General features: G+C 45.6%; 9 protein-coding genes and 1 non-coding gene across 52 annotated transcripts; 2 read left to right on the plus strand and 8 right to left on the minus strand.

The window, feature by feature from the left end:
- Positions 1-6,409: 6,409 nt before the first annotated feature.
- Positions 6,410-6,481, minus strand: trnac-gca (transfer RNA cysteine (anticodon GCA)). The gene has a single exon. It is a non-coding gene; the product is annotated as a tRNA-Cys (tRNA).
- Positions 6,482-11,350: 4,869 nt separating this feature from the next.
- On the plus strand, positions 11,351-21,703 carry LOC110486207 (transmembrane protein 98). Of its 2 annotated transcripts, XM_021557634.3 has the most exons (8): positions 11,351-11,501; positions 16,749-16,991; positions 17,636-17,707; positions 17,956-18,087; positions 18,301-18,334; positions 18,425-18,540; positions 18,639-18,698; positions 18,962-21,703. In XM_021557634.3, the coding sequence occupies exons 2-8, from the start codon at positions 16,861-16,863 to the stop codon at positions 19,161-19,163; spliced, it is 747 nt and encodes a 248-aa protein (XP_021413309.1). In that variant the 5' UTR covers positions 11,351-11,501; positions 16,749-16,860; the 3' UTR covers positions 19,164-21,703. The 2 variants fall into 2 exon arrangements, with proteins under 2 accessions (XP_021413309.1, XP_021413311.1); XM_021557636.3 differs by lacking the exon at positions 17,636-17,707 and having other exon boundaries at positions 11,370-11,501.
- LOC110486206 (supervillin) lies at positions 21,538-55,953 on the minus strand. Of its 21 annotated transcripts, none has more exons than XM_036940902.2 (33): positions 55,858-55,953; positions 43,174-43,742; positions 42,343-42,507; positions 42,021-42,194; positions 41,380-41,408; positions 39,786-39,847; positions 38,507-38,655; positions 37,004-37,235; positions 36,021-36,544; positions 35,652-35,760; positions 34,370-34,420; positions 34,087-34,149; positions 33,822-33,896; positions 33,570-33,726; positions 33,375-33,470; positions 33,200-33,280; positions 32,841-33,042; positions 32,492-32,664; positions 32,150-32,305; positions 31,892-32,028; positions 31,485-31,632; positions 30,077-30,222; positions 29,644-29,819; positions 29,407-29,545; positions 28,611-29,063; positions 28,277-28,379; positions 27,952-28,159; positions 27,708-27,841; positions 25,029-25,184; positions 23,468-23,611; positions 23,020-23,132; positions 22,629-22,784; positions 21,538-22,184 (listed from the first exon to the last, which is right to left on the minus strand). In XM_036940902.2, exons 2-33 carry the CDS (start codon positions 43,473-43,475, stop codon positions 22,092-22,094), a joined length of 5,106 nt encoding a protein of 1,701 aa, XP_036796797.2. In that variant the 5' UTR covers positions 43,476-43,742; positions 55,858-55,953; the 3' UTR covers positions 21,538-22,091. The 21 variants fall into 21 exon arrangements, with proteins under 21 accessions (XP_036796797.2, XP_036796793.2, XP_090052405.1 ...); XM_036940898.2 differs by having other exon boundaries at positions 37,004-37,238; XM_090196279.1 differs by having other exon boundaries at positions 43,174-43,739; positions 55,858-55,932.
- On the minus strand, positions 55,854-60,318 carry LOC110485156 (cyclin-dependent kinase 6-like). Its single transcript, XM_090194348.1, has 6 exons — positions 60,134-60,318; positions 59,787-59,919; positions 59,416-59,583; positions 59,236-59,249; positions 58,821-58,953; positions 55,854-55,925 (listed from the first exon to the last, which is right to left on the minus strand). The coding sequence occupies exons 1-6, from the start codon at positions 60,316-60,318 to the stop codon at positions 55,854-55,856; spliced, it is 705 nt and encodes a 234-aa protein (XP_090050474.1).
- A 900-nt stretch (positions 60,319-61,218) lies between these two features.
- On the minus strand, positions 61,219-71,819 carry LOC110486209 (all-trans-retinol 13,14-reductase). Its single transcript, XM_021557638.3, has 11 exons — positions 71,170-71,819; positions 70,183-70,365; positions 69,318-69,559; positions 68,270-68,471; positions 67,882-68,079; positions 67,675-67,794; positions 66,830-66,968; positions 63,574-63,683; positions 62,745-62,914; positions 62,368-62,527; positions 61,219-62,235 (listed from the first exon to the last, which is right to left on the minus strand). The coding sequence occupies exons 1-11, from the start codon at positions 71,327-71,329 to the stop codon at positions 62,090-62,092; spliced, it is 1,830 nt and encodes a 609-aa protein (XP_021413313.2). The 5' UTR covers positions 71,330-71,819; the 3' UTR covers positions 61,219-62,089.
- A 1,036-nt stretch (positions 71,820-72,855) lies between these two features.
- Positions 72,856-79,968, minus strand: LOC110486210 (uncharacterized). Of its 2 annotated transcripts, none has more exons than XM_021557639.3 (8): positions 78,581-79,968; positions 78,163-78,353; positions 77,834-78,033; positions 77,606-77,705; positions 77,149-77,511; positions 76,319-76,475; positions 75,866-75,993; positions 72,856-75,654 (listed from the first exon to the last, which is right to left on the minus strand). In XM_021557639.3, exons 1-8 carry the CDS (start codon positions 79,131-79,133, stop codon positions 75,283-75,285), a joined length of 2,064 nt encoding a protein of 687 aa, XP_021413314.3. In that variant the 5' UTR covers positions 79,134-79,968; the 3' UTR covers positions 72,856-75,282. The 2 variants fall into 2 exon arrangements, with proteins under 2 accessions (XP_021413314.3, XP_090052416.1); XM_090196290.1 differs by having other exon boundaries at positions 77,820-78,033; positions 78,581-79,799.
- A 9,742-nt stretch (positions 79,969-89,710) lies between these two features.
- On the minus strand, positions 89,711-106,312 carry LOC110486212 (glycylpeptide N-tetradecanoyltransferase 1). Of its 2 annotated transcripts, none has more exons than XM_021557645.3 (12): positions 106,135-106,312; positions 100,168-100,276; positions 99,766-99,910; positions 93,992-94,110; positions 93,716-93,807; positions 93,389-93,505; positions 93,030-93,200; positions 92,816-92,924; positions 92,488-92,658; positions 92,047-92,214; positions 91,221-91,358; positions 89,711-90,919 (listed from the first exon to the last, which is right to left on the minus strand). In XM_021557645.3, exons 1-12 carry the CDS (start codon positions 106,242-106,244, stop codon positions 90,899-90,901), a joined length of 1,470 nt encoding a protein of 489 aa, XP_021413320.1. In that variant the 5' UTR covers positions 106,245-106,312; the 3' UTR covers positions 89,711-90,898. The 2 variants fall into 2 exon arrangements, with proteins under 2 accessions (XP_021413320.1, XP_021413318.1); XM_021557643.3 differs by having other exon boundaries at positions 100,162-100,276; positions 106,135-106,301.
- A 1,396-nt stretch (positions 106,313-107,708) lies between these two features.
- On the minus strand, positions 107,709-142,734 carry LOC110486211 (1-phosphatidylinositol 4,5-bisphosphate phosphodiesterase delta-3-A). Its single transcript, XM_036940909.2, has 15 exons — positions 141,840-142,734; positions 133,084-133,251; positions 124,634-124,862; positions 123,552-123,681; positions 122,452-122,677; positions 121,933-122,134; positions 121,666-121,810; positions 121,173-121,325; positions 112,095-112,235; positions 111,826-111,979; positions 111,473-111,589; positions 110,755-110,933; positions 110,386-110,521; positions 109,788-109,937; positions 107,709-109,696 (listed from the first exon to the last, which is right to left on the minus strand). The coding sequence occupies exons 1-15, from the start codon at positions 141,934-141,936 to the stop codon at positions 109,548-109,550; spliced, it is 2,376 nt and encodes a 791-aa protein (XP_036796804.2). The 5' UTR covers positions 141,937-142,734; the 3' UTR covers positions 107,709-109,547.
- A 975-nt stretch (positions 142,735-143,709) lies between these two features.
- Positions 143,710-148,666, plus strand: LOC110486213 (protein HEXIM1). Its single transcript, XM_021557646.3, has one exon. The coding sequence runs from the start codon at positions 147,094-147,096 to the stop codon at positions 148,222-148,224; it is 1,131 nt and encodes a 376-aa protein (XP_021413321.3). The 5' UTR covers positions 143,710-147,093; the 3' UTR covers positions 148,225-148,666.
- Positions 148,667-151,390: 2,724 nt separating this feature from the next.
- On the minus strand, positions 151,391-239,663 carry LOC110485157 (rho GTPase-activating protein 23). Of its 20 annotated transcripts, XM_036940920.2 has the most exons (25): positions 192,786-193,730; positions 183,482-183,679; positions 180,359-180,383; positions 179,908-179,994; positions 178,953-179,031; positions 175,125-175,185; positions 171,749-173,366; positions 163,187-163,342; positions 162,287-162,401; positions 162,112-162,151; positions 161,754-161,891; positions 161,310-161,618; positions 160,980-161,041; positions 160,744-160,862; positions 160,529-160,647; positions 160,155-160,307; positions 159,770-159,848; positions 159,560-159,633; positions 159,121-159,210; positions 158,745-158,870; positions 158,550-158,591; positions 158,096-158,189; positions 157,731-157,755; positions 156,259-156,290; positions 151,391-156,008 (listed from the first exon to the last, which is right to left on the minus strand). In XM_036940920.2, exons 1-24 carry the CDS (start codon positions 193,056-193,058, stop codon positions 156,275-156,277), a joined length of 4,098 nt encoding a protein of 1,365 aa, XP_036796815.2. In that variant the 5' UTR covers positions 193,059-193,730; the 3' UTR covers positions 151,391-156,008; positions 156,259-156,274. The 20 variants fall into 20 exon arrangements, with proteins under 20 accessions (XP_036796815.2, XP_090052423.1, XP_090052422.1 ...); XM_090196297.1 differs by lacking the exons at positions 157,731-157,755; positions 192,786-193,730 and adding an exon at positions 239,187-239,663 and having other exon boundaries at positions 162,287-162,362; positions 175,131-175,185; XM_090196296.1 differs by lacking the exons at positions 157,731-157,755; positions 192,786-193,730 and adding an exon at positions 239,187-239,663 and having other exon boundaries at positions 175,131-175,185.
- Between the last annotated feature and the right edge of the window lie 14,139 nt (positions 239,664-253,802).

The following is a 253,802-nucleotide window of genomic DNA, read 5'->3' on the forward strand; positions in this document are numbered from 1 at the left end:
AAAACATCAACAAATTTTTTGGGTAACCAGTTGCATATTTTAGATCACAAGATGACAAAGGTATAGTTTGAGCAAAGTAAAGCTTGAATTTTGAGCATGACAAATTCGTGATGGTACCTGCCCATTAAAACATATTGCAAATGCACAGTGACTTTGAAAAAGTAAGGAAACAAACAAAAATACATCTAAAAAATTTTGAGCATGACAAATTCGTGATGGTACCTGCCCATTGAAACATATTGCAAATGCACAGTGACTTTGAAAAAGTAAGGAAACGTAAACAAAAAAACATCAACACATTTTTTGGGTAACCAGTTGCATATTTTAGATCACAAGATGACAAAGGTATAGTTTGAGCAAAGTAAAGCTTGAATTTTGAGCATGACAAATTCGTGATGGTACCTGCCCATTAAAACATATTGCAAATGCACAGTGACTTTGAAAAAGTAAGGAAACAAACAAAAATACATCTAAAATTTTTTGAATTGGACAAATTCGTGATGGTACCTGCCCATTAAAACATATTGCAAATGCACAGTGACTTTGAAAAAGTAAGGAAACATAAACAAAAAAACATCCAACATTTTTTGGGGTAACCAGTTGCATATTTTAGATCACAAGCTTGAATTTTGAGCATGACAAATTCGTGATGGTACCTGCCCATTAAAACATATTGCAAATGCACAGTGACTTTGAAAAAGTAAGGAAACATAAACAAAAAAACATCAAAAAAAAATGTGGGTAACCAGTTGCATATTTTAGATCACAAGATGACAAAGGTATAGTTTGAGCAAAGTAAAGTTTGAATTTTGAGCATGACAAATTCGTGATGGTACCTGCCCATTAAAACATATTGCAAATGCACAGTGATTTTGAAAAAGTAAGGAAACAAAAAAAAATACATCTAAAAAATTTTGAGCATGACAAATTCGTGATGGTACCTGCCCATTGAAACATATTGCAAATGCACAGTGACTTTGAAAAAGTAAGGAAACATAAACAAAAAAACATCAACACATTTTTTGGGTAACCAGTTGCATATTTTAGATCACAAGATGACAAAGGTATAGTTTGAGCAAAGTAAAGCTTGAATTTTGAGCATGACAAATTCGTGATGGTACCTGCCCATTAAAACATATTGCAAATGCACAGTGACTTTGAAAAAGTAAGGAAACAAAAAAAAATACATCTAAAAAATTTTGAGCATGACAAATTTGTGATGGTACCTGCCCATTGAAACATATTGCAAATGCACAGTGACTTTGAAAAAGTAAGGAAACATAAACAAAAAAACATCAACACATTTTTTGGGTAACCAGTTGCATATTTTAGATCACAAGATGACAAAGGTATAGTTTGAGCAAAGTAAAGCTTGAATTTTGAGCATGACAAATTCGTGATGGTACCTGCCCATTAAAACATATTGCAAATGCACAGTGACTTTGAAAAAGTAAGGAAACAAACAAAAATACATCTAAAAAATGTTGAGCATGACAAATTCGTGATGGTACCTGCCCATTGAAACATATTGCAAATGCACAGTGACTTTGAAAAAGTAAGGAAACATAAACAAAAAAACATCAACAAATTTTTTGGGTAACCAGTTGCATATTTTAGATCACAAGATGACAAAGGTATAGTTTGAGCAAAGTAAAGCTTGAATTTTGAGCATGACAAATTCGTGATGGTACCTGCCCATTAAAACATATTGCAAATGCACAGTGACTTTGAAAAAGTAAGGAAACAAACAAAAATACATCTAAAAAATTTTGAGCATGACAAATTCGTGATGGTACCTGCCCATTAAAACATATTGCAAATGCACAGTGACTTTGAAAAAGTAAGGAAACATAAACAAAAAAACATCAAAAAAAAATTTGGGTAACCAGTTGCATATTTTAGATCACAAGATGACAAAGGTATAGTTTGAGCAAAGTAAAGTTTGAATTTTGAGCATGACAAATTCGTGATGGTACCTGCCCATTAAAACATATTGCAAATGCACAGTGACTTTGAAAAAGTAAGGAAACATAAACAAAAAAACATCAAAAAAAATTTTGGGTAACCAGTTGCATATTTTAGATCACAAGATGACAAAGGTATAGTTTGAGCAAAGTAAAGTTTGAATTTTGAGCATGACAAATTCGTGATGGTACCTGCCCATTAAAACATATTGCAAATGCACAGTGACTTTGAAAAAGTAAGGAAACATAAACAAAAAAACATCAACAATTTTTTTGGGTTACCAGTTGCATATTTTAGATCACCAGGTGCACATTTCAGGTCACCAGGTGCACATTTCAGATCACCAGGTGCACGGAGGAAAATATTTACTTTTGACTTTGACTTTTGACTTCCTATGACATCATATTGCAAATGGAGAAAACATATGCCTTATGCACAAGTAAAACAAAAATAAATATGATAATACAAGTTGACAAAGGTATAGTTTGAGCAAAGTAAAGTTTGAATTTTGAGCATGACAAATTCGTGATGGTACCTGCCCATTAAAACATATTGCAAATGCACAGTGACTTTGAAAAAGTAAGGAAGCATAAACAAAAAAAATCAAAACATTTTTGTTGCACATTTTAGATCATCAGTTGCACGGAGGAAAATCGTTACTTTTGACTTTGACTTTTGACTTCCTATGACATCATATTGCAAATGGAGAAAACATATGCCTTATGCACAAGTAAAACAAATATGATAATAAAGTATGACTAAAGTATGTTGATAAAGTTCTTATACATGTGTTATTGACACAAAAATCGAAAGAATTTTGAAAAAAGGTCCAGAAAGCACTTTTTTAAGGATGTGTGAAGTTTTTTACCAAATTTTGACATTTTTGACTTTTGACTTTTGACTTCCTATGAAATCATATTCCAAATGGAGAAAACATATGCCTTATGCACAAGTAAAAAAAAAAATATATATATATGATAATAAAGTATGACTAAAGTATGTTGATAAAGTTCTTATACATGTGTAATTGACACAAAAATCGAAAGAATTTTGAAAAACGGTCCAGAAAGCACTTTTTTAAGGATGTGTGAAGTTTTTTACCAAATTTTGACATTTTTGACTTTTGACTTTTGACTTCCTATGAAATCATATTGCAAATGGACAAAACATATGCCTTATGCGCATGTACTTAAAAAAAATATATATATGATGACAAAAGTATACTCATACAGTTCTTACACATGTGTAATTGACAAAAAACTCGAAAGAATTTCGAAAAAAGGTCCAGAAAGCACTTTTTTAAGGGGTTTTAAGTTTTTTTTTTTTTTATTCTTTTTTCAAATTTTGGCTTTTGGATGTTGACTTGGGTGCCATTTGCAATATGAAAAGCCCCGGTGGAACGCACACGCCCCCTATTGGAATTTTGAAGTGTTACAATTGGCAATTGCCATATGGCATTTGCAATATACTTTGCATGAATCAACGCCAAATTGGGTGGTATTGGCCATCGTGTATATGGTTTGTCCAATGCCAATATTCCGCCATTTATTTTTGTCCAAATCAGGGGGGTATTCCCTTACAATAGCATTGACTTGTCTATATAATGCAGTAAGTGCTACTTGTTGGTGTAGTTTGACGTGACTTATGCAACAAAAAATCCCCGGATAGTCAGTGTTATCCTCTTTTGCCAATAGAAAGACTAATTCAAAGAAAAGCATTATTTGAGGCCATAGCTCATAAGTGCTTCTCTTTGGGGTAGTCTTAACTCTGTTAGTTATAGGTCATTTCCATAGCTCTCAGCTTTCCAGAACATGCTGAATTCTACTTCAACTTGAGCCCCCTTCTTTTATCAAGCCACAGAAAGTGCTATTAAGTTGAGGTCTGATTTTGCATTGAATTACAGCAACCACTTTTTAACGAGTCTCTACATCTACCTACATGTCACAACAGAAACCCCAACAAAAGCATTGACTGGTTTGGTCTGCAGTAAGTGCTTTTTATTGGGGTATTTGTTCATGGCCATTTGAACACAAGCATTCTGTGGTTCTTTTCTGAACATGTTTTTTCTCCCAGTTTCACATTAAAGTTACCTTAAATGGAAGCATACATTTTTTTGCTGGAAGAATAAGTGCTTCTCTTTGGGGTAGCCATAACTGTGTTTTGCCACTAGGCTCTGCTCTTGAGTACCAAGAAAGACTACATAAACTTATTTTATGTGTTATGTGCTGTTTCTAGCTAATCATGCACTCTTTTTTCATACAGAATGAATAGATTCTCTATTGAATTACAGCAACTACTTTTTATTGAGTCTCTACATGTCACAACAGCAACCCTAACCAAAGCATTGACTGGTTTCGCCTGCAGTAAGTGCTTTTTATTAGGGTAGCTGTTAATGGCCATTCTTCAACAAGCATTCTGTGGAGCTGTTCTAAACATAGTTTATCTCCTTGCTTCACATTAAAGTTACCTTAAATGGAAGCATATATTTTATGCTGGAAGAATAAGTGCTTCTCTTTAGGGTTAACATAACTGTGTTTTACCACTAGACTCTGCTCTCGAGTATCAAGAAAGCAAACATAAACTGCTTTCATGTGTTGTGTTCTTTGTTTCTATGTAATCACACACAACTTTTTCACATCAACGATCAGCTGACAATGTGGAAGACGCCTCATCAAGCTCAAGCACCTCAGTCATAAGCTGCCTACTACCATTAGCATGAAGACATAGTTATTTCACAATAGGTGTGGAAGGGGCTTGTCCGTGAACTGCACAGCTATCAGTTAGTGTCCCCGAATATTTAAAATTAGCACGTCCCAGGGTAGAAACTCACTTTAATGAGACTCCTTGGGGGACTACCACCTACACGAATGGGCTCCAGACAAGATGGAAATCATGGAGTTAGCAGGAAGTCATCTTTACCAGAGCTCTACGACTGTGGCCTTTTCTCTACCAAAACAGTAAGTAACTTGTCTATATAATGCAGTAAGTGCTACTTGTTGGTGTAGTTTGACGTGACTTATGCAACAAAAAATCACCGGATAGTCAGTGTTATCCTCTTTTGCCAATAGAAAGATTAATTCAAAGAAAAGCGTTATTTGAGGCCATAGCCCATAAGTGCTTCTCTTTGGGGTAGTCTTAACTCTGTTAGGTCATTTCCATAGCTCTCAGCTTTCCAGAACATGCTGAATTCTACTTCAACTTGAGCACCCTTCTTTTATCAAGCCACAGAAAGTGCTATTAATGCATAGCTGTGTCAGATTTAAAAAAAAACTTTACAGAAAAAGCATAATCTGAGAACGGTGCTCAGAGCCCAATCCAGCTAGAGAAATATCCACCATTTGGAGTCAACAGAAGTTAGAAATAACACTATAAATATTCACTTACCTTTGATGATCTTCATCAGAAGGCACTCCCAGGAATCCCAGTTTGACAATAAACTGATTTGTTCCATAAAGTTCCATGAAGTCCATCATTTATGTCCAAATAGCCACTTGTTGTTAGGGTGTTCAGCCCAGTAATCCATCTTCATGAAGCGCGAGCACTTCGTCCAGACAAACTCGATAGGTTCTGTTACAGGTCATAGAAACAAGTCAAACGATGTATGGAATCAATCTTTAGGATGTTTTTAACATAAAACATCGATAATGTTCCAACCGGAGAAATGCTATGTCTGAAGAGAAGCACTGGAACGAGAGCTAACTCTGTCGGGAGCGCACGTCACGAGCCTGAGACACTCTGCCAGACCACTGACTCAAACAGGTCTCATGAGCTCCTCCTTTATAGCAAAAACCTGAAACAAATTTCTAAAGACGGTTGGCATCTAGTGGAAGCCGTAGGAAGTGCAACTTGACTACATAGACACTGTGTATTCGGTAGGCCAAGCTTTGAAAAACTACAAACATCAGATTTCTCGCTTCCTGGTTGGATATTTCTCAGGTTTTCACCTGCCACATGAGTTCTGTTATACTCACAGACATCATTCAAACAGTTTTAGAAACCTCAGAGTGTTTTCTATCCAATAACAAGAGATGAGTGAAGTGACATGCCTCAAACATGAAGCACTTAAGAGCATAGTGCGCATAGATATAAAGCAGTGTTCCATGTATATGGTAGTGCGTTCCAATGCCGCCTCAGTTACATTTCAAACTAAGCCGCAATCATGACTAGGTCGATTGGCGGGAAATAAAAGTAGAGGCTTTGTCGCCGGCAATACCTTCACATATAAAGAAAAGTCTGCAAAAACATGACACATGAGGACCCAGATGGTGAGGGAGAGCACTCATCTGTCAAACATCTCAGGTCTCACAGATGCTGTTCATTGACTTACTGAAATCGCAGCGTCATCTCATCTAATAAGTGATTAGAGAGAGAGAAAACATCAAATTGCATGAGGGAAGCAATTATATTGTGGCATTTGACTTCTAAAGAAATGAGAGAGAAAATGAGGGGGCACCCAGATTTGAACCAGGGACCTATTGATCTGCAGTCAATTGCTCTACCACTGAGCTATACCCCCTGTTGCGTAAGAGTGGTTTTATGATGGTCTTGTTGGTTTTAGGGCAGGGCCATGTGATTACTGCTACCAGACTGGGGAACCGCCCATTTTTCTCTCCTTGAGTATTGGTTATTATGTGTGTGTGTGTGTGTGTTTGTGCCCACTGAAAACTCAATGATAAGAGTCAGTGTCAGGGCACTGTTTGGGTTCCCAGGCCCCCAGTTTATTGTGTCTGGAGACTTTTCCCGGGTAGTCTCCAGTGTTGATTTTTAATCTAGAACATATCTTGTAAATTGGTGTTATGTTGTGGAGTGCCACTTTAATAAACTTTTCTAAACACTATGTTTCTGTTTTTTTTATAAAGTCAACTGAGCAGTATCCAATGTCTTATTTGTGTTTTACTGTGTGCTTATTTTGTACATACTCTATGCCAAGAAGCTGACTCTCAACAGTCCTGTATTTACAGAGTAGAGAGACAAAGCTCTGACTAAAAGCTGAATTGGTCTGATTTTCAAGGATGCTACGTGTGTCCTCTGCTCTACTCATCCCCATCGGCTCTGTCTCAGTGTCGGGGAAAACTTCCCCTGCGATTCCCACTCAGCCGCTTAAAGCCATGTAAGCCGGGAGGAGCTATAGGGATTGGAAAAGCCAGAGGGCACAGCTAGAAAAGTTCACACTAAATTCTCTTTTTCTCTTTTAATTCTAGCAGAACAGAGAAAGCGCTGGTCTGAGAGCCAAAGTCAAGTGACTTTGAGGGTTATTTTTTCACAGAAAACTGGTTTTCTATAGATTTGACAAGCCAGAGAGACACATAAATCGTGCACAACTGGAAGCACATACACAGACCAAACCATGATGCTCTGTTGTTCTTTTTCGATCTCTTTCTTTTACCTCTCTCTCTCTCAAACACATATTTGAATTCTGACGCGTCTCCATAAAGCAAGGTTCAGAACCTCATTAACTGTAACTTATTCTTCTCATCAACTAGGTAATCATCATCATCATTCCTGCTCTTCACAAGTCCTTTCACTCACAGCACCACACAGTCATATTACCTTACATCAAGACAAGATTCCCTCTTCTGTCCATTGCCATGTCAATGGACCAACAGATTTCAATGGGTAGCATTCTCATGGACCATTAGGTGCTTGATATGGGCATTGGGCTCAGATGGCGTTGTCATGGTATCTATGTTTTCTCAGACAAGAAAGTACCAATAGAAAGGGCAGGGAAGACAAAACCACTCAGAGTTTAGTACGGGAAACCCTATCAAGGTACAGGTATGGGTGGACATATTTTATCATTATAAAAATACCTCATTTGATGGCAATATGCAGAACACACACACACAAGACTAGACTAGACTTTCTTTTAGGTCTTGGCTCATTTATTTTTATTTTCCCATGATGTCAAGCAAATAGGCACTGAGTTTGAAGGTAGGCCTTAAAATACATCCACAGGTACACCATCAATTGACTCAAATGAGGTCAATTAGCCTATCAGAAGCTTCTAAATCCATGACACCATGTTCTGAAATGTTCCAAGCTGTTTAAAGGCACAGTCAACTTAGTGTATGTAAACTTCTGACCCACTGGAATTGTGATACAGTGAATTATAAGTGAAATAATCTGTCTGTAAACAACTGTTGGAAAGATTACTTGTGTCATGCACACAGTAGATGTACTAACCAACTTACCAAAACAATTATTTGTTAACAAGAAATGTGGTTGAAAAACAACTTTTAATGACACCAACCTAAGTGTATGTAAACATCTGACTTCAACTGTATGTTTACATTTCCAAAGCAAGTGAAATGGATAAGAAACAAAAGTGAAATAAACAATAACAAATCAACAGTAAACATTACATTCACAAAAGTTCCAAAAGAATAGACATTTCAAATGTACAGTGTTGAAACAATTTTTTTCTCTCTCTCTCAATTTCAATTAAATTATCTCCTGCACTCTCTCCCGCTCTTCTTCTCCCGCCTCCCCCCTCTTTTTCCTTCTCTCCCCCTCTGACTGTTATCAGGAGATTGGATCTGCTGTTATGTTCACACAGCAGATGCTGACTGACTACTTCTGCTATAATCACGACTATTGCTGCACAGCTCTCTGGCTGAGGATGCTATTAACACTACAGACTGAGGTGAGAGTTAGTCAATCTCAAAGCCTGCTCAGAGAAATACTGAACATGGGGTGATAAAGGGGAAACTTACTCTCTGGTTAGCAGAACTGTACAGGGAGTCTCTCATGACTCTCATTTTGAAATCGAGTAGCTGGCCAACAGCACAGGAATTCTGGGTGCCCGAGATGAACCTGTATGTTACTGTTTGAGTGTACAGTGCAGATATGCGGAGATGACTGAATGTATATGGTGAGGTAATTGGCTGTGTCCTGAGATGGATGTGTGTATTGTGGAGTGAATCATAAGATTTATATTCCCTACTACCAACTACACCCGGCCATCATTCTGCTGGGCGATTCCACACCAGCGGAAAATATCCTCAGATTGTTTTGGTAATTCTCACATAGGAACACAAACCATGTTTTAGAAAATCATGATGGAAGTGGCCATTTTAGGCCCTTTTTAGACCTACACATGCCTCCTGTAAGACCCTACAATCTATGAATAGCACATGATACAGACAACATATTGGTGTCATTATACTCCTGATAGTGTGCTGTAAAATATAGAGTATGTCTAGATTCAAAAATATGTAATAATATGTAATAATAATATTAATATTCACAATTCAACATGAAAAATATTAATACAAATATCTAAAAACAATGCCTTTTTATTTTGCTTATTTTTTTTTACATATTGTTTGGAACAATAATACTCTTCAAACACATCAAATTTCAAGTGTGAGCTCTCTGGTACTTTTAATGATATGACCCATTACATACATTTTATACAAAAATATACATTTTATATGCATTTACATTATAAGTCATTAACCAATCACAGCCCTCCTTTAGGATTGCACATTCAGCAGACACAAGCAGAGAGAGTTCCCTTTAAATCCATTTTCCCATCCCCTGTGTTAGTGGTGTTCATAAAATGTATCATAACCTCAGAATTAGCAGAGGCCACTCTGGAAATGTGATGTACTGTCTTAAAATCAACAAAAATAAAAAAGGATAGGTTTTACATATTTATGTTAATATGTTTCATGTTGAATAATTGAATGTGAATCTTTGTATTTTATAATCAAGATGTACTCCATATATGACAGCACACAACCAGAGTATATTGACACCAAGATGTTGTCTGTATCATGTACAGTTCACTGATCACAGGATTTTACAATAGGTCTATTAAGAGCCTAAAATGGCCACTTTCATCATGATTTCTCTGAAATATTGTGATACGAATGTAAAAAGCATTTCAAACATCGTTTCTCCCGATTAAGTTTTTATGTGATAATTGGCAGAACATTCTGAGATACCCTAAATATATTCCGCTCCTGCTGGCATGGAATCGCCCTGTTCTTGTAACAGATGTGAAGCCTAACGCACAACTATGTTACATTACTGCTGAAAACACAAGGTTCTTCTACCCAACTACTGTACCAAAACATCCTTTTGTGGCAGGGTTATTCAAACTCAAACTACATATGATATGCTGGAATTGTAGTGTTCGCTTGCCTGCACACTCCTGCACTCGCTGCCACTCCACCAGAACACATTATTCTGATAGGAACAGTGGAGTAAACACTCTAACCAACCACAGTATCTCTGCAAAGAGCACCTTACTTTATTGCAGGACACATACATAACAGTGTAGCCTATTATCATCTCCATCACTGCTACCTGGTGTACTGGATACTGTCATTACACACTCGAGCAGGAGTAACACAGCAGCATTAGCAGAGAGACAACAAACAAAAGCAACCCATAGAGATCGATCACAAGGGGGCTATGTGTCTCCAATCCTCAGTGCCTATTCTGTGAGATCAAGGGGCCAGACCCTTTCAGTGGGGTCGTAGCAGGGTTATAATATATAAATATATGCCAGGCGGCTTTATCCAAAGCAAGTTACAGTCATGTGTGCATACTGTACATTTCACGTAAGGGTGGTCCCGGGAATCAAATCTACTATCCTGGCATTGCAAGTACCATGCTCTAACTGGCAGCCCGAACTGGCGGCCCTCAGGCAAGTGATTATATTTGACCCCTCCTTGTTTTATTGTTGGACAAAAAAAACCCAGTAAATCAGATCCAAGTATTCCCACGCATTATAGAGAGATATGTGTTATCGTATACAAATGTAAGAAAGGTTTAAAATTATTATATTTGAGTCAAATATTATATCTGTTTGGGCTTCTTGCGGTCAATTTGCAGTCTACAAGTTATTTGTGTTCTGGCCCCCTGACCATCCGCTCAAGAAAAAATCTGCCTAAATCTAGTTGATGATCCCTATTCATTACAATATCTTTCTTGTCTCAATGGACTTTGGGTGTAGCCACAGGAAGTCATTTGGATCTGGGGGTGCTGTACATTTGTCCTCCAACGAGGCGCCCTCGCTGGTGCTACAGGACTATTAAAGGCCCAGTGCACTACTAAATAAAACTATTAATATAATAAAATAAAATAAAACATGTCACATAATAAAGTCTCAGATATAAACTACATATATCTGTGATTATAAACTTTTTTTTCTTATTACAAAACCGTGGCTACAGGAAGATTTACAGGTGAAATATTGTGTATGTCTATAAGCCCTGTATAAATAAACTAGGTCTATTTCATAGCCTGTTACAAAGTATTTCAGCAAGCAGACCATAAATTCTTGTGCGCGCGTACCCGTAATCCTTTGCTCATGCACGGCACTGTTCATTTGAGTTCACTCCTGCAAAGTTATGGCGAACTTCCATCGCTGCTCACTCGCTGGCCGCATGCTCAGTGCTGAGCCGTTCGCGTATGTCCTGTGCGCGTTCCCGGTTTGGAGAGGTCCGTGCCATGTCCACCCGCCTAGGGGAAAAGGTGCTTTGTTTCTCAAAGGTATAATTCAAGAAAACTGACTAAATGTATCGGTGAGTATATTATTCTCTAACACATGTATGACAGGTGTGTTTCGTTTTCTTTCCGTATTCATAATAGGATGATTCAAGTGTGAATTAAATTAGGTTGGGGGGAATTCATTGTATCACTCTATGGAATGTGTACTGTTCATCGAGGAACAATAATGATTTGGGGGGGTTATTTGGAGTTCGCTGACCTAACAATTCTGCAAATATTGAAAATGCAGTTCTGATACCACAACACAACTGAGAAACTGTAACTTTGACTAGTGAACATAAATATTTATTTATTTATTCATCGTTATTTATTTACTCATTTCAAACGTATTATTTCAAAGATTGGAGATGTTGCTTTTTTTTTTTGCAGAACATTGTTCCATGAATGATCTGTAGTTGGAAATTCAACTTGATTCAGTTAAATCTTTGTTTTTAAAGAGCTTGGTCTCTCATTGCTGATATTCCTCAAATAACTGCATCCACCTCTGTTTATTCCATCATAAACATTGTTGGTGTAGTGAATTTGAATTTGGAGGTGTGGGAACTGCAATCTGGGACAGAATGTGGCCCTTTGTGAGGGGGAACAGAGATGTTTACATTAAGCCTACAAAATGTCTCCAGGCTCTAGTATACTGTGTCTCACTACAAAATAATCAAAGATGGTGACCACAATACTAATGGAGATGCATTAGGATCAAGTTGAGAAATGCCAGAGCACAACCCCTGTGACCTAACTAAAGGGGTAAATTGACTAAATCAGTTTGATGATCAGTCTGAGGTTCTAGTGCAGGGATCATCAACTAGATATTCAGCCATGGGCCGATTCTTTCTTGAGTGGATGGTCAGGGGACCGGGACATACTTACAAATTATTTGAAGCCTGCAAATTAACCGCAAGAAGCTATTTGACTAAAATATAAAAATCTCAAACCTTCCTTACATGTGTATACAATCACATACAGTGGGGCAAAAAATTATTTAGTCAGCCACCAATTGTGCAAGTTCTCCTACTTAAAAAGATGACAGAGGCCTGTAATTTTCATCATAGGTACACTTCAACTATGACAGACAAAATCAGAAGAAAAAAATCCAGAAAATCACATTGTATGATTTTTAATACATTTATTTGCAAATTATGGTGGAAAATAAGTATTTGGTCAATAACAAAAGTTTATCTCAATACTTTGTTATATACCCTTTGTTGGCAATGACAGATGTCAAACGTTTTCTGTAAATCTTCTGGTGTCCTTTGACAGCTCTTTGGTCTTGGCCATAGTGGAGTTTGGAGTGTGACTGCTTGAGGTTGTGGACAGGTGTCTTTTATACTGATAACAAGTTCAAACAGGTGCCATTAATACAGGTAACGAGTGGAGGACAGAGGAGCCTCTTAAAGAAGGAACAGGTCTGTGAGAGCCAGAAATCTTGCTTGTTTGTAGGTGACCAAATATTTATTTTCCACCATAATGGATTCATGTAGTAAACAAAAAAGTGTTAAACAAATAAAAATACATGTTATATTTGAGATTCTTCAAAGTAGCATTTCTTTGTCTTCATTACAGCTTTGCACACTCTTGGCATTCTCTCAACTAGCTTTATGAGGTAGTCGCCTGGAATGCATTTCAATTAACAGGTGTGCCTTGTTAAAACTGAATTTGTGGAATTTCTTTCCTTCTTAATGCTTTTGAGCCAATCAGCTGTGTTGTGACAAAATAGGGGTGGTATAGAGAAGATAGCCCTATTTGGTAAAATACCAAGTCCATATCATGTCAAGAACAGCTCAAATAAGCAAAGACATGAAGCTCAGCCAACCATTCAAATTTCAAGATCTCTGAAAGTTTCTTCAAGTGCAATTGCAAAAACCATCAAGCGCTATGATGAAACTGGCTCTCATGAGGACCGCCACAGGAATGGAAGACCCAGAGTTACCTCTGCTGCAGAGGATAAGTTCATTAAAGTTAACTGCACCTCAGATTGCAGCCCATATAAATGCTTCACAGAGTTCAAGTAACAGGCACATCTCAACATCAACTGTTCAGAGGAGACTGCGTGAATCAGGCCTTCATGGCTGAATTGCTGCAAAGAAACCACTACTAAAGGACACCAATAATAAGAAGAGACTTGCTTGGGCCAAGAAACACGAGCAATGGACATTATACCAGTGGATGTCTGTCCTTCGGTCTGATTAGTCCAAATTTGCGATTTTTGGCTTTAAGGCACACCACAGCATTCTGTAGCGATACGCCATCTTATCTGGTTTGCACTTAGTGGGACTTTTGTTCATTTGTTTTTCAACAGGAAAATTACCCAACACACCTCCAAGCTGTTTAAGTGTTATTTGATCAATAAGGAGAGTGATGGCATGCTGCTTCAGATGACCTGGCCTACACAATCACCCGACCTCAACCCAATTGAGATGGTTTGGGATGAGTTGGACCGCAGAGGGAAGGAAAAACAGCCAACAAGTGCTCAGCATATGTGGGAACTCCTTCAAGACTGTTGGAAAAACATTCCAGGTGAAGCTGGTTGAGAGAATGCCAAGTGTGTGTAAAGCTGTCATCAAGGCAAAGGGTGGCTACTTTGAAGAATCTAAAATATGTTTGATTTGTTTAACACTTTTTTGGTTACTACATGATTCCATATGTTATTTTATCATTTTGTTGTCTTCACTATCATTTTACAATGTACAAAATTGTAAAAGGTAAAGAAAAACCTTGAAGAGTAGGTGTATCCAAACTTTTGACTAGTACTGTATATATATTTTTTGGTTCAGAAAACTTGGGGGGCCAAATAAACTCACTGGGCCACCCGTTGGGCAACCCTGTTCTAGTGGTTGTGGTTCCTTTATTTTTGTAATCTTAGGAATTATTCCAGAATATTCTTTGGTCAGATGGGTGAAGGATGTATTAAACCATTTGAAGATTGAAGTACTACAATGTTACGCATTACACACTATAGGCTGGTAGGGCTGGCCAGGTTAATGAATAGTGTTGGTGTAATGAACACGAGGGGAGACAGAGAGCTGGTTTCAAAGTGCAGGGCGCAGAAGGTGTTTATTGCAACGGACCACAGGAGGAGGCAGTTAGCTGGGTCCAGGGGCAGGCAGAAGGTCATACACAGGAGGTCCAAAAGGGCAACAGTACAGGCAGGGAGATCAGGCAATAGGTAGATAACAGGAAATCCAATAGGCTACAGTACAGGGCAGGGAACAGGCACAAAGGTGTCATTAGTGAGGCAGGCAAAAACTATCACACATGGGAGGAGTAAATCACGGGGGAAAAACCAGAGCTCTGAAAGACGTGTGTCACAAAACAAACAATACCCCACAGTGATGGGGTGCAAAGAAATGAACTAAATAGTGTGATAATGACATGCAGGTGTGTGAACAGGTGATTAGAATTCAGGTGATTGGGATCTGGAGAGTGAGCTGCGTTCGGGGGATCTAGGTGTTTGAGAGTGTGAGCTGGAAAGTGAGCTGTGTTCATGTCCCGCTGGTATAAAAGATTTGGAGACAGGCGCAGGAATACACAAGGTGTTTTTAATACACCCAAAACAAACACGTTTCCAAAAACACTTGGCTGTACCCAAACAAAAGAGCGAGGGTCAACCTCGTTGAACGACACGGGACGATACCCGTAATACACAATATATGAAGCAGGCAGCATAACAGCTGCACCAACGCATAGGTGCTCACACCACCAATGGACATGGGAACAATAACCGACAAAGACAGCGGGAACAGAGGGCACATATACAACGTACTAATCAGGGGAAATGGGGAGCAGGTGTGTGTAATCAGACAAGACAGTCCGGGGTTGGTGAGAATGAATCCCGCTCAGTGATGCCTAGAAAGCCGGCGACGTAGACCTCCGGAACTGGTGAACAGAATGAGCATCAGTACCGGGGGGGATCCGTGACAGTTCAGGGGATCCACGTGTTTGAGGGTGTGAGTTGGAAGCAGACGTTACAGTTTGGCCCAATGGATCTTCCCACAAATACAGAATAAAACAGTCATCTGTCTATCAAATCATCTTTTTGCAATGGAAACGTGTGGAGAAACCAGTCAAAACTCCACCCTGAGTGAGTGCCTCTGAAACCAACAGGCTGTAAAGAGACCGTTGGCCATTGAGGAGAAAAGGAGTCAAACGCTTGATTGAAAGAGGGGTGAAAGAACTGTATGATTCGGCCAGTGTGTCTCAAATTAATCTGCTTAAAGAATTACAACATTCCAAATCAGAATCTCATATAATCATCTGGATCAAAATGTTGGTTGGGAATGTTGTAATTCGGTAATTCCGTTGCCCATAGTGACTGCATCAAAGCTGTGTTTCCATGGTGTCTCTCCACTGTATGAGTACCAACTAATTCCAAAGCTATTAGAAGGAATTTTGTCTTTCTGCTCATGGCCTCTTATAGTAGTAGTGAGACTCACACACACACACACACAGACACACACATTGGGCTTCCAGGTAGAGCAAGGCTAGGTTAATGAGTTACTACACTCACAGAGGACAGGTACTGTATGTTGTGTCGTCTTGTTTTACACATCCTGTGTGAAATCTACTCACTGTGGTAAGACCATCAGAAGTACATTACAGATTCGTACAACTAGGACCCGAGAACCCCAAAAGGGTAAGAGGGTAGACAACGGATATAGTTTATTTTGAAAGAATATTGTTTATTTTGCTGTGTGTATATTTGGATCCTGAACAGCTGGCCATAAAGTATGTCAGATACCAAAAACACAACACTCACATAACTCTGATTAAAAGCTGTTGAGAAACTCTGGTTTGGATCTGAAATAGGTTATAAAGCATTCACATCATTTATCATGGGTTTCTTGTTGGATGTGGTTGCACCGGGTCTTCCTATGTTGTATGATTAAATCATTTTAGGTTGAGATTCAGATGTTATGATCAACTAACTGTGTTGTATTAATGGACAGTATGTACTCTGCTACAGTAAACGGAACCAACACAACGGGCTTGTCCACTGATAGCTTCCTATAAGTTCAGATAAAGATCAGAGTTCTGTGTGGTTTGGAGGTGTTTCATATTTAGTAGCCAAGTCACAGGGCATGTTCTATGTGGTTTGTGACGCACAGTAGGCTATGTCTAACTACGTGGTTGCCCATGGTCGAAATGGAAGTATGTAGTCTTCAGACAGCTCCTCAGCTAACACTTCTTTCAGGATGTAACCGCATGTCTATCAATCAACTGTCTGTAACCACAACACTACAAACCACTAATGACCAACTCCTCCACAGATGAGCGATCAGCCATAAAGGCCAAGCCCAGACAACCAGAACCCTGGTCTGATCAGAACCCCTTTCTCTCCCCCTGTTGCCGACTGCCGACGCCCTGGGACCCGTCGTCGCCATGGAGACGGTGGTGATCGTGGCCATTGGGGTGCTGGCCACCATCTTCCTGGCCTCCTTCATTGCCCTGGTGGTGGTGTGTCGACACCGCTACTGCCACCCCCACCACCTGCTGCACCACTTCAACTCCAAGTCAGTGCCTAGTATAACTTCTAGCTACATACAATACATCTGGGAGGGGGAGGGAGGGGACGGTGGCATCTTGGGTCGCCTAGTTTACCTAGCTAGCTTCATCTGGGAGGGAACAGTGGCATCTTGGGTCGCCTAGTATACCTAGCTAGCTTCATCTGGGAGGGGGAGGGAACAGTGGCATCTTGGGTCGCCTAGTATACCTATCTAGCTTCATCTGGGAGGGGGAGGGAGGGAACAGTGGCATCTTGGGTCGCCTAGTATACCTAGCTAGCTTCATCTGGGAGGGGGAGGGAAGGGACAGTGGCATCTTGGGTCGCCTAGTATACCTAGCTAGCTTCATCTGGGAGGGGGAGGGAACAGTGGCATCTTGGGTCGCTTAGTATACCTATCTAGCTTCATCTGGGAGGGGGAGGGAGGGAACAGTGACATCTTGGGTCGCCTAGTATACCTATCTAGCTTCATCTGGGAGGGGGAGGGGGGAACAGTGGCATTTTGGATGGTTATGGGTAGGGCCCTGAGTTTGTCCAGACCAGGAAAACTCTTGGCCCTAGTGATGGGGTATGTGGCCTAGGCCCTATAGTGCATTAGATGGTGGTAAGGGGTCCTGGATATAGCTGATTCAACTGTATCCCACTCTTACCCAGGTCCAATGGACTGACCTGCTGGTTTGAAGCTATAAATCTATGGATTGAACAGAGCGACTTCACAGCACTAAGGTCAAAACGATACATGGGATTAATATTAAGTCAACATACAGGGGCAAAGTTCTCGAGCCAGTAATGTCTCTCTGTCTCACTCTCTTGTTCTCTCACTCTCCTTCGTGTTCCCCCTCTCTCTCATACACACACGCTTCTATTCAGAATACATTCCCTCCCTCTCACACACCTATTCAATACACATTCCCTCTCTTGCTCTCTCACACACTCTCTCTTCCCTTCATCAGAACCTTTCTGCTTCCCCACAGACCCAATGTTGACCTGATCGGTGCCATGGAAACCCAGAGTGAGCCGTCTGAGCTGGAGCTGGACGACGTGGTCATCACCAACCCTCACATCGAGGCCATCCTGGAGAACGAGGACTGGATCGAGGACGCCTCGTACGTCCGCCATGTGACACTGACATATGCCAGGAGTAGATCAGGCTAGCTGTTGTAGCTATTCGTATATATATATATATATCCTTCCATGGTTACAAGAGTAACAACTTCGATCTTTGATCATAACATCAAGTTCAAATAGGTGATAACATCTCTGACATGATCATACAATAATGAACCCTTATTTAAAGCTATTCTCTCTTTCTTTAACAGTGGCTTGGTTTCACATTGTATATCCATCTTAAAGGTAATGTCTACGTGCTGTACACCCTGCATGAATACATTGTTTTCATTAGGATCTAACTCAATGATATTTACACGCTCTCTCCTTTGGCAGATCTGCCACACCCTGACTGAAAAGCTGGTTGCCATGACAATGGGCTCAGGCGCTAAGGTGAAAGCCCCAGCCAGCCTCAGTGACATCATCACTGTGGCTAAACGCATCAGTCCGAGGTAACTGTCAGGTTATACAGCACCATCACACAACCCTTACAATTGTCTGACCGTCCTACGTCCTTCATGACCTCCCATCGTCCCGTGCGTGTCTGTAGGGTGGATGACGTTGTGCGATCTATGTACCCTCCACTGGACCCCATACTCCTGGATGCCAGGTAGCTAATGAAGTTTTCCTTTTGTTAGATAACATCATTTATAATATTTTGAGGGGACAAAGATAGCCCGGGCAAATAGACAATATAGATCATAGCTCTGCTGATAGAACTCATATGATGGTCTGACCTGACCAACAAAGGGACTATAGGTGGGGATGGTACAATATAAGCCATGGTAATCAGACGGACTTGTGCGTCAATGTTTCCCTGTCCAGTCTTGATGGAGAAATTCTACATGCCCTTTGTCTATTTTGTCTCCTCAGGGCCACCGCCCTCCTTCTGTCAGTCAGTCACCTGGTGCTGGTGACCCGCAACGCCTGTCACATGTCTGGCAGCATGGACTGGATCGACCAATCACTGCACGCCGCTGAGGATCACATGGTGGTGCTGCGGGAGGCGGCGCTAGCGTCCGAACCGGAACGGAGTCTACCTGGATTAGACGTGCAGAGAGAGCAGGCCATCTAGAACACACAGACACGTACATACACACACGCATACACTCCTTCTCTATACATTGTACACATCTCGGGCACATTCTCACACGTACACAATGCTTGATAAACACACAATAAGAAAACTCAACACATTCCCACTTTCCCGCTGCCGTTCTGTGCTGATTTACATACAGATGGGTTGCCAGAAAATAGAATAGAGCTGGTTTTAGAAACCGACAGGTGCCAGATCCTTGTGCTATTTTCCTCTTGATCCTTTCACTTTTATCATGTTTCTGGTTTTGTATATAGTTATGTATAACCATAATGCATGTTATGATTAGGATCTATATAGGTTTTATGTTACACTCTCAGATTCATATTGTCTTGTAAGTAAAGTGCAGAGCTCACTGAAATAGGCTTGTGTGTAGTTGTTGCCATGGACGACTGGCCCCTTGATATTCATTCCTGAGTGTCTTCCATCTCCCAGTGGTGAGCTGTAATCCGCCCCGTTAGGAGTGCACAGTCACATGGAAGCTTAAATTTAGTCAACTAATCCATGTGGGGGGAAAACCCTGGACACCCAATAGGACCAAAGGCAGGGGAAATACATGCACACCTACTCAGAGCAATACACGCTTACTCAGAGCAATACACTCTTACTCAGAGCAATTCACGCTTACTCAGAGCAATTCACGCTTACTCAGAGCAATACATGCTTACTCAGAACAATACACTCTTACGTAGAGAAATACACTCTTACTTAGAGCAATATACTCTTACTCAGAACAATACACTCTTACTGAGAACAATACACTCTTACTCAGAGCAATACACTCTGACTGAGAACAATACACTCTGACTGAGAACAATACACTCTGACTGAGAACAATACACTCTGACTGAGAACAATACACTCTTACTCAGAGCAATACACTCTTACTCAGAGCAATACACTCTTACTCAGAGCAATACACACCTACTCAGAGCAATACACTTACTTAGAGCAATACACAACTACTCAGAGCAATACACTCTTACTCAGAGCAATACACTCTTACTCAGAACAATACACTCTTACTTAGAGAAATAGTCTTACTCAGAGCAATACAGTCTTACTCAGAGCAATACACTCTTACTTAGAGAAATACAGTCTTACTCAGAAATACACTCTTACTCAGAGCAATACACTCTTACTCAGAGAAATACAGTCTTACTCAGAGCAATACACTCTTAATTAGAGAAATACACTCTTACTCAGAAATACACTCTTACGTAGAGAAATACACTCTTACTTAGAGCAATATACTCTTACTCAGAACAATACACTCTTACTGAGAACAATACACTCTTACTCAGAGCAATACACTCTGACTGAGAACAATACACTCTGACTGAGAACAATACACTCTGACTGAGAACAATACACTCTTACTCAGAGCAATACACTCTTACTCAGAGCAATACACACCTACTCAGAGCAATACACTTACTTAGAGAAATACACAACTACTCAGTGCAATACACTCTTACTCAGAGCAATACACTCTTACTCAGAGCAATACACTCTTACTCAGAGCAATACACTCTTACTCAGAGCAATACACTCTTACTCAGAGAAATACAGTCTTACTCAGAGCAATACACTCTTAATTAGAGAAATACACTCTTACTCAGAACAAAACACTGGTACTTTTTTTTTTAGAACCAGGAGTCAAGACAAGCCTCCGTACCAGCTGAAGGTGTTGGACGGCTTTATGCAGGTCCCTGTTGCGTTTGTTGGGCGGATGAACGATTTAATTGGCTGTTATCGTAAAGGGAGGGTCAAATGTGTGTGTATGGGGGAAGGTTTCTTTGTGAGCCGTGTCAAATGAGGTGGAGGTGAATTTGCGTGCCTTGTGCTGACCGGTGGTGCGATGTTATCGGAGCATGGCTAGCTGCCTCTCCATGCATACCTAATACCGTAGCTAGAACTGAAACCCAAGAGCAGTAATCACAGCATAACCCAGCTTTACACACACACACACTGTCCAGCCCTAACACAGCTCACAGAGCTGCAAACACTGCGCCACACACTCGAGCTTACGGAGCAACTGTAACAGAGCTCACACGCTGCTAACCTAAGGAGCAACTGTACACAGTGATACACACACTTACGCAAAGAGACAGCGTCGATACTGTAAATGCACACAAGACTTTATGGGCAAAAGCTTAGAGACAAATCAGGCGTTTTTTTCCCACATGGTCTTTCTGAGAAGACATGCCTTTTGCGCCTTGTTCCTTCTTATAATTCAAGCTCTGAAATTCAGCCTAAGAGAAGACTACCAGTATAACTGCAGCCTACATCAGATAAGCAGAGCTCTGTGATGGAACGATATTGATTAAGATGAAACATGAAGAAAGTGGCCTTTATTTTCCTGGTTTCCGTCGTTTATTACAATTGATTGCTTTTGTGTGTAAGCACTCCTGTGTCTTCTCCTCCCCACCCACCATTCGTGATGTTTCCTCTTTTTCAACTTTCTCTTTATATCCTCCATTGATTTGTACAGGTAAATTAAAGTTTCATAGGAAAATGTGTAACGCTCTTTCTTCATCTTTTTAGTTAACATTTCTGAGGGGAATCCATAGTCGGTAAGAGAAGCACACACTCGTGTAAGCTCTAGGAATAAGAAAATGGATCCAGTTGATTGATTGGGGATAAGGATGGTTCTGTCCTTCTGTTTGACGGTATAGGCAGTCTTGTCTCTCTGCAAGCGAGAGCGATTGGCTGAGAACGAATAAGGCCCTAAAGCACCATACTTAAAGAAGACACACAGATACAACTTAGAAACAGCTACTAAGAAAACACTGTACGCAATTGTCATCCCCTGACAAGAAAATATAATTATCTTGAAAATAGAAAATACAACAACAAAAAATATCTCAGGATAGGTTGACATAAATGGGATCTTTTTGTGTTTGTTCAGGTTTTCAATAGTCCTTTGCTTTTTTTCAGGCTGATTTGTTTCCAGTTTGGGAGGAAGTCATACTCATCTCTCTTCATCTCCAAAATAGTCTGAAACATATAAACAAACAAACCTTACTTCAGATATTGTAGCATACTGGAAAAAGCAAGCATCCACTGGTCTTAGGGATGAACGTTTTTGTGAAATATTTACACAGAAACCCTACATAAGTCACATTTTCTCTTAAACCATCTGTTTTTAATCATCTTGAGACTACCACAGCAAGACATTTCAATTGGCCATATCAGACCACAGCCGCCATGAAGACGTTAGTGGTGCGCCCTAGTGGCTGTCAGGTGTAGCTTGCACCCTGTTTTATATAACGTCATAATACTGTACATAACATTCAGCAGACAAATGTATCCAAAGTGTGCATACATAGTCCGTGCATACACTTTCATATGAGTTGCCCCAGTGAGAATCAAACCCATTATCCTGACGGGGTCATGCTCTACCAACTGAGCCGCACAGGACTAGCGTGTTTGTGTGTCAACCTGGAAGTCGTGGTCGGAGAGGTATATCTCCAGGCGCTGGGGGTCCACTCCCTCTGGCAGAGGGGTCTGCAGCAGCTCCTCTAGGGGGTACTGGGTCTTACTGAGCTGGGCCAGGGCATCCTGCACCAAGGTCAGCTTGACCCGCCCGGCCTCCCCCTGGACAACATCGTTCACAAGTCAGCATTTCTAAATCCAAAACATACCTGGCTTTGAAAGACAAAGACCGTGGTTTTGCTATGACACAGCAGTCTTTACCCAACCAGATCATACTGAACTGGGTTTACTGCTGTTTTGAAGTTATTACCGATGATGCTACTGATGCGTACGGATGCTATTATTGATAATGATAGTGATTGTGAGGAGGAGGACGAATAGTCCTCTTTTCCTGTACCTGCGTGGTGGGTGTGGGTCTCTTCTCCCAGCGAGGGAAAACGTTGGTGAAGGTGAGGGGTTCTGCTCCGTCCTGGATGAGGTAGGCCTGAAGGGGGCGCCTTGGGTTCCTCTCTAAAACAACACACCGCAAACCATCAGAGAACCACAGAACAACTTAACCCCTAACTACAGCATATCCCCAACACACTCCTGATAATGACCAACAACCATCTAAACACCTCAGATTATAAGCTGGACCTCGAAGCTGGACCTCGAAGCCACTTCCTCTGCATTTTGACTTCCTCTACTTATTCCTCCCCTCTAATCAAGGACTGATTTGGACCTAGGACACCAGGTGGGTGCAATTTCCAGCAGTACTCTGGAACTCGTGGGGTAAAATGTATATACCCCTGATCTAAACCATCAACTATTATATTAGCTGCCTTGCTTTGTCTACTGGCTCTCACCTTTGCAGTACTGGAGCACTGTCTGCATGGCACACCTCCTCTCGTTAGTCCAGCGGATACAGGCTGAGCCAGCGGTCTCACTGTCCTCCGGCTCACCTGCCTGCCACAGATACAGCTCCATACAGTTATCCAGCAGGAACAGGGCTGGGGAGGGATAAGAGAGAGAGAGAGAGTTAGAGAGAGCTGGTCCTGGGGCTGAGTTCACAAACCTGTTCTACTAACACACTGAAGCCTCAGTCAGGACCAGAACATCCAATCAATCAGAATAAAACTAATTACAACAGAGTCAAAACAAAATGGCATTGCTTGTTGGGAGACACAAGCACAAAGCAAAATGCAGTGCTATCTGGCCCTAAATCGACACTACACCGTGGCTAACTATTTGACCATGGTTACTGATCAAAACCTTAGAAAAACAGAGTACAGGCTCAGTGAGCACAGCCTTGCCATTGAGAAAGGTAGACACAGGAAAACCTGGCTCCCTGTAGAGGAAAGGCTATGCAACACTGCACAACAGTTCCTGACAAAATGTTTAAAAAAAATTAAAACCCTTACTCAAGGTTTCAAAGACCTCTCTGATGAGAATAGGCTACCTGTCCTGTTGGGCGAGTACGCGGAGAGCTGTGGGTTGGCAGCGCACTACATTGCTGCCTGCAATAAGATGAGGGACAGTGTCTGACAGACCAATCAACCTGCACATGTCCTCTACTGTATGCTTATTGTTATAGTTCAATGTATGGTTATTTTGACCCTTGGTTATTGTTGTTACTGTTGTCCCGTTGACAACTTTGATTCTTATTATTTTAATATTGTAAATATCCTAAATACATTTTGGCAATATGTACATTGTTACGTCATGCCAATAAAGCAAATTGAATTGAATTGAGAGAGTAAGAGGGAGAGAGAGAGTGAGAGAGAGGGAGGGAGGGAGGGAGAGCCAGAGAGAGAGAGTTAGAGAGTGATAGAGAGAGGGGAGAGGGAGCGTTAGAGAGTGATAGAGAGAGAGAGTTAGAGAGTGATGGAGAGAGGGGAGAGGGAGCGTTAGAGAGAGAGAGACAGAGAGAGAGAGGGAGTGAGGGAGGGAGGGAGCGTTAGGAGAGAGAAAGAGGGGGGGGAGGGAGGGAGGGAGAGAGCCAGAGAGAGAGTGGTAGAGAGAGGGGAGAGGGAGCGTTAGAGAGAGAAAGAGAGAGAGTGAGAGAGAGAGGGAGAGAGAGAAAGAGTTAGAGAGTTGAGAGAGAGAGAGTGGAGAGGGAGCATTAGAGAGAGACAGAGTGAAAGAGAGAGGGGGGGAGGTAGGGAGGGAAGGGGGGGAGAGAGAGAGAGAGTTAGAGAGTGATAGAGAGAGGGGAGAGGGAGCGTTAGAGAGTGAGAGAGAGGGAGCGTTAGAGAGAGAGAGAGAGAGAGAGAGAGAGAGAGGGGCAGAGAAACAGTGAGAAAGGGAAAGAAAAGGAGGGATATTAGGTGAGTGTTTTGTACTGTTAAGTCCCTGTGATAACAATGGAAGTTTTGTTTATGAGTGCCTGAGTGCATGCATGTGTGTTTGGGCATTGAGCAGACTCACCTGGCTGTGGCACAAAGTACAGGCTCTCCTGGACAAAGGGCATCGCCATGACAACCCCTGGCAACCGGGCAGGGCTCTGCAGCTCTTCCCCCTGGAAGGTTCCGGAACAGGTGCTCAGATGGAAGAGGCGTGGCGTGAAGTTATACTTCCCTGGATCTGAGCGATAACAACCCACAGCATCTCATCACATCAACCTCTCAAACTTTCAGCACTCAGAGAAGTTCCGCTGCTTTATACCTTCTTTATTAGTCATTTGTGTGTTCATTGTCCAAACAGAAATGACAAGATTATGTTATAATTCTGAAATTGCATCAAAGGGTTGTTTAATGCAACAGAATAAGGTGTTGTTAGAACTCTCATCTGTGTGTGTTCTACTGAGGATGGGCCTCTGGAAGATTTACGATGTCTTTGGGTGATACCGCATTCCAGATCATGAGTTAATGTTTCTGTTCTATAAGGTACCAGGGAGAGATGACCCCAGGGACAGACCCTGGTCTCTACAGAATGAGATATTGTCTGCTGTGAATTCTAAGTATATTTCATACTAGTCTTAACCTTGTGACCCATTCCATACATCTGTTGTTTGTCATGTAGCCTGAAGGGGGTGTATCTTGGCTATAAAAATACCTTTGTACCTTTGTCTCGAGGCTCTCAACGAATCATCTGGGTTATTCGTCGACCAGTCATCATTAATGTAGAGCACTCAATCAATTCACTTTATATGTGTGTGTTGTATTGACCTGCTTAGTTTAAGTATAACTCTTACTTGTGTGATAAGTTTGTCTCTCCTCATTTGATAGCAAAGAAATGAACTACCACATAATTTAAAAAGAAGACATTTGGGCTGGGATATCTGTTCAGGTTATTCTGAACTTTCAGGTGTTCTGTTAAATACAATGCCGTGAAAAGGTATTTGCCCCATTGGTAATTTGCTATACTTTTGCATATTTTTGATATTGAATGTAATCAGATCTTCAACCAAAACCTAATAATAGATCAAGGGAACCTGAGTTTACAAATAACAAAAAAAATTGTATACTTATTGTATATATTTAATGAACGAAGTTATGCAACTCCAAATTCCTTTCTGTGAATAAGTAATTGCCCCCTTACAGTCAATAACTGGCTGTGCCACCTTTAGCTGCAATGACTTCAACCAAATGCTTCCTGTAGTTGTTGATCAGTATCTCACGTTGCTGTGGAGGAGTTTTGGTCCACTCTTCCATGCAGAACTTCTGTAACTTAGCAACATTTGTGGGTTTTCAATCATGAACTGCTCGTTTCAAGTCCTGCCACAACATCTCAATTGGGATTAGGTCTGGACTTTGACTAGGCCATTTCAAAACTTAAAATGTGTTGCTTTTTAGCCATTTTCAGGTAGACTTGATTGTGTGTTTTGGATCATTGTCTTGCTGCATGACCCAGCTGCACTTCAGCTACAGCTCACTGATGGATGGCCTGCATGGAACTCTATTCCACATCTGATGCACGCAGTAGAATAAGATTTGAAAAGCAGGTAAAAACACACTTTATGGAACAACGGGGACTGTGAAGAGACACAAAAGGTACAGACACATGCATACGCACACATTGTGATATTGTTGTATGGTGGTACTGAACATTTTGTGTTGTGGATATGTGTTGGTCTAGGGATGTTGTATGATGTAGTGTTTTATCTTTAACTCACTCAGTACAAAGATAGTTCACTGTTTTATCTTTTGTTTTATTTGTCATGTGGGTGCTTTGGTGTGTTTGGTCTGCCTTGGCAGCAGCTAATGGGGTTCCCTAATAAAATACAAATGTCGTCCAAAAAGTTGACTACATTTTGCCAAAAAACACCTGGATGATCATCAAGACTCTTGGAAGAATGTTCTATGGACAGATGATTCAAAAGTATAACTTTTTGGACGACATGGGTGCCAATATGCCTGGCGAAAACCAAACACTGCATTCCACAGTAAGAACCTCATACCAACGGTCAAGCATGGTGGTGGCAGTGTGATGGTTTGGGGATGCTTTGCTGACTCAGGTCGTGGACGACTTGCCTTAATAGAAGGAACCATGAATTCTGCTCCGTATCAGAGAATTCTACAGGAGTATCTCAGTCTCTGAGCTGAAGCTGAAGCGCAGATGTGCTATGCAGCAAGACAATGATCCAAAACACACAATCAAGTCTACATGAAAATGGCTAAAAAGCAACACATTTTACATTTTGGAATGGCCTAGTCCAGACCTAATCCCAATTGAGATGTTGTGGCAGGACTTGAAATGAGCAGTTCGTGCTTGAAAACCCACACATGTTGCTGAGTTACAGCATAGAAGAGCGGGCCAAAGTTCCTCCACAGCGATGTGAGAGACTGTTCAACAACTACAGGAAGCGTTTGGTTGGAGTCATTGTAGCTAAATGTGGCAAAACCAGTTATTGAGTGTAAAGGGTCAATACTTTTTCACACAGGGGCATTGGGTGTTGCATAACTTTGTTCATTAAATAAATGAAGTAAGTATGTCATTGTTGTGCTATTTGTTCACTCAGGTTCCCTTTATCTAATATTAGGTTTTGGTTGAAGATGCGATGACATTCAGTATCAAAAATATGCAAAAGTAGAGACAATTAGAAAGGGGGAAAATACTTTTTCACGGCACTGTCTGTCAAGGTGTGTTGAGCTGAGAGGTGTGTACCTTGTAGCATGCAGTCATAGGCCTTCCTGTCCTGCTGCCCAATAGCGTTCCCAAACTCCACAGGCTCCGCCCCTTCCTCCACTTCCTGCACCCTCGAAGGGCTTTCACTGCTGAGGCCCAGTTCAGGAGGGCACCTAACACACAGACAGCAGAAAGCACATATACCCACGTGTTAATACTGTTTGCATTCCAACAAATGAATACACACAGAAGCACAGGAACACATCCATGAAGTGAGACTTACATCTGAGTGAGTCGCTCCACAGCCCTCTTGCCTGCCTCCCGGGAGCTGGCGTGGACCTTACAGCCATGCCACAGGTAGAGCGCCCCCTGTTGGCTGTTGAGCAGTATGAGAGAACCTCGGGAGCGCAGGCTGCCACAGCGACAGTCCACCTCCAACAGACTGGCCTCCTCAGGCAGCTCCCCACGTACACAGAACAGACGCCAGACTCCTACAGGACATAGTGAGATTGCAGTTAGGAACACAGGTCTACACAGAACACATAGACACACAACCAGACACACACCCCACCTAAATTAGAGGAGGTAAAGCCAAGGTAATATCCCACCTGTGCTGTTGGTGGTGTCCGCTCGGCAGCCTTTGTGGATGACCAGACCTCCCTGGAAAAGCTGAAGGAAACATGGAGGCTCCTGCCCCTGAGGCACCATCACCTTCAACAGGACAACAACAACAACACAGGTAGAAACATCAGTCAACGTGCCTACTGTATTCAACAACCAAAGACATCCTTCTCAGCAATAACACTGGTTTAAACGCAGGCCTCTGAAATGCTAGGCAGGTTTAACGATAGACATCCTATCATTTGCATGTCCTATATGTGATTCTATGGTTTTAACTGAGTCTATGGGTGGTTTAAGAGTGTAGATGGAAGAACCACCCACCTGTGTTCCCTCATGACTCCTGAGGGCAGACGCGCCTCGCCCATTGATACTGGAGTGCCGGCCCTGCCAGATGAAGACAGCAGAGCACTCCCTCCCAGGCTGCCCACTTTGATCCGCTGGGCTGAGAATATAGGTCCAGCGGACCAGGTATGTGTCTCCTTCATGCAGCTGCCCTGGGCTCTCCAGCTGGACCTCGCTGTCCTCAAACTCCTGAATGTGCCAGGTATCCACGGTAACAGTGCTCAGCTCCACCTGCTGCCCGTCCTCCAGTGGTACGATACCATGCCCCCTCTGAACATCCACCCCCCCCAGGACTGTAGGGACCGCCCCGTCCCCTGGCACCGCCACCCCCTGCCCTGCCACCAGCGCCTTGGCATCACACGCACACAGAGACACATACTCTATCTGCTGCTGGGGCAGGGGACTCTGCTGGGGCCACACTGGCATGGCAGTCTGCACAGAGAGACACAGTAGAGAGAGGAAGGGAGAGGAGAAATACGGTCAAAGAAGATCAGGCATCTTTCTCACAGTCACTCTGAATCTGTACAGGATGGGTCCTATTTGGCTTTGAGTCATGTGTTTTGCACATTGACTCGGGACCGGTACCCCCTGTATATAGCCTATTTATTAGTATTTTATTGTTACTTTTGTTTATTTAGTCAATATTTTCTTAACCTTTTTTTCTTACAAGGTCATGTTGGTTAAAGGGCTGATAAGTAAGCATTTCACGGTAAGGTCTACAGCTGTTGTATTCAGCGCATGTGACAAATACAATTTGAATTGATCTCTAACTAACCTGTGCCTCCTCCACCACCATTGCAGTGGTCTCCTCCTTATCTCCAGCCCAGTCCAGAAACTTCTCCCTGAAGAGGGCTGTCTCCTTGTGCTCAGAGACACAGCCAAACAGAGCCCAGCCGGGCCGTCTTTCACCTTGCCTGTACACAAATCACACACGTAATGTATCAATGAATACAACAGTATGTATTTAAATGAGGTATTTTACTATGTAAGAACATGTGTGGTGTGTACCTACGGCTGTATGCTGGGGTTGCAGTGTGTGGGGTCCAGTGGGTTGACCCTACAGTTGCTGTAGTCGTAGGGACCACCCCACACCTGCTGGGCCAGCTGTACAGCCACATTCCTGTCGCCAGGGACAACATCCGTCCCATGCCACAGGTACACCTCGCTGCCAAAGTCAAACACCAGGGCCTGGTAGAGAGACAGGGGAATAAACAGAGGCAGAGAGAGAGGCAGGAGACAGACAGAGAGACAGAGGCAGAGAGAGAGAACTATTCAGAGATCAGATACTATCTGTAGTGTTGAAAATCACACAAAAGTTGATAGATGGCATTCCAGTTCATAATCTTTGTATTGAGTTAAAAAACCTATTGATTGATATGTAGCACCAAGGCAGCAATGGATGAGAAGCCACAGAAACACACAGGGGGATCCAAGGAGGGACTGACCTCAGTGGATCCCAGTAGGGAGACAGTGGGGATGGCTGCCCAGGCCTGCTCATGGGGTACCAGTCTGTTCTCCACCAGCCTGTACAAACAGTTAGACTCCACCACCCCACTCTCATACAGCTCATCCTCTTCTGGGGCTCCCGCTCCTACAGGGAACACACACATATACAATCACACATACAGTACACAAAGACAGACGCAAATGGTCACTTACTGGTTTCTTGCATACTTACTTTCTTGGTTTCTTACTTACTGACTGATTGACTGACTTAGTCTACTGACTGACTGACTGACTCAGTTTACTGACTGACTGACTGACTTAATTACTTAGTTTACTAACTGACTGACTGATTTAATTTACTGACTTACTGAGTATCTTAGTTTACTTACTGACTGACTGACTTTATTAGTTAGTTTACTGACTGACTGACTGAATTACTTAGTTTACTGACTGACTGATTTAGTCTACTGACTTACTGACTGACTTAGTTTACTGACTTACTGACTGACTTAGTTTACTTACTGACTGACTTTATTAGTTGTTTACTGACTGAAAGACTGACTTAATTACTTAGTTTACTTACTGACTTGACTGATTTAATTTATTGACTTACTGAGTATCTTAGTTTACTTACTGACTGACTGACTTTATTAGTTAGTTTACTGACTGACTGACTGAATTACTTAGTTTACTGACTGACTGATTTAGTCTACTGACTTACTGACTGACTTAGTTTACTGACTTACTGACTGACTTAGTTTACTTACTGACTGACTTTATTAGTTAGTTTACTGACTGAAAGACTGACTTAATTACTTAGTTTACTTACTGACTTGACTGATTTAATTTACTGACTTACTGAGTATCTTAGTTTACTTACTGACTGACTGACTTTATTAGTTAGTTTACTGACTGACTGACTGAATTACTTAGTAAATTAAGTTAGTCAGTCAGTAAACTAACTTACTGACTGACTGACTGACTTAATTACTTAGTTTACTTACTGACTGATTTAGTCTACTGACTTACTGACTGACTTAGTTTACTGACTTACTGACTGACTTAGTTTACTTACTGACTGACTTTATTAGTTAGTTTACTGACTGAAAGACTGACTTAATTACTTAGTTTACTGACTGACTGACTAACTTAATTTACTGACTGACTGACTTAGTTTACTGACTGACTGACTTAGTTTACTGACCGACTGATTTAGTCTACTGACTTACTGACTGACTTAGTTTACTTACTGACTGTCTTTATTAGTTAGTTTACTGACTGAAAGACTGACTTAATTACCTAAAAGGCTGTTCTGGTTGTTTTAATAGGATTTTCACATAGTTTGTACAGTTCTTATGGTTTTGTCTACTGAGTGGCAGAGTAGTTGGTGACAAGTTCTAGTCCGACCTCCGTATTGTGTCTTTCCTCCCAGAAGGTTCCAGAAGTCAGAGGCCAGACTGTTGTCAGTATTGACCCCCTCCTCGAGGTGGATGACCCCACAGGCCCGGCAGCCCAGATCCCCCTGGGTCTGGATCAACGATGCCAGCTCTGACGCCTGGACAGAGACAGCAGAAGACAGGGAAACATCATCACCAGTTATAACTGACAACAATCAGTGGCTTCACATTGTGTTTAAATGTAAAATGTACATCAATGGTATTATTCAAAAACCATATATGGTTTTAATTACAGACGAATAAGACGCCCAACGGGAATCCCTCATGAACAATACAAGCCAGGGATCTAGTTAGCCAAGGAATAGAGAGTAGACAGTCAGCATGTGATACAATGTGTGTGTCCCGTCGAAGTCGTACCTTGGCTTTCTCTGCTGTGTTGGCGAACTCTCCGCTCCAGAGGATGCAGTGAGTGGGTGTGACCAGCAGGAAGCAGTCTCCACTGTTCAGAGACCTGGCTGTGGGCTCCACTAGACGCACTTGCACATGATGCCAACCTGGCACCGTAGGAAACACACACATATCCACATATGCACACTCATAAACGTGATCATATGCACATGCACGCACGCACACACACACACACACCCCCACACCCACACCCACACACACACCGACCTTTGATGTGAATGAGCATGAGGTTGCTGATGGGCAGGTTGTTGTTGTTCGTCATTGACTCTGTGGAAGTGACATCACGCAGATCGACATTACTGAAATCCTCTGTACTGGCCAGACCTGCTAGAGTTGAGTCAGCCATGTTGGAATTCTTGGCCACTGAGGGGTAGGACAGACATGGGACAGAGAGATCAGAGATGGGAAAGTCAGAAACAGTATATAAGCAGATTGAAAAAGAGAGAGAGAGAGCGAGAGAGAGAGAGAGCGAGAATGAAATATAGAGATAGCGAGCGAGAGAGAGAGTGAAAGAGAGATATCTCTCTGGTAAATGTTAACGTCACTCACTCTTCTCCACTTGTGTCCTGTTAGTGTTCATGGTAGCCACGGTGACGCTCTCTCCCATGAAGTCCTGTCTGATGTCATCGCGGGCCGCCAGAGCACGCAGAGGGTTCCGGGAGCCCTGGGTCCTACGGGACGGACGCACCGACCGCCTGTGCTGCGCTACTTCTGATGTCAGCCTGCGCGCGCGCGCACACACACACACACACACACACACACACACACACACACAATGAAGACAATCATACAACTAGATAGAAGTGTACATGTAAACACAAACACACAACCACACACACACACCCTCCTCCCACACACGCACTCATCCCTCCCCCCCCACACACACAAACAAACTCACATGGGTGTGTTGGTCTGGCAGAGGGCACTGAGGTCCTGTTCCGGGTCAGTTCCATTGGCAGCACCAGCCCCAGCAGCGAGGGCAGAGGGTGAGGGGGGCAACACCTCCCTGTAGAAACCACCACACGTCTCCCGGTCATCAGGGGTCATGACCTCCTTCACCCTCCCTGAGGTCACCTCCAGGGGCGTGTCCTGGGGAGTGGCTGGGGGAGGAGAGGGGTACAACATGAGAGTTACAGGTTTTCCACTTCATTAGGATGCTCAAAGCATCACCGAGAAAAACACAGGAAGTTAGACAATAAATAGACACTAGCGGATAGACTTCAACTCTTAATCTGAGGTTTGGACAAATCATCGTACTATTCAGCCTGTCCACAATGGAATCCAGTTTGTCCAGCTTTGTGTCCTCTTCCACCTCCATCCCAGGGTGACTGGAGATCTCTGTTGAGAGGAGAACCAGAGGTCAGGGAGGAGGATCTACAATCACAAACCAGACACAAACATCTTTTCTCTTTTGTGGATGGGTTATTTTTACCTTCACATGGGCATGCTGTTGCTGTGGCTCCTGTGGAGGGTCTCTTAGTGTGAGATGGATGGGTCTCGTGTATGTCCGATACAGGGGACACCAAACCTGCAATGGGACAATCCCACACAGGTCTGAGTGAGGGAAAGAAAGAGAGAACGAGAGAGAGAGAGAGAAAGAAAAAAAGGAGAAAGAGGGAAACCTCACCTCTCTTCGCCATGCGTCCGGCCACAGTGTACTGGGCTGAGCCGTTGGCGGCCCCTCTCCCTCTGGCATTCCACTGCTCCTCACTCTCCTGTAGGGTTCTCATGCGCTCAGCCACCGACGCCTGTGGCAGCACCTCCTCTTCTACTGGTCTAGCGTGCTGCATGGGCAGAGACAGGGATCAGCGACCGTACAGTGACACCTACCAGTATGTGTGTGTGTGGCTTTGCGCGCGTGTGTGTGTGTGTGGGTCACCTTCTGTCTCCATTGGGGCTGAGAGAGGGTCTGGGTAGGAGAGGAGACCTCCTGGGCCTCGTAGGAAGAGCTGGTCTGAGGAGGGAGAGAATAAAACGGATATGTGAAGGGGAACTACGTCAACATGTTTCACTGCAGTATCAACACAACGCAAATCACAGCACTCCAGCAAGTACATTTAAATGGAATATTGAGGGCCAATGGCGTGCAATGGACACACTTCACACTCACGCACCTGAACGTGTGCTTGCACACACACACTCACCTGATTGTAACACATGACATATTGAGGTGTACTGTTCGAATAGACAGAGGAAAAGACAGGATCCTGGGGGAAGGGGAGGAGGGGGAGGAGGGGGGGAAGGATAAAGGAATAAGCCCAGGATTGGGTAGAACAGAATAGAATAGATTTGATATGACTTGGACGGGCAACATAGTCAACAAACCAGGGTAATAAGTTTGGTTGAAATAACCAAACACAGAGGTTTGTAGGCAAGAGGGTGCACTATGTAGGGAATAGGGTGCCACAGAGCCAGCATTCCACTTACCCAGCACTGAGGGTTGACAGCTGGTGCATCATGGGAGATCTCACTGTCTTCCTAAAGGGGGCAGCATTGGAGCAGAGAGGGGGTGTGGTCGGCAAAGCCAAGAAAATAAAATATGGTGAGAGGAGCGAGCATAGCATAAAAAAAAGAGATGGCAAATAGGAGAAAGAGTGGGTGAAGAGCAATGAGAAACATCCACAAAGGTATGAAGGTCTCTCTCTCACACACATAACACAGAGAAGTGTCAACACTGTCCAGCTAAGGGGGCCGAATGGGGTCAAGAGGGTGTTCATGGAAGCCTCTCTATCTGTTAAGTCTAACTGTTAACATGTCATTCAGAGCCATTCAGCCCATTCCTGGGCATTAGCACCAACAGAAGCTGCATCCATATCTAAGTAACGCAAGGTAGCTCTCAGGGATTGAATGCATAGTCAGGTATAGGGCTGCTATGACATTAAAACACATACCATAGTAAGATATGGGGCTGGTGTGGAGCTGCTATGATGTTACGATGCTCCTTTGGTTTCAGTGGACTGGCAAAACTACAACAAACTCTCGTGTTAAGCACTCGGCTTCCTGAACCAGCCCACACAACATGTCCGTTCAACCTTCAAGAACAGATAGGACAGCTAAATAATTCCTCCTACCTGTCCACGCACGATGGCACCTTTTGAACCTTTTCACCTTTTTCGAAATAAATATACTATTTCGATATAATTTCTGGGCAGCGTGTGGACAGCATCCCCTCTTATCTCCCCTGTGATCGGTCCCCCTGGTGACCCTCATCCTCCCCTCTTTCCCTGACTGACAGGTTACACTAAACCCAACTGGTTACAGAGAGCCACGCCGAGGATTAGAGATTACAAGTGGAAGACAGGGCCTTTTCGCTGGGCTGGGCTGGTGTGGAGTGTTACAGTGGGGCCAAGCCATAGTATCACAGACCCTGGGGACTAGGGATTGTCTGGGAGCCTCCTGTGGTGGATCTATCTATCTATCTGACTGAGAAGGATGTGTCCACAGCTGTCCGGTGCTCTGCTTTTCCAGGCCAAAACTGGATTTGCCCCATTGGGATTCTGAGCCTAAATATTCAAGATGCTAAACACAAGTGCAGACCCAAATCAACTATAAAACAGCCAACCAACTGGCTCCGAAACACATGAGCTCAGTTCGTGTGAGATTTCCAATGCAAATGAGTGATGCCAGCATCTATCCACTGTATACCATTCCCAGTAGCTGCCTGCTCTGACTGAGGTCTGAGGTCCAGTAAGATGGCAGCTGGTCTTACCTTCCTCTGGCCCGCCAAGGTCACCTGGACGTGTTGTCTAGGAGGGGTGTCTCTCCTCACCCTGCTCCCCCTCTCCTCCTCTTCCTCCTCCCTGGAAGCATCTGACAACCTGCACAGAGACAGAGGGGAGGTCTAAGAAAAAGCAATGCAAATCTCTCTCTTGTGCTCATGCTCGCTCGCACACATGCTCACTTGCTCGCGCACGCCTAAAAACACAAGGACAAACCTTCCATGACACTCAGCAATAGAGATCCCTCCTGCAGCACACACATTTCAATACACGCTCAGGGTTACAACATTCCAGCAGCGTTCACGCACAGACACGTCATTTAAAAGGCCTGTATGTTGGCTCTTGTGTTAATCGTGTACCTGTCTCTCCCAGTGGTGTTCCCAGGGGGGTGCATCTGCCTCCCCTCCTGGGGGTGACCCTGCTCTGAGGAGGGCCTGGCTGGGCTACACACGGCCACCGTCTCCCTCCTGTTCCTGTTCCTCTGTCTCCAGGGGGCCGAGGAGGCTGGTCTCTCTCTACGAGGCACTGGTACGTTATCATGTCTCTCTGCCCTCCTCTTCTCCACCCCATTCCCCTTCTCCCCTCCTCCACTCTGGTCCTGCTGTCTGCCCTCCCTCATAGTGTCTCCGTCTCGGTCCCATTCTGGTCCTCCAGAGGGGCTCTTCCTCAGGATGCCTTTGATCTCTCCTGGCTCAGAGTCCCTGCGCTGCTGCTGGCCCTGCTGGGACAGGTCAGGTCCTGTGTTAGGCTCCACGTCGGCCCCGGGTCGAGGCTGGGCCTGGCGCACCTCACTGGGCCTCAGGTTGACGGACTGCTCCTGCTGCCGGTCGGCGAGGGTGGGGGACAGGCGCAGTGGGGGCAGCTGGATGGGGCCTTTCTGGAGCTGAGGGAGGACAAAGCGAGGAGAATACTGTCAGAGACATGGAGATGATAGATTCTACTCATCACAATAGTGTAAATTGGTATGAAAGCTAAGAGGTTACTGCATATTTCTGAGTCATCATTTTGGACCTGTCTAATTTTTGTGTGATTGAATTGGGCGCTAGTGTCGTGTTATCCTCTGGACAGTGTTATGGTCGATATTGGTTTGATACTGATCAAATAAAACTATTGATCAATCCAGTGCTCAGAACAGTTAGAGGCTCCGTGTGACATTCAATTTGGGGTACAAACACCTACTCATGATCACGTCAACATCCAGTACACACACACACACACAATCACCTGTGTCACAATCCGCATTTCTCAGTTAAAGAAAGACGCACACAATTGCTAATGTCATCTCTAATATTCCCTCGTCCACTCCTCTAAGGCTGTCTTTCTTGGTCCCACACCCACTCACCAGGCTGACCTCCTCCACAGTGATGGGCTGTGTGCGGTAGCGTGCCCCCTTCTGCCTGCGTCTCTCTGGGGGGGCATGGGGAGTGGCATCCCCCTGGTTCCCTGGCAGGGACAGCTTGTTGAACAGAGCCAGCTTCTCGCTCATAGTCAGCTTACTGTTCTCATCGTCCTCCACCGCCTCCGCCTCGGCCCGCACAGCCTGGGACTCGCCTGACTCTGCTGGCTGGGGGGTGCTGCTGGGGTAGATAGGTAGGAGAAGAAGGATGGTGAATGGAAGCCATGGAAGAATAGTTCAAATAGAGAAACAGCCCTGTTAATTCAAATGCGGACTGACGGGAACTGTGGAACACAATGTGAGATATTTGCAACATTAAACCTGTTAAATGTAATGGCAAAATGTAGATTTCTGCCTGAATAGACACACCCAAAAGTGTATTTTATCATGAGAAGGTCATAAACAATACCTAGTAATGTTTAGACTGCGAGAAAGATTCAAATCTCACCTTACTGGTAAAAATAAGTATAGATTCCTGAGGAGCAGTCACTTTTGAGGACACAAACTCAAGTACACAGTAAAAAACATGAAATATTTTATATGATGTCTTTTCTATTCAACAAATCTGTATGAATAGGGCTTGAAAATATTATATGCTTTCTAAATATAGTACAATCAAATTGCAAAATGACTAACTGTAAGATTTCACCTTCCTTGTATCTGTAAAACACATTTTTGTATGTTTGGCATATTTTCTTAAGGTTTCTCTTGATTAAATCTTCCGCCTCCACCCTTCTGGACACACTGGGTTCTAGCTTGGCTTCCTGAATTCGTTATGAAATCGCCTTTCATCTCATATTAATATTGTCCATCTATGACAAACAGAAAGTGTTTTTTGTTTAAAATCTATGAATTATTTTTAGATTACTTTGATAAAATTGGCTATAAATCGATATCTGAATGTGCTAGAGCGACGAACCCACACTCTCCTGCTGCGCTAGGATCTAAAGGATTGCAGGCATATGCTTTGTCAGTGGCTGTGATGTGTTCAGCCAGGAGTTGATGAACAGTCGTAAGAGCGAATTAAATGGTAGGCGGGACATCCCAGCTTCAAGTGATGTCACAGCCTGAGTCCCACAAGCGGAAGAGGACTAGGGCTACTGCTGAATGCAAGCCATATCGATTTTATAAGCAAAAATGTTGGTCGGAACCAGTACCAAAAGCACGCTAGTCCCCTATTTAGGGGAGTTTACATCTAAGAGGTATCATACCAAAAGGTCTTACTATAATGCATTATCTAGAATGCTATACATAAACCGTATCACATCTTTAATCAGTTATGATCTCATAACCTGCCTTCCGTGTGGATTCCACAACCCACTGGGGCAAGGAATTTTAATGTCTGAGAGGCCAATGTGTTTTGCATACGGTCTGCCAACACCTCACTGCCAACGATACAATATATCCTTGTCCATTAACCACCGAGGTGTGACCCTTGACCCTGCTCACCTGGTGGCCACCACCACCTCCTCACAGGTAATTGGCTGAGTGAGTGAGCGGTGCTCGTTGCCGCGGCGTCCTCTGCGTTCATACGTGGCGCTGCCAGAGCGAGGCTTCAGAAAGGAGGAGGCCTCAGGGGCTGCTGTCTTCTCTAGCTCCTGCCACAGAGAGAAATATGGAGAAGAGAAAAAGAAAGTGAGAGAAATAGTCATTCATAACATTTATGTTGATAATTGATACGTAATACCTGACCATGACATGTTGCACCATAATGCCTTTGCCATAATCAACATAGATCAAACAGAGCATATAATGGTTGAAATGACTGAGAAATGACAAAAAAATGTCCTCTCCTTTTTTCCATCTCTTTCATTGAAAGTCTCCCCCTTTCCTGGCATGTGAATGGAGGTGCAGTACTGTAGGCAGCGGTCGGATAGCTGGTGAATAAACCAGGGATCTGTAAGGTGCTGTGGGTGGCCTATGTAAGAAGGTAGAGGAGAGAGATAGAATGCCAGGCCTGCAGGTCACAGTGTAACCAGAGCTCCATCAGTAGTGTACCGTTACCTCCCTGGCCCTCCCCTCAGTCCCCTCCCTCCTGGCCCCCCCTCCCCCCTCCACCAGCCAGCCTGACAGGAGCTAGCTACGGGCTAATTACAACCACCTGTTAATGCCTGTTCATGGCTTGATAGTCCCTGGCTACTTTTCACCTAGGTTTCGACAGATGCTACGTGACTAAAACCCACTAGGAAGTGAAATATTGGGGGGGGGGTGGCAGGCTGCCAACGGCTACATAAACAATAAAACATTGACCAATGGGAGTAAACTAAGAACAGAAGGGTCCATCTGCATGCACTCTGTGGTCTGGCTTCCTGATATATTAGTACAGTACTATTTTACAAGGCCCTGTCTGGATCAGAGAGGAGCACCTGTTTGGCCATTCATACTCCTCAACATTAGCTCGGTGTGTTCAGCTCTGCATGCTCAGCTCAGCCTGCTTGCTCGTCATGCGTTGCTCCGTGACTGGTGAGCAGCCGCCAGGACTGGTACATGAGAGCTCTCTCTCTCTCTCTCGCTCTCTCTGTCTCTCTCTCTCTCAACATGGGCTCTGTTGTGTCTGTTGATGTGCTGTTGTGAGACATAAGCCCTGTGTAGCCCCCCTGGTCTCCATGGTGATGACCTTTTGTGATCAGGCATGGAGACGGACAACATGGTACAAGGGAACAGGAGGGGGGGTCCTGGGAGAGGGTCCTGTTTCACAGCAAAGGCTGAGCTAGATGGGCGTGCTTACTTTAAACAAAGACATCTTGTCCGCCACACTCATCTTGGCTCTGTCGTCTGTCTTCACATCAGCTGGGGGGGGGATACATGACATTAAATATATCCATCCAGTCAGGCAAACAGAGGTAAAATACTGTAAGAGTTAAGTACATGCGCACTCAAAGACACACCATGTTAAAATGTTAAGTCCCTGTCAGCCTGTCTGTGTCATCAGCAGGGATATCATTTTGCCATCACTGAGCCTGCCAAACACATTAACCCCCTGAATAAAAAATAGTCAAACAAAAAAATGTAACAGCACCCAACACACCTTATGCTCATACAGCAAACTCACAGTCCCTGTCATACAGCAAAAATAGTTATCCTGCTCATAGTAGCAGTCAGACCTGTCAGTCAAGCCGTTGGACCACTGCGACACAATGCGATAGACTGATCCCCCTTCGTGTGAGGCCATCGCCCTGCACCTGGCCCTTACTACACTGTCACATGGCACCACCACCACTCTCTCTCAGCTGGCACCGCTAGCTGCCTACTTCTCCTCTCACCTGGCTTGAACTTAAGGACCACACAGCTCATCCTTTTGACCAGGCAGTTGGACGGCAAACGCTGATCGAGTGAGTGTCAACTGTCTCTGTTGTGTCTAACACTGCTCTCAATGGCCATTTAATGATTGTATTTTAGGTGGACAGCCAAATGAATGCATGAGAGAGAAGTTATTGGACAGCTACTGTGGGGACTATTTTTTTTATAGTGGCTGTGTGGTGCTCAGGCATTCATTTATGGCTCATAAATCCATCCCCACTGAGGAACTTCAACATTCTACCGTCACCCTGTTCCCATCTGGGTCTGGTGGAGTGTTTAAAAATAAAATCCCTTGATTTATTTGATATTCTGTTTATTATAGACGTTCTATAAAGGCAGCTCTGGAGCTGGGGTTGAGTGTAAGTAGAGGTCAGAGTATATATTCATCAGGTTTACTGCTATGAACGTATTGTTATACAGTAACTGTTAGTTGATATAGGTTTGTGTGTTTATATTATCGGTTGTTTTTGAGTGAAAATAGAAAAACAAAAACAGTTATTCCTTCTGACCCCGTGTTGTCCACCCCCTGTCTGTCTGTCTGTCTCTCAGCTACAGTGTGATGACAAATGCCTATTACAGTAGCCTGCTGAGCCATTTTATCACACGCTACTTGTAGAGACAAGCGCTTTGCCACCTCCTATCTCCCATGTCGGCATTTCTGTGATCGAGAGAGAGAGTGGAGAGAGAAAGAGGGGGGAGAGAGAGAGAGTGACAGAGAAAGAGAGAGAGAGCACCTGCTCTTCTTTGTCACTGTGTTAAACATTATCTCTGGCAAGCCACACAGCACTATGCCTGTTACCCTCTCTCTCTCTCTCTTGCGCGCTCTTTCTCTCTCTCTATTTTTCTCTCTCTGTCCATCTCTGTTTCTCTCTCTGTCTCTCTCTCTCTCTCAGTCCCTCTCTCCCCCCACTCAGTTAACACAGAGGCAGTACAGAGGCTGTGCAATAGGCAATGGATCAGCCGTTTGTGTGTGGCAAAATAAAACAGGCCATGTGAGAGCCAGGTGGGCAGGGGTTCGTTACCTTTTGCGTTCGCCTCTTCCTCTAGCAGCCTGTGGGGCACAGAGAGAGAGAGAGACAGAGAGACAGAGAGAGAGAGAGAGAGAGAGAATCAACACGTGGTCATTGGCTGAAACATGCACACAAGACAAAAGATGAGAGGAGTTTGACCATGCTCATTCTTGCCTGGTGTAATTCTCTCTTTTCACTCTCTCTCTGATGTCTGTGCGGGTTACTGTATCTCACACACAGACCCAGGCTCCTGGGTCATATCTGCACGCTCAACAAAGCAACACTGTTCATGTCAAGGTTGCTATTAAGCGCCATGAACGGATGCAAACATACACGCAAATCATGCCGCTTGCCAGTGTACAAAGGCCAAACTAGTTCAATACATAACCACAAGGACCACCAAAAGCAATGCTCCTCTATGAGGGGACAGTAAATATCTGGAAAGCATTTACATGCATACTAACCATTAGCACACACTATCAAAACAATCAGAAAAGAAGAAACAAAACACAGCAACGGCACAAAACACTGCAAACCTCTCCACCTGAAGAGTAACCAAACTAGGGCAGAGTCTTCCAGATGAGCCCCAGGCTTGACCTGCATGCTGTGATATGACCTGGTTGATATGGCTGGCCGCAGCACACAGTCCCTACCCGCCGCTCTCCTGCACCTCGCAGGCTGTGATCGGCTGTGTCCTGAAGCGCTCGTTGGTTTTGCGGCCCCCGCCTGACACCCCAGGGAGGTAGCGACGGGTGCGCTGCCGCCCCCCCTCCGAGCCCGGCTTTACAGCCAGGTCAAGGGAAGAGGCCGCGCGGCCACTGTCAGGACTACTATCCCCAACCACGGAGGAACAGGGTGAGCATCGGGAGAGAAGGGGAGAGAGAGATAGTGAGAAACTGAAAGCAGTGGGACTGACGCCCACACATATTCAGAATAACAACACACACACAGGCCGTAACATGCAGGAGACCCTACACTTTCTCAGGCTGTGTTCCAGTCCCGGTCTGCTGCAGCAGGGCACTCCTCAACTGGCCCACCGACACCCGCGTTTGCAGCTGGGCCGCGTCGGGTCCAGGGGGGCCTGGGGGAGCTAGGGGCTCCCCCCCACTCAACATGCCGGCAGAGCCAGAAGAACACTGCCTGGGGGCGGGGGAGGAGGGAGGTGGGAGAGAGGTGGCGTAAGGAAAGTGGCAAACTACCACAACGACGCCAATTCCTAAAGAGCACTCCTGACAAAGTATTGTACCTCTTACAGGAAAGAGAGTCCAGGCCAGCAGGATATAAAACACGCATGGAGGAATCAATGTGATCTCTGCTGTACTAGTACTGCAAGACGCTGGGAGTCGGGTTTAGCTCGCTCCGTTTGAATTAGCAACAAAGGCCATAAAGCACAGGTGAACTCTGACGACTGTTTTACGAGGCTGAAAGGTCACAGGAAAGAATTTTCACTGGAGAAGGAGCTTGGTGACTGGTGGGGGGTTGTTTTAAGAGGTGGTTACACATAATATGGTTGTTTCTATTCATCAATCTGTTGTTAGGGAACCGGGAAAAGGCCAGTCTGTTGGGGCTGTTACTCTATGTGTACATGGCCTGATACTGTATAAGACAGCAATTCACTGATGTCCAGCAGACATTACCGGCATACTTTCAGCATAACTAGGTTCAGTGGTCTGAGTCAGCATGTGGGGTGACATCACAGTCAGTGTATGCAATCTGTCTGCCACATCACGCTTTTGTCTTCTTGCTTGGGGTCAAGAAGGATCTCCGCTACTGATTGGCTAATGGCTACACATGGAAGGGACTCACCTTCGGAGGTATGTTGAGTCTGCAGCAGTGTCTGCCTCAAAGCCGTTGGAGACTCTCCTCGGTTCTGACTCCAGAGGGGTGTTGCTCTCCCTCCTGCCCCCCTCCGGCCCCCCCGCTCTGCCGTTCACCCCCCCAGAGAGGATCCTGTCTGAGTTCATGAGAGTCCCATCCCTCCTCACCCACTTGGATGGGAGCTCCTCCATGTTGCCATAGCGTTCTTGTAGCTCCCGTCTCCTTTCGGCCTTGTAGCGGGCGATCCGCTCCGATCTGGGCTCCAAGGCAGGGTTCTCTATAGTGTCCATGCTGCCTGTTCCTCTCCCTGTCTGTTCCTCTCCCTGTCTGTCTCAGTAGGTCTCCTTTAACAATGACCTGGGCATTGACGACTCAAACCTCGAGAGATTCCCCCCTACCTCACTTCTCAGCTATCAGACACCAAAGGATAAATGGTCAAAAGGTCCAAAGTTGGCAGGCAGAACCAATCAGCACCTCCGTTGTTGGCATTGGGAATGTCTTCTTCCAATCAGCAGGGTGTCCGACAGACGAATCCTTCCTTTGAGCTCATCGCTCTGCTGAGACAGTGGGAGCAATAGAAACGTCAGATAACTGCGATCTCTCACTTTCTCAATCAGTTAGCCACACATTCATTCACAACCAGTTGAACAATTCATTCATTGTTTGTTTCACATCCGTATGTTCTTGGTCCAGTCAATCACTACGACATAAACAGACCACCAGCCTACAAGTGCACTAATACATCAAATGACATGGCGCTACGACGGAACAAAAAACCGAAAGAATTTACAGTGGCCCGATTTTACACACATCTTTCTGACACCCACATAGCTAGCACTGAACCATAACAAACCATACCTAGTTGAAATGTCCCTTGTAAAATCAGCGTCTTGCTTCGTCTCATTTTAAAGCAGCATGCCATCTGTAGGCAACATTACGGTGGCCCCCTCTTTTTTTTCTCCTTCCGTCCCATGTCGCCCGTCTCTCTCTCTTCGCTCTTTCTCCCTCCTCTTTCCTGCTGAAAGCCCTGTAAGTTAACCTGCTCTGAAAAGCAGGAATCTCCCCTTGCACTGAAACCCTATACCACTGCCAGCCAGCCAGTCAGCCAGCCAGCCAGTCAGCTCCACTTCAGTCCCTACAGTACATGGCTGACTGTCTGCAGGTTTCCCAGTAGAATTCCACTGGTTTTCATTAAGGTTGGACAAGATCAGTGCCTCTTGCTGTCAACGTTAGTTAGTTAGTGCCTTCCTATGTCAGCGAGCTGAACATTTGAAGACGCTGTCCGGCAAGTGATAAGTTCACTAACAAAACAAAAGATTACATTCATAAAGTAAAATCACATTTTAAATAGGCCTACCCAGAGTTGGTATAGTTCGCTGGTTGTTCAAACCCAGTCACAGTTTACGTAGGCTACTGCATTCATTCTGATCCTCTACCAATAACATGGTACTAAACATGTCATTGGGAATGTATGTCCCTAGTAATGTCCCTGAGCAGGACTGTCCACACTCACTCATCTGACAGTCTAATGTCTCTCTCAACAAGCACACACATGCAAAACCGACACCCTGGCTACTAGGTTACCTGGCTGTTTGAACACAAACAAGGATCTGAACCACTAATCAAATACAAATAATGACATAACCACATTTGTATTCTCAATCAGTAGGGACTTGAGCCATTTGATAGGCCGCCAAAAATTTGCCGTGTGAGTGGTGTTCTGAAACGGCTAAATGTTAGCGTCGGCATTCCTGTCCCATCCCCACCACAGCTGAAACACAATGGAACAATGAGCAGAGAGAGCTATGGGACTCATAGGACTTAGCACAGCAGAGCTACTGCAGGCTTAAGGGCACTGTACTCTGTGGTGGTTCTGTAAGAGTCATGGTGTCACCATAAACAGATAAACACAGACATCGATTACACTGTAGACACACCGCTTGCTCTGGGTGTATTGGGAATGGTGTGAGACAAGAGTGTCTTCCAGATTGCAAGCTTATATACGGAAGACATGATTGACCTTTAAATAGATTTTGCATTCCCTCCTCACTCTTTGACTGCAGCTCTCAGACAGCGTGAGCAAGCGACTTACATAGAGCCAGGTGAATTTGCAAATCTGACGTTGCCGCAGACGACAGCAAAGGGCCAGGCACCGAAAGCTGAGCTGTCAGACGCAGTGATCCCCAAGGGACATCAAGATTCAGAAGGGCAGCTGTGTTAGTGTGCTCGCGTGTGTATGTTTGTGTATGTGAGGTCAAGTTCAACACAACCACAAAATTGACTACCACAAGAATAGAGACAGCTTGGTTAGTATAGCCCTACCGTCTCAAGAGTAAGAGAGGGCAAGATGAGAAACGTCCCAATACCGTGTAATTGAGTGTGAGTAAGACAATGAAGACGGAGACAGAGAGTGTCCATCTTTTGGGCAGACTGGTGCAGAGGTCATGTGACGGGCTAGGCAGGGCTGGATTGGGCGAGAGAGGTTGGTTGCCATTGGAGCTCGGCATGGATCATCAGCCCCTAATCCAGTAACACTAGCTGACAAGCTTGGTCTAAAGCACCCGGATGAACAGACTAGTTAGTACTCGCTAGTAATACACAGAGAAATTAGACTGTATACACTATTTGCCAAGATAAAATTGAATCAACATGCACATGGATGTTCATAGAGAGGTTTTAATGAGGCAAAACGGAAGGTGGGTATCGTATCTCCCCGCATGTCATTGTAAACAGAGCTGAGGTGAGGTAGTCACGGACACTATGTTTTATGTCCCTCTTTCACCCTGGTCCCACGCTGACCCTGAGGACACACGGGGCATTGAGGAACTGCTATGAACAGCATTAATGTACACTATATATACAAAAGTATGTGGACACCCATTCAAATGAGTGGATTCAGCTATTTCAGCCACACACGTTGCTGACAGGTGTATAAAATCGAGCGCACGGCCATGCAATCTCCATAGACAAACACTGGCAGTAGAATGGCCTTACTGAAGAGCTCGGTGACTTTCAACGTCATAGGATTCCACCTTTCCAAGTCACTTCATCAAATTTCTGCCCTGCTAGAGCTATTGTGAAGTGGAAACGTCGAGGAGCAACAACGGCTCAGCCACGAAGTGGTAGGCCACACAAGCTCACAGAACGGGACCGCCGAGTGCTGAAACGTGTAGCGCGTAATAATTGTCTGTCCTCAGTTGCAACACTCACTACCAACTTCCAAACTTCCTTTGGAAGCAAGTCAGCACAAAAACTGATAATCGGGAACTTGGCCGAGCAACCGCACAAAAGCCTAAGATCACCATGTGCAAAGCCACCATTGGACTCTGGAGCAGTGGAAACGCTTTCTCTGGAGTAATGAATTAAGCTTCATCATCTGGCAGTCTGATTGACGAATCTGGGTTTGGCGGATGCCAGGAGAACGCTACCTGCCTGAATGCATAGTGCCAACTGTAAAGTTTGGTGGAGGAAGAATAATGGTCTGGGGCTGTTTTTCATGGTTCGGGCTAGGCCCCTTTGTTCCAGTGAAGGCAAATCTTAACACTGCACCCTACAATGACATTCTAGATGATTCTGTGCTTTCAACTTTGTGGCAACAGTTTGGGGAAGGCCATTTCCTGTTTCGGCATAACAATGTCCACGGGCACAAAGCGAGGTCCATACAGAAATGGTCTGTCGAGATCGGTGTGGAATAAATTGACTGGCCTGCACAGATCCCTGACCTCAACCCCATCGAAAAACCTTTAGGATGAATTGGAACGCCGACTGCGAGCCAGGCCTAATCGCCCAACATCGGTGCCCGACTTCACTAATGCTCTTGTGGCTGAATGGAAGCAAGTCCCCGCAGAAATCTTCCAACATTTAGCGGAAAGGCTTCCCTGAAGAGTGGAGGCTGTTTTAGCAGCAAAGGGGAACAAACTCCATGTTAATGGCCATGATTTTGGAATTAGATGTTCGATGAGCAGGTGTCCACATACTTTTGGTCATGTAGTGCAGGACAGTGGTGGCTCCTGAAGGGAGGATGGCTCATAATAATGGCTGGAACGGAGCAAATGGAATGGCATCAAACACCTAGAAACCATGTGTTTGATACCATTCCACTTCTACAGCTCCAGCCATTACAACAAGCCCGTCCTCCCCAATTAAGTTGCCACGAACCTTCTGTGATGTAGGAGGAATTACCTCTCTGATTCAGAAGGGTTGGGTGAAATGCAGTAGACACATTTTGGTTGAATGCATTCAGTTGGGCAACTGGCTAGGTATCCCCTTGCCAGCGACGACATGTCATTCAAAGCAGGTGGGACAAAAACAAAAATCAAATAAAAAAACATTTGGGTGGGATTGCCTGTTTTGCATGTTATTTTGGCATTAATACATGTCACATATCAGTTTTAAAACAATGCAAAAATATATATCATTGAGTTAATAAAGCCGCATACAAACATGGTGTCTTTTATTTCTTGAGTAAGGCAGTTCCAAAATGCAGGTGTTTCAGCCTTGCTCAGTGCTCTCTGTGGTGGTGGGGCAAGCCAGCAGAAAATACGGAGCGTTGCGTGCATGTCACTCATGGGGACACTACTTCACCGCCAAGTCTAAGGGTAGAGCTAGAAAATTCAAGCCCCTTGCGTGCTGCCATAGAGTTACATTGGAAGTGCCTATCCAAGAAGGCTCAAGGTCATTGGCCACAGAAAAAATGATGTCAAATCAAGATATATCTACAGTAGCTTTGACTGGACTGATCATGTCAACATCATACTTTCAAAATCTTAACTAGCAGTCATCATCATGAATCAAGTCAACAATATACTGGCAAATCATTTTTAAACCTTGTCATATTTTTCCCAAGATGGCATAGCAGTTCAGACGTATTTTTGTCCTCGTCCTGTCGTGTCCCGTCCCGTATATATATATATATTTACAACTTTTTTTTCACATACATTTTTAATTTTCCAAAAACTCATCTTCAGAACACTCTCCTGCAATCCGCTTCACCAATTTATATTTATATAAAAAAGTATTATTTACCTCAGATCTGTGATCCTCCGAGAGGCTAGCCAGAAATTAGCCAGAAGCTAGCCGGGAGCTAGCCAGAAGCTGGTCCAGAAGCTACTCTGAAGCTGGTTCAGGGGCTAGTTCAGAAGCTAGTTAGCTTATTTACTGGCTAATCGTTGGTACTCAGCTGACCACGGTTTGTGGTCATCGGCTGTTCTTTGGCTCGAGAATCTATCGCCAGTTTTGTACGGCGCGGTGCAGCGCAGCGCGGCTCGGAGCGGAACATATCGGACCAATTTTTCTCTCCATGTCCCTGGATTTCGGCCGCTGGCTCTGGACGTCCATGCCTGGATCTCGCAGCTAGCTAGCTGCTATCCGTGTGACTATCGGCTTTCGTCGATTCCGGAGCCAACATCAATTGTTCCGGAGCTAGCCAGCTGAAGAGTTCCATCAATCACTCCTGGGCTGCAGTCACCTATCCGGACCCGTTTTGCTGCCTACGCGGAGCCCCACCGGGCCTTCACGGCTAGACTGCCGACGTTGTCTACCCGAGGGAATTGTCCGGCTGGCTCCTCCGGCGCAACGTTGCCTGGGCGCCCATCTGCGGCCTGCTAGCCGTTGGCTATCTTATCGGCTGCTATCTGAATAGACAATCGGACAATTTTTATTTTATTTTTATTTATTTTTCTTCTTGGGCCTCTATAACTATATCTATTGTTTTTATTTTTGTTGTTGTTGTGTGATATGGATTCATCCCCTCTACCACACGGAAACCCACTAATCTACTGACGGAACGCAAGAGTTGGCTAATAACAGACCTCCATCTTATGCTAGCTTGCTCCTATGCTAGCTTGCTACCGATTTAGCTGTCTAAATCGCCGTGACCCCCAACCAACCTCTCCACTCACTGGACCCTTTTGATCACTCAACTGAGCATGCCTCTCCTTCATGGCAATATGCCTTGTCCATTGCTGTTCTGGTTAGTGTTTATTGGCTTATTTCACTGTAGAGCCTCTAGTCCTGCTCATTATACCTTATCCAACCTATTAGTTCCACCACCCACACATGCAATGACATCTCCTGGTTTCAATGATGTTTCTAGAGACAATATCTCTCTCTTCATCACTCAATACATAGGTTTACCTCCACTGTATTCACATCCTACCTTACCTTTGTCTGTACATTATACCTTGATGCTATTTTATCACCCCCAGAAACCTCCTTTTACTCTCTGTTCCAGACGTTCTAGACGACCAATTCTTATTGCTTTTAGCCGCACCCTTATTCTACTCCTCCTATGTTCCTCTGGCGATGTAGAGGTGAATCCAGGCCCTGCAGTGCCTAGCTCCACTCCTATTCCCCAGGCGCTCTCTTTTGACGACTTCTGTAACCGTAATAGCCTTGGTTTCATGCATGTTAACATTAGAAGCCTCCTCCCTAAGTTTGTTCTATTCACTGCTTTAGCACACTCTGCAAACCTGGATGTTCTAGCTGTGTCTGAATCCTGGCTTAGGAAGACCACCAAAAATTCAGACATTTTAATTCCAAACTACAACATTTTCAGACAAGATAGACAAGATCTGCCAAAGGGGGCGATGTTGCAATCTACTGCAAAGATAGCCTGCAGAGTTCTGTCCTACTATCCAGGTCTGTACCCAAACAATTTGAACTTCTACTTTTAAAAATCCACCTCTCTAAAAACAAGTCTCTCACCATTGCCGCCTGCTATAGACCACCCTCTGCCCCCAGCTGTGCTCTGGACACCATATGTGAACTGATTGCCCCCCCATCTATCTTCAGAGCTTGTGCTGCTAGGCGACCTAAACTGGAACATGCTTAACACCCCAGCCATCCTATAACCTAAACTTGATGCCCTCAACCTCACACAAATTATCAATGAACCTACCAGGTACCTCCCCAAAGCCTTAAACACGGGCACCCTCATAGATATCATCCTAACCAACTTGCCCTCTAAATACACCTCTGCCGTTTTCAACCAAGATCTCAGCGATCACTGCCTCATTGCCTGCATCCGTAATGGGTCAGCGGTCAAACGACCTCCACTCATCACTGTAAAACGCTCCCTGAAACACTTCAGCGAGCAGGCCTTTCTAATCGACCTGGCCGGGGTATCCTGGAAGGATATTGATCTCATCCCGTCAGTAGAGGATGCCTGGATATTTTTTTTAAATGCCTTCCTAACCATCTTAAATAAACATGCCCCATTCAAGAAATGTAGAACCAGGAATAGATACAGCCCTTGGTTCTCCCCAGACCTGACTGCCCTTAACCAACACAAAAACATCCTATGGCGTTCTGCATTAGCATCGAACAGCCCCCGTGATATGCAGCTGTTCAGGGAAGCTAGAAACCATTATACACAGGCAGTTAGAAAAGCCAAGGCTAGCTTTTTCAAGCAGAAATTTGCTTCCTGCAACACTAACTCAAAAAAGTTCTGGGACACTGTAAAGTCCATGGAGAATAAGAACCCCTCCTCCCAGCTGCTCACTGCACTGAAGATAGGAAACACTGTCACCACTGATAAATCCACCATAATTGAGAATTTCAATAAGCATTTTTCTACGGCTGGCCATGCTTTCCACCTGGCTACTCCTACCCCGGTCAACAGCACTGCACCCCCCACCACAACTCGCCCAAGCCTTCCCCATTTCTCCTTCTCCCAAATCTGCTCAGCTGATGTTCTGAATGAGCTGCAAAATCTGGACCCCTACAAATCAGCCGGGCTAGACAATCTGGACCCTTTCTTTCTAAAATTATCTGCCAAATTGTTGCCACCCCTATTACTAGCCTGTTCAACCTCTCTTTCGTGTCATCTGAGATTCCCAAAGATTGGAAAGCAGCTGCGGTCATCCCCCTTTTCAAAGGGGGTGACACTCTTGACCCAAACTGCTACAGACCTATATCTATCCTACCATGCCTTTCTAAGGTCTTCGAAAGCCAAGTCAACAAACAGATTACCGACCATTTCGAATCTCACCATACCTTCTCTGCTATGCAATCTGGTTTCAGAGCTGGTCATGGGTGCACCTCAGCCACGCTCAAGGTCCTAAATGATATCTTAACCGCCATCGATAAGAAACATTACTGTGCAGCCGTATTCATTGATCTGGCCAAGGCTTTCGACTCTGTCAATCACCACATCCTCATCGGCAGACTCGACAGCCTTGGTTTCTCAAATGATTGCCTCGCCTGGTTCACCAACTACTTCTCTGATAGAGTTCAGTGTGTCAAATCGGAGGGTCTGCTGTCCGGACCTCTGGCAGTCTCTATGGGGGTGCCACAGGGTTCAATTCTTGGACCGACTCTCTTCTCTGTATACATCAATGAGGTCGCTCTTGCTGCTGGTGAGTCTCTGATCCACCTCTACGCAGACGACACCATTCTGTATACTTCTGGCCCTTCTTTGGACACTGTGTTAACAACCCTCCAGGCAAGCTTCAATGCTATACAACTCTCCTTCCGTGGCCTCCAATTGCTCTTAAATACAAGTAAAACTAAATGCATGCTCTTCAACCGATCGCTACCTGTACCTACCCGCCTGTCCAACATTACTACTCTGGACGGCTCTGACTTAGAATACGTGGACAACTACAAATACTTAGGTGTCTGGTTAGACTGTAAACTCTCCTTCCAGACCCATATCAAACATCTCCAATCCAAAGTTAAATCTAGAATTGGCTTCCTATTTCGCAACAAAGCATCCTTCACTCATGCTGCCAAACATACCCTTGTAAAACTGACCATCCTACCAATCCTCGACTTTGGCGATGTCATTTACAAAATAGCCTCCAATACCCTACTCAACAAATTGGATGCAGTCTATCACAGTGCAATCCGTTTTGTCACCAAAGCCCCATATACTACCCACCATTGCGACCTGTACGCTCTCGTTGGCTGGCCCTCGCTTCATACTCGTCGCCAAACCCACTGGCTCCATGTCATCTACAAGACCCTGCTAGGTAAAGTCCCCCCTTATCTCAGCTCGCTGGTCACCATTGCATCTCCCACCTGTAGCACACGCTCCAGCAGGTATATCTCTCTAGTCACCCCCAAAACCAATTCTTTCTTTGGCCGCCTCTCCTTCCAGTTCTCTGCTGCCAATGACTGGAACGAACTACAAAAATCTCTGAAACTTGAAACACTTATCTCCCTCACTAGCTTTAAGCACCAACTGTCAGAGCAGCTCACAGATTACTGCACCTGTACATAGCCCACCTATAATTTAGCCCAAACAACTACCTCTTTCCCTACTGTATTTAATTGATTTATTTATTTTGCTCCTTTGCACCCCCATTATTATTTTTTATTTCTACTTTGCACATTCTCCCATTGCAAATCTACCATTCCAGTGTTTTACTTGCTATATTGTATTTACTTTGCCACCATGGCCTTTTTGCCTTTACCTCCCTTCTCACCTCATTTGCTCACATTGTATATAGACTTGTTTATACTGTATTATTGACTGTATGTTTGTTTTACTCCATGTGTAACTCTGTGTCGTTGTATGTGTCGAACTGCTTTGCTTTATCTTGGCCAGGTCGCAATTGTAAATGAGAACTTGTTCTCAACTTGCCTACCTGGTTAAATAAAGGTGAAATAAATAAAAATAAAAAATATGAAGAGAAATAATGAAGAGAAATTATAGACAAAACGTATTGGCTATTGGACATAAACATTACAAAACGAGTTGGAAATCGCAAATTCAACAATGAGTGGCTTGGAAGGAATCAGTGGCTGACTGCAAGCATTACAAAGCAATCATTCACCTGCTATTCATTGGAGTGGCTGTAGTTGTGTGGTCCCAAGTCTAAGATTAAGGGTCTCTTTTCCTAGTTTAAAATTATAAACATTCAACATTGGCCAAGCTGTCAATGAAGCATGATTTGTGCCGCACTCAAAACAACAGTTAACTCGGAACTGCAAAATCTAGTGAGTTCAAGACCACCGGGAACTCGGGAAAAAACGAGCTACGACTGGGAAAATACGTTTTGAACTTTCATCTAACTCAGAAATTTAAAAATCCTGAACTCGGACCTCTTTCTAGAGCTATGACCTGAAGATCACTGACATCATCATGATTCAACCTTTTATTTCTTCTCATGTTCCAGTTGTCTTGAAAGCACCATAAATCCAGAGAATGGCAGACTGATGACAAAATTTGCCCACGATGTACCGCCGCATCACCTTCCTGTTCAAGTGAGCACACCACAACAAGGTGAGTCCAAAAATGTCTCGTATGCTGCTGCATAAAAAAATATGTAATATTTGCCAGGGAGATATGCATACTGTAGCTAAGAAAGTAATACTAAGTGTATGTTGTGTAGTAAGCAGTTTTTAGCCCATGTGCCTCACCCTACAAATTTGGTCTATTTTCACCTCTTCGTTTCACCTACTGTTCTGACTTGGTGGTGCACATGTAGCCTATAACCTGTGTTTGAGAAATGTAATCGTTGAATATTGTAAGAGCCTTCATTGCCTGCTTATATGCCCCCTTTATTTATCCTATGGTTCTGACTTGGTGTACACGGAGTACACTGTAAGAACGGCCCATGTTCTGAATTCTGTCACTGTATATTTCAAAAGTGTTGAACATATTGACTACCTTCGTTCTAGCTCGCTCATTATTGTCTTATTCTAAATTACGGAGTGCCTCTTATCGGTTTGTCGTCCCCTTATAACATAGTTTGTACATCTCAATTGTCAGTAGAAACCACATTTATGCAAGTCAGACATATTTTTTTAAGGCAGTAAACGAGGCTGAATGAACTGTTTCACTGCCAGACAAGGCTCCGCTGATAGCCAATTGTAGCAGTGGTAAGGTGTTGGGACTGCTGTTGAGACTCTGCTGTTGGGACAGATTTATATAGGCCCTGACAGTTTGTGGGCACCGTTTGTCACCGTTGTAGTGCAATTAAGGTATTGTTTAGTGGCTTTGCTGGCATAAATACCACTTCTTTTTTTTTTGCCCCACCAAGATTTACATGCTAAAATCGCCACTGCCTCTTACCCAATTAGCATATATGTTTTTTTTTTGTTTAACAGAACTCAAAATGCCCACACAGTAATCTAGAATTAGAAACGGATTATTTATAGATAATGTCCATACTAAACGTTAGAACTTCCAGTACAAATGCAATGGATTTGTCCCATCCAATGGGGTCTCTGATCTCACATCTTCCCCCATTGAAGTAAAATAATATATTAAATCAGATGATGTCACCAAATTCAGGACAGGAGCAGACTGTGAAGTCCAGATTAAAGAGACAGAGAGGAATTACACACGATTAGAACGGTACCCAAATGTGTTGGCTTCCCATCCACTCTTCCCATTCTAAAGCGTCCGCATGCTTTCCATCTGAAACAGTTCTGAACAGTTTGTGCATGTATTATGCCACCTTTTTCTTTTCGTTCTGGTCTTCACGGCAGAAAATGTCAAAATGAATGACAGATTTCTTGAGTTGTCTTAGATTAATTCGGACTATTTTGAGGAAGTGTACGCTGGCTTCGGCATCTCAAAATGGACAACCAGTACTATTGCCACTTTTTTCTCGCTTTTCAAGCGAAGGTCTATTGAGGGAGAATGCGAGCGGTGAACCGAAGCATGCGGAAGGCTTAAGGGGTGTTACCTCTCTGTACCCATGTTCTAGATAATCACTGGACACAATGGACATGTGATGCAGGTGAATTAGGGATAGATTTAACCAGAGCCTTCTATTTAAAATAAAATGCTCTGGGTTTAAATAGCTCAGAATGCTGCTATCACTGGGGCCATGGCAGAGTTTTGCCTATACAAATACACTCTAATTGAGTTTAGAAATGATAACAACTGCAGCTTCTAGGACTTGTGTACACTATGGAACATAATGCCTCTAGAGCAGCTGTAGCTCTCCTCCTCCACCCCTCATACTGTAACCCACACCTCCGCCCCTGGAATGATGTGACACATTAACAGCTGTTTACTGTATGATGTCCACGTGTGAACAATTGGGAATATTTTGCTTCACCAATGCCGGACGGCATCCAAAAGATCTAGCCTAAATCACATGGATTACATGCGAGTATGAATGATGACATGACATCACTGTCCCTTTCTGTACATATAGTTCAGTCCTAGTTGATATGCCAGCCCACTCTAACTTCCACCCTCGACATCAGCCACAATGCATTCAAGAAGGCGCAATGGCAACAAACATCAAATGTTTGGTAAGATAAAGACATGAGGCCGACCAAGTCGCTCTGCAGTTTGATATTACAAATCTATTAACAGAGTATAATCACTATTTGATACCACATGTCAATTAATTTAAAAAAACTGGGGGAAGACCTTGCATTCGGGACATAATTCCTTGTCAGTAACTGACGCGTAATGGACACAATTCGAGGGTCTATTTTCCTTGCCACTCGTGCGCACTGGTGAGGCTTTTTTAACTAACTGTTTAATAGATCAAATTGGACTTTAAATTAAAATTAATTAAATTAACCATGTCCTTAACTGTGTCAGTTTATTTGAGTCGAATCAATCTAGTTGTGCCGAAAGCGCACTAAAACTCACGGTGTAATTTACAATGAGCGAAAAGCTAAACAATGCCCATTGTAAATTGGCTTTCAACATGTTTTGTTTTAGAAGGCTACATAAAGGAATTTTGCTAGGGTACTTACATGTACTCGAATCGTAGGGGACCGGCTATGGTCACTAACAACAGCAGGGACTGGGCATTTGTGCGCCGCTGCAACAGAGAGCGTGGAAGCCCATTTACGGCGAGCGCAGCCTGTCCCTGTTACAAATATAACCCCCTCCCTTCGCCCAGGCGCTGCTGCATGCCACATGCAGGGGCCAACGCTGAGCGGGCTATAGACGGCAATTGACAGAACCAGTCAAATGTCAGCACACTGTCAATAGCGCAGATAAAGTTAGTAGCAATGTCATCTCTATTTCTTAAGCTATGATTGGATTTGTTTTATTTCTTTGCTACAACATATGCTACATACATCTACAATGTCAAGTCTGGCCATTTCATGGATCAAGATACGCTTGAATAAAGATAACTTGAACCCTAAAGACACTTGTATTTATCCAAATAGGACCCAGGAATAAAATTAAACTGTTTGAAAGTTATCACTAAATACCGTAAGGCAAACAAATTGGAGAAGTACCCTACCACCTCTCAGTATAGAACACTGCCTCGAGTGCCCAAACAGGCACTTTGCCATTTCACTTAAAGGTAGTCACCGAAATGACTTTGCACAAACAGCAACGCAAACAGTGCAATGAGTGAGATGCAAGATAAGCCTGATGCAAAACTTCTCAAATAGTATCTGCGCTTGCGCACAGGTTCGCATCACACTCTTACAACGTAGTAGCCACGGGACCAAAACATTGGAGAAGTTTAGCATTGCGCTCCAATGCTCTTAGTTCTTGCGTAAATTAACCCACTACGCTGTTTACTTTGTACATCTACGTGATATCGCTGACTCTGCCTTTAAGTTAACTGGGTAGAAGGACCAGAATACATTGAAAGGGGGATCAGAACAGAGAGCTAGGACAGAGGCCTTTGCACAAATTAGGCAACACGTGAAGGATGCAGCACTGGCAGTCCCACATCTGAAGAGACCAAAGAACTTCTAAAATAACACCGTCACAGTAGGCCAGAGGAAGTCTGAAGTTTGATTCATACTCTAGCTTGGGCCACTTCAGGTCTTGAACATTAAGAATATATCTGACCTTATAAACATGATTGCACTTGACCCTGTGTGGCCATCGTGGAGGTGGGATAAACCTATAGCCATGTCTCTTATACAAATTAGTACAACAGACATTTTGAAACATGACATAAGATGAGGGTCGAATATCAAACCAGATCCAATAACAGTTAACAGGTGCTGCTCAATAGAATGAATGAAATGAAAACAGTAACATTGTCTAAAGTACTCACAATGAAATGAATTTACATTTGCTCAATTAAAACAAGATCGCAGAATGTTCTCCCTGAAAAAAATGCAACCTAACATTAAAATGGCATCTCAAAACTTAAAAAGAAAACCTGTGTACAGGTATGAGCTTTCCAAGTATCTAAACAGAGAATATATATATGAAATAAAAAAGGGCCATAAAGAACCAAATGTGCATTTGGAACAATAAAAATAAAATAATGCATTCACTTATATGCTCATACAGTAGTGTCATTCCCTTGCAGCAACTTGAGATTAATAATAGCACTTGTAACAGCAGCAATATCCCTCAGTAATAAATGAAAGCGCACACATTCTGAATGATTAAGATTTTGTTCTAGCAGCTCGTTTCTGCATTCTGACCGTCTGGTATCAAATACAGAGTGGAAAACGAATCAATCAACAACGCATAAAAAAAAAAATTGAAACAATAACTAAGTGGGCACCCATGCCTCTGTTTTGGTTAAGAGTTGAAGGATGGGCATGGGGAAAATGTAACCACTCTCAAATTCAAAGATGGATGCAAAGACTGACCATCTCTGATGTAAAAATTATAGTTTACCCATGTCTTGAGGTTACATTTACATCGTTCACAAACAGTGAGTCAAACAAGCTTATATTTTGGTTTCTGATGGGGTACTACAGCTGAACTAAGCTCATGAGGTATTTATAAGTTATATTCTTCAAAAATGAATGGTTATATATTATTCTTTTATAAGTAAAAAAAAAAAAAATGGATGTAGCAACTAAGGATTCTAGCTATAAACTTTGTTATGAAATTTGTTGTAGTAAAGCAATATATTTGTTGTAATTTAAATCACTGTCAACTTTCCTTTTCCTTCCACTTTGGGTTTTCATGCCATGCAGTTTCTACATCGCTTGATATAAATGTGTTTTTTCAAAACACGAAACTAGTCTTCAGAAATGCATTTCAGATAAAACCAATCGAGATTTGGAAATTCATGTTGAACAAATTACCTTTAAAGGGGCAATGCTACATAAATGTTTTGACTTTTAAATTGATGATATATACCCATTGATTGTTGAAGAATATAACTTAATACCTAATTAGCTTAGTTCAACTGTCGTACCCCATCGGAGCCCAACTAATAAGCCTGTTTTACTCCATTGTTTGTAAATAAGGTAATTGTAAACAAACACTATATAGCTTTAAAACATGGTTAAATCTATAATTTTGATATCACGCATGGTCAGTCTTTGCATCCTTAGCTCTGTCTATGAATTTGAGATTCAATTTTTCCACCCCTCAACTTTTTTTTTAACCAAAACAGTGACAGGGCGCCCACTTTATTGCTTAACCTGCAGATTTACCTTTTAAATATTTTCACTTACTTTTTATTTCCATTCCAAAATTCTACATTTTGATATAGGTACATCACATCTTGTGGTACGGGAAGCCTCAGTGTTCTATAGGCTAGGAATGAACCTCTGTCCCAGCTCTCCCTTCTTCTCTCCACATCGTGCCAGGTTGTGAGTACTCAGGCGCACACCAGTAAAGGGTGGGAGAGGACTCTGGAAGCTCTGAGATGCGATTGGCCGGGCTGAACTCTAGACATTGTGCTTTAAAAGAACAATAGAATTTCAATGATTCATTAACTCAGGAAAATGCCTTGTAACAGAAACATGATTCAAAATGTGTATATTGTACATACAAGGAGCAGGTTGTTCTCCTCCTGGCCCAGGTTGGATAAGAGCTGGGTGCAGGGGTCTCTGGGGCACCAACTACAGGTGTAGGAGATGGGGCTCTCCCTGGGCCAGTCCTCCTCGCTGGGCAAGCCAATCACCCTGTGGGACATGGGAAAGAGCACAGACACAACCCCAACACAAGGCACTGGTAAAACACAACTCATACATTATTCAAATGCTTTTATCATAAACGACCGATCAAAAGTTGGGCACGGTAGAAGAAAAAAAATCACTCAAAGATTTTCTGGAGCTGCTGAGCGTCAGCGTCTCCACAGAACAATGGTATCAAAAGGAATAGTTTGGTAAAAATGCAGCCGGCGCTCCACATGTCCACGGAGGACATATAACCAGAGTGGAGCAGCACCTCAGGGGCCCCTGTACCACAGTGTCACCACCTGAAGAGAGAGAGAGGAGAGAGGATTGAGACATTGGATAGGACATAGAAAGATACTTTTTACTTTTATGCATAGTTCCTTTACCTTAGTTAGGCTGGGGGACAATGGCACTGACAATTGAACAGATTGTGCATTGAAAGGAGGATGTTCTACTCTGTAGACTTACACAGGGTGTAAGGGCGATGTGATAGGTGTAGATGCACGCCAGCCCAATGCCAGCAATCTTCACCTCTCCACGGCTACTTACCAGTACATTCTCCGGCTTCAGATCGCAGTGCACCAGCATGTTGGTGTGCAGGAAGTCCAGCCCCTGCAGCAGCTGCACCACCACATCCTGTACAGACAGGAAGCAGCATGACAGCAATGCTCAACCACTTTCTCTGACTGTGGCTTATTCTGACAAGATATGAGGACATCTGGCATGAAAAGTTGTAAAAAAAATAGTACCGTAAAATGTTATACTAATTCTTAATGGAGTGCTTTGGAGTCGTTGAGGTTTTTTTCAGATGCAGGTATGTAAAGGGGGCTAATTCACACCTTAATTTTGTCAAGACTCAGTCCAGTGCTGGGGACCATGGTGAGGAAGGTAGACAGGTCCTGGTCTCTGTACCCAAACACCAGCGTCAGGTCCAAACTCCTGTTCTTCAAACCAGCAGATACGTCCAACAACCTTTCAGTAAGATCAGCAATTAAGGTCAATCATTGTGAACCATTTATGTTAATGAAATGGCATGACACCATGGTATACAATTATAAAACACCATCACAGTGATTTTAACCCCAAATACCATTATGTGTTATTCCAAGGCTATGCAAAAATGTTCCGATATAATTTAATAACAGAAACATTAACTTACTTTACAATGTTGGGATGGTTGAAATACCCGATCTTACGCAAGAGCGCTACCTCCCGGATCGTGAAAGCAGGAATCCCACTCTCCGTGTCTCCGGGTATGTTCAACTTCTTCACCGCTACAAGTCGCTGTTGATTGCATACCTCTCTGGTCCTGTACACTTTGCCATATGCGCCTTCACCCCTCTGCAAGTATTTCCTCATTCTGATGTTCATCGCACCCATTGACCTCCATGACCGGCCGATTTCGAATTTGGATGCAACTAGGATGGAATAAATGCGTAAATGCCTGTAAACAAGCGGTCAAGTAATAAACTGGACAGTGATGTGAACTGCTTCCACTTGCATACGCCTTTTACTATTAGCCACTGTTCATATGTGTGTTTGTGTGTGGGGGGTCAAGACATTTACGATACTTTTTTACCTAGCTAGATGAAGTACTTATGCAAGAGTGAACTTAATTAAAGAGTTTAGTAAGCTTTACACAAGACACCGATTTTATGCATTGCAGCTGGCAAGCTAACTAAGTAGCCAGCAATCTTCCTCCAGCCCGACCTAGCAACCACTTGCTAGCTAACCAAAATGGCATCTCAAAGCTGCTTTGTGCAATGTGTGGTTAGCTATACTTAGCTAATATTTAATTAATTGTGATTAATTTACCATCTCACACCAAACTGCAGATATATACATTTTCAAGACGCTCATAAATTATGGGACAACATTCTGGTACGGCCCCTTATTCTCAACTAATCAGATCTCTCATCATGTCCGACAAACGTGGTCCTGGAGACCTCTGTGCATGTTCCATCCTCATGTCTTGCACATTATGGACATGTTCTGTAGATACACACGTTTATCCTGGGGATATTGATGAAAGAATGGTAAATGCATTTTGACTTATAATAAATCAAACAATATTCCAGGCCAGCCATGATACCAGTATCAATAGAATTCTAAAGGGATGATAAATGACTAAAAGGTTAGGAAACAAATCTATTCTATCTCTGATGAATCCTTCATTATCACAGTTTGCATTGTTGTTACAAAGTCCCCCCCCCCCCCCCATACATTTACAGAGTGGAATAATTCATTTTTACAATGATCAGCATTAAGATATTTTTGTATTCAATGTTTAATAACTCAAGGCATGTTCATTCAAAACAATCCAGTCTTTACATCTGTGTTCGAATGGAGGCAATAGACATTTACAGTGGTTAGAGTTACAGCATAGAGCTTTTAAACCTGGTTCACAATTTTGTTGCGTCATGGCTTTTTTTTTCACCCAACATTATTGCATAGGTGAATTTATCATAGCTGGTTGGAAGACCGTCTGAAAACTCAGACAGAAGCCACTGTTATCCATCCACAGTATATTGAGTACTGATAAATTATTAACATGTTTGCAGTGGTTATTGGTACTGGTATCAAAAGTATTGGTAACTTAATCTACTCCACCCAACACTTGTTCTCAATATATTAAGAGTGAAAATATTTAGTATTAAATCACATCCATCTGCACACTTGATTTATGAAAACACAATGGAAAAAAAAGAAGCTATCTATCCCTGGGCTATCATTTTCAAAGGTCGATTGGTTGTAAACTTCATTTCCCAGATCTGATGCAGATAGCATCCACAGAAAGATTCATAGACTTTCAAATGTGTTTTCCCTCAACAGTGAGAGAGAGAGCAGAGTTCTCTTCACTCATTGATTAGAATAGTCACACCCTCAAACACACAGTAACCGTCTTGAGGGATCTTTTCACCACGTTGACTGTAGGACCAGAGATCGAAGCCTGTCCCCTGGACTTGTGTTATTAAAGCTTTCAGTGAGCTGGGTGAAGTTGCCCCTAAGATGGTGATCTTGGGTCAGTTAAGCATTTTCCCCATTAATGTGGATTGGGGGAGGGGAAGTTTATCCTAGATCTGTACCTAAGGGAAACTTCACCCGAAGCCACAACGGGTTGAGGGAGGTGGTCAGTCTTGTGTTACTCCAACTTCTTAGTGTCGACACGTTTGGTCTTCTTGGCCAGAGCAATGGTATCCAGGTGCAGGTTACGGTTGAGGATGACAGAACCACAGGTGAGAGCCCCAGCCAGCGCACCAGCAAAGCCACACACAAACACGTCCTGACCTACACACAGAACACAAACATCAGCACGCAGTAGAAACCAGAGCCGATATAGACCTTTAGTAATACTGAAGTCAAACTTATAGCTTCTCTCTGATATATCCATGGACCCCATCAGCCGTATAAGATACTGACCTGTGAGGTAGAGGTTCTTCAGGGGTGTCTGGGGTCTCACGGTGGCACTGCACTCAGCGCTGAAACGAGCTGTGCCATGGTCTGCTCCATAGATCTCCCCTTTAGGGGCTCCAATGTAGTGCGTGTTTGTTATGGGTGTTCCAGCCTCGATGAACTCAACCTAAAGACGGACACAGAGAGAGAGAAATGGGAGATGTCGATGCCCTGTTCACAATGCATACTACTTTCCATCGAGGTATCAGGTTACATCATTTGTCAAAATGAAAAAAAGAAACTTGTCTAGGTTACAGCTTACTAGCGCATCCACCATAGAGATGTTAAGTTGCCCGGACAAGGCTTTCTACCAGAGTTTAGTACGAACGGGCCAAATGCTCTACCTTGTCCCTGGTAATCTTGGGGAAGACGCTCATCACCACCTCCAGAATCGAGTCACAGAAGATCTGCTTCAGCTCATTGTAATCAGTCCCTCTGTTGGTCACCTTGTCATCCTTCCACTCCTCAAACCACTCATAGTTAGCAAAGCTCACCAGACTCAGGGTGGACTTGCCTGTGAAGAACAGGGAAACGAAAAGGAGTTGAAACACGCCTGTTCAGCCTTCATTCTGATGGCATCGGATACCGTTAGTTGTGTGCATTTCCAATAAGTCTTAAGTTACAAGATGTTTTGGTATGGTGTAGATCAAGAGACCAAGCAGGTTGTTTCCAGGAACACGTTGCAACACTAATGCATCAACATTGGACAGTCAATAGAATGGAACAAATCAAATGAACAGACTTTGAAAGGGCATTTGCCACCATCTGGTACCTGCTAGGACAACATACTACAGAATTCTGTAGTTTTCTAACTGTTGTCTTGTCTGTGTTACCATGAAGTAAATACAATAAAAATAACAAAAACATCACAAAACAGTCTCACATCAGGAATAAAACTAGAACGAGGCCTAACACCCAACACTGCAACCCTCAGGAAAAGAAAGGATTGACCCAGAAACACCTGGAGGAGAGATGCCCAGGCCAATATGGCGAGAGCAGCCTCAACCGGTACAACTTGCCTCGAACCGAGTAATATGTAGGACATGAGCCAATGGATTGTGCTCCTTATACGAGCCAAGGGTTTAAATAAGTCAAGTCAGTTCCAAGGATCGAAATAATTAAATCCTTTAGTATGGTGAAAAATCAGTGCCAGCACTAGTCTTGTTTCTGTACCTGGTGATCGTTCCTCCCAGGTGGGATCTTTGGCTGATGGAGAGGCCACAAAGAGGAGGGGCACACTTCTCGCTGACTCCTCCCGGTTTCCCTTCAGATAGGTGACAACCCTATAACATCCAGATAATGGGAGTAGTAAAAATACTGTAGGCTCTTTAACACTACCGTAAAGAACACTTCACCCTTCTTGGATCTGGGCACAGACACATATACAGTGCATTTGGAAAGTATTCAGACCCCTTCACGTTGTTACGTTACAACAGTACTCTAAAAAGGATTCAATTGTCCCCCCTCCCTAATCAACACACAATACCCCATAATGACAAAGCAAAATGTTATCTTTTTTTTTTTCCAGGTTGGCAAATGTACATATATATTAAAAAAACTGAAATATCACATTTACGTAAGTATTTAGACCCTTTACTCAGTACTTTGTGGAAGCACCTTTGGCAGCAATTACAGCCTTGAGTATGACGCTACAAGCTTGGCACACCTGTATTTGGGGTGTTTCTCCCATTCTTCTCTGCAGATCCTCTCAAGCTCTGTCAGGTTGGATGTGGAGCTTCACTGCACAGCTATTTTCAGGTTGGGTTAGATTGGGTTCAAGTCCGGGCTCTGGCTGGGCCACTCAAGGATATTCAGGGACTTGTCCCGAAGCCACTTCTGCATTGTCTTGGCTGTGCGCTTAGGGTCATTGTCCTGGAAGGGGAACCTTCGCCCCAGTGTGAGGTCCTGAGCAGGTTTTCATCAAGGATCTCTGTACTTAGCTCCATTCATATTTCCCCTATCCTGACTAGTCTTCCAGTCCCCACAGCATGATGCTGCCACCACACTTCACCGTAGGGATGGTATTGGCCAGGTGATGAGCGGTGCCTGGTTTGCTCCAGACGTGAAGCTTCACATTCAGGCCAAAGAGTTCTTTCATGTAAGAATGGAGGTCTCCGTGTTCTTGGGGACCTTCAATACTGCAGACATTTTTTGGTACCCTTCCCCAGATCTGTGCCGACACAATCCTGTCGTCTCGGAGCTCTACAGACAATTCCTTCGACATCATGGCTTGGTTTTCGCTCTGACATGCAGTGTCAACTATGGCACCTTATATAGACAGGCGTGTGCCTTTCCAAATAATGTCCAATCAATTGAATTTACCACAGGTGGACTCTAATCAAGTTGTAGAAACAACTTAAGGATGATCAACGGAAACAGGATGCAACCGAGCTAAATTTTGAGTCTCATAGAAAAGGGTCTGAATAGTTACGTAAATAAGGTATTGTTTTTTTTTTTTTTTTTTAGATAAATTTGCACAAAAAATAAATAAAAAAAACAGTTTTTTGCTTTGTCATTATGGGGTACTGTGTGTAGATTTATGAGGGAAGAATGCAATTTAATATGTTTTAGAATAAGGCTGTAACGTAACAAAATGTGAAAGGGTCTGAATACTTTCCAAATGCACTGTAGACCATGCGTGTTAAACAGTGCGAATATCTATTGAGGTTCCAAACATGTTGTGAAATAAGTGCAGTGATGAGTGGCGAGTGTGTACTGATACTGTCTGTTTTGACGACACTGCATTTTAGTTGTTACCAAACAGATTACTGTAAACAGCACAATCTTTGATGCACACAGAGAAGGGGAGTGAAATACAGAATACATGACTAGACGCACTCTCATGTACCATAGGTTATGTAATGTCGCAGTAACTCACTTCTCTCTCAAAGTCCACACCACAAGACCTTACACAATGTCAGTCTTTGCAACACATCAGGTATACAGTTCAAGTCAGAGGTTTACACAGTCAATTAGTATTTGGTAGCATTCCCTTTAAATTGTTTAACTTGGGTCAAATGTTTTGGGTAGCCTTCCACGATCTTCCGACAAGAAGTTGCGTGAATTTTGGCCCATTCCTCTTGACAGAGCTGGTGTAACAGAGTCAGGTTTGTAGGCCTCCTTGCTCGCACACGCTTTTTCAGTTCTGCCCACATATTTTCTAAAGGATTGGAGGGCAGGGCTTTGTGATGGCCACTCCAATACCTTGACTTTGTTGTCCTTAAGCCATTTTCCCACAACTTTGTAATTATGCTTGGGGTCATTGTCCATTTGGAAGACCCATTTGTGAACAAGCTTTAACTTCTTGACTGATGTCTTGAGATGTTGCTTCAATATTTGCACATAATTCTCTATCCTCATGATGCAATCTATTTTGTGAAGTGCACCAGTCCCTCATGCAGCAAAGCACCCCCACAACATGATGCTGCCACCCCCGTGCTTCATGGTTGGGATGGTGCTCTTCGGCTTGCAAGCCTCCCCATTTCCCCCCCAAACATAATGGTCATTACAGCCAAACAGTTCCATTTTTGTTTAATCAGACCAGGGGACATTTCTCCAAAAAGTACAATATTTTTCCCCATATGCAGTTGCAAACCGTAGTCTGGCTTTTTTAATGGTGGTTTTGGAGCAGGGGCTTCTTCCTTGCTGAGCGGCCTTTCAGGTTATGTCGATATAGGACTCGTTTTACTGTGGATATAGATACTTTTGAACCTGTTTGTTTCCTCCAGCATCTTCACAAGGTCCTTTGCTGTTGTTCTGGGATTGATTTGAAATTTTCGCACCAAAGTACATTCATCTCTAGGAGACAGAACGTGTCTCCTTCCTGAGAGGTATGACGGCTGTGTGGTCCCATGATGTTTATACTTGTGTACCATTGTTTGTACAGGAGAACGTGGTACCTTCAGGCTTTTTGAAAATTCTCCCAAGGATGATCCAGACTTGTGGAGGTCTACAATTTTTCTTCTGAGGTCTTTGTTGATTTCTTTTGATTTTCCCATAATGTCAAGCAAAGAGCCACTGTGTTTGAAGATAGGCCTTGAAATACATCCACAGGTACACCTCCAATTGACTCAAAGGACATCCATTAGCCTATCATTTTCTGGAATTTTCCAGTCCCACAGTCAACTTAGTGTATGGTAACTTCTGACCCACTGGAATTGTGATACAGTGAATTATAAGTGAAATGGTCTGTAAACAATTGTTGGAAAAACTACTTGTGTCATGCAAAGTAGATGTCCTAACCAACTTGCCAAAACTATAGTTTGTTAACAAGAAATTTGTGGAGTGTATGTAAACTTCCGACTTCAACTGTACGTTAATAAGGACAAATAAGGTGTGAATTAAAAGAAATATACAAGTCATTAGACAGTGGGGCCAATGGGGACACGCCAAACATCTAGGGTTAAACAAAGAGAGAGGAAGGACCTACAGTTCATCCAGGTTGTGCTCTTTGAAGATCCAATAGTTGTCTGCTTTGAGGCCCAGGTCCTCCTTGGTTCCAGTCAGGCCCACGAAGATGCTCAGACCTCCTGCCCCGTTTTTCATCATACCAAGCTGCTTCTGGATGGCTGCAGGGCATCACAAAATCATACAACATTCATGAGTAGTAAGGATGTGCGTCTTTCCCTTTCAAGAGGATTCTATAGGTTTCTAGATACATGGGCTCCGATACGTTAAGTTTGAAACGATTCAGTTTGATTAGAGGAACATATCGATGTAATGCACTAACAGTTGCATAAACACATTCACTTCAAATTAAATTCTGCAGCTGTGGTTAAGGGATGAATAGGTCTATGGTGTATGATCAGGAATAAACCTACCCCTCATTGGTCAGCGTGCAGTTTAACTAGGCTACTGCCAGGGGTTGTTAGTTATGCAAAACTACTTGTAGAGCAATGACTGTCAACATAATTCCATACGTAGTTCCGACACTGAATGAGAGGAAGCAAGTGTCACAAAAGATTGTAATTTTACCCCCCCAATTGTGTTTTAGCAATTCGTAACATTTTAATCGATTTTCTGACCGATGCATGCTACATTTGGATCGGTTTGGGGTCTCGATGCACTCATATCTTAAACATTTGAACCGGGGAACAATGCCCATTGGTGAACTGTTACAGCGTTAATGATTAGGCATCACAAGGTCATAGAAACATTATGATTAGGAAAAAACATCTAGACAACGGCATCGATACAAGTGTCAACTAACAATTATGTTGTTTTTTTAACGCAGATATCTTGAACATACACCCACACCATAATACCCTCACCCACCTGGCATGGCCTGGAGTTCCTTGGGCAGCAGCTTCTGGTAGGTGTTGAAGATGCCGGCGTTGGAGATGACCATTGGAGCATGCACATGGATCTCCTCCTGACCCTTCATCACGCTCACACCTGAAACCATGGGAACCAGATGGTCAAATCTGACCATCTGTGTGATCAACCAATTCACCTTTCAACCAATCAACCAGTCCTATTCACCAATAGCCTCCTTGTTGTCGTTGAACAGGATGCGGTTGACTGGGGCGCGGACGAGCACGGCCCCCCCTGCTTTCTCAATGATAGGGATCATGTGGTAGGCGATCTCACTGGCTCCTCCTATTGGGTACCAGGCGCCAGTCAGGTAGTGGCAGACCAGCAGGCTGTGCATGGAGAAGCTGCCATCCTTGGGCATGTTACCTGCAGTTACACACAACAAAATTGAGTCTTATAAAACCAAACACACAACAAAAAGAGATGCAATTAATTTGGTCCATGTGGAAAGCGTGTCCCCCAAATGGCACAAATGAGTGAACTACATAGGGACGCAGTCTTTCATTGGAGATGGCTGTGGTTATGCTCTCCACTATCAGGAACTACAGCAGCCTACCGTAAGTGCCAAAGACGTAGCTGAAGACGGCCCTGAGGTCATTGTTCTCAGTCAGTTCGTTGACCACCTCAGTCACGCTGCGAGACGCCATGCGGAAGAAGAACGACAGACGATTGGCGAGGCCTGTGTACACCAGGAACTTGGCCAGGGGGACAGGAACGAGCTTCAGCAGACACAGGAACCAAACGCTGCGTCCTGCTTTCTGTTGATGGAATTCAGACATATACAGTACCGTTCAAAAGTTTGAGGGTCACTTAGAAATGTCCTTGTTTTTGAAAGAAAATAATTTTTTTGGTCCATTAAAATAGCATCAAATTGATCAGAAATACAGTGTAGACATTGTTAATTTTGTAAATGACTATTGTAGCTGGAAACGGCTGATACTTTATGGAATATCTACATAGGCGTACAGAGGCCCATTATCAGCAACCATCACTCCTGTGTTCCAATGGCACGTTGTGTTGGCTAATCCAAGTTTATTGTTTTAAAAGACTAATTGAGCATTAGAAAACCCTTTTGCAATTATGCTAGCACAGCTGAAAACTGTTTTCCTAATTAAAGAAGCAATAAAACTGGCCTTCTTTAGACTAGTTGAGTATCTGGAGCATAGACATTTGTGGGTTCGATTACAGGCTCAAAATGGCCAGAAACAAAGAACTTTCTTCTGAAACTTGTCAGTCTATTCTTGTTCTGACAAATGATGGCTATTCCATGCGATAAATTGCCAAGAAACTGAAGATCTTGTACAACGCTGTGTACTACTCCCTTCACAGAACAGCACAAACTGGCTCTAATTAGAATAGAAGGCGTGGGAGGCCCCGGTGCACAACTGAGCAAGAGGACAAGTACATTAGTGTCTAGTTTGAGAAACAGATGCCTCACAAGTCCTCAACTGGCAGCTTCATTAAATTGTACCCGCAAAACACCAGTCTCAACGTCAACAGTGAAGAGGAGACTCCAGGATGCTGGCCTTCTAGGCAGAGTTGCAAAGAAAAAAAAAAAAAAAAACACATGAGGTTATTGATGACATCACGTAACTGCACCATACCTTGACCAGCCTCATGTACTCATCGATGGCCGCCTCCTCCCCAGGGAAGAACTTCTTCAGCTCGTCAGGGAAACGGTTCCTACCGCTGTAGATGGGGTAGGTGCGCCTGTTCTCAGGAGGGCCCAGCACCACCTGGTCAAATGGGTTGTCCAGCGGCTCCCACTGCAGCTGACCATTGGTCAGCTGGTCAAGCATACAGCGGAAGGGCTTATGCTCCAACAGGTCCCCAATGTAGTGGATACCTGAGGTGGAGGCATGATTGATTGATTGTATTATTAGAATGTTTTGTATTTAGGATGTCTCGCTCAAATCACATGGGCTTATAAGACACAGTATTATTGATTAATAGTTTGCATTTACAGTGTTACACTTAAACTCACTTTTTTTTTTTTTTACAAAACCAGGCTAGGGCTAGCCCAGGACATGCGGTCAGGACATGCGGTCAGTTTTTTTAGGAACTAAAAGTTGGTGTCTCAACTTACTGTTGAGAGTTGCAACAGTAGAATACATTACGTACAATTTCTCTACATCCCATGGCAAAATGTTATTTTTTTAGTTTTTTTAGGAGGGCAGGCTCTAAAATGTTTTGCAAAATTTCACTTAGGGCCCCCAAAAGGCTAGGGCCGGCTCTGTCTGCATGTGTGGTTATCTGATGTGGGTATATGCAAAACCGCAAGCCACCATGTAGAACCCCACCACCATCAAAGTTGCCCATCCTTGATTTAGGTCAACAATAGAAATAGACCAGGTTCATAGCCACTACCGTCTCTCAGTAGAGGAAGGTACCTACCACCTTGAGTAAGGAAAGGTAAACTGATAGCTGCCTTCTAGGTAAGGAAAGGTCAACTGATAAGAGCCTTCTCACCCACGTCAAACTCAAAGCCTTTCTCTGTAAAGGTGTGGCAGCAGCCTCCGGCCCGATCATGCTGCTCCAGAACCAGGACCCGCTTTCCAACCTTAGCCAGCAGCACCGCCAGCCCAAGACCACCAATTCCACTGCCAATGACAATGGCATCTAGTTTCTCGGGTACTTTACTGGCCAAGAAACCTGGTTGGGAAGAGTACAAAATAAATAAAAAAAACATACAATATTCGTACATGAAACAAATAACGATGTGTTCCAGCAATATTATCCCCTGGACTGTGCTAAGACAGCCTATAACCACGTTTCCATCTAAACCATTTCATGGGGATGAATTACCTGACCCATGGAGAAAAAAAAAGTCACGACCGCATTTTCATGGAAACATTCAAATGCAGTACAATTATGTAGGCCTAAATGCAAACAGAATTTGTTCGTTCGACATGGTGGGATCTTTGTGTCGGTAAAATGAACTGTGCGCACTACGTAATAACGCACAGCCTTTTTCTTTTCTCCGCAAAAAGTCAGTTTGATGGAAACACATGTCGTGGTTTTATGCAGATTTTTGAATATTCGCATGAAAATTGTAACAAATTGGATGAAAACGTAGCTAGTGGAACTGAAACAAGTGTGTGTAGCAGCTATAAACGTGATATAGTGCGGGTGGATTGCGTTTCAATGAGTTTAGTCACTAGTGCAGTACAGCAGCAATGTTCAGCTTGTGACGCAGTACTGTAGTTGACAGTGTAGCCATAGGAAATCGTTGTCAGCGGTTCTAACAAACGAAATAGTTACATGACCTGCTTTCAACTCCAAATGAATGCTCTTGAGATACATGTGAACGACACAGCAATTGAATTATGCAACAAGATATAGCTTTCGAAACAAAACACACACAAACTGGACAAGGGTGTGTTTGCGCACATATTCATAGGAAACTATATTTCGTGCATACATCGGTGATCGTCAAAACTTGTCTACGAGACTCACCCTGCTTCAGAACTTTGTTTTTCTCCTTCTTTTGGGTGACCAGTGGTTTAAGCGGCTCACGAGTGTCGATATCAAAAGGATTTGGTCCGGACGTACGGAACACATAATTGTATACGAATGCAGCTAGAGCAGCACAAATGATTGCTACAATGATCCACATTTTACGAATTATAAATCAGCGCACCTTCTCAATTTAAGTGGATACACACTTCCGCTTGCGAACAAGGTCTGCAATGGTTCCAGGCCACTTGGAACCCTCCCACGCATGACAGATAGCACAGTTGTTTAATGGTATTTGTCGTATCTCCGTCGTTTTCAGCCAAAGAACATCGGGATTATTAAATAGTGTAAAAAGAACAACGCCCATTCTCCCAGATTTTATAACGAGAGGATTCTATTAAACTGGCCCGGGTAGGCGTATGAACCGGCTGCACGTAAAACTCAGTTTTAGTCGAATAACGTTAGATTTGACTTTTCGCAGCAGGTTAGGATCATTCACGTAGCAGGCTATGGTGATTCGGTTGAGGTTAGGAAAAGGGTTCACTTATAAGCAAAAAATATACTGAACAAAAATATAAACGCAACCATTTCAAATATTTTACTGGGCTACAGTTCATATAGGGAAATTAGTCAATTGATATAATTGAATTGGGCCCTAATCTATGGATTTCCCATGACTGGGCAGTGGTCCACCCACTTGGGAGCCAGGCCCAGCCAAACATAATTAGTTTTCCCCCACAAAAGGGCTTTATTACACCCGGTAGCTGGTATCAAATGATCCCACAATTGAAGAAGCCGGATGTTCACTTTCAGGGATGCAACAAGATGGCGCCGACAGAGATGGTCGCCTCGCTTCAGGTCCTTAGAAAACTATGCAGTTATTTGTTTTATCTTACATTGTTAGCCCAGATAATCTGAAGTGTTTTTACATACAGCCGGGAAGAACTATTGGATATAAAAGCGATGTCAATGTAGCATCATTACGACCAGGAATACGTCTTTCCCGAAGCGGATCCTTTGTTCGGACCTCCACCCTGGACATGGAATCTTAACCCAGAGGCTGACCCAAAACAAAGCGGTCGCCACAGAAGAGGCAGATGGAGCGGCCTACTGGTCAGACTCAGAAGGCGAGTACACCATCCACCGCTTCCGAGCATATTATGCGCCAATGTACAATCTCTAGATAACAAGGTGGACGAAATTAGGGCACGAGTTGCCTTCCAGAGAGACATTTCACAGAAACATGGCTCACTCGGGATATGTTGTCAGAGTCGGAAGAGCCACCCGGTTTCTTCACACATCGCGCCAACAGAAACAAACATCCCTCTGGGAAGGAGGAGGGCTGGGGTGTATGCTTCATGATTAACTACTCATGGTGTAATCACAACAACATACAGGAACTCAAGTCCTTTTGTTCACCCGACCTAGAATTCCTTACAATCAAATGCTGACCGCATTATCTTCAAAGACAATTCTCTTCGATTATAGTCACAGCCGTGTACAGCCGTGTGATGACCCATAGGCAAGTTCAAACCGGGCCATTTTATCTGACTGCTGCCACCGATTGAACATAGACTCTAAAGAACCTATCACTTGGTCATGCATTACATAAATGTGTTGACAGGACAGAAAATTATGCCATTACATGCCTCACCCATATTTCACATTAAAATAGTGGACAGTGAAAACATTCATATTTTTTTATTTAAAAAAACAACAGTATCATGAGCAAGTTAAATACTAAAGCAATTGTGCAAAAACTGAAAAGGTATCCCAAAGTACAAAATACGGTATCGTTTCCCCACACAGAAAATTCATACAAGATGTTAGTTTTATGTAAGTATTTGCATTGTCAATGAGAAATGCAGTGAATATACAGTACCAGTCAAAAGTTAAGACACACCTACTCACTCAAGGGTTTGACTTTCTTTTTACTATTTTCCTTCAAAGAATCCTTCATTTGCAGCAATTACAGTCTTGCAGACCTTTGGCATTCTAGTTGTCAATTTGTTGAGGTAATCTGAAGAGATTTCACCCCATGCTCCCTGAAGCACCTCCCACAAGTTGGATTGATGGGCACTTCTTACGTACCATACGGTCAAGCTGCTCCCACAACAGCTCAATAGGGTTGAGCTCTGGTGACTGTGCTGAACACTCCATTATAGACAGAATACCAGCTGACTGCTTCTTCCCTAAATAGTTATTGCATAGTTTGGAGCTGTGTTTTGGGTCATTGTCCTGTCATAGGAAGACATTTGCTCCAATTAAGTGCCGTCCACAGGGTATGGCATGGTGTTGCAAAATGGAGTGATAGCCTTTCTTCTTCAAGATCCCTTTTACCCTTTAGAAATCTCCCACTTCACAACCACCAAAGCACCCCAGACAATCACATTGCCTCCACCATGCTTGACAGATGGCGTCAAGCACTCCTCCAGCATCTTTTCTGCATCTCACGTTCTTCTTTGTGATCTGAACACCTCAAACTTAGATTAGTCTGTCCATAACACTTTTTTCCAATCTTCCTGTCCAGTATGTGTTTTTTTGCCCATCTTTTCTTATTATCGGCCAGTCTGAGATATGGCTTTTTCTTTGCAACTCTGCCTAGAAGGCAAGCATCCTGGAGTCGCCTCTTCACTGTTGACGTTGACTGGTGTTTTTCGCGTACTATTTAATGAAGCTGCCAGTTGAGGACTTGTGAGGTGCCTGTTTCTCAAACTAAACACTAATGTACTTGTCCTCCTGCTCAGTTGTGCACCGGGGCCTCCCACTCCTTCTATTCTAATTAGAGCCAGTTTGTGCTGTTCTGTGAAGGGAGTAGTACACAGCATTGTACGAGATCTTCAGTTTCTTGGCAATTTCTCGCATGGAATAGCCTTCATTTCTCAGAACAAGAATAGACTGACGAGTTTCAGAAGAAAGTTCTTTGTTTCTGGCCATTTTAAGCCTGTAATCGAACCCGCAAGTGCTGATGCTCCAGACACGCAACTAGTCTAAAGGAGGCCAGTTTTATTGCTTCTTTAATCAGAACAGTTTTCAGCTGTGCTAACATAATTGCAAAAGGGTTTTCTAATGACCAATTAGTCTTTTAAAACAATAAACTTGGATTAGCTAACACAACGTGCCATTGGAACACAGGAGTGATGGTTGCTGATAATGGGCCTCTGTATGCCTATGTAGATATTCCATTACAAATCAGCCGTTTCCAGCTACAAAAGTCATTTACAACATTAACCATGTCTACACTGTATTTCTGATCAATTTGATGTTATTTTAAAAATGGACCAAAAAAAGTGTTTTTCTTTCAAAAACAAGGACATTTCTAAGTGACCCTCAAACTTTTGAACGGTAGTGTAACTCTCGGTCTTCCTTTCCTGTGGCGGTCCTCATGAGAGCCAGTTTCATCATAGAACTTGGTTTTTGCGACTGCACTTGAAGAAGCTTTCAGTTTTTGAAACTTTCCAGATTGACTGACCTTCATGTCTCAAAGTAATGATGGACTGTCGTTTCTCTTTGCTTATTTGAGCAATTCTTGCCATAATATGAACTTGGTCTTTTGCAAAATAGGGCTACCTTCTGTATACCACCCCTACCTTGTCACAACACAATTGATTGGCTCAAACGCATTAAGGAAATAAATTCCTTAAATTAACAGGGCACACATGTTAATTGAAATGCATTCCAGGTGACAACCTCATGACGCTGGTTGAGAGAATGCCAAGTGTGTGCAAAGCTGTCAAGGCAAAGGGTGGCTACTTTGAAGAATCTCATATTTTGATTTGTTTTAGACTTTTTTGGTTACTACACGATTCCATATATTTTATTTCATAGTTTGTCTTCACTATTATTCTACAATGTAGAAAATAGTAAAAATAACAAAAAAAACTGGAATAAGTAGGTGTCTGAACTTTTGACTGGTACTGTATAACACACCAGTTTTCCATCAGCATTGTTTAGTTCATTCTGACATACTTTTTATTTTGGGGAAAATTCAGAACATAGTAAAGGACGTGTTCTGTAAAGGATGGCTATGATAAAATTGCAATCCCAAAAAATACAAAGAAAAAGGTAAGTCTGTGGGGCGAGTTCAATTCATGTGTAGACCTACGCCTTCTGTCAGGAGGGCATGTGGAGCTGTGATAAAAGTTCAAGCACTTTTGATCCCTTGCCACTGGGGGAGTCATGGTTATCTCGTGGGGTCATCTCCAGCCCATAGAGGTGCTCAAGGAAGCTATACAGGGAGGCTAGCTGATCTGGGTACCCCTGTTCAAACACACGCAGAAGCTTGAAAAGCTTGTCCAGTGCATTGCTCAGGCCCTCCTGAGGCAGGGGGATTGCCATCCTATCAACGGGGAACACGATGCAAAGCTGCCGGCCAGGGGCCTCCAGGGGCCCCACGCTCACTATGTAGGGCTGAGCGTGGGAGGCAGACTCTGGGCCCTCCAAGGAGGTAGGGTCATAGAATAAGGAGGACACCTCGGTGTCCATCTGTAGAGGAACAAAGGAGGAAAGGTCTTTCAAGGGGGTTCTTCAATTACATTCCTTCGAAAAGTCATTGTTACCCTTCTAAAGTTGCCAACAATTTCCTTCTAAAACTCCGCTAGTTCACAAACTGTTACTCTATATGGCAATGAGGAAATGTCTGAGTTTATTACTCTGATCAGGAAGTATAAAAAAAAAAAAATTAAATGTTGCTCACCGGTACAATGTCCACCAGATACCGAATGGCCTGCCTGACACTGCTCCTGGAGGGTAAGGAGGCTCTACTGGTGTTTGTTGGTGGTAGTACATAGATCAGGACCTTCAGCATAGTCAGGGTGTAGGGGTCTGCAGAGGAATCAGAGGGGAACAAAGCTGTGAAACTTGGCATAAAACAACTCAAACAAAACACAGCAATGTACTCTGACCCCTGAGTAAATCATACAGATCATTTTCAGTCAGTCTGTCAATGGTTTATTAGGAGGTTGACTGTAAAGTGTCTATTCCATGTATACTGAACAAAAAAATAAAACGCAACATGCAACAATTTAAAAGTTTTTACTGAGAAATAAACATTTTGTGCATATGGACAATTTCTGAGATTGTATATTTCATGAAACCAACACTTTACATGTTGCGTTTATATTTTTGTTCAGTGTAGTTAACCTCTGACCTCCTTGCTGTGTGGCAGCCAGTTGGAGAAGTGCTGAGATGTCTGGGTGTTTTTCGCACTCTGCGATCTGGTACACCCTGGGCAACACGAAAGACGACCACTGGGCCAGGAAAGAGTGGCCTTTACCTGGGAACATCCTCTCAAACTCCAGGTCAATCTGAACAAAGAAACACCTTTCAGATCCCAATAATAAACGTAGTCACCAATGGGTTGTTCCACTTCAAAAAGCACAAGAAAGAGGTTTTTTTTACACCCACCTACTCAAATTGTTCTGAAATCGTTTGTTGTTTGGAAACTGGTACAACAATTAATTCCACAAATATTCTAGTTTAAAAATATAGATTTTATCGTCTGAGAAATTAAGCTAATTGATTGCATCCAAATAGGCTATTTGAATTTATAGGACTCATATCATAATCAATAAATAGACATGAGGAATCCAAAGGAATACTCAAGTGGCCAGCTTTTGACCACATCTTTGATTCCTCATACAGTATCTTACCTCATTGTTAGTAAAAAGTTTAGTTCAAATTGGATGTTAGGTACTATAATATTTCAGAAATATATGAATCCTATAAATTAAAAATGGGCCATTTTGGGCGAAATCAATTAGCTTAATTTCTCAGCGATTGAATAATATATCATTAAAATAATGTTGCGAGAATGCTAACCTTATCAGTCTCTAACTTCAGAAACAAATTCATAACCATTTGAGATGGTGGGTGTCATACCTGTCTGAAATGACATGGAATGAACCTAATTACAAGTCTATCTGTGGCCTTTCTAGTCTAGTGAGCATCAGTGGCTTTCTCCATGACGACTGGACTCACCGTGGCGGGTACGTCAAGAAAACGTGGGTACTCGGCCAACACAGCCCTCATACTAGGCCGTGTGTTACTGATCCACCTCCTGCGTGCGTTGAATGTGAGGTCCATAGCACCGTGGATGGCAGGCAGATTCCTGGTCAGGGGCCTGGTTTTCTTCATCAGCTCCACCCACCTCTGCGTCTCCTCACTGGACTGGCTCTCCAGGAGCCCAGGTCCCGATCGAGGTCCAGCGGGGTCCAACAGACCTGGCTCTGGCCGACGCCTCTTCAGCACATACTTCTTCTTGTGGTCTTCAAGGGTGCGTCGAGAGTTGCGCAGGCGCGTCTCAATGTAACCCGTACGGGACAAAGGGTCGTACAAGTGTTCCTACACAGAGAGAGAGAGAAAATTAAAAGACATAATTGTCTGTTCAGTAAGTGAGAATTATGTGAATCCTACACTACTAATCAATTTAACTCACGATGCCATTGATGCCAGCAGAGGGTGCACAGAGTCTGAGTCCTGGGAAGAGTTCCACTATGTGCTCTGCCAGCATGGTCTTCTGAGCAGAGGTAGGGTAGCTGCAGAGGACAGGAGATTAAACGTCAGAAACAATTACAAAACATTGAGTCTAAATAGAACAGAAAAATCTCAGATTTCTCAGTCCCTTCCCTTCTCATCCCAAACACACATACAATCAGCTCCTCACAATCCAAACTCCTCCACAATGAAGGACACTGAGAACTTTATGAGCTTTCTGCGGGACAGCTCACACAGACAGCCCTCCCTCTCGTACTCCCGCACCACCTCAGGACACAGCTGCTCCAGCCACAGGCGCAGGCGACCTACAAAGTCCTGTGGACCAGCCTCCACCTGCTCCTGCCCAAACTCACCGGCCTCCACACCACTCTGAGAATGACAGTTTTAGATAAGTTAAGGACTGAGGATCACATTATGTCAATTACCATTTAGCGCCTAATATGTTTTATGAGATTATGAGGTCGGCGATCGAGGACTGAGTAGATGTGCTTTACTCACATTGGCAGGATGGGGCAGAGCAAGGGCCTCCTCAGCCATGCAGCATCTCTCCATATCAGGTCGCTCTGTTTTGATGTTGGTTGGGCTGAAGCAGGGGTGCAATGCATCCTGGGGCTTGGCAGCCATCTCTCCCTCCAGGGACACAGCCACCGTCCTCAGGTCTCCTTCATGCAGCCTGTGGTCATCTGCAACTGAACATTAGCAGAGAGGAGACAATGAGGAAGAGCATGAGAGGTAGCCTAGCAAGCCGCCTGATCTCGCAAACTGACATGAATGGTTCGCTGTTCGGATATACCATTCCCTGTAAGCTCGCGATATCAGGCAGCTTGCGAGGCTACATTCAGTACACTGCAAGTCACGATATCAATAGAGGCTCCCTCACTAAGGCATTCTTTCACTACATTGAGTCAGGACTTACAGTGAGTGGCACCGCCCCCGTCAATAAGGGCCATGTCTTCATTGTGCTCCGTCTTGTACACTCTGTTCATCAGCTCCCACTCCTCTGGGATCCCCATGCCCTGACCCTCCTCAAAGTCCACCATCACTGGCCCAGCCGACACAAGGTCAAATGGGTCAGGCAGTCCAGCACAGTCCTCCACCACCTCCTGGGGATGGGGCTCCACGGTGGTCCTTTGTGATGCTTGGGAGGTTGAGCAAGTGGTCTGACCCATTGGATTCTTAATGTTGCCACGCCCAACAACCCCCCTCAGTCCTGTGTTACAGAATGCCTCTGAAGACCCAGCCTGCACCCTCCAGTCACCCCCACTGGGGGCCTCTAACCTCTGCTTCAGTCCCAGGGTGTCCTGGTCCCTCTGGGTCAACGAGGAGAGTCCCTGCTGCTGGTCCCCTTGGAGCCCGGTTAACAGACGCACAGTCTCACACAGCACAGACTCCACTGCTGTACGCACTGCCTCCTCAATGGCCCCGCCCAGTCTGTCCCTCAGGAAGCTGATGGACAACTGGACATCCATCTTGGCACAGCTCTACCTGGCTGTCTCTGTGACTTTAGACACCAACTTCAAGTTTCGGGCTCTATGAGATGATATGTAGCTAGTCTATTCAAAAGCCACCAAACCTGGGTATTGCCAAAGATTCTCTAGTATAAGTTATTGCTTAAGTTCTTCCTCTCTGATAATTGATATGACCACATCTCTAAGCCTCCCTCACTTGGAGCGTCAACTAGAGATACACACTGAGTAATATGAATTTTACTAAGAACAATCATATTAGCTCTCCACCCTAAAACTACAGATATCTTGGCAACCCAAAAACCAATGTCAACATAGCTAGCTAAGCTAGTAACATTACTACCATATTATGCGTTAGACTGGTGAATACATTCAGTTTTGCAACTGACTAGGTATCCCCTTTTCCTTTTGTTGTCCCCATTATTATAGCTAGCAACAAAACAGGCTCTCTAGCTAGCTAATCATTTCCTACAAGCTATCGCTGTAAATTAACAGATTCATTCAACTAGTTAACGTCACCAACATTTCACTGCAAATTATCGAAACAATACTTGACGTCTACGCGGGATTGGGACTTTAAACCAAAGTAAAACATTAATATATCAATTTTTGAAGCGTTCTAGCTAGCTAGCTATCGATTCTAGCTAGCTATCGTCCCCTAAATAAAACGTCATCTGCAAGAGGCAGCAAGCGTCAGAAGAGAACGGTGTGAAGCCATACAGAGATTTCAGCCATGGTATTCTCATTTTTCTTATGTTGTTTACCTAACAAGCATCAGGTGACTATTTTTCAGGAATACTCAGGTACTTCAATGTATTAGTTTGTTATTGTATGACCGGAAGTCCTATTTTCTTTACAAACTTACGAAGAAGATTGAAAGCTGTAGTTATTTTTTATGTATACAATAACTAAGATACTGTTTTAAATGGCATACAGGTCTGCTCTGACTTTACACGGTTATTGTTCTATTTAGTTATTAATACTCATTTCCAAAAAAAAAAAGGTATTAGGAACATGTATATGTAAAATCATTTTTTATTCATTCTTTTTCATGTTCAGTTTTCATATGCACTTAAAAGTAGGTACCCTTTTATTTAAATTATTAATTTGTATTTTATTTCTCAGAATAGTTCCTGATTACACTAAAGAGGGTTTTTAGTCTCTCTTACTACAAGAACCCTTAGTTTGGTCTTGAACATAATTTTCAGTTGAGTTGAATTGAATTTCAAAGCCTGATAACGTCTAGCTCAAAGTTTATGGAATAAGCTATTTTCACATTAAATTGACTTAAATGGTGCAGATCACGGTTCCTTATCGTTTACTGCTCCTACGTCTTTGACTCATCCTACTACAGTTTATACTTTTATATCATCTTTGTTGTTTTGTCTTTGTCCATAGTTTATCTTAATGCTAGGGGGTTACGAAACAATGTGAAGCGCAAGGCCTTGTTTTTATTTGCTAAACAATTTCAAACAGATTTTTGCTTTTTTCAAGTCTTACTCAATTTCGGCTGATGACAACTTCAGGAGGTCACAGTGGGGCAACGATATTTGGCTTTCTGAACGCTCGGCTGGTGTCACTACAATGGAAAATACTTTTGGTGGTAATATTCTACACTCGGAATGTGGCCCCATTGGTCACTTTATTTGTCTTGTGATCAGTTACAATGACATTACACTCATTACTGTAAACTTCTACGGGTACAACACCAAACATGAGAATGAGGAGTTACTTGAATCTATAGAGAAACAAATACTTCATTGGTTATCTAAATTTCCCAATTCGTGATTATTGATAGGAGGGGACTTTAACATTACTATAGATAATTAAACTGATAGATGACCTCCAGGTAGACCAACCAATCAGAATTTGGGTTTAATACTTTTTATGGAAAAGTTTGATCTTACTGATATATGGAGAGAGAGGTTTCCGGCCGACAGATCATTCACTTGGAGTAACAAAACAGGTTCAAGACAATCCAGAATAAATTTTTGGCTTATATCCAAATGTATTGATAGTGTGTTACTACAAATATTTATACTACTCCCCTCACAGACCATAGGGCCATTTACATTGATATCAAAATATTTACCCCTGATATGAACCTTGGTAGAGCATCCTACTGGAAGCTAAATAGTTCATTATTAAATAATGATATAGTTACATTTGAGGTTAAAGATCTGCTCTCACACTTTTGGGAAAGGGCTTGTGAAGAATAATCTTGTTGCAAGAACTGGGAGCTCTTTAAATTTGAGGTGTCCAAATACCTTAGAAAATATGGTAGTAATCTTGCTAAGACCAGAAGAGCTGAGGAGGAAAAGGTGATCATTAAGATAACTTCCCTTTCTCAGAGGTCCCCAGCCGGCCTATCGGGGGAGGAGAAGATGGAACTGATTGAGTTACAAAATAAACTGGATAATATATATAAATTAAAAGCAGAAGGAGCCTTTATTAGATCTAGGAAAAAATGGATTGAGGGAGAACAGAATTCATCCTATTTCTTTAGACTTGAGAAATTTCACTCTAAAAATAACACTATCCATAAGTTAAACATTGAAGTTATTACTGATGACCAAACATTAAATCGCTAAATACTGTAGCAATTTTTACAGAAAATTGTATAGCTCTACGTACTGTCAGGAATCCACAGATATGTTTTTTAACTCACTGAATAATGTTCACGCTATCAGTGATATAGAATCTAAACAGTGTGATGAACCCATCAAAGTTGAAGAGATTATAGTATCAAACATCTAAAGAACAATAAATCACCAAGTGTTGATGGAATTACATCAGAATTTTACAAATTATTTTCTGAGCAAGTAGCTCCCTTCCTATTTGAAGTCTTTTTTAGAGATTATTAAAAACAATGTTCTCCCTCCTACAATGAGTCGGGGGTTAAGCCTAAGCCTAAAAAAAGAAGTGCTGCTCATCGATAACTGGTGTCCAATTTGTCTTCTTAATAATGACTATAAGATATTAGCCTTACTACTTGCAAAAAAGAAAAAGAAAAGAAGTCCTGGATGCAATCATTGATGAAACACAGTCTGGCTTCATGAGGAACAGACATATTTCTAACAATGTCAGACTAGTATTAGACATACTTGACTACTCAGACCTAATAACTGAGGATAGCTTCATATTATTTTTTAGATCTTTATAAAGCATTTGACACAGTAGAGCGTTTCTCTTCCACTCCCTTGAGAGACTTGGCTTTGGGGATTTTTTCTGTAAGGCTATTAAGACTCTATGCAAATGGTAACAGCTCTATCAAATTGACATATAGCACCTCACCTAGATTTGAGTTAAAGAGGGGAATTAGGCAAGGTTGTCCAATCTCTCCGTACCGGTTTTTATTAATCACCCAACTTCTTGCAAATTCTTTAAATAATAGTCCTGTACAAGGTATTTCAATAGCTGGTAAAGAAATTATTATAAGCCAGCTGGCTGATAAACTTTTTATTTAAGAAGCTAACCAAATTCTCATATCGATCAATGTGATACAATCCTTTTCCAAAGCGTCTGGTCTATCTTAACATTAATAAATGTGAACTCATAGCTGTCAAAGATTGTGTGACACCTTCATATTACGTTATTCCAGTAAAAGAAGAACTTACATATTTAGGCATAACCATTACAAAGGATCAGAAGTCTAGATGCTTACTAAATTGTAACCCTTTTATTAAAAATACCCAGAAGAAGCTAAATCAATGGCTACAGAGGGACTTATCTCTAAAAGGTAGAGTCCTAATAACCAAGGCCGAAGTTCTCTAGACTAACATGTGGCGCTTTATCTTTATGTCTTGACAGTAAAATAAGCAAGGAGATAGACCAGATGCTTTTCAACTTTATTTGGAGAAACCATACCCATTACATTAGGAAAACTGTTGTAATGAACACTTATGAGAATGGTGGACTGAATTTTCTGGACTTTACTACTTTAAATAATACTTTTAAGATCAATTGGATAAAACAATTCCCAAGAAGACCCACTTCTATCTGGAATTTTATTCCTCATCATGTCTTCTCTACTTTTGGTGGCCTTAACTTGTTTTGCAATTATAATATTGACAAAATTCCAGTGAAACTTTCTGCTTTTCATCGGCAGGTTCTCGTCATGGTCATTCATTTATAAACACAATTTTTCTCCACACAGATATATGGAATAATCGGGATATATTGTATAAAAATACTTCTTTGTTTTTAGAATATTGGTTCCAAAATAATATCCTATTGGTGAGCCAACTGGTAAATGCAGAGGGTCTTTTACTCAGTTATAAGGAATTATTTTCACTTTACAAGGTCCCTGTAACACCTAAAGATTTTGCAATTGTTTTAGATGCCATTCCCTGAGGTGTTGCTCTGTTATTCAGGAACGTGTCAAGACCAGAGCCAACCTTCTATTGACCCTGTTGACTCATCAGTAGGAAAAAAATTGTTTCTCTTTTGGTCCATTCAACAACAGAGCGATACGAACCTTGTTTCAGCAGGATGTTGTATCTATACCTTATGTCATGCCTTATTGGAATGGATTTATTAAAATATCTGTTGGAAAAAAAGTTTGGATGTTGCCACACACAACTAAATTAAGAAAGTTTCCTTTAAAATTATTCATAAATATTATCCTGCCAACCACTATATGAAGAAGTTGAAGGAAAACAACTCAAATTGCTCCTTTTGTAATGACCACCCAGAAACAGTGTTGCATCTTTTTTGGCATTGTATTCATGTAAGAAAACTGTGGCAAGACATGAGTAGATTTATAACACATTTATGAAGATTTTACACTATTGTGGAGAGATGTACTGCTTGGATTCTTTACATACGATAGAAATAAGCTGAAATATTTTTATGTAATTCATTTCATTATTCTTTTGGCCAAATTTCATATACACAATTGTAAATTTACAAACAAAAAACATTTTCTTACCCTACAAAAAGAAATTGAACTGTATTTTAAGACAGTTAAATACTCTAACAAAAAAGGCTGTTAGAATTGTAAGTGTATGTATGTTCCTTAAGGTCCTTGTGTAATTGTAATGTGATATTGTACCCCCTAGCTGGATTGTCCATTGTTTATAATCTATATATACTTGTTCCCTCGTGTACTTTCTGTATTGATTTGTCGTTAATAAAAAACATTTTTTTTAAAAGTGTACTGAGATTTGACTATAATTATTCAGCAGTAATGTTGCCAATGATCGAGACAAATGAATTGTTCATATTGAAATAGTTGTCATAAATTTCACAGAACATTTGCCTGGACACTGCAGAGATGAAATGTAATTTAGAAAATTGTTTCCCCAGACTTGATTCCTTTGCTTTTAATTAATGAATATAAAAATATATAACCTCTGACAGGGTTGAAAGAGTTGACAAAATACACTAAACAAAAATATAAAACGCAACACGTAAAGTGTTGAGCCCAAAAATAATTTCTATATGCACAAAATTCTTATTTCTCTCAAATGTTGTGCTCAAATTTGTTTACATCTCTGTTAGTGAGTAATTTCCTTTGCCAAGATAATCCATCCACCTTACAGGTCGGGCATATCAAGAAGCTGGTGCACCTTGTGCTGGGGACAATAAAAGGCAGTTGTGTCACACAACACAATGCCATAGATGTTTCAAGTTGAGGGAATGTGCTATTGGCATGCTGACTGCAGGAACGTCCTCCAGATCTGTTGCCAGAGGATTGAATGTTAATTTCTCTACCATAAGCTGCCTCCAACGTCATTTTAGAGAACTTGGCAGTACGGCCAACCAGCCTCACAACCACAGGCATGTTGTTGTGTGGGCAAGCGGTTTACTGATTTCAACATTATATGGACTGTAACTCAGTCAAATCTGATATAAATGCAACAATATTTTTGTTCAGTATGTTAAATGCTTTCATTCATTGGATGTTACAGTACTTTGTGCCAATCATAAATATAGAATCTCAATCTAGATCTGTGGTGCCATTGTACTTTAATCTATCTCTGACATGAGCATTGACAAATCATTATGCTTGAAGTGTGTACAATTTGCTCATTTCCAAATGAACAGAATACTAATTTAGAAAATGTGCTTGTTATACAAAGGTTTAGACTCCCATAACAATATTTAGTGAAAACATGGCATTTTGCATATGCTCTTTTCAGCGTCGAGGCAGGCCAAATCTGTGAAGTGAAGAGGCACCGATGCTGCCAACCCTCTCTGCAAGAAAGTCCTTGGAAAACAATAGTATGCTCAAGAGCTGAAGATGTTAAAAGACAAAAACAATGCTTTCATTACCCCAGGACACAACGGGTGACTATCCCAGAAAAATAAAGAAGAGGAGTAAGAGGAGATCTTTGATTTAAGATGATCCATATTAGACTGTACCTGTTCTTTCTTGCTGTTGATGATGACCAGGTCTCCTTCTAGAGCCTGACAGTGCCCCCTGCTGGCTTCCCCAGTCATGCTCTACTCAGAGAAGGTGTAGAACCCTCAAACTGGACTCTGGACCTCGAAGCCAGTTCCAAGGAATTTGTTAATTGTCTAATCGGGGACTGATTTAGACCTAGGACACCAGGTGGGTGCACATAATTATCAGGTACACCAGAAAACCGAACCTCGTAGGGTAAGAGTTGAATAGCCCTGGTGTTTTGTTAATTTAAAAATTTTTAACTAGGCAAGTCAGTTAAGAACAAATTCTTATTTTCAATGACGGGGGTTAACTGCCTTGTTCAGGGGCAGAACGACAGATTTTTACCTTGTCAGCTCGGGGATTCGATCTTGCAACCTTTCGGTTACTAGTCCAACGCTCTAACCACCTGGTGTAGAAGCTGCCGAGGGCCTTCACCTCCCTGTTGGTCCTCAAAGGCTTGGAGTAACCCTGGATTGTAAAACTGTCATGGTCAAAACATATTGATACAACAGTAACTAAGATGGGGAGAGGTCTGTTCATAATAAAGAATTGCTCTGCCTTCTTAACAGCACTATCAACGAGGCAGGTCATACAGGCCCTAGTTTTGTCGCACCTGGACTACTGTTCAGTCGTGTGGTCAGGTGCAAGAAAGAGGGAACAGGGCGGCACAGCTGGCCCTTGGATGCACACAGAGGACTAACAATAATCTGCATGTCAATCTGTCCTGGCACAAAGTGGAGGAGAGATTGACTTCATCACTACTTGTATTTGTGAGCGGTATTAACTTGAATGCACCAAGCTGTCTGTTTGAACTACTGGCACACAGCTCAGACACCCATTCATACCCCAAAAGACATGCCACCAGAGGTCTCTCCACAGTCCAAGTCCAGAACAGAATATGGCAGACGCACAGTACTACATAGAGCCATGACTACATGGAACTCTATTCCTCATCAAGTAACTCATGCAAGCAGTAAAATTAGATTTAAAAAACATAAAAATACACCTTATGGAACAGCGGGGACTGTGAAGCAACACAAACACACACGATAACATATGCACTGTACACACACAAACATGGATTTTGTGTTGTAGATATGTGCTAGTGGAGTAGGGGCCTGAAGGGAACACACACTTAGTGTGTTGTGAAATCTGTTGTGAATGTATTGTAATGTTTTTTAAAAAATGTATAGATGCCTTAGTTTTGCTGGACCAGAGGAAGAGTAGGATCCATAATTTAAAAAAAATAGTAAGAAGAGGGGAGGGGGCCTATTTCTCAGAGCAAAAGAACAATACTATGGATGATGTGCAGATTATAACGTTCATTTCCCACAACCCTGCTCTTGTTGCTGAATGCATCGCCTTTGTTGCCGACTTTGTTTAAAATGTATAAAAATAGCTGTTTGTTTAGGTACCCAAATGAACACTAAGAAATAAATGAAATAATCTTACAGGACACAAGGGAGGGAGAAAACAAATAGACTTACCTTTGTCTGAGCAATTACTAACTGGTTTTATATCACACTCCACTGGCAGACTGCCAGGCATAGATTACTTCTCTGAACTGTCAAATACAACATTCAATTGCCCTTAAAATGATGTTCATTAAAGTGACTAGACCATAGTTGAGAGACATGGAGAGGAAACCAGTGATTGATAAGGCCTTCACGCTAGTCGGCAAAATATTTACAACCCATTTTTGAATTTCATTCAATATATTCCATCTAAAACGTGCGACATTGTTTCTTCACGCAATGCTATATTGGTGGAGAATACTCACAGTAATAGGCAAGTATACAGTTGGTCAACAGAAATAAGGCGTAGAGAATGGAGACAGCAACAGCATGTCTTCTTTGCTATCTGTACAATGCAAACAAAATATTAGGTTAAGTATAAATAAGACACGTGCAGGCACATACTGTACATCTTGTACATGAATCCACCCAAGAGTCAAAGACAGGATGCTGGTTGCACTTCCTTCTACGTAGGCCCCCTGGTCTCTCTCTCTCGGGCCTGTTAATATCCATCTCCAGATTGTTACGCTATATGCTGAAGTCCACATCCATCCTTTTCATGATACTGATACAAGGACAACGGTTGGTTGGTGAGGAAGGTAGGATGCTTCATAACTGAGAGGGAGGAAGAGGGGGGGAATGTTTTTACCACACTACAATCACATCATCATTGATATTTTTCACCATGTCCTTATTAGGAATGATTCTCATGTCGTAGTAATGTGTTCTAACCATCTAATTTATTAAAAAACCTAAAGATATTGTAAAGACAATTTAAAGGGAACCTGATGATTTTTAGGTCTGTGGATCGTGATAACTAACAATGAGGGAATGCATTTATATTTTCAACTTTGTTATCCGTATTTTTTATATAAATGTATATCCGGTCAACTCTTACACATTTGATATTTGTTCAGTTTCAACAGATCAGGTGAAACAGTCAAAGAGAGAAAAAGATCCAAGTTGAAAAAGGCCATAACATAACATACCTGCATAGTAATATATCGTCTCAATAGGTCCTCTTTCTTCTTTATGCAGGTTATCTTGATCTAATCGGGATGTCAAGATGCCAAACCAGTCTTATCTGAGAGTTGCAGGTACAGTTTAATCTCAAGCCTAAACCAATAATCTTCAGAAAGATAGTGGTATAGTTGTCTGGGAACCATTCTCAGTAAGAACCTAAAACAGGAGGTCACGGAGGGTAAGGTAGTGATGAAAATAACGTGGCATAGCAAGGAGACAAGTTATAGTATACACAAGTTGGCCTCACAAATAATTAATAATATACAAAAGTTAAAGAATCTGTGGTTTTAGTGATTGGCTTGGGTGTATGCTGCACTATCACCACATAGCAAAAGACCGACAATTACTAAATAAAGTAAGATAGATGGCAAAGTCTTTAAAATCAGAGGAAATTATGCATATAGTGGTGGAATTGGAGTGTGTAGTGCCTTACAAATTGTATATCTCCATGAGAGGTCAATTAGATCACGTTTGTGCATGACACTAGGGACACAATTCTGTTTTGTTGATCAAATATGCACCAAACAAAAATAAACCCAACATGTAAAGTGTCCTGTTTCATGAGTTGAATTAAAATATCCCAGAAATGTTCCATAAGCACAAAAAAAATGACTTCTCTCAAATGTGTTTACATTCCTGTTAGGGGGCATTTCTCCTTTGCCAAGATAATCCATCCAGCTAAGAGGTGTGGCATATCAAGAAGCCGATTAAACAACATGATCATTACACAGGTGCACCTTGCGCTGGGGACAAAAGGCCACTAAAATGTGCAGTATTGTCACACAATGCCACAGATGTCTCATTGGCATGCTGACTGCAGGAATGTCCACCAGAACTGTTGCCAGAGAATTGTATATTTATTTCTCTACCTTAAGCCTCCAATGTCGTTTTAGAGAATTTGGCAGTACGTCCAACCAGCCTCACAACTGCAGGCCACGTGTAATGGTATCGTGTGGGTGAGTGGTTTGGTGATGTCAGAGTGCCCCATGGTGGGGGTGGGGTTATGGTATGGGCAGGCATAAGCTACTGACAAAGAACACAAATGCATTTTATCGATGGCAATTTGAATGAACAAAAATACCATAAGATCCTGAGGCCCATTTTTTTTTTTTAAGGTATCTGTGACAAACAGTTGCATATCTGTATTCCCAGTCATGTGAAATCCATAGATTAGGGCCTACTGAATTTATTTCAATTGACTGATTTTCTTATATGAACTGTAACTCAGTAATATCAATGAAATTGTTGCATGTTGCATTCATACTTTTGTTCAGTATACATCCATTTTGGAAACTGGTGCAGTGACTAGAAAAATGATTGTAGCCTGCAACCATTTGAGCCAACTCAAAAACATCTCTTAAGTTTAGTAAAGGGAGATATTTAAACCCACTTCCCACTTTATGTTAAATTCCTTTGAATGTTATAACCTTTATGTCTGCACCAAAATAACAAACTCAAACGGCTCATGGGAAATTATTTACAGAACAAATACAAGTATAACAAGAATCCAAATGAATTGTTTTGACTGATTTTGGAGTCACACCTCTTAAGTACCCCACAAAGGGGTGATGGGTAAGGCAGAAGTAACCCAGTGAATATCCTCATGATAAACTAAAGGATAGAAATCACCTGAGAGCAACCATTACAAAACCTCACAGCAACTTCTATATTTTATTTTGCACAAAAAAATCCCCCGCATCTTCACATTTGTTTTCCTGCATCATAAAACCACGAGACCCGTTTTTCATTTCGGTTTGCATCCCATCCAACACTCTACATAAAAACAAAAAGTTTACTTGGGGTGTTACCCAGCCCCCCTCCCTGGCCCAGGTCCCCAAAATCCTTGACAGTTTTGATTCTCAATTTCAGAGGTGTTATACCCACAAACAGTATCCAGTCCCTTCCGTGCCCCCTCTCAGCAGCCCCCACCCAACCATTCCCCTACTCCAGATATCTGCTCTCCCCGGCCGCAACGGGAAAAAAAGTCCAAACTACTCCAAATTGTTAAGTTCTTGTTGACAGCTATTCCATTTAACGGTCATCGTTGTATTTTCTTCTGAACAGGGCTTTTCTGAATGGGTCACAGCAGTTAGTACAGATGGGACAAAAAATATATTAATAAAAAAATAAAAATATGAAGGACAAAACCCCTCAGTCAGCTGTGTACAGAGTCAACTCTAGAACGCATACAGTGAGGAAAATTGAGGGGTTGATAGTAAATCTGCAGGTTCAAGCCTCAATAGCGAGAGAAGAAAAAAAAACTGACAGAAGCCCTTGTCTTGTTTCCACTTTGGATATTAATTTCCTTATTTTTTTGTTTGTTTAGTTGTTCTTCCTTTTGAAATGTTTTTGATTTTTAGAGAGAAATCTAAACACTTTACTTTGGGGATGATGAGATGCGTTTCGAAAAAGCTCATCGCAGACATGAAGAAAAAGAAAATGTTAGCATCGAGTGAGTATGTGTTAGTATAATTTTCCTGTCATGTCTGTCTTACTGTACATGTATGTTGTGTCGTTACGTGTGTGTTATATAGCGAATTGTGCAGTGTGTGTATAAGATATCTGGTACAATCATGACAGACTTCAGTTGGGATGGTAACTAAAATGGCTTAAGGTCCATGTGACGGGAGGGAGAGAGAGCGTGGAGTGTGGAGAAGGACCAACTCCCCCGACTCCCTGCCTGGCAGCGGTAGTGCAGGTCAAAGTTCAAAAGTCAAGAAATAAAAATGGGCAGTGGGTTCTCTTTCCAGGAAGTCCATCGGTCCATCTATCAGGTGGTCAGTGCGGTCTCCTGGCCTAACTGTGACGCCCAGGGGAAGGGGGGGGGGTGAAGAGAGATGTCACTGTAGTACTAAGCCAACCTGTGAACCATAGAAAAAGGAAGCTTATGATAGTTTCACCAGAAGTTAAAATGAGAACCCACATGATGACATCTGTGAGGCCTGTATACTTCTCTGCCTGGCTTATCTGCGATAGCAAGATAATTCCCTCCTTCATAACACTCCTTTTGTACCAGAAAAAAACAACTACAACCTAGGTATCACAAAGCACTGTTTCATGATATTACCATGAATCATTTATATCAATGTGAAAAAGAGTCATCACTCCAGGAACTGACTGAACTATCAGTAAATATGAACTATGGGCAGCATCATGACGCACCTTCTCTGATCCCATGCTAGGACACTTCCAATTGTACAGATAATACTGTAGATTCCCGTCTCCGATGCCAAACTTGAGCTTCTCCAGGAAAGTCTTATTCTCCATCAGGTCCAGTGCATTGAAAACGTCAAAGCCTTTCTGGATATTGACAATAGATATGGATGAGCGAGGGGGATATGGAGAGAGATGGGGGAAAGGGATTGAGTTAAAGACAAACTATTCACTGAGTATACAAAACACTTGCTCTTTCCATGACAGACTGACCAGATGAATGCTATGATCCCTTATTGATGTCCCTTGTTATATCCACTTCAAATCGGTGTAGATGAAGGGGAGGAGACAGAGGATTTAAAGTTGAGACAACTAAGATATGGATTGTGTATGTGTGCCATTCAGAGGGTGAATGAGCAAGACAAAATATTTAAGTGCCTTTGAACGGGGTATGGTAGTAGGTAACATGCAGCTGTATTGCAGTTCTTGACACACACTGGTGCGCATTTTTCACGCTCAACAGTTTCCCGTGTGTATTAAGCATGGGTCCACCACCCAAATGACATCCAACCAACTTGACACAACTGTGGGAAGTATTGGAGTCAACATGGGCCAGCATCCCTGTGGAACACATTCGACACCTTGTAGAGTCGATGGCCCGACAAATTGAGGCTGTTCTGAGAGCAAAGAAAGTGGGGGTGCAACTCAATATTAGGAAAGTGTTCCTAATGTTTGGTTTACTCAGTGTAAACAGTCCATATTTGACCTGGTACCCAAATCCAACTCCCATTTGACCTCCGACCCCCAGCCGCCTGAACCAAGAGAACCAACTCACCGATTTGGCCAGAATGAGTGCGTCAGACATCAGGTCCAGCAGGGTGGTGGTGGTGTGCACGTTGTAGAAGGAGTAGGCTGCCTTGAGGCTGCGGTGCACTGGATGGTTCATGATAGTAGAGGGGAGCGTGTAGAAGCTCAGGAAGTCCGTCACCTTGCCCCCAGAGGTCTGCCACAGGGAGGGAAGACACATCCTCCAACTTTACATTCACTCCCATTTTAGGTGTGTGTGAAATGCATTTCCAGAGCTCTGAAGGTGACATAAGGTGAACAATGTTGTCTAGAAGTAGAAGAGTCTACAAAGTGTACCTGGATAGGTGTCCATATATGGTCATGTGTAACGGTCTCCTAAGTGTATACCATTTACTAGGTGTGTAAGGGTGTTGCAATGTGTACTGTTATGGGTGTCTATGGTAGTGTACATTTTAACAGTGGTACTGACCACGACCAGGTAGGTGTCGATTATGTTCTCCTGGGGCAGCAGCCAGTGCTCCACCTCCTCGGGGCTCATGACCGGGGCCAGGTGGAACTGGCTCAGGTACTCCAGGAGCAGGCGATGCACCGCCGGAACATCCTTCCTGGTCATTGGCCGCAAGCCAGAGGTCTTTGGTGCCTGGAGAGAAGGAGACGGAAGGTCACGGTAACCTCTTTCAATGGAGAGTTTCACGTCAACACAATAGACATTTCAGATAGAGGCATCGGGTGACGGCTGGGCGGCCGGGTGCTGTGCAGAGGATAGCCTCTAGATGGCGCTTTGCTCACGGACTCACCTCATTCAGACGGTACAGCTTCATGGTGCGTTGCATAGTCATGTTCCGGCTCAGGTGAGAGAACTTCACCTCGATCAACTTGCGTGGGTTCAGGGAGCGATGCCAGTACCTATACAGACGATAACACTTTTCGCTTACTTTGTTTTTACAAGCATATGAATTTGGTTGGATGGGTATCTGTCTGGTGTGGTTGGTGTGTCTCTCAGTGACCCACCTGCAGGTGCCCACAGGTTTGGGCAGTACCACACCAGCGGTGTAGACAGCCTGGAAGATGCCCTTCAGGTTGACCCGTCTGGTGATCTCTCGGATCAGGACTGGCGCTACCCGCTTGGAGCGCAGCTTCTTGTGGACGCACAGGAAGTTGATCTCCACCATCTTCTTATCTCTAAATGACAAAAGCAGTCTAAAGTGAGTAAGGCCTCCTTTTAATGTCCAACTTCTTACAGCAAATTAACACAGGAAATGATAATCAAGAAGAAAATATTACATTCCTATTGTTAGCTACATTAAAATACTACAGAGTTTGGGAGTAATAAAAGTGTGTGAACAAGAGCATGATGCATATTCACTGACTGGTCATAGATGCGAATGTTGGCAGGGATGGCACTGATGAAGCCCACCAGCTTCTGGTTGGAGTTCACCCTCACCCCACAATGCCACTGGGGCAGCCAGCCTGGGGGACGCAGAGCCCTGAGGGAGAGAGACGTTACAATTGCAGGTCAGTTCCCAACTACGATAGAGAACACAAGGGCCAAGTTTTTGCTGGTCAGAAAACAACTCCTGCCTTTAAAAGATAACACATCTAACATGAGAGAGAGAGAGATCTATTGAAAGAGATGTGTTACATGAATGAGACACGCTGAGTAACAAAGGTGACGTAGCTTAGTAACAAATAGTTACCAGAGCAGGAACTCTGGGGAGTAGTCGAAGCGGAACATGTTGTCATCATCCTCCACGTAGTTCTCATTGAGCAGAGTGTACAGCTCCTTCAGCTAAGAGGAGGAAGAGGAAGAGACTGAGCCACGACTGGAAGGTCTAGGGTTAAATTAAGTAGGGTAAAGTGGGGTCAGCTGATGGAATAACCACAACCAAAAGTGAAGTATTTTGATTGCTATCGCTATATTGTTTTTGGGACACTCAGTCTGGGATGGAGGGGTTGCAGAGGAGCCTCCTCACCACAGCAGCGTCACCCAGGTCCAAGGCGTCCCACGTGAAGCCTGGAGGAAGGCTGTAGGGCTCCTCCCGGATGTTGTCTTTGTCAGGCTCGATGGAACCATGCGATGTCACCATCTCCCCTAAGGTAAACAACAAAACGCAATGTAAGAGGATAATAGCAATCTGCATGTTCAACGCAAATATACAAAGCATAATATATATTTTTTTAACTAGGCAAGTCAGTTAAGAGCAAAGTTTTATTTTACAATGCCGGCCTACCCCGGCCAAACCCTCCCCTAATCCGGACGACGCTGGCCAATTGTGTGCAGCCCTGTGACTACCGATGACGGTCAGTTGTGACACAGCCCGGGATCGAACCAGGGTCTGTAGTGATGCCTCTAGCACTGAGATGCAGTGCCTTGGGGCGCAGCACCACTTGGGAGCCATCATAGTAGGTTTAATCCAAAAACAAAGAGGCCAATTGGACTATTCATATCAAATCTCCTCAAATCACTACTACTTTTGAGAAGGAAAAAAAAGAAAGCGCTTATTTTAACAATTCATTTATGTGACATTGCTACACAGAGCGAGTAATTATTTAAGAAACAAATCTTAGGTGAATTTTAACAATGAAAAGCCTGTCTAAAAATGTAATTAATATACACTGAACATAAATATAAACAAAACATGCAAAGTGTTGGTCCCATGTTTCATGAACTGAAATAAAAGATCCAGAAACGTTTCATATGCACAAAAACCTTCTCGCTCTCAAATGTGCAAATACTCTTTCAAATGTGCAGAAATGTGTTTACATCCCCGTTATTGAGCATCTCTTTTGCCAAGATAATCCATCCACCTGACAGGTGTGGCATATCAATAAACTGATAATCAGCATGATCATTACACAGGTGCACCTTGTGCTGGGGGCAATAAAAGGCCACTAAAATGTGCAGTTTTGTTACACAACAATGCCACAAATGTCTCAAGTCGAGGGAGCGTGCAATTGGCATGCTGACTGCAGGAATGTCCACCAGAGTGGTTGCCAGAATAATCCATGTTAATGTCTCTATCATAAGTAAAACGCAATGGTAGAAACCGATGCTATAGTTATAGAATTTTGCAGTTCATTCAATCGGCCTCTCAACCGCAGACCACGTGTAACCACGTCAGCCTAGGACATCCACATCTGGCCTCTTCACCTGCAGAATCATCCGAGACCCCCACCCAGACAGCTGATGAAACTGTGGGTTTGACCAAATAATTTCTGCAAACTGTCAAAGTCTCAGGGAAGCTCATCTGCGTGTTCGTCCTCCTCACCAGTGTCTTCACCTGACTACAGTTCGACATTGTAACCGACTTCAGTGGGGAAATGCTCACCTTCGATGGCCACTGGCAAGCTGGAGAAGGGTGCTCTTCACGGATGAATCCCGGTTTCAACTGAACCAAGCAGATGAGGAGTATGGCGTCATGTCGGCGAGCCATTTGCGGATGTCAACGTTGTGAACAGTGCCTCATGGTGGCGGTGGGATTATGGTATGAGCAGGCATAAAGCTACAGACAATGAACAATTGCATTTTAATGATGGCAATTTGAATGCACAGAGATACCGTGACGAGATCCTGAGGCTCATTGTCATGCCATTCGGCCACCATCACATCATGTTGCAGCATGATAATGTTTTAAGGATCTGTACACAATTCCTGGAAGCTGAAAAATGTCCCAATTCTTCCATGGCCTGGAAGAATTCTCACCAGACATGCCACCCGTTAAGCATGTTTGGGATGCTCTGGATCAACGTGTACGACAGTGTATTCCAGTTCCCTCCAAAATTCATCAACTTCGCAAAGCCATTGAAGAGGAGCGGGACACCATTCCACAGGCCAATCAACAGCCTGATCTCTATGCGAAGGAGATGTGGTACGGTACGAGGCAAATTGTGGTCACACCAGATACTGACTGGTTCTGGTCCACACCCCTACTTTTTTTTTTTTAAAGGTATCTGTGACCAACAGAGGCATATCTGTATTCCCAGTCATGTGAAATCCATAGATTAGGGCCTAATACATTTATTTCAATTGACTGATTTCCTTATATGAACTGTAACTCAAACATTTAGAAATTGTTGCATGTTGCATATATATACTTGTTTCAGTGTATGTAACATTGCTACACACAAGGATACACCATGACATTTTAAATTCTTAATTCAATAAAAACAACCTTTTCAATGTCTTTTTTATGACGTGCGACCCATAAAATGACAACGTAGCCAACACGGATTTCACACTTCTGTTATTATTGTCAGCCAATCAACGTGGCACTAGCTTCATGTGTAGCAAGCAACATGGAAGATTAGAGATCAATGCGAAATAGAATTCAAATGACAAAATTAAGTTAGCTAAATGAGAAGGCAACACCGAGCAATCATCAGGTAGGTTGTTGTTGTTTATTCTGAATGGAGTTGTTGTAAACAAGGACAGGAAGTGTAGCAAAACAGACTCAATTAGCTTAGGTACAACGCATTAGGAAAGTATTCAGCACCCTTGACTCTTTCCACATTTTGTTACGTTTCAGCTTTATTCTAAAATGGATGAAATGGTTTTGTTTTTTTCATTAATCTACACACAATACCCCATAATGACAAAGCGAAAACAGGTTGAGAAATTTAGATTTTTTTTGTTTTAATCCATTAGTATTCAGACCCTTTGCTATGCGACTCGAAATTGAGCTCCGTTGCATCCTGTTTCCATTGAGCATCCTTGAGATGTTCCTACAACTTGATTGGAGTCCACCTGTGGTAAATTCAATTGATTGGACATGATTTGGAAAGGAACACACCTGTCTATATAAGGTCCCACAGTTGACAGTGCATGTCAGAAAAAAACCCAAGCCATGAAGGAATTGTCTGTAGAGCTCCAAAACAGGATTGTATCGAGGCACAGATCTGGGCACGTGTACCAAAAACTGTCTGCAGCAGTGAAGGTCCCCAAGAGCACAGTGGTTAAATGCAAGAAATTTGGAACCACCAAGACTCTTCCTAGAGCTGGCCGCCCGGCCAAACTGAGCAATCGGTGGAGAAGGGCCTTGGTCATGGAGGTGACGTGACCAAGAACCCGATGGTTCTTGGTCACGGACAGAGCTACAGAGTTCCTCTGTGGAGATGGGAGAACCTTCCAGATGGACAACCATCTTTGCAGCACTCCACCAATCAGGCCTTTATGGTGGAGTGGCCAGACAGAAACCAAAGCCCATTTGGAGTTTGCTCTCAGACCATGAGAAATAACATTCTCTGGTCTGATGAAACCAAGTTTGAATTCTTTGGCCTGAATGCCAAGTCTGTCCTTGAGTGGCCCAGCCAGAGCCCGGACTTGAACCCGATCTAACATTTCTGGAGAGACCTGAAAATAGCTGTGCCGCGACGCTCCCCACTAAACCTGACAGAGCTTGGGAGGATCTGCAGAGAAGAATGGGAGAAACTCCCCAAATACACGTGTGCCAAGATTGTAGTGTCATACCCAAGAAACTTCGAGGCTGTAATCACTGTCAAAGGTGCATCAACAAAGTACTATGTAAAGGGTCTGAATACTTATGTAAATGTGATTTCAATTTCTAAAAACCTGGTTTTGCTTCATCGTTATGATGAGGGGGGAAAAGTATTTAATACATTTTAGAATAAGGCTGGAACATAACAAAATCTGAAAAAAGTCAGAGGTCTGAATACTTTCTGAATGCACTGCAGCTAGCTAAGAGTTAGCTGGCTAACATAGCTAGCCTCTTCACATCGAATTGATGCAGTCAAGACAGGCACTACCAGATGGAAAGATAGATAACCTATGGCATCTACAAGTTTGTAACTAGGGCAAGTGTGTATGGGTACTGTCTCTCTCCTGTGTCAAACACGCCGACCCCTGACTATCCGCCGCACTGCTGCATGCAAGAGGAGCGGCACCTCTCTCCCAAGTCGTGCAGGCTGCGAAGCAAGCCAGGTCCCAACTTCAATCATTTAAATATATTTTAATATACATTATTTTGCCTAACTGGAAAAATGTCATGATATTACTCGAATAGTGAAATTCCTTCAAATGCTCATCCATAGTGACTAGGGATTAATCTTTTCCTGAAAATCTACCAAGTTTCAACATCGGGAATAATTCAAATTCATCCTGACTCCCGAACTTGTGACACGGTCTGTCAAAAACAATCAACATAGTCGGGTAAATAATGGAGGAGAAAAAAAAAATTGGAGGTGCCCATTTAAAGCATTTAAATCCAAGATATGGTCACTCAGGGTTCTCCCAAAATAAGACTGTCGCTGCGCCACCATGTAAAGATTTCTAAGCGAGTGAAACTGATATTTAGTAATAAGAGTAACTGATCGTCAATGACATCATTTTGAATTGCGAAACAGGCCCTTCATAAATTCAGAGCGTTATGTTCCTGAATTAATTCAGTGCATTTCAGCAGTAGGCCTAGGCTCTCCACACAGAGCGCACCCAGGACGCACAGAGCGCACCCAGGACGCACAGAGCGCACCCAGGACGCACAGAGCGCACACAGGACGCACAGAGCGCACACAGGACGCACAGAGCGTACCCCGGACGCACAGAGCGCACCCCGGACACGCACCCCCCTGACGCGCACCCCGGACGCACAGAGCGCACCCCGAGTAGGCCATAGAGTTGTCAAATCATACAAACTTTAAAAGGCAGTCAAACAAAAGTGAAAAGACCAAAGTCGTTAAGCTTGCTAGATAAATTCAACCAATGACAGGATATCACCCATTTGTCTAAATCGAGTTGATAATTATGCAGATAGCAAATCATGAATAACGGAGATAAAGAAAGGACATTGTTTAAAATACCAAGGTATCTTATCAGGGACCAACTCTGTTTAAAAAAATATCCATATCTACTCTCATACCGTTTGCTGATCATGTGGGACAGGAGTCAGGATTTTGGGTTTCAGTGGAATTGGGATGATAGGACAATAGTCTTGGCTCTATAAGGCTACTATGTGAGTCAATAGATAAATAATAAACCTGATTTAGGCTACATTACTGCAAGCTAAATGTTTCTGATCAGTGATAAATCAGCAAACTAATAAATGAGCTACCACTTCCACTTGTCCAGCAAGAGATCAAATATACATAGAGATACAGTGAAACAAAAGCACAGGCTTTTGGTAGGGAGTAGAACAGGCTACTAAGCGAGTGAAGAGCAAAATCCACTTGTATAACTACGGTGTGTTTTCCTCTCTCTGCTCTTTTTCTAAGGACCAATGGCTGTTTCCTCATCTCTTCACTCCACTTCCACCCGCCTCTGCATTGTTCTCAACACCAGTTTAAATCAATATAGGCTACTGTTTTCTAGAAATCTGGCATTTTTTCGGGTTCATTTAATTTCTGTGACGTCGGACCAGGGCTCGGGTTTTCAGCTCACTGAGCTTGGGTCGGACCAGGATCGAATTTTTAGTTCTGATAAAAAGTCTAAACTGCATTCGGGTCTTGTGTGCAGTTAGGCAGTGTATATTATGCACGAGTTTTGAATTTATGGCGAGTTTGTGTGAAGTGTATATACGCTAGGTTCAAGGCTTCCATGAGACAACCTGTTTGGATGATGAGCAGATTGGCAAAAAAATAAAAAGCACATGCACATGTGTATTTTGTGGAATTGCATTAGTGCGACTTTGGGGGAAAATGTTGTACAGTCCCGGGATCCCGTTTACCTGTGTTAATCCCTAGCAGTCACGACAGTGGGGTTCTGGAGACATTTCGGTACCCCTGCAAAATGTCATACCTAGCTTGGGGACGGGCTGTGTGTCCCAGAACTGGTAGCTGCGTCGGCTTGCCTCCTCCATGGTTTTGGCAGGGCCCTGGCCAACAGAGAACAGTTCAATGGCCTTTTGGATCTCCTGCAGCTTATCAGCAGGCAGCGAGTTCACCTGTGTAGAGAGAGAAAGAGAGTAATGTAGGGTTGAAAAGGAAACAAATTGCCAAATGTAAAACAATCTTCACAGACAATCAAAAACACACCCACTAATCTCCATTCAGTTTTGTAGAGGCCGTTTTCAAAAGTTACAGAACAATAAGTCAATGTCGGTCTTTCTCGAACTCCTCTCTCTCAAAGGAACACAAACAAAGCAAAACCATTTGCCCCAACACTCACTCATGTGGCCTACACACATGTACATACATCTACCTTGCCTAGCGGATCCTCCTCTGCAGGTTCTTTATTTGCCCCAGACTTCTTCTTCTTCTTTTTGTTTTTCTTCTTCTTGGCACCGCTGTCATCTCCCTGGCCCTTGTCACTACCATAGGACAAAAACAAACTCAAATGTAACTAAGACTTTCCATAGGCCAGGAGAATGACAACTGTTTCAGTCCTCTTCATTACCAACCTAGAATACCCAGTATCTTATAAGATATGTTGGAAACAAGCATGTGGTGACCTTTTGTCCCAAATAGAGATATCTTACAGTTTATCCCTAAGCTAGTTTAAAGTGGTTGGAGTTATTCCTCCATCCCCTGACCACCAAGGACTCTAGAAGAGCCCCCACCCCGATGCCCATTTCCTGTGCAGGACAGGGAGACAGCAGTATACTTAAAAGAACAGGGGATGATCCCATTAGCGTCCAAGAGGGGAATGAGGCTAGGGACTGGCCTGTATTTGTAACACCAGGACAGATGGTAAAATCACATGACCCCTGGGGGGAGTGCGTGTGGCTATGCGTGTGTGTGTGTGTATGAACGCGTGTGTATGAGGGATGTTAAGGGGACACTGACAGGAACAATAGACGACAAAACATTCAATGGCTTATTCAACAGGCTTCCATTCCAGCAGTAGAGCCTAACTACCATCCAGAACCATTCAACCTTTCATTTAGCGAACTAATGTTAGCTATCAAATATTCATGTTAACTTATTTGGCTACCTAGCAGGGTTCCAGATGCTTGCATACACGCTGACATCAAGCCACACAAGGGCTGTAATCCATACCCAGTTTAAATAGGTTGTTGTTGATTGTTGGCAGAACCAATAGCTTCAATGCAACCAAGAGAGTTTTGAGCATGGTTGCCTCCCAGCTAAACAAATAGCTACATGTCACTATATGGTTAGGTCAACCCCGCAATTTACAGAAGGAATCTTAAGAGCAGTTACTTATATTTTCTTCTGGCAAAATAACGCTCAAGTCGGAGCTCTAGAAAGATGCCTGTGTTTCCGACTTGGAATTCCAAGATGGATGACTGTTCAAAATATTTTTCCCCAGTCGGAGCTCGTTTCCAAATGTCATACCCCCCAAGTTCCCAGTTGTCTTGAATGCACTGAAGTCTGAGATTTCCGGCATCAAATGTATCCCTCATGTCAGACAGCTGTCACCTAGCTTAACTTGGTCATTCCAAATATGCAGTGCTTTTTGGACCTCATAACCTTTGGGGAAAAAACTATATTTTTTTCTGTGCATTCTATCAGAAAAATATTTTTGTCAAACTCAGGCACTTATTTGTTGGGGTGCATTTTCCAACTAACAGGGTGGAACCTAACTGGGTGGAAATTTGAAAGACAAATTAGCCATAGCTCTCTGAGTGAGCAAGATTGAGCTAGTATAATGGTGAACACTTGAACAGGATTTTAACTTCTCTATCAAACATGAAAAGTGGTTAATTTTCTCTATAACTTACGCCATACCCAAACCGGACGCACACAAATGTATTTTGTCCCCCCACACCAAACGCGATCACGACACGCAGGTTGAAATATCAAAAACTCTGAACTGAGTTATATTAATCTAGGGACAGGTTGAAAAGCATAACACATTTATGGCAATTTAGCCAGCTAGCCTGCAGTTGCTAGCTAATTTGTCATATTTAGCTAGCTTGCTGTTGCTAGCTAATTTGTCATAGGGTATAACCGTTGTTATTTTACCTGAAATGCCCTAGGTCCTCTACTCCGACAATTAATCCACAAATAAAACTGTCAACCAAATCATTTCTAGTCATCTCTCCTCCTTCCAGGCTTTATCTTCTTTGGACTTTATATGGCATCTTTAGATTGGCATCTAACTTTCATAATAAAAGGTGGATTACCACGACCGACCGACGTCAGATCATCTTTCAATCACCCAAGTAGGTATAACCAATGAGGCGATGGCACATGGGTATCTACTTCTATAAACCAATGAGGAGATGGGAGAGGCAGGACTCACAAATAGAACCGACATATTTTAGCGCCTGGCAACGCAGACGCTGGTTGGCGCACGCGAGCAGTGTGGGTGCAATGATTGAATAACATGTATGTGTATATTTATTTTGCAATGCGAGCAGTGTGGTCAGCATGTGTGGTCGTCTGACACACTAAAAGATCGGAAAGCTGCCACTGCCATCCCCCTCTTCAAAAGGGATAGACTAGACCCAAACTGTTAGACCTATATCCATCCTGCCCTGCCTTTCTAAGTCTTGGAAAGCCAAGTTAACAAACAGATCACCGACCATTTCGAAACCCACCGTACCTTCTCCACTATGCAATCTGGTTTTCCGAGCTGGTCATAGGTGCACCTCAGCCACGTTCAAGGTCCTAAACGATATCATAACCGCCATTGATAAAAGACAGTACTGTGCAGCCGTCTTCATCGACCGGGCCAAGGCTTTCAACTGTCAATCACCGCATTCTTATCTGCAGACTCAATAGCCTTGGTTTCTCAAATGACTACCTCACCTGGTTCCCCAACTACTTCTCAGACAGAGTTCAGTGTGTCAAATCGAAGGGCCTGTATTCCCGGACCTCTGGCAGTCTCTATGGGGGTGCCACAGGATTCAATTCTCGGGACGACAAATCTTTTCTCTGTATACAGTTGAAGTCGAAAGTTTACATACACCTTAGCCAAATACATTTAAACTCAGTTTTTCACAATTCCTGACATTTAATCCTAGTGAAAATTCCCCGTCTTAGGTCAGTTAGGATCACCACTTTATTTTGAGAATGTGAAATAATTATAATAATAGAGAGAATGATTTAGTTCAGCTTTTATTTCTTTCATCACATTCCCAGTGGGTCAGAAGTTTACATACACTCAATTAGTATTTGGTAGCATTGCCTTTAAATTGTTTAACTTGGGTCAAACGTTTCGAGTAGCCTTCCACAAGCTTACCACAATAATTTGGGTGAATTTTGGCCCATTCCTCCTGACAGAGCTGGTGTAACTGAGTCAGGTTTGTAGGCCTCCTTGCTCGCACACGCTTTTCCAGTTCTACCCACCCATTTTCTATACGATTGAGGTCAGGGCTTTGTGATGGCCACTCCAATACCTTGACTTTGTTGTCCTTAAGCCATTTTGCCACAACTTTGTAAGTATGCTTGGGGTCATTGTCCATTTTCTGAGGTCTTGGCTGATTTCTTTTGATTTTCCCATGATGTCAAGGAAAGAGGCACCAAGTTTGACGGTAGGCCTTGAAAAACATTGACAGGTACACCTCCAATTGACTCAAATTATGTAAATTAGCCTATCAGAAGCTTCTAAAGCCATGACCACATTTTCTGGAATATTCCAAGCTGTTTAAAGGCACAGTCAACTTAGTGTATGTAAACTTCTGACCTACTGGAATTGTGATACAGTGAATTATAAGTGAAATAATCTGTCTGTAAACAATTGTCGGAAAAATGACTTGTGTCATGGACACAGTAGATGTCCTAACCGACTTGCCAAAACTATAGTCTGTTAATAAGACATTTGTGGAGTGGTTGAAAAACGAGTTTTAATGACTCCAACCTAAGTGTATGTAAACTTCCGACTTCAACTGTATATCAATGATGTTGCTCTGGCTGCTGGTGATTCTCTGATCCACCTCTACGCAGACGACACCATTCTGTATACGTCTGGCCCTCTTTTGGACACTGTTAAAAAACCTCCAAACGAGTTTCAACGCCAAACACTCTTTCCGTGGCCTCCAACTGCTCCTAAATGCTAGTAAAACTAAATGCATGCTCTTCAACAGATTGCTGCCCACACCCACCCGCCCGACTAGCATCACGACTCTGAATGGTTCTGACTTAGAATATGTGGAAAACAATAAATACCTAGGTGTCTGGTTAGACTGTAAACTCTCCTTCCAGACTCACATTAAGAATCTCCAATCCAAAATTAAATCTGGAATCGGCTTCCTATTTCGCAACAAAGGATCCTTCACTCATGCTGACACACATACCCTCGTAAAACTGACTATCCAACCGATCCTTGACTTTGGCGATGTCATTTACAAAATAGCCTCCAACACTCTACTCAGCAAATTGGATGTAGTCTATCACAGTGCCATCCGTTTTGTCACCAAAGCCCCATATACTACCCACCACTGCGACCTGTATGCTCTCGTTGGCTGGCCCTCGCTACATATTCGTCATCAAACCCACTGGCTCCAGGTCATCTATAAGTCTTTGCTAGGTAAAGCCCCGCCTTATCTCGGTCACCATAGCAACACCTACCCGTAGCACGGGCTCCAGCAGGTATATTTTACTGGTCATCCCCAAAGCCAACACCTCCTTTGGCTGCCTTTCCTTACAGTTCTCTGCTGCCAATGACTGGAACGAATAGCAAAAATCACTTTAGCTGGAGACATATCTCTCACTAACTTTAAGCATCAGCTGTCAGAGCAGCTTACCGATCACTGCACCTGTACACAGCCCATTTGTAAATAGCCCACCCAACTACCTCATCCCCATATTGTTATTTACTTTTTTTGCACCCCAGTATCTCTACTTGCACATCATTATCTGCACATCTATCACTCTAAACTGTAATAATTTCTCCACTATGGCCCATTTATTGCCTTACCACCCTAATCTTACTACATTTGCACACACTGTACATAGATTTTTCTATTGTGTTATTGACTGTACGTTTGTTTATCCCATGTGTAACTGTTGTTATTTTTGTCGCACTGCTTTACTTTATCTTGGCCAGGTTGCAGTTGAAATTAGAACTTGTTCTTAACTGGCCTACCTGGTTAAATAAAATATATATTTTTTAAATGTAACAGGGTGGAAATGTATGAGTGGGAAATACAGACTAACAACATGAAACATGGAAAAATAGATACAAATTTGTGTTTATATTGTTGTGCCTTTGCACCAGTTTTCCCACCAAAGAAATTATGCAACTTCCTGAATGTGATGTCATTTTAGAAAGGGGTTGTTTTCTTTAAATGGAGAATTACAACAGACTAACAGGGTGGAAAGTGATATCAAGGACACAAAGAAAAATCTTAAATAAATACAACCATGAAAAAAAAAAGGTTATTGACATGAGAATTTAACTAGGGCTATAAAATAATGAAGATTTTAAATATTATTATAAGGCTTATATTTGTCATGTAAGTTGATGAATAATGTTCAAAATTAATAAAATTCCCTTTCAAATGACATAGTTCTGTGTTAAGGTAAAGTACACCTGACCTTATATTGAAAGCTTTTTGGAATTCACATTTTACACTAAATAAGTGACATTTCCTGGGGATAGAAAAGGCACCGCATGGTAGGAATGAGCCAACTATGCTAAAGCATTTAGCACCTATCATGCTGGTGTTACTGTGATGAAAAGACAAGACGATGCATCATTATTTACCTGAATATATTTGTTATTTTTGACAGACAGCGTCAAAAGTTCGGGAGTCAGCTAACTAACAAGTAAACGTCGTAAAAAGGCATAGCTGGCTAGCTAGTTAGCTAACGTTATCAGTTTCGCATTTGACTTAAGACGTATTTAACATTTGGGCGCTGTTCTCTATTCGAAATCAAGTGTTCCAATTTAATATTGTACTACAATCTGATTTGTGTTGGTCTTCACCGCATAATTGTATGTAATTGATCATAATATGGTTCAATTTCTTGTACAGTGACCAATTGTAGTTAGCTAACGTCATGCGATAAAAGCAAAAGGAGGAACAGCATGAAACCCTGCCCAGAACAGGAAAATAACCAATTTAGATCAAATCAGAGTGAAAAGCAGGCAATAAGTAACGTTAAACCGTTATCACCAATCATCCAAAAGAAAGTGGGAGGGATTAGTTGAATTTGGTTTGCTCAAGCCCAGCTGAGTTTAGCTTGCATCGTATCTTTAAAACGAGCGCAATAGCATGACACGTCTTCTATAGTGCTAAAAATAAGTGTGCACCCTTACCCATCATCAAAGTGATGCTCTTCATTTTCGCAATCACTGCAATGTCCATGGTCTTCTTCTACCTCCTCTTCTTTCTCCGGCTTCGGTGCTGTCTCATTCTCATCCGCCATCTTTAACCAGGAAGTGAAAAACCACCGCGTGCATTCAACGCCTCAAAACAACCTGCGATACTATTGGCCGACTGTTGTGGTGCATTCTGGTTCCTGTAGTTATTAATGTGACAGGTTGTGAAATTGAAATATTTTTTATCAGCACTTTCGAAGCAGGCAAATGGATGCATAAGGCTACGTAATGAACATGTCCCTAAACAAGACTGAACCTCAGTTGTCTATTAAACAATGTCACGTAGTTGTGACTCACCCAATGGTTTATATATACACTAGATGACCACTCAGATGTGAGCTATAAATGTAAAAAACAATTTAATTTAAAAAAATTCCTTAAAGTATTGTTTTTAGAAATGACTAATTTTACTGTTTCCACTACAACAACAAAATGCTTAAATACATGTAATTTGGTCCTTAAAATATTTAATTGTTAAACTGTAGAATTACATTCATTCCTAGTGAGGACTGCTCCTTCTGGGGAGTACCAATATGGCCAATATGAGATCAGCGATCCAGGGTTTAGATACATCATTAGACTCACCTGTGTTGATATGTTCCATCCATAGACAGTATGGGGGAACCAGCAAATCTTGTCACCTGGGTAAAATCATATGATGCCAGTGGTGTATAGTACCTAAGTAAAAATACTTTAATGCGCTACTTAAGAAGAGTTTTGCGGTATCTGTACTTCACTTTTTATATTTTTGTGAACTTTTACTTTTACATTCCTAAAGAAATATTTAACTTTTTACTGACAACTGAAAGTACTCATTACATTTTGAATGCTTAGCAGAACAGGAAAAGTGTGAAATGTACGCACTTATCAAGAGAACACGTGGTCATCCCTACTGCCTATGTTCTGGTTGACTCACTAAACACAAATGCATCTTTTGTAAATAATGTCTGAGTGTTGGAGTGTGCCCCTAGCTTTCTGTGAATTTTAAAAACAAGAAAACGCATTTGTTCTGTACTTGTCCTCTTGCGCAGTTGTGCACCAGGGCCTCCCACTCCTCTTTCTATTTTGGTTAGAGCCAGTTTGCGCTGTTCTGTGAAGGGAGTAGTACACTGCGTTGAATGTGATCTTCAGTGATGGTTGTTGATAATGGACCTCTATATGTAAATTTTCCATTAAAAATCAGCCGTTTCCAGCTACAATAGTCATTTACAACATTAACAATGTCTACACTGTATTTCTGATCAAATTTATGTTCTTTTAATCGACAAAAAAAAAGTGCTTTTCTTTCAAAAACAAGGAAATTTCTATGTGACCCCAAACTTAGGAACGGTAGTGTATATGACTCATTTATATATGGCAGAAGGAGACTCTGTGTGTGTTGTGTGTCAGTATGCTGTGCATACCATCTCCTACTTCACTTCCCTCAAAAATAAATCAGTTTTCTCACACAGGCACCATTCAAGCACTAAAACATTGAAATAGTATGCCAAAATTGAAACAGAAGGGCACAATGGGGTTAAAATAGTTTTTTATAAAAACTGAACATGCTTCTCTAGGGTTTCACACTTAGTGTTAAAATAATATTGCTCTCTTCTCATTCAGTATAATACAAACCAGTTTGTGAGATGAATGAAGCAAACAGCCAAATAAATACTGTGCTAATGTCACTTACTATACTAATGTAAATGATAATATTTCCCCTGAAGCTCAGGGGAATTATTTGTTTCTATAGTACTATAAAGATACACCATCTTCAAAGTTTGGATGTAAGTGCTTTTTGTTGTTAAATGGACTGGGAGGCCTTTCTGATTTGGTGGCTGGATTTAACACTGACCCATATGAATCTGATGCCCACCGATATGTCACAACAAAGTACAAAATTGAAGAGACATTAAGGTAAACAGGTCTTAGCAACTATAAGCAAGAATACTAAACAGCTCTTTCCATTGAAATAAGGCAAATGCAGTATTTTTAAACTGTCAAAACCATTTGCCGTTTTTCAAAATTAAAGTGACTTTGAATTTAAATTGAGAGGACCAGAGGAAAGAATACAAATAACAAAGTCTAGTAACAATACATTATACTAGTGCATTGTGGATTACTGCTTCGTGATGAAAACTGACCTTGGAAATTCATGAAAGCTAATACTTAAATTTCATGTATGCAACATAATCATGGTCAATTGCATTTGTCTTGGTTTGACCCTCTGTGACTTTGATGCTGTTTTAATTTAGCTAAAGGAAGGTAGTGTCAGAGAAAGTACATACAGTATGCAAATGAATTCATTTTACTGAGATAATTAAGATTAGAATACTGTAACTACATTAGAATATAACATTTTACAACACAGTCAAATATAATCTAAAAACTACTATCAGAAATTGCACACTGAAAGAAGTGTGTTTCATCAATTGCAACAAACAGAATTTGTTGCAAACACATTACAAAAACATTAAGTGTTGAAATGTATTCATTCTGTCACTAAGATTAGGCATTCATTCTGTATTTTGGACTGTGTCATGCCAGGCGTGACAGACCAATACCAAAACAACTAGACTTCATTTACCGATTAAATGTAGTCATATAACACTATCGTTGTCCTGGGAAAAGGAGCTCAACTACAAGTCTTGCCCTGATAAAACGCTTCTATAATATTCTGTAATAGTAAAAAAGTTATAATAATTTATTGGATTTATATAGTGCTTTTCAGAGTAGGGGGAAACTCACCTGATCCACCATCAATGCACGGCATCCACTTGGGTGATGCACGGTGACCATTTTTGTGCCAGAACGCTCACCACACATCAGCTAAAAGTAGCAATAAAGTTACATATTTCTTAACTTTAAATATGTACAAAATGTTGAGAAACGTCCTCATGATCTGCTCCATGGACTCCAAGACACAAACCTGGCTTTGAGTGAGAAAAAAAAAACTATATTGACTTCATAGTAGGCAGACGGCTGCCAGGTAGAGTTCTGGTGTAAAACAGGTCCAGAGTCAAAGTCATGTTTCTATGGAAACACTGAATGCACTGTTTACAGAGTACAGAATACTCACAACAGCAACATGCCAGAGAGTTTCTCTCCCAGCCAACACTATTCGTCAACAGGCAAGACTCCCATCCAGGTTTGACTGAGGAGGACTGATGTCTTCCTCTCTGTAGCCAGGGAGCCTTATATGTCCTGCCAATTCTAAATTGGGTGTATGAGATGAGTACTAGGACATAGGTAGGCAGCAGCTTGTCCTTTTCACCCCAATTAGAGAGACCCCCCCCCCCCCCCCCCTCCCCAAGATGAGATAAGCATGGGGCTTATCAGAAAAGTGTGGCACTAGTTCAGGTAGATAGGGGTCATGCTTTGCCCTCGCTCTTAGCCAAGAGCATGCGCTCAGACACAGTCTTGATGGGGACCCCCTTACGGGACACCTTGACATGGATGAAAAGGGTGGAAGGAGAGAGGCTGGAGCCATCTGCCTTCAGCAAGTGGACATGGCGGTAACCTAGAAAAATAGACTCACTGGGGTCAGTGTCACCTCACAGACACAATAGCTACACAAACACCCCTACAATACAGAGACAGTAACCTAGTACCTGTACGGAGGCTGGTGAAGGGCAAGGTGTACTGGCCCACAAAGTCGTTCTTGGCTTTGTGGTCATGGTCTTCCACTACAAAGCGTACCAGGGCCAGCTCAGGGACCTGCAGCTGGAAGGTCAAAGTGCTGTCCCAGCGTGGGTTAAAACCTGCAGGGGGCATAGGAGAGCTGTCAGACACTGCCATCCACCACCATTCACAGCCTGAAAGTACTCCACAGACCGGGATAATGGCCTCTACACGAGAAGTATAATTTCCTGGTACTCAGAATACCTGCACTGAGCAAAGATAATGGAGTAGCCGGGGTATCTGTCATGTTTTATTATCTTTATGGTAAAGATAAACATAGGAGTGCGGAATAATGTTCCTGATCAACCGTCTGTGTGGAATAGTGCCGTGTGTGGTGGGAGTCATACAGGCGCCCTGGAATACTTATGCTGATTCATGGTAAAACGTCAAATGTTCCTAGTACTATTATGTTCTTCTAATTATATTTCTAATATGGTTCATCTGTGAACTCAAGGGTGTATACAACCCTCGTGATCCATTTCTTGAATGGGAGTATAATAGATGTGCAATAGATGAGTGGAAGGTCACCATTGTTGTCGATTCGGTGGGTTTTGTCTCGGGATTTATCAATGGCCACCCCGTGAATTTCCACCAACACCTGTGGGTCCACAATGGAGTTGGGCTTGTCTGTGTTGATCTTAGGGAGCTGCTGTGCTGATATTATCTGAACACAAAATCACACCAATTACTTTTTGTGCCTTGGTATATCAAATTCTAATATGACAATTATTCAAATGATTTTACATGATTTTACAAAATGACTAATAAGGTGAAGTAGTTTACTACCTTGGTCTGTTTCCATACCACTGCTAACTAAAATATGCACTACTATTCCAACAAGGCAGTTACCACATATAGACTACCACAACAGAATCTGATTCCCAGCAGGTTTCTCACCCGTATGGTGAGTTGTGTGGGGATGTGTCCTGGCCCGCCACCAGTGATCTCTGGGTTGAAGTTGGAGGTGGGGCTGCACAGGAAGCTGGGCTTGAGGATGTATCCACAGCGGCCGTTAGGCAGGAAACGGCCCTGGTTCAGATCCATCTGCTCCCCTGGAGTCTGGAAATTCAGAGCCACTGCAGAGAGAGAGAGGGAGAGAGAGAGAGAGAGAGAGAGAGAGAGAGAGAGAGAGAGAGAGAGAGAGAGAGAGAGAGAGAGAGAGAGAGAGAGAGAGAGAGAGAGAGAGAGAGAGAGGGAGAGAGGGAGAGAGAGAGAGAGAGAGAGAGAGAGAGGGAGAGAGGGAGAGAGGGAAAGAGGGAGAGAGGGAGAGAGAGAGGGAGAGGGAGAGGGAGAGAGAGAGAGAGAGAGAGAGAGAGAGAGAGAGAGATAGAGAGAGTGAGAGAGAGGACAGACAGGGGTGTGAAAAGAGACAACAACAACTTACCGCAACATTGGAACAACAGAGGTTAGTTATTATGACAAGTGGAGTGAGGAATAGGAGGCTCATACCAAACATTTGCAATGCTCTCAGAGGAGGCCCAACGTAAAATAACTTTCTATCTCCACGGACTTCCAGGCTAGATAATGTTAAATAAATGAGCCACCATATGAGCCACCATATCCCTCCTCCATCCCACCCCCCACCTCCCACCCCCCTCCAACCCAGAGTGCTGACCCATCGAGCAGCCGCCGTTCCACATATCCTGGGGGTCGTAGTTGGAGGATTGGAGGCGCTGCCCGGAGGGGTAGATCCGGCTCAGCTGCCTGCTGTTATGTCTGACAAACAGCTTTCCTGGAAGGTGATGAGAGGACAGGGTAAGAGACCCATTACAATACCTCAAACGCAAATAAAAAAGACAGACACACACAAATATGCACGACAAGGTGATGCACAAATGCACCCGTGTGTTCAAGGACTTTCTCTACAACTACAGTGCCAGTAGGAACTATGAGTCATTATAGGATCTCAACAGGAACTGATTCACAGAAAACTGTTCGGTTCGAGTTTTGTCTTCCTAAGCCCCTTGCCTGTGTCCTTGATGTGTTTGAGGGCGTCATTCTCATTGAAGGATGACATCTCATCGGGTGGTTTCTGGGCAGAGTGTTGGAACCCGCGGAAGGGGACACTTCGACAGTACACCACCAGTTCAGACAGCTCTGGGCTCAGCTTAGATGAGACCGCCTGAGCCAGCAACACAGAATGCACAAGAGAAACGCTTGATATACAGCGTGTTCCTGATCAATTTCTGTAGACTTACAGTGCCGTCTCAGTCACATGGAAGATAAAGATGTAGCACCTTGGCAGGGTCCTTTTTGTCCTTTTTGTTGTTGCTTGATGCCTCGTCGTCCGAGCTGGTATCAAAGCTGCTGGTCTTCCCCAGCTGGTTCAGGTGATGAACATCCTTCTTCCCCTTCACCAGGATACGACCCCTAAGCTCCTGCAGAGACAAGACAAAGATGCTTCAAAACATATGTTAATATTCCTGTTAGTATTCCACAATCGTTCCATAAACATGCGCGGGGTGGGAGAGAGAGTAGAAAAGGACAACAGGTTTCTTAGGCAGAAGGGGTCAGGGATGTGTGTCCTAGAGAGCTGGGGACAGGTGGTGAGTAGAGAGCTGGGGACAGAGGTGAGTAGAGAGCTGGGGACAGGGGTGAGTGTCCTAGAGAGCTGGGGACAGGGGGTGAGTAGAGAGCTGGGGACAGGGGGTGAGTAGAGAGCTGGGGACAGGGGGTGAATAGAGAGCTGGGGACAGGGGGTGAGTAGAGAGCTGGGGTCAGGGGTGAGTAGAGAGCTGGGGTCAGGGGATGAGTAGAGAGCTGGGGTCAGGGGTGAGTAGAGAGCTGGGGACAGGGGTGTCCCCCCTAGAGAGCTGGGGACAGGGGTGTGTGTCCTAGAGAGCTGGGGACAGGGGGTGAGTGTCCTAGAGAGCTGGGGACAGGGGTGTGTGTGTCCTAGAGAGCTGGGGACAGGGGTGTGTGTCCTAGAGAGCTAGGGACAGGGGTGTGTGTCCTAGAGAGCTGGGGACAGGGGTGTGTGTCCTAGAGAGCTGGGGACAGGGGTGTGTGTCCTAGAGAGCTGGGGACAGGGGTGTGTGTCCTAGAGAGATGGGGACAGGGGGTGAGTGTCCTAGAGAGCTGGGGACAGGGGTGTGTGTCCTAGAGAGTTGGGGACAGGGGTGAGTGTCCTAGAGAGCTGGGGACAGGGGTGAGTGTCCTAGAGAGCTGGGGACAGGGGTGAGTGTCCTAGAGAGCTGGGGACAGGGGTGAGTGTCCTAGAGAGCTGGGGACAGGGGTGTGTGTCCTAGAGAGCTGGGGACAGGGGTGAGTAGAGAGCTGGGGACAGGGGCGAGTAGAGAGTTGGGGACAGGGGTGTGTGTCCTAGAGAGCTGGGGACAGGGGTGTGTGTCCTAGAGAGCTGGGGACAGGAGTGAGTAGAGAGCTGGGGACAGGGGTGTGTGTCCTAGAGAGCTGGGGACAGGGGTGTGTGTCCTAGAGAGCTGGGGATAGGGGTGAGTGTCCTAGAGAGCTGGGGACAGGGGGTGAGTAGAGAGCTGGGGACAGGGGGTAAGTAGAGAGCTGGGGACAGGGGGTGAGTAGAGAGCTGGGGACAGGGGTGTGTGTCCTAGAGAGCTGGGGACAGGGGTGTGTGACCTAGAGAGCTGGGGACAGGGGGTGAGTGTCCTAGAGAGCTGGGGACAGGGGTGTGTGTGTCCTAGAGAGCTGGGGACAGGGGTGAGTGTCCCAGAGAGCTGGGGACAGGGGTGTGTGTGTCCTAGAGAGCTGGGGACAGGGGGTGAGTGTCCTAGAGAGCTGGGGACAGGGGTGTGTGTGTCCTAGAGAGCTGGGGACAGGGGTGTGTGTCCTAGAGAGCTGGGGACAGGGGTGTGTGTCCTAGAGAGCTGGGGACAGGGGTGTGTGTCCTAGAGAGCTGGGGACAGGGGTGTGTGTCCTAGAGAGATGGGGACAGGGGGTGAGTGTCCTAGAGAGCTGGGGACAGGGGTGTGTGTCCTAGAGAGTTGGGGACAGGGGTGAGTGTCCTAGAGAGCTGGGGACAGGGGTGAGTGTCCTAGAGAGCTGGGGACAGGGGTGAGTGTCCTAGAGAGCTGGGGACAGGGGTGAGTGTCCTAGAGAGCTGGGGACAGGGGTGTGTGTCCTAGAGAGCTGGGGACAGGGGTGAGTAGAGAGCTGGGGACAGGGGCGAGTAGAGAGTTGGGGACAGGGGTGTGTGTCCTAGAGAGCTGGGGACAGGGGTGTGTGTCCTAGAGAGCTGGGGACAGGAGTGAGTAGAGAGCTGGGGACAGGGGTGTGTGTCCTAGAGAGCTGGGGACAGGGGTGTGTGTCCCAGAGAGCTGGGGATAGGGGTGAGTGTCCTAGAGAGCTGGGGACAGGGGGTGAGTAGAGAGCTGGGGACAGGGGGTAAGTAGAGAGCTGGGGACAGGGGGTGAGTAGAGAGCTGGGGACAGGGGTGTGTGTCCTAGAGAGCTGGGGACAGGGGTGTGTGTCCTAGAGAGCTGGAGACAGGGGGTGAGTGTCCTAGAGAGCTGGGGACAGGGGTGTGTGTGTCCTAGAGAGCTGGGGACAGGGGTGAGTGTCCCAGAGAGCTGGGGACAGGGGTGAGTGTCCTAGAGAGCTGGGGACAGGGGTGAGCGTCCTAGAGAGCTGGGGACAGGGGTGAGCGTCCTAGAGAGCTGGGGACAGGGGTGTGTGTCCTAGAGAGCTGGGGACAGGGGTGTGTGTCCTAGAGAGCTGGGGACAGGGGTGTGTGTCCTAGAGAGCTGGGGACAGGGGTGTGTGTCCTAGAGAGCTGGGGACAGGGGTGTGTGTCCTAGAGAGCTGGGGACAGGGGTGTGTGTCCTAGAGAGATGGGGACAGGGGGTGAGTGTCCTAGAGAGCTGGGGACAGGGGTGTGTGTCCTAGAGAGCTGGGGACAGGGGTGTGTGTCCTAGAGAGCTGGGGACAGGAGTGAGTAGAGAGCTGGGGACAGGGGTGTGTGTCCTAGAGAGCTGGGGATAGGGGTGAGTGTCCTAGAGAGCTGGGGACAGGGGGTGAGTAGAGAGCTGGGGACAGGGGGTAGGTAGAGAGCTGGGGACAGGGGGTAAGTAGAGAGCTGGGGACAGGGGTGTGTGTCCTAGAGAGCTGGGGACAGGGGTGTGTGTCCTAGAGAGCTGGGGACAGGGGGTGAGTGTCCTAGAGAGCTGGGGACAGGGGGTGAGTGTCCTAGAGAGCTGGGGACAGGGGTGTGTGTGTCCTAGAGAGCTGGGGACAGGGGTGAGTGTCCCAGAGAGCTGGGGACAGGGGTGAGTGTCCTAGAGAGCTGGGGACACGGGTGAGCGTCCTAGAGAGCTGGGGACAGGGGTGAGCGTCCTAGAGAGCTGGGGACAGGGGTGTGTGTCCTAGAGAGCTGGGGACAGGAGTGTGTGTCCTAGAGAGCTGGGGACAGGGGTGTGTGTCCTAGAGAGCTGGGGACAGGGGTGTGTGTCCTACAGAGATGGGGACAGGGGGTGAGTGTCCTAGATAGCTGGGGACAGGGGTGTGTGTCCTAGAGAGTTGGGGACAGGGGTGTCTGTCCTAGAGAGATGGGGACAGGGGGTGAGTGTCCTAGAGAGCTGGGGACAGGGGTGTGTGTCCTAGAGAGCTGGGGACAGGGGTGTGTGTCCTAGAGAGCTGGGGACAGGAGTGAGTAGAGAGCTGGGGACAGGGGTGTGTGTCCTAGAGAGCTGGGGATAGGGGTGAGTGTCCTAGAGAGCTGGGGACAGGGGGTGAGTAGAGAGCTGGGGACAGGGGGTAGGTAGAGAGCTGGGGACAGGGGGTAAGTAGAGAGCTGGGGACAGGGGTGTGTGTCCTAGAGAGCTGGGGACAGGGGTGTGTGTCCTAGAGAGCTGGGGACAGGGGGTGAGTGTCCTAGAGAGCTGGGGACAGGGGGTGAGTGTCCTAGAGAGCTGGGGACAGGGGTGTGTGTGTCCTAGAGAGCTGGGGACAGGGGTGAGTGTCCCAGAGAGCTGGGGACAGGGGTGAGTGTCCTAGAGAGCTGGGGACAGGGGTGAGCGTCCTAGAGAGCTGGGGACAGGGGTGAGCGTCCTAGAGAGCTGGGGACAGGGGTGTGTGTCCTAGAGAGCTGGGGACAGGGGTGTGTGTCCTAGAGAGCTGGGGACAGGGGTGTGTGTCCTAGAGAGCTGGGGACAGGGGTGTGTGTCCTAGAGAGCTGGGGACAGGTGTGTGTGTACTAGAGAGCTGGGGAAAGGGGGTGAGTGTCCTAGAGAGCTGGGGACAGGGTTGTGTGTCCTAGAGAGCTGGGGACAGGGGTGAGTGTCCTAGAGAGCTGGGGACAGGGGTGAGTGTCCTAGAGAGCTGGGGACAGGGGTGAGTGTCATAGAGAGCTGGGGACAGGCGGTGAGTAGAGTGCTGGGGACAGGGGGTAAGTAGAGAGCTGGCGACAGGGGTGTGTGTCCTAGAGAGCTGGGGACAGGGGGTGAGTAGAGAGCTGGGGTCAGGGGTGAGTAGAGAGCTGGGGACAGGGGTGTGTGTCCTAGAGACCTGGGGACAGGGGTGTGTAGGGAGCTGGGGACAGGGGGTGAGTAGAGAGCTGGGGACAGGGGGTGAGTAGAGAGCTGTGGACAGGGGGTGAGTAGAGAGCTGGGGACAGGGGGTGAGTAGAGGGCTGGGGACAGGGGTGAGTAGAGAGCTGGGGACAGGGGGTGAGTAGAGAGCTGGGGACAGGGGTGAGTAGAGAGCTGGGGACAGGGGTGAGCGTCCTAGAGAGCTGGGGACAGGGGTGAGCGTCCTAGAGAGCTGGGGACAGGGGTGTGTGTCCTAGAGAGCTGGGGACAGGGGTGTGTGTCCTAGAGAGCTAGGGACAGGGGTGTGTGTCCTAGAGAGCTGGGGACAGGGGTGTGTGTCCTAGAGAGCTAGGGACAGGGGTGTGTGTCCTAGAGAGCTGGGGACAGGGGTGTGTGTCCTAGAGAGCTGGGGACAGGGGTGTGTGTCCTAGAGAGCTGGGGACAGGGGTGTGTGTCCTAGAGAGATGGGGACAGGGGGTGAGTGTCCTAGAGAGCTGGGGACAGGGGTGTGTGTCCTAGAGAGTTGGGGACAGGGGTGAGTGTCCTAGAGAGCTGGGGACAGGGGTGAGTGTCCTAGAGAGCTGGGGACAGGGGTGAGTGTCCTAGAGAGCTGGGGACAGGGGTGAGTGTCCTAGAGAGCTGGGGACAGGGGTGTGTGTCCTAGAGAGCTGGGGACAGGGGTGAGTAGAGAGCTGGGGACAGGGGCGAGTAGAGAGTTGGGGACAGGGGTGTGTGTCCTAGAGAGCTGGGGACAGGGGTGTGTGTCCTAGAGAGCTGGGGACAGGAGTGAGTAGAGAGCTGGGGACAGGGGTGTGTGTCCTAGAGAGCTGGGGACAGGGGTGTGTGTCCTAGAGAGCTGGGGATAGGGGTGAGTGTCCTAGAGAGCTGGGGACAGGGGGTGAGTAGAGAGCTGGGGACAGGGGGTAAGTAGAGAGCTGGGGACAGGGGGTGAGTAGAGAGCTGGGGACAGGGGTGTGTGTCCTAGAGAGCTGGGGACAGGGGTGTGTGACCTAGAGAGCTGGGGACAGGGGGTGAGTGTCCTAGAGAGCTGGGGACAGGGGTGTGTGTGTCCTAGAGAGCTGGGGACAGGGGTGAGTGTCCCAGAGAGCTGGGGACAGGGGTGTGTGTGTCCTAGAGAGCTGGGGACAGGGGGTGAGTGTCCTAGAGAGCTGGGGACAGGGGTGTGTGTGTCCTAGAGAGCTGGGGACAGGGGTGTGTGTCCTAGAGAGCTGGGGACAGGGGTGTGTGTCCTAGAGAGCTGGGGACAGGGGTGTGTGTCCTAGAGAGCTGGGGACAGGGGTGTGTGTCCTAGAGAGCTGGGGACAGGGGTGTGTGTCCTAGAGAGATGGGGACAGGGGGTGAGTGTCCTAGAGAGCTGGGGACAGGGGTGTGTGTCCTAGAGAGTTGGGGACAGGGGTGAGTGTCCTAGAGAGCTGGGGACAGGGGTGAGTGTCCTAGAGAGCTGGGGACAGGGGTGAGTGTCCTAGAGAGCTGGGGACAGGGGTGAGTGTCCTAGAGAGCTGGGGACAGGGGTGTGTGTCCTAGAGAGCTGGGGACAGGGGTGAGTAGAGAGCTGGGGACAGGGGCGAGTAGAGAGTTGGGGACAGGGGTGTGTGTCCTAGAGAGCTGGGGACAGGGGTGTGTGTCCTAGAGAGCTGGGGACAGGAGTGAGTAGAGAGCTGGGGACAGGGGTGTGTGTCCTAGAGAGCTGGGGACAGGGGTGTGTGTCCCAGAGAGCTGGGGATAGGGGTGAGTGTCCTAGAGAGCTGGGGACAGGGGGTGAGTAGAGAGCTGGGGACAGGGGGTAAGTAGAGAGCTGGGGACAGGGGGTGAGTAGAGAGCTGGGGACAGGGGTGTGTGTCCTAGAGAGCTGGGGACAGGGGTGTGTGTCCTAGAGAGCTGGGGACAGGGGGTGAGTGTCCTAGAGAGCTGGGGACAGGGGTGTGTGTGTCCTAGAGAGCTGGGGACAGGGGTGAGTGTCCCAGAGAGCTGGGGACAGGGGTGTGTGTCCTAGAGAGCTGGGGACAGGGGTGAGTAGAGAGCTGGGGACAGGGGCGAGTAGAGAGTTGGGGACAGGGGTGTGTGTCCTAGAGAGCTGGGGACAGGGGTGTGTGTCCTAGAGAGCTGGGGACAGGAGTGAGTAGAGAGCTGGGGACAGGGGTGTGTGTCCTAGAGAGCTGGGGACAGGGGTGTGTGTCCTAGAGAGCTGGGGATAGGGGTGAGTGTCCTAGAGAGCTGGGGACAGGGGGTGAGTAGAGAGCTGGGGACAGGGGGTAAGTAGAGAGCTGGGGACAGGGGGTGAGTAGAGAGCTGGGGACAGGGGTGTGTGTCCTAGAGAGCTGGGGACAGGGGTGTGTGACCTAGAGAGCTGGGGACAGGGGGTGAGTGTCCTAGAGAGCTGGGGACAGGGGTGTGTGTGTCCTAGAGAGCTGGGGACAGGGGTGAGTGTCCCAGAGAGCTGGGGACAGGGGTGTGTGTGTCCTAGAGAGCTGGGGACAGGGGGTGAGTGTCCTAGAGAGCTGGGGACAGGGGTGTGTGTGTCCTAGAGAGCTGGGGACAGGGGTGTGTGTCCTAGAGAGCTGGGGACAGGGGTGTGTGTCCTAGAGAGCTGGGGACAGGGGTGTGTGTCCTAGAGAGCTGGGGACAGGGGTGTGTGTCCTAGAGAGCTGGGGACAGGGGTGTGTGTCCTAGAGAGATGGGGACAGGGGGTGAGTGTCCTAGAGAGCTGGGGACAGGGGTGTGTGTCCTAGAGAGTTGGGGACAGGGGTGAGTGTCCTAGAGAGCTGGGGACAGGGGTGAGTGTCCTAGAGAGCTGGGGACAGGGGTGAGTGTCCTAGAGAGCTGGGGACAGGGGTGAGTGTCCTAGAGAGCTGGGGACAGGGGTGTGTGTCCTAGAGAGCTGGGGACAGGGGTGAGTAGAGAGCTGGGGACAGGGGCGAGTAGAGAGTTGGGGACAGGGGTGTGTGTCCTAGAGAGCTGGGGACAGGGGTGTGTGTCCTAGAGAGCTGGGGACAGGAGTGAGTAGAGAGCTGGGGACAGGGGTGTGTGTCCTAGAGAGCTGGGGACAGGGGTGTGTGTCCCAGAGAGCTGGGGATAGGGGTGAGTGTCCTAGAGAGCTGGGGACAGGGGGTGAGTAGAGAGCTGGGGACAGGGGGTAAGTAGAGAGCTGGGGACAGGGGGTGAGTAGAGAGCTGGGGACAGGGGTGTGTGTCCTAGAGAGCTGGGGACAGGGGTGTGTGTCCTAGAGAGCTGGGGACAGGGGGTGAGTGTCCTAGAGAGCTGGGGACAGGGGTGTGTGTGTCCTAGAGAGCTGGGGACAGGGGTGAGTGTCCCAGAGAGCTGGGGACAGGGGTGAGTGTCCTAGAGAGCTGGGGACAGGGGTGAGCGTCCTAGAGAGCTGGGGACAGGGGTGAGCGTCCTAGAGAGCTGGGGACAGGGGTGTGTGTCCTAGAGAGCTGGGGACAGGGGTGTGTGTCCTAGAGAGCTGGGGACAGGGGTGTGTGTCCTAGAGAGCTGGGGACAGGGGTGTGTGTCCTAGAGAGCTGGGGACAGGGGTGTGTGTCCTAGAGAGCTGGGGACAGGGGTGTGTGTCCTAGAGAGCTGGGGACAGGGGTTTGTGTCCTAGAGAGATGGGGACAGGGGGTGAGTGTCCTAGAGAGCTGGGGACAGGGGTGTGTGTCCTAGAGAGCTGGGGACAGGGGTGTGTGTCCTAGAGAGCTGGGGACAGGAGTGAGTAGAGAGCTGGGGACAGGGGTGTGTGTCCTAGAGAGCTGGGGATAGGGGTGAGTGTCCTAGAGAGCTGGGACAGGGGTGAGTGTCCTAGAGAGCTGGGGACAGGGGTGAGTGTCCTAGAGAGCTGGGGACAGGGGTGAGTGTCATAGAGAGCTGGGGACAGGGGGTGAGTAGAGAGCTGGGGACAGGGGGTAAGTAGAGAGCTGGCGACAGGGGTGTGTGTCCTAGAGAGCTGGGGACAGGGGGTGAGTAGAGAGCTGGGGTCAGGGGTGAGTAGAGAGCTGGGGACAGGGGTGTGTGTCCTAGAGACCTGGGGACAGGGGTGTGTAGGGAGCTGGGGACAGGGGGTGAGTAGAGAGCTGGGGACATGGGGTGAGTAGAGAGCTGGGGACAGGGGGTGAGTAGAGAGCTGGGGACAGGGGGTGAGTAGAGGGCTGGGGACAGGGGTGAGTAGAGAGCTGGGGACAGGTGGTGAGTAGAGAGCTGGGGACAGGGGTGAGTAGAGAGCTGGGGACAGGGGTGAGTAGAGAGCTGGGGACAGGGGTGTGTGTCCTAGAGAGCTGGGGACAGGGGGTGAGTAGAGAGCTGGGGTCAGGGGTGAGTAGAGAGCTGGGGACAGGGGTGTGTGTCCTAGAGAGCTGGGGACAGGGGTGTGTGTCCTAGAGAGCTGGGGACAGGGGTGAGTAGAGAGCTGGGGACAGGGGCGAGTAGAGAGTTGGGGACAGGGGTGTGTGTCCTAGAGAGCTGGGGACAGGGGTGTGTGTCCTAGAGAGCTGGGGACAGGGGTGTGTGTCCTGGAGAGCTGGGGACCGGGGTGAGTAGAGAGCTGGGGACAGGGGGTGAGTAGAGAGCTGGGGACAGGGGGTGAGTAGAGAGCTGGGGACAGGAGGTGAGTAGAGAGCTGGGGACAGGGGTGTGTGTCCTAGAGACCTGGGGACAGGGGGCGAGTAGAGAGCTTGGGACAGGGGGTGAGTAGAGAGCTGGGGACAGGGGTGTGTGTCCTAGAGAGCTGGGTTCAGGGGTGAGTAGAGAGCTGGGGACAGGGGGTGAGTAGAAAGCTCGGGACAGGGGTGTGTGTCGTACCTCAGGAGAGGGCAGGTCCTTCAGAGTCTGGTCGTTGAGGGGCTTGGTGAGCAGCCTCTTGCCCAGGATGGTGCGCAGGTGTCTGGCCATGACCGTCTGCTGCTCCACCGTACAGTGGTTCTCAAGGGACAGGATCAGGGGGTACGGGGAGGCCTATGGGAAAACACAAGGGTTGGTTCATAAGAGGCCACTCATTAAAATGTAAGAGAAACCATAAGCTCATTAGGTAATAAGCCAGGGTTTATTCTGGACTACACTGAGGCCAAGAAGCTGTTGGACAACAGTCTAGTCTTATTAGACTCGGAGCCAAGACTATGACTGTAGCTTGAACTGAACGTTGGCAAAGGCAGAAAGTCAACTGTCTAGATTTGTTTTCTTCCCACCGTGTGTCCATCATCCCCACAACCCACTAAGAGGGTCTCACAGGTCAGGTGTGCTCACTTTTTTAGGGGGGTATTTTCTTTGTTGTAATTTAAAAGGAAATGTTACTCACCTTGAAGGCATACTGGGCGATGGTCTCGATTACCTCTTTGAAGGGCACCTTAGAAGTAAGGGTGTGTCCATGGTAGATGACAGGCTCTCCTTTGTCCCCGTCCCAACAATCCAGCTCCACACAGCGACAGCCCTGGTTCAGAGCTCTGATTCACACAGTACATATTCTTAGTGTGTGTGTGTGTATGCCTGTGTGTATGCATGTTTGTGTGTGTGCGTCTAATGCGCATGTGCGTGTTTGTGTGTGCGCACGTGCGTATTTTATTACCTGATGTATGGCTCGGCGCTGCTGGCGCTGGTGACCTGGTCCTTGGTGAGGTAGGTGTTGTGTGAGGATGAGATGAAGTAGTGGGCCAGAGGTCTGGTCATGTCCTGGTGCACCCTGGCGTGGTCGGGGTTAAACACATCGTTCTCCTGGGACAGCATGTACATGGTGAAACCATTCTGGGTCATGAACTGGTTGTTCTGGGCTGCAGGGAGGAGGGGCACATCAAACCATCCAACCTTTTTATGAACAGGAATAGACAGGTATCGACATGCGATTGTGTGAAAATAAAGTCAAGGGAGGAACGGGCCCTGAATTTGCGGCAATTAAATATGTCAAATATAAAAACATAAAACATTCAGATAAATATAAGCACAGTGAATGTAAGGAATGCAGTATGAAAAAGATGTTTGAAAATGTATGAAAATGTATGCACTCACTACTGTAAATGACAAAAATGTCAAACGTAAGGTCATAAAAATCCAAGGCTAAAATTTTGTTCAAGTGTTTCTTCGGGCCTACCCCAGTCGTTGAGCTCGTAGGTGCGGATGAGGCTCTGAGCGTGGATCAGTGACGCGTCCTCCCCCTGGTCTCCCAGGAAGTCTCTCAGCTCAGCGGTGGACAGAACACAGCCGTTACCAGAGTAGTGTCTGAACACCGCGTCCAGCTCCGGACGCCTCATCAGCTCCCTGCAGAACTCCTCGATCTCTACGTGGTCCAGACGGCCGTCGCACGACCGGTCAGCTTTCTGAGAGAGGGACGGAAGAGAGGGACAGAAGGACGGATAGAGGAGGAGGAGGGACAGACAGACAGACAGAGGAGAGGGAGGGACAAAGAGACAGATGGGCGAACCGACAGACAGAGAGACCTTCGTTAGGGTTGTTCTGATTAAAACACACACCCCTCCACACATTTTCAAAGCGCTTCCCTAAAAACAGGGGGCTGGATCAAAGTTAACATCTTCAATTCTCATAGGTGAGCCATGTGCATATGATCAAATCTATGGGCGCGCACTGATTTGCTATGGGAGTGGCCAGCAACTCCGTCCACTCCCATAATTCATACCCTATCGACAAACATACTGCACTGCAGTTGGTTTGATATTCAGTCTCTGAGGAGAGGGACGGGCAGGGTTGGAGAAGGAATCACATGGCGAAGGGAGGAGCAGGAAAACAACTGGACATTAAGGGAGAGGGGAGCTGAGAGACTTAGCTAGCAGTAATCCTCAACGATGGAGAAATGACTGGCTGCCTGATAGAGAGGGGGAGGACGGGGAAGGACGAGACCGTCTGGGGAGAAAGACAGACAGCAGCAGAGAGAAGAGGGCAGGAGAGAGCGAGAATGAGTGAGTGAGTGAGTGAGTGAGTGTGAGAAAGAGAGCGAGGGGCCTGCTAGTTGGCTTGCCACTGGGTTGGTAATTGAACACAGACTCCAGGGTGAGAGCGAAACGCAGCCCCAATCTACTCCACAGCATACTGAGTAAACAATGGCCTTCAACCAACAACAACAACATCTCGCTCAGGCACATACGCACACCCATGCAGTCAAGGTCTGTACACATTAACGTACAAGCATACTGAATGCTGCACACACACACACACACACATACAGTGTGTGCTCACCTTGAATAGCGAGCGCGCGTACTCTTCATTCAGGTCTATGTTGATCATCTGCAGCAAGCGTTTGACCTCGTCGTAACTCATCTTCCCATCGTCGTTCTCATCAGCCCGTCTCAGGTAGCCACGGATCCAGGTGTGGGGGGGTTAAGGAGAGCAACCAGGGGAGCATTCCGAACCTCTAACCCTAAACACATCCTTAAAAGTACAATCTATGGTATATACAGTATGTATAGACACAAAACACATCTACAGGCAGGGCTGATGCACATGCATACGGTATGTAAGCGCATTACAGGCCACATCCAACTATGGGTAAGGGTGAAGTGCATAATTTCATAATTCACAGCAAGCCAGGAATCAATAGTGTAACCAACCGTTCAGAGGAGGATAAGTGTCTAGTTCAACTACCAGGAATTGAAATGGAATATTCACCCTAGCCTATGATTCAGATGTGTGTTGGCTGTAGATACACATGTCCTGTTTTGTCAACATCCATCTGAAGTCAAAACACTTAAAGCCTCCTCCAAGGCCTCTAATGGAATAGAACACAGGGCTGACGTAGAGAGAGGAGACTATATGACACCTCTCTCTTCCAGGACACACACACACACACAACAATAAGAGCTTTTGCAAGGATGGTCTTGATCAATCTACCGCAAACACTGCTGGGACATGCCAGTGTAAAACCGCACCTCAAACCTTACCCAATTACAAGCCACGGCACTAGCCTGGACATGTCCCAGAGCACCTACTGCTCGATCTGCTCTCAAGATCTGGCTTTGCGTTTAACACAAGTGTGTCTGTCGTGCACCTGTGTCGCAAACGACCCAGCGGCTATACCAGGGATCATGTTTGACAGGATAGTCAGACTATATTTAGACGCTGCTTTTTGCTGGGCCATTGCTGCACATCTTAGGTATGCTGTGGATGCGGGATGGTGCATGTGACAGTGTTATGTTCAGAGTGAGTCACCATAGCGATCCTGGCTGCCCAGCCTGTACTATATTTACTTTGGGTCGAAGGCTGGCAGCCTGGCACAGCGCAGCAAAGGCCCACGGGGGGGGGGGGGGGGGGGTAAAGGATATTGGTCCAGTTTCTCCTTCTGGGTCATGTTGGTCACACGCTCCTTCAGCGTGCGTATCCCTCGGACCCAGTGCCTCGCCTCCTCCTCACAGGGGCAGAGGAGGTCCAAACTCTTCCTGGCTCCTCTGAACACCACCGTGAAGCACTGATTCTCTGGTACCGACCCGGATAGTCTCCGCAGAGCCTCAGACTGGCAGCCCTCACGCACACACTCCACCTCTGTGACCGAGACTGGCACAGAGAGAGGTGGGGGAGGGAAGGTGGGAGAGGAGACGATGGGAGAAACAGAGAGAGTAATTGTATCAATCTGGTTGTAGGAATAAGCCAAATACAAACGGGGCACCAAAACAAGTGGAACTTGAAGGGAGGTTCGGGGGCTGAAAGGTCGTGAACTTTAGGGGGAGTGTGGTAACACCCACGTAGCAGTGTGACATGGCATCTCGGTGCTGGGGTCCTGATTTGGCTCTTAAATAATACGACTTGTACAGACACAGACCTGCGTCAGCAGAATATGTTTACGACTCAGGCCTACATTCGTCTTTATGACAAGGTCCAAATTTAACCAGCAACGCCACGACACTCAGGGCACAGCCGTCAAACTGACACTCAAGTGTTGGCAGGACCTTTGGCACAATGCCATGACGTGGTTGTGTGTGTGTAAAGAGATAAGGGAAGAAAGAAGAACACCGTCTCATTGACTTCTAGAGAGATTAGCATGTATTTCAGCTCTCATTGACTTCTAGAGAGATGAGCATGTATTTCAGCTCTCATTGACTTCTAGAGAGATTAGCATGTATTTCAGCTCTCGTTGACTTCTAGAGAGATTAGCATGTATTTCAGCTCTCGTTGACTTCTAGAGAGATTAGCATGTATTTCAGCTCTCATTGACTTCTAGAGAGATGAGCATGTATTTCAGCTCTCGTTGACTTCTAGAGAGATTAGCATGTATTTCAGCTCTCGTTGACTTCTAGAGAGATGAGCATGTATTTCAGCTCTCGTTGACTTCTAGAGAGATGAGCATGTATTTCAGCTCTCGTTGACTTCTAGAGAGATGAGCATGTATTTCAGCTCTCGTTGACTTCTAGAGAGATTAGCATGTATTTCAGCTCTCGTTGACTTCTAGAGAGATGAGCATGTATTTCAGCTCTCGTTGACTTCTAGAGAGATTAGCATGTATTTCAGCTCTCGTTGACTTCTAGAGAGATGAGCATGTATTTCAGCTCTCGTTGACTTCTAGAGAGATGAGCATGTATTTCAGCTCTCGTTGACTTCTAGAGAGATTAGCATGTATTTCAGCTCTCGTTGACTTCTAGAGAGATGAGCATGTATTTCAGCTCTCGTTGACTTCTAGAGAGATGAGCATGTATTTCAGCTCTCGTTGACTTCTAGAGAGATGAGCATGTATTTCAGCTCTCATTGACTTCTAGAGAGATGAGCATGTATTTCAGCTCTTATTTATAACAGTAACGTGGTAAAAACCTGTCGGGGGGGGGGGGGGGGGGGGCTTTACACGTGATGGCTGACCCTCTGCCCAGCAACACAACACCAGCCTACTACCCCATTACCCTCCCTGCAACACATCCAGAATAGAGCCTGGTGAAGGTTTCAAACATAAGACTAGCTCCACCACAACAACAAACCCCATATCCCTTAATTAATTGAATAGCTGGAATTGTGGTTGGGTTTGTGGAGTAGCTTTCAAATCAGTCAGTTGGTTATTTAAGTACATATAGCAGTGCCTTTCTACACTGGGATCAGCCCCTAGACAACTGTCAACGGCCTCTTTCTGCTGAACAGCCCTCGCCTCTCCACCTCCTCAAAATTGCTGACACATTCCTGCCCATCGCTCCATGGCAAGGGTGACATTTCAATGCGGAGAGTAGGGGGAAGTGTGGTGTGTGTGTGTGTGTGGGGGGGGGGAGACTGGCACAGCCAAAGTGTTAAGTGCGGTGCATATTCTCTAAAGCCCATCTGAACAGAGGGGATCATGCTGAGCTGCAGGTGCCAGACCCCAAAGGCCCTTGAGACCACCTGTAGTCAGCGTGTGTGTGTGTGTGTGTGTGTGTGTGTGTGTGTGTGTGTGTGTGTGTGTGTGTGTGTGTGTGTGTGTGTGTGTGTCTGCATGCGTGCGTAAGCATGCATATGTCCTTCGACGCAGCCGCTTTTGTGTTATCAGTAGCTGTCTGCTGAAGTGGTCAGCCTGCCTTTGTCGTTGTTCTGCTCTAACTGTGGCCCGGTTGGGGGAAGACGACATCACAACCCCTGACCTCCCACACCAACCACCTGGCCTCTCACCCTGCTGTAGGGTGAGGCCTTATCCAGAGACATACAGCACATTTGGAAAGTATTCAGACCACTTGACTTTTTCCAAATTTTGTTAGGTTACAGCCTTATTATAACATTGATTACATACTACACACAATAATAAGGTTTTAATAAATCTTTACACATTTTGAAAATAGCACATTTAAATAAGTATGCAGACACTTTACTCAGTACTTTGTTGAATCACCTTTGGCAGTGATTACAGCCTCGAGTCTTCTTGGGTATTAAATGCTGCAAGCTTGGCACACCTGTATTTGGGGTGTTTCTCCCATTCTTCTCTGCAGATCCTCTCAAGCTCTGTCAGGTTGGATGGGGAGCGTTGCTGCACAGCTATTTTCAGGTCTCTCCAGAAAAGAGAGAACCCCTAACCCTAAACACATCCTCCAGTGGTACTCTGGAGCAGGTTTTCCATCAAGGATCTCTCTGTACTTTGCTCCGTTCATCTTTGCCTCAATCTTGGCTAGTCTCCCAGTCCCTGCCACTGAAAAACACCTCCACAGCATGATACTGCTACCAACATGCTTCACCGTAGGGATGGTGGCAAGTTTTCTCCACACATGATGCTTGGCATTCAGGCCAAAGAGTTGAATCTTGGTTTCATCAGACCAGAGAATCTTGTTTTCCATGGTCTGAGAGTCTTTAGGTGCCTTTTGGCAAACTCCACGCGGGCTGTCATGTGCCTTTTACAGGAGTGGCTTCCGTCTGGATACTATAGGCCTGATTGGTGGAGCGCTGCAGAGATGGATGTCCTTCTGGAAGGTTCTCCCATCTCCACAGAGGAACTCTGGAGCTCTGTTAGAGTGACCATCAGGTTCTTGGTCACCTCCCCGATCAAGGCCAGCTCTATGAAGAGTCTTGGTGGTTCCAAACTTCTTCAGTTTAAGATTGATGGAGCCCACTGTGTTCTTGGGGACCTTCAATGCTGCAGACAATTGTTGGTACCCTTCCCCAGATCTGTGCCTCGACACAATCCTGTCTCAGAGCTGTACGGACAATTCCTTCGACCTCATGATGGCTTGGTTTTTGCTCCGACATGCACTGTCAACCGTGGGACCTTATATAGACAGGTGTGAGCCTTTCCAAATCATGTCCAATCAATTGAATTTAGAAGAAAAAGAAAAGCTCGCCTATTTAGGCGAGGTGCTGGCTAGCGGAGTAGAAAACTTGAAAATACAAAAAAACAAATGGATAGCATACGATCATAAATTCATTTTAGACTACACAAGCTTACAAACAATTACATTGGCAAAGTCACAATCAGTAGTTTCCTGTAAATAGCAGGTTTTACAGGAAACCTACTGATCATAACAGTTTGTTGAGGGCTGACAGTTGTCACCCACTTCCCTTGAAAAATAGTTAGTAGTGCCCTACAGCCAATTCTGTCGAATCAAAAGAATTTGCAAAAGAAACGATCAGATTTCGACAGAAATATGGCTGAGACGCAAAGAAAGTTCAAGGAGAGGGGGTACAAAAATGATCAGATTTATATTGCCATTGAGAAAATTCCAAACAGGACCTTTTTCAAGGTCAGTCTCGCAAAAAGACGCATTCTTGCGTTCTAACTACCCGCTACTCAAAGCAATGGCACTTATAAATGTAGATCCTTCAAACACCCACAAACAGGGAAATCGATCCCAATCAAAGGGGTTATTATGTGCTCCACTAAGGCAGTTATTTATCTTTTAACTTGTCCTTGTGGTAAAAATGATGTGGGTAAAACAAAGCACAAATTAAAAGTGCGTGTCTCAGAGCATCGTGGCACCATTGGGTGCAAAAACTTGACGTACCCAGTTGCGGCCCACTTTCTGGAGGCAGGCCACTCGATTTCATCTCTGCGTTACATTGGCATCGAACATGTCACCCTCCCTAGGAGAGGGGGTGACCTTGATAATTTATTGTTAAAACGAGAGGCTGCCTGGATCTTTAACTTAAAGACCCTCGCTCCCTTCGGTCTCAACGTAGATTGTGATCTGAAGCCATTCTTGTGATTATTGTGACTTTGCCATTGTAATTGTAATTGTTTGTGTAGTCTAAAATTAATTTATGATCGTATGCTATCCATTTGTTGTTTGTATGCTGTTCTTTGTATGCCATTTTAATATTTGAGAATTAACCAATGACATTAGGCCACTCTTGGCCATGATTACAGACACCTGTGTGTCTTTTGACACTATATAAACTAGTCACCCCGCAGTGTTTGTGATTACACCCTGATGAAGACAGATTGGCTGTCGAAACGTTGGATATTACATTTTTTTGCATCTGAGCTCCTTAAGTGTGCGGCTCTCCTTTATTTTCAATCATTTGAATTTACCACAGGTGGAACCCAATCAAGTTGTAGAAACATCTCAAGGATGCTCAGTGGAAACAGGATACACCAGAGCTCAATTTCGTGTCTCATAGCAAAGGGTCTGAAAACTTATGTAAAAAAGGCATTTCCGTTTCTCAAAACCTGTTTTCGCTTTGTCATTATGGGGTATTGTGTGTAGATTGCTGAGATTACTTTTTAAAAAACCATTACGTAGCAAAATGTAGAAAAAGTCAAGGGATCTGAATACTTTCCGAATATACTGTATATTTAGAGAGTTGGGCCAACTTTTAACATGTTGAATATTGCTCTAATTCCAGACATTCAGTTACATGGCATTGGTTACATGTCCACCATGCGATGTTAATGGGGAGCTAACATGGCTGCCATAGAATGTTGAAGAGTCATGTAAATGCATCATAATGCAGAAACCGCATTGGCCCAACTCTCTAAATACATGGATCTGTCCGTATCCATTCCCCACAGCAGCGGGTCCTTCCTGGGTCCCTGAGGGACAGCGTTAGGAGAGTCCTGGGACCTAATCTGAATTCCATGACCGAGGAATAGTCCTTGCTGAAGTGACATAGTGGTCGGTGGATTGTGCAACAAGTGAAAGAGAAAGAGGAGAAAGAGAGAGCAAAAGAGCGATAAGAAAAAAAGAAAGAGAGAGATGAAGGTAGAGAGAAAGAGAGCGTTACAAGGAGGTCATGCAATTACATCAGAATTATCCCATTCTTAACCGTTTCCCCTCAGCTTGTCTCCCAGCCCAGGGTGTGTTAGGTTAGCAGCAGTGCTATCAGACTCAGACTAGTGGGTGTTAGAAGGTATTAAGGAAGTGTTGTGTTCCACTTGAAGTGAACCACTGTGGCTCTATGCTGTCTGAGTCGGCGTGATGAATGTACTCGCTTGACCTTGACGTTCATAACCCGCCACAAAACACCTCTTAAACATTGTACTCGTTAACTGGACTTTGGAATTGAGTGGACATAAACTTGTCTGTGATGTAGGTGGGTGTGTTTGCATGTGTGTTATCTAGGTCACTAGTATATAATATGTTTGTACAGTGCGACTCGAAAATGAAAATAAAATAAAATCGGATTGACTCAGGCAACTCCAAAGCTCTAAGGACCGCCAGCACTAATTCGTAAAATGATATGTGTCAGAGACATGTTTAAACTCGTTATATGACAATCTCAAAGATAGTAGTGGTTATCACGTCACTGCCGAACCCTGCAATTGGCAGTCATAAAGAGGTTTACCCATTTGGTAGAGCTATAATCTGACACTAGCGTGCACACACACACACACACACACACACACACACACACACACACACACACACACACACACACACACACACACACACACACACACACACACACACACGCCAACAACAATAATTAGCCTGTGCCACCAGATCCCTATGGTCAGGGCCAAGGAGCCCTATATTTGTCCTATGGAACATGGAGGAGCCAGAACCATGGCCTCTCATTTACCGGAGAGATACTTCAAGAGGTGCAAACCCTGTAGGTGTAGACCTATTCAACTATACTGGTATTTACTATTGGTTTAGGAGGCCTGAGGACTCTAAGTGCTTCACCGGCTGCCCACCTATCCCTCTCCTTAAACCATTGAACTTTGTATGTGTGTTTTTGGCTTTACTATCCTTGTGGGGACCATAACTCACAAGGATATCAAAACAAGGAAGTTAGCACAATTGGGGACATTTTGCCAGTCCCCACAAGGTCAAAGGCTATTTTAGGCTTAGGGGTTAGGTTAAGGGTTAAAATTAGGGTTAGAATTAGGGTTATGGGTTAGGTTTAGGAGTTAGGGTTATGTTTAGGTTTAGGGGTTAGGGGTTAGGGGTCCAGGAAAATAGGATTTTGAAAGGGAATAAATTGTTTCTTCCCCACAAGGATAGTAAAACAAATGTGTGTATTTTTTTGTTTAACTATCATTGTGGGTACCAGAGGTCCTCACAAGAATAGTAAATCAAGGAACATTTGACATTTTGCCGGTCCCCATTAGAAAAATAAATGCTATTTTAGGCTTAGGGGTTAGGTTTTCAATTAGGGTTCGAATCAGGTTAGGGGTTTACGGTTAGGTTTAGGAGTTAGGTATAGTTTTAGGGTTAGGGGTTTGGGGTTAAGGTTAGGCTTAGGGTTTAGCATAAGGTTAAGGTTAGGGGTATGGTTTGGTTAAGGTTAGATTTAGGGTTTAGGGAAAATAGGATTTTGGAAGGAAATCAATTATTTGGTCTCCAGTTTGTTTGTTTGTGTGCGTGTGTGTGTGCGTGTGTGTGTGTGTGTGTGTGTGTGTGAGAAAGGGGAAGCGGTCAAAAGTTTATGATTAGAAATAGCTTTCCCACAGTTTAATGGGCCAAAACATCTAGGATTACTGTCCACATTTTCTCCCTTTTTCTTTAAGGGGATTGTAATCGTTAGAGTATAAAGTGCCTGCTTCCCTTTCTGATTGGCCCATTGCCTGCAAAAGATTAGCTAGCTGAGGTAAGCCAATATCTTGAGGCTAACGGATAACAAGTCCATGTACACTGTTTCTAATGCAGCTTTTATACCTCTTTGTAACAGTGGCCAATGTGAACCTTCAGCATGTTTGGAGTTTCTGTGTGTACCATATGGATGCATTACAACAGGTGACACTGCCAAAAATAAAGGAAACACCAACATAAATCGTGTTATTAGGGCGTTGGTCCACCACCAGCCAGAACAGCTTCAATGCACATTGGCATGGATTCTACAAGTGTCTGGAACTCTATTGGAGGGATAACAACACAATTCTTCAAAAGAGAAATTCCATCAGTTGATGTTTTGTTGATGGATACTCTGTCTCAGGCGCCGCTCCAGAATCTCCCATAAGTGTTCAATTGGGTTGAGATGTGGTGACTGAGACGGCCATGGCATATGGTTTACAACGTTTTCACGCTCATCAAACCTCGTTCCCTGCAGATGGGGGTATTGTCATCCTACGGGGACATGGTAGGCAAAATAATGGCATACTGAGCATTTTATACATGACCCTAAGCATGATGGGATGTTAACTGCTTTCAATATACCTTGTATCCCTCATTTACTCAAGTGTTTCCATTCCAACAGTTACCTGTATCATACAATTACACAGGTTATAGCATCTGACTTACGTCCTGGCTCACAGCATAATATCCCTTTAATTAATTAAAGGGAAATGTAGACAAGAAGGCATTATTGTTGGCCAACATGAAAAGCCTAAACGGCTTAGGACAAAGAGCAGGCTAAATTAGTCTACTGAATCAGGTCTAAGAGGAGGGTTGAATAGACTACAACAAGGGAGTGGGGTTGTGGAAGTCCTGTTCGTTTGTTCATACATGATTATGTTCTTGTATATAGCCTTCCCTTCATTCAAGGCTACATTTCCTAATCTGATATCGGTTTAGTTTCCTTTCCAACTATTGCAAAATCCTCAGATCCTGATAATCAAAAAAAAACTAAACATCCCCCTCTCGTGACCACTCCCCATCCCCACTCCTCTCTTCTTTTCTGCTCACTCCCTAGCCTTCTTCTCAATCTACACCTACCCTCTACCCTCCCTTTCCCTTAATCCACACCCTTATCCTTTCTCCTTCTCTTCCCTTATGCCTCCTTTTCTCCTCACCCACGCCTCTCTTTTCTCTCCCCCACCCCACCCCAATATCTATTATTTTCTCCTCTTCCATCCCTCTCTTTTCTTTCCTCCTTCCCCATACCTCCCCTTTCCTCTCATCTAACCCCCCCCCCCCCCCCCCGGCCCCTCCCTCCACCCCTCCATCACCCATTGTGGACTCACAGGTCTGTTGTGCCTTGGCCTTGCGGGAGCTCTTGGTGGACTCACACCACACGGTGACCCCGTCCTCCAGCAGCCGCAGGCTGCGGCTCTTCTGCCACTTCTGGGAGCGTACCTTCACCATGTTGGAACCGTGCATCATCGCACGGACATCCTCATCATCCAGCACCCCTGGAAACACACACACACACACACACACACACACACACACACACAGTCAAGTACACGGGTACACACTTTTAGGTAACGTGCAGTATCACTGAATTTTCCGGTATGATGTAATATAGTATGTCACTGACACTGTGTCATTGTTGAACACACCCACCAAGTCCTTATTTCATTCACTCTAGTCGAATTCAATGTTAGACCATCCACACCAAGCTCCACTGGCAGTTCATTGAGAGTTCAGTCTGTCTGCTCTCCTGTCGTAAATGTCAGTAGAATTCGATGAGCCGTGTTCCTTCTTGGCCTTCCCTCGTCATGCTATTGCGGTAACATGACTGCGACGCTTATTTTGTAGTATAGGGACTCATAAACACTCAATATCGTCTCAGGATGAAAACGGAGGGTTATGAGCTATTATTGGGGGAAATTAACAGGTACGCTAACAAACCAGTCAAGCACAACTCATTTCAAGATCTCTACTGTGGTTGTATTGTGTGTTTTAGGGCTTGGCACCAGTGGGCGTTCCAGGGATGACTCACTCACCTTTCTACATACAGCAGTCATCTTCCTTTGGAAGCACCGCCGCCCTGACACACAAACACAGGCCATGATCGCATAATTAGGGCCTAAACTTTGTTTTATATACAAACCCCTGAAAGGAGCAACACTGAAACAGGGTTGACATTCAGGCTACTGAAGCAGGACGTCACCACAGAATCTACTGACTTGAGAGGAGACAAACTTTTGTGAGTTAGAACTCGTCGTTTATTTTCCATGGTTCTTTGCAGCATGCGGTATAAGCCAGACTTTTGGAACTCTGCACAACAAAAGGAGGAAGTAGAATGCTAGGATTTGGAACAAATGCCAGTATTCCAAAGATTAATCTCCCTCACAGGCCAGAGGCAGTCCAACGGAGAACTGGAAAGGGGGATTTCAAGGAAAATGAGGGGTTTTACAGAGCTGCAGAAACAGATTGTCACAAATAACTAGCTCGTCAGTCAGTCTGGAGTTGCAGCAGCTCATCTAGGCAGGGAAACCTCTCTCTGCTAATGGTTATTTGATACTAATGCGATTCACAGATACAGCCTGCTATCCCTGACGTGCATGTCACAGGGGTCCTTTTAGAGAAAAACCAACCACCAACATCAGAAATGTTGAGCAGTTTTATCATCTATGTTAAGAGCAGAGTAAAACAGACAGCTATGGAAAATGGAGAGGAAATATAGGCAGAGCTGTAACAAGACGTGCACCGTCACGTTGTAAGTGTACACGGTATTGCGTACTTGGAACTGCATTCAGACACTACTGAAAACAAAAGAGAGAGTATTTTCTCTGTTTCTCCCGTCGGACAGTTGGATGCCTCTTTGGTTCTCTGCAGTAGGTGAATGGGACCTGGTATTACTGTTCAACTGTGTATTCAACTACAAAAGAGGATTTCAAAAGGAATGCTCTGAAAGAAACTCTCTCCCGTCCTCCCAAACTCCCTCCCTTTCCCCCTCTCTTCTCTAAGTCTCTCAAGTATACCCTCAAAGATTGATTTCAAAAACTGTTTCCATGGATGCCCTCATCTATTATTTCTCTTGAATCAGCTAAAATCCCTTTCAGAGTTCTTTATACTGCCAATGCCATGCCAGTCTCTGACTGAGCTCTTCACAGGCTTCCAGAGCTGGCCTCTATTCACGATAAAGTGCACTACTTTTGTCCAGGGCCCATAGTAGTACCAAAAGTAGTGCACTATAGGGAATAGGGTGCCATTTGGGTCGCAGACGCGGGCTATGAGAGACAGTACACCATGAGCAGCTCAGTGCTCTCACCCACTCCCCTCCCCCTATTCCTCTCCCCCTAAGTAGAAAAGAGGGGAAGCAAACTGAGCCCAGCCCTCTCTCTCTCTCTCTCTCTCTCTCTCTCTCTCTCTCTCCAGCCGTTGGTCAAACACAAAGAGAACCACCCTCCTCCCCAACCCCAAGCCTCCCCATAACAACCGTGTTTTTGACACAGTCCGTCACCAAGCTGTTCCCACATGCCAGGAATTCCCACAGGCTGAGCATTGAGCACAAGGACCCTATTAACAGTGGGTCAGTGACCATGCTAAGCTGTCCTAACTGACCTGTGTTCTCGCTCTGCCCATCCTCACACCGCCAACCCCAACTCTTTTTGAGCCTGTAAAATGATTATTCCTGGGACCTACTGTTGTCACCTCACTGACCTCAACCCTATGATTTTTTTCTCTGTCCCGTCCCCATACCTCCCCATCCAAGAATACGTATGCCAACCGAGCCGAAAGTTTTAGTATCAAGCACTCCTCACCTTGACAACAGCATTACAGACATGTTATATGCTAAGAGAGACCTGTCCATACAGTAACACTGCTGTAATGAAGCACGTGTGGGTGTGAGGGGAGAAAGAGGGGGCTTTGGAGGCCCATGAGCTGGGTACTCTGTTCGTCACAGCTCCTACGGCACGCCGAGGAGAATTTTGTTGACACGCACTTTGGGCCAGCAAATTGGGCAAGCATAACAACCTGGCTGGCTAGCAACGATAAAAAAAGGCATGTGAAAGCAAACACACAACAAGATGGGGGTTCTGAACAGAGGGAGAGCAGAAGAAGGAAATATATAATTACAACAGCAGAAGGAGTGAAGGGGGAAACAGAAGGAACTAACTACAAAATAAAAAGGTTGGGATATGGAGGAGTGAGACTCGGAAATAAGTAGGGCGAAGATACAGAGTGAATAGATAGGGAGATTTCTGGGCATTGTTAGACCCAATACCCTGAGACACAGCCAGTTGTCTCGGGGTAAAACAGAGAACCAATTATAACATGGGATCGTTCATTTGTGATAAACATAGGTCAACATGTAGTACATTTGATGCAGGAGAATCACAAGCCCAGTCTCAGACATCATCTTTCTCGTTCTCCATGTCTGTCTGTGGAACTAAGTACTGGACCCCATGGGACCTGCTGTAAACCTAGGTGACGTGTTGTATTGATTCTAGGTAAGAAATGAGCCAACTGAGGTCGAAACAGCAGTGTTGAACTCAAATCAAATCAATGCTCTCAGACACAGACTGGGACAGAAGCCAAGGAAAACGTTGAACCCTGATAAGGAGAGAAGGGCACATCAAAGAACGGAGCTGCTAGACAGAGACGGTTGACATTAAGGCACAGATTTTCTGAGATCACACCAATAAACCGCCATATATCCATTTTCAGAAATGTTGACAAATTAGCTTTTGACGTTTAAAGAAATGAAATGTTTTTTTCACTATCTAATCATGGCATGGGATTGTTCAATGACAGACATGTATTTGTTTGAAATATAGAGCATTTGGAATGTATTCAGACCCCTTGACTTTTTCCACATTTTGTTACATTACAGCCTTATTCTAAATAAACGTTATCAAAATAAAAAACTGAAATATCACATTTACATAAGTATTCAGACCTTTACTCTGTTGAAGCACCTTTGGCAGTGAATAGAGCATCAAGACGCTACAAGCTTGGCACACCTGTATTTGGGGTGTTTCTTCCATTATTCTTTGCAGATCCTCTCAAGCTCTGTCAGGTTGGATGGGTAGCGTTGCTGCACAGCTATTTTTAGCTTTCCCCAGAGATGATCGATTGGGTTCAAGTTCGGGCTCTGGCTGGGCCCCTCAAGGACATTCAGAGACTTGTACTGCATTGTCTTGTCTTGGCTGTGCGCTTAGGGTCGTTGTCCTGTTGGAAGGTGAACCTTTGCCCCAGTCTGAGGCCCTGAGCGCTCTGGAGCAGGTTTTCATCAAGAATCTCTCTGTACTTTGCTCCGTTCATCTTTCCCTCGATCCTGACTAGTCTCCCAGTCCCTGCCGCTGAAAAACATCCCCACAGCATGATGCTGCCACCACCATGCTTCACCATAGGGATGGTGCCAGGTTTCCTCCAGACGTGACGCTTGGCATTCAGGCCAAAGAGTTCAATCTTGGTATCATCAGACCAGAGAATCTTGTCTGGCCACTCCACCATAAAGGCCGGATTGGTGAAGTGCTGCAGATCTGGTTGTCCTTCTGGATGGTTCTCCCATCTCCACAGAGGAACTCTAGAGCTCTGTCAGAGTGACTATCAGGTTTTTGGTCACCTCCCTGACCATGGCCCTTCTCCCCCGATTGCTCAGTTGGCTGGGCAGCCAGCTCTAGGAAGAGTCTTGGTGGTTCCAAACTTCTTCCATTTAAGAATGATGGAGGCAACTGTGCTCAAGGACCTTCAATGCTGCAGAAATGTTTTGGTACCCTTCCCCAGAACTGTGCCTCAACAGAATCCTGTCTCGGAGCTCTACGGACAATTCCTTCAACCTCATGGCTTGGTTTTTGCTCTAACTTGCACTGTCAACTGTGGGACCTTATAGACAGGTGTGTGCCTTTCCAAATCATGTCCAATCAATTGAATTTACCACAGGTGGACTCTCAAGTTGTAGAAACGTCTTAAGGATGATCAACGGAAACAGGATGCACCTGAGCTCAATTTTGAGTCTCATTTCAAAGGGTCTGAATACTTATGTAAATAAGGTATTCTTGTTCTTTATTTTTAATAAATTTGCAAAAATGTCAAAAAAATAAATAAGGCTGTAACATAACAAAATGTGTAAAAGGTCAAGGGGTCTGAATACTTTCCGAAGGCACGGTATATATATATATATATATCACATATACGAACATTCCATTCCAGCTAAACAACAAATATAGTGTTTGGCAAAAAAAAAACTAACATTTTCATACACATCTAAAATTGATGAATTAAAAATCTAAGATCTGTTTTGCACACACACACACGAAGGTACCTACAATCACTTCTGATGCAAAAACACAAAATGTGAAAAAATTGGTGGATATAGCGTTTTGGAAAGAAACTTTTCATTCTACTACAGCAAATCAAATCCTCAATACACAACCATAAATTGTAACTTCCCCACTGTAAAATGATCTTTAATTGACATTGACGTTGTACCTCATAGTTATACCACATAAAGTGGGTTACATTTAACTCGGCACTAAGGGAAAATGCCACAGACCACGCAAGACAGCATTGATCCTATCAAATAAATGTTTATTGGTCGCTACACATATTTGCCAGTTGTTATTGCGGGTGCAGTAAATTGCTTGTCAAAAAGCAGGCCATGTCATATGATGTCACCCAAACAGCTCATTAAATCCTCATATGATCATATAGGCTAGGGAGCGTCGACTCGATTCAGCTGCGAGACAATTGTTTCTTGAGTGGATGGTCAGGGGGCTGGAACATAATAACAGATCATTTACTGCAAATTGACCACAAGAAGCCCAAACAGATAAATAAAACATAATCACTTTAAACCTTGTTTACATTTGTATACAATCCCTTATACAGTATCTCAATATTATGCGTGAAAATACCTTGGAACAGATTTCCAAAATCAAGATCACTTGGAGCTGATTCTCCGGTCTTTTTACAGTATTTTATGTCCAACAATAAAAAGACAAAGATATAGGCTATGTACTAACTAAAATATACCAAACTGCAACACTTGGCAAAACACAGGAATCAATGTGTGTTAACACATGTGTTGCTGATATTGCAGTCTCTCTGCAGCCAGATAGTATGCATCTGCTGGGTTAATGACATTTGGAGAAAACCTTTGACCCCCTAACATTTGAAAAACGCACAGCCACTGGGAACTAGGTCTATGGAAACAGTACTTTGTCAACATACTCTTCTTCTCCGCCATTTGAAAAAAGTGTCTTCACACATACCCTAAACAAATCACCCACCCCTAAAGATTCCATACTACTACTGAATGCTATTTCACATGCTGGCAAAAGAGGGTGAAGTTAATAAATGGTGCATAACTCAGGGTAGTTCCGTTTCCCTTATAGAGTATAATGGGGAAATATCCACAATGTCAGAGACATTGTAATAAAAAGCGTATTGTTTTTAAATGCAAGTTCTCCTTTGGTGTGACTTAGGTTCTCCACAATTTGATGTGCCAAAACAGCTGGTGAGAGGTCGTGAAGTCCTAGAGCTGCAAGGCCAGCAGCCTGACCTCCTGCATTCCAGCCAGTTACAGACACAACCATCTGATACTGTTAGTTTGGTCTGTCACGACTATCAGGACCTCATTCATGGAGAATTTATGGAGTTAGTGTTAGGATTAGGCATCCCACAAATATTCAATGGCAAAGGTAAATTCCCACCAGGATGCAAAATAGCAAATTAAAAAGTGTTTCAGGTTAGTGCAGTCACATTAGGTGAAACAAGAAGAGGTCATAGAACCAAGTCTGACATACACTATCGTTCAAAAGTTTGGGGTCACTTAGAAATGTACTTGTTTTTGAAAGAAAAGCACATTTTCTGTCCATTAAAATAACATTAAATTAATCGGAAATACAGTGTAGACATTGTTAATGTTGGAAATGACTATTGTAGCTGGAAATGGCAGATTTTTTTCTTTCCTCTTTCTATTCTGGTTAGAGCCAGTTTGCGTTGTTCTGAGAAGGGAGTAGTACACAGCGTTGTACGAGATCTTCAGTTTCTTGGCAATTTCTCGCATGGAATAGCCTTCATTTCTCAGAACAAGAATAGACTGACGAGTTTCAGAAGAAAGTTATTTGTTTCTGGACATTTTGAGCCTGTAAACCAACCCACAAATGCTGATGTTCCAGATACTCAACTAGTCTAAAGAAGGCCCGTTTTATTGGTTCTTTAATCAGGAAAACAGTTTTCAGCTGTGCTAACATAATTGCAAAAGGGTTTTCTAATGATCAATCAGAATTTTAAAATAATAAAACTTGGATTAGCTAATACAATGTGCCATTGGAACACAGGAGCGATGGTTGCTGATAATGGGCCTCTGTACGCCTATGTAGATATTCCATAAAATATCAGCTGTTTTCAGCTACAATAGTCATTTACAACATTAACAATGTCTACACTGTATTTCTGATCAATTTGATGTTATTTTAATGGACAAAAAAATTAGCTTTTCTTTCAAAAACAAGGACATTTCTAAGTGACCCCAAACTTTTGAACGGTGGTGTGTGTTTAAATTGAAACAGGGTTATCGTGTGGAACCCACCTCAATTTGATGTCTTAATGAATGGTATTGAAAAAAAACTGTCAAGTATATTTCTAAGGTTTATACATTGTTGTTAGATCATATGCTCGTAGGCACAGATGTTACTAGATTGAAATGGGAACAAGATGTACAGGCTGAAATAAGCAGAGAAGAATGGCGTTATATCTGTTTGAAAGCACACACAATGTTCCTACAACCTCAGACACAAAGCTCCAGAAAAACTTCACAAAATGGATGCTGAAATGTCTTTCCCTTGTTGGCGCTGTAAGAGGCAAATGGGTACTTTTTATCACATGTTTTGGTTAGCAAGCACATGCAATCTTATTTCAATGTTTTGGGAATCAGTAATCAACACAATTTCAAAATGTTTACAGATTTCTATCCCTCTCATGCCCAGCTTGTGTTTGTTTGGGACTAACGAACCAGATCCATGGAACAAGAATCAGAAAAAATATATATTGATCTGTCTGTGCTCGTGGCAAAGAAATCCATAACATTACTTGAAATCAGATATTCCTCCTACTTTAGCACACTGGCTAAATAAAATATCTAGCTACATCCGTTTGGACAAGATTTTCTATAACCACATATATGGCCTCATATATGGCCAGTATATACACAAAACAAGAAGACGGAGCTTGCGTGTTACATGTAAATACACAAATACATAGTATGACATTGTTCTGTCGTCTAGATTGACAGATATCCAGGCTTTACATGGACTTTGACAGGTGCTCTGTCCATCCTCAGCAGTTCTCTATTTTAGTTGAGGTGTGACCGTGAGCTAAGGGGGTTTTAATCAATAAGGGGGGGGGGGGGGGGGCATGGTGAGAGGGTGGTGGGAGAGCTAGGCACAGGGTCAGAGATGTTCATTGGTACGTGAGGATCTGTGGGAGTGGGGTGGAGAGCCTGAATCACAAGTGGGTCAGTGAGCTGTTGGACACCACACAAACACATGACCACTTGTCAGCACCCACACACTCTCCACTTGAGTTGAGCTCTCTTTTCACACAGTATGTGTGTGTGTGTGTGTGTGTTTACAAAGACCATTGCATAAGTGGATTTCAAGCAATAGTTTATTTCGTTTAGCAGAACTGATTACTGCCAACACCAAGGCATATTGTTCACCATTTATCGTCCTTGCATTATAAGTTGTCAATGAGAAGAAGTCTTCATTTCCATATTTATACATTTACACAATGCCTCCTGATAACTTGGAAAAAAATAAGCACCAATTGATGTGGAACGCAATAGCCTAACTGTCATTAGCCTTATCCTGCACTGATTTATTTCCCCTTATGGACCAGAGCAACACACAAATACACAGGAAATAATAGTAATAACTAGTCAAACAATCAACAGTTGTAAAATATAACTTTTTTTAAAGGCAAAGCTGAACTACGTGCTCATATCTGTTGTAGCCAAATTAAACAAGATTCAATGAAACAAATGAAAGTAGTTTTGACAGAAGAAGAAACGTTTTTAACCTAAGAGTCACTATTCTCTTACCCAGTTTCCTAAGTGGGTCCTGCGCCTTGGTTAGGGATTCCACTGCCTTGGGTTCATGGTGCACGGCAGTAGGAGGTTTCTTGCTCCTGCCCAACATGATGCAAGTTCCAATGCCGTCCTCGTTGTACTTTCCTGCCTGTGGCTCTCTTGACTGATATTAAAAAGTCAGAAGTATGTATTGGGGGAGCGCAAATTCCCAGTGCAGGTGCCGTTTTTGAACTCTTCCGCAAATCTTGAGTTGTGTTTCTCCGTTGCGTCACCAGGATAGCGCGCTACATTAATTCATTCCCTTTCCATGTGAAGTCCCTCCCAGCATGATTTAATAGCAGTGCGTAATCTGAGTCCAGCTAAGGGCGCAGAAACTATTAAACTATACCCACTGACACAAACCACTTGTACCCACAGTCACATGTCCATATAGTCTGCCTGGCTATAGCCTTTCTTTTATCATTGCAGCCTATCAGGGGCATTGTGGTCATGGCCAAAAGAAAGTTTAACAATCTCACTGATCTATTTCATAGGTGGGGTCTATTTTATTTATTTTTTTACCAATGAGTCACTATTCTCTTACCCAGCTACCTAAATGGGTCCTGCGACTTGGGTTGGGATTCCACTGCCTTGGGTTCATGGTGCACGGCAGTAGGAGGTTTCTTGCTCCTGCCCAACATGATGCAAGTTCCAATGCCGTCCTCGTTGTAGTTTCCTGTCTGTGGCTCTCTTGGCTGATATGAAAAAGTCAGGGGTGTGTATTGGTGGAGCGCAAATTTCCAGTGCAGGTGCCGTTTTTTTAAACTCTTCCGCAAGTTGTCAGTTTTGTGTTTCTCAGTTGCGTCACCAGGCGAGCGCTCTACAGTAATTAATAACCATGTGAAGTCCCTCTCAACGCGATTTAAAGCTGTACATAATCTGAGTCCAGCCAAGGGCGCCGAAACTCTTGAAAACTATACCCACTGACACAAATCAAATCATTAATTGTACCCACAATCACACAGACACATGTCTACTTTCTTTTAACATAGAAAGTATCAGGGGCAATGTGGCCAAATGAAAGTTTCACAATCTCACTGACCTATTTCATAGGCAGGGTCTATTATTGTGATATTTGAATCGATCTAATAGCCTAGCCTATACTTCAAGATTCATGAAGAATTGCAATTAATCCTATATCCTACAATCTGCATTTATTTCGTGTTCTTTAGCACAGTTCCTCAGTCCAAAATCACGGGTGGCATAAAGCAGTGTTTCGCACTCCAAACACAGGCCACCCACCTGCAGCCAACGTTCGAAGTCTTATCACTGGGCGCCACCTAGCGGTTATATGTGGTTGTACAAATCTGTTCTCGCAACCCCATTGTGGGTGGGTGGGGTGTAGGCAGGAAATACTAAAGTATGAGAGCCGCGGTCTTGAGAATAATGTATAATCTGGCTATTGCTTTATTACAACCAAATGCAGTTAAATAATTCAAGCAAAGTGCCAAAGTGCACAAACCTTGAATATGAATAAAATTGAATATGCCTCCAACACAATGATTAAACCGTTTCGTAATATCGCAGAGAATGCAAGTAGCCTGGCCTACTTCTGAAGACAAAGCTATTTCTATAGCCTATCCTGCTATTCTCTTCAAAGCCAGGCTGCAGTGGTGATAAACATGATCAAATAGCTCTGGGCCCAAGTTATGATTTATTACTTCTTCTACATCCATATATTATTAACATACAAAGTCAATTTGTGCAAAGAGAAATGCTTTTGAAGGGCACTCCACTTAATAGGTGCTATATGTCATTGTAAGTAAACCGGGGGGAATACTAACTGTGGATTAGATTAATAGGTCTTGGTCTACGATACTGCAGTGGCAAACCCGTGGGGTTGGGACTTAATTAGGATTCGATAAGGGTATAAAGAGGATAATTAGGAGGAGCGAGCTCAGCTGTAGGTTCCAGGCCTAGGGGAGAGAGGCATGTTTCACAGGCCATTTACAGACCTATACCTACAGCATAAGTGCCTTCACTCTCTCTCTCTCACAGAATGGCACTGGGTCTCTTAATAACCTGATCCAAAGGCATCCATTTTAGAACAACCATTCAGGCTCTGTAAGCTTTGATGTGTAATATCAAAACAGAGACAAAAGGATAGAACAATATAATGCAGATCCATATATTTATCTAAATACAGTATATGGCTCTGATATGTTATGGGAAAGTCCCAAATGTCTATAGAATAGATATTTTGACCCATTCTCAATTGTACCCAGCCATGTTGCAGTATATATATAGGGTGAGAGATTAACTCATGTCCAATAATCCTCTCAGAGGCTCTGATCCAGGAGCTGCTGTGCTCCTGCCCAGGCATATAGAGCTTCCACCGAACGCTACTGCCTCTGTCAACACCCACAACCCCATTTGGCAAACCTTACCCTCCCTCCTGGTCCCCCCAGCAATCACTCCCCTTTCAGTAAACAATGGGGAATATGACTGCCGATAGATACACAGGTTTGGCTGGTATCTGTCAACTGCCAAAAAGTTTGCCTTGGACTGAAGAACGTCTGAGTGTGTGTGTGCATGGTACATTTTTGTATTTGTGAGCTTGCTAACAAATGTAGAAATGTATTTAGCACAACTTTACAAAGGCTTATTTGCTGTATATTAGTCTCTTTAATTCTGATAGTTATAGCTCGCAAGCACCTCACACCAAACCAAACTAAGACTACTAACCCTTATTTAACCAGGTAGGTTGACACCTTACAGGAATAGCGCCTCAGAGAAAGTGCCTCCTCGTTTGGGCCTATACATTCGGGCATAGCCTACTCTTTCGTCAATTGCTCCAAGAAAAATGAAGATGAAAGGACCAAGAAAAAAAGAGGACAGAAGGGAGAGATGCTTATTAAGAGAAACCAATGGAGCAAAAATAATAGAGATGAAAGAGAGGACAAAGGAGAGAGCAAGGGGGTGTGAGAGGGGGAATGATTGAAGATGACAATTTAGGAGAAAATCAGGATAAGAGTGTATGTGATTGAAAGAAAGGTCTATGGTATGAGGGGGAGGGGATGTCTACCCACTGAAAAGTAGGCTTACATGCATATAGCCTACAGCAGCCATCACACACCATGTAGGCACCATGTGAAATGCCACTGAGATGTGCACTCTCCATGTGGGAGGAATCTCTTGCCTGCAGAGAATAAGGACATTGCATATCAGTAAAAATATACAGACACTGTCATTTCTGTTGTCTTGTGTGCCTACTTTTGGTGGGATTTGCAAATAATGCATTACACTGTGTATTTGTTATGCAAAAATATACTGTTTGAAGAGGTAATTACTAAATTATGACAGTTTGACGTTATCTATGCTGCTTACATTAATGCAGAGATATAATTAGGTAATTTAACAGACTAGCTATTTCAACCACAGTAAAAATACCTAACCACCAGCTATCATAGCTAGTAGCTACATGCCACTAACTGTCTAGCAAATCAACGCTAGCTCAACATTTAGTTTGATTGCATGTTTTGAACGTTAAGATGCCATATTACAATACTATGTTTCCACCGATACTCCCACTTTAGCGCATGATGTTTTCTTAGTTAGAACCCCTTTGTGGTAACATCCATGAAAATAAGGCTTGACTAGCTAGTTATTATTTGGCAAGATTCTCCAATTGGTCCTGGTACCTAGCTAGTGGACGAGCTAGCTCACATGCTAATTTATGATTTCCACCAGCTTGTAATGAGAAGCGTATATTTTATAATATGCTAATTTATACAACGATTATCAATGCGTTTGCCAATACCATACAATATTTGGTTCTAAAGTTTTATATTTCACTGCACATGCATGATATGTGACGCTAGATAGCACATTAGCTAGCCAGCTAACCTAGCTAGTAACTAGCCAGCTCAGTCGGCAAGCCTTTAGGTCGTTTTTAATATAGAAAAGGGGTCAAAGAGAGGCACGTTTAATCAACTGGTAACTCAACCGTCGACAATAAGCTTAACTCTCAAATGTGGGCAATTGTGTTATGTTAACATTTCACCATCGTTTGTTGTTCCGTTCTATTGAGCCTAATATGCTACTGGCTAGCTAGCTCTCGATAAATAAAATGTAGTTTATTTAGCATCGTTCTACACTCTTATCCTTGCGCATTAGTGGGAGGCGAGGGAAATATCGCTCCGCACCAGAGATACAACAAAAATAATAATCAAGAAAAACCTTCCACTATTTGAAACCACATAAAATAATTGTATAATTGTTAACGCCTTAACAAAACGAACATAGTGTGTAGACGATAGTTAATCGTTATTCTACACGGTCCGTAAAAAAGGACTAGTTTGTTCAGGATGACGGTCTCATTATCGTTAGAAAGAAAGGATTGTCTCAATGATTGGGGGAGTGATCCTGAGCCCCCCAAAAAATCCGAAATAGATCAAAGCCACGACAAACTCATATGTCACCATTACCTAGTAGTATACAATATGAGTGGGATATGGTTTAATGAAGATTAATCCACAGACTCTTCAATACGTTCACTAATTCCCCCCTCTATGTATACATGGTAGCGTCTGAAATAATGCCCCGGACTGCTCTCCCCACGAGACCAATGTGCACTTGATTGACTCTCAGGATAACCAATAAAAATATGATTTAAGCTTAGCAACAGCGAATATGCCATTTTGTCCAATAGCAGCAATGAGAGGGTGGTCCTATATCCTAAAATCTGATTGGCTTAAATGTTCAAAAAATGTCCTAGAGTTGTGGGTTAGGTAGTTTGGCATGGACGGTCTGGCTAGTAATTTACCTACATTGGAACTACATATCCCACAAAACAAGTAGAGTCAAGAAAAGCAGCATGCGCACTTGGCAGTGGTAGAGGTGATATAAAGCCGCGAACTCCTTCTGTAGTAGCATACTGGACAGTCACTGTTGTGGAGATGAAATACGAGCTTGAGAAGGACTACGAGTGCTAGCGGCACCGAAATAGTTAACGTTAGTTCGCTAGCTAGCTACAGTAGCTCTGACGAATCATTCGCGAAGTAACAAGTGTTACCATTCATAACTTTGTTTTTAAGAGTAGCGATAGTGAACGTTTCGAAAGTTAGCTGAACATTTCTTGTCAAGTAAATGTTACTCATATTAAGACATAGAAACAGTATACTTAGCAAAAGTTATCAAAAAATATTTTAAATAACATTTAGCTTAATTCGCACAGAGACAACGGTTGACATGTTGTAAGGCGAACAGCCCACCCGCATACACCAGGATGACAGAACCGAGCATTGAGAAGACCCATCACCTGAAAACTTCAGATACCCCATCAGGTGGGAGAGAAAGAGTTGTGGAGCATCCCCAAACCAATGAGAGACGTGGACTGGAGACTGACGGTAGGGGGCGATATGGAGATAAACAGCAGCAGTCAGAGAGCGAAGGCGGGGTTATCCCTTCAGACAAGTTGTGGCAAATGCAAGGCGGACAGAGGGAGGTGTGCCCTAGATTCGTTGCCGGAAATGCACTTCCTAAGTGCCCAGCAGCAACACAGCCTTGTCAGGAACCAGGAGCAGATGCAGCCGGGGAAGGTGGCCTCGTAGCCCACGGAAATAGTGGAGATGGACCGCACGAGGAGACCCTGAGTCAAGTGCAAGGCGAGTGTGGGAAAAGAAGCGACTCTGGCTCTCTGGGCGCCGGGGCAGCTGTAGATGCGCGCCAGGGCAAGAAGAAACACAGGCGTCGACCATCCAAAAAGAAGCGTCAATGGAAGCCCTATTTTAAACTGTCTTGGGAAGAAAAGAAAAAGCTTGACGAGCGAGAGACAGAACGAGCGTCCCGAGTGAGAGCAGAAATGTTCGCGAAGGGGTTGCCCGTTGCCCCCTACAATACAACGCAGTTCCTTATGGATGAACACGACCGAGAGGAACCGGATCTGAATACCGAAAGTGGGCCCCGACGTCAGTTGGGGACTGGTGCTCGCCCAGAGGACACCGCAAGTGAGGATGACCTATTCGATGTCGAGGAGGAGGAGGACTATGGCAGCGGTGGTGGCAGCGACGGCATCGGGAGGCCTGGAAACGCCGGTGGTGAGTTTCTTCAGAGAGACTTTTCTGAGACCTACGAGAAATACCACATCGAAAGTCTTCAAAACATGTCTAAGCAAGAACTGGTTCAAGAATACCTGGAGCTGGAAAAGTGTATGTCCCGCCTGGAGGAAGAGAACACCCGGTTGCGACGCGCAGCCAACCCGAACATCACAAATGATAGCCAGGTGCCCCAGTCGGATTCGGCGCGGATCAGAGAATTGGAGGGTGAATTGGAGAGACTGAGGGCGCAGAACAGTGAGCAGCGTCCGCATAACCAGCAGAGCAAGGAGCGGGAGCAGATAGTCACATTAGGTGACTAGAAATGGATAGAACCAGGTAAAATGTGGAGACTGAACTGGACTTTAACAAATTGTCAGCAGTTTTATGAAATCGGTTCAGTGACAGTCCGTAAAATTGCTTTGCAATACTTTATCTTTTGTTTTCTATTTGGACTGTAAAGGCGCCTGTTTAAACTTTTTCAATAAGTAATGTATATATTTAAAATTATTTTCTTTTTTATAAAGAGAATGTATTTGGAAATACGTTTTTGTTTCCCTGGTATGCATGCATTAAAGTACTCTATCCCACAATTTAAGTGAGCAGGACATGTTTGTCTAAATTTAACATTTGTCAAACAATGCTTATTTTGAGAATTTCAAATAACTTTCCACAATTAAATGTGTAGATTAAAATGTGCACAAACATTATTTAGTTTTTTTTTTGTAGGGGGTAAATAAAGATTTTTGCCTGATATCAACAAAAGTGTTTGGCTATTATCTGCAAGCCATTTTACAGCGATCTACTTAGATCATTTTCTTTCCACTATTTAGGCAGATGTAAAGTGATGGGATATGCTCAATAGCCTAGTTTTTCAGATTAATTCAGATGTGTCCATACTATCCTACTCTATTCTTAGATTAGCCACTACCAAATCAGGTAAGTTGTGACCGCTTCACTCATGACTGATGGCCACTGTAGAGATCATATGCAGGTTGCATAATGTAACCCTTGATAAATAAAATAGAATCTACAGTAGGCTGTACATAGACATGCAGGGTTACAAAAAACTAACTGCAATCAGATTAGAGATACTTTTTCAAAAGTAGACACCTACTTGATTTAAATAAAGGATGTTTGTGAAAACATATTTTTTTGTTTTCTCAATGACATTCAATTCAGCATTGGAAAAAGGATGCGAGTTAAAGTTTGTTCCACCTGAGTGAGTCTGACCACAAGTCAGAGACCATTATGATGATCACACCAAATGCGTCCGACAGCTCCTTTTAGTCTTATTCTAATTGAGGGGAAAGTAATCAGATTAAGTTACTAAATTTGGGAAATCCAAAAATTACGTTGATTACAATGTTGGCCAGGTAACTAGCAATAGATTACATTTAGAAAGTATTTTTATTTAACTAGGCAAGTCCGTTAAGAACAAATTCTTATTTACAATCACGGCCTACCCCGGAGGACGCTGGGCCAATTGTGTGCCGCTCAATGGGATTCCCAATCATGACCAGTTGTGATACAGCCTGGAATCGAACCAGGGACCGTACCCAACCCTGGATATATGTCTGTAGCTGATGGTTTTGTGAGGTGTCACGACTTGACATGATATCCCTACCAAAGCTATGTTGTACTCCAAAGCTCCTTAGGTCACCTCTTGACCTGTCTCAGTGGTATGGGAAATGGACCTAATGTAGTAGGCTAAATCTCATTGAGCAGCTGACTCCAACTTGCTAAAATAGTCTTTCTAAACAAGGCAAGGGTCCTGTTAAGAGTTTCATTGCCCTACTTCCATGGTATAATTTCGGGTATGGAATTTATTGGAACAAGGGTGACCAATGAATGTCAGGGGGGAACTCTATTCACTTTTTCATTACTGTCATTACATTTTGCAACTAGTCATAAAAATAGATTGAATTCAATGTGAATGTTAAGCATTCATACTGTTCTTATGGAATAGTATACAGCTAAATAGTGTGAAAAGAGGGATAGTTCACACAAATTACATAGGCTTTCCTACCCTGTAAGTAGTCTATGGACAAGGTATGACATAAATCAATGCTTTGTTTACCTGTCTACTGTTTCCAAACTTTTGTGGCACAAATCCAATGCAAGTCAATGATATTAGCATATTTTGTTCTTCATGTCCAAATCATTCTAAAGTATTCAACATTGAGTGTTGCTCAATTAAGTTACTTATTACGTATTTAACAGTGGCCAGTTGAAACAAACCAATGCATGGATTTCTACCATACCTTGTCCATAGATTTATATGGTAAGGAAACCTATATGTAATTCTGTAATTTCGGTGAACTATCCCTTTAAAGAGAAGAAAGCTAATAATGAAAAATAGATAAACTACGCTGACCCATTTAGCCTGGTTCCAGACTCAGATATGTGGTCAACATTGACACAAAGTTGCAAATAAACTTGTGTCAATATATTTATTCCAAAATGATACATCTTATGCAAGTTTAAACTATGATTAAATACCAAGATTGCAGTGATAAATTGTTCTAGGATTAAGAAATGATTTAACTCGAGCGTTTCTCGTGGCGTACTTGGAATCCACGGATTTTCCTGAGCTCCTCTTTCGACGTTGTCTTGATCCCAATGTCTCAAGTTCATACTGGCAGCCATTTGGCTGCAGCTAAGCATTTTGATTTCAGTGAGGGCTACACGATAATAAGGAGTAGGACGTTTATTTCCTTTTCATGCTTAGTTTCCAACCGTATGCATTTGAAAAATATAGCAGTGGTTCAAAGTGCGCTGTGGGCAGAGCACATGAAATCGCTTAACCAGCTAGAGCAGTTGGTTATTAGATCGCTAACGTCCCTGTTTAAAATGCAGGTTAGGTAACTAGCTATATGGCTGGTCAAAATATGCATTTATTTATCAAGCTAGGCCAGCTAGCAAGCTAACGATTTCCTTGTTTTTAGCAGGAATTTGCTAACTTGTTAGATAGCTAGGTTTTGCGCAGATTTAAACACTTAAATTTCCCAAATCAAACGTGGTTTACCGACATACATACACAACCAAATGTATGCAAGACTTTAGGAATCTTAATTGATTGTAGTGATATAATTTGCACCAATTTCTAGTTGTCAGGTCCTCCCTGGGTGCAGGCAAAACGCATGTAGGGAAGTGTGGCGCAATATTGAGTGCTCTACAGCAGAATAGTTATGGGTAATGTAGTTCCAAAATTAATCTGTGAATTGCGCTGCTAGAGGGATACATAAAAAAAATACAGTATTTTTTTATTGTGGTGCAGGATGCGTTGGGTGGATGCCAATCAGTGGTGTCACAAACCTGGTTCTTCACAAACCTGTGAATGAATCTTGTTCATGTGGATTGACATCCTACCCCATTTCAATTACATATCTGAAACTTTTGCCTAGAATGAAGCATGTCAGCATTGACAACAGAACACCATTGACATTAAACATTCACAAAACTTTCAAGCAACTGAAATAAATTCTATTTTTAAAACGTAATTCTGTTTATTTACATCATATAACCTTGCTTTGAAGGAAAAAAAGCCATCGAATAAAATGGTTCCAGGTGGATAACCTTTTCGTCAGTCCATTTTCTTATAAGATTGTTTACTCAAAGCAATTCAAAATGTACTTTACACAATACAATATGTTTACATATCAAGACAATATGTACAAAATATTATCAGACATAATAACAAACGTAAGATATGTCACATTTCAAGAGACGGACACCTAAACACACATTGAGTGTTGTCAGAATGTTCTACAATTTTTGTATTTATCTTTTCAATGAAGGCATGAGCAGTTTGGATCAGCTCTGTTAAGCTCAGCTGTATGTCTCCTACAGTTTACATTTATACAGTTAGTTCACCAAACAAAATCTAATGCAAATGAGTTGATACTATATTCCCATGTTTTAGGCATTGGTTACCCTTACTTAGAGCTTGTTATGTATACCGTACAAAACACTGTCCACATGAAATAACCTCTGTGTACGAGAAAAGCAGGGGAGCGCAGTATACTTTCCCTCGCCTTCGCAGCATCAGGTATTCTGCTGTTTGTTAGTGCTCGTTAGATGCAAACAGACTGCATAGACAAGTCCTTGGCCAGACACAGTGTTGCTCTTAATGACCTCCCAGAGAGGCTGCCCGTGTACACGTCTTTGGGTCGGCGGCTAAGATGTAAGCACAGCAACGAGAAGATAATGGATTCAGTCTGGCTTATAACTAGATGTGAAGGTTGAAGCTTTTGGCTTTGGAGAGTCTGGAATAACGAGGGTTAATGGGGGAGGTGGGGACTGACCATGGCACTCACTGCAGAACAAAAACACTCCAGAAATCAGGCACTTGTAGGGCAACTCTTGAGGTAAGACAAGACTAACAAAAAGTCAATGACATTTAATGATGAGAAAAATCCTGTCAGGCAAACCCGAAGAATAAGTCCCATATGACATTGGTCGAGGAACAGGTAATAAAGAGTATTTGGGAAATGGAAACTCATCTTGGACCATGGCCAAGAGAATGGCATTGCAAGTCTAGAAACACAGCAGACCCCAAAATGCCTACTTATGGTAACCACATTTCTGCAATCAGTCATTGGTATCCAGGAATTCTGAAGCACCCCACTCGCAGTGGTCATTCACTTGAGTGAGTCTAAACGTATGGAAATGTAATATGTGACATGAAAAATCATGTGCAGATGGTGTCACACTAAAACGATTCCTGATAATATAACAAATCAAATATCATTGGCAGACGTGTACCAAACGTAACTTTGTGTATACATGCGGGTTGCATTTATCATCCTTGACGTTTTAACGGCATGTTGTCAATATTTTGCGCTTTCTATGTCACCTATCAGATGAAAGCAAATGTTTCCTCTGGTACACATACGCAGGTTTGGTCAAGCAAATTATTACCAACTAATACTTCATCCAATTGAAAAGACAGTTATGATAGAGTTGATGCGAGTACAGTATGTGACCGTTCTTTGATAAGAGAGCTGAGATGCTTACAAACATTATTCTGACTAAAGTAGATAAAGCCCTGCTTGCTGCAAAATAGATAAAGTAGATAGTAGTGTCAGCAAGGGGAGAGTACATTTCTTTCTTCAAATGCCGGAAATGGATGCTATCCAGCCATGAAATGGAGAGGCATTTCAACGGCCAGACCTAGGGATTTTGACTGGAGAATTTGAATGTTGGATGAGTTATTCTATCTTTGCTAAACGAGAGAAAGTATTTCTGCATAGAGCACTGTGAGTCACAGAGAAAGGCCGTCTATGAGGAAACAAGGAACGGGAATTAAGTCAGGTTTAGGATGCTTCTTCAGGATGCGTTTAGGATGCGAGAAGTCAAATCACAATAAAAGTACTTATTCTTTTCATACCAAAAAATATATATAATATACACTGTATATAAAACAAAAAATAATATATTAAGGGGAACATTTCAAGTAACATCTTGAAGGAAATTATGGTGCACCTGTGTGCACTTATGTAAACCATAAAAAAGAAACAAAAACAAAAAATAATAATAATAATGTAATAATATATATATTTACAAGGTTAACTTAACAAGGCTTTGTACAAATGTTACAAAATAGTTCAACACACAAACACATGCACACTCAAACATACTCACGGGTATTGTCAGGCAAACACACATATGTACAGACAGACAAACATCTGGGTTACAGACCACTACTGCTGTGTGAGCATGTGTGTGTATGAGAGTTATGTCATTTATGAGTGTTGGCAACTAGAAGAGTGTTAGAGTCAGTTGTTCTGTGGTCGTCACAGTAACAGAATATTAAGGAAGACTGATATAGAAGTCAGTGCTGGGACCAAAGGTTAGACAGAGTTCTCCCTCATAACTCACATTCTAATACTGCCTGTACTCTTCTTATAGTGTACTTGCTGATCTCTCAGCTAGTGTGTGTGTGTTTGTGAGAAAGACAGAGAGAGAGCCCACAGCCCTGTTGAAAGTGTCACTCTGTGAGGAACCCTGGGTAGGCTTGGTTTGGCATGCTCTTCCCTGTGCACTGGGAGAGGACAGCCCACTTCCTGTGTCAGACAGGAAGCAACAGAGAGGACAGGAAGGATCTGAGTATTCAGTAACACAGTGTCTACTGCCTGCACGAGGGAGAGTTCTTGGCATTAACACCGAGATGAGGACTGTCTGTCTGTCTGTCTGTCTGTCTGTCTGTCTGTCTGTCTGACTGACTGTCTCTCCCCCTCTCTCTCTCTCTCTCTCTCTAATGTCCCATTGCAGTTTAGCATTATTTTATTTTTTATTTAAAACACACAAAAAAAAGCTTTGGCAAATACTGGAATTCCCTTTGCCATGCAAACGGAGCTGAAACAAATGAAAAGGGAGCGTGAGTAGACTGGAGGCCGAAAACTGTTATCAGACCTGTCATAAGATCCCCTGTGTCTGTCTGTGGCTCTGCTGTCCACTACTCACTGCCGTCATGCAACTGACCTGGGGTCAGCACTATCTGACCCTCTGAGACAGTAGACCCTGGCTCAGCAGCTCAGGGGAGGGAGACTTTGAGAGGGAGGCCAGAGGCCTTGTAATTTACAGGCCTATCAGTCTCTGTCCATAGTTACAGGTACTGATGGAACCTGGAGGCTGGTGCTCGGCGTGTGGCGGGGGGATTCTGGCCCAAGGGAAGTGGATGTCTTGGGTCAAGCTCCTGGGGGTCGAGGGGTGACTCCTGTGGTTTGGAAGTGGCCGGCGACATGGGGAACACGTTGGTGGCTAGTGCAGGCCTCTTGTCGCCGGTCTCGGTAGGTGAGACCACCACAGTGTGTCTTCTCCAGGCCCGTCTCTTCCTCCTCGTCTCCGGGGAGAGTGGCTTCCTCAGCCCCACGATACGCAGGTCATCAGCCGAGCCCAGCAGGCGCGCACGCACCTGGTCAGCCAGAGACCCTCGCCCCTGACCCTGCCCTGTCCCGCTGGGGGTGAAAGAGGCAGCCTCGCTGGGCGGCAGGGCTTCTTTGGGTCGGGGTGGACGTAGGCTCTCCTGGCTGCTCCCTGTGGAAGGGTTGGTCCTGGATCGGTCCCTCTGGGCCCCTGGTGCCCCAGCTCCCTCCTCCTCTCCTGAAGGCCCAGGGAGGTCCAGCAGGTCCAGAGAACGAGCCTTGGTCTTCCCTCTGTCCTTTAGCTTCTTCCTGGCCAGCGTGTCACATTGGATCAGCTTGTGGGAGTTGAAGGAGGGCCGGGTGTGCAGTCTGTGGGTGGTGGAGGACGACGAGAAGGAGGAGGAGGAGGGGGTGGTGGATCGCGCCCCACACTCGCTCCTCTCCCCAGGGTCCTGAGTGTGTGTGGAGAGGGTGGGGGTGGTGTGCTGGGGTGTGGCGGAGACAGGGTGGGGTTTGTAGTGTGTGTAGAGGAAGCTTCGTTGTCCTGCTGTGGGGGGTTGTGTGTGGGGCTGCGTGGGGGTAGGGGGTGTGAGTGTGGGTGTAATGGATGCGGGGGGGTGTTTCTCAGGTCTCTCCTGGGTAAGGGAGCGCGAGGCGAATCCGCTCTCATTGTCCGTCTCGCTCACCAGCTCGCTGCGCTCGTCGTCAGCTTCATCGCACCGGCCCTCAGACGCCAGGCTCCGCCCCAGTGTGGAGAGGGTGGAGTAACCGGAGACGATAGAACGAGCGTCCTCTGGTCCCCGCCACGCCCTGCCCTTCACCTCCGACGTCAACGCCTCTTCCTCAGGGAGCAGCATCACCGTCTGCCCTGCTTTCTCTTTCTCACCACCGCACGGGATGCTGGGAACTACCACCTCCTTTACCTCCACCTGCACTCTCACTCTCTCTACTACAGACTCTTCTTCTTCTTCTTCCTCCTCCTCATCATCTTCCTCCTCCTCCTCTCCCTCTGCTCGTGGGGCGGTGTCTGCTCCTGCCACCACCAACCCCGCCTCTTCTCCCTCCTCCACCCCCAGGTGGCTGGCTTTGATTGGCTCGTGCTCCGAGTCGTCGTCTGTGCTGCTGCCCACGAGGCGGCCGTTGTGGCGATTCCTGCGCTTGCGTCCGGTGACGGCGGACATGATGGACAGGGTCAGAAAGTCCTTGGCAGTGAGGTCTCGCTTTGACCCCCACGACCCCTGAGGCAAAACAAAGGTCACATAGGTCAAAGGTCGGACGATTTACACAACCTCAACCATAGCTAGATAGTGTGAAGAAACATTTTGTGACTTGCTTCAGCACTTTGAAAGTATTTTTATGGTCGTGAAGAAGATCGTTTTATGTCTGTGAAACTGTCCCCAGTTTCTGCTATATGTGTGGCCAGAAGTTGAGTGGCCAGAAGTTCAATAACAAGTGTAGAACAGCATAGTCGGCTATACGAGACCTTACCTTAGATTTAGCTGAGTCACTGTTGGTTGAGTCTAAGAGAGGACAAAGAGAGAGGATCAGAGGGGAAAGGTACACTGTAAAGCTGGTCTGTGTTACATGGGAGGGGAGGAGGAGCGTGAATGGCAGCGATGGGGGGGGCACAGAGCTGCCGCGTCAGAAAACAATAAACCTTTCTGTTATCTAGCTAGCTAGAGCTTTTAAAACACACTATTTCGACACTGTTATAACACAGGAAATATGACTGCTCTAATGTAACACTAATCCAATTAGTAGGGAGTTGTGCATCCTCTGTGCCTCCCTTCTACCCGTCACCTTCCCCTGGGGAACAGAACCATACAGACACTGGTCACACACCATTAACACACAGGACAACGTGTCATCACAAACCACCGATTGTCATGGAGTTGATCATACTGACTGGTATGTGACCAGGGTTGTTGGAGAGAGGGGCGAGGGTGGGGAAAAACAACAGCATTAAGGAATCGCAGCACACACTGATGACATCACGGCAAACACTGATGACATCAACCGGTGAAGGAAGCGTCGGGGAGGAGGGAAGGCAGAATACAAGGTTGAGTAAAGGGTTTTTCAATCACCACACACTTAGTCACACCACCTCGCACACACGCCCTCGCTCACACGTCCTCGCTCACACGCCCTCGCTCTCACACACACACTCTCTGTCACACTCACACTCACACGCTCTCACTCACACGCTCACACTCACATAACTAACCTTGTGGGAAGACACAATTCAGTCCCATTCTAAATCCTATTTTCCCTAACCCTAACCTTAACCTTAACCTGAAAACCTTACCGTAACCCTAAGCCTAGCTCCTAACCCTAAAACTATCCCCAGCTCCTAACCCTAACCTTAACCCCCTGGAAAAAGCATTTGACCTTGTCGGTACTAAGAAAATGTCCCCAGTTGGTCAAATCTTTTGTTTGTTTACTTTTTTAATTATTTGTTTACTATACTACACACACACACACACACACACACACACACACACACACACACACACACACACACACACACACACACACACACACACACACACACACACACACACACACACTAAAACCCCAGAGTAACACATGAGAGGGCCCATAGAGAATGAGTGGAGCAGGTGAGGCAGACAGGACAGACAGATGGACAGACCACTGTAGAGGGGCTTTCTCTCTCAGTGACAGAGTACACCAAGTGCAGGGTCATCCTCACACACACCTCCTGCCTTAGTCAAGCTGACACAAAGGGAGCCGAGAGCAACTTCCTCTGAAGATGGTGACACATACCAAACACACCCACCACACCCACCCATCTTTCACTAACAAACACCATCACACCAAAACTCACCCTTTCTCACGCTCGCACGCACGCACGCACGCACGCACGCACACGCACACACACACACACACACACACACACACACACACACACACAGGAATTGGCAGGGGAAGTCCCATCCTACCGCAGTGGCTGCTCCACAGGCTCAGCTAAGAGAGGGATGCAGCGATGTAGAAGAGACAGTGAAGGATGAGTAATAAAGAAGAAAAGAAAACCAGGTGAGAGGAAAGAAGCACACAGTCTAGTGATCAAATCAGGAAGGAGAGAAACTCAGCAAGGGCAAATCATTTCAAATGTATGTCATGCCTATTTCCTGGTTGCATGGGATTGGTTCAACTGTGTGGCTGTCAATAATTATTGCCAGTCGCCGATTGGCCAGTTTGGCCACAGTGTGAACCGTGATTGGTCTGCACAGGCAGACAGTCAGACAGTCAGTAGCTCAGTGCAGGTTGTGACTGGTGCATTTGGGCAGTGGTGGGCGGGCCTCACCTGACGCCTCCCCTAGCAGAGCGGTCTTGCCAATGTTGGAGAGCAAGTGGTCGATATTGGGAGCAGGCACCAGGTCCTTCGTGTCTACTGGAGTCTGAAGGGGAGAAAGGCATCGAGTCATAAACAACACATGAACACTGGATTTAAGTCCTGCATAAGAATCGGTGACTTTGTCCCAAATGGCAACCGTTTCTCCATTTAATGCGCTATTCTTCCTCGGCCCATAGGGCTCTGGTAAGAAGTAGTGCACTACGAAGGGAATAGGGTGCAATATGAGACGCAGCCAATGACACATAGATCAGATATACTGTATCATATCACATCCCCTGACTTGCAGGATTCTATTTGGGCTGGTTACTGGAGCAGATTACACAGTGAGCTCCAACATGACCGTGTGAACTGAACAGCTGCTCCCACATAGTCTCCACAGTTTGCAGAGTATATCCCACTGTACCTTCTCATCCTTGTCCAGGTCCTCACTGAAAAACCAGAGATACTGTGGGAGGAAACAGAGTGCGAGAGGAGACAGAGAGAAAGAAGAGATCTGTGAGAAGATATTCCCGACAGGGTAGCGCCAGCTCACTGGAGGAGAGTTAACATGAAGCCAGTAAACAGGTTTGTCATTGGTTGGGATTGGAGGGTCACTCACGTGTTGGATGAGCGTCTCGACTATCTTGTAGCGGTCAGGCATGTGAGTCACCATGTCTGTCATGTTGTCTTCAGACGTCCGCACCAGCGTGGGCCCGAACACCAGGGCCAAGTTACGAGGTTCCATCTACATGCACAGAAACAACACATCTCCTTATACACCAGTCTTCCTTAATAATAATCCGTTGCTATGGCGACCACGTGTTAACACACCCAAACTGTAACACTGTGAAAAGTCGGGCACTTTACATAGGGAATAAAGTGCCACTGGGTGCGGGACAAAAGTCGGCCACTATATAGGGAATAGGGTGCCATTTGGGACACGCAGCCAATAGTAACCCGTTCGCGTTAGAGCACCACGATAGCAGTGTCCGGACCTTGTTTTTCTCACAGTGGTCGGCTACCGTCTTCAGATGGCCAACCAGGAACTTGAGAGTGTGGTAGTAATGGTCTGGTAAGTCACGGATCTAACAGAGAGAGAGAGAGAATGAGAGACAGAGAGAGAGAGAGAGAAAGAGAAAGAGAAAGAGAAAGAGAAAGAGAAAGAGAAAGAGAGAGAGAGAGAGAGAGAGAGAGAGAGAGAGAGAGAGAGAGAGAGAGAGAGAGAGAGAGAGAGAGAGAGAGAGAGAGAGAGAGAGAGAGAGAGAGAGAGAGAGAGAGAGAGAGAGAGAGAGAGAGAGAGAGAGAGAGAGATAAGGAGAAATATGTCAACACCTCTGAGTATCCTGTGTAATCTGCCAGCCCTTGAACATATCATCCTTCCAGGGAAAGACGACAACGGATATGCCAATAGAGGACCACGCTCAGACAACATACCAGTTTTTTCATGGTCTTTAGCCGGTCCCCGGCATTCTCCATCCGGTTAGCGTCGATGAAGTCATTGTACTTATCTGTGAGGATGAGGGTAATATGAATAGTTGCAGTACATTGAAATAAAAACTAACATTCAAAAACATTAAAAAGGAGGATGAATGTGAGCTGATTCCTGCCTTTACTGATGGTTCTTCTACCAAAACGGGGACTCACCGTCAGTGAAGAGGGGCTCCGGAAGTTTCCTGAAGAAAGACTTGAGCAAGCTGCTGATCACATTCAGGTCCTGCCATTTCTGTGAAGCGGTAAGAACAGGGGGGGGGGGGGGGGGGGGGTCAAAGGCAAGACTAAAAGGTCTTTAGAGACGGGGTTGGATAGAATCGTTGATGTTCATATCATCCTTTCCCTATGCTGAACACTTGTATACCCCACTGATGCTGTTTAACACCATCCCACAGATGACTAGATATACTGTGTCTATCTAACCCAGTCACTGTGTACTGTGCCTATTGCTTACTGTACGTTAGGTTGTGTGTGTGTGTGTGTGTGTGTGTGTGTGTGTGTGTGTGTGCCCGTGCGAATGGGTTCCTGCTCTGCTCACCTCCTCTGCAGGGTTGATGTCCGACCCCTTGTTGAGCTGGTCCTGAAGGCTGGACACCACTGCGTTGTTCCCTGGGACCCTGTAGATGCCGGTGTACTCCAGACCCATCTCCTCCACCAGCCCACAGCAGATCTCCACAATCATAGGTATGAACTGGGAGGACAGACAGACAGGAGAGGGGAGGGTCGGACAGGAGTGGACCCACATAACCTTACCAGCACACAGATACATCATAGTAAACAGTAGACACACACTGACCCATACATGTCCATACGCCATGCATTTTCAGTAAATACTTTCACAGGGCATATAAACACGCACAGAATGATACATTTACAGTATATGATAAGATGAGATTAGAGGCTATGGCTGACTTTGTTGTTGGCGGCTGGCTGGCAGTCTTCTAGCCGCACTCCAAAAGCCTTGGGCGCTGACTTCTTGGACTTCTTCATGATGTTGATCCCCCATGGCGACTTAGGGGGGCTGCTCTCATCTGGGGACAGACAGAGGGACAGCGAGTCAGACAGTCACAGAGTCAGAGCAAACATCCACCTGGAATGACCACTGCTGGCTGGTTCCTGTCTCTGACCTTTGCCCTCAGGTTTGGGTGAGCGCGGCGCCCCGGCAGCATTCTCCATCTTGGCCAGCAGGAAGGACGGCTTGGCACGGGACACCCTGGGCGAGGAGTCCGGCTTGTTGCCTGTTGGACTGGAGGCAGGGGGAGACAGAGAGAAGACTGTTACAAACGGACTCTACCAGCCAATGGCAAGCAAGATGGATGTACCAAACACTACTGCTGTATAGTGACAGGTATGTGTCCCTCACCTCTGTTTCCTGTAGTCATTGAGCTTCTTACTGATCAGAGCCTGTCTTGAGAATCCCAGCTCCTGAGACAAACACACAGTCCACCTCATCAATACAGGCTTACACTGTAGCATCACCAGTGAAGAAAGGTGACATGTGCAACAATGTTACAGGAGATACATAAATAGAAGGCAGTCTGTGACATAAGATATGAGGGTTCTAGGGTCAGAGTTGAGAGGGTTCTAGGGTCAGAGTTGAGAGGGTTCTAGGGTCAGAGTTGAGAGGGGTCTACGGTCAGAGTTGAGAGGTGAGAGGTCAGTTGAGAGGTGAGAGTGGTGCCCTCTGACCCACCTCATTGTCCGTCTTGCTGTTCTCACTGATGACCTTGATCCAGTCCAGCATGTCCTCTCTGTCCTCGGCCTGCAGCAGGTACTCACAAAAGTCCTGAGTGGTCAGACGCAGCGCGTGCTTGCGCTTGGTCTCGCTGTACGCTATGTCCACCAGGCAGCCCCGGATGCTGATTGGCTGCTCCTCGTCGGCATCGCCTCCCAGAGTGGCGCCCCGCAGGACCGCCTCCCGCTTGTCCTTGTAGAGGAAGAGCGAGTGGGAGCGCAACACCGAGAAGACCCGCCTCCACGGACGCATGCCGCTGCCCACCTTCTGCAACACAGATTGGAACGGAGAGATTGAGAGACAGAGAGGACAGAGATAGAGAGAGAGGAAATGGTTCATTAAACTGCAGCAGGTCCTATTCCTCTACTCGTTCTCTCCTGCTTTCTCCTCCCTCTCTCTCACCTTGCCCTTCTCCGTGAGGATCTGTTTGTAGTGCAGCCATCCCTCTCTCCATATGTCACTGTAGCTGATGCTGCCCAGCTCTGAGGTGGAGTGGCGTTTGGAGCGGACCTCCTCCGCTGCCCCCAGACTGTCCAGAGACTAACACACACACACACACACACACACACACACACACACACACACACACAGGGTCAAAAGTTACACACCACTCCACAACAGGTTTTTAGGATAAACACACTGAAAAAACCCCCAGATGGATTCAGACACACTCCCCAAGCTGCCAGGTCCTCTGCAATCAGCAGTGTGGTCACGTGTAGGGTACAGCCTACTGTTGTTGCGAAACAGGGGGAAAACTCACCCCATCAGTGAAGAAACTCTTCACTCTCTTTGGCAGCCTCCTATGGAGAATAAAACGGAGGGTTGGTTTAAAATGACTACCGCAAGATTTCCTACGAAATGAATTGATCATATGCTCCAGATGAATCCCTCTTAAATCGCTTTCCCACGTCTCCCCCCGGTGTTCCGTTACTCACGAGAAGACGCGGCCCTCCTCTCCCCTGAAGGTGTTGAGTCCCTCGTCACATGACTTGGAGCGTTCCGTGGTGATGGCTAGAAGATAGGAGGAACGGCGACTGGATTTAATACTGCCTGCTCAGTGGGAGACGGAGCGAGTGAGAGAGAGAGGGAAAGAAAGAAAGAAAGAAAGAAAGAAAGAAAGAAAGAAAGAAAGAAAGAAAGAAGGAAAGAAAGAAGGAAGGAAGGAAAGAGAAGAATGTAGATGTAATGGCAGTCAGAGGATGAGAGGAGGTTAAGGAGTGTGGGGTTAAGAGACGAGGGTGAGCGGTTGACAGAGAGCTGGAGGGTGGTTGGGTGAGGTGGTTGGGGTGAGGTAGCGGGTGAAGAGGTGGGCTGGCAGGATGGACTCAGGTTAGGTTAGATCTTCTCAGGTCACTTCGCTCACTACTGTCGTGCAAGGGGAGTCTGTCTGGCAGACTGGGCTAAAGCTGGGTGTACGAGGACCTCTGGACTTCATGCTCTAGTCTATACAGAGGAAAACACACTTTCTACCAAAGGTAGAGAGTAACCACATTCACTTCAGTGACGCATATGCATCTGCCTAGGCGGTTAGTCCACCGAGAAGAGACTATATTTGCTTTAGGGTGCGCATGCATCTTACCAGGCACATAGAAGTACACAAGGCCTATTCACTGGAGGCTAATTGACCTCTTCGCCATGGAAAAATTGTCAATCAACTCATGCAGAGAGACAAAGGAGCATGCTGTGTACAGTAAGCCATTCTCTCCATAGATGTGGAGGTGGCATGTCTGCTCGCATGGTACCAGACACCGCAGAGAGGGGTGCTGGGTGGGTTCTGGTATGGCTGCATGCAGGGGGGTCGGTCCGGGGTAGTCCGGCTCAAGGGGGACACTCACTGCAGTCGTGTGAGAAGAGCCTGGTTAGAGGGAAGGTGAAGGTGGGGGAGGCGGGGCTGGTGACGATGGCGGGCGCTGAGCTCATGCCGCTGGACACCACGGAGGAGGCGGGTACGTGGCGGGCACGGAGGTCAGCGCTGGGGCTCGTCGGCTCATCTGTGTGTGTGGGGTGGGGGGGTAGAAGGGGGGTAGAGGGAGGAGGAGAGGGAAGGTTAGGAAAGGGCAGAGGGCAGAGGGCAGAATCAAGGGTGAGAGGACGAGAGGGAAGGATAGAGGGAGGAGGGGAGAGGATTTGAAGGAAGGGAGAGCGATGAGGTACCACCAGAGGGTGACCATAAAGGACAGAGATACTGTTTTCAAAAGGGAATTCTCTGAGAACCTTTGACCAGACACATTACTCACGTACTCACTTTCTTGGTCCTTCTAACACACAAACACCGTACACACAGATTATAACATGTGTTCTATGAAGCATCCCCAACGAGAAAGTGGATGAAAATGGTCAGGAAAGAACAAGGCAGAACTGCAATTTAGAACTCCAATAGCGTATCTGTAAATGAGCCATATTACAGCTCTACTGCATAAAAACACACACACACACACACACACACACACACACACACACACACACACGGACAATAGACAAACTAATAAGGTGGAAAGTAAAACAACATAGAGAGAGATTGAAACAACGCCCTATGCTGTACCTGTGTCTGCGGCCTCCATGAGAACAGTTCTTCAAATAGAAACGGAAAAGGCTTTGAGTACCATGTAATAACGCTAGGCTTCAGTTCTTTATCAACTAGCGGGTTGGGAAGAATATGTAAGGCTGTGTGTGATTCAGTGTGTTCATTTGTGTGATTGCATTACACTGGTTAGCTGCTATGCATTTTCAAAATGAAAGCAGTCATTTCAAAGTTGAACGACAGAAATACATAAAACAACCATAAGTAATATCTCAAAGATCAGGGTTGGGGAGTAACGGATTACATGTAATGTGTTACATATAACTGATTACAACAAAAACGAACCGTAATCCGTTACCAAAAATATTGTAATCAGATTACAGATTCCTTTGAAAAACTAGATGATTACTTGGATTACTCTTCAATTCATAAAGGATGTTGGCGATTTTTTTGTTGTTGTTGACACCTTTCTGTTTCCTCAAAGACATTGAAATCAGCATTGAAAAAAGGAGCAGGTTTAAGTTTGTTCCACTTGAGCGAGTCTGACCACAAGTCAGAGACCGTCTGATGGATAGCTGGAAAAGAGCAGGAATAGGCTTTGGTAGGCTACAGTCCAAGCGGTCTTCCAATGGTGAGACTGCTGTCAGCATACCAAAGATTACACAACCTACTTGAACAAAGGCTTGGAGGTCAGGACGACAGCAGGGGTGTAGACTACGGGCGACACAGATATCACTTATTATTGACATCTACATACATGGCGCACTGACTCACACTGCTGCTCGGGCTTTTTCTTTCTTACGGATTGTCGTTTTTTGTGGACGACTGTGCATTTTAAACCCAATAAATGGTTGAATTTAAGAGGTTTAAGCTGCCTATCGCGTATTGTTTTTGCGACCGGTGGACGGCCACGAGTGAAGAATTCACTCTTGCAACCGCTGCATAGTGCAGATCCCAGTCTATGGAATAACACTTTGAGGGACTTCCTCCCTTCTAAACTATGCGGTATTGTGCTCCACATACTGTCAAAAACAAGTTGAATTTAAGAAGACCACGAGGCTTTTATTGCTCAATCTAATTCGTGCTTATAAAAAAAAAAAAAAATCCATGGGCCTCACAGACACATGCTCAAACTTGCACACTTTTGATAGATTTAACCAGCTACAAATGATCAAGATATCATGCATAAGCGTGGTCATTAGGCCTATAGCAAATGCGGCATATGGCGTTCATTTTTCACATGCAAATAGCACTTTTGGGTAGTGCTCAAGGCATGCCATTCCACGAGAGCAGCATTTATTTGTCAGCTCAAAACAACAAAATCATAAACAGAGTAGGTTAATAAGTCCTTCGTTTTTGGGTCATGCTCAGGTCAAACTATTTGGCTAATCTCTATATATAAGTCCTATTCTTGAAGATCAAGGGTTATTCAATTATTTGGAATGACTGGAAATCTGACAGACTTTGTGTTTTTATGTCAAGATATAGCCTAATTGTATTACAAGGGTGCGTGCTCAGTCCCCTCCTGCACTTCCTGTACACAAACCACGGCGAGGCCACGGGAATGGGGGTCCGAGCACGCCCCCATCCACATCGACGGGGCTGCAGCGGAGCAGGTTCCGAGGGTTCACGTCCCCCGGGATCCAAATCACTCAGGACTTAAAATGATCCACACACATACGCACAGTCGTGAAGAGACAGCGCCTCATCCCCACTCAGGAGGTTGAAAAAGGTTGTCACGGGGCCTTCAAATCCATGTTCTACAGCTTCTTGACGGGCTGCGTCATTGCTTGGTATGGCAACAGCATAGCGCTACAGGGGGTGGTGCGGACAGCCCAGTACATCACTGGGGCTGAGTTCCCTACCGCCCAGGACCTCTATATCAGGCGGTATGCAAGGAAGGCCCGGGGAAAGACTCCAGCCACCCAAGTCATAGACTGTTCTCTCTGCTTCCGCATGGCAAGCGGAGTCTAACACCAACAGGCTCCTGAACCGCTTCTTTTCCCAAGCCATAAGACTGCTAAATAGGCCCTTGTATTTCTTTGTATTTTTGTACTCTCTATGCACACTCACAGGACTCTACACAATCACACACACTGACACTCCAACACGCACATACCATGCACACACATTTATACTGACTTTACACACGCACACGCACACACGTGCATGCAATCTTCATTTGCGCTACTGCTACTGTTTATCATATATCCTGATGCTTACTCACCTTATCCCTTATACATATATACCTCTATCAATCTAGTATCCCTGCACATTGTAAATGTGGTATTGGAACTGACCCTGTATATAGCTACTGACCCTGGAACTGACCCTGTATATAGCTACTGACCCTGGAACTGACCCTGTATATACTGTAACTACTGACCCTGGAACTGACCCTGTATATACTGTAACTACTGACCCTGGAACTGACCCTGTATATACTGTAACTACTGACCCTGGAACTGACCCTGTATATAGTTACTGACCCTGGAACTGACCCTGTATATAGTTACTGACCCTGGAACTGACCCTGTATATAGCTACTGACCCTGGAACTGACCCTGTATATAGTTACTGACCCTGGAACTGACCCTGTATATAGTTACTGACCCTGGAATTGACCCTGTATATAGTTACTGACCCTGGAACTGACCCTGTATATAGTTACTGACCCTGTATATAGTTACTGACCCTGTATATAGTTACTGACCCTGGAACTGACCCTGTATATAGTTACTGACCCTGGAACTGACCCTGTATATAGTTACTGACCCTGGAACTGACCCTGTATATAGTTACTGACCCTGGAACTGACCCTGTATATAGTTACTGACCCTGGAACTGACCCTGTATATAGCTTCTTACTTTCTCGTATTCTTATTATTTATTGAAAAAATGTCTCGTTTGTTTTTGTTCTACCGTATGTTATTTTTCGCACTAATTATTGATTACTGCATCGTTGGGTTTAGAGCTCGCAGACATTAAAACGTGAAACTTATCTGTATTAAAGTACAAAGCGATGGGTTAAAAGAAGCCTACATACACCATAGTGCAACATCAGCTATGTAAACTCTAACGTTGATTTATCCTGCAATAGTAATCTAAAAGTAACTGAAAGTCATCCGATTGTTACTGAGTTTGGGTGATCCAAAAGTTACATTACTGATTACAATTTTGGACAGGTAACTAGTAACTCTAGCAGATGTCATTTAGAAAGTAACCTACCCAACCTTGTCCAAGATAACCCTACCACGTTCATCTCAACCATTCTAAAACACACACAAGGGGATGTGAAACCAGCCAGCCACAACACACTTTCTGACTGACACAGAGGATTATGGACCGGACTAGAGTTTGCATTTAGGGAGGGAAGGGTAGGGTTTTGCCCATGTTTAACTTTTGTAGCTTCAGGTCCTAATGCTGGCCTCACTAATAACCATGGTTGCTGCGCCTGTCTGTGAGTACCTTCACTAAACAGCAGAGGGCAGCAGATCTTCAGTCTCAAATGGAAGCTATGGCTCAAAGACGACTTGGCTCTCAACTCGAAAGCAACCCCTATAGCCTTAACTTGAACTTTTGAAACGGAATGTTATGCTTTCTTGTATTGTTACAAGGTGCTCAAAACATAACTTTTCATGCAACACTCATCCCTCTCTCCCCCATGTCTGTTTCTTCTCTCACCATACCTCTCCACAGACATATTCTCCCCTCTATTCCATCTCTGCTTCCACTTTCACTGCCTTCCACCTGCTTTCCTCTGTCTCTCCCTCACAACCTCCTCTTCTCTCCGTATCCCTCCGTTTCTCGTCTCGGTGCGAGGGCCAGCCTAACAGAGGCAGTAGGAGAAGAGGCGGAAACATTCCCAATCTGGGATGTGGAATCTGCCTGTTTACAGCCGAGCCCAGAAATAGCCGCTCTCGCTGCCTGTGGGTTTAACAAAGGCCATCATTAACAGAGCCAGCAGCAGCAGAGCAGCGCCAGTAGAGAGAGGAGCTCCCAGCCACCACACTACAGGACTTAGAATGGAGCAGGGCTCTATACTACTACAACACACTCCTATAGCCTACTACCACTTCCCCTTCTCCATAGGAGACGCCATGACCTCACCCGCTCACACAGAGACACAGAGAGAGGGTGAAAGAGAGATGCCTTTGAGAGCATAGGCCATGTTTTGGCTAGCTCAGTATGTATGTGTGTGTGTGTGTGTGTGTGTGTGTGTGTGTGTGTGTGTGTGTGTGTGTGTGTGTGTGTGTGTGTGTGTGTGTGTGTGTGTGTGTGTGTGTGTGTGTGTGTGTGTGTTGTGTGGAGGGTAGTGGCTCTGTGTGTCTGTTGTGGGGAGGGTATAGTGTGGAGGGGCTGTGGACTGGTGAGTACCCCTTCCATCTCCCAGTGATACACAAAGGCAGCATTGAGGGCGGTGGGCAGAGAGGGCAATGCCTGAGGCTGGCAGAGTGACAGAGACCGTCTGGACCCCTACTGTACTGTGACTCACAGGGGGTCCCACTACCACCAGGCCCCATGTCCCACCATCGAGACTTTTGGCACCATATAGAGAAACACTAAGTCAAACGACCGATACTAGAGGGCAAGAGAATCCAACCACCATCCTGGACCGCACAGACTCCGTGCTTTTGTGCGTCTGTCTACTACACAGCCTCATCCTCTACAGCCCATTAAATCATGTTCCCAAACAACCAGATCACAGATCCTATCAGGGAGAGGAAAAGATGGAGAGATAGAGAAACAGCAAGACAGGAGTTTGAAGTCTTTGGTCATTAAACGTGCCTCAGCTTGCATCTCTGACTCTTGAGCAGGAAGGAAGAGAAGCAGCAAGAATTTTCTCCGTTCCCTGGTTTTCTTCCTTATTAAATCTCTTTCTTTATAGGTCTCTCTCGCTCTCTATGTTCCTCAAGGTTTGACCCCACATTGAGGGCATCTATCCATCTCTCCATTTTAACGGAGGCACAAGTTTCCGACGCAGCTCATTTGAATCCGCTTTGCCACTTTGCTGACCTCAGTTGTTGTCCTTGACCATCTAAGGGTGTGGAGTAGCCTAACTTGCTTATAGATTGTCTGCATACTCCTTGGATTTCGTCACATTTGATTGTGTTACAAAGTCGGATTAAAATGGATTTAACTGTCATTTTTTTGTCAACGATCTACACGAGATACTCTGAACTCTAAAGTTAAAGATGAAATAAAAATAAAACAGTAATATGCCTTGATTAGTTAATTCATAATAATAATAATGATTAGTCACCCCCCCGAGTCGGTACATGTTAGGAGCACATTTGGCAGACGATGACAGCTGTGAGTCTTGTGAGTAAATCTCCTAAGAGCTTCTCCCACCTGTATTGTGCGATATTTGCCCATTATCCTTAAAAAAATAAATAATAATAATCTTCAAGCTCTGCCAAGGTGTTGGGGATCATGGCTAGACAGCAATTTTTCAAGTCTTGCCATACATTTTCAAGCAGATTTAAGTCAAAACTGTAACTTTGTTATTTCCAAAGTCAAGCATACCCATACCACGATGCAGTCACCGCCATGCTTGAAAATTAGGAGGCAGTTACTCAGTGATGTTTTGGACCAAACATAAGGCTTTGCATTTTGGCCAAAAAGTGTATTCCTTTGCCGTGTTTTATTTGCAATATTGCATTAGTGCCTTATCGTATATATCTGCATGTTTTGGAATATTTTTTATTCAGTATATCTGTATTCTTCTTTTCACTCTGTCGTTTAGGTTAGTATTGCGGAATCACTACAATGTTGTTGACCCATATTCAGTTTCCTCCCATCACTGCCATTGATCTCTGTGACTGTTTTAAAATCACCAATGGCCGCACGCACGCACGCACGCGCGCGCGCACACACACACACACACACACACACACACACACACACACACACACACACACACACACACACACACACACACACACACACACACACACACACACACACACACACACACACACACACACACACACACACACACACACACACACACACACACACACACACTTACACACACAGTTTCATTCCTGTCCTGCAGCTCAGTTCAGAAGGACGACTGTATCTTTGTGTCTGGGTGGTGTAAATACATCCCCCACAGCATAAATATTAACTTAGCCATGCTTGAAGAGATATTCAATGTCTGATTTGTTATTGTTACCCATCTACCAATCACTGCCCTTCTTTATGAGGCGTTTGAAAAGCTCCCTGGTTTTTGTAGTTGAATCTGTGCTTGAAATTCAGTACTTGACTGAGGGACCTTACATATGTGGTATGTATGGGGGACAGAGGAAGGGTTAGTCATTTAAAAATCATATCAACCCCTATTATTTCACAGAGTGAGTCCATGTAACTTATGTGATTTGTTAAGCCACAGTTTACTCCTGAACTCATTTAGGCTTGTCTAAACAAAGGGGCTGAATACTTATGCAACAACTCTATTTCAGTTATTCAAGTTTGATTAACTTGTTCAAATTTGTTGAATTTTCTTTTCACTTTGAGATTATGGAGTATTTTGTGTCGATCAATGACATAATTAAAAATGTCAATCCCACTGTGTAAACGCAACAAAATGTGAAAAAGGTTCAAGGGGGTGTAGACTTCCTATAGGTACTGCATGTGGCCCTGGCCTGGTCCTGCCTTAGCTGTGGTTGGTTGGTTTACCTGTGGTTTGACTGTAGGGCTAGAGGCTATGGTCTGTTGATCAGTACTGTACAGGATGTAGGAGTAGCTGGCTATTTACTGAGGCCCTGTTATGTTCATCATGTGTTCTTCCAGCAGCAGAGCAGAGGCAACAAGCTGAGACACGGCCAGATACCTCTTGTTCTGTTCTCACAAACACACACACACACTGTACATACATACATACATACATACATACATACATACATACATGCATACATGCATACATACATACATACATACATACATGCATACATGCATACATACAAATGTGTGATTACAGTAGAACACACATGTAGTATGCAAATACACAAACGTTCAAACCCAGAGGGTGAATCTCAGTAAATCCAGACATAATGCCAAAAGTTAAGGTTATTATTAGAGTTTCAACCAATTCATTTATACTATTATTCTCTTTTTTTTGTCATTTAGCAGACAGTCTTATCCAGAGCGACTTACAGGAGCATTTAGGGTTAAGTGCCTTGCTCAAGGGCACATCGGCAGATTTGTCACCTAGTCGGCTTGGGGATTCAAACGAGCAACCTTTTGGTTACTGGCCCAACACTCTTAACCGCTACCTGTCACCCAACTTGGTTGGAATTCAAATGGAATTCATGGCAGTGACATAGAAATATTCTCCCTGTTGTGAAAGAAGACAGACTGAAAGCTAGTGAGAGACTAGCTCTTCTGTGAATGGAAAGGGGATCTGAGAGACTTGGTGAGGAGGGGGGGGGTTAGTGAAGTCCCGTAAAATATGATTCAATCAAACACTACTAATACTGTCTGCATGTCTGTGGGAAGTGACAGTATTACCCAACACAAACAAAGACACAGACTGGAGACAGAGTGAGGAAAAGCCCGGAGCCTGGCCACACAGGTAGACTGACAGAGGAAATGAAGGGTACAGAGAGAATGGTTCTATTCTCTAAATAGAGGCCAAGTCAATAGTCTATGTCTCTCCCCCCCCCCCCCCCCCCCCCCTCTTTCTGGTCAATCTTTCTGGTAAGCTTCTTGTTTATTTTTTACAAACAGTTAGTTTCCAGTAAGTTCCAGTAAGATCAATCAGGAGGAATATGTTTGTGTCTTAAACGGAAGTGTGAGTGATGGGGTCTTCAAGTCACATGGAGGGGTTGGGAGAGGAAGAGGAGGAGGAGTCTGTGGTGGTGGAGGTGCTTACCTATAAAGGGAATGGAGGCCATTGCATCATCCTCTACAGACAGGGGGGCCAGGTTGCCATTGGTACGGTGCGGGGCACCATCTCCTGAGGGGCGAGGGGCAGGGGCAGTGTCGTGGGGGTCAGGGGGGAACACAGGGGGTTCTGTGCCATCTACAGGCAGGGTGTAGTGGGGGTGGCGCATGGCGTGGGCGCTCCTTCGTCCCGTGGGGGGTTTCTGTCTCAGTTTGACCTCCTGGGTCTGAGCTAGCACCTCCGCCTGGCCTTCCACTGCCCCTCTCTCATGGTTGGTGGGGCGGTAGGCCCTGTCAAGGGGCTCGGGGGTGGTGGAGGCCAGGGGGGATGGAACTGAGGGGACAACACCCTCTGGGGGGCTAGTTTTGGGGGTGGGGGCCCAGCTGAGGTGGGGGCCAAGGTAGGAGGGGTCCCTGAAGGAGGGTTGCTGCATGATGCGGCCTGTCTTGCGGTTGAAGGAGGGGCTGTAGCTGCGGTAACCTACTGGCTGGTCGTCCAGGCTCTGTCCGGTGGGCAGACGTCTGCTCTGGGGGGCTGGTTGTTGGGGCTGGGGCTGTGGCTGTGGGTGAGACTGTGAGTGGGGTTGGGGGGTGGTTTTGTGGTGCGGCTGTGCTTGTCGGCCCATAGAGGGGGCCGGTGCGACACCGTAATGGTTCCCCTGCCTCTGGTAGGCCTCAGTCCTGGGTGCTTGCTGTGAGGCCTGCTGCAGCCAGGCGGGCCTCTCGGAACGGGGCGACTCCAACATCTCCAGCGAACGGCCATAGCGGTCGTACTGTACCAGCAGGCTCTCTGACCGGGCTCTGCTGCCGTAGGAGGAGGGGTGACTCTGGTCCCGGGCCCCCTCCCAGTCTCCGTAGGTCCAAGAAGGGTCCCCGTGGGGGCCGGGGCCCGACTGCTGCAGTAGCATCAGGGTGTCCTGGGAGGCGCTGTGGGGCCAGCCGCCCGGACCCCGGCGGTGGCACCCAGGGCCTGTCTCACACAGCCTGTCCTGAGAGTAGCTGCGGTGGCGTTGGTGCATGCTGCCACTGCGGCCCTGACGCTGCTCAGCAGCTTGGCTGTAGTACCACTCAGACAGGGCCTGTTGGCAGTGCTGGCTGCGGCTGGGGCTCGGCTGGGGAGGGCTGGCCCAGGCCTGGCTGCCTTTCTGGGGCTGAGAGGAGGCGGTGGTGGCAGTGCCAGCAGCATTGTGGTTGACATAATGGACATGCAGAGGGCTGCTGAGGGGCCCTCCTGAAGAAGAAGATGAGGAGTAGGAGCGGCCCCTGGTCTGTCCCGTAGGCTGCTGCCCGGTCACACCGTACTGGATCTCCTCTGTCCTGTAGGGGGGGCTACTGTGGCACACGCCCCCCGGCTCTCCGCCCAGTCCCTCTTGCCAGCTGGCCGGGCTGCCCACGGTGGAGCGGTTGTCCAGGGGGGACAAGGGGCTGGCGGAGCCTGCCCAGCGGCTCCAGTTGTCCAGCTGGTTCTGGCCCATGGGGGCCGGGGCCCCGGCGGGAGGCTGGGACTTGGTGCGGGGAGCGTAGCAGAGGGGCGGGGGTACCGGAAGGTTCCGGGCTCCCCCTGTGTAAGGCTCGTTGCCCCTCAGGTAGGCATCCTGGGAGTATGCCTGTAGGTGGAGACAAGAGAGGGAGAGAGCTGAGACACAAACAGGAGGAGTTCAGGTGACGAACAGAGGTCAGAGGGGATGAAGGAGCGGGATCAGTAAATGGACTCAATGATTCAATACAACTGCTTTGACAGTCACAGCTTTGACAGTCACAGGTTTGACAGTCACAGGCTTGACAGTCACAGGTTTGACAGTCACAGGTTTGACCGGCACAGCATTCCACTAAAGCTCCTTGTTAACTATGATGCTGCACCGCAAGCGACGTCGAGAATCATCTGTGTTCATCCTCCTACCACCTCAGTCTGCTCAGCCACAGTGACTCTCAGGGGCCCCAACTCAGCCTCCAACACAAACACAGCTACTCGTTAGCTGCAGGCACTAGCACGCGCCTTGAGCAAGAGCCACAGCACAGCAACCGTCTGCATCCGCACAGACCCACAGCAATGTTGCCGAATACACCACTACAACAAAGCACTGACTTAAAACAACAGCAAATCTGGATCTATCAAAACCAGCACAGAGTCTCACTGCTACAGCTAGCTTGATCCAATATACCCGCAACAACAACACACATCTGAAGCATCGTTCAGCGTTCAAGCCCCCCAAGCTACAGCCGCAGCACCGATTAAGAAACTACAAAGCCACAGACTTAAAACATCTTTGCCCGAAATGAATTCACATCAAAAGGCAACACTTACAGATGAAGTGTTCAGCTGGTGTTCAGGCTTCACCTCAGAGAGCAGGGCAGGCCCACACTCAGTCTGGCAGTGTCTCTCAGGCTCAATACTGGCTTGAAGTCACTCACAGAGGAAGAGGAGAGGAGGGGAACTCCTCAATGCACCAGTCTGTTTGGTTCCCACAGACACTAACACTCCCGCCGCTACGATTTTACCACTCTCTTTCCTTCTTTCTCGAGGTTATGTCTCAACTTCTTCTTTACACTCCTCTTTTTGTCTCTCTCGCTGTTCTTTTCTGCTATCTGTCGAACTTTCTTCTTCGTTCAGTATGCTGTCCTCAGACAAACCTTTCCAAAGTCCCTCTTCCCTCTCTCTCCCTCTCTCCCTCACTCTACCCTGTGGGAGGGTGGAAGGGGGCGTAACTAGTGCTGGTGATGTCACCATTGGAATGCAACCGATGCCCGTGGTGCAGTGAGGGGCAGAGTGAGAGGAGAGAAGGGTGGAGGAGTGGAGGGGTAGGGGAGTGGTAGTGGGGTTGAAGGAGGACAGTATTTTGGAAGGGGAAAGAAAGGGTGCTTGGTGGGTAGGGGTTTGTGTGTGTGTGAGAGAGAGAGAGAGAGGCCCAAGTCGGGCGCCCAGGTCTGGGAGGTTGTGTCAGCGTTCTTGCCCCTGGGTTGCTCCTCCTGGTCCAGAGGAGAGGCTCTGCTCTGCATGTCTGGTCATGTGTGTAAGTGGTGGAGCAATTTATGGACTGAGGCAAAGCGTGTGTGTGTGTGTGTGTGTGTGTGTGTGTGTGTGTGTGTGTGTGTGTGTGTGTGTGTGTGTGTGTGGGTAGCTGCTTTTGATGTGACGCTTCTACAGAACTTTGGATAATAAGAGAAAGCATCTGCGTCACAGTGAGGTCACAGTGAAGCTAGTTCCTGAGAGTTGAGGATTTCAACTCAAAGCAAAGGAATGACAAGAACGACTATATCCAAGATGTTATCTCTCCGTAGTATTAGTATTCTTAAATCAATTCATTTATCAGGAGAGAGTTGAGTATTTCTATTAGGGTGTAGTGTGGCAGAAATATCATACTCACACTTACCAGCTGCAGCACGTCTTCATCTTTTGGCATTATAGAGAGCTCCAACACACTCTCACTGTGGAGGGATCGAGAAGAAAGGCGAGAGGGACAAGGACGGGAGAGGGCAAAGAGAGGGGGAACCGAAGAGAGGGGAGAGAAGGAGGAAGGGGAGAAGGGGAAAAGGAACACAGATGGAACGATAGAAAAACAATTATAATTCCACATTTTTTCCCAAACTCATCGTGTTACAGTAAGAGAACACTTTCCCCCCCAGTTGTGACGAAGGGTTTTGTTTTGCTTTGAGATGAGTTGATCAGCCACCATGTCACAGGAGACCCTGTTGACGATGACCCTGTTGACTCTACTGCTCTCAGTGGATGTGTTCTGGACACTCATTGTGCCAAGCTATTCTCTTTAGGAGGATGTACTCACACAAGTCAAGGAAGACTTTACACAACTGGAACATGTTCCCCATTCCAGAATGATGCTGTGCATACATAAAACATACATGTCTCGTACATAAACGACACCCACACATCTGGTGCATTCGGAAGGTATTCAGACCCCTTGACTTTTTCTACGTTGTTACATTGCAGGCTTATTCTAAAAATGATTAAATAAAAACATTTTCCTCATCAGTCTACACACAATACCTCATGAATACAAAGTGACATTTTTGCAAACGTATAAAAAAAAACACTAACAGAAATGCATTATGTGCCAGTCCAGAATTCAGCCAATGTCAGATGGATGATCTAAGGAAAGAGACCACGATGCTGAAATGTACTGTAGACTGTATTCATAGCAAGGTGGAGGTGGTGCAAAAGGGAGAACAAACAACTTAAAGAAACATTGCTTGATGTACAGTGTCCATCAATGCGGAACAATCTAATATTCTCAGGGATACCGGAGAATGACAACAGCAGAGGCTGTGAGGACACAGTCCGAGACTTTATGTCAACTCAACTGAAACTGCCCTCTGATGTTGTGCGTAATGTCACTTCGTCCAGAGTCAATAGAATGGGTAAGGCCTCTGGGGAATAGGCCACTGGCTATTATTGCATGTTTTGACAAATTTAAGCAAAAGGAAATGGCGAAGAGCAGGTGCAGAGAACTCAGAAACACTGATTTTGGAATGAATGATCACCTCCCCACCGAGATCAATGAAAGGATAACATTTTTTTTAGCCCATCGTGAAGGAAAAGTGTTGCCTGAATCAACGAGTCTCCAGGGTGATGGATAAACTTTACATCAACGGGCAATTGTATCAGGACTCTAGAGTAACTCCCTGGCTATTTTAATTCAATGTTCAAATCTGAGTGTGTGTGTTGTAGTGTATCATAACAACTTCAACTATAATGAATACATGCTCTATTGATCTACACATGACAAGGAAAGGGTTACATATAGGTTACATATATATTGTACAGTTGAAGGTGGAAGTTTACATACACTTAGGTTGGAGTCATTCAAACTTGTTTTTCAACCACTCCACAAATTTCTTGTTAACAAGCTATAGTTTTGTTTCAGTTAGGACTTCTACTTTGTGTATGTCACAAGTAATTTTTCCAACAATTGTTTACAGACAGATTATTTCACTTAAAATTCACTGTATCACAATTCCAATCACAAACCGCCATAAAAAAGCCAGACTACGGTTTGCAACTGCACATGGGGACAAAGATTGTACTTTTTGGAGAAATGTCCTCTGGTCTGATGAAACAAAAATGGAACTGTTTGGCCATAATGGCCATCGTTATGTTTGGAGGAAAAGGGGGAGGCTTGCAAGCTGAAGAACACCATCCCAACCGTGAAGCACGGGGGTGGCAGCATCATGTTGTGGGGGTGCTTTTCTACAGGAGGGACTGGTGCACTTCACAAAATAGATGGCATCATTGGGAGGGCAAATTATGTGGATATATTGAAGCATCATCTCAAGACATCAGTCAGGAAGTTAAAGCTTGATCGCAAATGGGTCTTCCAAATGGACAATGACCCCAAGCATACTTTCAAAGTTGTTCAAAACAGCATGCATGATCAGAAGGACAGCTAAATATTTACCAGGAAAGATTCTTAAGCAAATAACACATGCATTAATTTGAGAGTCAGTTGAACTACTGTTCTGTGGTCTGGGGAAATGCATCAGCAAGTGAAATTAGAATGCTGCCGATTGCACAGAACAAAGCAGCAAGGATTGTTTTAAGGTGGAGATATGGTTCTTCTGTTGTAGTCATGCGCAATGCTCTTGGTTGGTCGTCAATCAACAAGATAAGAGAAAAAAAACATGCTTATTTCATTCCATAATATACACCATTTAAAACAGCCAAACTCTATTCACAACGGTATTCAGTTAAGAGACAGACATTCAGTAAATACTAGGAACTAATACTAGGAACAGATTGTCCACCATCTGTGTTATTCAGACAGAAAAGAGAAATCGGCTAAATAACTTTTTGATTTAGAGCAATAAAGAAATGTAATCATTTAACTGAGCAAACCAGAAACCTTTCAATATATACATTTAAACAACACTTTAAAACCATTTCAATATAATACATAGGAAAGTTGTGCTGGAGGACTATGGTAGATGAAGAATCAATATATATGTTAGAGTATTATGTCTGTTTGTAACAGTTCGTTATATGTGAAAATGTGCTTGTATTATACATTGTATTTTAATGTTTAAGGACTCTTGGAAGATTACTCCAAATTAGGACTAAAAGATATCCAAATCAAATCTCTGCAGCACTCCACCAATGAGGCCTTTATGGTAGAGTGGCCAGACGGAAGACACTCCTCAGTAAAAGGCACATGACAGCCCGCTTGGAGTTTGCCAAAAGGCACCTAAAGGACTCTCAGACTATGGAAAACAAGATTCTCTGCTCTGATGAACCAAGATTGAACTATTTGGCCTGAATGCCAAGCATCACGTCTGGAGGAAACCTGGCACCATCCCTATGGTGAAGCATGGTGTTGGCAGCATCATGCAGTAGGGATGTTTTTCAGCTGCAGGGACTGGGACACTAGTCAGGATCGAGGGAAAGATGAAAGGAGCAAAGTACAGAGATATCCTTAATGAAAACCTGCTACAGAGCGCTCAGGACCTCAGACTGGGGCAAAGGTTCACCTTCTAACAGGACAACAACCCTAAGCACACAGCCAAGACAACGCAGGAGTGGCTTCGGGGCAAGTCTCTGAATGTCCTTGAGTGGCCCAGCCAGAGCCCGAACTTGAAAATTGCTGGAGAGACCTGAAAATAGCTGTGCAGTGATGCTCCCCATTGAACCTGACAGAGCTTGAGAGGATCTGCAGAGAAGAATGGGAGAAGCTCCCCAAATACAGGTGTGCCAAGCTTGTAGAGGCATACCCAAGAAGGCTCGACGCTGTAATCGCTGCCAAAGGTGCTTCAACAAAGTACTGAGTAAAAGGTCTGAATACTTATGTGAATTTTATATTTCAATGTAGCTTTTATTCACCCTCTGAATAGCACACATACACAATCCATGTCTCAAATTGTCTCAAGTCTTAAAAATCATTCTTTAATCTGTCTCCTCCCCTTTATCTATACTGATTGACATAGATTGAACACATTTCTAAAACCCCTTTTTTTTGGGGTCATTATGGGCTATTGTGTGTAGATTGATGAGGGGGAAAAAACTATTTCATCCATTTTAGAATAAGGCTGTAACGTAACAAAAATGTGGAAAAAGTCAAGGGGTTTGAATACTTTCCGAATGCATTTTACACACTGTGGGTACACACAGACACACACACACACACACACACACACACACACACACACGCACGCACGCACGCACGCACACGCAGTACAGTGGCTCTTACCTGTTCTGTATGAGGGCGATCACCTGGGAGTAAGTTTTCCCCAGGACACTCTCTCCATTCACCTTCACCAGCCGATCCCCTGCAACACACATACATACATATTTAAATCACAGTAGGACCAAACACTGCACAGATATTCAGTGATACACTCTCAATTACAAAAGAAAAAGGGAGCAACCGCTCCACCCTCATCACTGACCCCCCACCCCCACCCACCCAGACACAGGACACCAGCAGAGGGATATCCTGGTGGGTCAGGTCAGGGGAGGGAAGGTCAGGGAGACCCCAGACCCAGACTTCCTGCTGGGGGATGGGTAGGGGATGGCTGAGAGGGGAGTTGTTAGGCACTGGGGATTTGTGTAGGGAAATATAAAACTATGTGCTTACAGTAGGTGCTGTGAAGTCGGGAAGGACAAGGTGTCACCTAGGGGTTTGTCGTGTGTTGACATACCGGATCATAAGCCTGAGGCAAAATGCTTGTATCCGTTTGTGTGTTTGGCAGGAGAAGGGATTCGTCATGTGTTAGTGTGTGGATGTGTTTTGGTGGTGCAAGTGTGTGTGTGTGTTTGAGACTATGCGTATATATTCATATAGGAGTAATGGTTTAGCTTGGCTGGGCTGCAGGGAGAGGAATGCTGCCCAGCTTAGCCTGCAAGACACAACAGGAAATCGTTTGCTGGGTATTTGTCAGTCTGTGTCATTCTGTTCTCATCAGTATCATTACTAATTTCCTAAGACAATAATGCAACTTTAATGTGTGTGTGATTTTGCTGAACATGGTCTGGTTAGTATCCTTGTTGAATTGTTGTCAGCACCTGACTCCCGCTCCCTCTCATCATCAATGTGTGATCATGTCTGATGCTCTTAGGGTTAATTCCATTGCAAATCAGACAGTTCCTGCACACACTCAATCTCCCGTCCCTCTCGTTCTCTTTCAGACAGACATTTTCCTTACCTGTACACAAGCCACCCTGGTGAGCGGGACCTCGCTCTCTCACATTCTTGACAAATATGGTGTCCATTGGCTCCAATCTACTTCTCCCTACATGGAACATGCAGTATGTTACTGTCACTTCATTCTTCAATTGATTAAATAGGAACTGGTGATAACTATTGAATAAATCATTGCCCACTGGGCAAAGACGTCAATTCATCGTCTATTCAATGTTGGTTCAACCGAGTCTCTTTGAAATGACGTTGGACACAATGTTGATTCAACCAGTGTGAGTCTAGTGGGAATATACGATGCACATCAATATGACGTGAACATAAATACCGCCAATAGTCCAACTGAGACTCAATAAAAGGACAACTCTATGCACAGGTCCATGTGGCTCGAGTGGCGGTGACGTCATTGAGAGACCAGAGTCTAGTGGTGATGGTGTAGATGGAGGGAGGTGACTTACCCTTCCCATTCCCGTTCTCCTCGTCCTGTGAAGACAATGAAAAACCACATCAACACTGATATCCAGGCCCATACAGACAATGTTTTCCAGAGAACAAAGTGCCATGGCAACCTAAACACCTGTTCACAGAACGTCCACCTCTTTCCAGGAAACCAGAATGACCCGGATATTAGGAAGGGTGGAGTTGGGTGAGGAAACAGCCATGACACCTTAAACTAGTGTACAACAGAAGTGTATCTGTGTGCACCACAGACACCGTGCATGAACAAGAGCTCAGGGGACACTCTGAGCGTTTGACAGCTTCCATTCACACTAACAACCGCACGTGCACACCAGAGGAGGCTGGTGGGGGGAGCTATAGGAGGATGGGCTCATTGTAACGGCTGGAATGGAATAAATGCAACAGAGTCTAACATATCCTCCTCTAGCTCCTCCCAACAGCCTCCTCTGGTGTGCACGTGCGGTTTTTAGTGTGAATGGAAGCTGCCAAACGCTCAGAGTCCCCTAAACTCTCGCTCATGCAGTGTCTGTCTCTTCGCAAAACAAATGGCAGTTCAACCATGTAGCTCTTCTTTTACAAGCTGATTAGCATGTGAGGAGTGACTTCACTGGTATCCCAGCCAGGTCTCTCAGACAAACAGACCTGTTCTGGTTTATGAGCACCTAACGTTCAGCACACACACAGCAGAGACACTCGACGGGTTTGACTGTCTGCAGGTGGTGATGTCATACACAGAGCCAAACACGTGTAGTTGTCTGCGTCAGACAGACGAGGGCAGCACTGAGCACACAGTCTGTCTATCATAGGTGCTGTTTGATAGGGTGATAGACTGATGTAGGCGCGCACACACGCAAGCACACACACACACACACACTGAGCTGAGTGGACAGTTTGGGGTGAGTGAGGGGCAGGGTGGACTGACTGGCTCCTGCCTGGCTTTAGGCAGAGCTGAGTGGGCTCATTCCTGACTCCACAGACAATAGTGTGGGTTTATGGCCAGAGAAAGGAGGGCTGTCGCTCCAGAATAGAGCCAGGAGCCAGGGACGCTCCCCAGCTGAACTGACCACCCCTGTCTGGACACACGCGGGCCTGGGGTGGGGCTGAGGACCGAGAGATGGAGGTGTACTATCCTCATCTCTCCATCTCTCTCAGATTATCTCTCTCCCTGTGGATATAGATGTCGGGTTAGGGACAGCTGTCATGCATGCACTGCTATGTCCGTTAGGACAATCATCAGGCATGTGTCCATGATGAAGGGAGTCACATCATACAGGTCTTTGATGGGGCCCTAATGAGGGGCAGTCACCCCTGAGGCCCCTTCAGATGGGTAGGGACAGAGGGCTGGTTTCTCTGTGCCACTCGCTGCCCCTCACAGCAGCATGTGACCCTGGGGACAGGACAGGGCAGGCAGCAGTGGGCCCATTGTCCGTGGTGGTCCTGGTAGAGGGCATGGTACTGTCGGTCCAGACTGGGGGTAATGTGAGAGTGGTACCAGGCAGGCCAGGACAACAGAGCCTATTGACACTGGGTGTCTCTCAAATGGCACCCTATTCCTTTATAGTGCACTACTTTTAACCAGGGCCCATTGGGCTGTGGTCTAAAGTAGTACACTATATAGGGAATAGGGTCCCATTTTTTTGGAACGCACCCACTGTGTCCTGTCTTTACTGCAGCTGCTGGGCTGGGGGCTGAAGGGGGGAGGGGGTTCATCATAATAGGGCCCTTGTTTCGGCTGGCTGTAACCCCCCCCCCCCCCTGTCCCCCCTCCCCCGTCCCTCTATTTCACATCTGTAGCTCTGTCTTCCCCCACACCTCAGAGAACAAAACAAAAACACCCACCGGGGAGATTATTTTTTTGAGGAGATTGTTATCTATGATGCTGAATGGCTGTATAGTTAAGACAGAACATATATTTCAGTAAAACACGGTTGCTGTCCCTGTACCGTTTCTTACAGCAGGGCCCTCCTTTTGGAAAAAGGAAAACGTGAGCCAAAAGGCACACGGGCAGTGGTAGCTTTGTCTGTCCACAGACGGTAAAACAGGCTGCCAATGGCACTCTCTCTCTCTCCTTAAATCGGTCATACAGGAAGGAGTATGGAGGTTGTGTTTCACCGGAGTTGCATCCCCTTCTGTCCTTCGCTTGTTTATCCATCTCTACTCTAATGACAGGGCTCTTCTTATGGTATCCATCTGTCTATGTCCCTAATCTGATTAACTCACATGAGTCTACCCCAACACTTTAATTGGCAATGCTTGTTCAGTCCCTGCATTTAATTAGCTATGTTGTGTCCTGATTCTCTTGACCTTACTGCTCCTATGTTCGGATCGACCTACGGCCTTCTTGCCCTGTGATCTGATTGGTCCCGTCTTAAAGGGATAATCCACCCTAGAGATGAAATGTGACGTGATACTTCATCAAGATACGGTTCTCATCACTGGAGAGGAGAACCTTTCATAACGTGCACCGTCTCTTTAATATATTTTCTTCCTTCAACTACCATGGCACAAACCTGTTTTCTCCTCTAGTCTCCCTGCGAGTTGCCATAGCAGCCAGACTCGCACAGCTTTCAGCTAGAAAAGCCATCTCTACCAGGTCGAACACGGTGATATTGTAACTCCTAAATAAAGCAACACCTCACGGCACAACGCCTCTCCCCTATTTGACCTAGATAGTTTGTGTGTATGTACTGATATGTAGACTACGTATGCCCCATGTTTAAATGGATGTAGTTCTGTCCTTGAGCTGTTCTTGTCTATTAATGTTCTGTATTATGTCATGTTTCATGTTTTGTGTGGACCCCAGGAAGAATAGCTGCTGCTTTCGCAACAGATAATGGGAATCCTAATAAAATGCCAAAATTGATAGTGCAGTTTGTTTCTGGGATTTTACAACTAGCTACTGTAACTAACTTTACATGCTGATATTGACTTTGGTATTATGGTGTGTAGCAATTTAGTAGTAAGTATGATTTTTTTGCTTCCTAATTTGTTATAAATTTTTCCTCACAACATATGTTGCGATTAGATATTAGCGATATTTAACAATGTAAATCATAGGAATTTGCAGATTTGAGTGGAATACTCTTTTTAAAGCCCCATGTTGTTGTGTCCAGTGGTGGTACCTTGAGGCTGGTGTGCAGGGCAGACTCTGGTGGGTAGACGATGAAGTGGCGCAGCGTGAAGCCAAAGCCCTGTGAGTTCTTCTGGAGTAGTAGCGTCCGGGGGCCTTGCCAGCCAACGCCGACGCCCTCTCCTAGCGCCCCCATCGCAGGCCGAGGGTTGTCGCCTGCCGAGGAGAGCCCATCTCTCCACCCCTTTGCCTGTTGAACAGAGAGAGAATAAAAACATGTGAGACTCAGCTAATATCCCCAAAACAATCACTTATGTCACCCCTCCAACGGTCAACACTCCATTAGTATTTAACCAGTTCCTCCTTCCACCTAGTATTCCCAGGAAAAAGTTTCAGAACTTTATGGAACTGGCACAGATCCATGCTATACTTGGAGCCAAAACAACAAGAGAAACCCCAGAGTGACATCACCATTTAATGGGCTGCTGGTTACTTCATGAGATGTGTGTGTGTGTGTGTGTGTGTGTGTGTGTGTGTATGTGTGTGTGTGTATGTGTGTGTGTGTGTGTGTCCATATGTTTTAATGCTAGTAGGGGAGAGGTGAGCACGGCTGGCCCATAGGGCCAGGCAGTCCCCACATGGCACCCAGCACCACAACAATGTCCCATAAACCACTAGGGGGTCCTGGGGGGTTACGACCGCTGTCAGGAAGAGCCCAAGTCTAGACGGTGTGGAGCAGGGGGGGGGGGGGTTACATTCCTAGCACACTCAGGAATGCTCAGGACGGAACTCTAGACAATTAAGGAATGCCTGTAACCAATCAGGTTTGACCTTGGTCAGGTCATAGTGCACCAGAGTGCTGTGAAAGGGTCAGGGTGATTCAGAGTAGATTTCCACTCATTTTCCCCAAAGAAGGCAAATACCAAACATGACAGATACACGCGAGAACTAACACTTTGATGCTGCTGCCACAACCCACATTTCAAACACAACCACTTGACCAAACAGGGATGGGAGGGAGACACAGCCTTCCTAAATGTAGATTAGCCTGTTTGGTCAAAATACCTATTGACTCTTCTCTATGGAAGTACAGTTACTTAATTGTACCGGTGTCTCTCCTCCTGACTCTCCACTCTGAGGGTGTGTGTGTGTGTGTGTGTGTGTGTGTGTTAGCACTTTATACTCGTACGGGTTGAAAATGGCAGATTTGGACACTGATAAGTGCCTATATTGGAATGCAGTGTCTGTACCGTAACAAGCTGTACGTGACATCAGAGCCCAGGGTCTCCACTTCACATCGCTTTAAGGGTTTTGACTGACAGACGTTCTGAGCTACGTGCGCCACGTGATGAAGTCTCTCCCGCTAATTGGGCAACTTTTGCAAATGTTGTTGTCGTCTGAGTGAGGGAAGTGCTGTAAATGAAGAGGTCCCGATGTATTTCAAAAGATGAGAGGTTGAAAGTTATAATAAATACAGTTTTGGCGTCATACAAGCGAGACAAAACACCCGTCAGTCCAAATGTGCACTTCACATTTCCATTTGGGATTTATAATGGACCGTTTTTGGATTGCGTAAACAACGGTAATTATGGGATCGTGGGGATGCAGGGTTGTGTTCCAAAAAAAATAAAAAAAAATACAAGTATACTTGCTCTAGTTCCTCAACAGCACAGCTGAAGACTGTTCTTTGAGTCATAAAAATTGCATTACAATTACTTTGGAACTGTGCACACTTTGAAGTGGTGTGTGGCCACTTGGAGACACCAGTTGGTCCTCTCACTCAAACCCTTGTAATCTTGTATTGCACCTACCCCACATTCTCTAAGAATATTCTTATCATGTTACTGAATGTATTCAGAGTATTATCAGATTTAGTTATCAACAAATGCGGGGAAAACGTACATTAAATGTAAAATGCACATAAAATCAATAGTGTAATGTTTGTATTCAGTCTTGTGTCAGACGAACGGTTCTCACCTTTAGCCTAATAATGTTCCCATAATCTCCAAACTGTTCCCTATTAATTGCTACCATGGTTATGCATATGCTTTTCATATTTCTTCTGTAAAAACATTTCAATGTATCCCTATTCATATAGGTTAGTTCCCATGTGTGTAATGGGTTAACCCCATACAGTGGCGTGCGAAAGTATTCACCCCCTTGGCATTTTTCCTATTTTGTTGCCTTACAACCTGTAATTAAAATAGATTTGTGGGGGGGGGGGGGGGGGGGGTGTATCATTTGATTTATACAACATACCTACCACTTTGTAGATGTAAAAATTAAATTGTGTGAAACAAACAAGAAATAAGACAAAACAAATGAAAACATGAGCGTGCATAACTGTCTCTTGGGTTATGTCTCTATAAGCTTGGCACATCTAGGCACTGGGATTTTTGCCCATTCTTCAACAAAAAAACTGCTCCAGCTCCTTTAAGTTGGATGGGTTCCGCTGGTGTACAACAATCTTTAAGTCATACCACAGATTCTCAATTGGATTGAGGTCTGGGCTTTGACTAGGCCATTCCAAGACATTTAATGTTTCCACTTAAACCACTCGAGTGTTGCTTTAGCAGTATGCTTAGAGTCATTGTCCTGCTGGAAGGTGAACCTCCGTCCCAGTCTCAAATTTCTTGAAGACGGAAACAGGTAATCCTCAAGAATTTCCCTGTATTTAGCGCCATCCATCATTCCTTCAATTCTGACCAGTTTCCCAGTCCCTGCCGCTGAAAAACATATCCACAGCATGATGCTGCCACCACCATGCTTCCCTGTGGGGATGTTGTTCTCGGGGTGATGAGAGGTGTTGGGTTTGCACCAGACATAGTGTTTTCCTTGATGGCCAAAAAGCTAAATTGTCATCTCATCTGACCAGAGAACCTTCTTCCATATGTTTGGAGAGTCTCCCACATGCCTTTTGGTGAACACCAAACGTGTTTTCTTATTTTCTTTCTTAAAGCAATGGCTTTTTTTCTGGCCACTCAGTGTATGGCTTAAAATGGTCCTATGGACAGATACTCCCATCTCCGCTGTGGAGCTTTGCAGCACCTTTGGGGTTATCTTTGGTCTCTTTGTCGCCTCTCTGATTAATGCCCTCCTTGCCTGGTCCGTGAGTTTGGTCGGCAGCCCTCTCTTGGCAGGTTTGTTGTGGTGCCATATTCTTTCCATGTTTTAATAATGGATTTAAATGGTGCTCCGTGGGATGTTCAAAGTTTCAGATATTTTTTTGTAACCCAATCCCGATCTGTACTTCTCCACAACTTTGTCCCTGACCTGTTTGGAGAGCTCCTTGGTCTTCATGGTGCCGCTTGCTTGGTGGTGCCCCTTGCTTAGTGGTGTTGCAGAATCTGGGGCCTTTCAGAACAGGTGTATATATACTGAGATCATGTGACACTTAGATTGTACACAGGTGGACATTATTTAACTAATTATGTGACTTCTGAAGGTAATTGGTTGCACAAGATATTATTTAGGGGCTTCATAGCAAAGGGTGTGAATATGCATATGCACACACCACTTTTTAATTTGGAGGGGAATTGTTTTAAACAAGTTATTTTTTTACTTTCACTTCACCAATTTGGACTATTTTGTGTATGTCCATTACATGAAATCCAAATAAAAATCTATTTAAATTACAGGTTGCAATGCAACAAAATAGGAAAAATGCCAAGGGGGGTGAATACTTTTGGAAGGCACTGTATTTCCCTTCCTGTGCCCCCTCCCCCCTCCACACACTCTGACCTCGCAGGGCCAATCACCCGGCCCGCTCAACAACAGGAAGTGGCAGGCTGGGGACAGGAAATATGGTACCGTAGAGGAGGGATAACCAGGCATACAGAGCACCCAGAAATACAAAACCACAGGGGGTCAGCTCTCTCTCAGTATCCCTTGTGTCTACAATACAGTACCTCTCTCCTCTGTTCTTCCTTCCATTCTACCGCTCTCCCTTCTCCTCCCTTCCACCATCACCACATATACATTCTTGCCAAATGATCCAGCTGGAGTGACCTTTACAACACATCCTCTCTTTGTCCTCCTCTCCTCTTTCCCGCTCGATGCACAGCTCTCCATATAGCCGCTGATGTAACCGTGTTCTCACCGTTTCACATTGCCCAAGAAGTTCTCACATGAACAGACGAGAGGCATGAGAATAACAAGGGAGAACGTTTAAATGAGAGATGCATGAAAGTGAGGGGGAGGGAAGACAAGGGAGGAAAATAAAGGGAGAGTGAAAATGAAAGAGTAGGCTTAAGATCTGAAGAGAGAAAGAAAGAGACTAGCCAGAGGGAATTCCACAGAGGGAGCGGTTGGATTGAGACATGTTGAAACACATACTGACGGGGACTGGCAAGGAGGGGGGTGAGGAGAGCAAGGGAAGAAGAGAATGATAGAGAGAGGGAAGGAGCGAGTGGAGAGGAATGGAGTGAGAGCAGGCTGGGCCAAGTGCGAGACAGGTTCCAGCACGCTGGTTTTAACCGCACAGCCCCTCCCGGCGCTCGGAATACCAAACCCTGTGATTACCCCAAACACACAGAGACTGGAGCTCTGGGCCAGAGATGATTCCCACTGCCTGTCAGCCTGCCTGCCTGTCCCTGAGTGTGTGGGACGTCTGTGACTGCCTGGCTATTCTCCACTACCCCCCCCCCCCCCCCCCCCCGACCCCACTAGTCTCCATCTAACTACAGTAGGTTACACTCCAGACTCTAGGTTACACTCCAGACTTGAGATCTAACAACATTGGTTAAACTTACATCTGTCTCTCAGCTTATGTAAAACCAGACTGTATTTAGGCTACACCTGATAGTCTAGTCTGGACTCTCCATTCCATGGCCACTCTCTCACCAACCTTCTAGATGAGGAAACCTTTCTCCAGTCTAGCCAATCCAAAAGGGGAACATTTGGCATTTCAGACGACTGGCATTTCACTCTGCAGTTCTCTGAAATGCCTAGATATCTCAAATCAAAGTGTATTGGGAGCGTGAACACAGATCTGCAGATGCTATCGCAAATGCTTGAGCTTCTAGCGCCAGCAGTGCAGTAATACCTAGCAATAATACAGAAATACACAATTCATTCAGAAAAATAAAGAAATTAAGATATCAGAAAGAGCAATGTCAGTGACAAGAATATAAATATATATATACATATGTATACAAATGTACTGCATATACATCTAGTGGTGTGTAAAGACAGTATGGACAGTATATGAACAGAAAATGTGTGTACAGCAGTAGTTATATAGTAGTTATATCTAGGACAAGCTCACATGAATAGGCTAATCGTGATATGCAAATTAGGCAATATGGAGCCCAGCCACATGCCATTAATTAGGCTAATTATCACATCTACAGGCACCATAATGAAAACTCCTATTAAAATGCCACATGGGGCCCCCAGGAAACCATACACAATATTTCCCATCATTCCTATTAGTCTATATAACCACATCCACATTGTTTTCTATTGTGGAGGGTAGCAGACAGGTGTCCAACTCTCCACGACATCAAATCAAACTTTATTAGTCACATGCGCCGAATACAACAGGTGTAGTAGACCTTACAGTGAAATGCTTACTTACAAGCCCCTAACCAACAGTACAGTTTAAAAAAAGATGGATAAGAATAAGAAATAAAAGTAACAAGTCATTAAAGAGCAGGTTATATACAGGTTAGCAAGGTTATATACAGGGGAAACCAGTACAGAGTCAAAGTGCGGGGGCACCGATTAGTTGAGGTAATATGTACATGTAGGTAGAGTTATTAAAGTGACTATGCATAGAAGATAACAACAGAGAGTAGCAGCCGTGTAAAAGAGGGGGGGGGGGGGGGTGCAGATAGTCTGGGTAGCCATTTGATTAGACGTTCAGGAGTCTTATGGCTTGGGGGTAGAAGCTGTTTAGGAGCCTCATGGACCTAGACTTGGTGCTCCGGTACTGCTTGCCGTGCGGTAGCAGAGAAAACAGTCTATGACTAGGGTGGCTGGAGTCTTTGACAATTTTTAGGGCCTTCCTCTGACACAGCCTGGTATAGAGGGACTGGATAGCAGGAAGCTTGGCCCCAGTGATGTACTGGCCCGTTCGCACTACCCTCTGTAGTGCCTTGTGGTCGGAGGCCGAGCAGTTGCCATACCAGGCAGTGATGCAACCAGTCAGGATGCTCTCAATGGTGCAGCTGTAGAACCCTTTGAGGATCTGAGGGCCCATGGCAAATCTTTTCAGTCTCCTGAGGGGGAATAAGTTTTGTCGTGCCCTCTTCACGACTGTCTTGGTGTGTTTGGACCATGTTAGCTTGTTGGTGATGTGGACACCAAGGAACCTGAAGCTCTCATCCTGCTCCACTACAGCCCCATTGATGAGAATGGGGGCGTGCTCGGTACTCTTTTTCCTGCAGGCCACAATCATCTCCTTTGTCTTGATCACATTGAGTGAGAGGTTCTTGTCCTGGCACCACACTGCCAGGTCTCTGACCTCCTCCCTATAGGCTGTCTCGTCGTTGTTGGTGATCAGGCCTACCACCGTTGTGTCATTGGCAAACTCAATGATGATTTTGGAGTCGTGCCTGGCCTTGCAGTCATGAGTGAACCGGGAGTACAAGAGGGGACTGGGCACGCACCCCTGAGGGGCCCCCGTGTTGAGGATCAACGTGGCAGATATGTTGTTACATACCCTTACCACCTGGGGGCGGCCCATCAGGAAGTCCAGGATTCAGTTGCAGAGGGAGGTGTTTAGTCCCAGGGTCCTTAGCTTATTGATGAGCTCTGAGGGCACTATGGTGTTGAACGCTGAGCTGTAGTCAATGAACAGCATTCTCACATAGGTGTTTGTTTTGTCCAGGTGGGAAAGGGCAGTGTGGAGTGCAATAGCGATTGCATCATCTATGGATCTGTTGGTGTGGTATGCAAACTGGAGTGGGTCTAGGGTTTCTGTGATGATGGTATTAATGTGAGCCATGTTCGTATGAACCACGACATCACCAGCCTAAAGATGACACAGTTATGAAGTAAATATTAAGTTATATAATTAGTTCAGAATGATTGGAATTGATGGTGAAGGAAAGGAATGCACAAACACACACTGGCGCCCGGCGCTAGTGCCACTGTGGGAACAATGGTCTTTCAAACAGCTGAGAGCTGCATCCCGTTTGAAAAGTGGAGCTTTACAGAGAGGTTACAAACGCTGACACATTTTTAATCCAGAGACCCACTGTCCGCTCCGTAGCACTGATCTGAGAGCAGGACGGATGGGTGTATGGGGGACGGGAGAAGAGAAAGGGACACAAACTGAAGTGATTAAGTACGGCTACTTTAAGGGTCAATAGTTCTTCCTGGTCAGATCAGGTCGTCAGGAAAAACCCCAGGGACGCGACCACATCATCTACTGTATATCAAAGGCCCTCCCACCTGTATCGTTGTCTCTCCTCCGGCTCCTCTCCAACCCGGAATGCATCCTAGTTCAAACTAGCATGACAGCCAACGTCTGACTGTTATGTCGGTACAGACGAAAGACCGGCCGCACCATGACAGCCTCTTTAAGCACAAACAGTATGTCACAATAGAGGATAAACAGTCATTCAGCATACCTGACGCACAGCTTCAAGAATAACGTCTCTGTCTTTTACACAACCGCCTGAATTCCTCCGTCTGTGTGTGTGTGTGTGTGTGTGTGTGTTTGTTTGCTCAAGAACCTGTCCGAGCCCTCTGTCAGATCAAGTCAGTTGATGTCACATCAGTTAAACAGGGTTTTCTCCTTGAGCAACTCCGCTGAATATGAATCTCCAGTAACACCCCCCCCCCCCCCCCCATCCTCCCCAAAACGGTCTCTAACCTACACCCCAGGGGGAAATAGGTAAGACTGGAGAGGCCGAGGCTAGCACAACTTAACTATCTGTATAAGTATCTTCTTATTGTTTGCCTAACCTGAGCTTTTAGTCTACACTGAACAAAAACATAAAACGCAACATGTAAAGTGTTAGTCCCATGTCTGTAATAAAGCCATTTTGTGGTGGGGGGGGGGGACATATTCTGATTGGCTGGGCCTGGCTGCCAAGTGAACTGTAGCTCAGTGAAATCGTTGAAATTGTTGCGTGCTGCGTTTTATATTTTTGTTCAGCATACATCCACAGATCCTAACCATAATAACCCAAACGCTCCTTAAAGGCCCACACTCAGTGGCATACAGGCAACAGTAAAGTCTTACAGGCTACTGGCTGTATCAAAATGTGTCTAGTCCCGTCAGAGAGAGATACTGAGAGTGATGTGCGTTAAGGCCTCACCAACCTGGCCATTAGAGCAACATTAGAATGACATCATCGCTGTGGCATTTAACTGGCCTTAGCCACATACTGTTCCACTGGTGTTACTATCCTGGTCAACACAATTACAGAGGGAGATGGCTGAGATTCCAGGACTGATGCTGTCCACATTACTGGTGTTACTATCCTGGTCAACACAATTACAGAGGGAGATGGCTGAGATTCCAGGACTGATGCTGTCCACACTATTGCGAGAGGCCATTACTGTACACAGACAGTGTGTTTACGCCAGCTGTGTCCATATACTATAGCCTGGCCGCTCTTTCCCCTGCCTGCCCACATTCCCCAAGCCGCCATCTCTCAACTGTGTGTCTGAGAGAGAGACAGAGAGAGAGAGCAAACACACACTGCGCTTCAACACACACGCGCACACGCACACACACACACACACACACACACACACACACACACACACACACACACACACACACACACACACACACACACACACACACACACACACACACACACACACTAAATGAGTGCACATGGATGAGAGATACCCTGAATTCTGCAGGCCTGGAGGGCGCATTGCCCCCCCCCCCCCCTCTAACTGCCACATAACAAGCCCCTTCGCCTGCCTCAACTCACTAATTAGTACCGCCCCTCCAGGGGGAAGAGGACAACACAACTATAGCTGATGCTTAATGATTACCGCATTATTGCCGCTCACATTCAGCATCACACAGCCATAGACACAAGTGGAGGCTGCTGTGGGGAGGACAGCTCTTAATAACGTCTGGAACGGAGCGAACGGAATGGCATCCAACACATGGAAACCACTCATTCCGTTCCAGCCGTTGCCACGAGCCCGTCTTCCCCAATTACGGTGCCACCAACCTCCTTTGACAGACATGGAGAAAACACATTAGGAGAAGCTCTCTCTCGCTGACACACAAACACACAAGCAAGCATACACACTGCGCAATTAGCAAAACACCAGTTCCACATGACGCTATGGACTGAGATTCTGAGGTAGACCCACAAACCTCCACCTTTACAGACTCTCTGCCCACAGGTGTGGTGGGCACTGGGCACAGTCCTTACCCTGGGCTGGTGAGAACATTGCAGGGCCCTGCTGGTGCAGCCGTGCCCATTGCCGACCAGGACTGGCCTCATGGTGGGGGGCGAAGGTGAGGGCAAGGGGGCACCACGCAGCACTGCCAACCAGATGCAGCGAGGCTCGGCGGCACTACAGTCCACCCCTACGGGATTCTGGAAGCACCACTCTGACTCAGCTGGCAGAGCAGGGTAGGGGGGCATAGCCGCGGGCATTGGGGCGCAGAGATTACCCGACACGGGCCGACCTGATGCCAACATGGGCCACACACACACACACACGAGGGGGCAAAGTCTTGACACTATCGCACAAACACTCTATTTTAAAGTAAACAACGCAGGTGTCAGAGTAACACATGCATCCTCTCTGGCCAAGTCCTACTGTCGGCACCAATCCATGGAGATAAAACAAGCAGTGAAAGCAGAAACCAAGAGGGCTGAGTAGCTCTTCAGATGGGCCAAGATAATCCCTGAAGAAAAAAATCCCAATAGTTCCAACCAGTTCAGTCTAGTCCGATGTTCTCCTCTGCGTTCCTCTCATCCCGATGCTGGCACGTCTCCAAAGATACCTGCTTTTAGTCCCATATCCCAGTCTCAAACTCCTGACCTCCAAGGACGTAAAGGAGCTTTCCAAGGCACACACACTCACACACGCTCACACACACGCTGGCGGGGACCGTGGTGGGGCGTCCTGTGCCCTGAGAAGATATCAAAGAAGTCCTGGAAAGCAGATGTACGCCAGAGTGTGTGTGGTAGCAGAGAGGTCTGGTTTCCCTACAGACAGACAGACAGACGGTCTGACTGACTGACTGACAAAGCGACTGACAGACTAACTGACAGTGCCTCTCCTCTCTCAGCACAGCAGTGTCCTGTCCAGCGGTGTTCAGCAGGACACAAAGCCACTGTGTCTGTCAACCCCCCTAACACACAAACTGTCACAGCTAGAGGGCTGGCTCCTCTGTCTCTCCTCCCTCCCTCCCTCTCTCCTCCCTCCCTCTCTCTCTCTCTCTCTTTGTCTCTCTCTTCCTGACTCTCTCTCTCTCTCTTTCCTCCTTTTGTCAGCCTCCAGCTCGTTGTCCGGCTTCACTTCTACCAATTCATCCTTTGTTCCGTCTCTGTCCCTCGTTCACGCTCTCACTCCTCTGTTCCCTCCTTTCTCCCCTCCGTGGGATCCATTCCAATCTGTCACTCAAAATCCACTTTTCTGACAGAGAGCCAAAAACACACACAACACCCAACATGTACAATGTGAACACTGAGGGCCGGGCCCCCGACACCGTGCTCCACTCTTGAAGTCCGGATGGAGTTTTCAACTGTAGGCGGATGATGTGGTAGGCCTAAATTCAACAGCAGGTCCCTGTGGCTCTGTCCTGCCCTGTGACTGTAGAGGGAGTTGAGTGGCGCTTAGTGTATGTGTGAAAGAGACACAGGCACAGTGACACCGCTATGATCCCGGCACTCAACTCACACACAACAACCCCCCCCCCCCCCCCGCCAAGTCTGATTTCAAACACAAAGAAAACACATGCTCCACCACTGTACCCACCCACACAGTTTCTCTCTCCTTTTCTCTCCTGTTCTTTCCTGTTCTCGCCCTCTCCAGCAAAATCGAGAGGACATGGGATAAAGTTGAGCAGACGCAGTGGAACAACTGCGAGAGCAGAACGAGAGAGAGAGAGAGAGAGAGCACAACAGGCTGCCGCTTCACTCCAGCAGCCCCGTCGCCAGCCAGGCAGACCAGAATAAAACAGCTGCAATTGAACATTAATTTGACACTGACCCCCCCCCCCCCCCCCCCCCCCCCCTCACGCTAAGTCATGAATTCACACATACAAACACTAAAACAAACAGTGACACACACACACACACACACACACACACACACACACAGCAGAGTTCTCACCAAACATCCAGGGGTCCTGAGTGTGTGTGAAAGTGTCAGGCAGGTGACCATGTTGAGTCTGACAGAGCTAAGGCTTCATGATCCTCTCTCTAGAAACGCACTCCACAGACCTGTTACTGATGAGGTTAGACTGGTTTCACCTGCTGCCATACAAGCAGGGCAAGCACCAACACGACCACAACACTTGAACACACACATAGTACACACACTCTCTAAAACACACACACACACACACACTGTGCCCTCCAGGCACACACAGAAAATACACTTTGCAGGCTCACCTAGTGTATGTTGAAATACCATGTGTTTGATGTATTTGATACCATTCCACCTATTTCGCACTCCAGCCATTACCACCCGGTGCCACCAACCTCCTGTGATGAACACCCACCATACCATACCCAATGCAAATGTGCAGACGTACAAACTGTACTTTACACAAACACACTACACAAAAGGGAACGCTCCTTCCACACACAGACATACACATGGCCCGTTGAGTCACACACGTGTATAAATACACTTGCTGGGGTGTAATTACGCTCTCATAAAGACTTAAGTCCTATTGGCTGTGGGCTGTGCTGTGGGCTGTGCTGTGACCGTGGGCTGTGACTGTGAGGGGTTGTGTTCAGCCTGTGGTCAGACCGGAGGTTTGGGTTCTAACAGACCGCCAAGCAGAACCCGCCCAGGACCGGATGGAGAGACACTGGGACCAGATCACTCAGGGGGGACGTCCCATTCAGAAAAAGACCACAGATGGAAGCTTCAGAAGGGGACGGGCCTTGATAGGGGACACTGTGTGTATGACATCATAAGCTGGCACCACCCGACGATGAGCCTTCCTGGTTCAATCAATGAAAACGATCTGCTTATCACAAGCGCAGCGTTGAGAAAGACTCACATTGAGTTTTGCCGTGGAGTTTTGCCAATAACAGACAAGCCCAATTGGGAAAAGATCCCGGTCTCTCCCCCTTTAGTGACCTGCGGCCATATTTACAAAAACAGGAGGAGGAGAAGTAAGCAACAAAAGAGCGGAGAGAAAAGGTGTTGAGTTTCAGTTCACATGGAGGACAAAGGAGTCACACACCGTGCGCTGTCACAAAACCACCGTTGCCTCCAGTGACCCATGCTGGCTGCTGATTGGCAGAGACATGTCCATACACGCGCACAGGTAGAAAAAAATAAAAATAAATATTTAACCTTTTTTAAACTAGGCAAGTCAGTTTTAAGAACAAATTCTTAGTTACAATGACGGCCTACCCCGGCCAAACCCGGACGACGTTGGGCCAAATGTGCACCGCCCTATGAGACTCCCAATCACAGCCGGATGTGATACAGCCTGGATTCGGACCGGGAACTGTAGTGACGGCTCTTGCACTGCGATACAGTGCCTTAGACCGCTGCGCCACTCGGGAGCCTGCTACGTTGTGGTTGGATGAGGCCTAAACACCACTAGGTCCTGAACATTACATCCTAAACAATCCTCATCCCGGGAGAAAGTGAACACCTGTCTGTCTGTGGCTCAACGTCACTGTAACCTCTCATCCGCCCCTAAAGCCCCTGAAGTCCTGAGATCAAAGAGTGAGATTCAAACGGCACACGCCGCTAATCTCTGGAGAGACGCCATACTGCTCACCTCTTGCCCCCCCACCCTACCACACCGCCGCCCCGGCCCCTCGCCCTCCCTGCCATGCACACCACCGAGAGAGAGAGAGAGAGAGGGAGAGAGAGAGAGAGGGAGAGAGAAAGAGAGAGAGAGAGAGAGAGAGAGAGAGCGCGGGTCGGGGCGGTTGATCTGCACCTCTGCTCACAGACAGATTAGTTGGTAGATAATCCCCTTCATAGTGACGCCGACACCACCGGCCAGCAGATTAACTAACACAGCCTGATGGAGACACAGCCTGATGGAGACACAGTCCACTCCCATTCTTCTCTGACTGATTGAGAACCACCAGCCAAAATAACCCTCATACACACAGCTAGCTGAGCAAGACATCAGGCAGGATCTATATCAGAGAGATGCAGTGGTGTAAAGTACTTAAGTAAAACTACTTTAAAGTACTACTTAAGTCGTTTTGGGGAGTATTTCTATTTCTGACAACTTTTACTTCCGTACATTCCTAAAGAAAATATTGTACTTTTTACTCCATACATTTTCCCTGACAACCCAAAGTACAAGTTACATTTTGAATGCTTAGCAGGACAGGAAACTTGTGAAATTCACAAACTTATCAAGAGAACTGTCATGCCTTTTTATTTCTCTATTTGGTTAGGTCAGGGTGTGATTTGGGTGGGCATTCTAGTTTTCTATTTCTTTGTTGGCTGGCTATGGTTCCCAATCAGAGGAAGCTGTCTATCGTTATCTCTGATTGGGAATCATACTTAGGCAGCCTGTTTCCCACCCTAGTTTGTGGGATGTTGTTTTTGCACAGTAGCTGTATTAGCCCTGCAGAACTTTGCGTTCGGTTTTTTCCCTTTGTTGTTTTTGGTGTTCATTCTAATAAAGTACGATGAACACTTTCCACGCTGCGCTTTGGTCTCCTTCTGACCACAGACGTAACAGAACATCCCATCACCAAAGGACCGAGCGGCGAGGCCAGGAGGGGCAGGGATCCTGGGCCGGGGAGGAAAGTGAGTGGAGGACATCATGGACATGGGAGGAGAGAGGTGCTGGAGTTGAGAGCGCTGCAGAGCGGGCGTGCTGAGGAGCGTGACACCAGTCCGGGTGTCATGTGCACCTCTTTCACGCATCTGGCCTCCAGTGCGCCTCCCCAGTCCGATGCGTCCTGTGTCTCCTGTGCGCCTTCACAGCCCAGTGCGTCCTGTGCCAGCGCCCCGCATTTGCCGGGCTAAAATGAGTGTCCAGCCAGGACGGGTTGTGTCAGCTCTACGCTCCAGATCTCCAGTGCGCCTCCACAGTCCAGTCCGTCCTATGCCTCCTCCCTGCACTCGCCCTGAGGTGCGTGTCATCAGCCCGGTGCCACCTGTACCGGTCCCACACATCAGGCCTCCAGTGCGCCTCCACAGTCCAGTACGTCCTGTGCCTCCTCCCCGCACTCGCCCTGAGGTGCGTGTCATCAGTCCGGTGCCACCTGTACCGGTCCCACGCATCAGGCCTCCAGTGCGCCTCCACAGTCCAGAGCTTCCGGTGACAGTCCCCAGTCCAGAGATTCCGGGGACGTTCCCAGTCCAGAGCTTCCGGGGACAGTCCCCAGTCCAGAGCTTCCGGCGACAGTCCCCAGTCCAGAGCTTCCGGCGACAGTCCCCAGTCCAGAGCTTCCGGCGACAGTCCCCAGTCCAGAGCTTCCGGCGACAGTCCCCAGTCCAGAGCTTCCGGCGACAGTCCCCAGTTCAGAGCTTCCGGCGACAGTCCCCAGTCCAAAGCTTCCGGCGACGTCCCCAGTTCAGAGCTTCCGGCGACAGTCCCCAGTCCAAAGCTTCCGGCGACGTCCCCAGTTCAGAACTTCCGGCGACAGTCCCCAGTTCAGAGCTTCCGGCGACAGTCCCCAGTTCAGAGCTTCCGGCGACAGTCCCCAGTCCAGAGCTTCCGGCGACGTCCCCAGTTCAGAGCTTCCAGCGACAGTCCCCAGTCCAGAGCTTCCGGCGACAGTCCCCAGTCCAGAGCTTCCGGCGACGTTTCACAGTCCAGAACCTCCTGAGACGGTCCACAGTCCGGAACCTCCTGAGACGGTCCACAGTCCGGAACCTCCTCCTCCACGGTCCGGAACCTCTGGCGACGATCGGCAGTCCAGAGCCTCCAGCGACGATCCGCGGTCTGGAGTCCCCGGCGACAATCTACGGTCCGGAGCCTCCGGCAACGATCCAAGGCCCGGTTCCACGGTAGCGGAGGGATCAGCAAGCGGAGCGGGGTCTACGCGCCGAACCGGAGGAGCCACCGAGGCTAGATGCCCACCCAGACCCTCCCTCATAGAGTCAGGTTTTGCAGCCGGAGTCCGCACCTTTGGGGGGCGGCGTTACTGTCACACCCTGACCTTAGAGAGTTTTTTAATTTCTCTATTTGAATGAACACTTTCCACGCTGCGCTTTGGTCTCATTCCGCCGACGGACATAACAAGAACACGTGGTCATCCCTACTGCCTATGTCCTGGTTGACTGACTAAACACAAATTGTGTGCCACTGGCTATCCGTACATTTAAAAAACAAGAACATGGTGCCGTCCGCTTTGCTGAATAGAAGGAATTTGTAATGATTAATACTTTTGATACTTAAGTATATTTTAGCAATAAAATGTACTTTTGGTACTTAAGTATATGTCAAACCAAACACTTTTAGTAGTATTTTACTGGGTGACTTTCACTTTTACTTGAGTAACTTTCTTTTACTCAAGTATGACAATTGGGTACTTTTTCCACCACTGGAGAGATACAGAGAGACATTGTGTGTGTGTGTGTGTGTGTGTGTGTGTGTTTTAGAGCGAGAGTGAGACGTTCTGTGTCAGTGAGAGATCGGTGTGAGAGATCAAACAAGTGACTATGCAGACATAACAAGGGATGTTTTCAGTAAACACAGACAATGAGACAAGAGCTTAACAAGTAGAAACTAGGGTCACTGAGGACAAGGTGGCTATGATGTACAGTATAGTGTGTATGGGCACTGTGTGCGTGTGTGGTGGGTTTTCCCTCTAAGTCTATGTTTCCAGGTCAGAGTCATGGCCAGCCCAGAGGAATCCACCAAACACACACAGACAAACAGAAATCGGAGTAATCTCCACAGGATGTGGCTTTCCCAGGGAATGGCCATCGACCACATCTCTCACACACACACTACACACACACACACACACACTCACTCTACACAACCTTCCACTGTCACTATAACTCCTTGTGCGTAGCTAGAGACACATATAGTAAGCACAGTGAAAACGAGAGGAAGAGAGAATGAGGGAAGCTGGCTGACTCTGCCCATCAGTCCAGAAAACATTAGATAGCAGAACAGCCTAGACAGACGACCATTACTCCCAGCAGTGGATCCTATGAAAAGCAGTGGATGGATAGAAAAGGGCCGGCCTCTTTTTAAGCAGGTTAATTTTAACTCTAATCTCCTGCAAATCCACGACACACAGAGGCCAAAGGCTGAGTCCGCAGGGCGCAGTTACAGATCTCTGACCACTAGAGGGCAGACATACCACGCAGCTCAATGGCAGACGTGTACGGGTCTGTGAGAACAGAGTGGAAACCCACACACAGTTAGTTCTACTGTAGTAGGATGGCTGTGTCATCATAGGGGTTTCAGTGCAGGGGTTGGATGTGCTTGGAAAAGATGGTGTTAGTCTGAAGGTGTGAGGTAATGTAAGCACTGGTCTACAGTCAGTTTTTGGTCCCCCTTCTAATGGTTATGGCTAGGGCTGGGGCAAGGCACTCTGACGGGAAATCAGGGGTGAGGCCACACCTGTTGTGAGGAGGAAAGAGTCGTAGGCGGGCCAGTGGCAGGAGGAGTTGGGTGAAACAATAGCGGGGTCGTCTTACCTCTTCCCCCCTTACCCTTACCCCCCTTCTCTACACAGCTGAGAGGAACAGGGTGGTCCCTCCCCGCCTGGCCCTGTCTGACTGCATGACTGTCTGACTGACACAACACGCCCCATCTCTCCAGCAGACTGGAAACAAACAAATCAGACCCACCTGACCCTCGACCTCCCCCCACAGGAACGCAGACAACGCATTATGGATGCATTCTGCGTGTGTGTGTGTGTGTGTGTGTGTGTGTGTGTGTGTGTGTGTGTGTGTGTGTGTGTGTGTGTGTGTGTGTGTGTGTGTGTGTGTGACCTCATGCTGTTCTGCCTAACCATGTGAGACCATGTGAGTTCTAACATGGGCCAACCCCAGACTGATCCATACTCCCACAGACACACCCATCCGACCCGGATTCCCCCTACTCATACAAACAATGACACATATTCCAACACACACCACCACATGCACGCATTGACACATATACAGCGATTACAGGGACCATTGCACTACTGGGGTGAGACACATAGCGGAGGATGATTGGCTGAGTGGGGAGCTCAGAGAGAGCCGATTGGCTGAATGTGGATATTGGTGGGATACAAGGAGGTGGGTGTGTCCAATATATCTTTCAGTGAACATTCATCAACCCACTAATGCCCCAGGGGGACATGGGATACATGAGTCAGCCAGTCAGCCTGAAACCTAGCAGGCCAGAGAGCGAGAGAGGAAGAGAAATGAGATAGAGATTATAAATACAACCCATATTTATGTTGATTTAATTTCCCTACTTGCACATTGTTACAACAAAGTACATAGCCATAATAACATTTGAAATGTTTCTATTTTTTTGAAAGAATGAGGGGAGTGAGAAAGAAAGAGACAGATGCTGGAAAGGGTTAAAACTGGGAGAAAGCGTACGATGAGGGATAAACATGAAGGCAGAGAGAGAGATGGAAAGCAGAAACAAAAGATGGAGAAGTAGTAGGCAGATGGAGAGCAGAATGAGACAGATATGATCACACACACACACACACACACACACACACACACACACACACACACACACAGGGCATTAATATCCCTAAATATGGAGTTAGCCTGTGGCTGGGTTTGTTAAGTATATCCTTCAGTGTGGTCAGAATTCCTCCACTGACTGTACTGGAAGATGCCTGCATATGAGGGGTAGGGGCTGGAAGAGCTTGAAGGAAGCATGTCCCCCCCCCCCGGCATACCAGCGACCCAGGGACCCCCATTATATTTTAGCAAAAAAAAATATTACGCATTTTCTTATCATCAGATGAATGCTATTGCCAAGTAGAAGTATTCATTCATTTTAAAAATGAATAGATTTGGTAGACAGTTTTATGAAGGACGTGTAAACTCTAAACTAGCATATTGGCTAAAGAGGTATCTTGGCAGTGTTAAGAAAATGTTGCAGTTGTAAAGCAATTCTAAAACAAATTCAACTGCATTTTGCAGTTTTTAAGCTCATTTCAAGCAATTCCACACAGTTTGGCATGGAGCTGAGAGACAATGGCACAGTTTTACATGCATTTTGCCATGGCTAATGCTGTGTTCCTCTGCTCAAACATCATAACAAAAGCAATCGATTCTCCCTGACTCTCTAGATTTGATTTGATTCTTAGTTCTCAAAGATGGTATTATTTAAAAAGATATATAGTTCATCTATTTTCTGCATGCTTTCTATCTGGTTGACACAAAACAGTTTTTCCATCCTGTAAATTACCACATAGACTGCCCGCCTAAGACTTTTTTATACAGAAAAAAAACATGTAATGAGCTCCAATGACTGTACTTTGCTCCATATTAAAGGGATAGTTAGAGATTTTGGGATGATAGATTAGATTTTGCAATGAAGCTGTTCATCCACTTCCCCAGAGTCGGAGAGCTTGCTAACTGTTCCTGTAGACTTACAGTCATTGCGCTAACGCTAGCTAGCATTGGCACGTGAAACTACCTCTAACTTCCCTTATACTGGATGCAGAGACATAAAAATGGCAGCAAGCGATATTCATAAAACAATTTTTTGCAAAAACAAAAATCCCCCTAGAGGGCCACAGACCCCAGTCTGAAAACCCCTGTTTTAAGGCGCATCCACTGCACTTAAATGGGGTGTGCAGGTCTCGCCCCCTGGAGCATTATCATTAGGTTGATGAATAATTAACTAGTATGAGCTGTTGGTACATGAAGGAGGATGGAAGGGTGGAAGACTGAGGTGAGAGGCCCAGCCTCATCAACCTTCTCCATAGCTGTTCTGGTGCTCGTTCTCATGTTCTCATTAGTCATATACACAGACAGACAGACGGATAGACGGACAGACGGACAGACGGACAGACAGAGAGACAGAGAGGAGATGATACGAGAATTTTATTCTCCCCTTACAACCCTCCTGGGCTTTCCTGTCTCACTCTTCCTCTACTCCCTCTCTCTCCCTCCATCTCCCCAACAACTACCACACACTAAGTGGAGAGAGAGTGATATACTTTAGCCTACTTAAGGAGTGGCTGGTTCCTCATTTGAAGCTGCTCGTTGATGAGGAGTGTTTGGTCACGTTCACAAAGACAATCACATCCAAGAGATGAAGGGGTAACCGGAAAGGCACGAGACGTGTCCAAATTGACCTGTTTTCACTCAACTGTGAAATGATTCTGCTCTAAAAATAGACCCGTGTTCTGAGCATGTATTTTTTTTCTTTCGGTTTCTCTCGTGCTCTTGTTTTTCCACATGAGTGCAGCAGCTGCTCTTCTCGCTGTCGCCGTCGCCAATGTTGCATACCCCTGCCCATCACCATGGTGACCATCTCGCCTGACGACCATCAACATCACTTCTTGCTACTACACCTCTGGAGGCCATCAATCTCGAGAGTCGCCATAGCAACAGTGACAGGCAATATGACGATTCTCACCCCCAACCACCATCAATAACGTTACCTCTACCAACTCTACCACTCTCCCACCTTAGCTTTCACCATCGCCAGTCACCATGACAACCGTCAATCAGTCTACAGGTCATTCTCTTCCAGAACCCTTGCACCACTACAGTCTACATCTAGTGGTGTCTGTCTGAAGGTTGCTGTGAGAGGCAGCGGCTGGGTCTTGTCAGGTACAGAACCTCGTCTTGCCTTGATTATGTTTCAGCATTAACATCCGTCTCCCTGTGTGTATTCCATGTGCCATGTAACCTAAACAGAGGAATGACAACATCTGGCAAAGAGCTACTCCCCCCCGCAACAACCACAACCACTGGGAGCAATCAGAGAGAGCGTCACGATTGGCCCCCGCTGCGATGACAGCCCCCACCTCTCCTTTTTTCTTTCTTTCTCTCGCTCACTCTTTTTTCCCAGCGTGTTTTCAGAAGTGGAGTGGAGCTCCTGAAACCACACGGCTCCAGCAGGCCTCTGTGCCCCCTCCACCCCCCTCTGTGTCTGGGAAGAGGGTTGGGATCCTGGGCCCCCTTTCCTCCCCCCCCAATCCAGGCCCCAGTTGCCGGTATATTTAGCCCATCTGAGCCTCTATGTAATTAACAGATGAAAATTATAACTTTGGGGTTGGGATGACGTTTCTGTTTCCCTCCGCGGCATGGGCAGAGACTGAAACTGGACCTGCTAGGCTCATCACGGAGCCACACTGGGCAGTGGGCCAATAGCATGGGCGTGTTGGAGCCAGCATTGAGCCAAGATGGAGGAGGACTCGCACCGGTGGATGGAGTGTATAATACTCTGAGCCAGGCAGGGTCGGAATGTTAATACAGTCAAGCTACATGGTCTGTCAATCACACCACACACCACTGGAGTTTCCATTCGAACGTCAGATGGTTTTTACATTCCTACCACGCACCAAAGACTGGAGGAGGAAGATGGAGGAGAGGAGAGTTGCTTATCCTTACTGCATACACAGGAAGACATATATCCAACACACTCACGCCATCACACACACACACACACACACACACACACACACACACACACACACACACACACACACACACACACACACACACACACACACACACACACACACACACACACACACACACACAGAGAGAGGTGGGGAAAAGGCCTGTTTACATTTCTTACCTCTCCTTTCTCTCACGCTCTCATTGTCTGTTTCTACCATACCCAATCCTCCCATCTCTCTCAGTCTGTTTCTACCATACCCAATCCTCCCATCTCTCTCAGTCTGTTTCTACCATACCCAATCCTCCCATCTCTCCCTGTCTGTTTCTACCAGACCCAATCCTCCCATCTCTCCCTGTCTGTTTCTACCATACCCAATCCTCCCATCTCTCCCTGTCTGTTTCTACCGTACCCAATCCTCCCATCTCTCTCAGTCTGTTTCTACCATACTCAATCCTCCCATCTCCCCCTGTTCTTTGTGTTCCATCCCTGCTCCAGTCCACACGTTCTCTCTATCAGCACTTAAGAGTCAGTGAGCTCTCTCTCTCTCTGCTGGAGTGGAGGACAACCTCCCAGGGAGTGTGGGACAGCAACGGCAGCACCCAGCCAACGAACAGAACACACCACTAAACTCAAACAACCCCGCTGCCCTTTCTCTTCACAGGGCTTTTCCCCATTCAACATCCTGTTCTCTCAGTCTCTAATTAAGTGACCCGTCAACATATCCGCCAAAACCCAGAGCTGGAGCTTCATTGTCGTTCACAAGAGACCCCACAGCAGACCAAGGGAGAAGAAAACGGAGAAAGGTCAACCAGGACAGAGAAGAACGTGGTCGTGCTACGCTGTGCCAGTCTGGACTTGAGCTGCTGCGGCTCCCACTACCCACACTGTGATAAGATGATGCAGAGATAACACAGAGATTTCGGGGCACCGCCCCCCTGAGCCAGCGTCTGGTCCAGATGTGACCTATCCTCCACTGGCACAGAGATGACACCCAGATAGGTCCTTCTCCCTGGGCATGTTTTGAAAACAGCAGGATAAGCCCTCCTTGTCCTCCCTATCGTCTCATCTTCAGTTGAACTGCACGCTCCTTCCTGTGGTTAGAATGAACGCTGTGCAGCCCAGCCAGCCAATCGGGGAGGGGTGTGTGTGTGTGTGTGTGTGTGTGTGTGTGTGTGTGTGTGTGTGTGTGTGTGTGTGTGTGTGTGTGTGTGTGTGTGTGTGTGTGTGTGTGTGTGTGTGTGTGTGTGTGTGTGTGTGTGTGTGTGTGTGTGTGTGTGTGCGTGCGTGCGCGTGCGTGCGTGCGTGCGTGTGTTCTAGACCAGTACACACCACCCCTGCCGGTTCTACATGCCACAGGCTCTGCCTTGTATCCCCATGTGTAATTTGATGAGCTACATATGCCAGGCCTGATGGCCTTTCTGTGTCTTTAGCCTCTGTCACTGTGTGTTAGTGGCCTTTCCTGCATGCCAGAGGAGAGCTGTGGGTAGAAGATGGAGGCTGGCATAGACTCGGCGAGACGGGTCCCTCCAGCAGTCTGCCCCTCCAGACCGTGAAGGTCTCCATGTTCTACACAGCAGACAAAGGTCACACACAAGGCTCTCTCTCAGTTCAATTCAAAGGCCTTTATTGGCACGGGAAACATATGTTTACATTGCCAAAGCAAGTGAAATAGATAACAAAAAGTGAAATAAACTAAACAAAATGAACAGTTAACATAACACACCAAAAGATTAAAAGACATTTCAAATGTTATATTATGGCTATATACAGTTTTGTAACGATATAGTTCAAATATATACAATATGGGTTGTATTTACAATGGTGTTTGTTCACTGGTTGCCCTTTTCTCGTGGCAACAGATCACAAATCTTACTGCTGTGATGGCACACTGTGGTATTTCACCCATTAGATAAGGGAGTTTATCAAAATGTGTGGCCTGTGGATCTGTGTAATCTGAGGGAAATATGTGTCTCTAATATGGTCATACATTTGGCAGGAGGTTAGGAAGTGCAGCTCAGTTTCCACCTTATTTTGTGGGCAGTGTGCACATAGCCTGTCTTCTCTTGAGAGCCAGGTCTGCCTTCGGCGGCCTTTCTCAATAGCGAGGCTATGCTTACTGAGTCTGTACATAGTCAAAGCTTTCCTTAATATTGGGTCAGTCACAGTGGTCAGGTATTCTGCCACTGTGTACTCTCTGTTTAGGGCCAAATAGCATTCTAGTTTGCTCTATTTTTTAAAATTCTTTCCAATGTGTCAAGTAATCACAGTTGAAGTCGGAAGTTTACATACACCTTAACCAAATACATTTAATCTCAGTTTTTCACAATTCCTGATATTTAATCCTAGTAAAAATTCACTGTCAGTTAGGATCACCACTTTATTTTAAGAATGTGAAATGTCAGAATAATAGTAGAGAGAATGATTTATTCCAGCTTTTATTTCTTTCATCACATTCCCAATGGGTCAGCAGTTTACATACACTCAATTAGTTTTGGTAGCATTGCCTTTAAATTGTTTAACTTGGGTCAAATGTTTTGGGAGCCTTCCACAAGCTTCCCACAATAATTTGGGTGCATTTTGGCCCATTTCTCCTGACAAAGATGATGTAACTGAGTCAGCTTTGTAGGCCTCCGTGCTCGCACACGCTTTTTCAGTTCTGCCCACACATTTTCTATGGGATTGAGGTTCAGAGCTTTGTGATGGCCATTCCATCACCTTGACTTTGTTGTCCTTAAGCCATTTTGCCATAACTTTGGAAGTATGCTTGGGGTCATTGTCCATTTGGAAGATCCATTTGCGACCAAGCTTTAACTTCCTGACTGGTGTCTTGAGATCATTTTCCATCCTCATGATGCCATCTATTTTGTAAAGTGCACCAGTCCCTCCTGCAGCAAAGCACCCCCACAACATGATGCTGCCACCCCCATGCTTCACGGTTGGGATGGCGTTCTTCGGCTTGCAAGCCTCCCCCTTTTTCCTCCAAACATAACGATGGTCATTATGGCCAAAAAGTTCTATATTTGTTTCATCAGACCAGAGGATATTTCACCAAAAAGTACGATCTTTGTCCCAATGTGCAGTTGAAAACCGTAGTCTGGCTTTTATATGGCGGTTTTGGAGCAGTGGCTCCTTCCTTGCTGAGCGGCCTGTCAGATTATGTTGATATAGGACTCATTTACTGTGGATATAGATACTTTTGTACCTGTTTCCTCCAGCATCTTCACAAGGTCCTTTGCTGTTGTTCTGGGATTGATATGCACTTTCGCACCAAAGTACATTCATCTCTAGGAGACAGAACTCGTCTTCTTCCTGAGCGGTATGACGGCGGTGTGGTCCCATGGTCTTTATACTTGCGTACTATTGTTTATACAGATGAACGTGGCACCTTCAGGCGTTTGGAAATTGCTCCCAAAGAGGAACCAGAGTTGTGGAGGTCTACAATTTTTTTCCTGGGGTCTTGGCTGATTTCTATTGATTTTCCCATGATGTCAAGCAAAGAGGCACTGAGTTTGAAGGTAGGCCTTGACATACATCTACAAGTACACCGCCAATTGACTCAAATTATGTAATTTATTCTATCAGAAGCTTCTAAAGCCATGACATCATTTTCTGGAATTTTCCAGGCTGTTTAAAGGCACAGTCAACTTAGTGTATGTAAACTTCTGACCCACTGGAATTGTGATACAGTGAATTATAAGTGAAATAATCTGTCTGTAAACAATTGTTGGAAAAATGACTTGTGTCATGCACAATGTAGATGTCCTAACCGACTTGCCAAACATATAGTTTGTTAACAATACATGTGTGGAGTGGTTGAAAAGCGAGTTTTAAAGACTCCAACCTAAGTGTATGTAAACTTCCCACTTCAACTGTAGCTTTTTCTTTTCTCATGATTGGGTCTAATTGTGTTGCTGTCCTAGGGCTCTGTGGGGTCTGTTTGTGTTTGTGAACAGAGCCCCAGGACCAGCTTGCTTAAGGGACTCTTATCCAGGTTCATCTCTCTGTAGGTGATGGCTTTGTTATGGAAGGTTTGGGAATCCCTTCCTTTTAGTGGTTGTAAAATGTAACGTCTCTTTTCTGGATTTTAATCATTAGCAGGTATCGGCCTATTTCTGCTCTGCTCAAATTGGTGTCTCAATTTGGTCTCTCACACTTTCACTCACTCACTCACTCACTCACTCACTCACTCACTCACTCTGTTACGCTCGTCGTTGGAATGAGGAGACCAAGGTGCAGCGTGGTAAGCGTACATCTTTCTTTATTAGATGAACACCAAAAAAACACCAAAATGTAAACGAATGCAACGTTCTGCAGGCTACACAGTAACTGTACAAAATCAAGATCCCACAAACTAAGGTGGGAAAAGGCTACCTAAGTATGATCCCCAATCAGAGACAACGATAGACAGCTGCCTCTGAATGGGAACCATACCAGGCCAAACAAAGAAATAGATTGCCCACCATAGTCACACCCTGACCTAACCAAAATAGAGAATTAAAAGGTCAGGGCGTGACTCACTCACTCACTCACTCACTCACTCACTCACTCACTCACTCACAGTAACCTTCGCTCTGACCCCATCTCAAATGTAATAATTGAAGCCCATTATAGGAGCACAGAGACCATAGGAACATGGCTGTTGACACACCAGTCACATCCACACATACGGCTTCTCTCTGTCTCGCTCTCAGGCGAACGGGATAGAAATGCTGTGATAGTGGAGAGTAATAAACATCAACACGCCGTTTCTCCTTTCTCATTTCCTTGTGGTTAGGTTCATGTGTGTGTGTGTGTGTGTGTGTGTGTGTGTGTGTGTGTGTGTTTGTAACACACAGTTCTAACAGAGCACGAGAGAGAGACCGATGCATAACACTGAGTCTGACAGACAGAATACTGTACAGCTCCAAAACTAAAGCATCTCAACACTGAGCACAGAACAGAAAGATGGAATACCGTCGACAACATCCACCTAAAAGGCCATTTAGACTGTGACAACTGAGTCCTTTAGAAGAGACTTTTCGGGACTACACAAACACGGACACCAAGTTGAAAAATGTGGGCATATAGAGCTGACCAAATAAGGCAGTACAGAGGCAATCAAAGTTGACGGTTTGAGTGTGGCTCTGTAGGTCCAATCACAGAGAAAGAACGAGACAAAACAGTGAGTGAGAGAGTGAGAGAAGTACATTGAGTAGTTGCGGTGTGCCCGGGGCCTGTGTGTCTGCTCTGCTGGGGCGCCTGCCTGCCTGCCTGTGTGTCTGCTCTGCTGGGGCGCCTGCCTGCCTGCCTGTGTGTCTGCTCTGCTGGGGCGCCTGCCTGCCTGCCTGTGTGTCTGCTCTGCTGGGGCGCCTGCCTGCCTGCCTGTGTGTCTGCTCTGCTGGGGCGCCTGCCTGCCTGCCTGTGTGTCTGCTCTGCTGGGGCGCCTGCCTGCCTGCCTGTGTGTCTGCTCTGCTGGGGCGTCTGCATGCCTGTGTGTCTGTTCTGCTGGAGCGCCTGCCTGCCTGCCTGCCTGCCTGGAAGGCTCTCCTATCCTCCCTTGTACCCAATCCTCCCTACCCCCAGGCAACCAGCCCAGCTCAGTACACTATCTCTGCCCAGCCTCCTTATCTCCTCATCAGCCTGCCTGCCTATCCCAGCCCCCTGCTCCACACTGTCAACCGGCCTGTCAGAACAAGCTCACTGGGCTAACTGCAGGGGCAACAAGCATTACAGAACACATGACGAGAGAGAGATTGAGAGACAGGGAAAGAGAGAAAGTGTATGAGCATGTTCTATGTTTTACACACATGCGGTATACGTAATGACGTCCTGCGGCAGTGCTGTGTGAGCATGTGAGTGTTAGAGCCTGACCAATGGATGAAACGCTGATTGGGGTCAGTGGGTCCACCAGCCGCGAGGAAATCCGTCGCACAGACAGAGAGTAAATCACTGTCCACTGCGCACACTTCATCCGCTTCCAACAGCATTTTGATGTTCCGCCATTCTCAAACCAGGAGGATCCTCCCTGATCCGTGTGGTACACAATGACTACTGGAAGGTCGTCTACCTGCCAGTTATGGGACATACCGGGAGGGCTGTTTCTGGTCACTGCAAATGTGGGACTAACAGGACCTCCGGGTCACGACACCCAGAAAGAACAAACCCTATTGAATATATGCCATTTCGCAGAAACTTAAGAGTTTAATGTATGGTTGTCCCCGGGAATCAGACCCACAATGCTGGTGTTGCAAGCGCCATGCTCTACCAACTGAGCCCAACACACTTTCAGCCACATGTGTGTTTTGTTACCAGTAGGTGCTGCAGGGGAAGAGGTGGTAAGGTGCATGCCATGTTACCGGGTAACAAGAGGGGCTGCAGTTCCCATCTACTTTCCTTCTCAAACTGTTGAGATAAACGTGTCTGTGGCTACCTGTCTGTCACTCAGCTGTCATTCTCTCGTTCTCTTTCTCTCTGACTCACCAAGTCTCCCTCTCCCCTAGCACTCTCCCTCTCCCCTAGCACTCTCCCTCCCCCTCCCTCTGTCTCCTTCTCTCCCTCTCTCTGTGTTCCACACATTCCTGACAATACCCTGCTGTTCACTAAAGGCTGAGTAGGCAATGTGCTCCCACATCTGACAGGAGCATGGAGAGAGAGCACCACTCAGCTTGCTGCAGCCACACACACGCGCTCGCACACACACGGACACGCACACACAAACAGATATGCACAATATTAAAACAACAAATATACACCCGTCTCTCTCTCATCTCCCTCACCAACGGTATTCTGCTATTACATTTGCACCACCAAACAGAATCTTGAAAAAGTTTAATTCATAGATCATGGATGTGAATATGCATATCGACACACACCCAAAACATCTGTATACATAATCTGACTGGGGGGGGGGGGGGGGGTTTACTCAAAGGCCTCCCTTACTTAACCCCCTGGCCTCTGCTGGACCCAATGACAGGGGTCTCCTCCTGCCTCCTTACCCTCTCTTTATTGGGGGGCAAGTGTGTGATGAGGGGCCCCTAACCTCTGAACCTTGTGTGGGCCCCGCCCCCTGGCTTCAGGCTGATCCCACAAACAGATAGACAGTTATCTAGTCAGACAGACAGAGTCAAGGCTGCATCGCAGCACAAGACGTAACCTGTCCCCAATTACTTATTTGAGAGCCCTCCACAACAACAATCACAGAGACAGAGAGACACACTCACATGTTTTCTTGTACAAGAACAACACACTTGAAACACACACACACACAGAGACACACACACACAGACTCACTGAAAGGCCAGACTGTCAGGAGGCTAAATCAAATTAGCCCTGCTCTGTTATTGAGAGAGAGCTTTTTGTTTTTCCACTAAAACACTGCACTCCTGACCATCAGATGCCAACATAATATAGAGACAGAGGATCTGTGCCTTGCTGCCCAACTTATCTGGCCCTCCACCCAGCACCGGGGTAGGATAGTCCACTGTGGAACCATCACTATTTTAGGCAGGCAATCATTAAGGACAGCTAAGAAAACAGGACCCCCCCATTTCTCCCAGACGGTTTCCTTGAAAGTGCTCCTTACGGGAAGTGTGTGTGAGAGTGAGTGAGTGAGTGAGTGAAGAGAATCTCTACACAACCATTAGCAGGGGGAGTACAGTATGTTAGTTTGCCCTGTGCTGCAAAGCTGCATTAAAGGGGCCACACCCCTCATTGCCATGGTAAACAAGGTCAATGATAGCAGGTTAGCTTTTTTCAGAGTGGTCACTAGCTGGCACAGCCGCAAAGTCAAAAAATCTGATATTAAACCTAACCCTAACCTTAACTTTAACCACATTGCTAACCATAATTCCTAACACTAAATTAAGACCAAAAAGTGAATTTATGTTTTAATGAATTTTTGCAATAAAGCCAAATTTGAGGCGCCCATCTAAGGGGAAATCGCTCAGTTCTGCCTCCAGGTAAAGATTCATGACAAACATCAACCTACTCAATGATGACTCCTACTCTCATTCTATATGTTTGCATAGCCTGTAGCTACGCACAAGTTCTACAGGAAAACTCAAGTAGCAAAATGGCAGTTGAGAAGACATTTCAGAAGTAAAAGTAGAGTAAATGGTGTGTAAAAGTCAAAAGTAGAGTAAATGGTGAGAACCATGTTGTGTTGTTGTGTGTGTGTGTGTGTGTGTGTGTGTGTGTGTGTGTGTGTGTGTGTGTGTGTGTGTGTGTGTGTGTGTGTGTGTGTGTGTGTGTGTGTGTGTGTGTGTGTGTGTGTGTGTGTGTGTGTGTGTGTGTGAGAGAGAGAGAGAGAGAGAGAGAGACCAGTGAGGGCAGTGTCCATAATGCTCCAGCAGTGTCTACCAGTGTGTACTAGGTTCATACTGTGCAGAGAGGTTTGATCAGTGGGGTAAAACATCCAAAGCGTTGCAGATTGAGGCGTCCTGGACGACGACAGAGACGTGAAAGTTGCACGGACGTTCCTTGACTGGAAGGCTACATTGAAACGTGGAGCGGATCTCATTTCTAACTTCAGTCTTTAGCTGCGTGGAATGAGACCTGGGATAGGAATGCTTAGCGACATTTAAGCCATGGATAGAGTAAAAGATCCATGGTTCTCACTCTCCACTTCAGAACCTATCTAGATGCGATTGAAGCATTCAAAACAACAGCATCTCTCGCTCTCTCTCTCTCCCATGCTCTTCAATTCAGGTTCACCCCTATCACTGTCACCACATCAGGCGTAGAAGCAGTGCATACCACACAGCCTAGGGCTGCAGAAGTACACATACATCTGTGTTTTGGAGAACGTGTCGAATGAATGACTATGAGTCTGTGTGTGGATATACACATCCTAGAGTGTGTCTATCTCAGGGCAGCCCAACCCTCTTCCTGGAGATCTACCCTGCTGTGGGTTTTCAGTCCAACCCTCTTCCTGGAGATCTACTGTCCTGTGGGTTTTCAGTCCAACCCTCTTCCTGGAGATCTACCCTGCTGTGGGTTTTCAGTCCAACCCACTTCCTGGAGATCTACCCTGCTGTGGGTTTTCAGTCCAACCCTCTTCCTGGAGATCTACCCTCCTGTGGGTTATCAGTACAACCCTCTTTCTGGAGATCTACCCTCCTGTGGGTTATCAGTCCAACCCTAATTTAACACACCTGATTCTACCAATTAGCTGCTCAACAAGACCTTAACTAGTTGAATCAGATATGCTAAATTAGGGTTGGACCGAAAACCGACAGGACAGTAGGTTTCCAGGAAGAGGGTTGTATCTACACCCTCACCCACTCTCCCAGGGTAGGTTAATGATTTTAGAGGTGAGCTGCGAGTGTTGCTGCTGTCTGGCGTAGAGGCCTTGAGGAATGCCCAAGGGGCGTGTGCTGGTGTTAAGGTGTGAGGAGACGTCGTAGCCGCGTTAAATGGACTCACACAGCACAGGTCTGTAACACTGGGTTTACTTTCCCTCCCTCCCTCTCTCCACTCCCATGTGCAATTCTACCCACTGCCCTCTCTGCCATGCAGCCGCTTCAACACAGGTAGACACACCGGAAACATGACAACAAATAGGATTTACTGAAAGTATATACTTCCCAGGTTGCATTATACTCAACCTTTTTGAATGGTACCCACAAGAACACATGCATAACCCATACACTGAATTTATAAGCAGTGCGTAAGAGGTTTGTACATGCTCATGTCAACAACCTCTGGGGAAATGCTTTGTCTTGGTGTCACATTTTCCAAGGTGGTGAAGGCATCTGCTAAGAATCATGCAGGACAGGGGGTTTTCCTCTGCAGCCTCACGCACAACACTTTTGATCCTGAGTAACTGCCCTGACCAGGAAATGATCTCAGAACAGCTGAATCAGCATGCCTCTGGGGTCTGAGGTCAGGGACCTGACTCACGTGACTGATCTTCCTGTCTAGGTTGGCGCCCCCCCTTGGGTTGTGCCGTGGCGGAGATCTTTGTGGGCTGTATTCGGCCTTGTCTCAGGATGGTAAGTTGGTGGTTGAAGGTATCCCTCTAGTGATGTGGGGGCTGTGCTTTGGCAAAGTGGGTGGGGTTATATCCTTCCTGTTTGGCCCTGTCTGGGGGTATCATTGGACAGGGCCACAGTGTCTCCTGACCCCTCCTGTCTCAGCCTCCAGTATTTATGCTGCAGTAGTTTATGTGTCGGGGGGCTAGGGTCAGTTTTTTATATCTGGAGTACCTCTCCTGTCTTATCCGGTGTCCTGTGTGAATTTAAGTATGCTCTCTCTAATTTTCTCTTTCTCTCTCGGAGGAGGACCTGAGCCCTAGGACCATGTCTCAGGACTACCTGGCATGATGACTCCTTGGTGTCCCCAGTCCACCTGGCAGTGCTGCTGCTCCAGTTTCAACTGTTCTGCCTGCAGCTATGGAATCCTGACCTGTTCACCGGACGTGCTACCTGTCCCAGACCTGCTGTTTTCAACTCTCTACAGACAGCAGGAGTGGTAGAGATTCTCTTAATGATAGGCTATGAAAAGCCAACTGACATTTACTCCTGAGGTGCTGACTTGCTGCACCCTCGACAACTACTGTGATTATTATTATTTGACCCTGCTGGTCATGAACATTTATGAACATTTGAACATCTTGGCCATGTTCTGTTATAATCTTCTATAATCTGTTAAAGTTTTTCCTAGCCACCGTGCTTCTACACCTGCATTGCTTGCTGTTTGGGGTTTTAGGTTGGGTTTCTGTACAGCACTTTGAGATATCAGCTGATGTACGAAGGGCTATATAAATACATTTGATTTGATCTAGGATCAGCTGAATCGGCAGGCCCATTTGAGCGCCACAGTTTGACGCTCTGCTCGCGTGCAAAAGAGGGGCTTTCAAAGAAGATTTGACCGACACCTCAGTAAACACGTTACTTGAACGGTTAGCTTATACATCTGAAATAAACGTTTAGAACATAGTGCACAGAGCCCAATGGGAACCGCGTGCTGCTATAACACATGGGCAGCTGCATCATTGACCGACTTAGCAGCAGAGATGGTTTTCATAACAGGACTCTCATATTTCCTATCGATAAACTGATGCAATCACATGATGCAATGCGCTCTTAATGGGCCTGCCTCCGCCCCGCCCAGCCACCCATCTCCCCCTGTACTGTACAGTCATCCCTATTGATTACAGCTACAGCATTGCTGCAACACCAATTCACTGCCACGCCCAACCATCCGACCCTGCAAACAACATGCAGTCCCCACTGGACGTCAGAACTGTCCTACTCCAACTGACTCCCAGCAGACTCCCATCAGACTCCCAGCAGACTCCCAGCAGACTCCCAGCAGACTCCCAGCAGACTCCCATCAGACTCCCAGCAGACTCCCATCAGACTCCCATCAGACTCCCATCAGACTCCACACTGAGCCAACTGACAACAGACTCCTCGGACTGTGGCCTATATTTTCTCATTCAAACGGCTACCGAAAACAAACGTAACATTGGATGTCCTCCCTCTCCCTGTTTGCTCTCTTTCTGCTGGTCGGTTTGCTCTTAATTGAATCAGTGTTCAATCAGGCCAGGCTGCCTGACCAGGGGAGGGGAAGGAGAGGGGAAGCGCGCAGGGCCACTTCTCCCCTCCTTAGACCCAGACAGACAGAGACCAAGCTCTGTGGTAACAGAATGCTTGTTGGTCTCCAGAAGAGTCTCTAGAAACAAAATGGCTTCTCAATCTCCCTCTCCAGGGAGTACGTCAGGATTGGGGCTGACACTAGTGTCAGGGTTAGAGGTGGGGTGAGGTCTGAGCTGAGGGTGGGGCAGGGCAGGGGTCAGGTCGGAAGTTGGGGCGGGAGGCTGTGACCAGGGTCATGTGCTGACTGTTAGGACCTTTAAAAATGGAGGACATCATCACTGTTGATATGGGGGGGAGTTAGAGACGCATGGTGTTCATAAGATGTTTATTACCTTTTATTTTCTTCCCGACAACTTTTTTTTCATCCATCCTTTGTTCCAATGTAGTCTCGCTAAACAAAATAATTGTCTTGTTTTGAGGAAAATGGATTAGGGAAGATGAACTTTGCAGGAGCAGCAAGGAGTGCTTCAGAGAAGTTGTCTACGGCACCGAAAATTAGGGAGACGTAGGGAGTAAGGAGATTCCAAGTTTGAAAGCAGAACTTGATAAGACCCAGGTGATGTTGTGAAACACTGTGTGTCACAAACACATGATATAGACACCACACAGAGAGAGAGAGAGAGAGAGAGAGAGAGAGAGAGAGAGAGAGAGAGAGAGAGAGAGAGAGAGAGAGAGAGAGAGAGAGAGAGAGAGAGAGAGAGAGAGAGAGAGAGAGAGAGAGAGAGAGAGAGAGATAGAAAGAAAGAAAGAAAGAAAGAAAGAAAGAAAGAAAGAAAGAAAGAAAGAAAGAAAAGAGAGAGAGGTGCCAGACAGTGTCAAAGGCTAAATTAAAACAGATTCACCCAGACACAGCGCTCTGCGGCCAGGACAGGACTTACAAACGGCAACACTGAGCCCTCCTCTTCCAAACACACAGACCTGGGAGGCCGAGGAGAACCTCTACTCTTATCTTATAGCTGAGCAATGTCACATCACCCTCAGAGGCCTCAACCACAACACTGGATGGAGGGATGGACAGCGTTGCAAACGTGGGGTAATAATGTGGGATAAACTTACATTTAAAGCCTCAGTACTTTTGGGGCTTGAAATGAAACATAAAATCCTTTATTCGACAGCTTTATGCAAAGAAAACAACTAAATAGTGTGTATGCAAACATTGTCAGACAGTTTTTTTGTGTCCGTGGTCATAAAAAGTCATTTAGAAGGCGAATCCCTAATGCGACCATTGCTGGGATACTATGTTGCAACATGTGTAGTTCAAAGTAACACTTTATCAAGAAACCGTTACACTGTACATAGCTTTGTCTGGTATTATCAAGTGGCTAGAGAAACATTTTGGAGAGGGAACACATGTCCTTGAATACCCAAAGTAGATAGGGAAAGACTTGCAGGAAAACGAACCGGAAAGACAGGGGAAGAGAGTCCTAAGATTAAAGCTCAATCATGCTGTTTAACACGTCTGTGAGTGAATTGTATTAACCAATCATGTCGACTACTTGAAATGGAAACAAACTGCAACAAACCGAGAAACTTCAAATAAAAAAAGGTTGAATAAATTGCCAATTAAAACCGTTATCTGGGTATGGCGGGTATCGCTGGATAATGTAATGACGTGAGTTCCATCCCTGTGCCGGACGTCCCGTTCAGTGTATGACAGCTTCACTCAATGGTCAGACAGACACAATTACATTATATCGTCCAAGTGTCAGTCAGGGTGGCTTTGAAATCGCAATTCCTACAGGAGCAGTTTAAGTTGTTTCTCTCCGACACTGACCACCGCGTAATAGCAAAATAAACAATCAACACCTGCAGAAAACATATTCAAACGTTGGGGTGTGGACAAAGTTGTAGAGAACTCGTTAAAATGACGGGTTTTCTGTATCACATGTCTGTGTGTGTACACAGTAGCGATGTGAACTAATCCTCTTAGGAAATCATGCTCTCTGACCAACCCGATTGTCCAACGCAAGAGCTTCTGGGGTAAATCTTGAAGACTAAACATAGGAGACGAGAATACATCGATGACAACACAGTGGGGTCAATCACTTACTTCGTTCTCTGGGAAGGGTGGGATTCCAACAAGGCAGAAAGCAACTCCATTCATTGGACAGCTGGGATTGTTCAGCAGTACAAAATAGAGTGAGATTTGCTGCTATAAGAAGTTACAAAAATAAGACGTAAAAATCGGCAAATACAGAATAGTCTGTGAAGAACAGACTATTATAGCTTAGCCTGGTGGCGATGCTCTGTGGTATTCACCTATCCAGTTTCCTTCCTTTCCAACCCCCCTCTTTTCCGTTGTTTGGGCTGTTTGGTTGGTGTTGCTCCCCCTCCTCCGCCAGACTGGCTCAGCGTAAATCCCTCTCTTGCTCGGTCTGCCTGGGGGCGCGTTGGGAAAATCTGCGCGCCGATTGAGCAAAGCGCCTGCCTCCCATTACGGAGCACTTGGCTTGCCGTAAAGGAGCGTACGGGCTCCCTCTGGCTGTGCCAAAAAGTTTAAGTCGGGAATGTACACACTACTATTCGTGTCTCTTCGGAAACCGCGACGTGTGGGGGTCGCGCATGCCACGGCGTTCCCAATGCCATTTAAACAAAGCCCTTTTGTACTCAGATACAGAGACAGACTTACAAGAGGATAAATGAAGGTATATATGAAGGTGTGGAAGCACGGGGCTGTTGCCTAGTGAGGCATGGGTTGAGAGAAACAAAACCGTTTCTGGTAAACGCTTAAGCCAGATGATTGTATACTGTATGGATGGGAATTTGTGGGAAGTGTGACTAAAGTGGTATTTATAGCCCATTAGGTTGCAAGATAGACCGATTAGTATGTTTTTTTGTAACTAAATATATATTACTGCAAAACAATGTTATTACATGTGTTCTGGACTGGTATTGGCCATAAAGAGGAGTAAAGAACAGAAAGGATAGAAAAGAGAGAGAGAGAGAGAGAATAATTTAAGCAGAGAATGAGGGGAGAGGGGGGGAAGGGAGGAGGATGCAGAGGAGAGAGGGAAAGGGTGCAGTGAGTTTGTTGGTGTAAGGAGACATATAGTGGGGTTGAGGCGTGGCTGGGGACCCATGTGGCTGCCATTACACTGGAGTGTGCAGTGGGAGACGGGTGCAGGGAGCAGGCTAGGGAGAGCCACTTCAAAGCCGCCTGCCTGCCGGGGGATACAGAGTCGAGTCATAGGGAGAAAGATACTTCCCACGCACAGAGCCACACACAGCTGCCCTCCCTGTCTTCCTCTCCTCCTCCCTTTCTCCACATGGCTGCAGACCCCCCTCGCCCACCTTGTGTTGATACACCAGCCGTGTCAAGGGCAGCTCGGCACCTGAACACACATCTTCCACTCAACCACGACCTTCAACTACTTCCACCTCAGCTCACTTCCAAAGATATCTATGAGAGTCTGCGAGGCTTCGGCGAGGCCCTGCCAGTGAGCACATTGTTCGACACCCATTGCTCCATACCGCTGACAGAGGGTCAGCCTATAGCTGGTCAGTCGGAGTCCTCCATGGGAGAGGGAGAGACCGGGGTCTTTATCTAGGCGATTGTGCTCATAAGGTGGGAGAGCAGAGCAGGGTGGGCAGATGGTGCTGTCTGGAAGGGGTCACGTGGTCCCTGAGTGAGGGGATATGAGGAAGGAGGGGGAGGCGGGACTAGGGTCCCGTGGTGGGAGTCAGAGAGCGTGAGGGCCATGGCCGCTGGTGAGCTGAACTGTTCCGTGTCCCCTGTGACCATTGAGCACTGTCTATAGTCTGTAGGCTCTCTCTCTCGCTCTCAAAATGTCCTATGAGGTGCACTACTTTTGACCGCGGCCCATAGGAAATAGGGTGCGATTGGGGATGCAGCCCCGATCTCTGACTCAGGCTGACCCTACAGTAGGCTACGTGTGTTTTCTGTTCAACCAGACAGAGGAGTAAATCACTTGTGTCTGCTCTGGGTGGGTGATACAGTGCCACAGCACTCCACCGTTTGGGTTTTCTGCAGCAGAAGACAACTGGCCTGTCAGCCCGGCAAAATGGCCCCTCTATTATTGACGAGGGGGAGACTGAGCGAGAATAAACCCAGCCAAGGAGCCACTGGGAAGCCGTCTGTGAGGAAGTCTGTCTGACAGGTGTTTGAGTGGGCAGATTTAGATTTTGCATACTACTCCATTGTTACTCTGGATTAGCTTATTTACCATTGTGTGTGAGTAGTGTATTTACTATACTATTGTAAATCTGAGCGCTGTACAGTATGTGTATCTGTCTGGAGTAAAAACCACTCGCCCCCTCCCTCCCTCTCTTCTTTCTCTGGGTCTGTTGGACAGCCTTGGTCATTGGTACACAGCCCACGGTCCAGAGAGGGTCCCCCTGGCTGACTGAGAGAGACAGAGTTTGACCCTGATGGGTGCTGACACCCCTATCTCTCTCCTCGAGGGGGGTGTATAGGGGGAGAGCACCAAAAGACCATCAGCCCCCCCCCTCCCCGGCGGTCATTACATAACAACGCACAGCAGAGGGAGCACTTTGGAGGGTAACCCACAAACAATCAACGTTCATCATGTTTACTCGCTCCACTGCGCCCCATCTCAAACCCCCCCCCACCGCTGCTGCTGCCCGCTCACAGGGTCGGCTCACGGTCCTACCCTGAACCAACCAACCCATTAACGAGATGCCAACTGTGCCAAATTTGATAGAAATTAGGAAAGAAAAAGAAAAAACTGCCATGCTAGATATCACAGTCCACAGTCCCATGCCTCTGCACTCACTGTGTGTTACAATCAATTCCGGTCACTCCAATTAGCCGGATATCTGCAGTCACACTGCTCGTCTCACGGCCTGTCCCATCGCTGTTCTCTCGCCCTCTTTCCCTCCAGTTCCCTCTAGTCCTGAGATTGAAGCCCTCCTTTCTGTGTGAGTAGATGCATGACACACACACACAAACCAAAACGCACACACTTTTGTTGGTTCTAAGCTTTGTTGTCATACCCTTTCAACATCATTCACAGTGGGCCTCCTCAGTATGGAGTGGCGCATTAGCACACACTGCTACTCTGTCAGGCCTGTCACAGCACAGTAGCCCTCTCTCGCTTTCTCTTTCTCTCGCTCGGCCCTCCATCGGACACAACTACATTTACCGCTGCTGCTTGGACTGCATCTGTAGCCCTGCTAAGAGCTGAATGGACACCATGTTCGAGCCTCTCCCTCTTTCTCTCCCCCTCTCTGTTCATCTAACATAAACAGTGACCTTCACTCTGACCCCCATCTCAAATGTAATAATTGAAGACCATTAATAGCGGTCTTGGTCACACAGCACAAAATGTGCTCTTTTAAGAGGGGAGCTGAAGAGATGGGTCTCTGACAAAATGTGGATTAGTTCAAGTATGTGTGTGTGTGTGTGTGGCAAATGTTACTGCGTGGAGTATCCTGGCTAAATAAATGAAGAGATAGTGTGTGTGTTTGAGATAAAGAGAGACAGACACTGTTTGAGAGATCCTCCTGTGTGATCATAGTGTCATCTTCGTAACATAGACACCTGTGTGTATGTCGGAGTGCCATGTCCCATAGAATGCAGTGAGTTTGACATCCTGGTCTGTCGTGGCTGTGCTGCCTGTTGACACAGAGGATCCTGGGGCACTCCGTTGAAGGGGGTAAGGCCGTGGGGCTGTGGGAAGAGGTGCAGTGTGGTGACCCCTCCATGTTCAGATTCCACTGTGAGCCATAAATTCCCCACTCGCAGTATGGAGGAGTAGGGGCATGGGGCGGGGGTCCTCTCTTTGTTTGCCTGGACAACTGGCATGGAGAGGGGGAGACAGCTGACCAGTCAGAACACAGGTTGACGTTCATTGGGATGAGTCTTGTCCTGGAGGCAAACCTGAGGAATTTCTGCCGAGGGTTTGAACTGGTTCAGGGAACAGAAAATAAAACCAGAAAATAACATTATTACTTGAGTAAAAGAACCCGAACCAAAAGTGATCAAAATGTGTCATGTTCTGATCTAAGTTCCTTAGTTTTGTATTTTGTTATAGTATGGTCAGGGCGTGAGTTGGGTTGGTTGTCTATGTTAGTTTTTCTATGATTTGCTATTTCTGTGTTTGGCCTGGTATGGTACTCAATCAGAGGCAGCTGTCAATCGTTGTCCCTGATTGAGAACCATGTGTTTTCTATTGAGCCTGTTTTCTATTGTGTTTTGTGGGTGGTTGTTTTCTGTCTTTGTGTGTCTGCACCAGACAGAACTGTTTCGGTTGTTTTCTTTGTTGTTTTGTTATTCAGTGTTCAGTTTACATTAAAAAAGATGAACATGTACCACGCTGCGCATTGGTCCTCACCTTCTTCCCATGGAGAGAAAGGGACCGGGCAGGCACCATGTTATGCCGTGAGGCGCACGGTGTCCCCGGTGCGCAGGCATAGCCCGGTGCGGTACATAGCAGCGCCTCGTATCGGCCCGGCTAGAGTGGGCATCGAGCCAGGTGCCATGAAGCCGGCTCAGTGCATCTGGTCTCCAGTGCGTCTCCTTCCTCGGGCCGGGGTACATGGCACCAGCCTTACGCATGGTGTCCCCGGTTCGCCAGCACAGCCCAGTGCGGGCTATTCCACTTCGCCGCACTGGCCTGGCTACGGGGAGCATTCAACCAGGTAAGGTTGGGCAGGCTCGGTGCTCGAGACCTCCAGTGCGCCTTCACGGTCCGGTCTATCCGGTGCCACCTCCACGCATCAGCCCTCCTGTGGCAGCCCCCCCCGCACCAGGCTGTCTCTCCGTCTCCTCCCTACAGGTGTCCCCGCCTGTCCAGTGCTGCCAGAGTCTTCCTCCTGTCCTGCCCGGTCCCTCTTGCTCCACGGTAAGCACGGGGAGTTGGCTCAGGTCTCCTACCTGACTTAGCCACACTCCCTGTGTTCCCCCCAATACATTTTTGGGGCTGTCTCTCGGGCTTCCAGCCGCGCTGCCATGCTGCCTCCTCATAACGCCGCCTCTCAGCTTTCGCTGCCTCCAGCTCTGCCTTTGGGTGGCGATATTCCCCAGCCTATGCCCAGGGTCCTTTGCCATCCAGGATCTCCTCCCAAGTCCAGTTCTCCAGGTATCGCTGCCTCTCGTCACCACGCTGCTTGGTCCTTTCTTGGTGGGTGGTTCTGTAAAGGTTGTCGTGGGAAGAAGGTGAAGACCAATGCGCAGCGTGGTACGTGTTCATCTTTTTTAATGTGAACTGAGCTGCCAGAGTCTCCCGTCTGTCCTGAGCTGCCAGAGTCTCCCGTCTGTCCTGAGCTGCCAGAGTCTCCCGTCTGACCTGAGCTGCCAGAATCTCCCGTCTGACCTGAGCTGCCAGAGTCTCCCGTCTGACCTGAGCTGCCAGAGTCTCCCGTCTGACCTGAGCTGCCAGAGTCTCCCGTCTGACCTGAGCTGCCAGAGTCGCCCGTCTGTCCTGAGCTGCCAGAGTCGCCCGTCTGTCCTGAGCTGCCAGAGTCTCCCGTCTGTCCTGAGCTGCCAGAGTCTCCCGTCTGACCTGAGCTGCCAGAATCTCCCGTCTGACCCGAGCTGCCAGAGTCTCCCGTCTGTCCCGAGCTGCCAGAGTCTCCCGTCTGTCCCGAGCTGCCAGAGTCTCCCGTCTGTCCCGAACTGCCAGAGTCTCCCGTCTGTCCCGAGCTGCCAGAGTCTCCCGTCTGTCCTGAGCTGCCAGAGCCGCCCGTCTGTCCTGAGCTGCCATAGCCGTCAGTCAGCCAGGAGCTGCGGGAATTGCCCTTCACTCCGGAGCTGCCGGAGTCTCCCACCTGTCCGGTGCTGCCGGAATCTCCCACCTGTCCGGTGCTGCCGGAATCTCCCGCCCGTCCGGTGCTGCTGGAATCTCCCGTCCATTCGGGACCCGGGGCTAGGGTCCCCAGTCCGAGATCGGCGGCGAGGGTCGCCTTTCTTAAGAGGCCACGGAGGCGGATAAAGAGGCGGAGAAAAACTATGGTGGAGTGGGGTCCACGTCCCGCGCCAGAGCCGCCACCGTGGACAGACGCCCACCCAGACCCTCCCCTATAGGTTCAGGTTTTGCGGCCGGAGTCCGCACCTTTGGGGGGGGTACTGTCACGTTCTTTTTTTGTCTCACAAAAATTGCAACAAAGCACCTATGCAAAGCTCTCACTCTGTTACTCAGAAATGTATTCGAGTTTCTGCCTGCCAGCTGGAAATCTCTGCCAGTGTGTGTGTGTGTGTGTGTATATGTAGGCTACCTGCCCCGCCCCTCTGAACCTTTGGTTACTGTAGCGTACTGATTATGTTACAAACATGATTCAGAAATTAGGGAGATGTTTAACAGAATGGATGAACTTTTTCAATGCTAGTTAAGGATACTATAGTCATCACGTTTCACATTGGATGTATTAACTACAAAAATACGTGTTTGTAATGATAGTGCTGCTCTGCACACACACGCTTGTTAGCTAGCTAACGTTTGCTCTGGTCCAACGTTAAACTCAATTCGGGAAATTCAGACATTCAAAGTTTCTCCATAGAATCTGCTCCTCCTAGGTATAATTCTGTTATCCTAATTCAGATAATGCATGTCATAACAAGATGCCCAGCGCCTCATCGCAAGCTTCCTCCATCCTCTCTCGCTCTCCCCTCAACCGCAACATTTCAGTTAAATCTCACGCCCTACAATGTGACTGGCAGCAGTGTGTGTGTGTGTGTGTGTGTGTTGGTCTTTCATTATGATTAAAACATGCCGTTTACGGCAAAATACAATTGCTCTTAATATACAGATCAAATTGTTAACCCACTCCACAGCAAGTTTAAAAAGGAACAGAAAAGAACGATATAAACCGGTACTTTTTGGGGGTTCCAAACGGTTCAGAACTGTATTTTGCTGGTCGGAACGGAACCAGAAAATATATGGTTCTGTTCAGAATTAAAAGATGAGAAAATAATTTCGGTTCCAACCCTTGATTTCTGCCAGATAGTCCAGCTGCAAAGTCAAAATTCTGTATATTGTAAAATTCATGAAAAAGAAAATAGCTTTTTGGTTTTAATTTATGGTTGGAACCAGCAGTGAGCACTCTGCAGAGCTCCCTGCAGAACAAGATTCATGACAAAAAAAATATAACCTGCAGTCAAGACTGGCACAGACACACACAGGCAGGCATGGTGTAGTTTTGTTACATAACCTTGTCTGGACTTCATACAATTCATGTGGATACTGTTATTAATAAACCAGGTAATAAAATACACAAATATATCACATGGTGGTGTCCTTTTCTGGTGTAACCACTGTGATGGTATTGTGTTAGTGCCATTGGTTAAAGTATTTAGGCTGGTATGTTATTGCAGGAGGCACAGGGTTCTCTCCACTCCTCTGCTAAAATTCCTCCCAGCCACCCTCTCCCATTCCCCCAGCCCCTACTAGGTCACTTCTACTGGACAATTTCCTCAAACTCCTGTGGCCTTCCACCCATCCCCCAACCATCCTCATCCCATTGCCCTTATCCCTTGTCTACTATCCAACCTCTTTCCTCACCCCCTTGCCATTTTCCCTGGTCTACTGCCCAACCCCTTTCCTCACCCCTGCCATTCCCTTTTCCTCTAGCTGGCTGTCTTCATTCTCCTCTCTTCCACCCTTCCTCTAACCTCCCCCTGCCGCCTCGCTCCCTCTCTTCTTACTCCACATCGTTACAATCCCTCTCTTCTCTGCAGCTGCCCATCTCACTCCTTCCTCTCCACTCTTCTCCAGGCTTGTTCAGCCAGATAGAGAATGGATGAGAAACTCCCTGTCAGACATACATAATAACTGGATGTCTGTAAAGACAGATTAGACTCAGAGCTGGGGCTGAGGCTGAGACTGTGTCTGGGGCTGAGGCTAAGGTTGAGGCTAAGGTCAAGGTTGAGGCTGTGGAGGGCGTTTGGCCGGCTGCGCTGTGACTCTAGAGAGAGTGACTCACTGGATCATGGTTCAGGGCCTCCAGCAGTGTCACCAGCTTGTGTACCCTGCACTGGGCGTGGTGGACCGGCACACCCCTGCCAAGGTACGTCACATTGGCATTAGTCCAGAGAATGTGTACACACACACACACACACACACACACACACACACACACACACACACACACACACACACACACACACACACACACACACACACACACACACACACACCACAATCTGAGGTTGTATAAATGCACATACATATCAATTCCCCATTATCTGAGATACATAAATACATGGCCTTCACACACTGGCTGCTGATTAGAGGGGTGTCAAGTGTCACAATCGGTAATCAATTCACAGTCATACCCACTTTGTTTCCAGTGTGGCTCCTACCTCTTACGTGTGTGAATAATAAGTAAAATATGAGACCCCCCCCCCCGTACTGAGCCAGAACATGTGCATCACATCCAGGTAATTCAACTGTTGCTATAACTGCTTGGCAGTGGTACACATTCCTCAGCAAGAAGACATACCCGCTGTGCTGCACCCTCCACCCTGTCTCCACCCCACCTCTTCCCAGCACTCTACCCCCAATCTGTCAGACAGACAGGGAGGGGGAGGGGGGGGGGGATAAACAGGGGCTCACAGTTCCAGTAGGTCCCCTGTTTCCTTCCTCTGCCGGTCACTTCACAGGCACATATGTCTGCTGCCCCCTTTACCTTCACCGCTCTGCTTCCCGTCTCTGATGTCACTTCCTGGAGCTAGAGACAATGGAAAACCTACTCACGCTGCTGACCCTCGGACCTATATGCAAGTGCATATACATGTAGGAGTCATGAGTAAAAGGTAGGTTATAGAAATAGCACTGCTAAGGACCCAGAGAGGAGTGACCCATATACGGTAAACCGTTTCTGTCGCTTCTGCCTGTTTTATTCACTCTGGTTGTCAGATTCTATTTCCGATTCTATTTCTGTGTGCCAGGCTGAGTAATGGCATCCGTTAGGTAGCTGTGGATCTACAATGAAATATCACAGTCATGAATTGACTGTAGTATAAATATAGTCTGTTCACGTCCCTAATCATAAAAGGCCTTCCACTGACCCTATTTCCTGCTATTCACTAATATGGACCAGATATTATTATTATTTTTTTTAATTAGAATGTCAAGGATTAAAGACATCTTGACAGCAGATTATACTGTACAAACATTTTAACATTTGTGTGAAATACTGTATCTCTGTCAGAGGGTCATCATATCCTAATCCTGGCATTTCCCCAGTGTCCCCTTTCCTAATAACAGAGGGGGACAGCTTGTCTAGACCGGGGCTTAGAAGAGGGACTCACTCCTTGGGTTTGGGGAAGGGAGAAGGGGGGCATGAGGGAGATTGGTGTAGGGGGTCTTATCTCATGGAGATATCTCCCCCCTTCCAAACACAGACATCCCTTACCATGTCTTGTATGGTTGTCCTGCTAGCGAATTATATGAATAAAAGTTATATGAATGAAACAAGGGGCCATAAAACAGTGTAGTCCTAGACCCCTCTGCATGTTAAACCAGGCAATATTTAACATTCAGTTCAGTAACAACAGTTTATTCATTTGTGATGAACTTTATCCTAGCCACCCAATAGCTGTGATCAACACTGAAACAAAGAACCAGCCCCACTGGGACAGATTAGAAATGATCTTGGATTTAACACAAATGGGCAATAAAATTCAAGTAAATAAATCCACATAAATAAACATCTGCCTTGTGTTGGCGTGGAGATGAATAAAAAGGAAGGCCATCTGTTCAGTTACAGCACAGTAGGGAGAATTCCCCTAAATATATAATCCATCCAGGCTGCATCACATCCGGCCGTGATTGGGAGTCCCATAGGTTGGCGCACAATTGGCCCAGCGTCGTCCAGGTTTGGCCGGGGTGGGCCGTCATTGTAAATAAGAATTTGTTACTAACTGACTTGCCTAGTTAAAGGTAAAACTTATTTTTTCTGTTTGAATAATCCCTTCAACATGGAAATTAATTGAGTTTAATTTCACCATATGGCCACCGGAGGGCGCATGCAGGGCTGGTGAAGCACAGAAAAGAGAGGGAAACTAGTAGGCACTTAGCATGTAAAGACAAAGAAAGTTGGATAAAGTTGCCCCTAAACATTGATATTGGGTCAGTTTAGCATTTCCCCCTAATGGTTAGGATTTGGGGAGGGTAAACTGATCCTAGATCTGGGCAATTGCTACCCAGAGCTGTCAAGACACAGTAGATATGTACTAGTCCAGAGCATATGAACCAGAGCACAGAGCAGGCAGAGCTTGAGCCATGCTTAAAGGACCAGCGTAACGATCAGCCTAATGAGTCATTATAGTGATGTATGGAGGGAGAGGAGACATACTGGAGAGGAGTGATGAGTGCAGGTCGACATTCATCCATCTCCAACGTAGCCCAGAGTTACAAACACACACACACACACACACACACACACACACACACACACACACACACACTACTCAAGATAACTTCAAGAATACTATAGCGCACACTGGTTGTATGAAGTATCCCCATTTCCTTGGTAATGAGAGCATCGGTAGCCTTCGGTGGTTCAGTAATTGGGCCAGGAGGTTAGTGGTATGTGCACCTAGGATAGGATGCAGCTGTGGTGCCTCTGTCCGGCCCTCCGAGAAGACAGGACTGCTACTTGGCCTCAAGAATGATCACAGTAATGAAGCAGCAGCTGCTCATTGCAGACTGACATCCTTCACACAGCGCACTGATCAGGCCACACTGTTCACCGACAACACTAGATTCATATACACCGAGTGTACAAAACATTAAGAACACCTGTCCTTTCTATGTTATAGACTGACCAGGTGAATCCAGGTGAAAGCTATGATCCCTTACTGGTGTCACCTGTTAAATCCACTTCAAATCAGTGTAGATGAAGGGGAGGAGACATGTTAAAAGGATTTTTAAGCCTCGAGACAATTGAGGCTTAAAAAAAATATATTGAAGTGCCTTTGAAGGGGGTATGGTAGTAGGTTCCAGGCGCAACTGTTTGAGTGTGTCAAAAACGGCAACGCTGCTGGGGTTTTCATGCTCAACAGTTTCCTGTTTGTATCAAGATGGGTCCACCCCCCAAGGGACATCCATCCAACTTTACACAACTGTGGGAAGCTTTGGAGTCAATATGGGCCAACATCCCTGTGGAACGCTTGACACCTTGTAGAGTCCATGCCCCGATGAATTGAGACTGATCTCACTCTCTCCAGCTCAGCCCGGTTAAGACACACACACACACACACACACACACACACACACAATAGGCCTATACACAATGTATATCTCTGTTATAAAAACACACACTCCAGAACAGTAACAGCACTCATCTCTCTCTATGGCCCAAAAGGAGGAGTGAGAAATTCCTAACACTGCAAAGATTGGGTGGGGGGGGGGGGGGGGGGGGGGGGCTGGTAGGGTTAGATTAGACCACCTGTTCCACTGTGGAAAACACACACTCATTCCCTCCCTTTATCTCGCTCTCTCCCCTTTTCATTCTTTCGCTCTCTCTTATTATCTTTTTATAAACTACCCACTCTTGTCTTCTCTCCCTCAATCTCACCCCTTTCAGTCTGGCAGCCTAGCTCCAAACTGACTGCATTCCATCTATGGGAAACAGACAAAACAATCTGCCAGATAACTTTGGCAGAGAGCCGCAGCACACATAAAGACAGAAACACACACACACACACACACACACACACACATACACACACACACAAACACACACACACACACACACGTGTCACCTTGTGTCTAAGAGCCGGCCTCCAGGGAGTGGTGTACAGACCGAGGAGTAAACACAGAGCTAGAGTGCATCCCAAATGGCACCCTATTTCCTACATAGTGCACTACCTTTGACCAGAGCCCGATGGACTCCACTATGTTGGGAATAGGGTGGCATTTGGGACACCGCCTTAATATATCAATTGTGGCACAGCAATAACAGTACCTGGGCCAGGAGGGAACTCCCTCCCTACACCCTAGCCACATTCTCTATCTATCTGTGCTTACATGGAATGTAATGTATGAAGACCCACACCATCTTATAAACAAGACTGAGGCTCTGTAAAGGACATACTGTATGTCCTGTATGTCCTTTACAGAGCCTCAGTCTTGTTTATAAGATCTTCATACATTACATTTCATGTATCTACAGGACATATTAGGAGTTTCTGCAACTGGCTCATGCACATACATACACAAAAGTATGTGGCCACTCCTTGAAATTAGTGGATTAGTGGCTATTTCAGCCACACCTGTGTATACAATTGAGCACATAGCCATGCAATCTCCATAGACAAACATTGGCAGTAAAAAGGCCTTACTGAAAAGCTCAGTGACATTCAACGTGGCACCGACATAGGATGCCACCTTTCCAACAAGTCAGTTCGTCAAATCTCCGCCCTGCTAGGGCTGCCACGTCAACTGTAAGTGCTGTATTGTGAAGTGGAAACGTCGAGCAACAACGGCTCAGCACTACGCACTACTCACCGTGTAGTGCGTAAAAATCGTCTGTCCTCAGTTGCAACAATCACAATTCTGCCTCTGGAAACAATGTCAGCACATTTTTTTTTGCCGTGAGCTTCATGAAATTGGTTTCCAAGGCCGATGAGCCGCACACAGATCACCATGCACAATACCAAGCGTCGGCTGGAGTGGTGCTCGCCACCATTTGACTCTGGAGTAGTGGAAACGTGATGAATTACGTTTTACCAATTGGCAGTCCGACGGACAAACCTGGGTTTGGCGGATGCCAGATGAACGCTACCTTCCCCAATGCATAATGCCAACTGTAAAGTTTGGTGGAGTAGGAATAATTATTCCTACTGGTCTGGGGCTGTTTTCCATGGTTCGGGCTAGGCCCCTTAGTTCCAGTGAAGGGAAATCTTAACGCTACAGCATACAATGACATTATAGACGATTCTGTGCTTCCAACTTTGTGGTAACAGTTTGGGGAAGGCCCTTTCCTGTTTCAGCATGACAATGCCCCCGTGCACAAAGCGAGATACATACAGAAATGGTCTGTCGAGATCGGTGTGAAAGAACTTGACTGGCCTGCACAGAGCTTTGTGCAGAACCTCAACCCCATCGAACACCTTTGGGATGAATTGGAACGCCAACTACGAGCAACGCCTAATTACCCATCATCAGTGCCCGACCTCAATAATGCTCATGACTGAATGGAAGCAAGTCCCCGCAGCAATGTTCCAACATCTAGATGAAAGCCTTCCCAGAAGAGCAGAGGCTGTTACGAGCAGTCTGAACCAGCTCCAACTCTGAGGGCAGGTTGAGCTGGGATTGACATGCACAGCCACAGCCCTGATCAGACCTGAGCAGAGCTGAGCAGAGCTGAGCAGAGCCCACAGGGTTTACTGAGGTCTCCCTCAATGACTATTGATTCCCTACCAACGGTGCATTACAGTAGGTCTGGCTGTGCAGCAGCGTGCCCCCAGGCAGGGTTCTCATTCTCAGTGCAGAGCGTGCAGAGTAAAGAGAGTACACTTTACACACATGCATACAGACACACACACACACTTACCGAGGAGCACCGACGAGATATGCGTACGCGGTAAAGTGTCCTGTGTGGCCTCTGCTCTCGGGGCAAAACATCAAATACAGATAGGTCTCCTCCTGCCGGGGAGGGAGGAGTGTTGCCCTAGCCCTTCACCGCTGCCTGTCCTCGATCTGTTCACACACACTCTTTATATAACCAGCCTCTTCCTGTCCCTCTGTGGGCCACTACCCTCCTTATCACTCACTCATGGAAGTGTGTGTGTGTGTGTGTGTGTGTGTGTGTGTGTGTGTGTGTGTGTGTGTGTATGTGTGTGTGTGTGTGTGTGTGTAAGATAGAGAAGCAGAAAAGGAGACCACAGTAATGTGACTTTGCTCACGTGTCATTCCACTGAGGCTCCATAGTAAACACATGTTGACGTTTGTTTATATTTCCATCACGCCACTGTTTATATTGACAAACGTAGGTACAGCTTCTCCGATGTTCTTCCTATTTTAAAGGTCCTGTAAGGGGTGCGTATCTGGTGGCAGGGAAGTCAGACGCAGGAGAGCAGAACTTGATAATAGCCGGAGCAGTTAAATAGCAAAACCAACGGCATAAGAAATACAAAGTATGAGCACAATAACCCGATGAGCACCAGTCAAACAAATGTGCACAAGCACTTACAACAAACAATACCACACAAAGACATGGGGGGGGGAAACAGAGGGTTACATACGCAACACATAATGAGGGAAATGAGAACCAGGTGTATGGGAAAACGAGACAAAACAAATGGAAAATGAAAAATGGATCGGCGAAGGCTAGAAGACCGGCCACGTCGACCGCCAAACACCGCCCGAACAAGGAGAGGCATCGACTTCGGTAGAAGTCGTGGCGGGTCCAACGTCTTGTTCCCCAACTTTGAACCGGGAAACAACCATCAGCTAGATCAAATGACTCCTCTGGAAACTCTAAAATGTCCAATGTCATCTCAAAGAGTCCACACCCATGCAACTGAAGAGACAGCCCATCACAAAGAAAAGTACAAGTAGAATGTAGAAATAGAATTGACACATCATTGAATTAAATCAGAAAACAGACTATCCATGACAATGACATCAGAGCCGAGCTCCGCACCAAGGCCATGTCATGTCAGCATTTCTCAGTTTAGACTCTTAGAAAGAGTATTGTTTCCTGTTTGCTGCATTGTGGTAGTGTAAGTTACCCCCTGATGCAAACACTGTAGTAGTAAGCTCTGTTGTTGTACATGTAAAATACAACGAGAAGCTCCCTCTGCTGCGTGGGACACAGTACATAAGCATGCTGTGTGATTGCCCCAGGCCAATCTCTGAAATGAGAAACTAGGCTAACAAATGGAAGGCACACACACACACACAGACACACACATTCAATTAAATCGGACGCTTGCACACACACACACACACGGATGCTGGCTGGCAGTGATGATGTCACCTCTACTTGAGTGGGGGGCTAGCGTCACCTTGGCAGACTGACAGGATGGGCATGGAAAGTACACCACGGTAGCATCCCAAATGGCATCATATTCCCTTTATAGTGCACTACTTTTAACCAGGGCCCAAAGAGTTTGGGTCAAAAATAGTGCACTATATAGGGAATAGGGTGCCATTTGAAACGCAGTGCTGTTGTCCCCCAGTGGTTCCCTATGAATCATTCACCCTGACCTGAGGAGGGGGTGAGGAGTAGCCACCCTAAAACATGTTGTTTACAACCACACACACCACCTCAGGAGAGGAGGGGTAGAATGGGGGATGAGGTAATCAATGACCAGGGGAATACACTGTCTGGGGGAGAGAAGAGTAGGGACTTGTGCCTGTGCTCCTTGTCATCTCCCAGACAGCTCTCCTCTCCTCCTACTCATTCAGCACCCTTTCAGGTCCTAGCAGCTATGTTGCTGTGTCCCTGGGCTGCCTCCAGCCTAACATCAGATACAACCAGAATACAGAGTCCAGCCTAACATTAGATACAAGGTTCAAGGTTTTACTGCTAACCTTCAAAGCATTTCATGGGCTTGCTCCTACCTATCTTTCCGATTTGGTCCTGCCGTACATACCTACACGTACGCTATGGTCACAAGACGCAGGCCTCCTTACTGTCCCTAGAATTTCTAAGCAAACAGCTGGAGGCAGGGCTTTCTCCTATAGAGCTCAATTTTTATGGAATGGTCTGCCTATCCACATGAGAGACACAAACTCGGTCTCAACCTTTAAGTCTTTATTGAAGACTCATCTCTTCAGTAGGTCCTATGATTGAGTGTAGTCTGGCCCAGGAGTGTGAAGGTGAACGGAAAAGCACTGGAGCAACGAACCGCCCTTGCTGTCTCTGCCTGGCCGGTTCCCCTCTCTCCACTGGGATTCTCTGCCTCAAACCCTATTACAGGGGCTGAGTCACTGGCTTACTGGTGCTCTTCCATGCCATCCCTAGGAGGGGTGCGTCACTTGAGTGGGTTGAGTCACTGACGTGATCTTCCTGTCCAGGTTGGCGCCCCCCCTGGGTTGTGCTGTGGGGGAGATCTTTGTGGGCTATACTCAGCCTTGTCTCAGGATGGTAAGTTGGTGGTTGAAGATATCCCTCTAGTCGTGTGGCGGCTGTGCATTGGCAAAGTGGGTGGGGTTATATCCTGCCTGTTTGGCCCTGTCCGGGGGTATCGTCGGACGGGGCCACAGTGTCTCCCGACCCCTCCTGTCTCACTCTTATCCGGTGTCTTTTTCTTTCTTTCTTTCTTTCTTTCTTTCTTTCTTTCTTTCTTTCTTTCTTTCTTTCTTTCTTTCTTTCTTTCTTTCTTTCTTTCTTTCTTTCTTTCTTTCTCTCTCTGAGGACCTGAGCCCTAGGACCATGCCTCAGGACTACCTGGCCTGATGACTCCTTGCTGTCCCCAGTCCACCTGGTTGTGCTGCTGCTCCAGGTTCAACTGTTCTGCCTGCAGCTATGGAACCTGTTCACCGGACTTGCTACCTGTCCCAAAACTGCTGTTTTCAACTCTCTAGAGACAGCAGGAGCGGTAGAGATACTCTGAATGATCGGCTATGAAAAGCCAACTGACATTTACTCCTGAGGTGCTGACCTGTTGCACCCTCTACAACCACTGTGATTTTAATTATTTGACCCTGTTGGTCATCTATGAACATTTGAACATCTTGGCCATGTTCTGTTATAATCTCCAATCGGGACAGCCAGAAGAGGACTGGCCACCACTTATTGCCTGGTTCCTCTCTAGGTTTCTTCCTAGGTTTTGGCCTTTCTAGGGAGTTTTTCCTAGCCACTGTGCTTCTACACCTGCATTGCTTGTTGTTTGGGGTTTAAGGCTGGGTTTCTGTACAGCACTTTGTGACATCAGCTGATGTAAGAAGGGCTTTATAAATAAATGTGACATCAGATACAGCCAGACTACAGAGTCCAGCCTAACATCAGATACAACCAGACTACAGAGTCCAGCCTAACATCAGATACAGCCAGACTACAGAGTCCAGCCTAACATCAGATACAGCCAGACTACAGAGTCCAGCCTAACATCAGATACAACCAGACTACAGAGTCCAGCATAACATCAGATACAACCAGACTACAGAGTCCAGCATAACATCAGATACAACCAGACTACAGAGTCCAGCCTAACATCAGATATAACCAGACTACAGAGTCCAGCCTAACATCAGATATAACCAGACTACAGAGTCCAGCCTAACATTAGATACAACCAGACTACAGAGTCCAGCCTAACATCAGATACAACCAGACTACAGAGTCCAGCCTAACATCAGATACAACCAGACTACAGAGTCCAGCCTAACATTAGATACAACCAGACTACAGAGTCCAGCCTAACATCAGTCTCATCAACCATCAGCCAAGCACAGGCCCCAACTGGACAGGGACAGAGACAGGGCCATAGAAGTGTATGAGGTGACTATACTGTAAGCCCTAATGGGGTGATGGAGTCTACCTGATGACAAGGTCATAGGTGGCCCATTCCCTGATTTCTACTGCTCCGTCCACCCTCAGGTCATTAAGGCATGTATGAAAACAGATGACAGCTGATGTAAAACGCCTCCAAATGTGTGAATGCCAGCAGAAAAGATAGCATCACACAAGCAGGTACACTTACCTTTATTTAACTAGGCAAGTCAGTTAAGAACTAATTCTTATTTTCAATGACGGCCTAGGAACAGTGGGTTAACTGCCTGTTCAGGGGCAGAACGACAGATTCGTACCTTGTCAGCTCGGGGGTTTGAACTTGCAACCTTCCGGTTACTAGTCCAACACTCTAACCACTAGGCTACCCTACATTAAGAACCCCTCCCCCCTTTCGCCCTCAGAACAGCCTCAAATCGCCGGGGCATGGACTCTACAAGGCGTCGAAAGCGTTCCACAGGGATGCTGGCCCATGTTGACTCCACAGTTGTGTCAAGTTGGCTGGGTGTCCTTTGGGTGGTGGACCGTTCTTGATACACATGGTAAGCTGTTCAGCGTGAAAAACCTAGCAGTGTTAACATTCTTGACACAAACCAGTGCCCATGCACAGACTACCATACCCTGTTTAATCTTTTGTCTTGCCTATTCAATCTCGGAATGGCACACATACACAATCCATGTCTAAGTTGTCTCATAGCTTAACATTTTTTATCATAGGTACACTTCAACTGTGAGAGACGGAATCTAAAACAAAAATCCAGAAAAACACATAGGTTCTCCCTATGTCTCATTCTCACACCATCCCTATGGAGTGGAAGAGAAACAAGAGGAGAGAGCACAGGTGATGCACAGACACCTATAAGGCTGATGGCACACAAACTGTCATAGGGCAGCTGACACAGATAGAAGCACACTGTCACAGACCATGCATGCACCATGATGACCCCATAGACAGGATGAATAGATTACACACACACACACACACACACACACACGCACACACAGCTTTGTTTTCATTGTAGGACTTTTTGGGGTGTCAAAATGTTTAACCGTTAAAAATCATATTTTCCGTAACCCTACCCCGTAACCTCTACCCTAGCCCCCAAAACCCTCACCGCTAAACGTAACCCCACCCCGTAACCTCTACCCTAGCCCCCAAAACCCTCACTGCTAAACGTAACCCCACCCCGTAACCTCTACCCTAGCCCCCAAAACCCTCACCGCTAAACGTAACCCCACCCCGTAACCTCTACCCTAGCCCCCAAAACCCTCACCGCTAAACGTAACCCCACCCCGTAACCTCTACCCTAGCCCCCAAAACCCTCACTGCTAAACGTAACCCCACCCCGTAACCTCTACCCTAGCCCCCAAAACCCTCACCGCTAAACGTAACCCCACCCCGTAACCTCTACCCTAGCCCCCAAAACCCTCACTGCTAAACGTAACCCCACCCCGTAACCTCTACCCTAGCCCCCAAAACCCTCACTGCTAAACGTAACCCCACCCCGTAACCTCTACCCTAGCCCCCAAAACCCTCAACGCTAAACGTAACCCCACCCCGTAACCTCTACCCTAGCCCCCAAAACCCTCAACGCTAAACGTAACCCCACCCCGTAACCTCTACCCTAGCCCCCAAAACCCTCACCACTAAACGTAACCCCACCCCGTAACCTCTACCCTAGCCCCCAAAACCCTCACCGCTAAACGTAACCCCACCCCGTAACCTCTACCTTAGCCCCCAAAACCCTCACCGCTAAACGTAACCCCACCCCGTAACCTCTACCCTAGCCCCCAAAACCCTCACTGCTAAACGTAACCCCACCCCGTAACCTCTACCCTAGCCCCCAAAACCCTCACTGCTAAACGTAACCCCACCTCGTAACCTCTACCCTAGCCCCCAAAACCCTCACTGCTAAACGTAACCCCACCCCGTAACCTCTACCCTAGCCCCCAAAACCCTCAACGCTAAACGTAACCCCACCCCGTAACCTCTACCCTAGCCCCCAAAACCCTCACCACTAAACGTAACCCCACCCCGTAATCTCTACCCTAGCCCCCAAAACCCTCACTGCTAAACGTAACCCCACCCCGTAACCTCTACCCTAGCCCCCAAAACCCTCAACGCTAAACGTAACCCCACCCCGTAACCTCTACCCTAGCCCCCAAAACCCTCACCACTAAACGTAACCCCACCCCGTAACCTCTACCCTAGCCCCCAAAACCCTCACCGCTAAACGTAACCCCACCCCGTAACCTCTACCCTAGCCCCCAAAACCCTCAACGCTAAACGTAACCCCACCCCGTAACCTCTACCCTAGCCCCCAAAACCCTCACCGCTAAACGTAACCCCACCCCGTAACCTCTACCCTAGCCCCCAAAACCCTCACTGCTAAACGTAACCCCACCCCTTAACCTCTACCCTAGCCCCCAAAACCCTCACTGCTAAACGTAACCCCACCCCGTAACCTCTACCCTAGCCCCCAAAACCCTCACTGCTAAACGTAACCCCACCCCGTAACCTCTACCCTAGCCCCCACAACCCTCACTGCTAAACGTAACCCCACCCCGTAACCTCTACCCTAATCCCCAAAACCCTCACTGCTAAACGTAACCCCACCCCGTAACCTCTACCCTAGCCCCCAAAACCCTCACTGCTAAACGTAACCCCACCCCGTAACCTCTACCCTAGCCCCCAAAACCCTCAACGCTAAACGTAACCCCACCCCGTAACCTCTATCCTAGCCCCCAAAACCCTCACCACTAAACGTAACCCCACCCCGTAACCTCTACCCTAGCCCCCAAAACCCTCACCGCTAAACGTAACCCCACCCCGTAACCTCTACCCTAGTCCCCAAAACCCTCACTGCTAAACGTAACCCCACCCCGTAACCTCTACCCTAGCCCCCAAAACCCTCACTGCTAAACGTAACCCCACCCCGTAACCTCTACCCTAGCCCCCAAAACCCTCACTGCTAAACGTAACCCCACCCCGTAACCTCTACCCTAGCCCCCAAAACCCTCACTGCTAAACGTAACCCCACCCTGTAACCTCTACCCTAGCCCCCAAAACCCTCACCGCTAAACGTAACCCCACCCCTTAACCTCTACCCTAGCCCCCAAAACCCTCACCGCTAAACGTAACCCTTAAGCTTAAAAGAGCATTTGAACAAATTCAGGACCTGAAACAAGACCCGACTCTTCAAGAAGGTGATTGTTTTCCTACCTTTTCAGGACATTCAGGTGAATTGTCAGGACATCGGGTCCCGATGATATAGGAAAACAAGTGAGTAAACTATTTTTTTTATGAGTGAACTTGCGGCCCTGGTTGGATAGCTCAGAGAAAGCGTTTGCTCATCTCTATCCATCTACTCTCTACTCCACTCTGTCTGAGCATCCTCCTCTGAGAGCCCCTGTTGCATGGCGTCCTCACCGTGACACCCTCCTTAGTCCATGGGTTACACACACACACAGTGACGCACACAACCGTAGTCAAGCCCTGATTAGCGTTGCAATCCTCCTCCATGCTAAATGATAATGTGACACGGCGCTAATTACAGGGATCTGGGTGAAGAGAGATCATCAATGATGCCTGCTTAACCACAGCCACACCCCTGTCTCTCTCTCTCTCCCTCCAATTCAATCCAAAAAAGGGCTTCATTGGCATGGCAAACATAATGTTTACATTGCCAAATTAAGTCATCGCTCTCCTGTGTATTGTAGATCCCAGTACATATCTGGGAGAAAATACATAGTATTGAGTGGTGTTGTCAACCCTCTAGAGGCCTGGATGCTGGTGGTGGCTGTTTGACGACAGGCACTCCCGGTGGCTCCCTCCCCCTGGCACGGCACCCCACCGCCCCTCAGCCTGATGGAGACAGGCAGCAGTATCAGGGAGGGGGGGGGGGAATCAGATATGGTAGTAGCGGCAGAGAAGAAGCATGCTGTGCTGTTTGCTTTTACCCGGAGGCCGGGGGTGTTGGGACCGGAAATAGGTGGGGTGGTGGATGTTATGAATGAATCGGAGGGTCTACTGTGTGTTTAGTGTGTGTAAGGTACGTGTATTGTGTGTGTAGGTACTACGCGGCGTTTCCCTGTCCCCCTGCTCCTCCTTTCTCCTCTCTTCCTCTCCTCACCTGGTCCATGTTTTCAGCGAGCCTCCTCCCTCCTCCTGTTCCCGCTCATGGTACAGAATCACCGGCGTCTCCTTGGCCCCCTTTCGGCGTTCTTGGCTCAGTATTCCCAACTGCGATCCTCCTCTCCTCAAATAGGCAAGGCAGCCAAGCAGCGGGCGGCGGCGACCCTCTGGAGAGGCATGATTCTCCTTCTCCCTCCTCTCTGTGGCTCTGACAGCCGGTGTTTATCCTGCCAGTCTCTCCTCTCTTGTCCTTCCTCGGTCGTCTGTCGTTCTGCTTGTTTCCGTGGAGCTGCGGGGGGAAACAGGGCGTGTGTGGAATCTACACCTCTCTCACTGATAGCAGAATTGCACAGGGAGAGGTCTCCCGCTCTCTTTCTCTCTTTCACTCGCCTCGACTCCCCCTCTGTTGCTGCCCCCTTCCTCCTCTTCCCTCCCTCCTCTTTCTCTCCACTTCCCTCCTCCTTCCCATCTCCCCTCCCCCTCTCGCTGTAGCGACACAGAGCCAGAATGAGCAAATGAGAGAGTAGGAGGGAGGGGGGCGAGAGAGGAGTGAGGGAAAGGGGTTGGTCGGGCCAAACCATGTGACTCCCGGTAGAGGTCTGAGGAACCCTCTGCCAGCTGTCCGGCTAATGCCTCTGTGAAAACCAAAGTTGCAATAGAATACACCAACCAGAGGTCTCCTGGTACAAAACCATTGGCAGGATTTATGACCCACTGCAAGGAGGGGGGGGGGGGGCATGCTGGGACATGTAGTCCTGGTACCGTGATTGGGGGAAAGGGGAGAGCAGGGGAGGGCTACAGGGATCCCTGTGCCCCTTTAAGGAATGCATGCTTTTCATGGTGCTTCCCTCACAAGTGTTTGGTGATGCATTGACCACATACAGACAAGGGAAAGTAAAACTGTTATTCTACAGGACATGTGAATATACACAAACATGTAAACACAGAGGAAAACACGGTCATCCTTGGTCAGTCAGGAAAAACGCATCTTCTATAGTTTCCCTCCCCTCTCAGCCTGTGCTGAGGGAAACTCCCCCCACCACCCATCAACAACAGGAACTGGACAACTCACCGAAGGCTATGGCTAAACTTAAACACAAACGCTCGCTCTCTCTCTCTCTCTCTCTCTCTCTCTCTCTCTCTCTCTCTCCTTTCTTTCTCTACTTCTTTTTCTTTCTCTGCTCTGTCTATCCTCTGTCTAGCTCCCTCCCCTTCCCTCTCCTCTATTGTATTACCACTCCCTCCTCCTCTTCCCCCCACTGCTTTATCCCCGCACCCCTCACCCTTCTCTCTCAATTCAATTCAAGGGCTTTATAGGCATGGGAGACATATGTCAACATTGCCAAAGCAAGTGAAGTAGATAATAAACAAAAGTGACATAAACAAAACATTTTTTTAACTGAATGAACAAAAGTTCTCTCTCTCTCTCTCTCTCTCTCTGTCTCTCTTGTGATCATACTATGCATCAATTTGTATGCCAAACTCCACATTTTCTCTGTCAGCCACAACACTGCATGAAACACATGTATAGCCCACTCAATCATCCTACACATAAAAACACCATGGGCTAATCTGGTAAGCAGGGGGAATCCACGGTCTGTCCACATCTGAAAAACAAAACCGCCACCTGTTCTGGCTTATTCTGATTCAACTGACACATAACATAGCTGTGACATGCTGCCTGGGTTACTGTGTGATAGATATTATGCTAGCTAGGGGTGAGCCGTAGGGCCTAGGGGGTGAGCCGAGGGGACTAGGGGGTGAGCCGAGGGGACTAGGGGGTGAGAGTAGGGGACTAGGGGGTGAGCCGAGGGGACTAGGGGGTGAGCCGAGGGGACTAGGGGGTGAGCGTAGGGGACTAGGGGGTGAGAGTAGGGGACTAGGGTGTGAGAGTAGGGGACTAGGGGGTGAGCCGAGGGGACTAGGGGGTGAGCCGAGGGGACTAGGGGGTGAGCCGAGGGGACTAGGGGGTGAGAGTAGGGGACTAGGGGGTGAGAGTAGGGGACTAGGGGGTGAGAGTAGGGGACTAGGGGGTGAGAGTAGGGGAGACAACGTTTGGGGGGCATCAAACAGCATTTTAAAAAGATGTGGTCTACTTTCTATTTGTCTTGGTTATTTGTCTTTGTATGGAAGGGTGGATTGTCTGTAATGCTTCTCTCTCTCTCTCTCTCTCTACCTTCTTTATCCCCATGAACAACGTCCACAGTGTTTGGAGAGCCTCAATTTCATTTGATCTTGCCATTCCAATATTCCTGTTTGAACTGAGAAGTGTGTGTGTGTGTGTGTGTGTGAGCTCCAGCCTTTCTTAGATAGAACAGCGGGGGGTATTGTTGCAGTGAGAGTGATAGATTATATTATCAGCGGTGGAATGCAGAATATTTGGCAAGAGTGGGACTGGCTGGGCATGGACATGTCAGGGAGAAACTATAGTACTGGCTGGGCATGGACATGTCAGGGAGAAACTATAGTACTGGCTGGGCATGGACATGTCAGGGAGAAACTATAGTACTGGCTGGGCATGGACATGTCAGGGAGAAACTATAGTACTGGCTGGGCATGGACATGTCAGGGAGAAACTATAGTACTGGCTGGGCATGGACATGTCAGGGAGAAACTATAGTACTGGCTGAGCATGGACATGTCAGGCAGAAACTATAGTACTGGCTGGGCATGGACATGTCAGGGAGAAACTATAGTACTGGCTGAGCATGGACATGTCATGGAGAAACTATAGTACTGGCTGGGCATGGACATGTCAGGGAGAAACTATAGTACTGGCTGAGCATGGACATGTCAGGGAGAAACTATAGTACTGGCTGAGCATCGACATGTCAGGGAGTAACTTTAGTACTGGCTGAGCATGGACATGTCAGGGAGAAACTATAGTACTGGCTGAGCATCGACATGTCAGGGAGAAACTATAGTACTGGCTGAGCATCGACATGTCAGGGAGTAACTTTAGTACTGGCTGAGCATGGACATGTCAGGGAGAAACTATAGTACTGGCTGAGCATCGACATGTCAGGGAGTAACTTTAGTACTGGCTGAGCATCGACATGTCAGGGAGAAACTATAGTACTGGCTGAGCATGGACATGTCAGGGAGAAACTATAGTACTGGCTGAGCATCGACATGTCAGGGAGTAACTTTAGTACTGGCTGAGCATGGACATGTCAGGGAGAAACTATAGTACTGGCTGAGCATGGACATGTCAGGGAGAAACTTTAGTACTGGCTGAGCATCGACATGTCAGGGAGAAACTATAGTACTGGCTGGGCATGGACATGTCAGGGAGAAACTATAGTACTGGCTGGGCATGGACATGTCAGGGAGAAACTATAGTACTGGCTGAGCATGGACATGTCAGGGAGAAACTATAGTACTGGCTGAGCATGGACATGTCAGGGAGAAACTATAGTACTGGCTGAGCATCGACATGTCAGGGAGAAACTATAGTACTGGCTGAGCATGGACATGTCAGGGAGAAACTATAGTACTGGCTGGGCATGGACATGTCAGGGAGAAACTATAGTACTGGCTGAGCATCGACATGTCAGGGAGCAACTATAGTACTGGCTGAGCATGGACATGTCAGGGAGAAACTATAGTACTGGCTGAGCATGGACATGTCAGGGAGAAACTATAGTACTGGCTGGGCATGGACATGTCAGGGAGAAACTATAGTACTGGCTGAGCATGGACATGTCAGGGAGAAACTATAGTACTGGCTGAGCATCGACATGTCAGGGAGAAACTATAGTACTGGCTGAGCATCAACATGTCAGGGAGAAACTATAGTACTGGCTGAGCATGGACATGTCAGGGAGAAACTATAGTACTGGCTGGGCATGGACATGTCAGGGAGAAACTATAGTACTGGCTGAAGGAGGCAGGGGGGGGGGGGGGGGGGGGGGCACCAGGGCAAAGAATATACCTTTATTGGGCTAAAAGCTGATCATGTAGTTTGAGAGGAAGACAAGGGTGCTGCAAGCAGGGGATCAAACCATCCAGAACAAAAATGCTAATAAATATCCAAGATTATAATCTAATGGAAATGTAGTATACCCCCTCAATATGCAACAATACAGCCTTTAAAACTCATTGACCTTGTGTAAAATTAGGGATGACGATTCTAGGGAAGATTCTAGAGACTCTCAGTCCTGTGGGGTGATTTCTGACCGTCACCATCTTCTGTTGAATAGACGGATAAAATTAGAGCTACAACAACCAAGATAATATTGCCTTCCTTCAACAAGAGTTATAATTATGTAATGATTGTGTCCAAATTGGGAAATAGAAGCACCAATGCCATTAAGCAATAATGTTACCACCAATCAAAAGATGGAATTACAGTAGAAAAATATGGCATCAGAGCAGGGGAATTTTGATCTTCTTAGACCTCTTTGACATACTCATAGTTTTCAATTGGCTCTAACTGACGCAGTATTATCATGGAATAATTATCTATGATTACATTGACTTCGATTTGTATGGTTATGTATTATCTGAGAAGAGTGTGACACCTAGTGGATACTTCGGGTATTGCATTAAACCTGTCTAGGTGGTGAATGTTGAACTCAATTGTTTTTATATGGGCCTATAATTCGGGCTGGTGACATAAAAAGCCCAATCTACCGAATTTCTGCAATATCTGAATATACATTCTGGTTTAACATTGCATTTGAAATGTATCCAAATATGGTATTATCATCTTGGGTGCCATTGTCATGCTAGGCCAATACATGAATTTGAACTCTGGTTGACTTTTTCCACATTTTGTTGCGTTACAGCCTTATTCTAAAATTGATTATATCGTTTTTCCCCCTCATCAATCTGCACACAATACCCCATAATAATCGAAAGCAGGTTTTTAGAGATTTGTGCACATTTATAAAAAATATATATATAAAAAATGAAATATCACATTTACATACAGTACAAGTCAAAAGTTTGGACACATATTCATTCATGGATTTTTCTTTATCTTTACTATTTTCTACATTGTACAAAACTATGAAATAACACATATGGAATCATGTGGTCACCAAAAAAGTGTTTCTTCAATGGAGGCACTCTTTGCCTTGATGACAGCTTTGCTGGGTCTCAATGGACCAGCTTCATGACGTAGTCACTGGAATGCATTTCAATTAACAGGTGTGTCTGATTAAAAGTTAATTTGTGGAATTTCTTTCCTTCTTAATTTGAAGCAATCAGTTGTGTGGTGACAAGGTAGGGGTGATATACAGATTATGGCAAGACTAGGTCAAACAAAAGAAGAGAAACGACAGTCCATCATTACTTTAAGACAGGAAGGTCAGTCAATCAGGAACATGTCCAGAACTTTCAGTTTCTTCAAGTGCAGCCGCAAAAATCATCAATCGCTATGACGAAACTAGCTCTCATGAGGACCGCCACAGGAAAGGAAGACCCAGAGTGACATCTGCTGCAGAGGATAAGTCCATTGGAGTTAATTGCACCTCAGATTGCAGCCCAAGTAAATGCTTCACAGACACATCTCAACATCAACTGTTCAAAGGAGACTGCATGAATCAGGCCTTCATGGTCGAATTGCTGCAAGGTAACCACTACTAAAGGACACCAATAATAAGAAGAGACTTGCTTGGGCCAAGAAACATGAGCAATGGACATTAGACCAGTGGGAATCTGTCCTTTGGTCTTATGAGTCCAAATTTGAGATTTTTGGTTCTAACCGTTGTGCCTTTCGAGACGTAGAGTAGGTGAACGGATGATCTCCGCATGTGTGGTTCCCACCGTGAAGCATGGAGGGGGTGGTGTGATGGTGTGGGGGTGCTTTACTGGTGACACGGTCCGTGATTTATTTAGAATTCAAGGCACACTTAACCAGCATGGCTACCACAGCATTTTGCGCCATCTCATCTGGTTTGCGCTTAGTGGGACTAGCAATTGTTTTTCAACAGAACAATGACTCAACACACCTCCGGCTGTGTAAGGGCTATTTGACCAAGAAGGAGAGTGATGGAGTGCTGCATCAGATGACCTGGCCTCCACAACCACCTGACCTCAACCCAATTGAAATGGTTTGGGATGAGTTGGACCAATTTGTGAAGTAAAAGCAGCCAACAAGTGCTCAGTATATGTGGGAACTCCTTCAAGACCTCTGGGAAAGCATTCCAGGTGAAACTGGTTGAGAGAATGCCAAGAGTGTGCAAAGCTGTCATCAAGGCAAAAGGTGGCTACTTTGAAAAATCTCATCTCAAATACAGTGCCTTGCGAAAGTATTCGGCCCCCTTGAACTTTGCGACCTTTTGCCACATTTCAGGCTTCAAACATAAAGATATAAAACTGTATTTTTTGTGAAGAATCAACAACAAGTGGGACACAATCATGAAGTGGAACAACATTTATTGGATATTTCAAACTTTTTTAACAAATCAAAAACTGAAAAATTGGGCTTGCAAAATTATTCAGCCCCCTTAAGTTAATACTTTGTAGCGCCACCTTTTGCTGCGATTACAGCTGTAAGTCGCTTGGGGTATGTCTCTATCAGTTTTGCACATCGAGAGACTGACATTTTTTCCCATTCCTCCTTGCAAAACAGCTCGAGCTCAGTGAGGTTGGATGGAGAGCATTTGTGAACAGCAGTTTTCAGTTCTTTCCACAGATTCTCGATTGGATTCAGGTCTGGACTTTGACTTGGCCATTCTAACACCTGGATATGTTTATTTTTGAACCATTCCATTGTAGATTTTGCTTTATGTTTTGGATCATTGTCTTGTTGGAAGACAAATCTCCGTCCCAGTCTCAAGTCTTTTGCAGACTCCATCAGGTTTTCTTCCAAAATGGTCCTGTATTTGGCTCCATCCATCTTCCCATCAATTTTAACCATCTTCCCTGTCCCTGCTGAAGAAAAGCAGGCCCAAACCATGATGCTGCCACCACCATGTTTGACAGTGGGGATGGTGTGTTCAGGGTGATGAGCTGTGTTGCTTTTACGCCAAACATAACGTTTTGCATTGTTGCCAAAAAGTTCAATTTTGGTTTCATCTGACCAGAGCACCTTCTTCCACATGTTTGGTGTGTCTCCCAGGTGGCTTGTGGCAAACTTTAAACAACACTTTTTATGGATATCTTTAAGAAATGTCTTTCTTCTTGCCACTCTTCCATAAAGGCCAGATTTGTGCAATATACGACTGATTGTTGTCCTATGGACAGAGTCTCCCACCTCAGCTGTAGATCTCTGCAGTTCATCCAGAGTGATCATGGGCCTCTTGGCTGCATCTCTGATCAGTATTCTCCTTGTATGAGCTGAAAGTTTAGAGGGACGGCCAGGTCTTGGTAGATTTGCAGTGGTATGATACTCCTTCCATTTCAATATTATCGCTTGCACAGTGCTCCTTGGGATGTTTAAAGCTTGGGAAATCTTTTTGTATCCAAATCCGGCTTTAAACTTCTTCACAACAGTATCTCGGACCTGCCTGGTGTGTTCCTTGTTCTTCATGATGCTCTCTGCGCTTTTAACGGACCTCTGAGACTATCACAGTGCAGGTGCATTTATACGGAGACTTGATTACACACAGGTGGATTGTATTTATCATCATTAGTCATTTAGGTCAACATTGGATCATTCAGAGATCCTCACTGAACTTCTGGAGAGAGTTTGCTGCACTGAAAGTAAAGGGGCTGAATAATTTTGCACGCACAATTTTTCAGTTTTTGATTTGTTAAAAAAGTTTGAAATATCCAATAAATGTCGTTCCACTTCATGATTGTGTCCCACTTGTTGTTGATTCTTCACAAAAAAATACAGTTTTATATCTTTATGTTTGAAGCCTGAAATGTGGCAAAAGGTTGCAAAGTTCAAGGGGGCATAATACTTTCGAAAGGCACTGTATATTTTCCACTCCCGCGCTGTCTTGGCTGTGTGCTTAGGGTCGTTATCCTGTTGGATGGTGAACCATCACCCCAGTCTGAGGTCCTGAGTGCTCTGGAGCAGGTTTTCATCAAGGATCTCTGTACTTTGCTCCGTTCATCTTTCCCTTGATCCTGACTAGTCTCCCAGTCCCTGCCGCTGAAAAACATCCCTACAACATGATAATGTCCCCCCCTATGCTTCACCATAGGGATGGTGCCAGGTTTCCTCCAGATGTGACGCTTGGCATTCAGGCCAAAGAGTTCAATCTTGGTTTAATCAGACCAGAGAATCTTGTTTCTCCTTTAGGTGCCTTTTGGCAAACTCCAATTGGGCAGTCATGTGCCTTTTACTGAGGAGTGGCTTACGTCTGGCCACTCTACAATAAAGGCCTGATTGGTGGAGTAAATTTCATATGAAATTCTTATGAATTTCAGTGATCTTTTATTTCAGCTCATGAAACATGGGACCAACACTTTACATATTGTGTTTATATTGCGGTTGCGATTGGATTTACATGAGCTAACCACAAGATGTCGCCAGCACCACAAATAACAGTTGCACTGCCTACGTGGCAGGATCTGTCGTCATTAACTGTGCAGCATTTCAGCTCACACAATGCCTGTGTGAAATACCTAGATAGGTGAGAACACATTCCCATCCACCATGTTGATGCTACCTGTCCTGTGTTTTCAGATCAGTACAAATGAAGGAGAGGAGACAAAGAGAGAAGGCCACTATAAGACTATTGGGATATATCCCACCCATTGAGTGATAATCCCTCATTTCCAGACCATGGCCTATGAGGTCCGGAATACTGCTGGTTTTCTCTTTAACTGATAATGAATTGCACCCATATGGTGTCCCAGATTTAAACCAGTCCAAAATTAGAGGGGAAGAATGAAAAGAAGCAGTAGAACTGGCTTCAAGGTCCAAATTTGGATTTGAAGACCGTATATCATCTATAGTATACTGCTATTATGTATTGTCTGTCTGTCTGTCTGTCTGTGTGTGAACCAGTTCTGATAAACCTTGAGTGCCAATGCCATTAAAACGGACGGATGAGGGAGTGGGGGATGAGAGGGGGATAAGTGGGTGGGAGAAGGGGATGATAAATGTGCTTATTGTTTGTTAAAAAAGTTGAAACGTGATTTCCTTCAAGAGAACTGGATTGCCTAAATAACATTAAAGGGAAAGTTCACCCATATTATAAAATTACATATTGATTTCCTTATCTTGTAAGCAGTCTTTGGACAAGGTATGACAGCAATCCACGCTTTGTCGTCTTTAAGTAACTTTGTTGAGTTACACAATACATGTTTAGATACTGAGGCAAACAGCAGGGCTGTGGAGTGAACCCGGGTCGCTAGCGTGAAAGGTAAACACCCTATACATCGTGCCAATGACGTTAATCCACTTTGTGAGAATTGTAACATGGTTCATATAGGGAGGATCCCTACACTGCCCCTTTCCAAACAGGAAAGCAAGTCCCCATGCTTCAACTAGTCAGCCCCCTAACATGCCCGCTACCCCACTTCTGACACCAATGTAGCAAACTACAGGGCAAGGAAGTGAATCTGGGTTGCTGGCGTGAAACGTAAACATCCTACGCATCGGGCCAATAGGGTTAACCCACTTGGTCAGAAATGTAATGTCGCTCATATAGTGCGGATCGCTACAATACTTTAACACTTTAGGATGAGGGGGAGGGGATCATTGATATTGATACCCAGAGTGAAAGAGCTGCGAATTCACCTGTGATGGCTCAGGTCTACCACAACCTCTCCTACTGGGCGCGTTCCTCTGCTCAGGCGTTGCTGACGCCTTACAGATCTTATGAAGCCTGGATTGGTATGTTATCAGCTAACCACATCACGTTATAGGAATCTGTCAGTCGATAGCACAGTCGATGACGTGACACGCAACCATTGGTTGATTCATGCAACGTCTTTGTTAGAAAGCGCAAGCAGGTACCACAGCATTTTAGGCAGCAATTGTTAAAAATGTGATGATGTATAAAGTGGGATGGGGTGCAGCATGCTCAGGGGAGGACCAAGAGGTCGAACACACACGTCTATTCAGGGCTGCGTTAAGTATGAAAAAACGGTGTGAAGCGTTCAATTAAATGGAAGTGGTACTGTTCTAAATTATCAGTTCAAAAATGGGGGGGGTTGGGTTGTGGGTTGAACGTTTTGGGGAAACGTTTTGCTCAGTATAAACAGTCCCGCAACGTAGCAAACGTTTAATCAAACTGAACGGGCCCCTGGACTGGGCTCCTATCCAGTGTTTCCAGATTGACAGTGAGTGCTAACACCAGTGGATGATATTTAGGGGAGAACGGCTAATAATGGCCGGACAGGAGCGAATGGAATGGCATAAAATACATGGAAACTATGTGTTTACTGTATTTGATACCGTTCAAATGATTCTGCTCCAGCATTACCACAAGCCAAACAACAAAAAATGATATAAGTATAAAAACGACCCTGCCATCTAACCCTACACTCATTAATAACTCAATTCCACTATTTAAACCTATCTGTTCTTAGCCCAGGCCAACGGAGGACGAGACACCACCACTCAAGACACCCTGCAACTCTTCTGAAGTCAAATCTCCTTCACCCAAATACTTCTCAGCGATTTTACGTTCCATCCCTGCGGTAGTTGACAACCATTGCTATAAACGCTAAGAAGCCACACTTATATCACTCGTTGGCCTATACCTCTGTGCTGACACAGATCTGCTGCTCACACGGATCCTCTCAGGATCTCTCACCTTTGACCAATTTTCCTCTACTTTCTTCACTGCCTCAGCATCGGACACCCTCTGCACCACTCTAACCCTGGTAACCCGCAACCTGCCTCTCTGTCACCGGACACTTCTCATCCTCAGCACCATAGGCACGCCTACATTTAACACATAGAGCTTCTTTCGCACAATACTACGTATTCCTTTGTCTCACGCTCTTCGGAAAACACTTCTCACCCCTAGGAACCTCCCTCCCACACACTGCTGCCACATGCCCATAAGCTTGACACCTGTAACAACATAATGGAATTGGCACAAAAGCTCATACGGGATAACTGAAATATTCTAACATCACTTTGTAGGGCAAAGACTCAACATCAAAACACACGCCGCTCTGTCTGCGTCCCACCAAACGACGAGCATCACAAACACCGGGAATCTTCCCCTTCATCTGGTCCACCTTCACATTTACTGCTACCCCAGCAATCACTCCTTTCAATGACACCATGTTCTTGAGGGGAAAACAAGTCACTGCTCTTGTCCCCATTTGTGTGGCCGCTCCCTGTGACCGACAGAAACACAAACAATTATCCCAAACCCACCTCCGGTTACCTTCACTGACTCCACAGCACCCAATTACGTTTTCACCCAACCTGAAACCACATGTCGATCAGCCAGAAGGTGGGTGTCTACTTTCTCCAAAAATAACAGTCTGGTTCATCCTTGGGAGCAATTTCCAAACGCCTGAAGGTGCTACGTTCATCTGTACAAACAATAGTATGCAAGTAGAAACGCCATGGGACCATGCAGCCGTAATACCGCTCAGGAGACACGTTCTGTCTCCTAGAGATAAACGTACTTTGGTGCGAAAAGTGCAAATCAATCCCAGAACAGCAGCAAAGGACCCTGTGAAGATGCTGGAGGAAACCGGTATAAAAGTATCTATATCCACAGTAAAACAAGTCCTTTATCGACTTAACCTGAAAGGCCGCTCAGCAAGGAAGAAGCCACTGCTCCAAAACTGCCATAAAAAAGCCAGAGTACGGATTGCAACTGCACATGGGGACAAAGATTGTACTTTTTGAGAAATATCCTCTGGTCTGATGAAACAAAAATAGAACTGTTTGGCCATAATGACCATCGTTATGTTTGGAGGAAAAGGGGGAGGCTTGCAAGCCGAATAGCACAATCCCAACCGTGAAGAACGGGGGTGGCAGCATCATGTTGTGACGGTGCTTTGCTGCAGGAGGGACTGGTGCACTTCACAAATTAGATGGAATCACGAGGAGAGCAAATTATGTGGCTATATTGAAGTAACATCTCAAGACATCAGGCAGGAAGTTAAAGCTTGGTCGCAAATGCGTCTTCCAAATGGACAATGACCCCAAGCATACTTCCAAAGTTGTGGCAAAATGGCTTAAGGAGAACAAAGTCAAGGTATTGGAGTGGCCATCACAAAGCCCTGACCTCAATCCCATAGAAAATGTGTGGGCAGAACTGAAAAAGCATGTGTGAGCAAGGAGGACTACAAACCTGACTCAGTTACACCAGCTCTGTCAGGAGGAATGGGCCAAAACTCATCCAACTTATTGTGGGAAGCTTGTGGAAGGCTACCTGAAACGTTTGACCCAAGTTAAACAATTTAAAGGCAATGCTACCAAATACTAATTGAGTGTATGAACTTCTGACCCACTGGGAATGTGCAGAAAGAAATGAAAGCTGAAATAAATCACTCTCTATTATTTTGACATTTCACATTCTTAAAATAAAGTGGAGATCTTAACTGACCTAAGACAAGGAATGATTACTAGGTTTAAATGTCAGGAATTGTGAAAAACTGAGTTTAAATGTATTTGGCTAAATTGTATGTAAACTTCCAACTTCAACTCTACCTAGGTATTTCTCGGATGTCACTTTTTCAACGGATAAGCCACCAGATGTGGCCATGCTAACCTTCTCTGGCTGAGTGCGAGCTCTGGTAAAGGTAATTCATTTTGTTTTATGTACATTCAAGACCAGTTTAAGACTGTAAAGGGAGGAGCAGTCTGGAACTCTTCAACAGCCTGAAACAGAGAAGGCCACATGATTATGACTTTGCTGGTTGCATCCCATTTTCCAAATGATGAATATAAATTGAGAACAACATAGGAGCTAAAATGGGGCACACCTATATTAATCTCAAGAAAGCTAGACTTGTGATTGTCAGTATATACACATTGTGTTCTGTCAGAACGACAGTTCCTAAACCAATCAAATGCCTTTGATAAATCAACAAACAGAGCAGCAGAGTGTTGTTTTTTATTCATTTCCATTTTACCTCCAGAACTGGATACAGAGTAAGGCTCACTCTTCAACCTACCATCTCCCTTTTTTCCGACATCTTCAACAGATTCACCCTCTGCCCCCCTCGCTCTCTTCAACCTCCACCTCTCTCTCTTTCCCAACATTCTTCCTCTGTATTCCAAGTATACGTCTCCTTTGTAATAATATTGTATTTCTCCTAACATACATTGCGTTCTTGCCCTCTGAAGGGACACAATTTCCCCCTCCCTCTCTAGCTCAATCGATCAATCGGAACTCGGTCGCTAATGATAGCTAGCCAGGCCAGCTAGCTTTATTTTCAGTGTTGGATACAGTGGTGGACTGGGACAAAAATTCAGCCCTGGCATTTTGGCCACACCAGCCCACACCACTGTGCACGCAGACGGCAACATTCAAACCTGTCCAGTATTGCCATAATTTCATTTGTTTTATGAACTGTTCTATCTGGAGTGCTCAAAGAGTAGATTAAAGAAGTGAAGTAGACAAACTGCCAGTGTTTTGAAGTTCTCTGAAATGAGTCTGTGTAGTTGCTAACCCTTGTGTTGTGGCAGGTCCTTTTCTTTAACCGCCGCCCACTTTTAGAATAGTTTTATTCCCCCGGTGTATTGCACAGTGCGTGTAGAAGTCATATGTACACAGTTGAGCGTGAAAAACCCAGCAATGTTGGGTTTGACACACTCAAACCTACTACCATACCCCGTTCAAAGGCATTTAAATATTTTGTCTTGCCCATTCACCCTCTGAATGACACACAATACAAAACGTCTCAAGGCTTAAAAAGAATGATTTAACCGGTTTCCTCCACTTAATCTACACTGATTGAAGTGGATTTAACAGGTGACATCAATAAGGGATCATATAGCTTTCACCTGGATTCACCTGGTCAGTCTGTGTCATGGAAAGAGCAGGTGTTCCTAATGTCTTGTACACTGTGTATATCACACCAACTGTTCTTTGGATGCTGTTCACACAGGAGGCCGTGTTGAGACACACTATTGTAATCCTATTGTTTGTTTCTCACTGTGAGAGAACTGTGCAGAAGAAAGGGAGCATTATAGATCGTTAGCCTCTTTACTCTACTGATCAGTGTGTTTTGTTAGCTTATATTGCAAAGATGTTTACATTTCCTTGGATTGGCCCTTAGGGTTGAATACCCTCTGAGGCTTCACACATTAGAAATAAGTAGACCAGAGCTAGCTGTTATTGGGCAGTTTCCCAGTGCAGAAAATTGTCATGGTTCCTGTCTGCGCAAGTGGGCATTCTCTCTCACGTGACCATCTTGAGCATGTTTTCCCACGTCAGAGCACAGCTCACTCAAAAGAGGGAACGCATACTTACACAGACAGGAACCTTGACCATTTATTTCATTGGGGAAAAAACATTTTTATGCGACATGTTCATTTATTCACCATCTTTGATATACAGTGCATTCGGAAAGTATTCAAACCCCTTGACTTTTTACACATTTTGTTACATTGCAGCCTAGTTCTAAAATGGATGATTTTTTTCTTCTCCCCTCATCAACTGACACACAATACCCCATAATGTTGAAGCAAAGACAGGTTTAGACATGTGAAAATGTATTAAAAAAAATAAAAAACATTGATAACACATTTACGCAAGTATTCAGATCTTTTACTCAGTACTTTGTT

The sequence above is a fragment of the Oncorhynchus mykiss genome, chromosome 13 (assembly GCF_057628025.1).
Source record: "Oncorhynchus mykiss isolate SJ-2025 chromosome 13, ASM5762802v1, whole genome shotgun sequence".
Classification (NCBI taxonomy): domain Eukaryota; kingdom Metazoa; phylum Chordata; class Actinopteri; order Salmoniformes; family Salmonidae; genus Oncorhynchus; species Oncorhynchus mykiss.

What these genes read in the sequence shown, in the direction of transcription:
- LOC110486206 (XM_036940898.2), bottom strand. Translation starts at nt 43,475, where the DNA reads ATGGACACTATAGAGAACCCTGCCTTGGAGCCCAGATCGGAGCGGATC. An exon ending in TGGTGGTGGAGGAGGCACAG is followed by an intron (nt 29,064 to 29,406) that starts GTTAGTTAGAGA and finishes CTCTCTGTGCAG; the next exon opens with ACTGCCATGCCAGTGTGGCC. An exon ending in GGAGTCATGAGGGAACACAG is followed by an intron (nt 28,380 to 28,610) that starts GTGGGTGGTTCT and finishes GTCCTGTTGAAG; the next exon opens with GTGATGGTGCCTCAGGGGCA.
- LOC110486210 (XM_021557639.3), bottom strand. Translation starts at nt 79,133, where the DNA reads ATGGATGTCCAGTTGTCCATCAGCTTCCTGAGGGACAGACTGGGCGGG. An exon ending in CTGCTGGCATCAATGGCATC is followed by an intron (nt 77,512 to 77,605) that starts GTGAGTTAAATT and finishes CTCTCTGTGTAG; the next exon opens with GAACACTTGTACGACCCTTT. An exon ending in GGCTGCCACACAGCAAGGAG is followed by an intron (nt 75,994 to 76,318) that starts GTCAGAGGTTAA and finishes ATTCCTCTGCAG; the next exon opens with ACCCCTACACCCTGACTATG.
- LOC110485156 (XM_090194348.1), bottom strand. Translation starts at nt 60,318, where the DNA reads ATGAACATCAGAATGAGGAAATACTTGCAGAGGGGTGAAGGCGCATAT. An exon ending in GCGCTCTTGCGTAAGATCGG is followed by an intron (nt 59,920 to 60,133) that starts GTATTTCAACCA and finishes TCTTACTGAAAG; the next exon opens with GTTGTTGGACGTATCTGCTG. An exon ending in AGGAGAACAACCTGCTCCTT is followed by an intron (nt 55,926 to 58,820) that starts GTATGTACAATA and finishes TCTCTGTTGCAG; the next exon opens with CGGCGCACAAATGCCCAGTC.
- LOC110486209 (XM_021557638.3), bottom strand. Translation starts at nt 71,329, where the DNA reads ATGTGGATCATTGTAGCAATCATTTGTGCTGCTCTAGCTGCATTCGTA. An exon ending in CTGGGAGGAACGATCACCAG is followed by an intron (nt 62,915 to 63,573) that starts GTACAGAAACAA and finishes TGTTCTTCACAG; the next exon opens with GCAAGTCCACCCTGAGTCTG. An exon ending in GAAGAACCTCTACCTCACAG is followed by an intron (nt 62,236 to 62,367) that starts GTCAGTATCTTA and finishes TTCTGTGTGTAG; the next exon opens with GTCAGGACGTGTTTGTGTGT.
- LOC110485157 (XM_036940910.2), bottom strand. Translation starts at nt 193,058, where the DNA reads ATGTTGGCATCAGGTCGGCCCGTGTCGGGTAATCTCTGCGCCCCAATG. An exon ending in AGAGTTTCTTCACTGATGGG is followed by an intron (nt 161,892 to 162,111) that starts GTGAGTTTTCCC and finishes TGTGTGTGTTAG; the next exon opens with TCTCTGGACAGTCTGGGGGC. An exon ending in TCCTCACGGAGAAGGGCAAG is followed by an intron (nt 161,619 to 161,753) that starts GTGAGAGAGAGG and finishes TCTGTGTTGCAG; the next exon opens with AAGGTGGGCAGCGGCATGCG.
- LOC110486207 (XM_021557634.3), top strand. Translation starts at nt 16,861, where the DNA reads ATGGAGACGGTGGTGATCGTGGCCATTGGGGTGCTGGCCACCATCTTC. An exon ending in ATTGTATATCCATCTTAAAG is followed by an intron (nt 18,335 to 18,424) that starts GTAATGTCTACG and finishes CTCCTTTGGCAG; the next exon opens with ATCTGCCACACCCTGACTGA. An exon ending in CCCATACTCCTGGATGCCAG is followed by an intron (nt 18,699 to 18,961) that starts GTAGCTAATGAA and finishes TTGTCTCCTCAG; the next exon opens with GGCCACCGCCCTCCTTCTGT.
- LOC110486211 (XM_036940909.2), bottom strand. Translation starts at nt 141,936, where the DNA reads ATGTTGGGCAGGAGCAAGAAACCTCCTACTGCCGTGCACCATGAACCC. An exon ending in ACGCGCGCTCGCTATTCAAG is followed by an intron (nt 122,678 to 123,551) that starts GTGAGCACACAC and finishes TCCCTCTCTCAG; the next exon opens with AAAGCTGACCGGTCGTGCGA. An exon ending in AGCGCCGAGCCATACATCAG is followed by an intron (nt 121,811 to 121,932) that starts GTAATAAAATAC and finishes TGTGTGAATCAG; the next exon opens with AGCTCTGAACCAGGGCTGTC.
- LOC110486212 (XM_021557643.3), bottom strand. Translation starts at nt 106,244, where the DNA reads ATGGCGGATGAGAATGAGACAGCACCGAAGCCGGAGAAAGAAGAGGAG. An exon ending in ACCTGGGTGACGCTGCTGTG is followed by an intron (nt 93,808 to 93,991) that starts GTGAGGAGGCTC and finishes TCCTCCTCTTAG; the next exon opens with CTGAAGGAGCTGTACACTCT. An exon ending in CACTCATTCTGGCCAAATCG is followed by an intron (nt 91,359 to 92,046) that starts GTGAGTTGGTTC and finishes GTCAATATCCAG; the next exon opens with AAAGGCTTTGACGTTTTCAA.
- LOC110486213 (XM_021557646.3), top strand. Translation starts at nt 147,094, where the DNA reads ATGACAGAACCGAGCATTGAGAAGACCCATCACCTGAAAACTTCAGAT.